This window comes from Heteronotia binoei, chromosome 10 (assembly GCF_032191835.1).
Source record: "Heteronotia binoei isolate CCM8104 ecotype False Entrance Well chromosome 10, APGP_CSIRO_Hbin_v1, whole genome shotgun sequence".
Taxonomy (NCBI): domain Eukaryota; kingdom Metazoa; phylum Chordata; class Lepidosauria; order Squamata; family Gekkonidae; genus Heteronotia; species Heteronotia binoei.
Window position 1 is genome coordinate 73,742,325 of NC_083232.1, and position 283,617 is coordinate 74,025,941.

At 41.7% G+C, this 283,617-nt stretch overlaps 2 protein-coding genes and 1 pseudogene across 14 annotated transcripts; 2 read left to right on the top strand and 1 right to left on the bottom strand.

The window, feature by feature from the left end:
- The first annotated feature begins 15,341 nt into the window (after positions 1-15,341).
- TRAK1 (trafficking kinesin protein 1) lies at positions 15,342-129,835 on the top strand. Of its 13 annotated transcripts, XM_060247523.1 has the most exons (17): positions 15,342-15,606; positions 39,903-40,097; positions 79,036-79,116; positions 80,763-80,875; positions 85,263-85,363; positions 89,011-89,119; positions 96,803-96,881; positions 98,365-98,495; positions 98,654-98,728; positions 105,225-105,362; positions 106,774-106,850; positions 108,726-108,959; positions 109,759-110,072; positions 115,035-115,250; positions 121,165-121,267; positions 122,568-122,655; positions 126,983-127,080. In XM_060247523.1, exons 3-16 carry the CDS (start codon positions 79,062-79,064, stop codon positions 122,638-122,640), a joined length of 1,818 nt encoding a protein of 605 aa, XP_060103506.1. In that variant the 5' UTR covers positions 15,342-15,606; positions 39,903-40,097; positions 79,036-79,061; the 3' UTR covers positions 122,641-122,655; positions 126,983-127,080. The 13 variants fall into 13 exon arrangements, 11 of the variants coding, with proteins under 11 accessions (XP_060103506.1, XP_060103498.1, XP_060103504.1 ...); XM_060247515.1 differs by lacking the exon at positions 122,568-122,655 and having other exon boundaries at positions 115,035-115,364; positions 126,983-129,835; XM_060247521.1 differs by lacking the exon at positions 122,568-122,655 and having other exon boundaries at positions 126,983-129,835.
- A 12,638-nt stretch (positions 129,836-142,473) lies between these two features.
- On the bottom strand, positions 142,474-151,684 carry CCK (cholecystokinin). Its single transcript, XM_060248112.1, has 3 exons — positions 151,522-151,684; positions 149,452-149,709; positions 142,474-142,763 (listed from the first exon to the last, which is right to left on the bottom strand). Exons 2-3 carry the CDS (start codon positions 149,705-149,707, stop codon positions 142,633-142,635), a joined length of 387 nt encoding a protein of 128 aa, XP_060104095.1. The 5' UTR covers positions 149,708-149,709; positions 151,522-151,684; the 3' UTR covers positions 142,474-142,632.
- Positions 151,685-218,968: 67,284 nt separating this feature from the next.
- On the top strand, positions 218,969-219,085 carry LOC132578744 (5S ribosomal RNA; annotated as a pseudogene).
- The last annotated feature ends 64,532 nt before the right edge of the window (positions 219,086-283,617 follow it).

Below are 283,617 nucleotides of genomic sequence, written 5' to 3' on the forward strand. Positions count from 1 at the left end.
GTAACTTCTTGAAAACTGACCACCAAAGTGCACTGAATGTATTACAGAAATATGACATCCAGGCATACAATGTGTCAACCTTATGTAGCATTTTCCCTATTCTGTGGATGACTATAGATAGTTTATTCCGGTTTACATGTAGCCACTTCTTAGTAAGAAATGTTAGCAGGTGCTTAGAAAACTAGATCTGGAAAGCAGGAAGGAAGGATGCACAAGGTTGGTGAAGTAAAGGGTTAAGAGAGCCTAGTTGCACAACTTCCAGGCTGGAAGAATTCATACTAGCAGCAGTCCCAATAAAACATACTGAGTATTTACTATGAATTCAGATTACAGAAGAACTCAACCCTTTAGCCACCCAAGCATTTAGAGAGAGTGTGTTTCATTTTGTTTCCTTATGTTTCTTTAGTTTTATTTTAAACTGCTAAATAATGGAAAAGTTACAGAATCTCTGGATCAGCACTGACTGGTTCTTACCAGTGTTTTCATTTGTCTATCTCAAGATATAGAATGGTGGGAAACTAATAACATGGAAGAGTTCTGAGACTTCTTCCCTGTAGGCTGTTTTTCATGGTATTTAAAGGGAAATAGTAGGCAGAATGAATGAGAGCAACATAAACAATGCATGTGTTCTATGTGGCTTCTTGTGTATCTTTTATTTATATACTAATAGCCAAGTCAGCCAAATCTTTGGATACTTAAATTTGGTGATTGGAGTTCTGAGTGGGCAAGACAAAACGTTCTATAAACCTGAAAAGGGCCCAAAGTTTACAGAAATACTCTACTATAATGCTGCAAAGCTCTAGCACTGAGAATAAGTTTGGAGATTGGGTTCTCCTAGGTTGTGGGTCTGTTTAATAAAGCAAGATGTCCCTGGAAGGAGATTCAAAAATGTTGGCTCTGAAGGAAAGAGTACAGGCAAAACATGAGTTTGGTAGCACACTATTTTAGAAGCGTTGGTGCTTCCAAAGATCAAGGAAAACAAAGCAAGAAAATATTCCCTGTGTGCTTCCTCTGAAACCTTTGATAGTTTTACATTGACCTTAAGGCATAGGTTAAATGGGACTTCACAATGAAACCTGTTATCCCTTTTGTTTCTTGGTAATACCACTTACTGTAATGCTTCCTAGAAGTTACCTGGAGAAGTGTATTAAAAGGTATTGAAATAGCTTTGAAAAAGAAAGCTCTGAAACTCAGTGTTATAAGCATTAGTTTTCCCCATATTTGAAGTGGTAAAGGGTAAATTGCTCTCTTGAAGGCCTGATATGAGTTAGTACTTTTGTATTATCTGGGTTGGGTGGAGGTGTGAGGAAGGAGCCAGAGAATCTTTTGGACCTGTGCTTGCACTTGGTGACCCTGGTTCTTTGTGTTATACTCTGGCAGTCTGGTAGTTCAGTTTACTGATGTTTGTACATCTGTATAAGCTATAATCTCACATTTTCACTGGCCATAAACTTTAAAATGTTGAGGAGTAATCCTCCAGGTCAGTTCCTTAAGTATATTTCTCCTAATATAGATGATGCATGATCATTAAAACAGGATGGTGAAGGAGAATGGATTATACTCACTTTATAGTAGCTTTTAGGGATCTCTGAGTTGTACACTACGTAAAGTAGTGATAAAAGCATTTTGTTATTGTCATTTCAGGTGGCTTCTTAACCAGAGAATGAAGGCCATGTGTTTCTCTGAACCTGGTATTAAAAATGGTTCAGTCGCAATGCCAAACACCCCATTCATATCCCACACATCCAAAGGAGACTAAAGCTCCTTTTTCTCTTTTATCTCTTACTGAGTTAAGATACTTAACTACATTTGCCCAATTATCTGAGTGCCCAATCTCTTCCACTGGATTTTTAAAGATTACTGGATTTCTTGAATAGAAGTAACCCTGCCCTTACTGTACAAACGCCTGCATGGAGAACGTGAGCCCTTGCATATGGCACACAGTTCAGACTGAGCTGAAATAGATATATAGAAAGGCAAAATTTGACAGCTGGTGCCGTATACATAGGTACAGCAAGCCAGGCACTTAGTTGCAAAGCACCACTTCTAAATTTGCTCACTTGACCTTTGCATGTTCATTAATATCAGGCTGCCTTTCCATTATGTTTTAAAGTATAGTGAAAGTATTGATCATCATAGCTCCAGTGTTTAGTGACATGTACTCAATAGGGCATGATTTCTTCATTACTTAAAAGCCTAAAGCACATCTGTGGATAGGGCACTTTGGGGATTTCAGGACTGCATAGTGTAGTAGAATAGTTTGGGATAAACTGTTGATTAATACTTCTGCTATTACAGGATAATATTATAACATACTTCTAAGATTTGAGCTATGTGTGGTCATAGTGTTTGAACTTCAACTTGATAGTTGTAACTGAAACCAAATATCTTGGTTCCTTAAAAATGGTTCAGTGCAGTAGAGTAGAATGTAAATGTCACTTTCAGGCAATGTTTAATTCTGGTAATTTCAGGGAGCAATCTACAGATTTTGTGGCAGGCATATTTGGAACTTTAGGATTTTTGACGGATCCCCTTTTCCCCACTTCCAGTTATTTCATCCTCAGGTTAAAATCCTAGATTTCACCCTCAGATCCTTTAAAAGTGTATTGCACAGCAATCAAACTTAACATAAAAGAGTTGGCTGATGGTTATTAGGCACATAAGTGGTGTGACTTAATGCCTAAAAACGAAGTGGTGTGACTGGAAGTGTTCCTTGGACCTCTATTATATGCATATACCATAAATATACCTATATGCAGGGCTTTTTTGTAGCAGGAACTTCTTTGCACATTAGGCCACACATTCCTGATGTATCCAATCCTCCAAAAGCTTACAGGGCTCTTAGTACAGGACTTACTGTAAGCACCAAGAGAATTGGCTACATCAGGGGTGTGTGGCCTGATATGCAAAGGAGTCCCTGCTTCAAAAAAAGCCCTGCCTATATGACCGCAATTGCCTTGTCTGGAGTGCTCTTTTTAGTTCCTAGTTTTTTGTTTCATTTTTTACTTGCGACTTGGTAGCATTTAATGATATTGCATGCTTGAAGGGTGGTAATAGACTAAAGGTTAAAACATCGGTCATTTCTGGTGTCTAGCTGTTGTCTATCTAAGGTACTTGTCTTCAGTATAAAATTTTTATATAGCTTTCTCTTCTCTTCCCCAAGCTCTTAAATAAGCTCCTATGCATTCTGACAGTATGAACAGTCAACTTGCTTTACATTGTTGTAAATATATTATATTGGTGTGACTCATTAATACATGCCAGAGGACATTGATGCATGGTCCGATTGTGACTTTTCAGAACGGAAGTTTTTCTACAATCCTCCCTTTCTGGTTGCTAACTAAGTTTTACCCAGTTGCTTTTCTTCTCACTTTGGGCAAGCACAGTTGCTATTCACATTATCCCCCCCCCTCCCCTTTTCCCACTCATCTTGTTTTGTTTCTCAGTGACAGTTTTTTTGGGAGGAAATCCCTAAACAACAATCTGGTTTATTCTCACATAAGAGTAAACCTTAAGCAACACAATGTTTTTGATAGCTAAAAGCTATATGAAGAGTGGTGTGAATTGAACACCAGTGAACACACATGAACCTGCCTCCTGGTTCCTCAAAGTCAATATCTATTCAAACTGGCAGCAGCCCTTCAGAATACCAGACAGGTTTTTCACAATACCTGCTGCCAGATCTCTTTACTGGAGATGCTTGAGATTGAAACTGGTACTCTCTACATATCAGGCAGGTACTTTATCACAGAGCCATGACCTCTCCCTGATATTGTTGTATCTCTTATTCCTTTAAGATTATATGAACTGAGTGATGGCACAGTTATCCTATTTGTGTCTCATTTTGTTCTACTTATTACAGCAGTAGCTCTCTTCCTGAATATTTATGCCTGTACTTCACTGGTATGTGAATAAAGCTCTGTTATGGGCAAATCATGAATCTGGTTGGAAACCACTGTTCAGTGGTTCAGGTTTTTCAGGTCCTGAATTCTGAAACTGGGAGTAATTCTTACACAAAGCAAAGAAAGGAGCTGACAGTGACTGCTTTAATATAATATGAGCCCTGCACGAGGAAGAGCTATTTATAGGATTGCTTAGCATTTGCTGCATAGAGCTACAGTGATCAGAACAGTACTGTATTACATCAGACCTGTTGAGAATATACCTTACCAGTTTTATGTGTGATGTGAAAGTCACATGAAGGCTTTGTCTTTGAAGGAAAAAAAGAAATACATGACCATGCTTACACATGATAGTGGATTCTGGTCTTTCCTTGACCCTCTTCCAACTCCACAGAATCCCCAGCATTTGTGAAATTGCTGGTAGTCTGTAGACACTGCCAGCATTCTGCAAAGGAATGATTCAAGGACTCAGATGAGCCAGCACGTTAAAGCAATGTTGAACAAGGTCACAAATACAGTTGCCTTGCATGAGGATTAGCAGTTGATGCTTCAGGCTGCTGTTATTTGAGATGGATATATACATCTAGCAGGCGGCTCTTCCCTTAAATGCATTGTTTGAAAGCAACAAGGGAAACCTTTCAAATTCCACTTACAAATGTCAATTACCTGTCTTTTGAACTGAAGATGCCTCCAAGGATCGTTTAGACCAGGGTTGTCAAACTCATTTGTTATGAGGGCCGGATCGAGCATAAATGAGACCTTGTTGGGCCAGGCCATATGTTTCATAAAATATAATGCCAGGTAGCAGAGATATAAACTTTATAAAGGACACAGACAAACACAAAGATTTTTTTAAAAAAACTTAAAACATGCTTAAAAGATTAGCACTCTTGCAATATTTTGTTTATTTAATGGTTTCTGGTAACTAATACCTCTTGCTCTGAATTATTGCAGCAAAATCTATAGGCAATTTCTGTGCTATAGCAGTCTTTAGTATGCTGTTCAGGTGTATGTCTTTAAGTTGCAAGCCTACTTTTGATTTATTGACATTCATTACAGAAATGTCGTGGTCAATGCTTTGAGCCTAAGACCGGGGGAAAATATGAAATGGCTGGGCATTGTGAGCTTTTGTACACAGATTGCTTCGTGTGCTGGTAGAGAAAACAGAGGCTTTGCTCTGTAGCTCCTGTGTGATTGAGTTAGCCTGGCAAAGCAAGTGGTGATGTAGAAAGAAGCAAGAGAGAGAGAAGGAAGCAGATGACAGTGAGTTGCTCATGGGTCTGATAGGAGCCCTCCGGAAGCCTGATCCGGCCCTTGGGCTGCACGTTTGACACCCCTGATTTAGACAGAGCATCTTCTGCAACAGAAGTATGTCACCATACAAAAAAACATAAGACATACTATCAAAAGGACAAAATAGTACCATGGAAACATTACAGCTAGTTGGTTCAATATATTATATATGAAAGCTTTATGGAAAATAAATGAGAAGGAGAAAAGTTTTGACAAATTTATTCTTGCAACAGCTGTTAATTTCAGCCTGTATGCCCTGGTTTAAATGCCAGTCTGTCCTTTGTTTAGCTATTCTTGGCCTTTATTTATTTTGGGCTTCTTATTGGCCTTTCAACTATAGAATGCCTCCAAGCCTTACAGATCCAGAGCAACTTCACTTCATACAAGATCAGTTCTTGCAGGAAGGCACCATCTCTTAATTGTTAAACTTAGTAAGGCTGATAGTGGACAGAAGTGATCCATTAGGTATCCTAGAACTGAGCCATTTAGGGCTTTGCAGGACAATGTCATCATCTTGAACGGAGCCTGGAAATCAGCCAACAGTGAAGCAGTTACAGCTGCACCACTCTGATGTGCTGCTTATGGTGTGTATCGGTTGGTATTCTTCACTGCTGTGTCTTGTTGAAGTTTTCAGACTTTTCAGGGGCAACCCCACATAGAATGCATTACTGTAATCTTAATTATATGCACAGCGCTTTGAGTAGTTACCTTTTAAAATCTCAACAGAAGAAAATCTCGAGAAGAAGAAAACTAAGTAATGCAATCTCCATATTGCAGAGATGGGCTTAGGTAGAGAAATTGTGTCTTGCCTGAAGCCAACCACCCAAAGAGTTAATGACAGATACAAAACTCTTTGTTCTCAGCACAGTTTGTTAACCACTGCTCTGCTTCAGAACAACTTTGTACACACTGTTTGCAATTATGTGTCCTTTTTGCAGGCTAGCTAACAATGAGGAGAAAAAATTGCCAAACCAAGCCAGCGTGGTATAGTGGTTAAGATTTAGTGGACTCTTGTCTGGAGAACTGGGTTTGATTCCCCACTCCACTGCATGAAGCTTTCTGAGTGGCCAGTCACAGTTCCCTCAGAACTCTCTCAGGCCCGCCTACCTCTCAAGATTTCTGTTGTGGGGAAAGGAAGGGACAGGCAATTGTAAGCTGCTTTGAGATTCCTTTAAGGTATATAAAAGCATGATATAAAAAACTATTCTTTTATGTAAAATGAATGTGAAATTTAGGTGCCTTCTGAACACAGTATTTTAGTGAAGGAAGGTAAAGGATATATTGTAAGTAACACCATTTTGGCTTCAGATGTTTCAATAGGGGAGGGTGAATAGGGCTTTCTGTTTCTGAAAAATATCTTGCAATACTGTGATTTGGCCTGGTGGAGAGTTTTCTTAGGAAAGGGCCTGCCCACATATCTGCCAGAGAAACATGGACAAACTTGACTCTAATGCTAGTGTGCCAGAAAATGAGTTGTAATCAGAGACATTTGTACTTCTAAGGAGGGTGGAATCACATAATCAATTGAAAGCTTATACTAGAGAGACAGTGTTAGCTATCATTGATTTCTGCTAGGGAGGAAAGAAAGGTCATGATGGATTTTGGTCCATCAGAGTAATGTTCTTCACATAGTGTGCTGAAGCTCTCTATTTAATTGGGAGCATTTAAAAAGTACTGAAAGTAATTATTGTTAGTCACATCCTATTGATATTAACCTATGAACATAACAGTTATGGAGAAAGGCTCTTAATGTACTTCAGAACCCTGTTACTAAGGTCTGTATCTGAAGAAATATATATGTACACAAAAGCTTATTGAAGTTCATTGGTCTTGAAGATGCCACTAGACTCAGACTTTGTATTGTTAATGTCTATTTGATCTGTAATTTGGATGAACTCTGTAGTCCATGAAACATGGTTTTAATTGACAATTGTTGTCCAAATGAATCCATTCTCCATCCCCACAGTTTTCACAAGAACAAGATTGCTCAATCATTGTACATTTCTAGTAATTGCTATTTAAAATGCTATGGTGATCTGTATACCAATGTTGTGTTTTTCAACAACTAAACAATATATTCTGAACAGTTTTCTTTAGTCCTTTGACCCACTTCTTTTACCCAGATACAGTTTGTTGAATAACACTGGAATGTCATCAGTGTGAATCAGGGCTTTTTTGCATATTAGGCCACACCCCCTGACATCACCATTGTTTCAGGCATGGCTTTTTGCAGAAAAATACCAGCAGGAATTCATTTGCATATTAGGCTACACCCTTGATACCGAGCCTGCTGGTACTGCGTTCCTGCTCAAAAAAAGCCCTGGTGTGAGTAATGTCGTGCCATTCCTTTTCTTCCCAGTAACAATGCTGTTTTATGAACTTTTGTACATTGTACAGGTAGTTTTTATTGCCATCCTTTGTACAATAGGCCCAGTTTCCTTAGAATTATTTTGTATGTGTGACTTCATTTCCTTATTCTACTGGGCTGTACTTGAAACCAATATTAACTTAACCATCTCTCCTGCAAAATATAGGGGGTTCTGAAGGTGTCACCCCAGAGTTGGAAAAGACTGGTGCTCGCACAGGGGACTAGCTTTACCTTTTTAAAGGTGTCTTTCCACAGCACACAGTGGTTCACCCAGCTTCTTTTTTCCTTCTACAAAGACTTTTTGTGTGTATGCTTGCATGTGTACAATTAAGTGTACACATTTCTCTTCATTCTGTTGCAGCTGAATCCAGTTTTATTGTTTGTTCTTTTCTTATTTGTGTCCCACTATGAACTTTTTTAACTAGGAGCACCACCATAAAGACAACTCTGTTCGTCTGGTCAGTAAAGGAAACTCAGCTATTTCATATCCAAATGTAATCTATATAAAATTCCTGTCACTCTTCCAGGACTTAAATCTTTCATGCAGCTGTGAACATTTTCTCTTGAGGCTAGTGTAGCCATGACACTGATCAGTCATAACTCAGGGGACAAATTTTGGGATCACTTAACTCCTCCTTATTTATGTGTAAATACCAGCAAATACCACTCCCTTAACTTTTCTAGTGTTACATGTGTTAGCATGACCCATGGTTAACATATAGTCTAGGATTTGTAACTAACTTATTAAAACTTCAATGAAGATAGATCAAGATGAGTAGCCGCGTTAGTCTGTCTGTAGCAGTAGAAAAGAGCAAGAGTCCAGTTGCACCTTAAAGACTGACAAAATGTGTGCAGGGTTTAAGCTTTGAATCACTGCTCACTTATTCAGATACCTGAAGAAGTGAGCAGTGTCAGTGGGTGCTTTAACACACTTTGCAACTGGATACTTACTGTGTAAAAATAGTAAAATCCACATGCAAACAGACCCTGTGTGAAAGCATCCAGTGACTCACAAAAGTTCATACCCTGTCGCAAATTTTGTTAGTTTTTAATGTGCTACTGGACTCTTGCCCTTTTCTGTTGTTTAACCTTGTTTAACAGGATTGGCTACATGTAACCCTGGTTATATAGACAAGAAGAGTTTCTATTTGAAAGAGGAAAAGATAGGGAAGAGAGTATTCTTTCTGTAATTCAGCCCTTAACTTTTAGAATGTAGAAATTTAGGGTCAAATTCCCAGGAAGTTTAGGTAATCTCTTTCATCCTAATTTACTTCACATGACTTTGTATCAGTAGGGGGTTGATACAATGTCATGTGTGCTCCCACATCTTACATGGAGAGTGAGTGGGGATAACTTCATCTGATTTCTTTTTTTAAAGGCGCTTAAGAAGTTGGCTGCATTTCATTTGTAACACCTATCAAAGAAGGATAAGAGGGCCTGCTGCTGTAGCTCAACATTGTCTTTTAAACCATTGGCTTCATTTTTCAAACTGATTGTCTGGTTTGGTTTGGTCCTCCCCCATCCCGATGAAGTAGGTTTAAGAATAGGTGGAGTCCTTGATGGTTATATGCATGAGAAAGCAAGTGGAAGAAAGCGATTTAACTTTGGTTGCAATTTTTGATGACAAAGATAGCAATGTGTTATCTATTTCCGTGCTTTAACAAGACTCCTTACTCCCGTATGAACTCACCAGTTAGCTTGAGATCTGTGTCAGTAGGTCTCTATGCCCAAGTAAAGGGGGTAATCAGTTTAAGTCATTGGGCCTTTTTTGTTGGGCTGCCTAAATTACAGAACACACTCTCCTCAAAATTTGCCTAATCCCTAGTACTGAGCTTTGGGGCACCAGGCAGCCTGCTGGTATTTTTTCAGACTTTTGGTTTAAGATTTTAATTTTTGAAATTGCCCCTAAATGGAAATGTCAAAATATACATGGAACTTTTGTATCATATGTGCTGGACTTGTAAAAAAACAACAAAAAAAGATACTGGAAAGAAATACATGGCAAAATGCAGAACATTACAATTTCAATTCCCTATGGAAGCTAAGCAACATGCTATTGGGAATATTGCCCAATAAATTACTAAAAGTTTTGGAATAGGTATTTAAATATATGGTGACAGCAGCTAGAATAATCTTTGTAGTAGAATGGAAATCAGACACCTGTCCAAGCATAGAAGAATGAGAAATAAACTTGCTGATTATGCAGCAATGGCAAAGTTAACAACTTATTTGAAAAACAGATTAATTTCAAAATGTGAGGAGAGATGGAGTGTGTGTTATGCAAGCAGAAGACAAATTTAGAATGAGAAATAGCTTAAAATGTTATATAAATGTATTTTTATGCATATAAATGTATTACTATGCAGAAACAGAATGAGAACATATAGACGTATAAAGAAACGGATTTTGAACAAAAGTGTTTATTTTTTACCATATAAGCTTTGGTATATTAAAAGTTATGGCTAGTATGTAGAAATGATGACATATATAACCAAATATGCAATAATAAGGAAATTAATAATATGTTTGCAAAATAGATTAGTCATGAAATTTGAAACTCAATGTTTGAAGTAAGGATCATTCTATAGAAAACTATTCTGTACACCTGCAATGTATAGTAATTTGATTTGTTAGTAATATAATTTGTTGTATAAACCCTTTTTTCCCCTTGTATCCCCTTTGCTGATGAATGCAAGACATGTAATATTTTACATAAGGTACTTTTGGAGTTAAATGAATGGATAGCTCCAGGGCTTTTTAAAAAAATCTAAGAAAACCCCCAGCAGGGACTCATTTGCATATTAGGCCACACTTCCAAAACCAAGCCAGCAGAACAGCATTCCTGTGTGTTCCTGCTCACAAAAAGCCCTGGACAGCACATATGAAAATAGTATACTACCTTTTAATGTATGTGACTACATTAAGTATGTGCTGTTTCCTGTAAACCAAAAGCTGGAAATTATTTCACATGAGGAAATGTTGCTGGATGGGATATACAACCACACCCACAGGAGTTAGCATGCACCTGTGTGAACAATTGTCTGAAATGTCACACACTAGAATCCTGGGAACAGGGTGTAAAAAGTAAAGGTAATCCCCTGTGCAAGCACCAGTCGTTTCTGACTCCGTGGCAATGTGTGTTAGACCAAGGCCTGTTAGCAACTGGGCCGCAGAGCAAGGCAGAGTTGCTGCACCACCCCTTTCGCCCCTGCCTGGGTCCCAGGCAGACAGAAGAGGCCGCACAGTGAGACAGAGCAGCCCCACTGCCCCTTCTGCCCACCTGGGAAAACGTGGCAAAACGTCCAGCACACACACACACTGGTCTGTGGAAAAAATGTCTTCCACGAAACTGGTCAATGGTGCCAAAAAGGTTGGGAACCACTGTGTTAGACTGTTCTTTATTGAAGTTTAGCTTGTGCCACCAGGTTTTATTGGAAGGGGACAAGATCAATGGAGAAGTAACCATCATTGTTATTAATTTTACTCATTTTGACTGTGATGTATATTTGTGGCAGATGGATGAATGACTTCACCTGGCTAAGTTCTAGCTTTAAAGTAAAGGCAAAGTTACACAAGCAGCATTTATATTACAGTATTTGAAAGTAATCAGCAAGGCAATGGTTGATATGTCCATTTGCATATACCTGCGATTGGAGGCAGTTTCAGCATGTTCATGGAAGACTTGGTTTCCTGGATAAATGATGCTTTGATGTGTAGTACTATTTGTGACTAAGTGGAGAATATAATAAGCCCTTCAGTCATTAAGATAGGCTTAACTTCTTTGATTCTACATTTTAACTGTAAGGACAGAGGAGGGAAGTCTATGGTTAAAATTTAGGGTTCTAGCTGGAGAAATAATTTCTAATAGACTCTCTTTTCCAGCACAGATTAATAAATGAGGTGGCTAAAGTTTTTGCATATCAATCAGTTACAGTAAGTTGAAGTTCATAATATTAAAGCCAGAGTGGTGTAGTGGATACAGTTTTTGACTAGGATCTGGGAGTGCTTGTTTGAATCCCCACTCTACCAGTGCATGATCATGAGCCAGTCACACTCTTTCACTCTGACCTACCAAACAGGGTGGAGGTTGTGAGAAAATGAAGGAGTGGAGAATGATGTGTAAACTGATTTGGGTCTCCACTGAAGGATGAAGCAAGGTAGAAATAAACATAAGTAATAATGCAGCCTTCTGAGTTTCCCATTTTAGACTTTCAGTCCTGGACAATCTTCGTGAAAGCTGAATAGCGTGTATGCACTAAAACGGGCAGGGAACCCTTTTTCTGCCAAGGGCCATATGGATATTTAAAACATCATTCGCGGGCCATAAAAAATTATCAATTTATGAAACAGTGCTCTGCCAAAGGAGAATGATTCAGGCCAGCAAAATTAATGCACATAATTGTTTTTCTATTTGAAGTCATGTGGGGAGAGCCTAATCTGGCACAAACACACACCTGGCCTGCCGCTCTAGGCAAATGCATAGGTCCAGGGCTTTTTTGTAGAAAAAAACCAGAAGGATCTCAGTAGCATATTAGACCACATCCCCTAATATTAGCATATTAGGTCACACACTCATTAACATATTAGGCCACACCATCTGGGATAATCAAGTGCAAACTGAACTATGACAATAACTTTTGCAGGCCCTGCAGCAATTTTGGCCGGCCAGCCAGGCCCCAGGGAGGCTGCCGCACAGTACATCTGGGCCCTGCGATCCCTGCCTGGTCCTGGGGAGGCTGCTGCACAGCGTGGCTGGGCCCTCACGATCCTCATTGGCAGCCCAGGGAGGCTGCCACATGGCTCGGTTCGGCCCAGCAATCCCTGAGGGCCATACCAAGTGACCTCAAGGGCCGCATACGGCCCTTGGGACAGAGGTTCCCCACCCCTGCACTAAGACATATTTCTGTGTTGGTCTTCCACGTTTAGTGAGAGAGGTTCCTGAAGACGCAAAGGAATCCAGTCTTGTACACAGCTGCGATTAGACTAGCTATATACATTTATTTACAACTGTAACACAGACTAGCAAAATGCTCCGCACACAATTCATCATCCAACCTCCAACAAGTAGCAGAGTACTACTGTACATTTATACATGTCCTCTAGGTAAGTGACCAATCAGGTTTAGTGCTGAGTCATGGTCACATCACTCTGGCTGATGCAATCTGGCTGTCTTCCAGATGCCCCTGTCAGCCAGATCATCTAATGTCAATTAGATCCTTTGCTGTCAGCAGTGGTCTGTCGCCTGCACATACACTGACATTCTGGCATCAAGTTTTTGTTCATTTTTGAAAGGAGCAGCTTGAAAGTTTTGCAGTTTGAACCAGGTGGCTAGCTATAGTAAAATTCTTCAGAATATCACCATCTTATGACTTCAGCTTTAACTTAACCAGGAGGGAAGGAAAGGGAACAAAGGGATGGGGCTTTAGAGATAAATACAAGCAAACCTAGTTCAACTTGCTCTGGCTCCATGTTAGCTGGGGAGATAACTAAGTCTGGGTACTAGCATTATGCTGGTAGCATGTTATTGCTCTTTCCTGTGTTGCCAGGGTGGTGGGAGGAGCCAAAGCACAGACTCCTCTCCACCTACAGACACTGTTTGAAAAGCTGAATTAATGCTGCCATGGAAAGGAGCTTCAATATTGGCTTATCCAGCTTAGTCTGGGGGAGCCTGATAACCTTGGTGCTTCACCAAGGAGCAGTGCTGCTGTTTGCACACCACTGGAGCCTTATACACTTTCAGCAGAAAAGTTTCAGCCAAAGGCTTTGTCAAAGGAGGGGTGTAGGTTAAAGAAGATCCTAAATGTGCTGTAGCATAGCCCTGTAAAGGGGCTAAAGGTTTCTTATATTGTGGTTTCTGTAGAGCTGCACTTCCTTGGAGGGGGATATTGGATTTTATGGTTAGATCTTCAAGTTTCCTTCACTGAGAACCTCAGCCTCTATAGAACTTGTAGTGAAGGTGATTTTTGCTCAGCAAAACAAAGTTCGATGACCACATCTAAAGTCTCCATATGATAGATTCAGGTGGCAGTTTTCTTTACCCCCAGCTCTGTGTTGTAGGACGCAAAGACCAGTTCTGCATTTAGCACTTGCCTCCCCTCTGTGTGGGGCTCCTAATGGTGGCTCTTTTTCCCAGATTCTGCATTGGCATCTCTGGAGCAGGGCTATGTGTTCCCTGTTTGCTCCCTGACCTGCCCAACCTTGAGAACCAAGAATGACACCAGGACAAAAGCTAATGTGGAATCATTCAAACTGAGGCACTACTGTGGGAAAGGAGGGACTTCAAAATACTTGTTTACAGAGGGCAGCATGCACACAGATCCATGTAGACATGCACTATTAAGGGCCACTGGTTGTCAGAGGCATTTCTAGACTGTAGTTATGGAAATGATTGAAATAATATTCCTAATACCCATCGTGCCCTTGGAGCAGCTAAGCCTAAGACATGGCGCAGCATGGTTTTTAGGCAGATAAAATGTTGCCCAGCAATTTGTTCTTAAGTGCTTTGGGAATAGTTTGCAGATTTTACCTTGTTTTTTTAATCATGCTAACAAAGCATCTTCTCAGTCCAACCACCTGAAAAATTGCATGCCTGACTAATTAGCAGTAGTAAATGAAAGTAAATGTGACTGGGGATGGGCACAAACCTAAAAAATCTGGTTAGTTTGGTGTGGCCCCCAAACTGAGCCAAAAGACTCCAAATCAAACCAGCTGGGAGAAAGGGTTAAATGGCTGGTAGCTTCAGATCTGGGGCAATGTGAAACTGAGAAGTTTAATGACTGGCAGCCATTTCAACCTAACAGCAGGCAAGGGGAAAGTAAAATTGACTGGTGAAATGGCTCACAACTATTTCAGTTTAGCAGCAGGGTGTGTCCGCCCATCAACTGTTAGGCTGAAACATCTGGCAGCCATTTCAGCCTAACCGTGGGGCAGGTGTGCCTGTCAGCCATTAGGCTGCCAGTCATTTCATTGGTCCATTTCACTTCCACTTCCAAGTGGGGGAAAGCAAAACTGACTGGTGAAATATCTTGTAGCCATTTAAACTTAACAGATCAGCTGAGGACCCATGCTGCTCAGCTGTTAAGTTTAAATGGCCTGGACAACTGAATCAAAAAAAGTCCAGTAAATATTAGGAGAAGGCACCTTCCCCAAAATGTTGGTAAAGTGGTCAAAGTTTGTGCTGATATTTTGGCTTGTGAGTCAATTTGTGCCCATCCCTAAATGTGACATTTAATTCATCTTCATTGATCCTCTGTAATAGCTTAGGTTACAGAAAACTAGAATGCATTTATTATGGACAACCAGTGTAATTATTGTATAATAAGACTGGTTTGATTCTAACAGAGATTTCTATAGCTTAAAATCATCTTCCTTGTGAAGAATGGCAGGTGACTAGGTGGCAGTTGTTCCCAACTTGCCTTCAGCTGAAATGAGCATTAATGAGAGAAACTATAAGCTGCTTTTAAAAAAGGTGCTGTCTAGGTCTTCTTTTTTTGTTTTTATCATGACTAGAATTGGTGACCCCTCTCTACCATATATCCCTCCAATTTTGTGTGGAAATGTAGATGTTAAAAACATTAACATTGACAATAAAATATTTTTTTACAATTATATGCTATATTTGGCACCTGCTCTGCCTGAGTTATTTATCTTTCGTTGTTCATCATATAGATCTTGATATTGCTTGAAACCTCTTCATTTTAAGGAATCTGAATTGAATTAATTTGTTGTGGTATATGTTTTGCAGATCTCTCAAGGAAGCCTACAGGAGCCAAGAGTAAAAGCTGCCTTTCATACCTCTGCCAGACCCAGTCTCCAGCGCTGGCCCCCCTGATGGCAGTTGGCACTTCACTGTGAAACCTGCCAAGCTGGACGCCACAGCTTTGAACGACTGCACTTTGGCCACCACTGTGCCCTCTCCTGACTCAACCAACCATGCAGTCCTAGCCTGTAATGCAGGCATTCACGAAGAGCACTATGTAAGTGAAGCCGTGGAACATGATGCCTCAGACTACAGGGAGTACAGAGATGCCGGCACCATTACTGGTAGGCAAGCAACCTGACTGTTCAATCTCTTCACTCACTGGCAGTAACATCCCCCTAGATGAAGTTAAAAAGTGGCTAAACTACATTTTGTAGAGGGAAAATGGTATTTAATTACATTTCATGTGTAGTTGAGTATGGAGCAAACAGTACTTTAAGCCTTTGCAGGTGCGAGAACCTTTCAAAATGTTTCCAAGGTCGCATGTATAATTAACACTGCTCGGATTTGCTCCATACAGTTAAATTTGTGTGAATGAATTGCATTGCATTTCTTCTAATTTGTCAAGGTAGCTAGCAAAAACTGCTGCTTTCCATTTGTTTGTTTGAAGTGTTTTTCAGAGCCCTGGCTTGAGGATTGGGTAATTTTCCTCTTAATGCTGATTTGGCATATAGCAAAGGTGAAATATGTTGCCTTGAGCTAAGTACAGACTTTGCTCTTGATCGTGTAACAATATTGTTGTATGTGCTGAGCTTGCCTATACTGACTGCAAGGGTTGGACCCAGACTCCCCTACCTTCTGACATGCAATCTAGGTATTGTTCATGCATTTTTTTCACCTCTCCACTGGTTTTGAGTGCTGTTCAAATGTATTCCTCCTGTAAGAAACAGAATTAGTAAGAGTACAGATGTAGACTACCAGTAATGTTTTTCTTCTGAGCTTCACATTTGAGGAATGGAGGGGCAGCTGGTTATATTTCAGCTACCCAAGGTATTTTCTCCCAAAACAGGAAGGCTCAAGGAGAGTGGCATCCAAGTATTCACAAAAATCTATGTTAATGGTAGATGTTAGGCATCTTGTGGCTTTAAAAAGGAATGGTGCAGGTGCCCTCTGCTTTTCTCCTTGTTTTTAAAGGCAAGATCAGTATTCTTGGAGGGTCCGTTGGCCACCATTCTAGAAGGGGCAAAGGGGTTCGGGCCTGGGGCTATGTGCTGTTGCTTGTTGCTCAGTATCCATGTAATGATACTGGCATATCTGTTTAGCTTTAAAAGTCCCAGGTAAGCAGATGGCCTTGCACCACTATTTACTGTTGTAACAAGAAATTACATTCGCTCTAGGCATGTTGCAGCAAAAAAGACTTTTTCATTTTTAACTACTCCCTCGAGGTCCGGAAGAATCTATCTTAATATCCTCTTTCTGTTTGTGTGCCAAAGCACCCCAGCTCATCACAGATGATCACTTGATAATGTTCCATAGAAGGAAATGCCCGACTCTTGTTTCTCTCATCCTTTGACAGCTTGAAGACGTTTGGCTCTTTCTTTAGCATACATTCTTTTAGATACTTTGTTCTTTCATGACATCGTTTGGCAAATCTTTGAATGGCTGTTTAAATATGCAGCACTCATTATTTGATGATAAAGAATGAGACAGAAAGTCTATATTGGACTGACTGGTGGTACAATATAGTGTAAGCTTTTGAGAGCTTTGCGGTTCTTAGACCTTTTTTAAATGTAGAGTTTAATGCTGAAGGCATGCGTTGGTGTGATTACTAATCTCATAAATTGTCTACCCAGCTTTCAGCTCTGTCCTGTTTTGTCTTGTTTGGGTGATCATGACTGGCAGTTTTATTCATTGCAGAGATTCCATTGGGGTTCCCATTTTCCCAGCCTGAAGTGGCACTGTTTGACCCATTGGGAAACCCTGCATGTATCCCAGGGAACACCTTAAATTTCCCCAGTAGGGACCATTTCCGGCTGGGAAAACAAGACAAGAGGGGAGGCTGAATTTGCTTTTCCACATGTGCCATGATCCAGATTCAAACTAGGCATGGCATGATAGTCAAGGAGAACCCTCAGCTTACATCTGACTTGTGTGTAAATTAGTCCTCAGTTTTCCAGTCTTTTTGACTTCACATTCTCTTGCTAAATTTTTCTGCCTTGCCATGTTGCTTGTTCATTTTTAATGCCTTCAAGAGTCATCATCTATATGTACTACAGGTATTCTTGGTCTAATATACTGGCCTTCTCTGTTTTTTTTTGTTTTAGTCTATTTTAAATTTGAGTATTTGTTAGCTTCCCTTCCTTTGTTTCATACTTACTTTGGTTACTTCAGAATGTTTCTAGTAAATAACACATTTCTCTCCCATTCCTGATTCTGATTCTCTGGTGCCTGTCAAATAAGTGTCAGTTCTCTACCCCATAAAGGTAGACTGCTGCAGATAATCAGCGGCACCCTCCCCCCTCAAATCTACTGTCACTGGGCAGTCCCCTCTAAAACCACATTATGGACCAAATATTTCTATGGAGGGGTTGTGATAGGGAGAACGGAACTCCTTGTACACAATAAATAGTATTTATTTGTTGCATTTTTATCCTGCCTGTTCTTCCAGGAGCTTACCATATAGTACATTTTTATCAAGCCTACTCACCAAGGCGTTTAGTGGATCATGCATGGTTCCTCTCCCACATTTTATCTATCCAGCAGCCCAGTGAAGTAGGCTAGGCTAGGCTGAGAGATGTTGACTAGAGAAGTCTTCTGGTGACCTTCATAGTAGAGAGAGGGTTTGAATTTGGGTGTCCTTGGTTACAGTCCAACAACCATTACAAAGCACTAGCCTCTCTGTCACTCTTTAAACCAAATATTGTTTCATTTTCTCTGCTCCGTACAAACTTTTATCAGCAGCTGACATTTTTCCTTGTGTTTGCTTATCCTTAGGGTTGCCATGTACCTCTTGGCAACTGGTAGGGGATGACGGGGGACTTACTGGCAGTAAACGAAGACCTAGGCCTTTGTCATGTATTGATGTTATTTCCAGTGTCATTTTCAGTGCACAACGGAAACGATAGAATCATAGAGTCGGAAGGGCCAGAGGCTCAGAAATTACATCCACAAGTTCTTTTAGAACCCTTAGATGCAGTTCACCTGGCCCTGAGGGCTTAGTTTCATTTAAAGAAACCTGGTGTTTATGTACTACCCCTATGTTGATCCTAGGTTGGAACTTCATACCCTCCTTATATGTTCTGTTTTTGCCGTGTTGAGCACTGTTTGCCTCAGAAGAGAAGACTGAGGAAAAGTAGGAATTGAGCAGTTCTGCCCTCTCTTCATTACCTTTACAGTTTCACTTTCCTGCCCTTGCAGTGGGCCTACTGTGTCCTTGCTCTTTTTCTTACTCTGAACATAAAAGAACCCTCTTTTGTTGTTTTTAGCATCTTTGGCCAGCCTAAGCTTATACTGAGCTTTAACTTTCTTAACTTTTTCTCTACAAGCACTGGTGATTTGTTTATATTCATCCTTGGTTATAAGGCCCTCCTTCCAATTCCTAAAGGAGTCTTTTTTATTTCTCAAGTCTTTGGAGACCTGTTTATGGAGCCAACTCAGTTTATTTAGGCTTTTTCCATTTTTTTCTTCTCATAGGAATCGTTTGTGATTGCGCTTTCAGAATTTTGCTTTTAAGAAACTCCTACCCTCTCCTGAATCCCCTTCTTCCTAAGTATAGTAATCTGTGGGCTTGATGAGTCTTCCAATCCTTTCTGTCACATCCTGGATGCGTGCACCTGGCAGACAGCAGACCTCTCAGGATGATAAGTCCTGTCGGCACACTTTGGCCTCCACCCCTCTAAGCAAGGAGTCTCCAGTCACCACCACCTTCCTCTCCCTATAAAGGGGAGCGAAGCTCCAGGCTTCTTATCCACAGGATCCTGAGAAACTTTGTTCAAGCTTCGTGGAGACTGGGGAAGTAGCCCTTGTTCCAGTGGTTCAGAATCAGTTACTGTGGGGAGATCCTGGAACCTATTGCTGAGCAGCAGAGGCTCAGAACATCTCCTGATTTTCTTGCTCCTTCGGGTTACATTTTTCCAGGAACCCTCTTTCTGGGCTCTCTTTCAATTGCTGAGATACCAGTTCCTCTCCCTCCTCTTGTCCCTGAGAAAATCCTCACCTTCCTTTATACACTGCAGTGTGGACAATCATGCCTCCAGTCCCTGTATCTTCTCCCCCAGCAGGGCTACTAACTTACACTTGCTGCAAGTGTAATTGCTACTACTCTCAGGTAGAAATACAAACATCCCACAGTCTTTACATGTCACTGCTTCTGCTCCCTCACCAGCCATGCTGCTTACCAGCAATTCTGTCCCAGCTCCAAGCACCTTCCTCTAATGCAGCTGAGCCACTTCTGATGTCATCATGTTCTCATCAACTTGGGAACACTCTGGTATTTGGACAAAAACTCTGACAGAATTACCATAGTATTTTTGCCTAAACATCAGAGTATCCCCATGTCACCAGCAACATGGTGACATCACTTCCTGAGTGTGCCAGAAGTCACTGTCACTGCATTGCTACCAACAGAAGCCTAGGCCTCAGTTTTCTGCTAGTAAGTTACCCTGTCAGCCAGCTGAACCATGCTGGGGCAGGAGCCCCAAAGCAAGGAATCCCTTTCCCCTGGCAGGGATCAGGGAACCCTACTTAGCCTACTATGCTCAATACTCTTTATTTCATTGGTCACTTTTCAGTTTTAAAAAGCAGTTAGAAAATAGAAAAATGAAAAAATGCATTTTCTAACAATCACTGGTGGAAAGGATCTTTGTTAGTGATTAGGGAAGCCCTAAAATGGTAGAAATCAAAAAACCACTTGTGGTCTTTTCAGCAATGTTGAGTGTCGAGAACAAGTTTCTCGGGATGGGAGGGGGGAACATTATTTGCTCCTGTGCCTGGCTGGTATAGTGATTAGAGTGCCGATTAGGACCTGTAAGGCCCTGGTTCAAACCCCACTCTGCCATGGAAATTTGCTGTGTGACTTAGGACCAACCACACACACTCAGCCTTTCCTACATTGTAGTTGTTCTGACAATAAAAATGAGAAGGGGAGAATATTGTAAGCAACTTTGGGTCCCCATTGTTGAGAAAAGTAAGATATAAATAAAGAAAATTAAATTCTTAGGAAACCTCTCTTCCCAGAATCAGGGCATTTGTTTTCATTTATTTTTGGCCCGGGCTGCAACAAACACTGGGAATGTGGCTGCTTACCAGTTACATTCCTCCTCTCTAGCTGGTGATGCTGACCTCATGTTGTTCATAAACCATGAGTAACTACTTGCAGTGGACAGAGTTCAGCAACAGGTATAACATATATCTTGGACAGAAATAGTTGATTACAGTGAAGTTTTTCATAAGAAGGAACGTTATATTAGTTTCAGTGACGCAAATCTACATATGAAATTTAGTTGCTAAATGAGAATCTACATATTACATAAAGATCCATTTATAATCAGCAGGTAGAGAATGTAAATGGAAAGAAAACAGAAATGTAGAATGTACCTCAGTAAAGTGAAAGAATGCAGTATTGTTCTAAAATACTTAGCTTGGCACAAATCTGAATGAAGTACTTTGGGTTGGAAACTCTCATATTATGATTTCCATTGTTTGCTATGCAAAATGGAAAAATCTTCCCTTCTGTCTCAAACATAGGGAAAGTGCCCAATCATAACTGGTTGGGCTGACTGTAGAATCCCAGCTCTGGTTTATTTTATTATTTTATATTATTAAATTTAATTTATTAGGCTACTCATTCCCTGCAAGCAGGGCTCAGGGTGGCTTGTAACAGCAGTACAACAATAATTTGCAATAAAATTGACATTAAAGTACTAACATATCAGCTAATAAAAGCAATACCCTGTTAAGATGGTGGGAAAAAACTTTTTCTTCCCCAACCCCCATATAGAGGGTGGAGGGTGTAAGAGTGCCATATATTGTACTGTCCCATTGCTGTCCTCAACCAGATATCTGACAGAACATCTCTGCCTTGCATACTCTGCAGAAAGGTAATAATGGGTACCCTGTAGTTCAAGTAACACATTAGTTGTACCATTACAGTAATGCCCAATAGTGGAGAAGCTGTGTTTCACTTTCTGTTCCTACCCTTACCCCCCTTTGGATGGACAAAAAGTGCATGAGTGAACTTCCATGCAAAAATATGCCATCATGGAGTTTCCTGAGTCCTTTCACGCATTATTATACCATGCTTCCTTAAAGGAACTCAAGGTAGCATACAGTTGTTTTCCGTCAAGTTTGTAAATGTATCTTCATACAACTCTGTGAGGAAGGTTAGGCTGAGAGTATATGACTGGCTCAAGACTGCCCAGTGAGCCTTGTGGGTTGAATGGGGTCTTAAATCCAGATTTCCACTGTTACTGGCACTCATTTGTTCATTAAAATGTCTCTGTATAAGGAAAGCCTCTGCTCTGCCCTTGAGACTGGATGGTCAAGAATCAGGGTGCAGCTTATAGGAACACTTCCAGACTGTTAATAATGCTGGCTTATTAGCATCAGGCAGCTTCTAAAAGCACTCCCTTCCCAGCAACCTGGAATAAATGAGGCTGTGAAAATCACTTGGCTAGGCAGACTTGGCCCTTACTAAGAGCTGTTTTTATAGGTTACATCACAATTTCCTGCACAGAACTTAATCTCTTTACAGAAAATAGCATGAATAAATAAAATAGCATTCCACCCAGCAGGCAACAGGCAAGTGCTTTTGTATCTGTCAAGCCCTGCTAGCACAGCAGAACACATCTGCTGCAAGGGAAGAGTCTCGGGTTGTTGGGGTTTTCTTTGGGGGGGGGGGGGGTTCTTTACACTGGCATTTTGCGTTTAACTAGATGGTTCTACATACCCTTAAGTAAGAGGATGCAAGGTTGTCTCTGTAAGATTTGTTTTTAATGAAAGAAAAATGATCAGGTTCAGCTTTTGTCCAGGTTCATTTTGTGTTAAAGTGAGAACCTCTTGCCTCAAAAGAGAATAAGTCTGCTATCTTCTGACTAGTGACTAGTCTGATTGTGAACATTTTCACTATTGTGAAAATAGTGATTAACATTTCTAGCTAGCTGATTTTCTGGCTAGCTTAATGCAAAATTGATTTGCTTGATAATTTTGATAAGTGCTGGAGGTTAAAAGGTTGTCTTTGGGTCTGAAAAAACAAGGTGACCTGTTAACAGTAACCTTGTGTGCATCTATGTTCATATAAGCTTGCTACTTATTTTAGATGTATGTAGAAGCTCAGCTCTTCAGTTTTCATTCTTGCATTCTCACTTCATGTTCGAAATGAAGCTGTAGCCCCACCTAATGGTTGTATGTTCTCAGTGGTGTTTACTTCCAGTAAACAATAGCTATCTATGCAGATCCCACTAGAAAGAACTTCCTAAACAGCGGCAGTGTGATGCCATTTATTATGTCTGTCCAATCCAAATGTCATAAGGTATGAGGCAGGCTTTTAAGTTCCTCAGAATCCATACAGGAGAGTTCTAGTTTTGGTAGCTTGCTCACTTGGTAGCTTTTTTTGGTGTGGGAGATTTATTATTATTATTATCATTATTCCTTCTTTGGTGAACTCTGTTTTGATACTGTTTTAAAATCATTTTATATTGCTTCAGGTTTTTCTTCTTGTAATGCATTTTAAATGTTTAAATAAAACAGTGAGGGTATTGTTAAATTCCTGACCTTTTTATGAATAGCCTATTTGCTTTTACATGTCTCCCACCATCAGTCTCAGCTATGTAGGTTGTAAAAATGCAGCTGGATAATAAAAGCTTTTATTCTTGCTGGTGTAAATGTTTGGTTTTCTAGCAGATAGCTTAATCAGTAATGTTTCAGCAGCACAGAAATGGTGCTTCAGACCACAATTTTCTCCCTTGTGGGAGAATTTTAATTTTATTATTTTTAATTTTATTGTTTTTAATTAAACTGTGAATTAAGCTGGTTTAATTTAGCTGTATTTTCTTTGACAAAATAAAGAGAACATACATTGGTGGAAAACAAATCCTACCTTTGAGTGGTGACATTTATAAATTAAGATCACTTCTTGCCGTGACCTAGATGGCCCAGGTAAACTCAGTCTCATAAGTAGGGTTGACTCTGGCAAGTACTTGGATAGGAAACCTCCTTGAAATACCAGAAATTGGGAGGCAAGAGCAGACTTTATTCAGCCACCTCCCTGAATGTCCTCTAGACTCCCCATAGGGGTCAATCACCAGCGGTTACCATGACTTCCAGGTATGCATGCACACACACACACACACACACACCAACCCCTGCACGCACACACACACAAATACAGAAACAAAATAAAGTCACTTATGAAATTTTCGAAATTTATAATACTGAGTGTTTGCTTCTATGTCACTTTACTTTAAAGGAAACCCATCTTGGAAAAGTCAAACGCCATATTAAAAATTGTAGTGCCTGACAGTCTCCTCCTACATGACAGTCTCCTAAAGACAGTCTCCTCCTACATGAACCTGTCCTCCTTTAAAGATCCTCTTCAGGAAGTTAGGTGGGTGGCACACCAGTGATGTAACTCCATTCTCAGAAATATCTGTCTGATGTTGACTTTAGCTTTTAGGAGACTAGTCAGAAATTGTGTCATTTTCTTGAACTCTTTATAGACTTTTTCTTCTTTGTCTTTTGTTACTTTTAAATATTTTAGATAGCTAGATATTTTTAGATAGTTCAAGTAGACTTTATTCTTGTTGGCTAGGTTAATCTAAATCACTTTGAAGCCTTGAAGGCCAAAAGGTGAGGATTTTTATATAAGAATAGGGCACTGTAAATTTTTTCTTTACCGTTTTGCTCCTTTTTTCAGTTTTTTAACACTACTTTATAACTGGTTAATCAGTTATAATAGAAAGTACAGTTCTTTTAATCATACATCAGCTTGCTGAGGGCTTACTTCTGTTATTTACTGTTTAAAGTTTGTTTCTGTGGGGGGTTAGAGGAAACTGTCCAGAGGACCAAAGAAATGCTCTTTTTACAGCTTCCCACAATCATAGAATAATAGAGTTGGAAGGGACCTCCAGTGTCACCTAATCCAGCCCCCTGCGCAATGCAGGAAATTCACAAATATCTCCCCCTAAATTAATAGGATCTGCATTGCTGTCAGATGGCCATCTAGCCTCTGTTTAAAAACTTCCAAGGAAGGAGAACCCACCACCTCCCAAAGAAGCCTGTTCCACTGAGGAATCACTCTAATTGTCAGGAAGTTCTTCCTAATGTTGAGCTGGAAACTCTTCTGATTTTATTTCAACCTGTTGGTTCCGGACCTACCTTCTGAGGCCACAGAAAACAATTCTGCACCATCCTCTATATAACAGCCCTTCAAGTACTTGAAGATGGTGATCATATCACCTCGCAGCTGCCTCCTCTCCCGGCTAAACATGTCCAGCTCCTTCAACCTTTCTTTATAGGACTTGGTCTCCAGACCGTTCACCATTTTTGTCACCCTCCCACTGCTGGCGCATGCATTAGGCAACCTGAGGCAGCTGCTTGGAGCATGGCCCAGCTGGGAGGGCACCGCTTTCGGCAGTTCCTCCCACCCACGCCCCTGGAGAGAGAAATTTAGGAGCTTGGCCCTACCCGGCGCACTCTTTCACCCCCCACCCTCGCCTCCAGTGAGGCAAGGAGGGCAGCAGCAGCAGTTTCAGCCATCCTTCACTCCTGGAGAGGGAAGTTTAGGAGCTTGCCCCTGCCCAGCACACCCTTCCACCTCCATCCTCACTCCTAGTGAGGGTGAGCTTTGCAGCAGTGGCAGCATTTGCACAATGCACCCTGCTGCTGTCCACTGTAGCTCCACCTCCACCGCTGCATCTGTGTTTCCAGAAGCACAGATGCAGCGTGGGATATGAAGCTACGGTCGGCAGCGGGGCACACTGGGAATGCTGCTGCTACCAAATTCACCCTCACTGGGGGCAAGGGTGGGGGGGGGGTGAAAGGATGCACTGGGAAAGGGGCTCTGTGCCTGGGTTGCTGGCCTTGTGCTGGCACCCTAGTACCAGCGCTGCACCCTCCTCTGGACCCATTCCAGCTTGTCTATATCCTTCGTAAAGTGTGATGCCCCAAATCCCTATCTGACACTATACATAGTTCTAGAATGGATCATAGTGCTATAATGGAACTCTCATGGCCTCTAAAAATCTTAGAACACCATGATAGGGTATAGCTGGCATATCCATGGCTTTAACTACCTATTTGTGAATCAGTTAGCTATGTGTTGTGTCAAATAGGGATTTTGCATTAGTCAAGTCAAGTAAAGACTGTTGGCAACATTTTGTAATCTCAGAGAAGATTTTACCTTTTGTGTTGTACAGTACTGAGCTGTATACTAGGATCTCTACACACCAGTATAAATGATCTGGAGTTGTTTTTTAATGATGTTGTTTTCTAAGGACATTATCTGGTGGTTCAAGTGTCTGAATTATTGTTCTGCATAATTTAATGTTCTGCAGAAGACGAAATTGTCTAATTTATGAGTGCCCTAACTTTCAAGAGTGCAGTTTTATTATACAGCAAGCCATTTTTATGCTCCAGGTTTGCAGTAATAAAATTTCTGAACATCAGGTGGCACTAGTGCACCCTTCTAATATGTCTTTGTTAATACAGTAGGAGATGCCATGGAAAGAATGGTGTTTATTTAAGGGTATGTCCCCTGACAACTGCTGCGATCCCTTCTTCATAACGCCAGCAGTTCTCAGAGTCATTGAGTGTGGAGATGGGCTTACCTCCTAATTGCAATACAATGAAGTTGCATTTTTCTAAAACTGGCTTAAATGCTCTCCAAATAGTCACAGGTGAGGTATGTGTTGATGCTTTTGATAGAGACAAAAGTTGCACTTGAAACTAAGGGCAAGAGAAACAGGCAGCTCAGTTTATAGCATGAAGTGATGCATTAGAGAGGACCAAACTACGAGAATCTCTAAAGCAGTTCTGCAACCACAAGTATTCTAAATCAGTAAGCATTAGTACTCTATATCAAGCAACACCTTTGCTCCTGTTCTTGTTTGTCTTTCTGTCAAAATGTATATGCTACCTCTTCAGAGACCTGCTCAGGGTGGCTTTTAAATAACACCTAAATAAAATCATTAGGAAAAATTTAACAAATCATTAAAAACATAGAGCATAAGCCACCCCCACCCCCGAACTTCGCTATCACCCATTTTAACATTGAGTTTAAGTTTCAAAAGCTTTAAACAGGTCCAAAATGCTGAAATATCTTTGTGGGTTGCCAACACCTGGTGACAGTAGCAGCTTTCTCCTTTATCGTTGGCAGCTGTCTGTTTTTTTTTTCTGACTTTACTACCAACTGCACAGAGTGGTTTGAGGCTGTATTATTTATTTGCAAAAGAAATATGCCTAGATTGCCAAGACTTTGAGCTTGTACACATGCAGATGTTATACATGCCTTGCATCTGGTACGTGATGCTCTTTAACATGGAGAAGGGCTTCTGTGAGGTTTATAGGAAAGGAGAATGCATGCAGTAGCAAATACCAGTAGAGGGTATTGCAGAGTTCAGCAGATTTTGATGATTCTCTGTTTTCTTTTTATTCAGAACGTAAGCTTTTGTGTGCTCTCTAAGCACACTTCATCAGACGAGGGGAACAGGTATCTCACAATACCTGATCCCCTCGTCTGATGAAGTGTGCTTAGAGAGCACACGAAAGCTTATGTTCTGAATAAAAATTGGTCTTAAAGGTGCAGCTTGATTCTTGCTTCGTTCTACTGCTTCCGACCAACACAGCTGCCCACTTGGATCTCTGTTTTCTTATTAGGATAATTGGCCATATCCACTAAGCTAAAAATAAATTCTGGAGACCTGATAAGTATAATGAGCTCATAGTCCGGCAAGCAATGATACTTTGATCAACCAGTCATAGCTGGGAGAGGAGGCCAAAGTACAGTAATTAATTGCAACCTTTTTGAGAATCCAGAAGTTTTAGGACTTGCTCTGAGATCAGCTTACTATATATCCTACCTTTTCTTTAGAAAAAGAAATTCAGCAATCAAAATCTATCAAAAGCAGAATGAATGTAATAGTAAGATATCATTGATGTCAATAGGCTGGATTTCCATCCATAGAACACAATTTGCCTGTCTACCACCACCTAGACCAGCCTGAAATGCCAACTGAAATCCTGTTCATGGTGGAGAGAGGACCCCTCCCCCAGGCAACACGATGGGGGAGCATTTCAGGATGAAGGAAGAAGAATCATGCTCCACTGCACCCATGGAAACAACTAGTCTGGGATCCAAGCTAACACTGCTACATAAATAATACACTGTCAGAACATGAAACGTGGTCAAAAAACTGGGAAAGAAAAAGGGAAATTGTTATTAAAAAGGATTGATGTGTAATTATGCGTTTATTATATGTTATTAATTTTCTGTTTAGGTGCTTAATGTTAGTATGTTAATACATTCAAACATAAAATTAGTATTACTATGAAAATAAAATACCTTAATTTCTTCACAGCTACAGTGAAAAACAGCTTGTAAACTGTCCCACAAAAGGTGAATGTTAAAAGTTGTTGAAAACTGGGCACATTTCCTATGGAATTTGTCATTGCAGAACACCACAGACAAAAAAATTCATCCATGGCATGGACAAAATGATACTTTTTGATGTCATTGCTCTGTCCCTTCTTGTGGGGGGAGGGAACAGAAAGGAGCTATTTAGTTGTGGTAAAGCTGCTGTACTGCAGTCTGAGCTCTCTGCTCACGACCTGAGTTCGATCCCGACGGAAGCTGGGTTCAGGTAGCTGGCTCAAGGTTGACTCAGCCTTCCATCCTTCTGAGGTCAGTAAAATGAGTACCCAGCTTGCTAGGGGGAAAGCGTAGATGACTGGGGAAGGCAATGGCAAACCACCCCGTAAAAAGTCTGTCGTGAAAACATTGTGAAAGCAACATCACCCCAGAGTCGGAAACGACTGGTGTTTGCACAGGGGACTACCTTTACCTTTTTAAAGACAAATTAGTCTTTACTGACCTGGATAGCCCAGGCTAGCTTTATCACTTTGGATCTTGGAAGCTAAGAAGGGTCAGCCCTGGCTAGTATTTGGATGGGAGACCTCCAAGGAATACCAGGGTTGTGAGATGGAGGCAGGCAATGGCAAACCACCTCTGAATGTCTCTGGTCTTGAAAACTCTATGGGGTCTCCATAAGTCAGCTGCGACTTGAAGGCACCTTTTGCCAGAAAAGGCTTATCACTTTTACTGTATCTACATCCTCTACCAGACCTTCTAAATATGATAATACTCTTTACTGATTAACTCCTGTCATTTCCTTTGTACCCTGTCAACTGTTCCAGTATTTTTTTTCTTCTCTTTATGATGTCCCCAGAAAATATGCAGGAAGTCTGCTTTTAGGTTCTCACATCACCAACAGCAGTCATTGGAAGAGCAAAGACATGGTAGGTCCATTGCAAGGGCAGGAAAGTGAAATTGTAACGGGTAATGAAGAGAGAGCGGAACTGCACAATTCCTACTTTTCCTCCTCTTCTGAAGGAAACGGTGCTCAACATGGTAAAAACAGAACATATAAGGAGGGAGGGCATGAAGTTCCAACCTAGGATCAGCATAGGGGTAGTACATAAACACCTAGTTTTTTTAAATGAAACTAAGTCCTCAGGGCCAGGTGTACTGCATCCAAGGGTGCTAAAAGAGCTTGCGGATATAATTTCTGAGCCTCTGGCTATTTTTGAGAATTCTTGGAGAACAGGAGAGGTGCCGGAAGATTGGAGGTGGGCAGATGTTGTCCCCATCTTCAAGAAGAGGAAAAAAAGAGGATCTGGGTAGCTACTAACCCATCAGCTTGACGTCTATACTTGGAAAGGTTTTAGAACAAATCATCAGTCGGTCCTGGAACATTTAGAAAGAATGGATCTGATTTCTAAGAGCCAGCATGGGTTTCTCAAGAACAAGTCATGTCAAACTAACCTGATCTCTTTTTTTGAGAAAGTGACTATCTTGCTGGATAAGGGGAATGCTGTAGATGTCATTTATCTTGATTTCAGTAAGGCTTTTGATAAGGTTCCACATACTATCCTTGTTGACAAGTTGGTAAAATGTGGTTTGGGTCTTGTTACCGTTAGGTGGATCTGTAACCGGTTGACAGATCGGACCCAAAGAGTGCTTGTGAATGGTTCTTCATTCTCTTGGAGAGGAGTGACAAGTGGAGTGCCTCAAGGATCTGTCCTTGGACCTGTTTTGTTCAACATCTTTATAAATTATTTGGATGAAGAAATAGAGCAGGGGTGGCCAACAGTAGCTTTTTGCCTACAACTCCCATCAGCCCCAGCCAGCATGGCCAATGGCTGGGGCTGATGGGAGTTGTAGACAAAAAAAATCTGGAGAGCTACCGTTGGCCAGCCCTGGAATAGAGGGAATGCTTATTAAATTTGCCAATGATACTAAATTGGGAAAGGTTGCAAATACAGTAGAAGACAGAAACAGGATACAGGATGGCCTTGACAGGCTGGAAAACTGGGCTAAAATCAATACAATGAATTTTAACAGGAATAAATGTAAAGTTCTGCATTTAGGTAGGAAAAATCCCATGCATAGTTATAGGATGGGGGAGACTTGTTTTAGCAGTAGTATGTGCAAAAAGGATCTAGGGGTCTTAGTGGATTATATGCTGAACATGAGTCAACAGTGTGATGCGGTGGCTAAAAAGACAATTGCAATTTTGGGCTGTACCAACAGAAGTATAGTGTCCAGATCACGTGATGTGATGGTATCGCTTTACTCTGCTCTGGAAAGACCTCACCTGGAGTATTGTGTTCAGTTTTGGGCAACACATTTTAAGAAGGATATAGACAAGCTGGAACGGGTCCAGAGGAGGGTGACAAAGATGGTGAGGGGTCTGGAGACCAAGTCCTATGAGGAAAGCTGGGGATGTTTAGCCTGGAGAGGAGGCGGCTGAGAGGTGATATGATTGCCATCTTCAAGTACTTGAAGGGCTGTCATATAGCGGATGGTGTGGAATTGTTTTCTGCGGCCCCGGGAGGTAGGACCAGAACCAATGGGTGGAAATTAAATCAAAAGAGTTTCCGACTCAACATTAGGAAGAGCTTCCTGACCGTTAGAGCGATTCCTCAGTGGAACAGGCTTCCTTGGGAGGTGGTGGACTCTCCTTCCTTGGAGGTTTTTCGACAGAGGGTAGATGGCCATCTGACAGCGATGAATATCCTTTGAATTTGGGGTAGGTATTTGTGGGTTTCCTGCATTGTGCAGAGGTTTGGACTAGATGACCCTGGAGGTCCCTTCCAACTCTATGATTCTATGATTTCTCAGAGAGGCCTGAGAAGAGCAGAACAGAGCAGAGCAGCTCTGATAAGCTGAGACAGCTGGAGAAGTTGCTGAGAATTTCTGAGTTTTGAAAGACTTCATTCTGAGGCTTGTGTGACTGCTGAAAAGGCTGAGTTGTGATAGCTGGGGAACTGCTGTATGTTTGGGTGAGTGGACTAAAGGTGAAAGTGATTGAGAGTGATTGTTGATGATTGCTTAGGAGTGGTCTGCTCCACCCTCTTTGCATTTCAAGCTGCGCCTTGCCAAAGGCGCGAGCCGAAGGACAAGAGCAAGAGCTAAAGGGCTCTTGGCCTGTGGCTCTTTGCCTAGGGGCTTCCTAAGGACCAGGAACCCAGATCCTGATTTCCTTGTTCTCCCAATAAGGTAAGTTGACCTTTCAGAAGGGGAGCCACGTAAACAACAGCATTTAAAGAGGACTGTATATATTTTATATATATATATATTTTATATATATATATATATATATATATATATATATATATATATATATATATATTATATATATATATAATATATATAGTATATATATATATATATATATATATATATATATATATATATATATATAATGAAGGTAGAATGCCAGCAGGGGGGTGGGGGGCATTCAGTGTTTTGCACTGAGTGTCACACGTATGACTATCTGCCCACATGACAGAAGTCTTGGGTGTGTGCTCGATGTAAGGAGCTCCTGGTCCTCAGGGAACGAGTTCGTACCCTTGAGGCCGAGGTGACTGCCCTGGAGAAGCAGAGACGGTCAGTTAGGCAATTGGGGAAGACTCTCGGGGGCGTATTAGATGAGCCCCGCTCTGAACGTGGCAGCCCCGTTGCTGCCAGAGGAGTGTGAGGGTCGAGAGGGAACAGGGCACCTTGCTGAGGATAAGGGGAATGCGCCCTCAGAAGGGACCTCTTCTTCGGTTGGTGAGCAGGTATCCTTCGCGCCAAGGAACCATCCCTGGGCAGGGGGAGAGGGGGGGTCGTGGTAGTTGGTGATTTGATCCTTAGGCAAGTAGACAGCTGGGTGGCAAAACCGCGTATTGACCGTATGGTGACTTGCCTGCCTGGTGCGAAGGTAGCGGACATTATGCGTGTAGTAGATAGGCTGATAGACAGTGCTGGGGAGGAGCCTGTGTCGTGGTGCATGTTGGCACCAACGATGTGGGGAAATGCAGTCATGAGGTCCTGAGGAGAAATTTAAGCTGCTAGGTGGGAGACTTAAGGCCAGGACCCTCCAAGGTAGCCTTCTCGGAAGTGCTACCTGTTCCACGTGCAGGGCAGGAGAGACAGGCGCAAATTAGAAGTCCTCCAAGCTTCCCCAAGGGTTTTGACCGTATTTACCTTTCTTTCAGTTTCCTCCTCACATGCCTCTTCATCTCAGAGATTTGACCCCCTTTTAAAGTTAAATGTGGTTGTGCGGTCTTTTTGGGCAACTCCCTATTTATACAAATGGTGAAATCAATAACATTATGGTCACTGTTCCCAAGCGGCGCAATCACTTTTTAGCATCTCTCTCCAAGTCTTGGGCATTACTTAGGACCAGATCCAGGATCGCCCCACCCCTGGTAGGCTCTGAGGACCATCTGCTCCATAGCACAGTCATTGAGAGGCATCAAAAACTCAATCTCTTTCTCTCGACCAGAACACATATTGTCCCAATCAATCTGCGGGTAGTTAAAATCACCTATTATACACAGTTTTTACGTTTAGCCGCTATCTTTAATCTCTTCCATCATATTATAATCGTCCTCTCTCTTTTGATTTGGTGGGCGATAACGAACTCCCATAGTTAAATTTCCTTTTGGGCCTCTATTTCAACCCAAAGCATTTCTAAAAGGGAATCTAATTCTCTGACCTCAGTCTTAACTGGACCGTATAACCCTATGTCAGAGAGGGTATACGGTCCAGTAAGACTGAGGTCAGAGAATTAGATTCCCTTTTAGAAATGCTTTGGGTTGAAATAGAGGGCCCAAAAGGAAATTTAACTATGGGAGTTCGTTATCGCCCACCAAATCAAAAGAGAGAGGACGATTATAATATGATGGAAGGATTAAAGATAGCGGCTAAACGTAAAAACTGTGTCATAATAGGTGATTTTAACTACCCGCAGATTGATTGGGTCAATATGTGTTCTGGTCGAGAGAAAGAGATTGAGTTTCTTGATGCTCTCAATGACTGTGCTATGGAGCAGATGGTCTCAGAGCCTACCAGGGGTGGGGCGATCCTGGATCTGGTCCTAAGTAATGCCCAAGACTTGGAGAGAGATGTAAAAGTGATTGCGCCGCTTGGGAACAGTGACCATAATGTTATTGATTTCACCATTTGTATAAATAGGGAGTTGCCCAAAAAGACCGCCACAACCACATTTAACTTTAAAAGGGGTAAATTCTCTGAGATGAAGAGGCATGTGAGGAGGAAACTGAAAGGAAAGGTAAATACGGTCAAAACCCTTGGGGAAGCTTGGAGACTATTTAAAACTATAATCCTAGAAGCTCAGATAAAATACATACCACAAGTTAGGAAAGGCACAAACAGGTATAAGAAGAGGCCAGCATGGTTAACAAACAAAGTAATGGAAGCTGTAAAAGGTAAGAAGGACTCCTTTAAGCGGTGGAAGACCAGTCCAAGTGAGATTAGTAAAAGGGAACACAGGCAGTGGCAAATCAAATGCAAGACTGTGATCAGGCAGGCAAAGAGGGACTATGAGGAGCATATTGCAAAAAACATAAAGACCAACAATAAAAATTTCTTCAAATATATTAGAAGTAGGAAACCAGCCAGGGAAGCAGTGGGGCCCTTGGATGACCATGGGGTAAAAGGATTACTGAAGGAGGATGGGGAAATGGCTGAGAAGCTGAATGCATTTTTTGCCTCTGTCTTCACCGTGGAAGATGAGAAGTGTTTGCCCGCCCCAGAACCACTAATATTGGAAGGGGTGTTGAAAGACCTGAGTCAGATTGAGGTGACAAAAGAGGAGGTCCTACAACTAATAACAAATTAAAGACTAATAAGTCACCGGGTCCAGATGGCATACATCCGAGAGTTCTGAAAGAACTCAAAGTTGAACTTGTGGATCTTCTAACAAAAATCTGTAATCTTTCATTGAAATCTGCCTCCGTTCCTGAGGACTGGAAGGTAGCAAATGTCACCCCCATCTTTAAAAAGGGTTCCAGAGGAGATCCGGGAAATTACAGGCCAGTCAGTCTGACTTCAATACCGGAAAAGTTGGTAGAAACCATTATCAAGAACAGAATGAGTAGGCACATTGATGAACACGGGTTATTGAGGAAGACTCAGCATGGGTTCTGTAGGGGAAGATCTTGCCTCACTAACCTGTTACATTTCTTTGAGGGGGTGAACAAACATGTGGACATAGGAGACCCGATAGATTTTGTTTACCTTGACTTCCAGAAAGCTTTTGATAAAGTTCCTCATCAAAGGCTCCTTAGAAAGCTTGAGAGTCATGGAGTAAAAGGACAGGTCCTCTTGTGGATCAAAAACTGGCTGAGTAATAGGAAGCAGAGAGTGAGTATAAATGGGCAGTCTTTGCAGTGGAGGACGGTAAGCAGTGGGGTGCCACAGGGCTCGGTACTGGGTCCTATGCTCTTTAACTTGTTCATAAATGATTTAGAGTTGGGAGTGAGCAGTGAAGTGGCCAAATTTGCGGATGACACTAAATTGTTCAGGGTGGTGAAAAGCAGAGAAGATTGTGAGGAACTCCAAAGGGATCGGTTGAGGCTGGGTGAGTGGGCTTCAACGTGGCAGATGTGGTTCAATGTGGCCAATTGCAAAGTAGTGCACATTGGGGCCAAGAATCCCAGCTACAAATACAAGTTGATGGGGTGTGAACTGGCAGAGACTGACCATGAGGGAGATCTTGGGGTCGTGGTAGATAATTCACTGAAAATGTCAAGACAGTGTGCGTTTGCAATAAAAAAGGCCAACGCCATGCTGGGAATTATTAGGAAGGGAATTGAAAACAAATCAGCCAGTATCATAATGCCCCTGTATAAATCGATGGTGCGGTCTCATTTGGAGTACTGTGTGCAGTTCTGGTCGCCGCACCTCAAAAAGGATATTATAGCATTGGAGAAAGTTCAGAAAAGGGCAACTAGAATGATGAAAGGGCTGGAACACCTTCCCTATGAAGAAAGGTTGAAACGCTTAGGGCTCTTTAGCTTGGAGAAACCTCGACTGAGGGGTGACATGATAGAGGTTTACAAGATAATGCATGGGATGGAGAAAGTAGAGAAAGAAGTACTTTTCTCCCTTTCTCACAATACAAGAATTTGTGGGCATTCGATGAAATTGCTGAGCAGACAGGTTAAAACGGATAAAAGGAAGTACTTCTTCACCCAAAGGGTGATTAACATGTGGAATTCACTGCCACAGGAGGTGGTGGCGGCCACAAGCATGGCCACCTTCAAGAGGGGGTTAGATAAAAATATGGAGCAGAGGTCCATCAGTGGCTATTAGCGACAGTGTGTGTGTGTGTGTGTGTATATTTGGCCGCTGTGTGACACAGAATGTTGGACTGGATGGGCCATTGGCCTGATCTAACATGGCTTCTCTTATGTTCTTATGATTCTACTGTTACTCCCTTACAGTTACAATTACAGCCTATCCAAACTGTCCTGATATTTCTTTCGCTGGCTCTGCCTCAGGGTTCAGCTGCTCAGGTGGACATTCCAGCAGTGCAAGGCTTGAGTTTGCTATTTCCCCATCCTCAGAGGAGGAAGCAGCTGACTGGCTCAAAACACATACTATGGCTTCCAAAGCCTTCTTTAAGAAATAACCAAAATGACTCAAAGCAAAAAGCATGACATGTTCTTGGGAGAGTTGCACAATATGGTCACATACAGAATTTGTCAGGTACATTCTAAAGGCATACTCCACTGTAGTGTTCCTTCTAAAGGCCACCATTTGGAATAAGGCCTTCACTTCATCCGAGCCATCCAAATTGATTCCAAGTGCAAAACCTTCTAGCGTGCCCTTCTCGGGTATAATCAGCCCCCTTGGTTCCAGAGCTTGGAACCCCATTCCAGCTCACCATCAGTGTGCTTGGTTTTAATGGTTCTGACAATGGGCAAACCTTACCCTCATCCAAAGAGAGTAACAGCTACTCCTCCAACCTTGGAATCAAGACACCATCTTTCACCATTGCCTGCTGCTTCAGATCCAGCCCACAGTTCCTTGGAACCACCCTTCAAGATGTTGAATAATACTAAACATAAGAAAAACTGTCACCACATCCAAACACCAAACTGTCTCTTCCTCCTGTGCCATCCTCTGAGGAGTCATTTTGGTACCCCTTCGCCCCATCTTGACTCACCTGACAGGTCAGTTTCTGAGATGAAAGAGGAACAAACTTGTCTTTCAGGTGGAGAACAGTTAGCGCGCCCCCCCGCCCCCCGGTCAAAACTGACTATGCCTGTCTTGTGGCTGCAGACTTATCTGCCTCCTTTCTACATATATCCCACCTACCTCCAGCAGTGACTAGATTTTTACAATCAACTGCACCATCCTGCACCCTTCATTCTGGCATACAGACAATCCTCAGGAGATCTGAGGCATCGAGAGGACCATTTACCTCTTATGCCTCCAGCATCATCTGACACTGGCCCTAAAGATTAAGTGACAGTAGTGTCATATTGCAGCTCCAAGAGTCATTCTGAACCTCCCCAGATGATAGAGTTGGGGACTCTACCACCATCTCTCCAAATGAGGATCTCCATCTGTATGGCTAGCACATATTAAGAATAGCCAAGGCACACCTATCTGCCAGATAGGTGTTGGAAATGTAAAAAGCACGAAGGTTCTTTCTACCATATGTGGTGGACTTGTGAAAGGGCTAAAAAGTTTTGGCAAATGATTCAGCAAGAGATTTCTAAGATTTTGGGATATGAATTCAATAAAGTGGCAGAGACTTTTCTGCTGGGATTACAAATGGAAAAATTTCCAAAAGAAGACAGAACTTTAATATGGTACTTGCTCTCAGCTGCTAGGACATTGTATGCGCAGCTGTGGAAGCAAAAAAAAATACCAGAGAAATGGGATTGGATTACAAAAGTTATGTCATGGAGTGAAATGGACAAATTAACAAGAAAATTAAGAGACTATGATTTGGAACTTTTTAAGTTGGAATGGAAGAAATTCAGAAGATACGTAGAAAAAGAGTGGAAAATAAAAGGACATTGGACAATCTTTGATAATGATTAAGGTTTTTAAAATAAGAATATAACTTTTGGGGTTTTTTTTCTTTAATAGTTAAGCGTACCTTTAATATTTGTTTCCTTTAAGTAAATAACACTGGCGGGGGTCAAGTAACGGGGGGAGGGGTAGGGGAAAAGTAAGATATGGGGTAGAAAGTTTTTTCTTTTACTTTAAGTTTTTATAAGTTGTAGATATAGTTTTGCTACCATATGTTACTAATAAAATTGTTTTTCACACAAGAATAGCCAAGGCACTGTATATAGATGTCATTACAACTAATAATAAACCAAAAGACAAGATAGTGAGTCGCCTTTATCTGGACTCTCAGGGCTCTAAAACTGGTACCTCCAGTTTTAGAGGGCCTTACTGGCTTCACAGCACTAGTTCGGCAAGAACCATCATCAACACCAGTCAATTCCCACTGTATATGAAAACTCATATAAAGTCAGGCAGAATTCCTGTAACTTTTTATTCACCCACCTGTCACTCTCTTTGGTGTAGTGGTTAAGTGTGTGGACTCTTATCTGGGAGAACTGGGTTTGATTCCCCACTCCTCCACTTGCACCTGCTGGAATGGCCTTGGGTCAGCCATAGCTCTGGCAGAGGTTGTCCTTGAAAGGGCAGCTGCCGTGAGAGTCCTCTCAGCCCCACCTACCTCACAGGGTGTCTGTTGTGAGGGAGGAAGATAAAGGAGATTGTGAGCCGTTCTAAGACTCTGAGATCCGGAGTGGAGGGTGGGATATAAATCCAATATCATCAAATATCTTTCAACTCCATCAGATAAAGAATAAACATCTAGACTTTCTGTAAAATGTATTCTTCAGCAGTTGTAGAAGTTCTAACTATCACTAGTTTTCACGCTGAAGGCCTCATTTCAAGGACAGACTAGCACACTTCTATGGGGAATGGCAGATCAACTACAATAGTTGGGTTCTGACTATAGTTCATAATGGTTGTTTTTTAGAATTTACCTCATTACTCTCGTGTCTCGTTGCTTCAGCAGCCATTGACAACCTTTTTCCTGAGCTTCAGCAGCACTTGGGAAAAGAGAGCAGGTGACAGAGTTCCCATGGATCTCCAGTCATGGAGTTTTCATTTGAGATTTTTCCTCATTGGCAAGAAGGTTGGCGGTCATTGACCTATCCTTGATTTAAGGAAATTAAACAAGTTTTTTAGAATGGTCTGTCTTTCATCTCTTACTGAATTTCTTATGCCATACTCTTGTTTGGAGTGCTAGATCTTTAATATGTCTATTTTCACATTGCCCTTTAGCCCTCACATAGAAAATGCCTTTGATTCAAGTACATTCAAGTACATACAGTATTCTGCCCTCCCATTTGGCCTAGTCACGGAAACTAGAGTGCATGGTGGTGGTCACTGTCAAGAACTCAAGGCAGCACTATTTTTCACTATTTGGAGGACTGGTTTATTGTCACATCCTCTAGGGAGCTCCTAAGGGCTCGTGTGGACTTGATTCTTGTCACAGGTTAAGGCTGCTAGTTAACAGGGAAAAATCGTGCTTGGAACCCTCATGCCTAATTCAGTTTATTGAGGCTTCCCTTAGTTCCATGCATGCTAAGGCTTTTTTGCCTCAAGATAGGAGTAAAACTGTTAAAGCTATGGCCATTACCTTTATATGGGGGAAATGGCAGTCTGTTCAGTCCATCCAGCACCTGCTTCCACCAGAGTGGTTATACCTCTAGCTAGACTACACTTGCGTAACTTACAAAACTGGTTCATTAACAAATTTGATCCTGCAAAACATGTTCCAAGGTTTCATTTCTCCACTCCCAGATCAGTTTCTAGATCTCTGCTCTTGTGGACGGAAGATGTCTTCTTCACGGGGATTGGATTAGGTTTTTGGGTTCCACAGACCACCCTTACAACAGACAAATTCCTGATGTGAGAGACACAGCCTCCTGTGCTATGAAACAGACTTCCAGAGATTGTTAAGAGGGTGCCTGCTCTCCAGATAGTCAGGAACTGCTGTAAAGCCAAATTGTATTGGAATGCATTAGAGGACATGTGAATGGAAATCTGTACTTGAGTTGTTTGGCCAGATAGTTTTTATCCCTTTGTCTTTCAGCGGTGTTATTAGAAAGGGTGGGCCTGTTGAGTGGGATGAGTTGTATCTTGTCTTTGGCAGTAGTATTGGACAGGCTTTTTTAGCCAAGGGCAGAATTCCCTTGAATTATTTAAATTATTGTAAGGTGCCTTGAGAGCAGTTTCAGGAAGAAGCTGGGATAAAGTTCTTTTTCATCGAGTTGGGAAAGGTGTTCTGATTTGCATATTTACTTGGAAGTGAATATTGTGGGGTGTAATGATATTTTTTCTAGGTTACAGGCTGTTGTTCAAAATCTACCTTTAGTGTTCCGGTTTCTAATTTTTTTGTATCTCCAAATAATCTAAATATGTACACAAGATCAATAATGCCAGTCATAATTTGTTTTATGGGGTGGAGTTTGTTTGGGTTTTGTGATTATGAAATAAGACCATTGTGTAAGCCTTAGGCAAAATCAAAAGATGGACATTAGAAAAGTACATTTATTTTTGTATAAAGTGTTTAAGTGCTCTGTTTTATAGCTTAACAGTAGACTGCAGGGATAATACTTGCAAGTGCTTCATTAACCAGTTTGATTATCCATCTTTTTACAAAAATAGATAATTTAAATAGATACAAACAGCAGTTCTTCCAGGGAGTCTCAGCTCTGGACTGCAAAACCACCACCCATGGGCAAGTTTATTGAGTATAGAAGTGAGGATTAAAATGATGAACGCAATGATTTTATGACTGGGTGCCAGAGATTTAATGCCCCAAACTTTCATGCTAAATGCTTTATTTCTTTTTCTTTCTAAATGTTCACAATCATAGTATTGCTGCTTGTATTGGATGAAATGTTGATAGTATTGAAGCACAGCGGTTAGGTGACATGGCTTATATTAAACCAAAAGTGTTCTGAGTTTGTTTGTTTTTTAGTTTTAACTTTAAATGCAAATCCTATTTTGTCTCTTTGCTCTTCTTAGATGTGTGCAATAGTACTGATCTTCCCGAAGTTGAAATCATCAGCCTGCTGGAAGAGCAGCTGCCCCACTACAAGCTAAGAGCAGATACAATCTATGGTTATGACCACGACGACTGGCTTCATACACCTCTCATTTCTCCTGATGCCAATATTGACTTAACAACTGAGCAGATAGAAGAGACATTGAAATACTTTCGTAAGTCCAAATATGCATGTCAAATATCTGTGAGATAGATCTTGTGTCCTCTGCCCTACCTCCTGCCAAGGTATCTCAGTATAGCATTTATTCTTGAGGAAAAGAAGACAGCATAAGAGATAGGTCAGTCTGAAATCTGATAGCTTTACGATACCAATCATGAACCTACACTTGGTCCTTCTGTGAATGCAATTTGTGTGTGACTATATATAACAGACAATCAGTTTTTAAAAAATTACTTGGCAGGCTTTTCTGCTGGGCCGTGCATATGAGATTTTCCACCCAATTAAAAGTGTCTTGAGCATACCTTGCGTATGTTGGCCTCTACCCAAGTTTGTAGTTTACCTTTGGCTTGGGTGAGCAACTAAGGCTGCATTCCTGAATTCCTTCAGTGGGATTTCTGCAGCATGTGTTAAGAATTGCAACTGAAGTTGCATCATAAAGGATGACCAAAAAGCATCAACAGCCTTGGGAGTCAAACACCAATTAAAAACAAATTAGAATACCCTCAAAATCCTGTGGAATTTGTATAAAGGCGGAATAAATGGCTGAATAATGTTATAAGAACCAGTAAATGGTTTCCCTAATGGTTAAATATAATGAAATAGTCAGGGCTTCTTTTGAGCAGGAACACAGTTCCGACTGGCTGTGTGCCAGGGGGTGTGTCCTAATATACAAATGAGTTCCTGCTGGGCTTTTGTTTTTAAAAAAGCCCTGGAAATAGTATGTCAAATTGTGCTTTAGGTGTAAAATTATAACATTCTGCTATTTAAATTTAATTATATGGCTTTGGCAGAAGTCTTACGTTTACTTTCTCCAACTGGTTGGGGAAGGTTTTTAATTACCTTTTCTTTGCAAACTGTATCTTATCTACTTATCCATCTGGAAGTTCTGGTTTAGTGTCTCTTATCTGGGATGTACTCTTCTAGATTAGAAATTCTCCTTTTGCCACTCATTAGCTTTTTATAGTAAATAGAATGATTGTAATCAACTATGAAAAACTCTCTATGGTAAATCATTCTGTGAAACTGGAAATATCAGTGCATATAGTTTGTTGTTTCAAATAGCTATGCTTCATTCAGATACCAGAAACAAGGCTGGAAATCACAGGAAAATGGAGTTTAAGACTTATGAATTATCTGTGTTCAGTCATGTCCCCTGCACGATGGAAGGAATCATGCATGGCCAATCTTTAGCTGGATTTGTACCCATTATAAACAGATATTTGTTTTCTGATGTTTGAATAGAGTCAGAGATCTTTTAGCACCTTACAGGCCAACAAATATATTGTAGTGTTAGCTTTCCACTTCATCAAATGCATAAAATGTTACCTTTCATCCAAAGGACTGGTTGTGTGCTTATATGGATACAAACTGAATATTGCTGGTATGAGGGAACAATTCCAGATTCTATGGACATAGCATCAAATCTATATATGGTTCTGAACATCCCCTTTTAGCATGTCCACTCTGGATAGGGTTGTTAGGCACAGCCTGACGACCAGTGGAAGATGAGAGGGAGGTACACTGTGGGTGGACAGCAGTCTTTGTCACTGTACAGTGACAACAATTTGAGCACAACCTGGAACTGCCAGCATCACACTAGGGTGACACTCAGGCACTTGCCCCAAAACAAAGATTGCCACCTCTTCATTTTGCTTGCCTGCTTCCACCCACCAATCAAATGAGTGTTCGTTTGGAGAGCCAGTTTGGTGTAGTGGTTAAGTGTGTGGACTCTTATCTGGGAGAACCGGGTTTGATTCCCCACTCCTCCACTTGCACCTGCTGGCATGACCTTGGGTCAGCCATAGCTCTGGCAGAGGTTGTCCTTGAAAGGGCAGCTGCTGTGAGAACCCTCTCCAGCCCCACCCACCTCACAGGGTGTCTCTTGTGGGGGAGGAAGGTAAAGGAGATTGTGAGCCGCTCTGAGACTCTTTGGAGTGGAGCGGGGGATATAAATCCAATATCTTCTTCTTCAATATCTTTGTGAGCATCACAAACAATTATCAGGAGTTTGCCAGTTATTAGTAAGCCTAACTCTGGTAAACCTAACTCTGGGGACTCCCTTCTGAACTTTATTCCTGAAGAATAGTAATTTTCAACCTGTAATTGAATGTCAAGAAAATTGAAATACCTTTCCCCTGGGGGTTTCTGTTTCCCCTTTGCATGTCTGAATAGCATCCATTTATTCTCTTGCATAGAAACAGTCCAGTTTGGCCAGATGGTTATTTGTGGCGAATGATAACGTATATCATATTTTAGATTTCATGCAGGTGAGTGAGCCTTTGGTGGTATGGTATGATGTTGGATATTGTGACAATGCTGCTTGAGTAAATAGATATGATTGACAAGTAACGTGTTGCAGTGGCTATTCTATCATATCTCTAATGAGTGGTTGCTTGTTTCTTGTGAGTAGTTCATATTGGGGTGCTTTCTGTAAGATCAGGCCTTCTCCACCCCTTCCTAGCTTATGAAAATGAAGAATCTTCTTCCAGGAGAGCCTTTAAGTCATGGATGATGCATTGGGGAGGGTTTATTTGGGACCTGTAGATGACACCAGGGCTGTTGCCATCCTAATGTGTCTTCCCAGTAGAAAATGAGTCATGGTCATGGGGCTCAGCTTTGCCTTATGGATTTGGATGATCCCTTTCCCTGCATGATGTTGGTTTTAAGAATGCTTGATGTAAATCTTATAGGAGTTTCTGTTTGAAGAAGCAGTTAGAGCTTGACTGTAAGCAAGGATATGACATACTTTGTTCTTCACAATAGCTGGAATTAATTTAGGCAGTTGTCACTTGATTTGTGGTTTAAAAAGATGTTTCTGTTGCTCTGGTTCACAGTGCTGGAAAGAGTTAATGCAGAACTAAAGCTTGCAAGTAGGTCTGCACCAAGACCAGCAGCCCTGTGTTGAGTTTCCTCCTTCAGAACATCTAGTACAATTTCAGCTTTATTTATTTATTTATTTATTTATTTATTTATTTATTTATTTATTTATTTATTTATTTATTTATTTATTTATTTATTTTTATATTTATATCCCGCCCTTCCCACCGAGGTTGCTCAGTGGTGGTGATGTGGTATGTGATGCTCCATTATGCATTTTCTCCATCCCCATCTGACAGAGCCAATGGCAGGGGGGCAGGTGTGGGGAATTGGCATAGGTAATGACCTCAGAATATGGATACATTATTGATGCAGGTAGGGTGCAGTTCTTGGTAGAAGCCCTATGTTCCTTGTAACATTGAAATCTGCCACCTGGTGGCCTCATCTACAGTATTATTGGGAAGATTTGGATAGAATTATATGTTGGAGAAATAATCCAGCCGTTTTGCAGCCACAGAATTTTTGGGGCTTACCCTACATCAAATGTACATTCAGGAGTTCTGTTATTAAAAACTTCCAGAAAAAGATCCTGCACAACAAAACAGCTTGTTTGTTTCCAAAATGTTGATAAGGAAACATTCCTTACATGGTGGTGAGATTCCACATTAGGATCCTGATTTCTTAATACAGTTTATCGTGTTCATATGTCAGCCATGTATGCTGTGCTTGAGATATCTTAGTTAACTACTGTCATGTGGGTTTGGTTAGCCATGTCTTCAGTGATGGCTAAAACACACAAATTAATTTGATAGCACAATATTTTCATTTCTGTTGTTTAATTGCATAGTGCTCCAATCAAAACTCTACTGAATTTCTGATATCTGTGATTTCATTTTTATGTTCATATTTATAAAAATGTATTTATGCAGATCAGTTTATGAATCTTGGCTGAAACTGTATCGGCAATAAGATTGCTCTATCTACCCTTATGGACACATTAATATGACAGCATGAAGGAAGTGGTCTCTCTATGGAAACAGTATTAATGTTGTCATTAAACCTTCCCTTGAAAGAGCTATATCATAGAAGATTGCCCACATTCTCATGCTTAGCAGTTTTTCTCAGACCAGCTAAACTGTTGAGCTTATGCGCACATCCCTTTTGTGCTGTATCCCCATGTCATTCTGTGAGAACCAATAAGGGCATGCAAAATAGATGTTATCAAACCATGCAGTATGTTTCAATGAAATGAATGAATCACTTGAGTAATATGTTCAACACCTACAGTGTTGTACAAAAGATCGCATCCCCTGGATTGTCTTCACTGACAGAATGATTGCAGTTGTAGGGCTTAGTAAGAAGAGGTCTTGCAGAAGTACCCAAACACACCACACAATGTTTTTTGGAATAAAAACCTGTCGGAGCGGGAGTAGCAGAGTGAGGGAGATGACTTGCCCGACACAGGGCTTCAGGAAAGAAAATCAGGCAGACGCGTGCAACTAGTGCCAAAAGGTGTATTAACATATATACACGACAAGTGCTCTCTTGTGCAGTCTATACAATATCACCTCCACGGACAAAGTGCTTCGCCTAACCACCATCTCACAGGGAGAGACCTGTGTGATGCACACACAGATCATATATAGTCCAAGCAGCCAATCCTGGCCATGCTGACTCAGCAGATTGCATCACTTGGCTTCTGCCGGCTCAAGCCGGTCTGCTGATCAGGTCACTGTGACCTAGCCTGGCAGCTAGATCACCAGCTGTCATACTGTAGCTGTCAGACTGGGTTTATGTAGATTCTTGCTCCAACACACCTCCTAATCTATTTAAACCCAGTATACCCAAACACTTTACACAGTTTTCATGTTCACTTGCAGTTAAACATTTCGTGAATATATCAGCGGCATTCTCATCCGATGTACACTTTATTATTTTTATGAGGTTTTTAGCCGCTGCTTCCTTCACATTTTGGTACCTGATAAGTATATGCTTGCTTTTCCCTCGAGCAGCTTGGTTCTCCGTCAGTTCTTTGGCTGCTGAGTTGTCAGTATATACTGAAACTGGCAAATTTACAGGTATGCTAAAGTCCCTCATCAGTTGTACTGCCCACTCTAGGTTAAGTACACATTCGTTTATGGCACCGTACTCTGCCTCACACGTGCTACATGCCACCAGGGTCTGCTTGGTGGCTTTCCATACTACTAGGGCATCTCCCAGAAATATTCCAATTCCTGTGGTTGATTTTGCCTTGGGCCGGTCCCCCCAGCTTGCGTCAGCATAGGCGCGTAGTTCAGGTTTTTCTCCTACTCTGAGGGATAGCTTACGTTCTATTGTGCCGCTGAGGTAACGTAGTACTCTTTTAGCCGCCACCCAATCTTTGTGGTGGGGTTCAGCATTTTTCTGGCATAATATATGTACCGCATAGCTGATATCTGGCCTGGTCCAGCACGCTAGGTGCAATAAGGACCCGATCAGGGACTGGTATAATGGTACATTCTTGAATATCTCACCTTCAGGTTCCTTGCTATAACCTGTGGTCATGGGTGTTTGCACACTGCTAGCTTCGTTCATACCATACTGAGCTAGCAGCGCTCTCACTTTGTTACTCTGGGACAGTTCAAAACAACCATCGGCCCTCCTCGCTATTTCCACCCCTAAGTAGTAGCTCACTGGCCCCAGGTGCTTGATAGTGAACAGCTTACTGGCTGTTTCTTGAAACCATGCTAATTGTTGGTTGGAGTCCACTAAGACAATCAGATCGTCCACAAAGATGAGGACTATCATTCTGGACTCTCCCACCACCCTGCTAAACATGCAAGGGTCTGCCAGATGCTGGTTGAATCCTACTTTCATTAATGCTGACTTCAAACACTTGTACCATGCGTGTCCGGCTTGTTTCAAACCATACAAGGCTTTGTTCAGTTTTAACACACCACTCCCACCATCAAAACCGGGGATTTGTTCCATAAACAGCTCCTGGTCTAAGGGGGAGTTCAAATAGGCTGTCTCGAAGTCAAAGTGATGGGCTTGTTGCCCCGTACTTCCAGCCTTACACAATGCTGCCCTGAGGGTTTCAGCTTTTAAAGTGGGGGCAAACACTTGCTGATAATCCACTCCCTTCCTTTGGCTGAACCCTCTGGCCACTAACCTGGCCTTTCGTTGCACGGCTCCGTTTGCGTCTTTCTTTAACCGGTAGGTCCACCTACAGGAGATAATGTTCCGGTTGCCCGGCCTTAGCACCTCAGTAAACACTCTGTTTTTCAGCAAGGAATCATATTCCTTCTGCATTGCGGCAAACCATGCTAGCCTTTCTTTACTATCTAGCTTCAGCACCTCCTCGTATGTTTCCGGTTCAGGGGTGCTGACTTGGTTTGCACTTGGGAACCCGTATCTATCAGGAGGGATGCCTTTTGTGGCTCTAGCCGACACCCGTGGCCCTGTGCCAGGATTCGGCTCACCTTCTCCAGCCCCACTGGGTGCCACCTCCTGGGCTGGGCTTCTGGGCTGCGCTCCAACATTCTTATCAGTACTTGGCAGCATTCCCAGGTCTCTTTCCGTAGAGTGCAATCTTGCCCAGCTGGACTCACTAAATCCAGCGGACCTACTAAAGGTTAGCTTCGCCCGCTTATCACAAAAGCGATATGATTTGGTTTCTGGCTGGTAGCCCAGAAAGGTTAGGCTCACTGCCCGGTCACCTCCTTTCCTTCTATGTTTCAGAGGAATATTCACCCAGGCTTGGGTTCCAAATACCCTCAGAAAGCTCAAATCTGGGCAGTGGTTATATAGCCGCTTATAAGGCAAATCATTTACAGGCTTACACCAAACCCTATTATGTACGTATGCCGAGCAATGCATCGCTTCCGCCCAATAACGAATTGGCAGCTTTGCATCCTCGAGCATGCTGTGCATTAATGTTTGTAACACGGCGCCTGTTCGCTCGGATAGCCCATGTTCTTGGGGCGTTGCCGGGTTCGTCAGACGGTGGGCAATGCCCTTGTTCTCCAGCCAACGTTTCATCTGGTTAGATAAGAATTCCCCCCCTCTGTCGGTTTGTACAGCTAGGAGATTAACCCCTAATTGTCTCTCCACTGCTTTGACCCACTTGGTGAATGTCTTATACACCTCAGACTTATGCACCATGGTGAAAACCCACGCGTACCTCGTGTGGTCGTCGGTGGCCACCAAGCAGTATCTCCTCCCCGACAGACTCTTTGGCAATGGGCCAATAACGTCTAAATGGACTAGTTCCAGGGCTCGTGTGCTTTCCCTTGAGCTTTCTTTAGCAACAGCACACGCCTTGCTTTTGGTCTTCTTGCAGACCTGGCAATCCAAGTAACATTTGCAAGGATTTACTTTCAAACTAGGCACAAGCTCCAGGGTTTTCTTTAACGCCCTAAATCCGCAGTGCCCAAGTCTCCTATGGAGCAAATGTATACAATTATTGTGCACAGGCTCATTCGACACCTGAGCCACCTGGGCACAATCACTCTGGACCACATACAGTTTACCTTCCCTCTTTCCTGTCACAAGCAACTTTCCCCCACCTCCCAGGATTTTGCAGCAGGTTTTCTCAAATCTCACCTGGTATCCCTGGTCAAACAGTGTGCTAACACTCAACAGGTTAGACTGCAGTGAGGGTACATACAACACATTTTGCAACATACATTTCAGTGCAGGAAATTCCACATTGCCTGAGCAAACAGAATTGGCAGTGGTCCCATCAGCCAATCTCACATACTTATGCTCAGGACTGTCAATGTTTTTCAACAACTCCTTCTCGCAGCAGAGATGGCTCGTTGCCCCGGAGTCTAAAATCCAAGCAGACCCTGTGCTCTCTACTGCAGACGTGACCAGCCGGGTTGCTTCCTCACACGGGCTGGCGGTCCTCCGCTCTCGCCGCACACGCCCCCGCCTCTTCTCCCTCTCAGGGCAAGCTCGGAGCAGGTGCTGCGACGACCCGCATCCATAGCAGCGACGGACTGCAAACGCAGTCGGCTCCACTTCCTCCACCTTCGGACGCCTGCCAGCAGCAGAAGCTGGCTCATTCTTGGCTGTCTTCCCGGACACACCGATAACAGCACGCTGCCCGGCCGACACCCCCGGACAGCTCACGGCCGCAATTCTCTCTTGGAAGTCAAGCAGGTGGGCACAGACGTATTCCATGGTCAGGGTCGCTACGTCCACCGTCTCCAGAGAAGTTATCAGGGGAGTGTACTCAGGTGGCAACGACGACAGCAAAATGTACACTCTGTCGTCTGGAGCTACAGTCTTGCCTCTTGCCTCCAGCTCAACGAAACAGTCCGTTAGCCGTTTGATGTGATCTTTCACACACCCTCCAGCCGGCATAACGGTGCGGAACATCCTCCTTGTCAAGGCCATGAGGGAACCAGCAGTGGTGCTAACATGCACCGCACTCAACGCGTCCCAGGCAGCCTTGGGAGTGTCCTTCCCTCGCACATAAACCAGCTGGTCATCTCCTATAGATAGCACTATGTTGGCCAGTGCCTTATCCGATAACACAGTCTCGGCAGGAGATAAGTCAGCAGGGGGGTTACTCACGAACAGCCATTGCCCTTCACGCTTGAGGTAGTGTTGCATTCTCAGGCTCCACACCGCGTAGTTGGCTGAGGTGAGCTTCTCAACGGCTACTCCAAGCTGTTGCTGAGCCATCGTGCCGACTCCTCCTCACAGCTGGCTGCCGACGTCCCTCTGGCTCTCAAACAGAGAACGGTGGTGCTTCTGTGTCCTTCACCGGCGTTCCTCGCCTCCGGCTCTTTCCAAACTCACAGTCAGCTCAACTCTCAACTCTCTCCTCCCCGCAGCGGAAGCGTGCTGGGCCCATAACCCTGTCGGAGCGGGAGTAGCAGAGTGAGGGAGATGACTTGCCCGACACAGGGCTTCAGGAAAGAAAATCAGGCAGACGCGTGCAACTAGTGCCAAAAGGTGTATTAACATATATACACGACAAGTGCTCTCTTGTGCAGTCTATACAATATCACCTCCACGGACAAAGTGCTTCGCCTAACCACCATCTCACAGGGAGAGACCTGTGTGATGCACACACAGATCATATATAGTCCAAGCAGCCAATCCTGGCCATGCTGACTCAGCAGATTGCATCACTTGGCTTCTGCCGGCTCAAGCCGGTCTGCTGATCAGGTCACTGTGACCTAGCCTGGCAGCTAGATCACCAGCTGTCATACTGTAGCTGTCAGACTGGGTTTATGTAGATTCTTGCTCCAACAAAACCAGGCCACAGCTTTTATTGAATACAGACCCAGAAGCATTGGTGAAGCAAGGGGGCAGATCCTGGAAAATGGAGTGACCTGCTTGCCACTTGATCACAATGTCCTGCAGGCCGTCTGCTGGGGAAAAACCTGGGAATTACAAATATTGGTATCACAAGAGCAGCTGCCACCCAGTGGTTCCAATTTGCCACCTAGGGTGAGTCTGAGGATGGTCCCTAAGCTGGGAATCCCATGTGTTGGCTCAAACCTTCAGACCTATTAAGAGAGTCCCCACCAGAGAGGAGGTGGACATGCAGGCCCATTTCCCCAAAAGGATCTGCCCAGATGCACAAAACTGCCGTCTGTGATAGCAAAATTATAGACCCACAAGAAACCTCTAAAAAAAAGAAGGGTGAGTGGGGAGCCAATGAAAATCACATTGCTGGACCCCAGGCGGGCTCTACGTCACTGTTGTGTAGAGCCTACCAAAATTCAAACTGGCCAACCAGGCTGATCCTGCTTGGATGACACAGGCCTGGCCAACATGGTTGCCCAGGGCTCCTGCCTTTGGCCATCCGTTAGGCTGCCCACGCTGCAATCCAGCCCTTTCAGGTAATTCTCAGCCACATTTTCTTCTATGGGCACAACTTTCTCACATGCTCCTCTCACTATAGCCCAGTATTCTGCATCCCCAATGCTATTTGTGAAGTAACTTTTGGTTGAGTAAAAGTAGTGAACTGTCTGTTTAGTTAAATGCCTTGTCACTGACATGTATGTTTACATTGTCCTTTGGGAAGATATTTCCATGCTCATCCAGCTGACCATAAATTTACCTGGTCTGTTGAGTTTATGATGTCTCTGGTTGATCAGGACATTGTGCACATTGCATTGGCTGATAATGGTGCTTCCATAACTTAGCCGTTACTATCTGACCCAAGGAAAGTTTCAGGACCCAGGAAGACTAGTAGTCATATGGGGTCAGGAGGCTGCAGTATATACGGGAAAGAAGGCAAAATCACCTCCTCGCAGTGGAGCGGTACTAATGGGCAAGTCAGATTTATTTTGTTCATCCTTTTACCCTTGGTCCCACAACCCTGGGGAAAAGGTTTCCTTGCTATTGTCAGTGCCTTCTGCTGATGGATCATGTAGTCTAATCATTAGTTCTTTGTTGTCCTCACAAACAAAATCCTCTATGCAGGTATGGAACAGATCCAATACTATATTTGTACCTTTCTCTTTCATTGGAGATGGTTGCAGAGATCTGTGTTCCTCATATTTCCTCCAGCTACCTTCCTCCCAAGCAGATTTGTTCACAAATACAGCCTATCAAACCAGTCTCAACCAGTTTGTGCTTTACGAGATTTGTTCCTAGAGTGTTGCCAGAAGGGACATGAAATGGCAACCTTGCTTCAACAAGGTCAGGTCAGTACCTGCATGGGAGCCCTAAGTACATCATACATCCATGTTAGAAGAATGATGAAATATAAATGTAAAATCAATCCATAAATCAAGCCAGTTACAACTGTATCTGGTGAATTTGAAACTTGTTGCAGAGGTATAAAGTGTGGTGTGGCCTATCAGAAGCTAGGCCTCCTCTTTGTGTGGGGGTGTTTGTGTTTTTAATTCACTATTTTCATCAGAGTAACTTTCCTTGGTAGCATACATTTTGTGCTGCTGCTTTATGTGGTTCTTGTTTACTGCTGTCTGAAGTCTGTGTGTTTTTCTTGTTACAATATAGACAAGATTTGTTTATACATTGATTCAAAAGTTAACATTTCTGAGCTGATCCTTCAAAATAAATGCTTGTTTTGCTCTGCTTCCATCCTTCAGCCTTTTAAAGCTCCATGATTGTTTTCCAGGTAGTTTCTGAGAGTGTTCTGGTAGCCAGTGCTTAAGCTAGAACATAATTGCCAAGTCATTTAATTCCTTTAATGTAGTAATCTCTTCTGTGTATTTATATTGTAATTCATGCAACATGAAAGCTTCAGTTTAATTCCAAAGCTCCATAATATATGAGCAGATATTTTAGTAAGCTGCCCATATGGTTGGAAAGGACTGTGTGTAGAATTTACTTTAAAAGGAAGTCAATGTCCAGTTTTCACACAGGATGAATAAAAATGCCCTTTGATATTGTTACTTGACATTTACTGTTTTAATTCTTCAGTTCTCCAACAAAAGCAAAAATTCTTTAGGTTAATAGCTTCTCTACAGTCTCTCTTCAAAAGCTTCTCTACAGTCTCTCTCCCTCTTTAGAGCACAGCCAACTTCTTCCGTTGTTTTGTTGTTAACAAAAACAAAAACTTGCCTTCACTTAGCAACTCGTTCTGGTCCATGAAGCATGTAACCTTTGCACCCAGCAGTCTAAATTTCCCAGCTCCCACACCCAACACACACACATACTGGGAGAAAATCTAAACTGGGGAAGTTTAGGCCTATGGATACTATGGATGGCTAAACTCTTCTAATAGTATACTGCAAAAAAAAAAAAAAAACACTGCTCTGCAGACCTCTGTAGAGTATTTAATTCTGTTTTCAGAATCAAGGTGAAGTTTAATTTTGAGCTGGTATTCAGCTGGAGCATGCAAAGATGGGTCTTCAGCACAGCATGTTACATACATATGTATGGTACTACTGGCATGGCAAACCAAGCTCTCTCTCTTTCCCTCTGGCTGGAAACCCAAACATAAGTGGTAGAAATAGTAAATCTGGTTTCTAAGGAACAGATTGCTTTTTTTAAGGATAAGCTTTACACACATTTTTAAAAGTCTATTTTTGAATGTTTTGAACACTTGGCTACTGATGCATCTGCTTAGCCATGGTGATTCTGCCCTGCCATCAGTGTCTATGATGTCCGTTTTGCATTTGTATGCAGCAGAGGGGTTAGTTGAAAATGAGTAACCTGGACAAAAAGTTGATTGGGGAGTGGGAAGCATAGTTTCCAGATTTGTTTATTTGCTATTATGTGGCTTGGCAGCTGCTTTTTTAAAAGGTAGAATTTACCTGGGGAAGGCAGCTCCTAGCACCTGTGCCCAACAGGGTACACCAGACATTTTATTCTGCATATAGGTTCAGCTTTTTGCCCGGTCAACTGAAACAGACCCCTAAAGTTCTCTTGGTGTTTCTGGGGCCAGCAGTGTGGGAAAAGTATTTGGAATGGTTTATGCCCACCATTACTTCGCAAACACAGGCAGCTACCAGTCAGGTCCAAAGGTGCCAGCACTTCCCTGACTTGTGCTTATTGTGTCTGACCAAGTACAACCCTTGTCCGAGATTCAAAACCTTAAATGGCATAATAACCCTTGTCTCTTTCCCTTCTCAGGTGTGTTATAACTTTGCTAGCCTTACGTGCTGCAATCTCTGTACTATTGGAATATAGATAAGCATGGATGTAGGGTGGGATTTACGTGTCTTGTAGACTTATATTTACCAAATGAGTGTGGCATGAGAGTTGAGAACCTTTCCAAAAAACAACATAATAGAAGAGCCAGTTTTTGTGTCTGGCCATGTCAGGTTCCCAGGGTCTTGTCAGTCTCTGGCATTCTCTGGAACCAGTTCTCCTTCTTAACTTGTTAGTTATCCCACAAGAAAGCTGCCAAAAATGTTTACATGTAGCAGTTCCTCATACAGATGTTCCTCCAGTTGTATGGAAGTCTTTTCACCAGGCATCAAATGGTGCTGGCATAGTGAAAGTCCTCCTGACTGACTTGTACAGGCTCTTTACAAACATTATATTTTAACAACACAGAGTGCAGTCATATGAAAGAGGAGATTTGGTAGTGTCTGTGTGAACTGGCTATCTTTTGAAGTTGTCTTACCATGAAGTATTTCTGGTCTTCAAGTGATCATTGCTAGCCTAAATACACCTACAATTACAAGGGCATCTGTATCAAGTTATAGAGTGAGTCATGGGTCAGGGTTAATATATCGTAGCTTGCATTGGCACATGCTGTGAGAAGATAAGATCAGATCTCAGAAGGTAAGCAGGGTTGGCCCAGTTTAGTATTTGGATGGGAGACCAAGGAAAATAAGATTGCTACACAGAGGCAGACAGTGGCAAGCCACCTGCTTGTCTCTTGCCCTGAAAACCCTATGAGGTTGCCATAAGTTGGCAGCAGCTTGGTGGCACTTTATAAGATGAAAAGATGAGACCTCAAATTTATTGAATTTTATGCTAATGGTTGTTTTTTTGTTGTCTTCCTGACAACATAGCATGATGATTACAAATGACTCCAAATGCAAGTTTGTTGCTGGCTTTGTTCTTTAGAAATTAATGGGTACATTTTACACAGTTTGAGTATCCTGAATTTGACAGGAAGGTTTGCAAAGACTAAGCATACAACATTTATTAAGTTGATATTAAACAACCCCCTTAAGAGCAAAAGTTCAAAACTCTGAAATCCAATAAACGGTAAATTGTTACTGATGTTCTACTCCTTTCTGTATTTGCATAATTCTCTCTGTGCTGCTCTCCTCCAGCCATTTCTCTCCAGAGTTGTGTAGTTAAGGTCAGGAGTTAATTTCAATGCTGTCATTTTAGACCTTTGTAGTTGGGCAAAGGGCTCCTTTTAATTCGCCATCTAATTCTCATTTACAAACTGCTTGTGTTTTCTAAGCCCCTCTCCACCACAGCGATAACAGTTCTGCAGGCTTCTATATTTGTGTGGCTTTTAGGGAAAAAGTCAAATGTAGTGTTCATGTAGGACTTATAAATAAGCTGTTGGTGAAAAATTTAATGTTTGGACCAGCAAAATATGCTTACTGATCTGCTACCAGAATTTAAAATTATTCTGAAATAGATCAATTTTGTCTAAATCACTCTTAAAATGCAGCTTCACCTTTATGTGTTAGTAATTTTAACTTCAAGCCACAGAAAGGTTGCATTGTCAGGAATGTGAGATAAGATGAGAGAATCTGAAGATGGAGGATACTTAACAAATGTACAGAAACAGCCAAGTGTCTTTAGTTATTCAAAATGGCTGTAGTTTGCTTATAATCCTTTCTGTGTTCTGTTATAGACTCTGATTCCCCCCCCCCCAAAAGGTCACTAGTTCACAGAAAAAGGAAAATGGGTAAGAGTTCAGACAAAGGGCATGGCAATATGAGCTGCTGTTTAAGAAATATATAGTGTTATTGGATTATAAATGTAATAATTTTGATTATAGCAGCACATGGGAAAGACGAGGCAGTAGCTTGGCTCAACATTTTTGGGTCTGGTCATTTTTTTTCCAAACCTCTGTGTAACAGTATTATATTTCAGTATATATTCTGGATACGTGCAAATATGAGATATCAAAAATGGATGCTATTGTGCATCCAATGCTTAGGGGCAATATTTGTGTGGTAACAACAGGAAGCATTTTTCTCTGTTAGACTCTTTTCTGTGAGATATGCACTAGTGAGTGTAGCAACAAACGGCAAGATGCATTTCCTCCATCACTGCATCTCCTTCGGAGCCAGCGAGTCTCCATGGTAACATATTAGACTGAAAGAGATGCAAGGGACCAGAATGGGAGAGGAATGAGTTAGGAACCACCAAGTGGTGGTGTGTGTCCCTAACGTCAGAGCCTGAGCCTTTTGATAGGGTGGTTTTGTTAACTCCCTTCCTCAGCTCCCGTGCAGACCTTCTTTATTAGGACAGCCACTGGTACCGTTGCTTCAGCAGCCTCTCTCCTTTTGAAGTTGGGAGGGGGGTATTTCTTAATATTTTCTATCAATTTCTGTTGTTGGGATTCCTATTTCTAAATAAGGATGTTTGTCGTTTTCTCAGCAGTCTCTGCTTTCCTTTGCAGCGTGGTTTTCTGTAAAGGCAGGGAGGCATGGCTGCGTTTTACTTGACCTCTGTAGAATTTTCTGTGCAATCTCTCCTGTATTTCCTAAGGAGATAACTGACTATGCAGAAATTCATTGAAGCGGATTACTATGAACTGGACTGGTATTATGAAGAATGTACAGATGGTAATTATACCCTTTTATTTTATTGTATCTGTTACTGGCTGCAGCTTCTAATAGGAGTGCTTCTGTCCTCTAAAGCACGATTGGAGGATATGGTTGTTCAGCTAAGGCGGACAGTTTTTAGCATTTCTTTGCATACATTAAAAGCATGCATCAGGAGACTGCTGTAGGGCTTGTGGCCTGTGGGAGTGGCATCAGGATGTATGTACTTTTCGGCAGAGGGAAATTACTGACCAATACTTATTGTATAAATAGCTCTAGTATGTGCTTAAATACATGCGTTTGCTTTAAGAAAAGATGGTTTTGGCTTGCAATGTGAAGCCTCCATAGGACTGGCTGTGTATGAATAATATAAAATGTAACACACTGGCACAGCATAAAATAGGGTTTCATGTCTTTGTTGCAGGAAATGATTAAAGCATTTATTCCATCTGAAATCATCAGGTTTATATTTTGGGAGCCTGGTACCTTGGCCATCACCTCCTCTCGAACTTTCTGTCATCTACCAGGCTGGCAGTGTCTTTTTCATAACCCTGGATGTGATCATTGGTCTTGTGATAGAGGGTGTGAGGAGGAGTGATGGAAACTGCACCACCGCTGTGTTGTGGGAAATTCAAAATCAGTAATGTGGCCGCAAAATTTTCTGGGAACACTAAAATGGAAACAGGTCAGGAAGGCGTTGCAATGTCATCCATGTTCAGTTTGGGAAGTTCCATGATAATAGGGAAGTTGGATGATGACAATAAAGGGCATGGCCATCTGGGGACAGTCCAGAAGTCACATTTCATAGTCAAGAGATAAGGGGAGATAAAGTGCACTGCTGAAATAGTAGATTACTTGCTGAATTTCAGAAACTCTGCTTTTAACCAATGGAAGGCTCTGTGATTATATGTTTAATACTAAAAAATACATACAGAAAATGCCTATTTGAGAATAACAATATATTTCAATGATACAATTTATATCTACTTTTTCTCTTTGAACTGCTATATTAGTTGATTAATCAGAATGATTGTAATAGTCCTGGTTGGATTGAAGTTTAGAAGCTTTTAACAGACACAAGGACTGCATTCTCTGCTCAGCTTTTAAATAAACAATTTATGTAGAGTAATTTCTGAAAGGTTTTTATTTGTAACAAAAAATAATGATAAAATATCTGATGGAATTGGAATATGACAGCAAGATTTGTTCCACTTACCATTTAAATCTTATTCAAACAATTATGTTTGTAAGGCTATGCTCCCCCCCCTTCCAACTTTCTGGTTGTTTATGACTTAAAACCATAAGTGAAAGGTTGAAGTGTGGTGCAACATATATGTCAGTAGCCGAGTGGAGAACTGGTAAGATCGCCATCTAGCTCAGACGTGTTGGACTCATTTGTTATGAGGGCTAGATCTGACATAAATGTCACTTGAGGCACCAGAGATATAAATTTTATAAAGGTGATTTTAAATGGCAATAGCAGGTGAATGACAATAGTAGGCTTGATTGGATTAGGTGTGATATGCAGAGGGGTAGTAGGCATGGAGGCAGGAAACATAGGTCTTAGTTGTATCCAGGAGGATTCAGTCCAGGAGGATGCAAAGAATAAATGGACATATTTGACAATAGAAATCAGAACATTCAGTTGCTGGCCTAAGAGCAGCAATGTTCTTACAAAGGAATTTCAAAGGGAGATTAGGAAGAGAGACTGCTGAATTGCAATTGGTAATGAAGCTCAAGACAATGCATCCTCATGGACTGAATTGAGAGCTAATTTTCCTGTCTCATTACCAATGTGTGCTATTACCATTTGGCATCTGAAATCACTCCACTCTCCAAGATATATGGACCAATCCAAGTGTTTCAATACCTAATCAGAATCTCTTTTTGGGGGGGGAGGGGGGATCCAGATAGGAACAGAGAACACCTGCCCACTCACCCTGCCTCCCTCCCTCCAAAGAAGAAGTGTGCTTGCACACAGAAATTTATACCTGGAATAAAATGTTGTTGGTCTTAAATCTGCCATGGGAGTCCAACAATGTTCTCTCCCCCCCCCTCCACCTTTGTCCCCAAAAGAAGAGAAGCAGCCCCAGAGAAGCATGCAGAAGTGGGGTTGGGTGTGTGAGTGAGAGAGGGAGGCTTGTTTTTGTATCTCTTCTGCACAAAGCAGCCATGAAGCTCTCCCTGTGCTTGTGTGTGTGAGAGAGGGAGGGAGGGAAGAAGAGAGGCAGGAAGTAAAGAGCCGTTGGGGGAAAAGCAAGGTACAGTATGGCTGCAGCAGCAGTTCTGGAAAGAAAATAGGAGAAGGAGGTTGCTTGGGGGGCAGATTTGAGCCCTGAGCAGGCCAGATGTGGCCCACGGGCCACATGTTTAACACCACTGACCTAACTTGTTTTAGACAGACTTGGCCAGTAGGACATTATACCGCTTGACCACTTTTTTGCTTAATATTAGTAAGTATGCAAAAAATGCAATAATATTGCAACAGCTCTTGCTTTTTTCTTGGTTGGTGCTTTTTAAAAAGAGACTGTGTCATGTTATAAAATTTGAGCCTGAGCCGGTTTCAGTGGGGAGTGCAGGATATAAATCTAATAAATAAGTAAATAAAACAATGAATCAAAGAAAATCCATAAGTAGATTCCTCCTTTTGGCCTATGAGAGGTTTCACAGACCCCTTCAGAAAGTGATACATTAGTTTGTATCCTGCCTCTGGTTGTCAGGTCCTACCTGGCTCTTGACAGGGGCACACATGCAGATGTCACTTCCAGGTGACATTGCCTTGTCAAGCACATCATACAGGGGGGCGCTCTAGCATTTGAATTAAAAACTTTTCAGGAGCATAGAGTTTCTTCCCCAAATGCTAGAGCATCCCCTGTGCACTTCTGATGACATCATGGCAATGAGCAACGACAGAGCGCTTTGGGGGCAGGGATCCCCCCCACCAGCCAGATCTGTACTGTTGGGTTAGGGGCCTCCAAACCAGGGAAACCCCCACCTCCAGCAGGAGGCTGGGAACCCTAATCCTGCCACTCTGCTCATCCAGGGTTGAAGCACTTCCTCTGGCTCAAGAAGCCCTCCTTTGACAGAAGAGATTCTGCAGCTGAAGGAAGAGCCCTCTTGCATTTAGAAAAAGACTTTAAGCTTGGCTGAGTAGAATGGGTAGGATAAAACTGCTAGGGCAAGGGTGTCAAACTCCTTAGGAGGGCTGGATCCGACACAAATGGGACTTTGTGGGGCCAGGCCATGTGTTGTAAAATGTAATGTGAGGTAGCGAAGAGATAAAACTTTATAAAGGACACGGACAAACGCAGTTAAAAATACTATGTTTTAACATGCTTAAAACTCTTGCAGTACTTTGTTTAAAATTGAAAGGTGGGGGAATAGTGGGATTTGGCAATGCAAATAACTCCTCCCATCATTGTTTTGTTAAAAGAAATGGTGAAGAAGAGGCAGAAGGAACCCTTCCTCTCTTACACAGTGACATTTCAAGCCCAAATGGTTTCCACTTTATTCTTAAATAGGCATTCTCTGCACTTGCTGTGAAGTTGCAAGGAACCTTGCTTTTCAAAAAAAAAAACACCAAAGTTCTAGTTTGGCCTTCAGAAAAAGAATTGGATCCTTTGATCTGTACTTAGAAGGACTGATGATAACAGATTGTCCTTGGATTCCCTGCACCCAGTAGTCCCATCCAACACCTGGAAACTTAATTTAATTTCCAGGGTCTGGGAGCCACATGTCCTCCAGTGTCAGAGAGCTGTACTGAAGACAGACAGAGAAAGGGGCAAAATTCTCCTCCTGCCTCATCCATCAATGGAGCTGATGCTTGTGGAAGGAAGAGGAGAAGGGGATTTTGCCTTGATTTTATCATGTGCAGTCCCACATGGGAGGCTGGCAAGATAACCTACCAAGTACTGGGGTGAGTGATTAATTATAAGATTGAATGCAGGACTGCTGTTCCCACTGATGTCTCCCTCCTATTAATGTCCACAGAGTAGTGCTTACTGATGGTGGTAGATGACCAGGTAGCTGCCTTGAACACCTCAGACAACGGAATGCCCTGTCAAATAGCAGACACTGATTGAGTCCTCATTGAGTCTGCTTGTACATATAAAGGACTTTGAGTTTTAATCTGCTGCTTTGATTTCTTTTGAACTCATTTTCATGATACTTTAATAATAATATAGCCTTTCCTTTCCTTCAAAGAGCTTAAGGAAGCATATATGCCCCTCCACACTGTGGTATCTTTATTGTGTATTCTTACAATTCTGCATGGCTTTTTTGGTAGAAAAAGCCCAGCAGGAACTCATTTGCATATTAGGCCACACCCTCTGACATCACCAGTGTTTCACATAGGGCTTTTTTGTAGAAAAAGTCCAGCGTGAACTTATTTGCATATTAGGCCATACACCCTGACACCAAGCCAGCCAGAACTGTGTTCCTGTGCGTTCCTGCTAAAAAAAAAAAGCCCTGCAACTTTGTAAAGTAGGTGAGGGTGAGATTGAGAGGCCCAAGATCACCCAGGCGCATAGTCCAGTATTCTGACTCTACTTTGTGGCTGTAGAAATGGAATCTCCAAAACCAAACCACAGAAGGGTAGGGGTCTCTAATGACTTGGGAAATTCAGCAGAAAGCAATTGTTTTGTAAATTAACCCTCTGCCCCCAATCAAATATCCTGATAAGGACAAAAATTGCTTAAGAAGGGGACTGAATTCTGAAGGAAACTGAGCTTCAGTTTAAGGAGCTTATAGTTCCCTTGAAGTGAGGATGTCTTTAGGGACAGGGTGTGCATGTGTGGTTTTTAGGTTCCTTGAGTACATTTTTGTTGAAAAGTGGGTATAAATGTCCCAAATAATGAATAAATGTGCTTATTAGTCATGGACTTCTGAGTGGATGTCCCTCTATTCAAATTCTTTGTAAGCCTTGAAACCTACTAGGTGGTTCTCATTCTAACCTATTCTACTGGGCTGTTGTGAAGAAAAAGGATTTGTATGATGAAAAGGTATTGTATGATGAACTTCTTTTGCGGGGGAGGGGGAGGAAGATGCAAAAGCTGTTAAGCTTTTGGAATGATACCCGTTTTAAATGCTGGGACAATTTGAAATAGATACAAGAACCCCCCCCCCCCCCCGATAATATATTAATGTAACACATGCTGTGAGGGATGGTCAGTAGAAGAAGCTGTAAGCAAATATCCTCTGCACAGGAAAAAAAATGGGTGTGTCTATATGGGTATGGCATTATTTTATTAAGGAATAAATATGCGGATGTGGATGGTTATACTAAATACGTAAGGAGCTTGGCTACACAATAAAGCCTTGTTTGAGAAGGTTTATATTTGTCTTACTTCCTCTTTGGTTTCTACAGAACACTTACAGCTTTTTAAGAGCTTAGCTCAGGGTAAAGTACCTATATAGCAGTCAGGTGCCCAATGTCATTGACATGCAAAACCAAATACAATAGCATAGTCTCCTAGAATCAGATCAAAACGTATCTATTGCACACATTGCAAATGTTAGTCATGTTATTATACTTGCATCTGTTGCAAAATCTATTGGGTCTGCACAAGTAACTTGTTCTGTTTTGGAATTACTCTAATCCAGTGCATATTTACTCTGTTCTCAATGCATGTTTCTACTACGACCTGTGGGCTTTAGGATTGGTGCCTAAGGGACCGTTCATATGATGCAAAGTCCTTGTGGCTGTAATAACAACTTTATGTCTCATGTGTGCCAGGGGTGCCTAGGTACATGAGGCTGTATTCTGATGGTGACTATAGGACGCATGGAAAAGGGACTTCAGTCTCCCTCTACCCTCATGTCCATTTTAACAAACTGAAACAACTCAGGAGTGCTCCATTTGGAAACTTACATGCAGCTGTCATTGGGGGTGATGATACTGAACCCTTTTTTTCTAGATGCACTGCACTTGTGATCAGAACATGGCCCCTGTGCACCTGGGAGGTGTAGAAACCCCTGTCCTCTACATTCACATGATGCAAAGTCCTTATGGCAGCTGCAAGGACTTTATATGTGTGACTCAACCTTTCATCATCAGTCTTCTGTGCACCCCCACATGGGGATTGCACACGAGTAGGCCTGCCATCAAATAAGTCTTTACAGCTAAAAGCCTCCAGGGAGCACTGCACTTGAAGCCAGGAGCTTGTTCCCACCCAGAGACCACATGCTCCTTCACAGCAGTATCCCCACCCTCGGTTCCTCTTTTGTTGCCGAAAGAGAAGGGTGTGTTTTTTAGCATCTCCAGCTACAGTCAAGAGCAGGGGTCCTCAAACTACGGCCCGCGGGCCAGATGCGGCCCGCTGAAGACGTTTATGCGGCCCGCCGGGTTATGGCAAAATCACACCGGAAGTGACGTTCGACCTAAACTCGCGTTAGCAACGCACACTTCCGGCACTGGGCTGAGGCGGCAGAGAGAGAGTGTGAGGTGATACCGAAGTGAGGTGAGTTCCCAGGCCAGGGTGTGTGGTGTGGGGAAAGGAGAGAGATGCAGAAGACGGAGAACTGACGGCCCGCGGCCTTGTACAGTAACGGCAGTCCAGCCCTCCAACAGTCTGAGGGACAGTGAACTGGCCCCCTATTTAAAAAGTTTGAGGACCCCTGGTCAAGAGGTTTTGTTCCAGATTTGTTGAAGCTATGTCAGCTTCTGAGTTCGTTCCATGGCTCAGAAGGCCCTTTTCAAGAAATGCTCCTGCTGTGGGGCAAAGATGACCCAAAAAGACAAACATGACCTCTGTCTGTTCTGTTTGGTTGAGTGGCATAGTGTCCCCGCATGCCAAGACTTCACCCCTAACGCTTGGGGGGATAGGGCATAAAAACTTAAGGCAGTGTTGTGGGAGAAAGCCCTTAAAGTCCCAGAGCCCTTATCCAAGTCAGCCCTGGAGAAAGCTCCAAATTCTGCATCTTCAGAATTAACACATTGGACTCCCATCTCCTAGATCTGTGTTTCAGCAGATCCAATCTTGGTCATGCTCCCCTGATTATGCCTCTTTTGATCAGCAAGCCAAGAAGGCAGAGGGCAAGGACAAGGAGAAACATAAATCTGCTACCAGCAGAGCACTCTCGTCTGCATTCCTGAGTCAATGCCAGCCTTGCAGAAGAAACCCAGGACTCCCATCTCCAAGTCCACCTGTTTCTGTCTTGGATGGGAATGTTGTTGTGGGTCAACCATGTGGTCAAGTTCTGTGTAAATCCAATCTGGAACAAATGGCTGTGCTGTTGTGGTCTCAATCCCAACTGCCTATGCAGTGACCTTCACATCTGTACATGTCTCCAGGATATATGGAAGAGCAGGGTGACAATTTTGCAAGTTTGTATCATTCCTATCAATGGGTGTCATTGTACTCGCCTTCAGTACCTGTCTTGCACAGGCCATGTTCTCCTATACCTGCATTGAGAGGCAGCAATTGAATCTGATGGATCTGACACAACATAGACCCAAGCCCAGACAAGAGGGTAGGAAAGCAATCTTCAGCATCTCCCATGGAGGATCGCAAAAGTTTTGGAGAACAGATTATTCATATGGCCCAGTCTCTCAAGACAAATGTCATTACCTTGGAGCACAAACCAGAAAATAAGATGCTGAGTTGCCTCTACTCAGAGTATCCTGGGATTATTGCTTTCCCAGTGTCGGCGTTGCCATATATTCCCTTACCTAGATTATTGGTTACTGGTGGCAGATTTCAAGGATCGATTATTGAGTGAGTGTATGTACCCTTGTCCTGGAGACCTATCAAAAATTAGGGCTCCTTGCAAACTGGGGTGATTCACGATTAGTCTCATCCCAAAGAGTACAGTTTATCTGAGTCATGCTAGATTCCCTCGTGGGGAAAGGTTTTCTATCTTCAGAGAGGGTACAGGCCATCTTAGTCCAGGTAAGACGGTTCAAATCTCACCAGTTCCAATCAATTTGGAAAATCCTTCTACTGCAGCAGCCCTGCCTTTGGCTATGTTACAGATACGACTCCTGCAGTTCTGGTTTTTGTCTTGCTGTACAGCTGGGGTTCATGCCTTATGGCATAGATTTTCTGCTCCCAGACCTGTCATACATTTATTATTGTGGTAGTGTTCTATAGATAATTTATCCTGGGGAGTTTATTTCCTTCGGAGTTTCTAAACGTGAGGTTGTCCTTACTACGGATGCTTTGCTTTTGGGTTGGGCTAACTGCTGTACTAACCAGGGTACTTGGTTAGAAGATCAAAAGCTGCTGCACATTAATATTTTAGAATTGCGAGCTGTTTGTTATGTCCGTAGCTGTTCTTCAGATATCTTTCAGAACTGTTCCATTCTTATCCAAACGGACAGTACAGTTATGATGTTTTATGTAAACAAGCAAGGTCCAGAATTCTATGTTAGGAAGCTGCCCTGGCATGGAACATGGCATTGAAGCTCAACGTTTCTATTTAAGCCATCCACATCCCTGAGAGTTTAAACATGGAAGCTGGCAGATTTGAGCAGGGTTCATACACTCTCCCATGAATGGTCCATAAAGACCACTTACCTGGAACTGATTTTTACCCTCTGGGGGGATTCTGGATATAAGTCTTTTTGTGACAAGAGGAAACAAGAAGGCTGTAAAGTTTTGTTCCCAAGCAGGAGTAGGCATTGGTTCCCTAGGGGATATGTTTCAGCTGTATTTGCAGAGAGCCCCCCCCCCCCCACTTTTTAATGTATTACCTCCATTCCCACTCCTTATCAGTCTAAGAGAGAAAGCCTGGAGGGAGAGATTGAACAAATATGGTTTCTGGATGTTAATGGAGATCTCCTGGGGCCAGTTCCTTCCCTTGCCAAATCAACCAGATTTAATGGGGAAGTACCTTCTCTGAGGCAGGCATCACAGCTTGACTTGCTCCTGAATTTTTGATTTGTTTTCATTCATGGGTTTTATCTACTCTTTGGCAACATACAGAAGGACATGTCACCATGTAGTGCCCCATTGCAGGCTATATTTGATGATTTATTACACTTGAAAACGAAGGGCCTGATGTTTTCCTCTTTGAAGGTTCACCTGACTGCTTTCTCTTGCTATCACAAGAGAACTGAGGGAGGATCAGTTTCCTTTCATCATTTGTTCAAGAGGTTTCTTAAGGGGCTACACTCTCCCATGAATGGTCCATAAAGACCACTTACCTGGAACTGATTTTTACCCTCTGGGGGGATTCTGGATATACGTCTTTTTGTGACAAGAGGAAACAAGAAGATCCTTGCCTGCTCCAAGATCCTGTAGTGTCCCAATGGTCTCTTTCTATTATGTTAGCACAGTTAGTGCTCAAACCTTTTGAATCCCTTGCTATGTGCTCATTGGCAGAGCTTTCTAAGAAGGTGTGTTTCACTCAGCCAGGAGGGTGAGTTAGCAGCTCTCACTCCATTTTTTTAGTGGAGTTCTGCCCTAGCATGGGACATGGCATTGAAGATAAGTGTTTCCATCCACATCCCTGGGAGTTTAAACATGGAAGTTGGGAGACTGAGCAGGGTTTGTACACTCTCCTATAAATGCTCCATAAAGGATTTTTTTTGGAAGTTTTTTCCTGAGATGGCAATCCTTCACTTAGATTTCTTCCTAAGGTAGTTTCCAAGTTTCATTTATCCCAAGATATTGTTTTACCCATGTTTTTTTCCTCCATTTTTGAAGTTTTTTCCTGAGATGGCAATCCTTCACTTAGGTTTCTTCCTAAGGTAGTTTCCAAGTCAAGTTTCATTTATCCCAAGATATTATTTTACTCATGTTTTTTTCCTCCATTTTTGAAGTTTTTTCCTGAGATCAGGCAATCTTTCACCTCTAGTCTTAGGTTTCTTCTTAAGGTAGTTTCCAAGTTGCATTTATCCCAAAATATTGTTTTACCCATTTTTTTCCCCTTTACCGAGCTCTGAGAATGAGCATTATTATTTTACCTCCAGAGTTCCGCAGGGATAGAGCCCTGTTTGTTTGCTTTTGTGGCCCTAAGGCAGGTAGGAGAGCATCATCTCAGACTCTTTCCCAGTGAATTGTTGGAGCCATTAGGGAGTGTTAAGATTGGGCCAGATTACCATGCCCATTGAACATTCATGTATATTCCACTAGGGCAATAGCTTCTTCACCAGCTTTCCTAGATGGAGTGCCTTTGATGGAGATTTGCAGAGCTGCCACCCGATCATCGGCAGACATATTTGTACATCCCTACATTTTGGATCTGCAGAGATGTGAGGCTCAAGTGAGCAAGGCAGGTCTTCATTCACTGTCCAGATGAAGAGAGCATGCCCTATTGCTTGGTGAGTAGCTTGCTAGAATCCCTATGAGACTGCACAGAAGATCAGTGATGAAAACAAAGTTGCACTTACCTGTAACTATTGTTCATTGAATATCTTCTGTGCAGGCACACATACCCTCCCTTCTCACTAGAGGTACTAAGGGTGGTGGGGCACTGCTGCACAGGAGCATATGGTCCCTGACAGGAACAAGCTTCTGGCTCCGGTGCTCAGCATCTCTTGGAGACTTTTAGCTATAAAGACCTACGCAGTGGCAAGCTTGCTCATGCGCAGTCTCCATGTGTCCTGCACAGAAGATACTTGATGAACAATAGTTACAGATAAGTGCAACCTGGCTAGTTCCACATACCTAAGGGAACTTTGAGCTGGCACTTTTAAAATAGCAGTGCAGCCTGTGTACTGTGACATGTCAAACCACTTTTGAACCTCGGGTAATTCCAGAAGCAGATTGCAATAATTTCTTGGAGTCTATATTTAAAACTGGGAAGGTGTGTGTGTGTCAAAAATTCCTTTGGGCATACACAAACCCTTGGGCATGCTTAAAGTAGGTTGTTTTTTTTTAATACCAGGCTTAGTAATTATTTCTACCTGTAGTTAAGCCAAATATAGTCTTGATTCTGCAGATTTGATTATTTTGTTCACTTTGAGCAATTGTAAATTATCTTCTAGCTAATTTGGGTAAGCATTGCTTATTTGACAATTAGAAGCGGCCCATGGAATAGGACATGATATGGAGTTAACGCAAGTATAACAATCACAATTTAGGTTTCAGTAAATTAACATCTCCGAGTCATGCTGCATGTACTTTTTGACCACTAGCCGAGGAGGATGCAAAGAATAAATAGACATAAGTCTCACATTAGAAACAAGAATATTCAGTTGCTGACCTGAGAGAAGCAGAACTCCTACAAAGGAATTTCAAAGGGAGATTAGGAAGAGAGACTACTGAATTGCAATTGATAATGGAAGCTCAAGATAATGCTTTCTCATGGACTGAACTGAGAGCTAACTTTTCTGTCTCATTACCAATATGTTCTGTTATCATTTGATATCTGAAATCACTCTCCAAGATATAAGGACCAATCCAAGTGTTTGAATTCCTAATCAGGGTCTTTTTGAAAAAAATAAATCCAGATACAAACACAGAAATAATTTTTTTTAAAAAATGACTTTTCAGAATAAGCGAAAATAATTGTCTCATTGTACATTGTTCTTGTCAGAAGAATCCATTCTTCTACCCACTTACCCAGCCTCTTTCCCTCCCTTCAAAGAAGTGTGCTTGCACACAAAAGTTTATACCTGAAATAAAACATTGGTTTTAAATCTGCCATGGGAGTCCAACATTGTTCTCTCTCCCTCCTTCCTCCCCCTTCATCCCCAAAAGAGAAGAGGCAGCCCTGGAAAATCAAGCAGAAGGGAGTGTTGGGTGTGCATGAGAGAGAGAGCGAAGGAGGGAGAGAGACTCAGGAAGCTGGAAATGAAGAGCCACTGAGGGAGCTAGGAAAAAAGCAAGGTACAGTGTGACTTCAGCAGAAGGAGGTTGCTTGGGGAACGGATTTGAGCCCTGCGTGGGGTGGATGTGGCCTGTGGGCCACACATTTGACACCCCTGAGTATCCTTGCTTCTTTGTCTCCACTACAGAGGAGTTTCTGTCCTTGTTCCTTCTTCAGTCTCTTATTCTTTCAGTTTGCTTAGCAAGTTTCAGAGACAAAGCAGAAGTATATTTTAATATCTTGTGCATAACTAAATTTTGCTTCAAGTCATCCCTTGATGTTGCATACATTTGCACTTCAGACACCACAGATAACATTTTCTTATCATGTGATATCACCATAATTGCCGTATTTATCAGTGGAGAGATTTGCTCACTACATCTTGAGATGTGAAGAGATGAAATGTGCAAATCTGAATCAGCCTTCACTGTTCTGCATGAGATCACCATGGTACCTCACAAGGGGCCAGCACAGACATAATATAGCCTTGCCATTAACCGTGTGTAAGAGATTGGGAGTGAGTTTTCAGTTGTGGGACTGTATAGTACCTCTTCCCCCTCTCCACCAAATGTAAACCCGTAGTTAAGGTAGGTGTCACTTCTTTGTATCATATTGAGGACTTACTTCATCCATTGCTGTTTCCAAACGAAAGATGCATCCCTGTACTGGGGAAGAAATGCATATTTCATCATATGTAAAGACCCCAGAAGCACCCCATAACTAGGGCCCATGGGGGGAGAGGGCCCATTTAAATCATGCAGGAGGCTGGTGACTGCTCCTGCCGCCACTGCCGCATGATTTGAACCCTACCAATTAGCTGATTTGTGGACCCTTTAAATGGCATGGGGGGGGCAGCAGCTGCTGCTGGGTACCCCTCCCATACAATTTAAATCATGCAGGAGGGAAAGGGGCAGTCTGGAGGTGAGGCCCGCCCAAAACTGGGGGGGGGCATGGGCCTTTGGTTAGCTACGGGCCTGCCCAGAAGTATGTTTCTGTTTAGGGTTCAGTATTTGGAGCTGGCCCTGAAAGTGACCTTCTTTCATTTATACTGAGAATTTGTCACTTACTGTACAAAGAGAAGTGTGGATCTTACTCCCTAGTTTAAGATTGAAGCCTGTGTCTTTTGCAGCTTGTGTCTTTCATCCTTCAAACTATGCTGTCCCACACCCAAGTTTCAAAAGTCTAATTTTCCCTGTTGCACTATGGAACACTCCTTTGGGGAAAATGATACAGAAGGGTGTGTTAATTTACATCTAAAATGCGGTACAAAACACTGTATTAAAACTTCTTCCATAGGAAGGTTGCTAACAATAAAGGGATGATTTATTTTTTAAAAAAGCAGTGTTTTTTGTTTGTCGATAAGCATACCAAATACTTGGTTCCTGTAGTCTGTTTTCAGAAATCTGCAGCTCTGACACTTAGGCAATCAATTTAGAAAGAAACTTCTCCACCTTCTAACTTAACAAGGTGTATACACTCTTTGTATCAATGTGTACTTCCTGCTGCAGTTGCTATGAAACTTGTAGGAAACTACCATTCATTTGTAGCATGGGGAGGTTTAAACAGATGTTCTTTTCTCTGCAAGGACAAAACTGATTTTGCTATGTGAAACATTACTTTAAATAAATGTAACAGGAAGTATAATCTAGTACGATATGCAGCAAATAGATTACTTCTAGTAATGATTAGACAGATGGTACTTCTCCCTCCCCCATCTTTCCCTGTTTTTTCCCTAGCTGTGTTGTGGTGATCACAGCATGCAAATAGACACCCAGTCATTCTAGCTGAAGTATGTTAGATGACAAGGTTGCTTTCTGCTCTATGGAAACATTACTGGGATTGATCTACAGATGTAACCTCCCTGATGTAGCCTTCTCTCTTTTCAATACATTAGTCTACAGGACAACTGTCTGTAGCTATGTATTTTAGCTATGTCACTGAAAGAATCAGTAAATGAAGAAAGTTTTGAATATGATTACCATAATGATGAATATAGGCACAGACATAATGAGAACCTTGATATCTTGGAAGAAGGTACTTTGCATTGTTTATTATTTATATAGTAATGTATGGAAGGATACATTTAATTAGTTTCATAGTGTTGGCTTACCAGTTTTTAGTAGATCACACAATTTTGATTTTGAATTTAATTAAGATTGTGAAGGAACATGTTTGCTCAGTAAATTTAAATAACATTTTAAGTTTTCTTAGAAATATGCGTTCAGTAAGTTGTGTTGGTAAAGCAGTATGGTTTTAAAAATCTAAATGTTGTCAGATTTGAGAGATGCTATTAAGCTGCAGCTTACTTGCCAAAATTCAGTTTTTCAGGACAAATTCTGCAGAATATTTTCTTAACCCTTAATTTGAAGTCATCACAACTGTATTGTAAAATGAGGGGATAAAGTGAAAATATAAGACTGACTTTTTAGTCTTCTGTTTCTTGATGCTATGAAGGTCAAATACCTCTTGTCTTTTAACCAAAGTAGGAGGGGCAGCTTCTATGTGGGAGCCGTATTCTCTGGCAAGAGTCAGATTCCAAGACAATGTGAGACAATATCCTTGGTATTCTGGGCTACCATGGCTCTTGAAGCAAGGGGAAAGAGAATCTCCCATGCACACTGGGTGAATCCTGGTGTGCCCTGAAGAAATAATCTAATATACCTCCTGCATCTCTTCTAGTATAATGGTTTGAGTTGGCTCTGAGTGTCTAGTTAATACATTAGACTGGGCTGGCAGGGCATGCTTTATCTAATATTCCCTTAACCATGTCTGATGTTCAGAACCATAACCATGCTGTGGTTTGTATGCTTGTGTACCTTAATGTCTTGATTGCTGCTACTTTACTACCCTTAAGTGCTGGCCAGCTGCTTATACAAAACTCCAGTGGAAATGAAACCCTTCTTTCCTAGGTCTATTCTATCTTAAAAATCTCTTAAAAAAAACATCTTAAAAATCTAAGTTGGAGAAGCTGTATTTTGTTTGTTTGTTTTAAAAGAGAGCTTCTGCACCTTTACTATTTAGAAGTGCAAACTCTTGGCATCACCAGCTTTAAGTGCTCTGCACTCTGTGACACGACAAGCTACAACTGCTGAAACCTGCTGTTTTGTACCGCTATTAAAAATGAGAGGGCAACAGTTAGGAATTGATTCATCCCTTCCTGAGAGCTATTTGTTTACCTAGAGCATAACCCATTGGTTCTCAAATTTTTCTATCTTCAGGGGAGCCTTTCTACACTGACTTGTCTGCTCTGGAAACTCGAGTATCTCCACAAAACCTGTGCCAAGGATTCTGGGGGGGTATTCTTAGGTCACATGTTTGTCTCTGTTGATACATCTCACAAATTACAGACATGGTTCTTGAGCTACACAGTTGATTAGACTTGTGGTCTTTTATTTAGATTCCTCAAGCACTGAAGTGTCTTTGACCTTTCTGTCTTTCTTTAACCTTGCTTTTAGTGTCTTATGAAACTCCCTGATTTAGCACTGCCCTACATCCAGCTTCCTTTTAAAGTTTTTTGCTGATTCTTGGACTGTAGACAAAGATGACAATTGTCTATCATTATGACTCTTTTTCTTTCTTATGATTAGTTTACATAGTCACTTTAACATGGACAGTATGGTGAAGATGTTTTCCAAAGATGTAGTAAAATCCAATATGTAATAAGTGCTGAGAAAAGTCAACTGCTGACCAGAAATAATCACATCACTAAAGGTTGAAGTACAATGGAGATCATGAACATTTTATTTCTGTGTTTATTTATACTTTCTGGCAGAGTTTGAAAGCCCTTAATATAGACAGGATATTTGGCATGTTGGCTCTGGACTTTTTTTGCACAAAGAGTAAATCCTCTGGCTGATTTTGTCAGTATGACTGTCATAATTGTTATCACTTGATTAAGCCTTGTCTCCTGATGTGCAGCACGCCAAAGTGCCTACCTAGGGACTGGCATAATATTCAACGTTTGACTCAACTAGTATTAGAATTGCAGGGCAAAGGGCGTGTGGGTTGGCATCCCACATTTTGCTACGTGAGTCTTTTAATTCTGCTTGCTGGCTTTCTTTTTGAAACAACCTCCTTGAAGCAAACATCTTAAAAATCTCAGTTGGCTCAAGCCATTCCTTGACTATTCCCAGATCCTTTCCCCTTTTTAACAGACTTAGGTTCACAAAGTATTGAGCATAATATCTAATCTTGGAACCTCCCTTAACATAGATTATTAAAGCACACTGTGGGTGACTTGTGTTGGCAACATCCCTTTTGAGATAAGGTAGTAAAATTAAAACACCCACAGTAGCACAGCTATACAAGCTGTACCATTCACTTGAGCATAAAATGATTTAAAATATTTCTGATAGTGCTTTTTCATATAGCTGTGCCCACTTAACTCTGTGTACAGAATTTGTTGTATGAATATTTTTCAGTTTTTTCCTCCAGGGAGCATGCATGTGCAAGCCTGAAAATGACAAGGTCATTGAGGAATCTGAATAACTGCTGGTAATAGCAATGATTATTGGGTCCCCTTGTATTCTCTGTTCCCCATTAGTGTATCTGTATACATAACATCTTGTGTTCTTTGCATAATAGTTTGTCCTTAATTGAGACACGTAATGACAGTCCATTGACTGAAGCAGTTAATGCTGCCTTCTGTTAGTAATAGTTCTGTTATCTACTCAGTGTTGTTTGTGATGATCTCAAGGTATATACATGTCCACAGCTTTCAAAAAACTCAAAGAAAGTTGTTTCCCTGAGCCACTGTTCACTGCCTTGTGTGTCATTTCTGCACTACAGGAGAGGCAGGCAGAACTAGTTGCAACATGAGGCTTGTGCAACTTCATGCATTGTGGGGTTAGGAGTCATAAACTATCAAACGACAGAATGTTATGGAACTGCAGCAAAAAAAATGGTTCAGACAATGGCAAGAAAAGAGGGCGTGTCCATGAATATGGAACTTTGTAACATAGTATTTGTGTAATTTGAAACAGGGGAGGTAATCATCTCTAATAGTGCACAGGGATAGAAAAGTCCCCACTGCAAAGACTGATGCACCATGACATACTCAAAAGATTCTCTGACAGAGCATGACAGTAACCTGCCATGTAAAGACTTCTTATTTCATACATTCTGTCCTATTCATGTCTCCAGTTTCCTAATGCTTTAGCACATTTTTTAATTCAGACTTCTACATGATTCAGAAAATATAGCAGGCCATCATTTTTAATTGTTATGTATCGTTCATTAAAGAAAGCTGTTGTTTTGTATCCTGTTGTATATCATCCTTGCAAATGAGTGTGTGAGTTCTTGTATCCTGTTGATGCTTTCTAGCAGCTCTGTAGGAAGCACTGAGATAGTTTTCAGTGCAGTATTTAGGTTTATGTTGCACTATTCTAAATATGTATCTCGCCCTCTTCTTACTTTGCTAATCAAGATACGCTGTTACTGTACAAGTATCGAAAAGAGGCCAGTGTTCCTAGACTTGAAATACTGTCATTCATTTGCTCTACCACTCTATAATAGGCTGCCATTCCATTGGGAATTAACACAGGCAAGATAGAACACTTTTTAGTCCAAAGGAAGATATTTATATTGAAGGTGAATATGGATTCTGTTCATGTGCTTTTTAAAAGTTACGTGATATGTATGGGGAGGAGGATTATTCTGTACTACAGGGAAATGGCCATTGTTCCCTTTAAAATTGGAGTTCTCCTCTATTGATAAATAAAGCAAGATTATAAAAATGAGCACTTGATTAGAAATCTGTTGATGTATGATTATACACTTTATTGAGTACTATCTGGGTTATTTACATTTCATAATGCTCTTGTGTCTATTTGACATAGTATTGTTTCTCCCCTTGAACTTAACTAAAAGCTGTGAAAGAGTGACATAATTTTTATTGTGCCCTCCTTAGTTAGTTTCTTTCTTTCTTTCTTTCTTTCTTTCTTTCTTTCTTTCTTTCTTTCTTTCTTTCTTTCTTTCTTTCTTTCTTTCTTTCTTTCTTTCTTTCTTTCTTTCTTTCTTTCTTTCTCAGTTTATTCATTTAGAAAACTCAGCTTTCTCTTTCAAGTGATTCTCAAGGCAGGGATCAAGAGTAAACCAAAATAAATTATAGCATCAGTAAAAAGATCTGAAAGAGATAAATGAAGGTAACAAAACAGTGTTCAGTAAAATCCATCAAGTAATCATAAAATGTTGCTTAAACACTAAGCTATCTTTAAAGCACCAGATCCCATATCTGGCAGATCAGTTGCCCCCCTGGGCAATTGATTCCATAATTTGGGGCCACTGCTAGAAGAGCCCTCTAAATCAGGGGTGAGGAACGTCAGGCCCAAGGGCCATTTACAGTCCTCAAGATCACTTGGTCTGGCTCTTGGGGCTTGCTGGGCTTTGTGAAGGACTGCTCATGGGCGTTGTGAAGGACTGCTGCTGGGATATGTGAGTGCCTTTAAAGGTCTGCTGGGAGCAGCTGAAGCTGAAGAGGAGGGAGGAGTGGCAGAGGTGGAGGGTGGGAGCCAGCTACCACCAGATCCATTTACACATGATTATCTCAAATGGTCTGGCCTAATATGCTAATAGGCGTGTGACCTAATTTGCTAATATTAAGGGATGTGGTCTAATATGCTTGGACCTAGGCATTTTGGTGTAGTGTTTAAGTGTGTGGACTCTTATCTGAGAGAACCGGGTTTGATTCCCCACTCCTCCACTTGCACCTGCTGGAATGGCCTTGGGTTAGCCATAGCTATCACAGGACTTGTCCTTGAAAGGGCAGCTGCTGTAAGAGCCCTCTCAGCCCCACCCACCTCGCAGGGTGTCTGTTGTGGGGGGAGAAGACATAGGAGATTGTAAGCTGCTCTGAGTCTCTGATTCAGGGAGAAGGGCGGGGTATAAATCTGCAATTATTCTTCTTCATTTGCCTAGAGTGGCAGGTTGGAGTGTGTGCGCGCACACTGAATTAGGCTCTCCACATGTGACTTCAAATAGAAAAACAATTATTTGCATTAATTTTGCTGGCCTGAATTGTTCTTCCTTGGCAGAGCACTGTTTTTTAAGTTGATAATTTTGTATGGCCCGTGAATGATGTTATAAATATACAAATGGCCCATGGTAGAAAAAAGGTTCCCCACCCCTGCTTTAAATAGTGGTCAGTGATCTGATGAATGGTCATCAGATTAGAGTTTACTGACCATGCATCAACATTTTGTCTTCCAGATGTTTGTTTCTGATTTTTTTTTTGGGGGGGGGGGTCTTTCCAGAAGAGCTTTTAATGCATACTGTTCTTGCAGCCACATCATATTATGAGCTTCACAGACTCAGAGATGTATAGCAGAACAACCTTTAACAATAAGAGTATTCATTCACAGTATTAAAATTACACTTCTGTATACAGATGCAAAAATGATTATTTCAGTTTGGTAAAAAAGATGCTTTAAGGGATTGGCTTTACTGATTATATTTCAGCAAAACAGCAGTCAATAACTTGGTGCAATGACCAGTGAGTGAGCACATTATCTTATAGCTACAGAAGCATCTCAGTGTATTACAGCTGCATTGGCACCCCATAAAGTGGTGCAGCCCATTTGCTTGGTTTATATGTGGGCATAAAACCACAGCATGGTGGTGTCAAGGCATTTTGTCCACCACAGGGTGAACGACTTGAACACAGTTGAGTGCACCCAGTTATACAGTAGGTTATCTGTTAGGGAAAGGGTGTGATTAAAGACAGCATAGTGAGACACTAGTTCTCCTAGCAGGTTGCCAGTGCAACCATGTTGGTCCAACCACACTCCAAATCATGGCAGCCACATGTGTCTGTAACCAGGTGGTAGACCAAAACTGAAGGATGGAGAAAAATGCCTTGTAAAGAACGCTGGAGCACAGGAGGCTGCAACAAGTTATGGGAAGTGTGGAGAAAGAGACCAAGAGGGCGACTGCAACATGAGCAGCAAAAGAGGGAATAGAGCAAGTACAATTCTTACTCCATTTCAGTAGGCATAAAAATACCTTTATTTAATTAGCAGATCCAATTGCTTTGTTGCTTCATAAGTTTCAGACTACAAAACAGATTCTGTGTTTATGGGAACAGTGTAAACAGATGTGCAGTGTGTCTTTGGATTATGCAGCCTAGTGATGGGAGTGCAGTAGTGGACAGACAGTACGCTTTACCAGGAAAACCATGATGAGCCATTTGCCCTAACCTCCATCCATTGCAACTGTTGGAAGCCAGTGAGGAGGCATATGCATGCTGCTGGTATAGGATGAAGCAGGAAGCCACTGTACTTATGCTCCTCATGAAGAGCATGTTCACAATAGTGCCCAGCTTCACCCTATGCCATATTTTCCTTGCCAGCCTCCACATTTCCAGGCCAGTGAAAAGGAACAAAGGCCCCAACAGCATTTAGTTGTACCGTGTAAGCATAGTTTGTCTAGAGAGCAGAAGCATGGCAGTGCCTGCCTTTGCCCTACTAGCTTGGATGGGGTGAAGCTGGTAAAGAGGAATGCAAGGGTGTCTCCTTGTTTTGCTGCTAACTTCAGTTCTCCATGAAGTGAGGGAAGGACGTGGTGAGTGAAGAGGGGGTGGCCCTTTTTCAGGGCCATTTTGGCCTCCCGCCTGCCCCAGTGGGGTGGAAGAACAAGCTATGCTAGCTGAATTGGGGAAAGATAAGCAGACAAAGTGCCAGATGCTTTTGTATAGTTTGCCTCTTATCTGCTGTTATCTAGATGGATGTAGGCACCATTCTTCCCTTTTATATGAGCTCATTTCATAGGAATGATATTCAGGAAGGTATAGTGGATCCAGTCAGCTTAGGAAATTGTTCCAGGACTCTTCAAATCCCTTCCAAACCAAAATTATTTGAATTCTCCTCCCAGCTGTGACGAGAACCATGGGGATTCTCAAGGTCATCTTCTGTGTTTCATCACTCCCTTTTCCCACCAGAAGCAAGCATATGACCACATTTAAGAAACAGAAGTATGCCTGGTGACTTGTTCTGGATGTCCTATATTTATTTCCTTTGTATCCTACTCTATCTATCCAGTACTGCTCATACAGCTGTCACCCTAAGCAGATGTTAGAATAAAAAATTATTTGAAAATATCTTTCTCAGTATTATTTCTGCATCCTACTCTTCTTCCACAAAACCCAGGGCAGCTTACTTGGTTCTATCCTCCATTTCATCCTCAGAGCAACCCTATGAGATAGGTTAGGCTAGGAGAAACTGATTGACCCAAGATGAACTAGTGAATTTCATGGAGAATGGGAGTTTGAACCTGGGTTTTCCCAGGGCTAGTGCAACAATGTATCACTATACCATCCTAGTTCTCACATTCTTATATATGTTCCTACAGTACCTGGATATGTCTTTGCAGAGGAAGCAAGCCAATGAGAATGACATGAGGCCTGTTTTCTTTTTAAGGCATTGATTGTGTAATTTGTTATAAAAGATGTAAGCTTTAGTCACATCCAATTACACCAAATATTTAGAAAAATCATTTTCTCTTAATTACATTACTTCTTCCTGTTAACATTTTATAGTTGCAACAGCTTTCAGGGATATGTGAGATTTGTAGAAACATTATTTGGAGCTATTCATTTTCTGAGTAGGAAAGTTAAAGGCAGACAGTTCTCCACACTGAGTTTATCTTTTCAGAGTTTCAATTAATGTTGAGATGAACAGTACATATGTTGTTGTTCTGCCATGGCTTAAGTCCAAATTCCTTTAAAGTAATTGTGCCTCAGAAAAAGGAAAACTGACACTGTGCATGAGCTATATCAGTAATGTCTTTCCAATCACATATTGGTAATGTGTGTACTAAAGCATAACTACAGAGCACTTGAAGCATTTTTCTTGTTAGTCATTTATACTTGAAAGGTGAGTTATTTTCTCTTTCCATCAATGATAATCAATTATGTTTAATTATGTATAATTGTGAGTGACCTGTGGTTTGTGTGACACAGGAGAGCACCTTTAGGATCAGCACCATCACCACCAAGGACAGTTGTGCTTGTCTGTTTGAAATGATTCACTGACCAAGCAAAAGGCATTTGTTAATGGCCTGGTTGAACTATAGATTCTGTCAAATGAGAAAAATTAAGGCTTTTTGCTGCTTTTCTATGCAAGAATGGTAAAGGCATATACATACAGCATTTTCTCCTGAGCATTTTGTATGTAATAATATCTCCTTAAATCTTCACAGCCTTTCATTTTCAGACTTAAAAGCTGTCTGTGGTCCCCCACCCAGGTCCCACTGTCTGCTATGAAGACATAATAACTTTAGTGTCAGCCATTCCATAGCAGACAATGTGAAATTCCAGCTTGGCTCAGTGAAGACACAGCACCCATTCACTGGATGTAATCCAGAAGCTACACCAACCTTTATTCTATTTTTAGAACTCCTTATTCTAAGGTTTGTAGTATAGTCTGCAACAGGATTTTGGATTAGAAAATGAAGTGCGTCCAGTGAATCAGGGACTGTTTCAAGTAACAGTAACATTACACATGCAGCTTGGGGTGGGAGGGTGTGAAAAACGTAAGGCACATTTGCATTCGTCACCTGAGATGATATACATGTGGGTTGCATGGTATTTGAACATGTCGAAATTTCAGCTGTTTATATAGCCCAGTGAAATGTATAAGAAAGTTTTATAGATTAACATAGGTCTCTGTTAGAATTGCAGAATGTCTCTCCATCCTTCCCCGTAGGTAAGATCCAGGTGGGCAGCCATGTTGGTCTGAAGCAATAGAACAAAGTTGGAGGGCAGTAGCACCTTTAAGACCAACAAAGTTTTATTCAGAATGTAAGCTTTCGTGTGCATGTCGGTCTTAAAGGTGCTACTGCACTCCAACTTCATCCTCCCCCGTATAAGAGTTTGAAGTTTCCTGGGGGAAAAACTATAAAAACTATTGAAAATGCAGAAACATTAAAAGGAACATGTTTCCACATTGCTCTCTAGACTACAGTATACTTTCCACTTTTGTTGACCTGCACTTGCAAACTCATATTTGGAAGACGGTCAACTACAGTCTTTTCCTGAACAAGGGCATAACTTTTCTTTAGACACAGTAAAACTATAGTCACTAAGGGGCTGCAACCCAAACAGGTAGCCAGCACAGTGGCACTCCCATGGGCAGAGCAAGGTCACTAGCTGGGAGAAAAATGATAAGGATTGGTATGTGCTGTTTTGATATTTGCATAACGAGTTCTAAAGAAATGGTGTTTGGACATTGCTGTTTTTTTTTTTTTTTTAAGTGCCAATGCACAATCAAGGTCATGCATCATGCAAGCTGTCAGGGAAGGGTAATGCTGTGTAGTTGTTTTGCATGTTAACGGACTTCTTCTCAAAAAGTTTTTATGACAGGCTGCTGTGCTCTCCCAGCAATGTACTGTATTGGTAGAAACAAATAGACAAATAAGATCATTACTCTGAAAGCATTTCCTTTTGGCTCCTTCTTAAGTGCCATGCTAAGGACAGGACTTTGCAGTCTTTCCATGGGTTGTGGAATGAGAACTTAAACACAGCACAATCATAGATCTGAGTATCAACTACATATCCATGGGCGAAAGATCCATGCGATCTGAAGAGAAACCAGAGTATTATTTAATTTGGCTAAACTCGACTCATATATATTTTACTTATTTTATGTATTTTAGCTCCCTATGTACTCTGTAATCTAGGATTTTATATTATTTATATTGCTATTTTACTGCTGAATCTGTTTTATGCCAATAAAGGCTTGCTATTTGCTATTTATTTGCTGATTTGCATATCCATGGCCTTCAAAAAACATTTGGAGTCCATAGGGAACTGATTCAGTGGCCAGGTCAGAGCAGTGATGTCATCGTGTTCTCAATTATATTGTATTTCTTTACACTCCAGTGATCACTATTTAGAAGTGATAGCTATGTAGAAGTGAGTTTATGCTCTATTTAAAAAATAATAAATTTTGCTGAGCTTTTAAATATTTTTAAGAGTAAAGTGGTAATCCTGTGCCTGTTTTCTTGAGAGTCAGTCCAATTGAATATGAGGGAGCTTAGTTTCTGAGTAACTGTGTTGGATTCTGCCTTAAGTAATTTTGAGAAGTAGTATAACTTAGTGCTCTGATGACAAACAAACATACACTAAAATGCATGTTTATATAAAATGTTCTCAATTTCTGCCATTCAGTGGTGAAGAACATTAATAATTTCCCGTTTTCTTTATAGTTTTATGTGCTGAAAGAGTGGGCCAGATGACTAAAACATACAATGACATTGATGCTGTTACACGTCTTCTTGAAGAGGCAAGTATTCCATGTTCATACACAATATATTTAGTTTTAACATGGTGAGATTCCTTTGGAAAACTTACCAGAAACCATTATTTTCCAGCCTTGGTAAATGTATATGTTCTGTGTGCATGTAAGAATAAAAATAGTTATTAATACAAGGTTTTTGTATTGTTCCTTGTGCTGATCATGGGCACAATCCAGCAAAAGTTAGTTGCATCTAAATCCTGTTGAAATAACTAGATATATTTAGTAAAGGTGAATTAAGTCCCATTTATCTGTGGCCAAGTCATAAAAATCTTGCTGCATTGTGATGATTGGACTACAAAAACATACATCAGTACCATAATGCACCTTACAAGTGTTTACATTTTTAGTACAGTTGCACCAAATGACCACACAGAAAATGTTTTTGTCAGGCATCAAATTATACAACAACCAATACAGAATGCAATTTAGCTGATATTAGTTGTGACTAAGCCTCTTTAAAAAAAGGGGGTATTAGAATGTCCACAACTAATTTGTTCTATTAATTTCAAAGTGAATTGCAGCTAACTGGATTGGGGTTGTTCTTTGCTTAAGCCATCCAGCTTTAGAGCAGCATGCTAACTATGAATTAATGAAATCATGGAGACTTAGGAGTAAAGAAGTCTAGAACTGAGATTTAGAGGTAATTGGAAAATTAGTTCAGCCACATCCATCAAATTTCCATCACTAAGGTTAATCTCCTACAAGTTCATTATTAAGGAGTAAGAAACTCAAAACTTTTAGCACTTGAGGAGATCACTTCATGTTTGAAAGTGTAGTGCTCAGCAGATCCAAAAATCAAACCCAGCTTCTTTCTTAGTAAATACATGTCTGAAACCTGCTCTCTGTATATTGAAATCTCTAACATTTGACCATTAATCTGCTGTTGCCTCCTCTCCTTGCATTTCTTGATTGTGGAAAAATGGGACAGAGGGTATGCAGTGGTATACTGGCATTCTCTCCATTGTAGCATATTAATCAAATACATAAGCTCTGCAGAAGTTGCTTCATGTCTCATATCAGTTCATCTAAGTGCTCAGTGAATGGATTTAAGCATACTGCTGGCAGTGTAATCCTAAAAGGACACTCTTCTTAGCCTATTTATATCAACGGATTTAGGTGGGAATTATTCCATTTAGAAGTGCACTGTAGTCTCAGTTCTACACTTTCTGTGCTGGAGTGATAGTCTTACTTTACAAGATGGCTGCAAGAATTACTAATGGAGATTATGTGCTTTGAACACTTAAGAAAAATGCTGTCCATATTCTAAACATTTTTTAAAAAACAACATGGATTTCCTGCTCTCACCCTGTATGCTTTACATTAGCAGTTTTCAAACAAAGTAATAAAAACTGAACTTCATTAACTTTCTTATACCAGCATGAGAACTGTGGTTTAAAAAAAAAAATCTGTAGTCAATTTATCATATAAATCTCCTTTACTTAATTATGGGCGTCTCTTGCACAACAAGAAGAAAAGAGAATAAGCACAAATTATTGGTTTCTGTTTTGAAAAGTGGTCCTGCTTGTTTTTCCTAGAACACCAATTGAACCTTTTTGGGCTTTCAAAAGGTAAGTTATTTTCTAAGTAAGCTAATAATTGAGACCAGTTTTCCCCTCTTTCCTTTTTTATAGAAAGAGCGAGATTTAGAATTAGCAGCTCGGATTGGCCAGTCATTACTAAAGAAGAATAAAACTCTAACTGAGAGAAATGAACTCCTTGAAGAACAAGTAGAACATATCCGGGAAGAGGTAAAGGCAGTCACATATGCTGAATGTTTCCAGTCAAGAAAACCTCCTTTTTCTCCTAAGCCAAGCCTGTTTATTCTGTTGCCCTCACATCATGCAATTTTGTCCTTATGTGTTCCATAATACTCTATAAAGATAAACAAAATGGATCCCCAAGTCACTTGACCTTCCACAGCTGTTTCACCAAGTAGCTTGACTGTATGGCTTGTGAAGCCCCACCCAAAAGGACAGCTTCTCTCTGCTCCAAATGACTCCTTATTTCCATATCTATTCCAGTTTGCTCAAACATCTTCCCCATCTTCTCTTCCCTAGTGTCTCTTGTAAAGCACTAGTAATTTATAGATGGTGGTTACTGTTTGCACATCCACTTGTACTTCATGCCCATCTCCTGGGCTCTTTGGACTTCTTCCATGTACTGTTACTATCACTGCAATCCTCATATTGCTTCCCTGTGTTGAAATTTTTTGTCCTTCATTACCTTCACATTCTCCTGAACAGCAGAAGTGTACCAAGGCAGCACTAGGATTGAAATCTCTCTTAGTCTGCAGTTGATGTTGCTTTAGGTTGAGAGTCACTGTGGTAATTCCAACTTTGGCCCATTTCAACTCATCTTTCACATCCTAGCCTACAGTTTCATCATGATTAATATGTCATAACAGCTTAGTGTTGGCTATGCATTTTGTTGGACTGCAAGTCACTTTATCAGTTGCGTTCCTCTCCCCCTCCCCTGTCTCTTTTAAGCATTTTTCAAACTGTTTGAACTTTTCAGTTATGTTTGTTTGTTTTGGCTAACCATTGGCAAATTTTTAAAAGAACTCTTAATAATTAATATAGTGTTTCCTTATTTCACCATACAGTGCCATTTAAAACAATCATGTTTCCATTTATTCCTGATAAGTGAAATCCATTGTTCTTACTTTCTGCATCATAGTATTGTCATGTGTCCCTTATGTTAAAAGCTAGATTATGTGTATTAACATGTTGCAATAATTTAAAGCATTGCTTATGCTCTTTTTGCCTCTTAGATGATATTGCCCAATGACCCATGAAAGATGCATGAACAATATCCATAAGTACCACAGAGGCCTTTTCTTTTAAGGGATTTTTTTTTTTTTTTGAGAATGAATTACCTGGAATTACTAGACTTCATTAGGAATCTTATGAATCCACTGTTTGCTATTTGCTATTTTATTTATATATATTATAGTATATTTTATATGTTTGCACTAGAATCTCTGAGATCCTTCGCATCCTGTATTTCAGTTGTATACATGTGTGTGAATGAGAGGGAGAAAATAAAGGAACAGTTCTTGACACATAAGTCCACAGCAGAGACAGAGAATTCAAATGATCATTCCCCTTCTAAACAAAATGTATTCACCATTTTAAAGCTTCAGCAAGAGGAGGTTGTTTTGGACACTTGTTTTTTACCTGGGCAATGAGGACACTTTTAAAATATCTGATGATAATATTATGATCTCCAAGTGTTCAAATATGAGTCTGTGCCTGAATATCACAATTCTGATTGTCCTGGATTTAGACTGTTAGGCAGTTCCTTTGTCCACAACTTCCAACAGCTATAAAGACTGGAAATATAATTTTTGATCAAATTCTGGAAATTATACCATGCCCTCCCCCCCCGCCCAAAAAAGCCCCCCTTCTGTCCTCATCTCCTTTAAAAAAAATTATCCAGGGCTCAGTAATGAAAGTATTTTGCTGCTTCAGGTTAATAATGTACATAATGCTGTATCATCATATGAACATTTCATTAAGAAATCATGAGGCAAATGATTGCACATTGCCAGAACTGCAAATAACCAGGCATGTAATATCAAGAAATATACATACTTCCAAAGTTGACTGCCCCATGCAATCCTAATGAAAGTCAAATTATGGTACATAATTAGTGATTTATACTGTGCATAATTTAACTAACTTTTGAGGTTGCAAATACACTTGACCAGGTTCTGACATGTTATTACATGGGATCCGGGCATAGTTATCTGGCCTTTTCATCTATTTCCCTTAATTCAGTGTTTGAAATCTGCCCTTCCTACTCCTTTGCCACCACGTTTTTGTGTACTACCTTCAAATCCACTGAAATTTATTTTTTCCCTTCTGTCTCAAGGACAGAGCCTTTTCCCTTTCTCAGCTTCAAATAAGTACTACTAACTTCTATCCTGTACAACTCTTTCCAGTAGTAGTAAATTATGAAAACTGAGACTCAGACGCATTGTAAGGCTCTAAAGAAAATGAGGTGAGTGCACTGGAGTAAACACCATACTATATATTCACAACCAGTCTAGTCTCTGGTTTGTCAATTTGTCAATTGTTTCTTCTGATTGTAGATTGTCTGTGAGAGAAGAAAATAGCCACATAGTATTATAATAGCATGAAGGAAATGTGTCATCTTCGCAAAGACTACTGTTTTTCACTGTGTTTTGCTCTCCCTTGTTTAAGGCTACTATAATTAACTGTTTTTTTAGAAGCCCTTCCTTGAGACACTGTACAATTTCTTCACTGTTGACATTTCCAGCACTAGGAATTCTTTGGGCAATCCAGTTGGGCTCCAGTCCTTTTGTATCATAGAGCCAAATACGAAACAAATCCATCTCTCAGTATTGGACGTAATGGCTTTGGAGCTATCTATTCCACTGTGTTTAATTGTGATTATTAAGATCATTAGAAGCATCTTCTTAAGTGTGCCACATTTTCAACTGACAAGAATATGTAAAAATATATATTTCAATAGCTATACCATGTCAAATAAAGTATTTTGCCTCAGATTTGCCTTCACAACATATTTTTCTGAATTTGTTGGTAATAATAATAATAATAAATTTTAATTTATATCCTGCCCTCCCCACCAAGGCAGGTAAAAGTGCTCATCCACTAGTGGTTGTATTTTAAGTGACTAGTTTTGGTTTTAAAATATTTTGAAAATCTGACATGGTAACTCTGATCAGCATTTGAATAAAGTACAGGATTTGGTTTAAGTAAATTTGAGCATCATAAGGGCCATCTAAAGAAGAATAGTGGTTGTTTCTCTGAAACAGAGGAGGAAAAATAAGGGAAATGCTGGAGAATAATGGGTTTCTTCTTCAAACCTTCCATTGTTCTCTGTTGACCCAGCATAATATCATACTGTAATGTAGCACAGCCTGCATAGCCAAAAACATGGAGTATTGCACATGCATGGAGTATTGATGCTTTCTTACAGTCTAGTTGAATTAAAATTCTTCAACATGTACATTTTTTTAAAAAATCTCTTAAATCAAAGTCTGTCATTAAAATAATTCATTGAGGTGTTCATCTCAATTTAAATAACAAAAATATTTTTGACACTAACCTCAATAGTTTAGAAGAATAACGATGGATACTATTGACCTCTGTTCTCCTTTCTGAGTTCCTGCACATATGCCTTTATAAAATGACACAAAGATATGAAGTTGTAAGTGTCATGGGTGTTTTAGACTTTAATGTAGATGTTTTTAAGCACTGTGCAGGGGGGAAAAACTTGTGTAATTTTTCAGTGTGAGGGAAGGCAGCAAGGTATAGCCTGATCTTGTCAGATCTTGGAAGCTAAGCTGGGTTGGTACTTGGATGGGAGACTGTCAAGGAGGACTCTGCAGGGAAGGGCAATGGCAAACCTCCTCTGCCTCTCACGTGCCTCGAAAGCCCTTGCTGGGGTTGCTGTAAGGCAGTTGCACCTTGGCAGCACTCACAATAGACAGCATTCTGTTAGGAGTTTTATTTGTTTTGGGTGTTTTTTAAAATACTGCTTCTAACTGGTAAGATGAACATCCAGTTAAGCAGTTGCTGAGACACACTTTCGGAATCTGTGACATTTCTTCATAACAGCTTCTGTAAGCTCACTAAGTGTGTTGGACTATAGCCAGAAGCACTGGCAGTATTGATATAAAGTATCCCATTCAGGTAATCATACATAGATGGCAGTAATGCTCTGTTACACCTGAAAAGTAAACTTAGCTTGAGATAATGATTTTATCTCATGGTTCTTTGTTGGCTTGGGGAATGCCACCTAGATACGGAGAGCCATAATGCAGAACCTAGCCTGAAGAGGTTGCAGTTATTATATGTGATTCACCAGCAAGCTGCGATTGTTGTCAATCAGTGTTGGACCATTTGATGTACTACAGAGTGAACTGACAACTTGGAATGAAAAGAGGAAGACAAATAATCCTCCTTTTACCATCATAGAATTTGTATATGTTCCAAAGCAAACACAGAACAGCTTCCTCTCTCTTTGCAAAAAACCACATGGACTGAACCATATACTCTAAACCATACAGAGGTTGACTGTAATTGTTTTACTTTTAGGAATGCATTTGGAAGATGATTGACAGACTTCCTCCTTTCACTTGTTCAGGTTTCTCAATTGCGTCATGAGCTTTCCATGAAAGATGAGCTGCTTCAGTTTTATACCAGTGCTGCTGAAGAGAGTGAACCAGAGTCCATCTGTTCAACTCCGTATGTATGGGATGGGGAAAATAGATCATACTACCTTGTGGGAGTTCTGTTTGCACCCATCCACTACATCTGACATCACTGGATCGAGGCAACTGGATCCACTGGCAACTGGATCGAGGCGGTGTGGCAGTGCTGATGTTATTAGATCTGTCGGCTGCATTCGACACAGTCGACCATCAGCTGCTGATCCACCGCCTCGCCGACATAGGGGTTAGGGGGTTGGCCTTACAATGGCTTTCCTCCTTCCTCATGGGTCGGGGACAAAGGGTGGCAATTGGGGGTGAACGATCCCAGAGGCGCACACTAGATTGTGGGGTGCCTCAGGGAGCAGTTCTCTCCCCGATGTTATTTAACATCTATATGCGCCCCCTTGCCCAGATTGTCCGGAGGTTTGGGTTGGGTTGCCATCAATATGCAGATGACACCCAGCTCTATCTGCTAATGGACGGCTGGCCCGCCTCTGCCCCGGGGAGCCTAGATCAGGCCCTACAGGCTGTTGCAACATGGCTTAGGCTGAGTGGGCTGAAGCTGAACCCAGCGAAGACAGAGGTTCTCTGTGTGGGTCGTGGCGCTCTGGGGAAGGAAATATCTCTCCCGACCTTTGACGGTGCGCCGCTGAAGGCGGCGCAGCGGGTAAAGAGTTTGGGTGTTTTACTGGAGCCTTCATTATCAATGGAGGCCCAGATAACAGCCACTGCCAAGTCAGCATTTTTTCATCTGAAGCGGGCGAGGCAGTTGGCCCCTTTCCTAGAGCGCCGGGACCTAGCAACGGTGATCCATGCGACGGTCACCTCAAGATTGGACTACTGTAACGCCCTCTACATGGGGCTGCCTCTGTGCCGGACCCGGAGATTGCAGCTAGTGCAGAACGCGGCGGCCAGGCTGCTGCTTGGCCTCCCAAGATGGGAGCATATATGGCCGGGGCTACGCGAACTGCACTGGCTGCCGATTGTATACCGGGTCCAGTACAAAGTGCTGGTGATTACCTTTAAGCCCTATATGGCCGAGGACCGACCTACCTGAGGGACCGTCTCTCCCCGTATGAGCCCCAGAGAGCACTGAGGTCAGTAGGTAAAAACAGATTGACCACCCCTGGGCCAAAAGAAGTTAAACTTCGGACTACCTATGCACGGGCCTTCTCTACCGTGGCCCCATGTTTGTGGAATCAACTCCCAGAGGAGGTGCGGGCCCTGCGGAACCTTGATCAGTTCCACAGGGCCTGCAAGACCACCCTTTTCAAACAGGCATTCATGAACGGCTGACCAAGTCCACAAAGAAACATCAAAATGGTCCAGTCTGGAGATCCGCCATCATTACACAAATTGACAGGCATAGCGTCGATTAATAACGGTACTGTCAGATTTAACTTAATGTTTTTAGACTTAGTAACTGTTTTAACTAATGTATTAATCGGTTTGGGGTTAATTTAATGTTTTGTTAAATGTATTGTTATTTTGCTGTTGTTAGCCGCCCTGAGCCTGCTTGGCGGGGGAGGGCGGGATATAAATAAAATTTTACTTACTTACTTACTGCATGGTGCTTGCAGCAAGCACCATCTGCAAAGACATGTGAGCATGGAGATGAACTCTGTACTGTAGATGAAAAGACATACAATTTAAGAAATCAGCCTGAACAATGCAGAACCTTGCTGTTCTTAGCCTTTGTCATAACAGTAGATGAGTGTTGTAGTATTGAGCTCCATTTTCCATGGGCCATTTTGTAGCATCTTGCAGTTTGCCATACAATCCTGTATTAATCCAAGAGTGGGCCATAGTCAGCTATATTAATGTAGTTATTGACAGAATGGCTCTAAATACAGTGCTGTATGCTTTTAAGGTCAGCATTCCTGTTGGATATTTCTGGCTTCTAATGGTGATTGGAAGCTCTGACTGGGATAACTAAAAGCTCCATAAAAATATAAAATGGTGCCTCCATACAAGGTCAGGGCTGGACACTTGTAGCACGCTTATCCCACTTCAGACAGTGTGGTGGTGGTGGTGGTGATTTAGTTTCAAATTCTATCCCGCCCTTCCTGAAAGCAGGCTTATGGTGGGTTGCAAAATTAGTCAGCATGTGAACATATGAAGCTGCCTTATACTGAATCAGACCCTCGGTCCATCAAAGTCAGTATTGTCTACTCAGACTGGCAGCAGCTCTCCAGGGCCTCAAGCTAAGGTTTTTCACACCTATTTGCTTGGACCCTTTTAGTTGGAGATGCCGAGGATTGAACCTGGGACCTTCTGCTTACCAAGCAGATGCTCTACCACTGAGCCACCGTCCCTCCCGTCTGTGTGCAAGAGAGCTGGTCAAGAGAGAACTAGAGAACCATGGTTGCTGTGTTCCATCTATGCAGAATACAATTGTACCATTGCCTGGAATACAGTTGTACCATTGCCTCTTGCCACTTCTTTGTACCTGTGCAGAGGCAGGCTACAGCTACTTAGTATTGAGGGGAAAGCTATTTGTGAATGATTAGAGGCATTTTCCTTTACTCTTGTGGATGCTGTGGAAGTTTGGTGATGCCAAGAGACTCAGCACACGTGTTTGTTTAGTCTCACTGCCAGGTCGCTCCTTTGTTTCTCTTTAAGGGAAAAGTAGCATCACACTCACCATATTTACATGAACAAAACATGAATGTTTTAAACTTTCCAGAAACTTTTTAAAAATAGGAGGGTTATGTTAAATTCAGGTACAAATTTATACAAATACTCTGAGCTTGCAGAGAGAGACAAGAGAGCATGAAGCTCAGTTGTACATCCCAGAAATGCTCCTGTTGCACCGTTTTTCTTAATGCTTCTGGTTCAGCCAGAACGCACAGAGGGAGAGAAAGGCCAGCATCTCCATCAGCTAGGGAGCTGGCTTGGAAGCAAGCTGTGTGATTGAGTTTCAGAGGGGGGCATTCTCTTCCTTCACACTTTCTGGCTGTGGATCAACTGGACCACTAGAGAGGCACAGAGGCAATCCAGCCATGGTTGCTGTGACAAGTAAGCCCTCCGAAGTTTGTGGTGAGAGATAGGAAAGATAGATGTTGGTTGCAGAGAGGACAAGACATACGTGGGTGATTGACTTCACTTGCATCATACAAGATTTCCTTTCATTCTGCAAGATGTGAGCCTTCTTCACTTGTGTCCAGCAGCAGCTCAGCTTTAAGCCATATGCACAATCAATTTAAGAAATGTGGCGCGACAGCCCAACAGCATTAATGAGACTCATGTTAACCTGGTTGATCAGTGCTTCAACAAATTCTTAAACAACAACAGCAAGAAAGAAAGCACAGTATATTGTGGGTTTTGACGATTCTTTATTGTTAGTGTGCCTATTATTTGTGCCTAGCAACCCTTGTGTGCCTATTATTTTGTTGTTAGATTCTTTCATAGGTTTCACCTGTCATGGAATTATGACTGCATTTCTTTAAGCAATTTCCCATAGAGAGCAGAGAGCAATTTTCTGTTGTATTTCGTAGAATGCTTAGCATTAGAAGTGGGTGAAATTTTAAAAAGGCAATGTTGGTTTTCTTTTAACTTGCAGTTTTGAAAACTGAAAAAATACTGACTTTTTTACAGGTCCGCTTGTTAGAAAGCTGCTGTGCATTCTTTGTGCTCGCAAGAAGTGGATAAAAATAAATCTATTAATGTATCTCTTGCTAGGTTGAAGAGAAATGAATCATCTTCATCCGTCCAGAATTATTTTCATTTGGATTCTCTTCAGAAGAAACTGAAGGATCTTGAAGAAGAGAATGTTGTGCTTAGATCAGAGGTAAAGCACTTCTCTAGTAATGGCATCATATCAAAGTCCTCTTTTACTTGTGTGATTTAGTATACAGTACTGATGAGATAAGCAAAGCAAACAAACTTCAAGAAGCTGTCAATGACTCTGGAAGTTCAGAGGGCAGATGCACCGCATCATCCAGTTATATGGCAGTCTTGCATTTCATACACCTAATATTTTTATCAATCTCTCATAGAGACCAGAGAGCTATTTTCGTTTGTATTTTATAGAATGCTTAGCATTAGAAGTTGGTGGAATTTAAAAAATATCATTTACAAGACATCCTTTTAGCTGTATTATTCTCCTACCACTGTCATTTTGTTTACATGTGTTGATTTTTAAATTTTGTCAGTATTAGGAATGACTTTCCCCATTCGATTTTGTTAATTTTATTCATGGAATTCCACAGAGCAGATCCAAAGAAGGAGAAAAAAGAAACAACAGTTTAAAATTTCTAAGTGGCAATTCAGAGATTTTTGGAAAAACCCACAATATGGTTTACTATGGTGCACCTTTCTCAAATTCAGGGATTGCAGGGAAAGTCACCTAAATTATCACTAATGAACTGATAGGGGAATCCTTGCAGCCCTTGTTTGCAGGTACCAAGGAATTTTAGTAAATATCTGGGTGCACTTGTCTGCAGATTCCTGAGTCACAGGATCCTAAAAGTAGGTAACCATGGAACTTCAAACTCCCACACCTGATGTCCATGGCCTCTGTGGATAATGGGGTGAGGAATTATCATCTTGATCATACTGCTCAATAGAAGTCCTATAGGTCTGGTTTCAGTCTAGTGAGTGGTCTTGGTGTGAGAGTTAAGTTGGTGGCTTTTGTTTGCAAAATCTGATTTAATAGTCCATTTTCCGTAGTCTGTTTTAGGAGTGTGCACAACAACAACAAAAGATTAATTTCTGATCCAGGTTTGGGGAGGGCATGTTCTTCATTATCCCAATTTTTTGAGACTCTGCTTACCATTCCAGTATTTGTGTGTGTGTTTCCCAAAAGTTCAAGACCATTTTAGCAATTTCCCCATTGATCTCCACTCCTCTGGAGCAGGGAGAGATGAACACAGAGAGAGAAAGCTGATCTCACCAAGCAGCTGTTTAACAGTGTCTGCAGTTGCTTTAACTTTTAATGGGAGGTCAGGTCTATCTCCATAGAAAGTAATGACTCTTTGGAAGCAAAAGTGGCTGGAGATGCCAGTTGACAGCTGATTAGGTAGACCTGGCTGGCAAGACTAGGCCTTCTGTCCTTAGGAGCACTGGCTACCTCTTGGATACTGGATCCGTTTCAAGGTTTTGGCCCTTACCTTTAAGGCCCTTTATGGCCAGGGGCTGGCATATATTTGGGACCGCCTCTCCCAATATGAGCTCCCCCCTCTCCACCCAGTTCTCTGAGGTCTGCTGCACAACATCATCTTGTGGTCCCTGGTTCTAGGGACGCCCAACTGGCTTCAATGAGGGCCAGGGCCTTTTCAGTCTGGGCCCCTACCTGGTGGAATGAGCTCCTGTTAGAGATCTGGGCCCTGGGGGACTTATCGAGGTTTTGCAGGGCCTGCAAGGCGGAGTTCTTCTGCCAGGCTTTGAAGTGATCTGGCGGGTGCCCTTTTGAAAGTCATCACTTCTCCCAGCATCTCACCATCATGATGTTTGTGTTGTGTCAACAGTCATCAGCCTACATGCTGTTGTGTGGTGTTGCTGCCTGTATCTAAAATATTGTCTATTTTATGATGTGTTGCCTTTGATTCTATAGTATCTGGTTTATGATGTTATTTTTAATCTTGATATCTCTGATTTTATTGTTGTAAGCTGCCTTGAGCCCGCTTGTGGGATAGGGTGGGATATACATCCAAAAATTAAATTAAATTTAAATTAAATAATAATGGAATCATTATTTCCTACAGTCAGTAGAGAGGCCAGATCTACCCATAGGAAATAATGTCACCACTTTGCAAGACCAGCTTATCTTTCTCCTTAGTTCTTCGTGCCCCAAACCCAAAACACTCTTGAAATTCTGGGAGATAAATTTTCATAACTCTCAAAATGTGGAAGTGTTTTAGGTCATTTCAGATATTTTTTAGTTGTCCCAAAACAGGTAAATCTTCTCCGTGGTCTCTATGCATCACATAGCGCGCCTGCACCGATCCCGATGGATGCTTAACAAGCCAAAGAATTTTCCCGCCCATACTCCATTGAGCATGCGCAGGAGCCCCACCACGCATGCTCACCAGAGTGAGTGCAGACATCCCTCCAGTTCTGTTCTGACTGCCGCGCTGATCAGTCAATCTCCTTGCTCCGGCCGGTACTTTTCGCTACACCTTCTCCCCCTCTTCAAATCGTCCCTTCTTTACATCTCAAAACAAAGGAAACTTTAAACAAATGTAGAGCAGGAGGGGAAAGTGCAAGACTTTACTTTCCTCAGTCTTGGACACCCCCCCCCTTTTTTTTCCGCTGCCCTTCCGTGAATGGAACGGCACTGGATGGTGTTTTTTAAAATGGCTCCGAATGTGGGAGAGCAAATTCCTCTTCCGTTGGTCCCCTCTTCTGCTTGCCCTTTCTCAGGACGACTCTCCTGCATTGTGCTGAGTCGTTCCCGCAGATGAAAGAAAACTTGAGCTACACCTCTGCCTGCAAAGCAATCTCTCACACTGACTGGAAAGAGTAGAATGTCCTCAACCTAGATGATGCATGGCCCAACTTGTTATGTTGGTGCCCAAGCCCTCTGAGAGCGAGGGAAACTCTCATGGCTCTTATCCCATTCCAACGCCGACCACTCTCTCGAAGGAGCAAACTTGACATCGAAATCGGAGCCCTCGCTACCTGTCAAAATTTGCACTGCAGGGAGGATAAGGGATTACGGAGGAGGGCAAACGTAGCAACAATGACTGCAGTCGTCATACGCCACTTGCCTCTATGAGAGGATCCATGTCGAAGTCGGAGTTCAGCTCTTGCAGCTTGGAGTGCAAATGCACTCGTAGCCTCCAAGTGCCAGCGGTTCCCGCTCGACTGCAATCCTGTGGGCACCGGTGCCAGAACGCCCCTCCATACCAATGTTCAACCTCGATAGTGGAAGCATGTCAGTGGCGAGGGTGATGGCTCTTCATCCACCGCCGCCCCCAGCCCCACACCATGCAACCTCAACAGCAGATGCTAATTGGCGGCGAGGACAGTAACACTTCCTACATCTGCCGCCACCCAGTGCCCTCACCCTTTATGTGGGTTAAGCGATAGGGGCAATATCTGCATGGGGTGCAGCTTCGAGAGTCTTTTGCTTGAGTCCAGCAATTTGAAGCCTTCCAGAAGCAGTGGGTGCTTTACTACCCATTATCCTGGCTGTTGTAAACAGTAACCAGACTGACCCAATACCGGATCAGCGCTGGAAAGAGTGCTCTCAAAAATAATTTGAGCAAACTGACAAGGCTGTCATCAACACCAAATGCCAGTGTTGTTCCCCTTACGTTGGCCTCTCTGATGCAGATCAAGCTTCAGCCACTTTGCACTGGTTTGATTTGTCCCAACATCACTGACTGTCCCTGCTTTCAGCATTGAAAGGCATGGCAAAGAGTGGTAAGCTGCAGTACTGCAGTCATCTCTGCTCACTACCTGAGTTCGATCCCTGCGAAAGCTCGGTTCAGGTGAAAACGTTGTGGTGTGACGTCACCCCAGAGTCGGAGGCGACTGCTGCTTGCACAGGGGACTGTACCTTTAAACCTGGAGCTGAGTTTATGCTCACTCACCAAAATCTAATCCAGGAGTCATTCTTTTAGGGTCTGCAGTCTGCTGACCCCCCCTTCCCCAACGAGGGAGGGAGAAACCAACACTCTGGGCAGGCATACTATGTGGCTGGTGCCCAGACATTAAGACCTTCAACTACTCTACTGATATGAGCTAGTACCAGTATGTGTCGGGAACAGCTTTCAGACACGTAGTTTCACCCCTTTCTCCTCAACATTAACCATTAGACTGCCAAATACATCCAAAGGAAGCACATCTTTGCTCCGACTACAGCTCCGTCTATCCAAACAATGGGTCAACCTTGCAATCAAGACTCTTACCTCAGGTCACCTTCAGATGCCATATATGGTTCTACTGCATTGCCCTTCAGCCGGGCACTAGGGTATATGCTGAGGTCCTCTTACTTATAGCATTAGCCCTGTACACGCAAGTACAGCTGTCATTTTATAAGAGATGCTCAAGAGCATCATGATGCTGCAAGCTTTGGCCTCACCTCCAGATTTGACATCTAAGACATTGTCTAGAACAAATGCAGCCTCAGTGTTACCCCTCTGAACTCTCATGCGGACATGGTTCTACCTCAGCATCCACCATACCCTTTTACAACTAATCAAAGTTCCACTAATCTATTTGCCTGTACCCATTCTGACCAACTCAGAGGCTCATTGTCTCTGTCAAGTGGGTCCTTCTTATCACAGCTGAGACACCTGTGGTACAATCCTTACCAGCTACCTACTGAGCGTAAGTGTATACCATCACCATTCTCAATCGTTCCCCTGGAGGACGCACAGCTACTCCTCACTTACTGAGTCAGGGAGCAAGTTCTTCCACCCTTCTGCGGTTCTATTCTTCTTTTCCGAAGGAAGGACCACTGCCCCTCATATACCTCATAACCCCGGCATGTCTGTCCTTAACAATATCCTCCTGCTGATTCAACAAGAGGATAGGACATTTCCAAATCTACATATGCCCTGTTGCTAGGAGTATCTAGATCTGCACTTTGGACACCATTTGGCATCCTGAAGGCTATATAGTCTCCACCAGAACCATGACGCTCTTTACGATCTACCTCTACTTCTGGGGTATAACTATATGCCTGCAACTAGCTATCCGGCTATATGAAAAATCCAAACAGACCCTCACTTACTGAATTTAGTCCAGTTTTGACCTACTCCAGTTTGGGATGCACCCCCCCCCACACCCTGAAAAAAAAATTAAAGGAGGGAAAATCCCACCTAGATCTAGTCTATAAGAGACCATGAAACCCAGCTTTCAAGATTTCTCCCCTTCTTATGCGGGGCGCTGGATGCTGCCCTCTTGTACATGTGTTCCAAGCACGAAGACAAGGCACAGCTTCCTTCACTCAACACCTTTTCTGCCTCACGGCCTGACCACCTCGGTCTAGATGTCTACCGACCTCCCCATGCACTTCTTGCATATCTGATGCTTCAGAATTCTTGGATCTTTCAAAGACCTCTCGTGGTTCCGCCTCTCCCTATCAACCAGTGGCTCAGCCATGGCACTGATGGACAATGGGACTCTCTAGGCTTTTGGGAACACCTTTCCAACTCCCTACTCTTACAATTGTAATCATTGCCAGTACTTTCCCTAGGGCCTGGAATGTGCACCCGAATGGTCTTGTGTCAAGAATCCAAGACCTCGCAACTAGGCCCAACCACCTTATTACTTTCTTAGAACTGCTGGTTGGGGAACATGCTCTAGGCTTCTTTGAACCACTACTTGTAGAAAGGCTGTTTCCATTCTTACACAACTGCCATAGCCCTCATATACATCATGGTCAAGGTGGACTGTTGCCCGGATTCTCTATACCCTTGCACTGGGAGTATGGGCAGACGGCATGGACCTCCATTTCTTTCCTGTAGGTTTCCCTTTAATTTGGAGACCTGAATGGGCAGACGGATCCTTTGGGCCACAGGGCAGCAGCCCCTCATGAGTGAGGGATCAACTGAACATCTCTCCGACTGGAATTATGCCTTTGAGGTCCCCTCCAACTATTCCATCACCACTGTTCAAGATTGGAGATGTCAGTATTCTGCCCCCAAACAGGAGTGGACTCACGCCCTTGGGGGATGGCCTCCTGTTCCCAGGATTAGACTAGTCTCTCTACGTGTTTCCATGTCTTCCTCAAATCACCAAGGTAGTCCATAAATTATTGAGAGAAAGCCCTCAATGCTCTCTGCAGCATCATTATGGTCTTGAAATTGTTGCTTCCTCTTCTCCTTCATCACTCTCCTGGGACATTTTTCCACCCTTCTCCTGTCTTGGATCTTCACCTGATGCACAGAGACCAGACATTGTGCCAGTGTACTCCTCACAGGTGGGTTGGAAGGTCATACTGTGCTCTCCTCTTCAAGGAGGCACCCTGCGGTTGAGTAGAAGTTCTCTCTATAATGGCACAATTAAAAATAGTCCCGATTGCCCTCCCCCAACAGCCTCCTTCATGGGGGATGGGGGGACCACCTGCCATCTATAACCTTACACTATAGTTAGTAGACTTTAGTCCTCTGCTGCTCTGCTGCTGCAGTATATTGTACCCCCTTTTGATGGGTACCTGCTATGCATTCTCATGCTATGTGGTTCCTAAAGGCCTCCTCTGCATTTATCCCCTGGTTGAACCACCCACTTCACCATGGGATCTGCCTTTCTCCTGTCTAACCTGACAGGGAAAACGGCCAAGCCCCTGGTCACCTGGACCCTTTGTTCCTTGTCTAGTTAAGCAGTGTTATTGAGGGCCATCAACTCCGTCAGACTGATAGCTGGACTCAACCCTCTATGTCATGATGCCCTTCCACTTCATGACGCTGGTAAATTCCCTTTCTACAAAGGTGTCCTTCCTTTGAAATTAGGCTCTGAGTTCCTGCTTAACTCTGACACTTCTTTCCAACCTCCTTCTCCTTTGTTAGCACTTGGAGAGAGGCGCCATTCCTCAAAGGTCTCAGGGTTTTTCCCCCTTTTCTTTTCCCTTCCGAAGGTTAAAACCTATAGAAGTGATGCTAACTCATTCCTTCTCCCTACTTTTCCGAAGCTAGATCACGACATCTCTTCACAGAGATTCCCTTTAGTCCCTACAGAAGCTATTTAGTTCCAACCTAGCCGAAGCTGCAACCTAGCCGAAGCTGCTCCCTAACGCACTTCGAGGCCACCCTGCTAAGGCCTTAGCTGCATCTATTTTCTCCCTCTACAATGTACCAATTCAAGAGATTTGCAGAACTACGATCTAGGCATTTTAGCATTCTGCTGTGCCTTCAATGTGTATCTGCACCAGTATTCGGAGTGTGCAATGTTATCCTGCTGTCTGCTGTGTCTGAATGACCTCCAGCACCCTCCTCCAGACATAGACCACGAAGAAGATAAACAGGTTGCTTACCTGTAACTCAAGGGGTCTTCTGTGCATTCACACCGCCCACCCTCCTTCTCCACTGTTGTCACTCCTCTGACTTTATTTAGGATCATACAGCAATCAGAAGGAACTGGAGGGATGTCTGTGCCCACTCTGGTGAGCATGCGTGGTGGGGCTCCTGCGCACGCTCACTGGAGTCTAGATGCGAAAATCCTTTGGCTTGTTAAGTACCGATCGGGGTCAGCGCTGGCGCACTATCCGTGGGTGTGAATGCACAGAAGACCACCTGAAGATCATCAGTTACAGGTAAGCAACCTGTTTTTTCCTGTTTGGCTCAGGCATATCTAAGTTCATACCCCTAGCTATGTGTTAGTGATGACACCTAGTGGTGGTAATTTGTAATTTTTTCTTATATTCATTGAAGAGAAAATCAACTATCGTTTCCCTTCCCCCCACGAGAACTGTGTACAAGCTGTATAAAGAAAGACTTCCTCTTTAAAATCAAATTGTAATGCAAGAAACAGGAAGAGCTTAAAGCAGTGTTGATTCTGAATTTTTAAAATATATTTTGAACAGGCCTGCCAGCTGAAGACAGAAACCATTAGTTATGAAGAGAAAGAGCAGCAGCTTGTGAACGACTGCGTGAAAGAGCTCAGTATGTTACTCTAATTCCTTTGCTATGTGGTCAGCAAATGCCATTTAGGTGCAAGATGTTTGTGTTGGGTTTCTTGATATTTTAACCCCGTATCCAAATGGCATTACCAGGTTAAGAATATAAGAGAAGCCATGTTGGATCAGGCCAATGGCCCATCCAGTCCAACACTCTGTGTCACACAGTGGCCATAATTTTTTTATATATGTATACACACACACACACACACATATATATATATATACACACACATACACACACACACACACAAATATATACACACACACACTGTGGCTAATAGCCACTGATGGACCTCTGCTCCATATTTTTGTCTAACCCCCTCTTGAAGCTGGCTATGCTTGTAGCTTGTATGCTTGGAGTACAACTTATTTTGAAGTTATGAATCCCAACCCTTGCAGTGCTTTTCAGCCTAGAACTCATTGGCCCTCACTTTGCAGTCATTATTATTTCTCTGGTTTTCTGAGCTGCTATGAATCATGTAATCTGAACCCTTCTAAAAAACACCCTTGGGTTCTTCTCACTTTGTATTCCAATGCAATGTGCTGAGCTTAGTGTGATACTGTGACCTATCAAATTAGTTTTGAAATATTCAAGATTCCATTTATTTTAGCTTGTTCCTACTCCCAGAACAAGCTCATGATCATGTGCATGATTCTCCCCTCCCCATTTTAATTTCACAAGAATCCTGAGGGGTAGGTTAGGCAGATTGGTCCACCCAGTGAGCTTTGTGATAGAGTGGGGATTCAAAGCCTAGTCTCCCCAGTCCTAGTCTGACATGCTACCCACCATACCATTCATTTATATTTCTTTATAACTCAGGAAGGACACTTTGCTGTTGCATCTCTGGATTGTGAGCAGGCACTGTTTGGCCAGTATGTTGTGGGCAGGCATTATTTGGCCCATATGTAGAAATAATCTGCAATCCATAAAAACTCATCATATAAACTACTGACAATCTGACATGATCCTGTTTTTGTCTATCTGTCCATCTATCATCCTATCCATCTATAGGTAGCCAACTCTCACCATACTAGTTTCAAAGGTCAGCTTTGGGAAATGAAGCTACCTCAGTGCGGCCTTTCTCATCTCACACTTTGTGTTTAGTTTCTACATTGTTCCATCAAAAGAACAACCAAGGACTAAAATACCCTCCTGTATGGTAGAGATCCTGCCTACTGTTGCAATGATAGTATGCATTTCAATTGCATTCAGTTGAATTGGCTTATTCTTTGTAGCTTGGCAACAGCTGGAAAACCTCTTTGATGCCAGGTTACAACGTTGGATCTCTTTTTCAATGTTTATTAAGCCACTTTGTGTGTTGATTTAACAAGTCATTAGTGGGCCAGATGGTGCTGTGCACAGGTTCACTCTTTTCTGTTGTTATTGACTTGGATTCAATGAGTTGAGTGAGTCACTGGACTCAACCCATTATTATTATTATTATTATTTTTCTTTATTGTTAAAGGAGATGCAAATATCCAGATTGCCAGCATCTCTGAAGAGTTAGCCAAGAAAACTGAAGATGCAGCTCGACAACAAGAAGAAATCACCCATCTTCTCTCTCAGATAGTGGATTTGCAGAAGAAGGCAAAAGCTGTAAGATTCAAATAATAGCTGGGAAGTAGTAGCTGTAATACAATGCATGCTGCTGTGTTTCTGCTTTGATGATTCCTTTTAATTCCCAAATGCTGAATATTTGCAAAAGGGAAATTATGCATTTATTTTAGCTTTGTTGATGTTTTGGCTTTCCTCAGTGTACAGTTGAAAATGAAGAACTTGTCCAACATTTGGGAGCAGCTAAAGATGCACAGAGGCAGCTTACAGCTGAAGTGAGTATATAAATTTAATGGTTGTATACATATGGAGCTGGGCAATTGCTTTTATCCCAGCTATAAAATTAATGTTTAAAAGGCTCTTGTGTGGTTTTGTCCAGTCTTATTTCACATGTTTATTGATTAAAATAATTGATTCATAAAATGTATGCCAAAAAATAACGCTTTGTCTGGCGCATGCAAGAAGGCACTAGAGAATCTTAGTAACTTCTTTGGAAATAATCTTTATTGAGCATATGAAATACAGAGAGAGGAAGGGAGGAAAATAGAAAACAAAAAGCAGGGCAATGTACTTGATTGGGGAATAGGCTCTGGACATAACTTGATAAATGCAAAATCAGGAAACACGAGGAATGAGCAATCGACTGGTAATACCTAGCAGAACTGATTCCTTTTAAAGCTGGAAGTGTCCTCCCATGGCCAGTCGTGTCAGCATATGCTTGCTAGTAAGATTTCAGGCTGGAGTCTAATGCAACTGACAGTTCCTGATCTATGACAGTTCCTGACAGTTTCACTTAGCAGGTGAAAATTGGTTCTGTCCAGAGGACTTGTGCTTATGCAGAATGACTCAGCACTGTATGGTGATTGGTGCTTGGATGTAGCTATGTGTATATAACTGAGGAGAGCTTGTACAGTGTATCCTCTACTATCGTGTATGTTGTCTGGCGAAGCACTTTGACTAGTGTACACCAGGACAGCTATAACGTGTAAATCTGTAAATAAATGTATATAATTAGCACAAGTCAGTGTGCTGTGTATTCTTAAGCCTCTCGAACCCAGAGCATACCAGCGAATACACCAACAGGATTATGGGCCCAGCACACTTCCGCTACGCCATGCTCTGGAGGTTCTGAAGGAGGCTGCACTGCTGAGGTGACTTGTGACTGCGTGGAAGTCTGCAGCTGCCGCTGCTGGAGCTGAGGAGGAAGACATGCTCAGCCAGGCTCCTGATAACAGCACAGAGGACAGGAGTGATCCTGAGGACCAGCTGCCAGACGGAGACGACAGCATGGCTCAGGCTCCAACTGCTCCACTGGTGGAGAAGCTCACTTCTACCAATTATAATATCTGAAGCGTGAAAGTCTCCTTCAGCTGCTGGAGATGACGTCAAGGACGAGAAAGTTCTTGCAACTATCATTTTGAGTGCGGATGACCAGCTTGTTCACATATCTGGTAAGCTGAACAGGCGTGGGACAGTCTGAAGGCTGTGTACATGCAAAGCACAGATGGGTCTCATAGCAATTACTCGTCGCATGTACCAGAATGTAATGAGACAGGGGAGTCTGTGAGGGCTCATTTAAACAATTTGGCTGAATGCTTGGAAAAACTGTTCCAGAGGAGGATAAAGTATTATTCTCAGTTCCCTTTCTATGGATTACAATATGCTTATAACATCGCTGGAATCTACAGAAGCTAACAAACTAACATTTTCTTATGTTACTGGATGCCTGCTGGAAGAAGAAGACAGGCAGAGGGAGTTGTGTCCCTCAGAGACGTGGCAGTGTTCCAATGTGGAGGAGACGAAAGGAGCCAGCTGCGAGACTGGCCAAGCAGAGAGTAACAATCATGGAGAGGCATCTCAAATTGCTCTAAGAGTATGTAAATGCTTTTGTTGTGGGTCTACAAAGCATCTGAGACGAGCGTGCCCGGAATGGAAGAAGAAAGGCACAACTCACAACTCTTCACACAGCCAGAAGGTCACATTGGTGGTCACGGATGTGGCTGCTGCACATGGAACATGGATTTTGGACTCGAGCGTCTCAGAACTTTTGCAGAGATGAACTTTTGCTTCAGGACATTCGTTCCTCAACATTACAACATGTGAGTCTGGCTGATGGCAGGAACTCTGCTGTATGGTGCCAGGGAAGTGTCACATTCCCAGCACTTCAACATACTTTTAAAGAAGTACTGTGTGTTCCTGCTCTTGAAAACAATTTACTGAGTGTGCTGGCTTTGTACAAAGCCAGCAACACGTGCAAAATAATTAAAGGTGGTCAGGTGTTTGCTGTGGGAAGGTTGCAAAACAATGTTTATGTTGTAGAAAATTCATCTGTGGGAGCACAGGTGGTAAAAAATAACAAACCTCATGACAATTGTGTGCACTTGCTCCACCGAAGGCTGGGGCATGCCAGTTTTAACACTATAAGCAAAACACTTGCTATTGTGGGGCATGCGGGAGTGAAAGAATGTAAAGAATTCCTTGACTGTGAAGTGTGCAAACGCACAAAATCAAAAGCATTCCCGGTTGCCAAGAAAAGTGATAGACTGTCTGCTAAACCATTGGCCTTAGTACATGCAGATGTAATAGGACCTTTCCGCAAAAGTCACTCTGATAAGAGGTTTGCCCTAATTTTAGTGGATGATTTTTCCAGGTTCTCATGGGTGTATGTGCTCAAACAGAAGTCTGAGATGTTCACAACTATAAAATATTGGGCACGCAAGGTACAGAAACAATTGGGTGAATTATGTGCTTTGCAGACTGACACAGGAGGTGAATTCATGTCTTCTGAATTTCACAAATGGTTACAGGCACAAGGTATAACTCATAGAGTGGCAAATGTGTCAACACTGCAGGAGAATGGTGTGGCTGAAAGGAAGGGGGGAGTTTTGCAAAATATGATGCAGTCTATGCTTACCAATGCTGGTTTATCTATCACTTACTGGGCTGAAGCATTGAAAGCTGCATGCTATATATGCAACAGAATTTGGACCAGGTCCATAGATAACATTGCTTATAAGGTGTTATACAACAAAAACCCCATTTTGGGACATTTAAGAATTTTTGGCACAAAAGCCTGGGTAAATGTTCCTTTAAACCAGAGAAGGAAAGGGGGTGCTCTCTCTAAACAGCTTATATTTCTAGGCTATCAGACTGGAATGAAGGCTTACAGGTTTGCTAATGAGCATTAAACACTGAGCTTTAGCAGGTCTGCCAATTTTTGTGAAGACCAGAACTGGCACAGAGTGCATGCTAATGAATTCCCTTCACAGGTCGCACTCCCCTTATCAGAGGAAACTTTTCCAAGTGTAAAACAAGAGATAGTGTCTCCTAGGCAACAGGCCTCTTGAGAGTGAACAGAGTGAGCAAAAGGTACCTAGAGTGTCTACCAGAAGTACCAAAGGTATACCTCCATATTTGGGTATGATACCTCTACTGTAAATCATGTATATGTCAGAGAACCAAAGAGTTACCAGGAAGTGTTAACTTTACCAGAGTCAGAAAGACAAGCTTGGCAGACTACCATGCAAGCAGAACATGATTCTCTTACTGAAAATGAAGTGTTTATGTTAACTGATTTGCCTGCTAACAAAAATGTAATCAGTTGCCGCTGGGTATACAAACTGAAAGCCTTACCGGATGGTGGGCTACAAAGGAAAGCCAGGCTAGTAGCAAGGGGGTTTTCCCAGATAGGAGGTCAAGATTATGATGAAGTGTTTGCCGCTACGGTCATCTCTGATATGCTAAAAACAGCATTGTGCAAGGCTGGGATTGATAAGATGCAGGTGCATCATTTTGATTTCACAACTGCTTTTCTAAATGCCCAAATAGATGAACAGCTCTACATGGAGCAAATCCCAGGGTTTGAAAGCACTAACAAGAACCTTGTATTGAAACTAAACAAAGCCTTGTATGGCTTAAAGCAGAGTGCCAGAGCATGGAATCAGTGGCTGCAATAAGGGTATTGAGGTATCTCAATGGTACTGTTCACTAAGTGTTTGAATGTGGACAGATTTGTATATCTCTGAAACAAAAGCTGGGACTTACCACCTGAGTCTTAGGGGGAGTGTCAGCATATGCTTGCTAGTAAGACTTCAGGCTGGAGTCTAATGCAACTGACAGTTCCTGATTTATGACAGTTCCTGACAGTTTCACTTAGCAGGTGCAAACCGGTTCTGTCCAGGGGACTTGTGCTTATGCAGAATGACTCAGCACTGTGTGCTGATTGGTGCTTGTATATAGCTATGTGTATATAACTGAGGAGAGCTTGTACAGTGTATCCTCTGCTATCGTATATGTTGTCTGGCGAAGCACTTTGACCAGTGTATACCAGGACAGCTATAACTTGTAAATCTGTAAATAAATGTATATAGTTAGCACAAGTCAGTGTGCTGTATATTCTTAAGCCTCTCGAACTCAGAGCATACCAGCAAATATGCCATCAAGTCTCAGAGGTAGAACCCTCCCCCCATGTTGTTATGAGCATATGGAGTTCCCAGAGGGAGAAAGAAGGGGGAAAGGAAGCAGAGGTAGGGGAGGAGAAATGGGGTAATGGGTTTGCAGGAAAGGAGAGGAGCAGAGGGCAGGCACGTTGGAGAGAAGAAAAAGCAGATTAAAGAAGTAAAGAAGAAAGTTGCAAGCATTGCCTGATCCTTCAGTGTGAACCTCATTTCAGCGTTCCAGAGTAACAAGGAAAGGATCTAGGGAGAAGTCCTGCCCTAAAATGATGGTGGAACAATCCTTATGGTAGGACTGCAAGTAATCTTGCTAATTTATTTGCTGGCTCATTTACATCCTTTCCCCAGGGGGTTTGCTTTTGGAGCCAAATGCCACTGGCTACTGTTTAGATATATTTCACTACTGGGTCAAGTTGTTTGGCTTTTTCTTGCCATTGGAGAATTTTTGACCCTTTTTGCCATTTGAATCCATCCTGTAACTGGATGAATAATTAGGATCCTTTTTGCTGTTGAGAAATTAGAATGCTAATAGAAAAGGTCTAAATTGCTTGTGCAGCTGGCATAACTAATGCCAGATATCAGTAGGCCAGGAAATGAGTAAGATGTTCGTCACCTGCAGTAACTAGTTTTCTGGAGAATTCTGTCTTGTAAAGGAGATTCCTTAGTGGTCTTAGAGGTTTGATTCTCATCCTACAGACTGTGTTCATTAATCAAGGTTGAATCACAAAAAGGAGTCCTGATTAGGGTGAGTCAGAGTTCTTGTGGGAGCCAGGTTACTTCCTCATGCCTTACTCACACATAACCTGATCATAGTACTCTGTTTTAATATCAAACATGGATCTTGTCCTGCAACTCATGTATTGCAGGGTTTAAGAAGTGGGCTTCCCAACAAGGTTATTCTGGGGAATATCAGCTAAAACTTTTCTGTGTGTGAATGAAATAAGGTTGCCAATCCCCAGTTGGGGGCAGGGGATCCCCTGGTTTGGAGGCCCTCCCCCCCTGCTTCAGGGTTATCAGAAAGTGGAGGGAGAACATTATACCCTATTGAGACTGATTCCCATAGGATATAATGGAGGATTGATCTGTGGGTTTTTTGAGGTAGAGGCACCCAATTTTCAGCATAGCATCCATCGCCTCTTCTCAGAATAACCCCCCAAGTTTCAAAAAGGTGTCCCTGTCTTTCATTATTTCCAAATGGCGGTCCCTTAAAATGTGATTGCCAGAACTCCCTTTGTCACACCCTTGCTTCTGGCTCCACCCCAAAGTTCCCAGATATTTCTTGAATCAGACCTGGAAACCCTAGAATGAAATAAAAACTAGAATTCCCAAGATAAATGATACTTGCCACCCAAAAATAAACAGTTGCAAGTAAAAAAGTAACATACAGTTCAGCCTTGCAGAATTCTTTCATTTTCTGTTGTACTCACAAAAATGAATTCTAATTCTTATTGCTGACTAAGTATCTTGATTATGTGTGGATAAAAGCTCCTGAAACTTCAGAAGCAAATGCAAGCCTAGACAGGACTTTCATTGGTCAACAGCTAACCCATGACCATGTGCCCTACATCACTTTATTTCATTCTCCACAATCAGGAGAAGCAGAATAATTTGTGACTGATATGTACCTTTATTTAAGAACATAAGAGAAAGCTATGTTGGATCAGGCCAATGGCCCATCCAGTCTAACACTCTATGTCACACAGTGGCCAAAAACAAACAACCCCCCCCCCCCAAGTGCCATCAGGAGGTTCACAAGTGGGGCTAGAAGCTCTTCCACTTTGCCCCCCCCCCAGCACCAAAAAATACAGAGCATCACTGCCCCAGTCAGAGAGTTCCAACAATATGCTGTGGTTAATAGCCACTGATGGACCTCTGCTCCATATGTTTATCCAATCCCCTCTTGAAGCTGGCTTGTAGCCACCGCCACCTTCTGTGGCAGTGAATTCCATGTGTTAATTACCCTTTGGGTGAAGAGGTACTTCCTTTTATCCTTTCTAACCCGACTGCTCAGCGATTTCATTGAATGCCCACAAGTTCTTGTATTGTGAGAAAGGGAGAAAAGGACTTCTTTCTCTACTTTCTCCATTTGTGTCCCTTTATGCATTTGTATACCTTTATGCTGCTCCCTGGACCCCATGAGAACCTTGGCCTCATTCTTCATCATCTGTTACAACCATCTAGAAAGCAAATTCAGGCCAAACTTAATTGTACATGTGGATGGTGATGTTCATAAATGCACAGACTTCATTCAAACTGGAGAAGTGTTTTTTCTCCCATTAATGTTTTTGGCTCACAGAAGTCCTTCTCTGCCTTACAGTTACGAGAACTGGAAGACAAGTATGCTGAGTGCATGGAAATGCTTCATGAGGCACAAGAAGAGCTAAAGAACCTTCGGAACAAGACTATGCCAAATGCCATCTCCCGCCGCTACCACTCATTAGGCCTTTTCCCCATGGTAAGAAGCATTACAAAAAATCCTTTTTAGAAAACACAGCCCTTGCTAAATCCAGTGCAGCTTTTGTTAGCTTAAGGAAATAGATTATTTCTGTTAACACATGCAGAAGAATTGGAATCACCAGTTTGAATCTGTTAAATGGAGGGGAAGCCTGAGTTCATGCATGCTAATAAAACCCATTTTAAGTCTTATAGAGATAGGGTTATCTTTTGTTAAATATCATCACTTTTAGAGGGAAATCTTTCCAAGTGCCCTGGTAGATGGCAATAATTCACATTTCATTGGGGGGGGGGATCACTCCCTCAGCAAAGAAATCATGACCATTATATGTGCTGAATGCTTACAACTACAGTGGGTGTTACAGTGGTTTCAGTCTTGTCTGGATAGACTGAAAGTAGTCACGGATGACCCTGACTCAGCAGTGTTCTGTAGGATCTTTCCTTTTGCCAAAGCTTCTGATGCATTTCTATTGCACGTTTGATAAAATGGCCCCTCACTTCCAAAAGTGGATTTGATTTTCTGATTTTTTTTAAATTAAAATTTATTAAACTACATCAACACCAAAGAGACAGAAAAGAAACTTAAGCATATCAATACATACATTGCCCATTACATACTGGACTTGTGGATGTTTAATGGACATACAAATTGCTTTGTGAATGTCACAGTTGCATTCATTTTCTGAAAGTACTAGTTCAGGTGGAAAGTGGTGGTGCCCCAAAATATACCTATAAATCCTTCTCTAGGAAGTGTAAAGATGAATAAAGATCCTGGGTGCCATGTAGACAATAAGAGGATTTGGGGTAGTCTAAGAAAGACTGTAATCTTTAGCAGCCTACATGCTACAGCAAATTTTGGCACAGGTTATATAAATGACTTCTTAGACCATCACCTCTCTTTTCTCCCCCCCCCCCTCCAAATATTGGGTACTTAGGAGGTTTTATAAAGTTATCTGTCAGCTGCATGACCTGCTGCCAGCGGAAAGTTGCTAATCGAAGAGTATGGGGAGGTGTTGGCCTTGGTTGTGGGTGGGGACTTCTGGACATTGTTTGCTTCATAGCTTTTTTTTCCCTTTGATAACTTAATTTGGAAAGATATCCACAGAAATGTAAATTAACCTATTCCATCTTACAAACAGAATTGGCCATCAATGGGTTTATGGAGCTTTCTTTACATATCAGGGCAGGGAGGTTTACCTTCCATAAATCACTTCAGCAAACCCTTATAAAACAGAAATTTACCTATACTTTTATTTGCTTTTGCTGTGTGCAGGATGATGGATTAGTTTATGAAGTATCAAATCACATAGAAGTTCCTTTTTTAGATGAGCCATATCTGACTACTGTCATGATCCTCTCTACAGAAACAGATTTATATGTTAATGCGATGCTGTTTAAAATTGCCTTAACAGGATTCTTTGGCAGCAGAAATTGAAGGATCAATGCGAAAAGAACTGCATCTGGATGATCCCGACTCTCCCAACTTAACGTAGGACCAATACATCGCGAAATATTTACATGATATTTTAAGCAGAAAAAATAACATAATAAAACCAAAATGTTATATAATCTAGGGGGGTGCAGGTTTTTTTTTTTCAGTTTTCTTGAGAAAACCCAGATACATTTGGGATGACAAAATACACCTGAAAAATACACTATTGGGATTTTTGGGGTATATTGTCAGCTCAGGTAGATCCAAATTCACACCCCTAATATAACCCTATTTAATGTGAACTTGTGTTCTAGTTTGTTCAAGCAGGAAATATAGAGCTAAACTTGTTATTCAGGTTTAGGAATGGTTCCTTAGCTAGAGGTGAAAGGTACCAAGAACATAGCTTTAAAGATAGGTGGTGTTTTGCAAATGAAAAATAAAAGAATAACCTCTACTTGGGAAAAATGTTCTCTGGAGAATATGAACAATGTGGATTAAAATGGCATCTAATTTTCTCCAAGGGCCTTTTATGTAACTTCATATTACTTTAGTGAATCACTGGATAAATTGAGAGAAAGAATGCTGCTTAGGTTCTGCATAGTTAGAACTCTGCATGACTAGATACTTACAAATGACCACTTTTTACCAGTATAGTTTTGGAAGCTCATGATGCAGCAATCTTGATGATTGTGAGCCGCCCTGAGTCCGCTTGCGGAGAGGGCGGGATATAAGTGAAATGTAATAAATAATAATAAATAAATGAAGCTAAGCAGAACAAAGTGTGGTCTAGGTATGGAGACCACCTGGGAACCTTGTGTATGCTGGTCACAGCATACTGGAGAAATAAGTGAAGCTGAATATAAATGAAGTGAATAAATAAGGGTGTTAGATGAGGACAGTTGACCCATGCATTTGCCACCACACAGAAACTGCTTGAAATAGTTCTGTGGGTCAGCATATGCCTTGACTCATGACACAGGCTGGACAGCTATCTACATCTCTGCAAGTGGCTGCAACAAGGTTTGCAGGAAGGAAATGACCCGATTCACGTGGTGAGCCACTGTATGGAAATAGCTCACTGTGTGGTGGCTACTGGCATGTAGAACAACAGTTTAAAGTGGCCTTAATGTGCCAGCAGTAGTTTAGCCCTAAGTCACATGTAGATCTTTTGTTGATTCTGACAGCACAATCACGAGTAGGTCATACCTTCTGCCACTGTTGCATTTCTGGTGCAGGTGCAACGGAATTATCCCTCTTTCTCAGTTAAAACATTGGGATTTCATGCTCCACTTGCTTCAGGAAGATGACAGTGTACCAGGGAACTCTGTTTCATTTCAGTCAGTACTGAAATCTCCTTGACTGAACATGAGAAAAATCCAGAATTCTAGTGATCTCTTTTGCAATTCAGGATCTTTTGGTTTAGTTTTTGCCCCAGCAGTGGGAGGAGTGGCAGTAAGTATAGGATGAGTCTGTGAGCTTCCCCCATTCACAGCTTGGAATACAGTCTCTGACACCCAGAAACTGCTTGAAATAGTTTTTGTAGCAGGAACTCCTTTGCCTATTAGGCTACACCCCCCCTCATGTAGCCAATCCTCCAAAAGCTTACAGTAAGCCCTGTAAAAAGAGCTCTGTAAGCTCTTAGAGGATAGGTTACATCAGGGGCAGTGTAGCCTAATAGGCAAAGGAGTTCCTACTGCAAAAAAAGCCCTGCTGACATCCAATAACAAGTAACAGATTCAGAGAGTAGCTGATCCTGAAGAATGTGGAAAGTTACTGTCTTACAGCGCTTCTTTTTCTGTGTAGAACAGTAAATAATATAGTTTTACATTGCTGATCACAGGATTGAATATTTATAGGGCATGATATGATGCTGTTCCTGAAGATATAAGCACCTGGGTTGCTTTTGATGATTATTAACTTTTTCTTTATCAGCCAGCACAAAAGAGTCTTTGACACGGTACGAAATGTCAACCAGGTGGTGAAGCAGAGATCCCTAACCCCCTCTCCAATGAACATCCCAGGATCCAACCAGTCTTCAGCAATGAACTCTGTCATTTCTAGCTGTGTCAGCACCCCACGATCCAGCTTCTATGGAGGAGACATCTCCAATATTGTAATAGACAACAAGACTAATAGCATCATCCTAGAAACTGAATCCGACTCTGGGTCAGTACTGTGCATTTTAGGCTGCCTTGCGTTCTTTACAAGTACTCCCAGAGCAAGAACAATGTCATTAGAATCCTTCTCTTCTTTTCAGTTATTTGTATCACAAATTTTCATAAAGTTGAACCAGAACGGTGCTTCTAGAACTGTTTAATGCTTGTTTGCACATATTGTTTTATATTTCACTAATTTAAACATCAAAATAGTATTCAGGCAAAATGTTTTGGTATTGGCGATGACTGTTAGTTGGATCTGACCAGCTTTTCCACTGTTGAAAAGGAAAGAGGCATCCTGGTGGACTATCCAAGGAAGTTAAGCAACAATCATGGGGCCTACATTAAAAACCCATATGGAGTGGGAACTGTATTTTGGGGCAGGGGGGGGGCTGAGTGAGATTAAGTGAAAAAGCTGCTTGCCCAATGTAACTGAAACCAGACTGAAGATTTGATTTTGACCTTTGTAGGTCACGGGGTGGGGGGTCAGTTTTTCCTGCCAACTACTGGTATGTACCAGGCTATATCATCTATATTGGTAAAAGCAGCTGTACATCCTGCATACTTCTATACCAGGATATATATTGACGGCTCCTAGGTTGTAGGATTGTATTTAGTTAACATGGGCTGACCCTTTTCCAGTCCCCCAGTTTGTTTCATATATTTTAATAGTTATGGAATTAGAATCTGTTTTCCTAGGATTTTAAATACCAGCATTTTGGCTTTTTCCCCTTAAACCCCTCTTGATGCATGAGTGCAGAACCTTCATGTGAAACCTTACAAAGTGTGCATTTTCTGTCTTTTTTTAGAAATGAAGAAAAGAAAAAACCTGGAACTCCAGGAACACCTGGCTCTAGTGACCTGGAAACGGCTCTCCGAAGGTTGTCTCTTCGGAGAGAAAACTATCTGTCAGAGAGGAAGTTCTTCGAAGAAGAGCAGGAAAGAAAACTAAGGGAATTGGCAGAAAAGGGTCAACTCCATAGTGGCACCGTTACTCCCACAGAGAGTATCATGTCGTTGGGAACTCACTCCAGGTTTTCTGAATTCACTGGGTATTCAGGAATGTCCATCAGCAGTCGCTCATACCTCCCAGAGAAGCTTCAGATTGTGAAGCCCTTAGAAGGTGATAATAAAGCACCTCGTCCTTTATCTGTTCTTCTTAGTGATGGTTTGTGGTCTCTTCTCCACCAGCAGGAAGCTGGAAACCTCTGTAACACATATTCATTTTACTTCAGGGATAGTCATCCACGTTGCTTGTTCGAACTCTTCTAAAGCTAAGAGTTTGGAGGGTTTTTTGAAGCAAACAACATCCGGAGTAAAATTTTGTGTGCTGTGTCTAAAATATATTTCATTAGAATATTCATATAACTCTGAATTTCATTTGCTTTCCCTTGCCATTCACATATTCATGCATTTCTGTGCACAGGGAGCAAGACAGGGACTGGAGAGATCTTAGTCTGGAGCAATGAATTTAAATACTTTGTTCCACTGAAGTGTTATTTCTAGGTACTGAGGCAACATTCCCAAATCACATGTACCCTACTTATTCTGTGGATTTCCAAATGAATGCTACAAAATAGCACAAAGTGTTTTACAATCTTAAGACCTATGTTAAGGAATTTGTATGGCTCATATGCATTGCAATCCAATGCACAGTTGAATTTCATATAATAAATAGATGACATTTTAGAAAGTACATAAATGGGTGTTGCATCACGTTGTGGATCTTTCCACTGTTTGATTTTTAAGTCCATAGACTAGTTCAATATGGCAGTATCTATCAGTTTTGACCATTGTAGGAAGAAAAAAAGACCACTATTCTTTTAATGAGAGGAGAGTCTTTATTTTGTGTAAAAGTTTCATGCATGTGCAGCCAGCTCAGAAAAATCAACAAGATCATCTTCCCTTTTTTATTGAAATTTTTAAATCACTTTACAGAAAGAAAAGCCTACCTTCATTTACTGATCATTGGCCTTGTAATAGATTTCTGTTATTCAACTCTCTCTCCACTTTCTTCTTGAATAAACTTTCAATCTCCATAACCTTTTGTCTCTTTTGATTTTTCATTTTGTTCCATTTTTTCTTAATCTATTGAACCTTTTCTGCCATTTCTGTAGTTCATTTTCAAAGTTTAAAAGTGTTTATTGTGTGGTTTGTTGTTTTGGTGAGGAAATGAGTTTTTTTGTTACTCAGTCTCTGTCCTCTTGAAATTTGGAATTGAAGTTGGAGTAATATTTTAGAATAACTTATTTTTAATACTAACTGTAATCCATTGTTTTTTATATTTGAGTATTATGTTTATTACTGTGGAATGTGTCTACTTAAAGAGATGTTTACAATAGATTATTCAAGAAAATCTGATGTTTTCTTAAACTGCTTCTCATGAAGACTATTGCCAGATGCAGAATTTGTTATGAAAGAACTGGTAATGGATCCTTTAGTTCCATGTAGGTAAAAACGAAGGATTCATTACAAATTAGCCAACAACAGGGCTTTTTTTGTAGGAAAATTCCAGCAGGAACTCATTTGCATATTAAACCACACCCTCTGACATCACCATTGTTTCACATGGGGTTTTGGTAGAGAAAGCCCAGCAGTAACTCATTTACATGTTAGGCCACACCCTCTGATACCAAGCCAGCCAGAACTGTATTCCTGTGCTTTCCTGCTCAAAAAAAGCCCTGGCCAACAGTATGGATACTTTTTGCCCACTGGCTCTCAGGAATAAAGGTGGGAGGGCACTCAATGGTGTTCATTGGGTGGGGGGGATGTCAGAATGTCCTTAAGGCTTCAGAACTGTGTGGCTGTTGTCATTAGAAAAGTGCTCATCAATTCAAGCATTTGTATGCAAATATTAAGTATGACAGTTTTAGGTATTTTGGTACATTTTTGCTACTTGTGTTTAAACTTGTCACAGCCTTAGGTTGGGAAGCAATATAGACTATATCTGAGCTGAAAAAATATCTGAAAAATACCTTATTAGTATTTTCCTGCTGTTTTTTCAGCCAGCTATAAATTTGGGTATTATTTCAGCTATCCAAAATAACCAAGCCCCCTAAATCCTGAAACTATTCAGGATTTTTAAGGACTGTCAAATAGTCAAAGTTAAAGGGTGTTAAAGGAGGAGAGGAAGAAGAGGAGATTGGATTTACACCCTGCACTTCACTCAGTCTTAGAGCAGCTTACAATCTCCTTTCCTTCCTCTTCCACAGCAGGCACCCTGTGAAGTAGGTTGAGCTGAGAAAACTCTGACAGAAACTACTGTTGAGAGGAACAGCTCTTTGAGAACTTGTGACTGACTCAAGGTCACATCAGTAAGTGCATGTGAAGGAGTGGGGAATCAAACCCACTTCTCCCAAATAAGAGTCCACACACTTGACCACTACACAAAACTGTCTCTCCTTGTCCCTATAAACACCTTCTGGGTAAACTTGCTGCTTGGAGAAGATATTTAAAGGAACTGTGAGCCCTATAAACACCTTTGGAGTTCCCTCACAGCTTGGAGAAGGCATTTAAAGGGAACATGTTTTCTTCCTCCATTGAAACCTATTAAGGATGGGAGCACCTTATTTGGGGGCCCATAGAAATGGACCCCCTGATTCAATCTTTTTGAAACTTGGAGAGTTTATTGAGGAGAGGCACTAGCAACTATGCTGCAAATTTGGTAGCTCTAACTCAAAACATAGCCTCCCCAGAGCCCCAGAATTCCTGGATTGATTCCTCATTGTACCTTATGAGGAGCATTGGTATAATGGAGCTGGAAAAATTCAAGATTTCTGAAAAATATTGAATCTGAATACCATACTGGTATTGGGATTTGAGAATATTGGAAAATACCAATATTTTTCAGGTTCAATATACCCCAAACCCAAAAATATCGGGGGGGGAAATTGCACACCCCTTATATTGTTCTTATACATTGTTTCTGTCTGTGCGATTTCTGTTCAAGTTAATAGAGTCTATGGCATGTAATTATCCAGTAGTCCTGGTAGTGGTTGAGTCCTCACTACTGAGAACGTAGCTCCTCCTCTCCAGGACCACTGAGAAATAAGCTTCATGATAAGTGAAACAAAGCTTCTAGTTTCTACAGGTGCAGGGAGGGGTAATTTTTGTCAATCCCAATCATGTGGAAAATCTTCATTTGGGGCTGCTGTGAGAGGGGAGAATGGTGAAAGTTGACCACCTTGTACCCAAGGAAACCTATGTGTGATCCAACTCAATGTTTATTTCACTATTTCAAAATTAATTTAAGACAGATTCTGTAATGAGAATGATAGATAGCAGCACTCTGTTTTTATAGATTCCACTTAGAAAAATTTTCTTTGCCCATGACTGTAATCACTTAAACCCATCTATATGCTATCTAAAATGACAGAGGAAACTCATGAGTACACTCTGTGACAACCTAGTTTTGCTTTTGCAAGCAGTTCTCTTAATTTTTGCATACAGTTTTCAGATATCCATAGCTTTTAGCCCATTTTTGGTGATGCTTCTGTTGCTTTAACAGCAATGCTGAAGAAACCATGATTGCCATGAGAGCAAGAGAAACTTACTGTAGGGAGAGTCATAGTTGCTCTTGTATCTGTCAGAATTTAAACTGTACATTGAGGTTGAAATTCACAAATCCACTTTTAAATTGAGATAGTCACCTGACAACAGATGTGGTGCTATCATGTTATTGTCCATGTTACTCTGAAACAAGCTAACTCTCTCTGAGTGGCAGAAGTACAAAAGCATTCACTTGACTTCCAGGACAGATACCCAGTCAGTTCACAGATGTCAGGGAAGCACATAAATGTTGTTGGCTGTATTTTGTTTTTCTGTATTCCAATTATTGTGCTTTGAGTTTAATGTCACAATGGGTAAAAAGAAATGTTTTGACTCTTCTAAATTGGGACATGTCTTTCAATTTATATCCTAATGCTAGGTCTCAATGGAGACTATCCAGCCATGTGAGCACAAACAACCTGTATTTTTTTCTTAAATTAGGCTACATTACATCATTTACAGGATAGTTCCTTCCTTAGTTCGTGGTGATGATTTTAGCTTCATGAAGTCACTGTGTCATATTTTTAATCTATGTAACTGAATCTAAAACTGTTCATAATTTTCATTTTATAACATAGATGGGCAGCCGTGTTGGTCTGAAGCAGTAGAACAAAGCAGAAGTCAAGTAGCACCTTTAAGACCAACCAAGTTTTATTCAGAATGTAAGCTTTCATGTGTTTGTCTGATGAAGTGTGCTTAGAACACACGAAAGTTTACATTATGAATAAAACTTGGTTGGTCTTAAAGGTGCTACTTGACTCCTGTTTCATTTTATAAATTATGGATGGAAGTAAATTTCAATCTAATTTCATGACTTGGCCCTCCATCCAAAATTTCAACCTTATAAAATCAAACGTGCTTCAACTTTTTTAAACTCATTGTTTCCATGTTTTATGTATTTTTATAATTCATTCATTCCTCACTCAAAATGTTTTCCATCCAAGGATGAATCTACAGGTACAGTACCATACATATACGTGCTTTAGCAAGTTATTTTCATATATAAGTTTGCTTGGCTATTAAGGACTACTGGCTAGGCGAACATGCAGAAGTTCAAATCTTTATTTTGTTTTCCTTTATATAATTACAGAGCTGGTGTTGTTTTTGCTGTTCTTCTAGTTACTGGGTCTTCCCTTTCTGATTTCTTTCAACCATTTTAGTTTTCAAAAACAAATCCATAAATGTCTGATGTTCACATTTTTGATAACTTGCCAGTATGGGTATTAGTGCAATCATTTTTTAAAATAATATTTTATCCTGTTAAAGGTAGGAATGACTGCAGTAATTGACAGGGAATAGGTTAAAGAACATTAACATCTTGCTGATGGTCTTAAGCACAAGCAATATTAAATTTGCCCAGATGTTTTAGCACCTTAGTATCCACCACTGAAGCCTCTTGCAGAATGATATTTGAAATGAACGGCAACACTTTAATACCAGCTAGGAGTAGGCCAGTTGAGGAGTTAATCCTACCTAACCTGGGAGAGAGGTCCTTTGCCAAACAATTCTGACTGTCTTTGTTTTGTTACTTCCCAAGGTTCTGCCACTTTGCACCACTGGCAGCAGCTTGCTCAGCCTCATCTGGGGGGAATCCTAGACCCAAGGCCTGGGGTTGTCACTAAGGGCTTCCGGACTCTGGACCTCGACGTAGATGAAGAATACTGCCTTAATGATTTTGAAGAAGATGAGACAGGTGACATAACATTCAAAGGCCTAACTACCTCAACGCCAGTTCAGCACACAGAGACCTCAGGTGAGAGGTCCCAAGCACAAGTGACTGTTTCAGACAGCGAGAATTTTCCAAGTCGCTCTCAGGCTTTCCCAGAGGAGATGCAGGAACCTGCGACTGACGATGATGAGGGGTCTGGTGAGGGAACCTCATTAAGTCCAGTACAGCTGCAGTGTTTACAGGATGTTGATTACTGGGCCATTCTCACATCTCTCCTGAGCAGCATCCACAATGTTGCTTCGTGTGTAGCTGCTGCACACTAGTGCATACAAGAATTAAAATAATCACGTTTCACAAGGACTTCTAACAAGCCATGGCTGTTGCTTTGCTTATTTATTTTACAAATGCATGGTTATCTTCTGTTTTATAGTTTGATACGAGAAGGCTGCTAAAAGTATGTGATGTCGTTAGGTGCCGGGAGAAGGAAGGAAAAGTTAGTTGTGTTTCTGTGTACAAACTATGCATCTGGGTGTACCTATGGATAGTTGAAGCTATAATTTTCATTGTCATCAATCTTAACAAGATTCTTGCATTCTGTCAATAAGGTGCAGTTGCTTATCACAAGAGGCAGCAGATGACTTTGTCACAATACCTAGTGATTAAATACAAGCTGTGTTTGCATAAAGTGCCATCAAGTCACAGATGACTTATGGTGACCCCATAGGCAAATAATTAAGCAGTAATTAAAGTTGGTTTCCTCTGCATAGCCTTCCTGGGGGGGGGGTCTGCATCCAAGTACTGACCCTGCTTAACTTGTAATGAGATTGGTCTATATGATACCATTCCACATCCTGAACACAATCTAGAACATAGATAATAAGAGACATTCTTTGGTTGCTCTTTAAATAATCATCACTTTAAAACAAGCTATCAGGTTCTCCAAATTTACAAATTTCATTTTTTGTGTGTGAGAGCCTGTGGTCCCTTCCATTGTGGAGATCATGCCAAAACACAATTGGACTGCATGGTGGGGGATGAAGAAGGGAATAGCAGCAATTTATATGCTGGATCCATTGTTGTAATCGTAGTTGTAATTGTGAGAGGTTGTGCTGTATTTTCAAGTCTTAACAGATAGACTGTGTTTTAAAATTCTCTAGATAGAAACTTACACAACATTACTTAAAAAAAAAAAAGAAAGCTGGGAATTGAGAGAACCAGATAGTCAGTTCATTAAAATTCTGTAGCCTATTTTTAAAAACAAAAGTCCTCTGGTGGAAGGGAGGGAAATGGTCACCATCTGGGACTGGGATTGGGAAAACTGCACCGACATCCATGAGACCAGGAGGATCAGATTTTCCCTTCCACGTGCGTGTCACCCTGACTTTGCAATCTACAGTTTGGAGATAATTGCAGGAAAGATGGGTAAACTCTGGAAGATGCATGGAAACAGCATAATGCTGTAGGAAAGCAGGAAGGGGAGACTGCTTCCTGTGGCATCCAAGCTGGGCAAATAAGCAGCATTTACGTAACCTAATAATATGTCCTAATTGAAACTGGGTTTTGTCTGGTTTTTCTTAAAAAAAAAAAAAGAGCCCAGTTTAATACAATGCAGATGAATTGTCTTTAAGATGTCATTAGTATATAAGCTGAAACAAGGGAGCAATAAACTAGCATTCTAAGAGACAGGAATAGGTTAGAACCTTTTATCCTGCTTGAGCAATTAATGTTTCCCAATCTCAGTCTAAAATTAAGGATTATATCTACATCCTTTCCAAGAAAAAAGTATTCTATTTTAAATAAAATAGTAGAATGTATTGTTACGTTGCGCTGGGTTAACAGCAGCGGAAACATTCAGAGGCTCCTTACCACAAAATGGAAGCAGTGGATGGCAGCCGGCTTGCCGGTTGTCTAGTCAGCCCAGGCTGCTTAGGAGGAAAAGGAGAGAAGCAAGGCAGCTAAAACAGGCCATCGAAGCTACTCTTACCAGCTGCGCCTTCTGGCTCTGTCCAGAAACGCAAGACGTTTTTTGTCCCATCGGTTCAGTGTCCAGGACTGACTTGAAATATCACTTCCATCAGAGGAATTCTCCATGCAAGGTAGCACACGGGACATTTCCAGGAGGTGGTGACCTGCCCTGACCTTCCTGCCTCCACAGGTGCATTGTGGGTAAATCCTGCTAAGCCACAATCAGAACCCCTTTCTCCCCATCACTGTTTTATCTTGTTCGGTCATTGTTTGACCCCAGTCTGTGAGCCACCCTGAGCCTGCCTTCGGTGGGGAGGGCAGGATATAAATAAAATAAATAAAAATAAAGTAATATTAGTCATACTGAGGCCTAAAACCACAAACTTTACGAACGTTTTGAAGGACTTGAAGAGGCTAATAATGCTTTCTGATCTCTGAAATGTTTGCACAGAATATATATAAAGTGTTCAAGACTATAATGCCCATAGATATTGCCTTGTAACTTCATTTGAAATCTTACAAACACAGCAGAATCTGGTATTTGGAAGTCTCCACACTCCCTTCCAGCAGCACTGCAAGGGCTAATCCAAAGTCCTGTGGCAGAGAGACAGGCTGCCATAATGGTTGGGATCCAGATCTTTTTTGGAGAGGGTGAAGGACTGCAGTTGTTCAACAATGTCCCAATGTTGTGGTGGGCAGTGAATTTCATCATAGCTTGTAGTTCCCTCCTTGTAGGTCATGGGATGTACGAGAACACATCCCTGTATTTAGAAGTCCATCCTATGTGCCTTGGCTCTGAAGCGAAGCCTTTGTCTGTCTGTGTGTCTAGCTGAATAAGCTGCTGTTATTTTTATTGACTTGGCACAGGAATGAAATCCTCGGAAAGTCTTCCATGAATTTGTGCAAATCTGATCATTTACAGGAAGTTTACTTTTTCCTATTGTGTTCAAAGGGCAGAGAATGCTACAGCCATGTGAAAAGCAACGCTGTTGACTACTGGAGGATTCTGTTTATCCAGGTTTCCTTAGTAATACCTTTGCAGGATTGGGCATCTTAGTTCTCAAAGCTGATTTATCTTTGATTCTTAAGCTCTTCTTATTGTGCTCAATTACCACTTTTAGCAGCCTTTTCCTATCTTGCATATTCATTAACATCTATGAACGTGTTCGGTTGTGGGCTTATTTTCTTTTCACTTTTGCTTAGTGCAGCTGTATCTCTTCTAATATAACTGTATGAGAAAATAAAATTTAAATGGATGATGGAGATAAAGGGGAAATAGCAACAGTCCCTATGCTGAAGTCTAATGAGTGTGTAATCTAGAACACAAGAGTCTTTGGGCAATAACCAATTTATTGTGGCATAAGAATTGGTGTGACTTGATCCATGGGGTTGCAAAGAGTCAGACTTGGCTGTGGGACTGAACAACAAGAGTTCATAGATGGAGGCTTATGCACAATAAATCTTTTAGGTGCCACAAGGAGTCTCTTGTTTTTGATCTCAGACTAACAGCTACTCCCCTGGAATTAATCTAAAATTATCCTTACTTTGGCCTTTTTTGTCTCCCAGCACTGATTTGTGTCAAGTCCTCAGATATTTTTCTCCAAAATAACTTTTACCTTCATTGGTTGTTTGAGATTTTCTCTAGCATTTGCCTTTTTACTTTCTCCATATTAATTAAGAGAATCATGATTGCTAGGTCCTGCCCCTTCTATGTGAATTAATTTACATTGTGCATGTTAATCCCTGATGCATATGAAGCATCAACATTATCAGTTCTTGAGGTGATGTAAAGATTTTTTTAAAAACCCTTGTACTGACAACCATGTTAGAATACACAGCAATTTGTGGCAAAGAACTCCAGTTTTAAGTCACTGTCATTTATTTAGTCACATTCACCTGTCAGCTTTTTGCTGATTTATGCAAACAGTTGTATTGAGGGTCTGTGTGGCTGCACATGAGACTTTTTTCTCTAGTTTCTTTTTCTTGCCTCAAATCACAGAAGAAATGTAAGCCCGGCAAGGGAAGATCTTTGTGTATTTCTCAGCCTTTGAAAGTGTGGTTTGTGGGTATGATGTAACTAGTTCGTCAAACCATTGTCCTGTCTTACTAAAATATGACCTGCACTTTGGGAACATGTTGAATGTTGGGAGGAAGAAAGCTTAGTGGTGGGGAATCTCACCGCATGTATGTTTGAGCATGTTTTAACACCACTAACACAAAAGCTTGGTTTACTAAGCAAGAGAACCTATGCAATCATGATCTCTTTGCTATTGTACTTAACTTTGGATCATATCTCAGTGAACTTGTTGGGTGCATGGCCCTTCTTGTTTTGAAATTAGCCATAAAGTATGTCAGGTGGTAGAAGGTCAGCACAATTGCATCAATGGGTGACAAAGAGTGTGGGGAAGGTGATAGTGATTAAAATGTTATCATGAACTCACTTGTTTACTATGCTTATGGGCGTCTTGAGAAAAAGAAACAATTTCTTACTTATACTTATTTGCTGACCTCAACATATAACTTTCCATTTGATTGAACCCACTTTCTCTTTTCCCACAGTTACTTTATAAACATCTTTCATTTCCTAGATCTAGATTCGGTCTATAGCCTATTTTAAAAAAATTCACTCTACTTCTGTATACCTATAGGTATCCTCTTTACCTGTAGGTATCCATCTGCACACAGACTTGTCTTCCCAGACTGTACAATGGGAATACACCCCCTTGGAAAATCATACTGACTTTCATGCCACAGTGATTGGAAAGGCTTCTAAACTAAGATGGGATGAGCTAGTGTAGCTTTCAGTACTTATAGGATTCACAAGACTTACTGAATATCAACAATATTTTTAATGTCATATAGTATTTTCCTCTACATCTTTGTGGTTTTCATAAGCTTGGAATATTGCAAATGAATTTTTCACATCTAGTCAGTGGAAATAAACCTTTTATTGAGCCATAGGTTGGGATAGGAGGAGTTTATTTTGAGCTAAAGTAATATGAGAATGCTTAATGGAATGTTGAGTAATGTGACATACTTTATGGCCAGTTTCAATATATATTCTACAGATGCACTGCATAGCAATTTCTGGTGAAAAATAAGATAAAATTCTAATCTGATCCAGAGAGCCATTTGAATAAGAGCCTTGTTGCGGTACCCTATGACATTATTCTTCTGCCTTTTCCCTTGCATCTTTGGCATCACAGAAAATATTTATGAATGAAAGTTCATAATTGCTATCTGGTGCAGCTGCAAATGTTCTGTCCATGGTTGTGAGAGCAGGGCAGGAGCCAAGGAAAGATTGCAGATGGACAGTAATGGATCCAAAATTGTTATTCTTGTCTTTGCTTGGATTCAGAAGTGCATATGTTTTGTTATTATTTCATAAACATACTCTAGTGCTTACCTCTTAAGCTCCTTGAATATATAGTTGGATCCATTACTGAAACAAAATGTGATTGGAATACTGCCTAGATCAGTGTTGGGGAAGCTGAAATGTATGTTCCAAATGGTGCAGCAGTTTCCAGGTGCCATGAAGTCTTCTTTGCAAAGAGATCTTTTCAGATTTTCTACCAGTCTTGCCACCTGCACACAGTTAAAAAGAAATAGATATTTAGTTGGAAGTTATCCTGTCCAGGGTCCTTCCCACATGCTATTCTGTTATCAGAGTGGCATGGGAAATGATCATAGGGGAGCAGCAGCCACACTGCTCCTGAAATGTAAGAACTGACCTTTAAGAAGAAATGGTTTGTAGGCAGGATGAGGATTGGGACAACCTCATCCTTAAAACAGCCATATCAATGTAAAATCTTGTTGACAACTCCACTAGGATCAAATAGGTGCTACCATGTTGACAAAAGTTGCCCAAAATACATAGAAAGTTAAATGATTGGAAACTCGCTACATTTCACCTTCCTTACACAGATTTTGTGTGAAGTATTGCATCACTTTTGCATCTGTTTGAGCACAAAACTTATTTTTCTTTTCGTTTTTAAATATAAATGCAAAGAATGTGCTTTTTTTTCAAATGTAGTACATCATCCTGGGAAGTGCATGTCACAAACCAACTCCACCTTCACGTTTACCACCTGCCGCATTCTGCACCCTTCTGATGAGCTCACACGAGTCACTCCAAGGTAAGGGGTTCCAGTGAGCTCTCATGTCTCCCTGGAGTCTAGCCAAGTAGGGGAGGGCATTTCACAATCACATATCTCAGAATTCTGTATGCTATAAACTTCACTCTGGTTCAGCTCACCATCGTATCTTCTTGTAGTGTTTACATATCCAAAATCATCAAAGAAATCCAGAATATGTTTCTGTGTTACATAATCACTGTCAGGGACAGGTCTGATGATGCTTAATCCAAATGATTAACTACCAATAATTTTAGAAGGTGCTTCTGTGTAATTTTACCTCTCATTGAATCATGATATGGCATATGGAATGAGAATAGAGAAAAGGAAAATGCTCAAGGTAGAATGGAATGCCATCTTCCTTTTTTTCAGGTGTACCTAAAGCCTCCCACTTTTGTTTCAATGTATGACTATCCCAGGATGGAACAACGTGACACCAGTATTGTGAATAGTTACTTAAAAAAGACCTGCTCTTTCTTGTCTGGGCAAGTGTAGCTGGAAACAGTTGTTGGAGGGGAATGAAACTGTCTTTAGGAAGTACAACATGAGAATGACTTTGGTCATATTCCATTCATACTAGATAGAACAGGATATTCCTCTTCATGTTTTGAAAGGGAAATCTGTCCTAACAAGACAGGAGATTCAGTGTAATAGCCTTCATATATATTGCATCCAGTTTTCTTCATATTTTTCTGTCTTCATCTTTGTGACCCTTGGCTCCAGTTTGGTTTCTTAGCTGTATCATTTTCCACTCTCCCTTACACACAGTATTGGTTGCCGATCATTGGTTTCATCAAGTTTTTTTTTAGATAACCCTCATGGTTATCTGAAAAGCACTGGAAAAACTGTGAGGGGGGGGGAGGAGTGCAAACCTGCAAATAATAACTTTGTGTAAGGGAGGGGGAAAGCTGCTACTGTAAGAAACCAAGGTGGACCAAAAGTCTGTTGCAGAAAGCTCAGTGACTTAACATTGCTGCCTAAACAGTAGGGAAAACAACTTAGGGCAAACGGACGTGAGTTGCAAGCACAGGCAGAGCAAATCATGGTCATGATTCTTTTTCCAGTGTTACTGTTGAAGACTTAGTAAGAACTCCTTTTCACATGATGTTAATCTCTGTAAAATGCAGTAGTTACCAAGCAGAACAATTAATGTACTTGAACTAAGTAATTTGAACTTAGCTTGAGCAAGTTGTTGTGATGTTTGCTATGCCAACACTCATTGCTGACACTAAAACAGTGACCAGTAGTGCACAAGGGCTAGAGAAAAAGACCTCCCTAAACTATGAATGATGCTTCTTCACAGGTCATGTGAGGAAGACGAGGAAACTGCATTATGTCACCTTATGCTGAGAGGAGAAGTAGGGCACACAATATGACCAGCGTGACAGGGGGTGAGCAGCACTGCCAAGCAATCTCTGTGCTGGCAGAGTCATATAGAAGGAATGCTAGTGTTTTGTGGCACCAGCTAACTCGAAGACTTTTTTTGTATCAACCCTTCCCACTTTCCATTTTAACATGACATTCTAACATGAGGTGACCTTCTAATCCAAGCTCCAAATTGTATATAGTGAAGTGCTGACTTTGTATAGTCTAACTCTGATTGGTGGACACAAGGCTACTTGGGATCCTCCTTTCTTTTTTCATGTAAGGTTGGGTTTGGCTATTCCCTCCTTGGTCCAGCAAGGCTATGCTTTTTAGCAGAGGCTTATATTGTCAGCCAAGAAAGCTTCTTGCCAAAAAGTCTGCTGTGATCTATATACACAGCTTATATAATTTTATCTTTAGGATATTTGCTGCAAAGTTGCTTTATATCTGAAATTGGGTTTATAATATGAAATGAGTCTGTTTCTGTTTGCGTAGCACCATCAATAAGGTATGACATTTTAGAGAGTAACTCAAATAAGTACAGATAGTTGAAGAGATTGAAAATGCCTTTGATCATGCACCTTGTTATGGATGTGTACCAAAATTAAATGAATAAAGGTTGAGAGCAGTAGCACCTTTAAGACCAACGAAGTTTGATTCGGGTATAAGCTTTCATTTGCAGGCACATTTTCTCAGATGTGATAAAATGAAAATTACCAGTCCATACATACAAGTAGAGGGTGAGCTGTAAATTAGCATTCAGTATAATGAAAATGTTTAATGAATTCAAGGACCAAACAGGAAGAACAAGCTTAGTTTATGTGAAATAAATAAATTACGCTCCATGCTTTACAAGAGACAGATGGAGAGTAAGCCTCAGTTTGTTTGTTTTTGAGACTTATATCCCGCCTACCCCACAAGTGGTCTCAGGGTGGTTTACAACATATAATCCAATAAAATCATACAATCATTGCTAAAACATTTCATTAAAACATCAATACAATAATTTAATCATCTGCCCATCAATCTCCAAATTTGACATATTTATTTTCTTCACTATGTTTTCCCTCTGGAATTAAAACCAAATAAATAGTAACCATAATAAACTAATCTTGTTGTTCCTGTTTGGTTCTTGAATCTGTTAAACGTCTTCATTATGCTGAATGCTAATCTACTGCTCATCTTCTACCTGTATGTATCATAATTTCCATTTTGTATCTGAAGACACTTGCATGCACACAAAAACTTATACCTTGAATAAAACTTTGTTGGTCTTAAAGGTGCCCCTGGACTCAAAGTTTGTTCTGCTGCTTCAGACCAACACTCCTGAAACTAAAATTAAAAGTAATACTTCCTTCTGATCTTTCTTCCTTGTGCTAAACCATAGCTTGCCTGAAAACCAGAACTGCAAACTACAGTTTACCTGTTACAGCATATGATGGCTTGCCAGCAAATGAAAATTTTGAATTAATTTGAACACATGAAACAGGGAGGTTCATCCACACTGCATCAAATTTTGTTTTGTCATAATGTCTTACTGATCCATAGTCTAGTGGTTTTGACCTACAGTACATATCACAAGTTCTAATGTACATATCAGAAGTCCCAGATACTCAAAGGTACCTTTGGCAGCCGTCTGCAAAGATGATAACAGCTTTTGAGAAACCATCGGACACCTTGACCCTTTCTTCCTCCCTGTAACAAGAACTGCATTCTTTGAAATGTTGGAACTGTATAGGAGTTCCAACATAAAAATATTTATACCCTGACTCTCCCTTGTGGCTCAAAGCAGCATATGGCTCCAAAGTTAAAAACATACAAAATGCAATAAAATCCCCTTTTCCCCCTTCCCCAAGAAAATGCCTGCAAGCATAAAGCCCTCACAAATAAAATAGCCTCTCAGTGCCTCATAAAGACCCTCCTCTTTCTCCTCAGGGAGATCTTTCCACAAAGTATGCTCTCTAGTAAATGTCAGCTGGACTATTTTAAGCAGGGGAAGAACTCAAAAGGTGGCATTAAATCATAGTGCATTCAATAAGGGAAAGGATGGAGCTCTTATCTTCTCAGAGAACTTCTTAAAAGATTTTGTCCCATTGGCCAGTGCTGCCATAGTTCTAGATACGGAGCTGCACAAAAGAATAGTGAGAACAGCAAGTTCTTCTTTTGACTTGTAAAATCACAAAACCTAGACCAAGATGGTGTTTGAGGGACAGTTAGGGGGTGTGATTCTCCTCCTAATACAAACTTGCACACTCTTGTATCACTTCTGTTTCACATGTTAACAGTGAACACATGTACATGCGTCCATCTTTTGAAAGGAAGAGCAATGTGCATTCACTTTACAAATGAAACTGGTCATCCATTTAATTTGAGATAGCAGGGCACAAAGGCTGGGATTTCAGGTAACAATTACAGTAATCCAGCAGCTTCATATACTAAAAGATTAGTGCAAATACAGCTACATATGGGCCAGTCTTCCCAGTCGACTGGTGAGTCCTGTGAATGCAGTGGTTGAAAAGTATTGCTGAGATTATGAAAATGGCTGCCAGCTGGATCTGTGCTGAGCCTGTTCCATAATTCAAAAGAACATTTCCCCACATGTTCATGGCCCCATTTTTATTGCACAAAATTAACTCCTAACCAATGTTAATCTTCTGTTATCAGAAGAGTGTGTTACTTTTTAAAAAATGCAGTGACTCTCAAATCTGGAACTCTTTAAAGTTAGCAGGAGCATTGTTCTCAGCATTCATAATAAGAATATATAATGGTATATCTGATAGCCACAATACTAGAGAACTTCAAAATGTATGATTTGCCAGCCAGGAATTATAGATTGCTCTTAATACCATTGTCAACTGAATGTATTCATATTTGATACTCCTTTAAATATGAATTTACAAAAGAATAACCAGGAGATTGGGAAGAGGGAAGCAAGTGCCTTCTGTTACAGTAGCCAATAGAATTGACCAAGCAGTTAGATAGATCTGCATGTGTGTGTTTCTGGTTTTTTGTTTTTTTTAATGCCTGCTGTCTGTTCTGCATCACTAATGGAACTGATTTCTGATTGAAATTTTCTGAAATGTTGCTTGGAACCTGCTTGTAGGGGGTTGGAATTTTGTGTAAAGATAATAGCTTTCAGCCACAACCATAATACACAAGTCAATTTTTATTATAGAGTTGACATATTAGAATATGGTCATTTCTCTAGTTAATTGGAAATCAGTAAACCAATTTTGTGATGTATGTGACAATGTAAGAGTTCATAAATTCCACTAATACTAACTTAGGTCTCTCTTGAGTGGTCGGTGTCAGAAGCTCAAAGCATTCATTTCTGACTTTTCTTTTTAATATGAACTTTGCTTCTAAACTGTGTCATGCTGCTGCTACAGCGTGACTCCTTGAGCTCAGAAAGCATTTAAAGAGACCACAGTCTTTTAAAATGCCTTCTAGCTGCATCCGAATTAAAGCCAAATAATATCGGCTTTCATTTGGGTGGGGCTATTTTGGTAGATGACTGGGGAAGGCAATGGTAAACCACCCCATAAAAAAGTCTGTCATAAAAACATTGTGAAAGCAATGTCACCTCAGAGTCGGAAACGACTGGTGCTTGCACAGGGGACTACCTTAACTTTAATTTTGGTAGCCAAATCAGATTGAATAATCTGTATACAGCTGAATAAATGCTCAAAAAATACTGATAAGGTATTTTTGGGTACTTATTTGGCTTGGTATATACTGAGCACATACCCCTAGCTGCCATGTTCTACTATGTGTCCATCATTGATAGCTTTCAGAGATGCACAAAAGAGGCCTAAAGTCATTTCTAGAGTTATGTAGCTATAGCCTTGTAGAAAGGTTGTGGTTAGGAATTTGGAAAAAGTAAGTAGTTTCTGTCACCATCCTTTTTCCTTCTTCATTACGTAATGAGGAATTTGAAACAAGTGCTGCCTGTACTGCAGCCAATTATAAAACCTGGAAAATGTGTCTGCCATGTTATGCTACATTTATATCCTGTCAGTTGTCTTATAAACACCTTTTGTCAATTTATTTGTGGTAAATGCATATCTGGTATCAGTTTATTGGCCAAAATGAGTTTATGGCAACATGATCTAGTGTAAGAGTGTACTTCATTCAAAGTGTGCCTGAGAATGGCTTTTGGGGAATCATTAATCCAGCCATCCTAGACAGATAGGACTTGTAGCACTGACTTTTGTAGAACCCTTTGTATAATATATATGTGTGATTGTGTGTGTGTGTATTTTAGGGGACAGCAAGTCTCAAAGCATTTACACACATCCGTAAAAGAGATTTCAAATGGCAAACACTCACTTGACATTCTGTCTTTTGATACAGCCTTAACGCAGCACCTACTCCAGCTTGTAGCAGCGTTGGCAATTTGAAAGGCACTCCAGTGGCTACTCCATGCACTCCACGGCGTCTGAGTTTGGTAGAATCCTTCACTAACCTTCGGGAGTCCACAACTACAATGAGCACATCCTTGGGACTTGTTTGGCTTCTCAAGGAGCGTGGGATATCAGCAGCAGTGTACAATCCACAGAGCTGGGACAGAGCTGGCAGGAGCACCCTCCTGAGCACATACTCTCCCAAAATGGCTGCCATTCCTTCCACTCCTCCTAATTCACCTATGCAGACACCATCTTCTTCACCACCATCTTTTGAATTCAAATGCACAAGCCCCCCTTATGACAACTTCCTGGCTTCCAAACCAGCCAGTTCCATTCTGAAAGAAGTGAGGGACAAAAAGAATATCAGGAACATTGAGAGTCAGACTGATGTGTCTGTCTCCAACCTTAATCTAGTAGACAAAGTAAAAAAGTTTGGGATCACCAAAGTAGTTAGCTCGGGGCAAGCACAAGCTCCTACAGTAACTGATGATCGAGGACCTCTTCTCTGTGGGGCACAAAGACCAGTGAAGGCCTTTGTTCCTGGAGGCGTAGTGCCAGAAGGTTTGCCTTTGGGTCCTGCTGTAACGAGTGCTATTGGGGGCATTCAGTTGAACAGTGGCATTAGGAGGAATCGCAGCTTTCCAACCATGGTGGGTTCCAGTATGCAGATGAAAGGGCCATCGACTTTAACTCCAGGCATCCTAATGGGAGCTAAACTTCCCAAACAAACTAGCTTACGATGAATAGCTAATTGTTATGGCTCATATTCTAAAGAAGTACCAAGAATCTTCCTGCAGACTGGGGTTTGTTTGTTTTTTAAAGATTTTTCTTCCATTTGCTGTTGAGTTTGACAAATCAACTTTGTGCCTAATGGGAAAAAATGTGTAAACTTTGTACAGAGTGTAAATATTTACCAGATGTATTATAAATTAATCATGACACCGTTTTGACAATTTAACTTGCTAACCTTTTGAAAGGGTGTTTTGTTTTTTCTTTGCACTGAAAAAAGCAATTCTCAGATAGAAAAAATAATGGATTCCCTAATCACCTAGTATGACATCAGAACAAGCCACATCAGGAAAGAATTACCAATCATGCTTTCGCATTTGTCAAATGTCATCATGCACTCAGTAACTTCCATGATGGGTTCAACAAAGCAAGGAGCTTAATATTCCAACATTTTATTTTGCCTTTGTGGAGGAAAGAAAAGTGGCAGACTCATAGGTCTTATGCCTAGCCAGTGAAAGGGTTTTTTTTTTCCTTATACAATAGACTTGAAATAATATGAATTGAGAATGACTGCTAAGCCTGCTAGGGGCCTAGGAAGAGAACAGCTGCTGCTGTCTCTAGCACATTCATGTTCTGTGTTAATTTTATGTTCAGTTCTGCACTGGATTGTGGAAGTGAAAATGCTTTAACATACTGTTTTGTTCCAGACACTGAGAACGTACCCCTCACAACAAAACAGAAAGTCCTTAGAATTATTTCTTGCTTTCAGATGGTCAAAATAATAGCCTCAGCCTTGAAAGCCAAAGTTACTGCAAAAGTTTATTGTGACTATGATTGATTGTCAAAATGAAATAGAAATGAATGTATTACAGTATTGGCAATGTGTCCTTAGAGAATAATTAGAAAAAAATACTTAGTGAAAGTAGTGCAAGTGAAGGAAAATGACATTTTAATTGCCTTTCACTTTCTGTCCAGGTTTTGAAGGATAAAAATGATCCAGAGGATAGTTTTTTTAAAGGATTAGACTATTTCTACTTAAATTCTGTTATAGTTTTTCTTTCCTGCATAGGTTTTCATCAGAACCAAACAATAATAGCTGCTAGATATTATTAGTGAATGGCTTCACTTCACTTGCCTAATACTTTTGAAAATATTTTACCTTAGTTTTCTTCCCCCAACTACAATGTTTAAAAACTTGAAGTATCATCAGACATTGAGAACAAATAAGATTACTTCCATCTGCCAGGAAGTTCGTTTTAGACAAACCCATTCAATCAAACAAGAGCTGTGTTTGACAGTTGTCATGTGCAACACCCATTCCTTTCCTTAGGGTGCTTGCCTAAGAGAACTTCTAGGTGGCTTGCATCCCGAGTCAGAATTATCTTTCAACTTCCATATTGCAATGGGTTGCATGCATGGGTTGCGTGGATGGCTGTTGTTCTGCGATAATTTAAAATCAAACCCAATTTATTTATTGATGCCAGTACTGCACTACATGTAATTACTGTGCATTGCCATTTGTGCCAGACTGTTACTAAATCATTAGCACTGATAATTATTTGTATTAATGGACTGTATTTTTAATGGATGACAAATGAGATGGGTGTCTCTACATGAAGTAGACGGCCACAGTACTGCTTGGAAGATGGAGAATGTTGGGGGGGGGGAGGCAAGAGCAAGCCCATGCACTCGACTGCTGCATGTGCTTTCCAATTTCTATTTATTCAGTGGACTTTAATCTTTTTAGCACATTGCCATGAGCTCTACTTTGCTGTTTGTATGTGTGCACATTACAAGTATGTAATTTTGTCTTTTTATCTGAATGTATCTTAAGACAACCATTAGATTAACCATTTGAATAGATGATAAACCTGTGAGGTCCTTTTCATCTAACTGGAGACCACAATACCATTTGAGGAACAAAAAAAAAATTGTACTGGAATGTACTGTTTCAAAAGAAGATTAGCCAACATCAGAAAAGTAAGTAGTGAAAGCAAAAAATGACATTTATATTTTCTCTTCACAATTGAACATCAGTAAAACCAATAAAGGTTCTGTTGTGGATAACTCACATTTCCTGCCTTTCTTTCAAAGTATGTCGGCAAAGACCTGTTTCCTCAATTGTCAGTGGAATGTAAAAGTTTCCAGGTAATCTTTGATTTGGGAAGCAGAACAGAACGCATTGGTCAATCTTCTGTGGCCACAGTAGTCCCACTTTTTATCATCCTACTGTGGTTATCTGACAGTTCCAGATGCTGCTTTTGATCTATACCCTAGCAATGAGATATATTCAATGAGATAAAAGCCTGTTGAGATATCTTCCTTTAATATATATATTTATATTTATATTCTGTTCTTACATGAGGCTCTTAGTAGCCGTCCAAGAGGTGGATTAGATCCACACATGCTTAGTATTAGTGATGCTGCCAGACCATTTTTGATATTTTTTTTGCCCTTATGCTGCTGGAATGGATACAGCATGCGTTTGTCAAAGATGGCAAGTTTAAAAAACAAGAAAACTTTATTTAGACATCATGATAGACTTTTTGTTAAGCTCCATTTTATCATAGTGTTCAAATGCAGGATGTTCACAGCCCAATCCAGAAATAAGTGGCAGTTGGCCGTGGCATAGCTGCCGCACCACTGGTAGACTTCCTGAGGACTTCAGCACGCTGGAGCATGGGGAGAGGAGAGGCGTAGCTTGCTGTGAGGAAGATGGTCACCATGGCAATTCTGCTGGCGTAGGCACGCAAAGAAGGCGGGCAACCAGAGGGGAGGGCCAGCCCACCCATCCCCCATTGGCCAGTCCTGGTGCATGCGCCGTGGCTCATGATGGATGGGGAGAGGTGGTCCCAAAGAGGCTGATAGCCATCCCCAACCCACCCCCTAGCAGAGAACGGAGCCAATGATGGGCAGACTATCAAAGGCAGAGGAGAGACGTCCACCAACACTGGGAGGGAACAGGAGTGAGGCTGGGCATGCGCATATGAGAAGCCTGGCTTGGTGATGAGGCGGGGGTGGGGGCGAGACAAGCCCGCATGGGACCACAGAGAAGCTGTCAATCCCCTCACACCCTCCCGTTGTCAGAGACTCTGCCAATGGCAGGCAGATAAGCAGGAAGTACCAAATGCAGGAGTTCGCTGTCATAAACAGGGACTGGAATGTGTGTCTGGGAGTGAGCAGCCCAGCAGCAGACACCCCCCACCCAGAGACCCCTTGTGTTGCCCTGATGCCCCCTGCCATGTGCACAGAACACCTCCCCTGGGGCCGCAGAACTCTGAGTCCACTTCATCAGCCCCCCCTTAGTGCCCTGTGCACAACAGCCCTGTGAGGTCAGGTAGGCTGAGGGGTGGCACTCCCCTCCCCTGTCCAGCCACATAGGGGGCAGCGTGGCAGCTCATAGACAGTTCCCTCCCAAAACCAAGTCTGCCCACCCTCCCAGGCATTCCCACAGGGAGGCCACTGAGGAGGGAGGGTTGCCCAGGGAACGTGCAGCAGATGCCAAGCAGGAGAGACAACAGGGCACAGCTAAGACTTTAATTTTCCAGAACAGAGTGCAACAGTCTCCCTGGTGCGCGCTGGGCAGTCTCACCGTGGGTGGGGCTCCATTCAGAGCGGCGGGCAGAAACAGCTGAGGGACTGGGAGGGCGCTGGAGCGACACATGCAGAAGCCTCTGTGCTGGAGTCCCACCTGCAAAATGGAGACAGAGATCAAGAGCACCTGAAACAAAGCACAAGCATTAATATGGCACATTGAACTATGCAGCAATCACATAGTAGGATCATACCCCAATAGACAGTATGTTTTATATACTATCCCTTTACCAAAGAACTTTTTAAAGCTTTTTCTTACAGTATAGCCCTATTACCCATGTGAAAAAGCTGTCCTGAATAATTCAGTTTTGCAGTTTGCAGAAAGCCAAGAAGCTGGAAGCCTTGACCTCATCAGGTAGGATATTCCATAAGGTGGGTGCCACAACAGAGAATGCACAAGTATAGGTCATTGTTGATCTTGCCCATTTGCAGGGTGGCACCTGGCAAAAAGACGCTGCTCAGATGAACAAAGCTGTCATGGTGGGGCATAAGGAGAGAGGCAGTCCAGAGATATAAGGGAGCAAAGCCATGAAGGGTTTTTTATGTCTTGAACTGAACCCGGTAACTGATGGACAGCCAATGGTGAGACAGCCATATGGGAGAAATATACATGCGCTTACATCCCATCTCGTGTTCATAGTGGTTTACAACAAGTTATTATAAGATAACATCGTAAGACAAAAAATGACACAACTGAAGGTCCGAAGGAGGAAATGCTGAAATGAAGGATTAGGACACCTCTATACAGGGAAAGGTAGTCTATCAAAGAATATTGAGAGCCAAATTGTAGGTGTTTTGGTTCACCAAGGAAAATTTGATGTCTTAATTTTCAACTACAAAAGCTTTCTTTTAAGATGTTACTTAACTGAATTAAGAGTTAATATGTATTCTTGTGAATTGACATTTTATCTGTATAAGCCTTATCAGCAAGAGTGGCCTAACTAAAAATGCTGGGAAGATTCACCATAAAGATTGCCTGAAGGGTTTTTAAATGCTAATTAGCATTTTAATGTTTTGAATATTAAGAAAGAATCTGTAGATAATAGTTTATTTAACCCATTAATCTTATGCCCTTTCCAGAAATCCAGATACATTCCTTATGTGTGCAGGCACAAGCACTGTATGTCTGCTATTATAATTTCAAAAACACTTGTGTAAGCTTTCTCTGTAGTACAGTGAGCCCCAACCTTCTGAAATGCATACCTGATGTCATGAGGCTACAGTCTTTACACTAGCCATATCTGCGCTTTACATTTTGTGTAAATACTTTTTTTTACTTTGTCCATTGTCCTACCTTCAGTTTGCCAGCAGAGGGCACTCAGAGGCCTGTATAAATTAGACAGCCTTAGGACTTCACAGTCTTCTCTCAAACCAGAAGTATCCCTTATGTTCTTTACAATAAACCTCAAGTGGAACACAGCCCACCAGGCATATATTATACCCCTCCCTTTTTTACTGCCTGTCTGGGACTGAAAAAACAGGGCTGTCAAACATCTGGCAGGCTACCCTATGCGGTGTGTGTGTGAAAGAGAGGGGCATTTTTGGCTCAGAAGGTTCACAAGTTCTGCCATGGTATGGAACCTATGAATGTTTGGTTGCTGCATGTAGTTTCTTTCCAAAAACCTTCTCCTTTCCTGACATTGGTAGCAAGGTGACACTATGGTCTGCTGCTATTGTACTTTAGTCACATTATGAGAAGACGGGAGTCACTGGAAAAGACCATAATGCTAGGAAAAGAAGAAGACCCAAGATGAACTGACTCTACGAGGAAAGCCATGGCACTCAGTTTGCAAGACCTGAGGAAGGCCATTAATTCATAGAGTCACGATAAGACAGAAGTGACTTGAAGGCATTTCACACACATACACCAGACCCCAGAGTGCTTTGGGACATCAAAACATTACTGGATGTGGTCACCTTAAGCTGTTTTTCTTGCCGAGACTCAAAGGGTGCATTCACACTACACTAACTAATGTGTTTTAGATCCTGTGTAAGAATAGCAAAAATCCAGATGTAAAACACATTACAAATAAAACACAAAAAATAATCATTTTACTCACACAGTCCTACCTTCTGAAAGTGTGAATTGAAGACAAAAAACAAATGGGGGTGTGGTCACAGCAAAAAAATTTCTGCCCCCCCCCCCCCAACTACCATTACAGCAGTCCAAGCACTACTCACAGCCTGGCTTTAGTGGAAAGTGCTATCATGTTGGTGACCACATAGGATTTTCAAGGCAAGAAACATTCAAAAGTGGTTTGCCATTTCCTGCCACTGCATCACAAACCTGGACTTCCCTGATGGTATCCCATCCAAATGCTAACCAGGGTAGAACCTGCTTAGTTTCCAGGGCAAGGCAGTTCAGTTAGCTCAGTTACCATTGTTGATATCCAGGTCCTGCAATGAGACCTGTTGGAGATTATCTGGACAGGCCAGAAAAGGAGGACTGAAGGTAAGTCAATTTCCTTCCACGGTGGAGCAGTGAGGACTAAAGGGCAGCCTTCACAGGATGAAGAATCATTCCTTAGACCAGTCTTTCAGGGCTCCAGGTTCTACGTTTAGACACCAACTTAACACCTGTCTAGTCACCTACCCATAACTAACGGTTACATCTGCACTGAGACAGACGTCTTAGTGCAGTTGATCTGCAGATCCAGGAGCAGTTATAAAAACTTTCAGAACTTGCTCCAAGATTGTTTGCCCATAGATGAAGTGATGATGTTGAGCATGGGAGAAGTTGTTAATCAAATCAATAGCTTTTTTACATTAGAAGATGTAGAAATCAGTGAGAATGTACAAAGTATTTGCAATGACAGTTTGCCTGACATTGTGACATTGGAGGGTGCTGTTTACAGTGGATGATCAAATAGCAAGCCAGACTGGTTTGTTGAGCATATATAGCTGTAGGTTCTTAAGGTGGTACTAAGATGTCATTTGATAACATACAAAGGTTGTTTATTGCTTCCTTATTGACCAAGCAAGTGAAAAGATCTTCACTGGAAACATGGAGACAATTTTACAGTACACAAGACATGCCCTTGTGTCTACGGAATTTTGAAATTGTTCTTCCTCCCATGTAAAATATGGTTCCCAGTTAAACCAGATTTGTCCCACATCAGCTTAATATTTACTATTAAAAGCAAGACAGCAAAGTTTTACAAGATTCTGGAAAGTATTTAGGACTGGATTCCAATGAGTTCTCAAGTATATACGTGATACACCGCACAATATTCAAAGTAGCTTTGACATTTGAGACCTGCCCTTTCCATTCACACTTGGCTTGATTGGCACATCTACGGAGCTGTTGACATTGAGCTGAAATGGTGATGTGCTGAAGACCATCTCTGTGGCTTTAAGCACCATGACCTTCTGAACCTTACAAGGCGGGGTGCCATGCTAATGTGACCACAGCCAAAAGGGGGTCAAGTAATTTCAGCTTGCTTGCTCTTTCTGGGGTTGGCAGGTTGCTGGGGGGTTGTGAAGGCCACAGCTTGCAAATCAGATCACTCTTTGTCCTGGCACTGAAGTCCAGCCAATAAAAGCAGAGAGGACCCATGCCAGAATTATTAATTGCTCTTGGGAAGAAGGAAATCACACACACACACACCCAAAGTGCTGAATGCAGCAGCATTGCACCACTTTTGAAAAAACATTCCTTAATGACCATCTAGCCAATTTTAGAACTGTTTATAAACTTCTGTTTTCAGGCAAGATGATCAAGCAGAGCATTTTGTTCTCTGGTCTCTTTCATTCTGTCTTCAAACTGGTTATGGAGACAGTGGCAGCAATGACAAAACCTGATGCTGAAATGAATCTTGTTAAGTCTTTCAAGGCTTTTTAAAAAATACATTGTCTGGAGGACGCAGAGGGTTGTTATTGGAAATGCCATGTAAGCCTCCTGGACTTTTCTGGATTGACCACCAGTACTAAACTTCTATACAAAGTGAGATTATGTGGCATTGGAGTTCGGTGTTATCAACATTCTGATGACACCCAGTTCTAGCTTATTAATCAAGAATTCAGGAATAGCCATGACTTGAATTGGTTCTGGAAATGGTGGTCAACTGGATGAAGGTGAACAAACTATGGCAATCCAAGGAAGTCCTGACTGCATAGTCCTGTAATAAAAAGCCCCTACTTTTCATACACATGGACATTGTGATCACCAGTATGGTTGCCAGGGTGCCTGGAGTTTTGACTCGCACACATCTGCTCTAAGAAGTGGACTTTGCTCATGGTTTCTAAGGCTTATGTGGATACTATAAGCCTCAGCTTTGCAGCAGCATTCTACATCTCTGGATGGGTGTTAGCCAGAACTACAAACGAGCTTCCAGCTGCTCCTTGTGTGCCCAGTCTTGGCCGCTGCAGTGGAAGAAGCCACACCACCGTGAACTGTACAGGCAAAGAGTTTCCAGCCTGTTTCCATGAACCAAAGGCTTACATCACCAGAATCCATCTTGTTTTCCTGACTCCATATTCAACAGCTGCTTCAACTTTTGCATAAGGCAATCAAGCATATCTTAGGTGTGGATCCTGCCAGACCACCTAAGCCTTTGTCTAACAGAACTAAGGACAAAGACTGGTGCCAAGAAGAAGACTGAACAAGAGGAAGACCATCTTCAGCCAGAGCCAAGTTCCTTTGTGTAAACCGGGTGTTAGCTTAGGTAGCAATTTGGCCATCTATTGTCACCTTTTTAGATAAGTTTGGTAAACTCAAGTACGCCTCCACCCAGTAATTTCCCCCATTCCTTTCCCCATTTTGGAGCCTCACCCTGGTCCATTGCAACCTGAAAGTCCAACCAGGTACCCCTGGACCAAGCTTGTTCATTGGTCAGTCATGGGCACCCAATTAGGTGCCACCAATTAACTTGCTATTGACTACTGCAGAAGTCCAGCCCTTATGGTCAATGCAGAGCCTCCCCTTTTTTGAAGTCATGTACCAGCTGACCACCTGTCATCCAGCCCTGTGCCTCCCATCCCCTAAGGGCGCAAGGTAGTCTATATAACCTGTAACACAGCTCCCCACATGTGTGCATCTAGCAGTACCCCAGTTCCGCTGTCTAGATCCATCCCCGATTCCTGATCAGTTTTGGGCCCATTTCCCCCATCCTCTATCGTCACCATTGGAGCCTTCTTGAAGACTACGATCAGTAATTATCACCCTGTTTGTTTACCTATATGTTGTCTCTATATCTCTCTATATATTTCTTAGGACTGTATGAATGATCTTATGAGTATTTTATCTTGTACGCAAGCCTATATTTTTCTGGAATAAATTGTAATTGTTTTACTTAATTAGAGTCCCTAATATTTTTAAGCATTAATTTCTGGACGTGGAATCCTGTATACACAGGTAAAAGATCCTGATTAAGCCAGGTGCCCACCTGACAATTCCCCATCCTTGTTTTGAGGGCATTTTGGCTTACAGTCCTCCCTGCCTACCTCTATGGTTCCAGCCAAGACCCCAGGGCCAGCAAGGGCCCCATGATGCAAAGAGGGTTGAGGGAGTTAATTGCACCTTTCCCCATCTCCTCTTCTCTCAAGTCTCTCCACAGCCTGGAAAAAAACTAGAACCCTCCTCCCATGGTTTGCTGTTTGGGCCCTTATATGGGCCAGGCTTAATTGTGTGCAGAATCATGCTCCCTTACCCAGGAACTCATTAGCATATTAGACCACACCCCTGACATTCAGACAGCCAGAACTGCATACCCGTGCATTCCTGCTAAAAAAAAAAAAGCCTTGCCCTTACCTCCCATATCTGTTACCCTTTTGCCTGATAGCCTTGCTGATGTTGGCCATCTATAGCTACTTATGGCAACTTAACGGGGCTACTTGTGCTATATAGTATAGTGGTATTGTGCTATACCACCTTGCCTGGAATGGCAAGGCTAGCCCTCTTCCTGTCAAGTGGCCATAGGAGCTGTTTGCCGCCCAGAGGTTGGGGCCATGCTGTTGGCTACCTGCCACAGCTCTGGGAGAAGGTCTGGCCTTGGACACAAACTAAACCTGATTCTGGATCAAGCTGAGAAAATGCTTGCCGGAAATGCCAGCATGCTGGATAGGGTTCATTTGCTGTGATAGACAGGGCACTGTAACTGCCTCCCTTAAAGGTAAATCAGAAGGTGCTCCTGGATTTAGGCTTGCTCTTGTAGCTTTTGCTAGGATTGTATTTTCATTTTACAGAAAAATTAGTATGACCTTCTCTCCCTGTGAACTTATTCATGTTACTTTAATTTTTAGGCTTATTTACTTTAACCATGTAAGATGTTACCCTTGAAGATAACTTGGAGGCTTTAACTGATACAGAGAGCCATTGCTCATTTCATTCCTGGTAGGGGGCAGCATGTTCACAGTGAACCTATGTTAGAAGCTTCAGGTGGGCAGATTCCAGTAGATCTTAGAGACCAATTTTTCAAGGTATAGGCGTTTGTCAAAGCTCACTTCATCATACTAAGAAGAATGAGGATCCATCTGTCCTTATATCCAGAGTGCTCTAATCAAGCTGCTTATGTTTTGTGTTGTGCATCTACATCTGGACCCCAGCTGACTCTGCTTTGCAGTACCCCTTCCATTCTTATTTGTATCAGATGAAGTTGGCTTTGACTCATGAATGTGTAGGGCTGCCAGTTCTTGGGTGGAAAATTCCTGGAGATTGGGGTGGGGAAGGGAGGTCTGGGGAAGGTTGGGTTTGGGAAGGAGATGGACCTCAGCACTGTATAATACCACAAAGTCCACCATCAAAAGCAACCATTTTACCCCCTGGGGGAACTGATCCCTGTAGTCTGAAGACGAGTTGTAATTCTGGGAGATCTCCAGCCCCCACCTGGAGATTGACAACCCTAATGCTTATCCCCTGGGACAATTGTATTGGTCTCCAAGGGAGCTAATTATGTTTGGTTCTTAACAAGTTGCATTGGCTGCCACTTTAGTGTCAAGTTCAGTCTGAGGTGTTGATTGGAATACACATCCCTGAAGGACTATTTCCCCCTCTATGAGCCAAGGTTCTTTTGATGTTTGCAAAACAAGTGTGCAAATAACTCTGTTCACAATTCCTGTTTGCTGTTGAGTCAAACCAAACATCTCATAACATTACTTCAGTGATTTGTTTGCAATTTAAAATAAACAGCATTTTGAGTCATTTTGCATCTGCACAGTAGCAGCAGGCAGCATGGCAGTTGAGTGTACCTGCTGTTAATGTATACTCACAATTCACTGGCTTGCTTGGATTACATGTGCCCAGCATCGTAGGGAACATCGCTTAAAATCAATTGCATTACAGTTCATGTGCTACCCTTGCATCTACAAAGTTCTTATCACATGAGTACAACTAGACTATTTTATAAGGGTTTTTGTTTTAGCATAATCTGCCCAAACACATTTTGAGTTTGTTTTTCCCCCCAATACAAAGATGATGGATAGATGAAGCACTGTTTACATATAGCCTTTGTGTACTCACATACTGTTTTCCCAGTGCTTCATCTATCCATCATATATATATATAATCCAATTTCAACTATTTTAAACAGTCACCAAAACATTTCAATGTTGCAGGGTGCTGATCACAAATTGTGTTCATATTGCAATCTGAACAGAGTGGAGATTGATCAACTGTGGGAGCTTTCATGTCACTTAAAGATCTGGGCAACTCCCTTGTCAGTAAACTGTGATGGGCAGGTCCCGAACTGACCTCTCCAAAGTGGACAGAGAACATAATCTCTCTTTGCATTTTGCAAAGGCTGTAAATATTTCTTTCTGGATTAGCTTTTGCTTATCTTGCTGTGTTCATACTGTCTTTCCAGTGTGTGTTAAGTGTGTGGTTTATTGCTATTTTGTATTGCTGTACTGAGTACAGTATGGACCCTTGTAATAAAACAATTTAAATATAAAGTAAATTTAACTCAGCATGGGGAGAATGAGATGGATAGTCATTGTAAGGTAACCTGGATATCATTATTTCTGCCTCCTGTTTCCATGCTGTATAATTTTCCATGACCAAGAACTGTAATGGAGAGAACAGAAGCGGAGCCCTTAAGAGTGCAGACCTGTCTGCATGGTAATAAAGGTTTCCAGACCAAGGCCCAGGTTTGTTCAGGCTAAACATTGTCCAGCAGGTGGCGTACAGAACTCCTTGCTCCCATGGAGCAGATTTGGCTGATGTGTTCGGCATCCTGCTCTCAATTTGTCTGGTGAAGTTTGAAGTACTGACTTGTATTCTGCAGCACACTCAGAGGAAGTGAGGAGATGGAAATCTGGCCAAAGCTCCTCCATATGAAAGCAGTTGAGTTTTAGACACTGGAGCTTATCCTTCAGAATTGGGAGGGAAGACTGAACTATACCTTCTGAATTGCAGTTTTCTATACACTTAGAATGGCAAATCTTCAGCCTTCAATCTGCATAGAGACTTTCATGTCTATGTTATGAGTTGATTGTGCAGCACTTGCAAAGACAGTGTTCACTCTATATGGCTTTTTGGACTCTGTTATCAGCATTTGGCGCAGACCTGTCATTCTTTTGTATTAACTTCACAAAGTACAGCTTCAGTTGCTCTTGTTATTTTGCCTGTACTCACAGTTTGAATCAAAACTTATATATTTGGTAAATCGCTAACATAAACGTAGTAAAAGCGATGTAATAAGTGACCCATGGCAATAAGTGTTTAATTTATATTGTAATAGCTGTACTGATAAGACTGTTTACATGGCAGTTATCTCTTGGCTGTGTATTTCCCACTGTGTTGCCCCACCTGGAGACTGGCAATCTAAAATGCAGTGGAATGGAGTTGTGGAACCTCTTTGTGGAAACAAAATTCTCAAAAAAGCTTTAAAAGTCCATGAGAGGCATCCGTGTGTTTCTCCTTCATTTCCCTCTTGAGAATTCTGGCACCTCTTTTCCCAGAAAAAGGTACTGGTTATTATATATTTAATATTAATAGCTATATTATTTTGATTGTGTATGGGGTGGCATACAATAATCATGTGAGGTTTTTTGATTGATGGTAAATGTGAATTTGGTTCTTTGGGAACTATAAGGTGAGTATGATTGCTTTATCTTATTGTTTAGCCCATTCCTCTTTTCCATTGTCTTAACCTGAAATAGTGAACAAAACCCATGGGTTTTTTTTTATCACAATCCTCTTTCAGTTTGTCCTCTTTCAGTTTGATGGTGTTATGGTAGAACAGGTGACAGAATGGAAGTTTCTGGGAATTACCATGAAACAAGATCTAACATGGGGGGCAAATACTTTAGCTCTAGAGAAAAAGGCCCAGCAACGACTATACTACTTAAGACTCTTAAGATCACTACAACTGTCAGGGAGTCTGCTGGTTGCCTTTTATCGTAGTTCCATTGAGAGCATTTTATCTTATTGCCTCTGCGCGTGGTTTGGGAGCTGCACGGAAGCAGAGAGAAGGGTGCTCCAAAGAGTGACGAGAAGAGCACAAAAGATTTGCGGATGTTCTCTCCCCTCATTGGTGGATCTGTATAATATGAGATGTAAAAGGAAGATACAAATGATCCTAAGGGACCCTTCACATCTGGGCCATTTGCTATTTGAGATCTTACCGTCAGGTAGACGATATAGAGTGTTGAAGGCTAGGACCAACAGATTTAAGGACAGTTTCTATCCAAGTGCTGTGGTTAGGTTAAATGCAGGGTTATGACGGATTATCTGTTTTAGATGTATTTAAATGGTTTTAATGGTTTTATGAATGTTTATCTGTTTTAGATGTATTTAAATGGTTTAAATGGTTTTAGATGTATTTAAATGGTATGAATATGAATATGTGTGTTTGATGTGTTGGTATGTTTGTGGAAGAGCACCTCATTTCGTTGCTCTCTTTTTGTGGAGAACAATGACAATAAATTTATCTATCTATCTTTCTGAGCAATACTACTGCTCTCTCAAACAGAAACAATATGTAAACAGAGTAATGTAATTTATTATTACCAAAAGAGTTTTATTACTAAATGATACTAAAGACTATGTAGCAAACTTGCCTGTGATATGATACATGCTCAGGATTTGAACTTGTTTCCCATCTGAATTGCTTCCTATGATGTTATGTGTGTGAATCTATGTGTTGCCAAATGGTGTTCCTGCCTGGCTCATTGGAGCCTGAAGGACTGAGCTTGGAGACTTAGGAACTATGGGCAGTAGGATCCAAATCCCAACTGCCCTGCTCCAATCACAGGCCCCCTGCTGGTTTGAATGACCCAATAATATGCTAGTGCAGGAACCCAGTGTTGCATATAGTTGGCTCAGCGGGCCCCATTTGCCAGCTGAGTTAGTGCAGCCACTTACCATGCTGTACTCAATAAAGAGCTTGTTATCACTACCACCTCTCCTCTTCAATGCCTATGAACCGACTATATTATATATGTGCTGTAATATTCATACTTAAATAGCCATATTAGTTGCATCTCATCAGATCTCAGAAGCTAAGCAGAGCTGGGCCTGGTTAGTACTTGGAGAGGACAGCACCAAGGAAGCCCAGCGTTTCTACCCAGAGATAGGCAATGGCAATCCATCTCCTGCCTTGAACCCCCTACAGAGTTACCATTAATTAGCTGCAACTTGATGGCACTTTCCACCGCAGTAAGTTCCAGTCACAGCCAAGAAACCACATAATTATAAAGGATTTATCTTGCACTTCGGAACAAATGTATCACTCACCATGAAGCAAGGAATGTTGTTTATTCCAGGACTGATCATTTTAGCAGAATTTTCACATTTAATTAACAAAAGTAAACAACTAAAATGGAAGGTGACATTTTTAGCTGCCAGGGTAGCATTTATAATTATTCAGTAGAAACTTCATTGCCTTCCATTTCAAATGGATCCCCATGACCACAAAAATGCTCTTCCTAGGATAATTAACCTTCCCATAGTAATATCTGGACAGATTGCCTCCAAACGTTCTTACTGATTTTAAAAAAATATACACACTCTTTTGGAAGTTGTTCAAATTCACAAATAGTTGTTCAGACAACAAGTACGAAGGATATCCCAGCAACATTGTTTGTGATGATACCACAAGGGATGAGTGAAATAATTGTAATAGGTCAACAGTGAGTGGTAAGAAATGTTAAAATCATTTTTTCCTTGAAAATTCTGCATATGTTTATATAATATATATTGCATTGTATAGTTTTACAGACAAATTTACATCCAGTACATATGTTTTTAAAACACTGATTTGAAAAGGATGACAATTTTTTTTTTTGTACAGCAATGGGACTTAATTTTTATTTCTCTTAAGGATCGTTTGATGCTCTTTAAGAAGAGTACTCGTATTCTTCAGCACTGCGGCGTCCAAAATCCATCCAGCCCATGTAGTCTCTGTCTTTTATCCTGTGTGTAGGGTCAAAACTCTGTAATCCCATCGCAGAGATTTTCCCAGGGGAACCTAAAACATTAGAAGTAACATAAGCTCAACTGCAAAATAATGATGACGAGGACTTCAGTGACACGTTATTGGAAAACAAAACTTTGGAGGAAGTCTGCTTTATCAGATGCAGTGTTGATGTGCCTCTATGCTTGATAGCAGGGGTAGGAATGCACAGTGTCAGAGGAATAGACATGGGAAACAGAAACATCAGGCAATAATCAACTGTGGTTAAAAAGGTTCAGTTGCTAGGCTAGGCTTGTCATAGCCAGTGATCTGGGCAGACCCAAGTACCTGCCAGCATTCACAACCAGTATCCTATCTGTTTAACGCCACCTGTGACATGCTAATACACTAACAAAAATCTTTCTTCAAGACTGAAGTATTTGGGTGATGGTGGTTTCAGGGTTGGTTTTAAATAAATTACTGCATTACAACTGAGATGTTAGGAAATATAATACCAGTACTGAAGAGGCTGGTCTTAACATATAACGGTTTTGCGAATCAATAGAAGTCCCTCCTCAGCTATGAACTCTTTGAGGCACTTCGGGCACACCACTCTTTTTGCAGTCTAACCTACCTCATAAGGTTGTTGTGATGATAAGGAATGATGAGAGTGTAACATATGATGTCCTTGGAGAAAAAGTTGAAATTTAAAAAGCGCAAGAGTTTACTCGTGCAGCATGGTGTTATCAGTCTTGACACCAGTTTGTACCTAGAAAGAATACTGCGTGACCAACAACTTAACCTGTACGTGTCAGAAGTTATTCCATTTTATTTCACGGCTATTTCAAACATTCAAACCTGAAGACTACCCTTGTCCTTTGCAAAACTGAGTAATTTGATCTAAAATGCATCAGTCTGTGTATTCAGTTTCCAGTGATACTTATAGGCAATGTTTTGAGGAGTGTGTGTTTAACTGTGTTATACTGTTGCAGTAAAACCAAAAGTGACAAACTTTCATGTTCCCCTAAGTATTCCAAGCCAAGCTAGTGCCTTTTTTATCTGAAAAGTCCTTGCAAATATATAGGAACTGGAATATAACTGGTAGGATATAGCTATTCAGGGCAACTTTTAGAAAGTTACTAAAGCCAGAATGCAAGTTCTAAAATGAGCTGCATGCAAACAAGCTCATAATATTTATTGATTTCATTTATACTCCACCTTTCTCCCTACTGGAGACTCAAAGCAGTTTACAGTGTTCTCCTCTCCTCTCCTCTGTTGACATCCTCACAACAACCCTGTGAGCTGTGCTAGGGTGAGTGTGTGTAACCGGCCCAAGGTCACCCAGTAGGCTTCCACAGTAGACAGTGAATTTGAACCTGAGTTTCCAGTAGGGTTGCCAGGTCTGTGTTGTAAAGTATCTGGACACTTTAGGGGTGGAGCCGGGAGGGGCCTCAGAGTCCACCCTTCAAAGTAGCCATTTTCTCCAGGGGAGCTGATATAAGTTGTAAAAGCAGGAGCTCTCCAGGCCCCACCTGGAGGCTGGCAACCCTTGTTTCTAAGATCCTAGTCTCACACTCTAACCCAGGAATGTCGAACATGCAGCCTGTGGGGCCGAATCAGGCCCCTAGAGGGCTTCTATCAGGCCCCCGAGCAATTGGCTGTATCTTGCTTCCTTCTCCCTCTCTCTTGCTTCCTTCTGCATAACAGCATGCTTTGCCAGGTTTGTGCAATCACACAGGAGCTACAGAGCAAAGCCTCTGTTTTCTCCACTGGCTGAGGCTCCTCCCTTGGGGAGAGAGGCAGAGCTTGCTTTGCCAGGCTCTCAATTGCACAGCAGAGCTACTGAGCCAAGCTGAATTCCCTGGATCCTTTGGGAGAAATACAAAGAAAGCACCTTCAAGACCAATAAGTACTAATGTTTTAAGCATGTTTTAAGATTTCTTTTTTTAAAAAAAAATTGTGTTTGTCTGTGTCCTTTATAAAGTTTATATCCCTGCTACCTAATCTTAAATAGGTACACAGCCCGACAAAGTCTATGTCAGATCCAGCCTTCATATCAACTGAGTTCAACAGTTCTGCTCTAACCTGCTCATCGCACTGGCTTTCTAATGCACAAAACCAAAACAGTGTTTTTTTCAGTAGCATAGCCTAAGGTTGGAATAATCTAGAATATATTTCCCCCAGAAAGAAGAGCTGACCTTCGGTATCACTGCCATTTCCATACACTGCAAACTGAAGTTTGTTTACAATAAAGAAAGCCCCACTGACCTCCATTGCATTTGCTTCTGGATAAATACATTTAGTATCAAGCACCAGATCAGACAATGATGCTGAGGCTTCTGAATTTTAGCACTCATACAGTCATTTTCTGACTCTAAATTCTATTTGGAAACAGTATATAAATGCAGAATGCAGGCTTGCCAGTTGTGGATTGGGAAATACCTGGAGATTTGGGGGGGCGGAGCTTAAGGACAGCAGGGTTTGGGGAGGGGAGGGCCTTCAATGGAGTATAGTGCCATGGAATCCGCCTTCCAAAATGGCCATTTTCTCCCGGTGAACTGTTCTCTGTTGCCTGGAGATCAGTTATAATCCCAGGAGATCTCCAGCCACCACCTGGAGGTTGGCAAACCTAACAGAATGTCTTTCAATTATGATGAGCACTCATGGCGCAATTCCCATGCATCCATTCAAATCAAGACAACAGCTCATATCATACCATCCTCCATAATGCCTTTGGGAGCCTAGAAAGGAAACTGGCAAAGCTCAGCCACATTCTCAGTTTCAAGATGCAGCAGACACAAGCCACACTTTCTTCTCTGCCTATGATCCCTCTCTCTGTTTGGTGTTGTGGTTAACTGCATGGACTCTTATCTGGGAGAATCAGGTTTGATTTCCCACTCCTCCATGTATACTTACTGATGTGAGCTTGGGTCAGCCGCAAGTTCTCTCAAAGCTGTTCTGCTCAAGAGCAGTTCTGGAAGACACTGTGTTGTAAAATATCTGTGCTGTCCATTACAAAACTATGAAATCTTCCATGGAGCAAATGATATTTTGTTTGCCATGATAAATAAAATACCAAGATTCTAAATTCTTTTGTAAATGGGATCATGGTCCTTGCTGGTAGGTCTTGGTACACAGAATCAAGATATGTAAGGGGTATTTTTAAGCTCTCTGCAAAGAGCCTTATTAACAGTAGAAAATGCCTATTTTGTCTTGCACTTTCCTTTATAGTTTGCTGAGAATAATGTCTAATCTAACCCATCTGATGCCTGAATAAAAATGTTTGTTTAAACCCTCTTTTCTTTCAAGGACAGAAGGATGTAACATCCCTAATAAATAATCCTTCTCATATGGGATAGTCAACAAAGAGTCTCATGGTATGTTAAAGCTGACAGACTCATTGTGACATCAGCTTTCAAGGACCTGACCCCACAAGAGCACATGTCACAACAAACCTGCTAGTCTTCAGGATGCCACAAGGCTCTGTTGTTTTTGCTGCAACAGAGTAACAGGGCTGTGGAAGGGATCAATAAACTTGCCTTCAGATGCTATCTATATTAAAACAGAGCTTCCAAATAACTCTTCACTGAATGAGCGAAGATTATGCAGCAGTGTGGCTCAGTGGATTATGACTGAGGCATTGATGCGGAATCTTACTTGAAACCAATATAACTGCAAATGCCAGGCAGTACGAATGCACAGCTAAACCTTACTGATACAATATTAATGCATCAACTCCCAAATGGCTGGAATGCAAAGGAAAAACTGATGCAGATAGTATTCAGGACTCGAAGTCATAAAAACCACCCAATTCTTCCTCCATTTGGAAGATGGCAAAAAGCCTTTTGCTGTCATAAGAACTGAAGAATGGAGGCTTTGATGTGCCTGAGAATAGGACTCCATTGCAGTTTTGTGAGCAAATGTATATAAGCGAGGCCAACTTTCACCCTACAGGGACAAAGTGCTGGGCTAGGAAATAGCTGTTTGGATGACAATTGCCCTCCTTAAACCAATTAGAGCTTTTCTCTTTTGTCCTTCACCCACTTTGGTTCTTACAGTTTTCTAATTTCCTGCTGTGAGTTTAGGAGTATGGGGATAATTGGACCAGCCTTGGACACTCAGTATGATTTAGGCTGCAGATCTAAAGACACCTAACTGGAAGTAATTTCTACATAAATAACAGGGGTTTCTTTCCAGTTCTATGTGTCCCAGTTTGGGATTATAGCTGCTCCTTTTCCAGACCACTTCATTGTTCATGGCAAGATGCTCCACACATGACGAACTATACTGCTTCAGCCCTGACAGATGGAGGTTCTCCAAAGGCTCAAGGCCAAGCTACACCATGCATGCCAACAGATGTAACTGTGGCATGACAGCCATTCTTGATTTAAAAACTGCTCTGGCGGTATGCACAGAGGACCGGATAGAACCCTTTCCCACCCTGATCCAAATTGTCCCTCTAGTGGTTTCTCTTTGAAGGATATTAGTGTGTGTGTGTGGGGGGGGGATTTACAGCAGAAAATTAGGAGCAGAGGAGCAGCACCCCGCCCCCAACTTCTGCCTTAGTAATGGCACCCTCCAAGTAGTTTTACAAAAGGCTAGTTAAGCCACAGGCAAATGAAGCACCCCCCCCCCAGCCATTCGTAGGCCTCCTACAAGAATCCCTTTAACAGAAGGCTTATGCTACAATAAAATTTGTTAGTCTGATAGGTGCTATTGGAGTCTTTACTATTTTCCTTTAACAGGAGAAAGCTTTGAGTAGTGACTTTTTGCATTGCATTAAGTTCTGATTTGCATCAGAATGGAAGATACATAATGGAAAACTCAAGGTTAGACTAAAGTCATTTGAATTGCCTTCTGCCCTAGGGTGAATGTTCAGCAGCTATTGAGACTGCATTGCACCTCTGGGCTGTTTCCCCACTATGCAGGCAGCAGGGCTTCATTCAAAGGGCATCAGTCTCCTACAGCCCTCCGATGTGTGAAAGGCCTTGTGCATTTTATTAGTAAACAGAATTATTGCTTGGCTTAACTCTGCTTCAAGGAATGAACCAGCGAAAGGTATCTCAGAAAGCTGGCATCTGCTGCTGCTTTCAAAGCGATGGGGAAGAGTAGTTGATCCTGAGCAATGTCCACATCTGCAATTAATCTCCCTGGAGAAAACAGTTCTAGCAAATGCAGGAAAAGTCATATGCGTTTTTAGTTGAGTTTAGGCTGTCTGTCACCTCCATGACAAAGTTATGACAAAAAAAAAGACAGTCCATGCCCTAAAGAGAGAGCAGTTTGGTGTAGTGGTTAAGTGCACAGACTCTTATTTGGGAGAACCAGGTTTGATTCCCCACTCCTCCACTTGCAGCTGCTGGAATAGCCTTGAGTTAGCCATAGCTCTCGTAGGAGTTGTCCTTGAAAGGGCAGCTGCTGTAAGAGCTCTCTCAGCCCCACCTACCTCACAGGGTGTCAGGCGGGGAGAAGATAAAGAAGATTGTGCCCACTCTGAGATTCAGAGCATAGGGCGGGATATAAATCCATTAGAATATTAATCACCTTGCATCTTTTTCTTTTTAAAGTCAGGTATGAATCAATGATATATTGGTCTTCAAATTTATGAAGTGGAGACCTGATCCTTCACATTCTTATCCTTGGCCTTGGGCATAGCCTAGCTGCCATGAGAAGTATGAGAATTATAGTCTCCAGAATTATTATGAACCTTCTGTTAGAACTCTGTACAAATGTAGCTGTAACGCAGTGAATCTTGCTTAAGCAGCCTGAATCATACTGAAAGAAAGGGACAATTTCATGCTATGGGAACATAATGAGATCTAGATTAAATTATATGGTGAAATATCTATAAAATACGGATAACTTTGTAGATATGGAGATATGCATGGTTCTTATGACAGTTAAACTAATTAGGAGATAAGACTAATCTAAGAAATCAGATTTTAGTTAGAACATCAAACTTGATTAAATCTTTTTTTGGAAACTGAAAATCTTTTTTTGTGTGTGTGATAATAGAAGGTCTACAAACAAAATGCATCTCATTCTTAATCCTCATCTAAAAGTCTTGTTGGAATCTACAATGATACCTTCGTACTCTTCATGGAAGAGCTAGCCCTAGATAGCATGGTGTCAATTACTTTTAACTCCCAGTGTGTCATTTGGACACATGAGTTATGGCTAGCTATGTTGGAACAACGATTCACAAAACCTCTAGATCAAAGTTCACATTTCTATGCATTGTACTTCATTTCTAATCTTATGCATATTATTTGCTTCCATCAAATTCACTACTTTCAACTGTGACCAATCAAATGTCTATGGGAAGTTATAAGCCACAGTGAGGCCAAAGGTGGTGTTTGCATCTGATGTTCAGGAGTATACAGGAGGAAGTGTGACCTAATTATTATGGATGGTACATGGGAGGAGCTGGCAAGGACCATGTAATCATCAGACAAGCCTTTATTGGCATGTAGCATGGACCATGTAAGAGTTTTGAGCAAAGCTGACAAAAGACAGATGGTGGGGGTGAACAGGACTTGTATATCTCTCTGTATTTTGAAGTTACAAGCCCCCTGCATGTATTAAGCTTTTAGACTCCATATAGCCAAAGGGAGCCCTCTCCAGTGAACTTTACCAACTGAACTCTATGCAAAGATTAGACAGGGTCAGCTTCAAGTTACCATCTATTCTCATGTTGAGTCTCAGAGGGAACTTCTTTTGACACCAAAGAAATGACCACTTGGGTTTAAAATGCTTCCAAAAGTACCTCTTCGGGCTTGCTGGAGGTATTTGGCCAACAGAACTCCAAGGTTGGCTTTGGGGTCAGCATTGCCATCCATTCGTGGGACTGATTTCAATGGACCCCCCGAGGCTGGGGTGCGGGCATGACGATGGTTCTCCGCCAGGGTCTGCTCGAAGTCAGTGATCACTGGGTTGGCATTGTGGGACCCTGAAGGTTGCTGCCCTGAGGAGTTGGTGGCCAGGACAGCCAGGAAAAGGCAGATGCAGATCCCACTGTACATAACTGTGGGAGGAAAGGAAGTGAGAGCCATCAATGGTTGCTGTGCGCCTCCCCAACTTTTCTCAAAAATCACCTCCACTTCAAAACAAATAACTGTTTTGTGGGATTTTCTAAACAAAGGTTCGGTGTTATGCAAGGAGGAGATATGGTAGTTAATTGTGTGCCAAGGCTAAAGAAACAGCAGGACTGATGAGGGCACAACTAAAGATAATTGATCTATTGCAAGGGTGGCTGATGGAATCTGTGCCTTTTCTGTGTCAAACTGCAACCATTCACTGCTTTGTTTGGTGTGTGCTTGCATGTGTCTGAATTTTCAGGCACAGCAACACTGGGGGACACTCTGGTAATTAAAGAGCAATTTCTTACTCTTTTGGAAGCATGATAGGTTTTGCTTTGAAAAGGTGATGAATTTTTTAATTTTAGCACAGAGGTGGTCATTTATCATTTGATAATATTTTACATCCTATGTTAGCAGTGGTACTGCAAACAACCGTGTGGGTCAGCATGTTATGTAACCAAGCTTACATCTTTATACTGTCCGCATTAATGAACCTGAAAGAAACAGGACCCTTCCTGGTTCCAGATTCATATTTGTTATTGCAGATTAGAATCCCCACTTCAGATATAAGAGGAATGAAAAACAGCACTCTTTTCGCTGATTGTTAACTGGATAAATAGATTCACAGAGTTGCACCCTTTTCAGTACTTTGACATCAGTGGTCTTTGAAGGGGGGGATGCTGTTTGGGATGAAACCTGTAAAAGGCATAAATCTGCTAATCTGCTAATTAAAGGTATCCTGAAAATATGCCCTTACTCTACCATTCTTAGGTTGTTTTATATACATATGTATAAAATATAAAATTGTGTGTGTGTTGAAAGAGAAAGATGCATGGATCTATTTGATGTATCTTAAATACCTATACTGCATATACACTATATTTCACTAAAAATCTGAGAAATAAGGCCCAGCCAAAACTTTTAAGTTCCTTTGATTTAAATAGGAGAGACTGACAGAGAACAAACTTAAGGAGGTCTGCACTCCCAGGGCAGTGTTCTGAGGATTGCACTATTTGCAGCAAAATTAGTAGAACTTATGTCAAATAGTTTATGGCATGCCTAAATCTGGAAACTTTCTAAATGTTAAAAAGTATTACAGCATGTCATATGTTCAAAACAGAAAAGGAACAGAGTGTGACACTTTATCTCATATGAAATATTCCCTGTTAGCAGTCAGGAACCAAAAAGGTGTTGCTTAAAAAAATTCAGCTGCTAGCTAATATCATAATGTAGACATTATTCATTTAAATGCCATTATTTGAAAACAAACAGACTGGTCCTTAAATGATTTTTCTTGTGGCCATTTGCCTATTGTAAACCATTAATTAGGAACATCATTAAAATCAAGCTTCATTCCTCCTCTTAAAATGCCTTTAAACTCTCCCATACAGTGTAGCAAATGCCTTTAAACTCTCCCATACAGTGTAGCAGGGGCTGGCTAACAAAATAATCAGCTAGAATTCTAATTATAAAGCAATAGCAACACAAAATTCAGTCTTGTTCTCCATGAAATTTCTTCAGAATTCAGTAAACACCTTACATGTTAGCAAGAGATTAAGAAAAGCAATTTAAACTAAAGATGCTCATGGAACTGCCTTCAACAATATTGAACATCACAGCTATTTTTTCCCCCTTACAACCTTAGAGAGAATTTCAGTCGGTTAATACATAAAATAAGCCAAGAAGGCATCTGGCCACTAACAACTTCAACTTCCTCACTCCAAAGGTTAGAATTGATCTTTGCAATTGCATCCTACCTTTTAAAGGAGATGTGCGTTCCCGTTGTAGATGGGTGAGAACAGAGAGTTGCTTGGTTGTACTGGAGCCCTCAAACACTGCTCCTTAAATAGTCTATCCCACCTCTTCCAAGTGTCATTTGTTTGCACTGCTCTGACGCAATGTACCTCACACATGCTTCACTGCAAGCATGGGGCAGCTTACTTACAGTGGAGGGGGGTAAAAGGAAGAGGAGCAATGACTCCGAAAGCAGAAATAGTTAACCCTTTCTTCGCTGGGTCTTTGCCTCTCTAACACCCACTTCCATCCACCCACTTTCTAGCAATGATTTTGCTATGCACAGAAATACAGAAGAACGTCATAGTTCAAGAGCATCAGATGAGTGGCATGCAAGCCTCCATAACTGCTCTCTTGAATACATGTCCCCCTCTCTCTTCAGAGCCTACAGCTGGGTAGATAAGAAATTGGATTGTTCCTTTTCCCCTTTCTCTTTAAGAAAAACAATAAAAATGCTATAACCAGAAACTGGATGTTCTTTAGGACAACTGCTAAATGGGAATAAGTTCCATTCAACAAATGGGTCATATTTCTCAGTGGGTTTACAGAGTGTCAAGCTGCACAAGATGTTCCAAATGTTGCAGGGGTTATGGTTGTAATCCTAAACGCGTTTAATAGAAAATAAGTCCCATAACTCAAGTATATTTACTTTAAAAAGGTAAAAGTAGTCCTATGTGCAAGCACCAGTCATTTCTGATATATAATGCCAAGTGAATTCCTGTAAATGTTTTCTGTTTCATTCTTTCATACACGCATATATCCTGACCCTGAATGTATTCACCAGGCTTTGACTGTAGAAAAGAGTCCAGTCGCTCCTTAAAGACTAACAAATTTGTGATAGGGTATGAGCTTTCATGACTCACTGCTCACTTCTTCAGATACATTTTATTAATCCTTAAGGTGCATTCGGACTCTTAATCTTACTCTTTTCTTCTGCCACAGACAGACGAACATGGCTACCCATCTTGACCTATCTTCATGGAAAGCTTTGACTATATGCTGCTTTACATAGAAGTGTATTCTTTGTTGGGAAAATGTTAGGTATAGGAGTGTTGTTACTCAAGTCTTGCAGAGTTTCCCATCTGAGAAAACTACTTATGGCATATCTTGTTATCCTGAGGACACAAAAACTATGTGGAAGTAAATTCTACTGAACATAAAGCTTATAACTCACGTGAAGTTTAGTTCCTTGGAGGAATCATGACGTATGGTCTTGACCAAGCTTTCATGTGTTCCCTAAGCACACTTCATCAGATGAGGGGATCAGGTATGATCTTGACGTATGAGTAGCCATTTCTTGTGATGATCAGTCTTTGAGAGTCTAATCCTGGTCTGAACTATTTACTTGTATGGTCCACCTAGCTGAACCCAGCCCAGCCATTTTGGTTCTGGGCCTGCCACATGCTTGATGCCATCCCTCCCTACATGTGCAGTTCTAGGCAGTGCCCAACACTCTTCAGCTGTTCAACACACACTCACCAATGGGGCCACCACCTATGACTGATGGACTGAGACCAGCTTGGTGGGGAGTTCAGCTAGCCCAGGCTGATGAATAGGCATTTCAGGGCACCCCTTGGTTTCTACAGCTCTGATCCAATTTCATTTCCACTGTGATGACTGAGATGAGAGGGAAGAAGCAGGGTATTGTGACGGGAAATGAACTTCCAGAAGAGAAGTTTCATAATACTTCTGTATACTAACAAACTGATGACACTAATCAGGGTAATTTCTTTCTTTCCCTCCCTTGTGTTCTTCATCCCCAAACCACTAGCAAATAAAACACAGTTGTTTGGGAATCTTTAATTGAACAGAGGTAGGGGGTTTTTTTGCCTTATTTCATCACCTTTTAAAAAGTTGTGTATAGAACAGTGAATTATTAGCAGCTGAAGGTCTTCTAGTCTAACCCACGGCACCCGAATCCATCTAAATCCAAGGCCAGTGTGCTAAATAAATAGTACAAACCCCAGTCCCTCCACCTGTAAGGAGGAGAGACAACCAGAAGAGAGCCAAAAGGACTCAGCGAAGAACAGATACTGATGGAAGTGGCAGGAAATAGTAACAAGAAGAATCAGGCAAGGGCTCCTGCCACCTTTGCTTGTTTTATTTGCTATGTCTATAGGAGTATTACTCTTTGAGGTCTTGAAGTTTTGCCCCATTCCAGAAAGGGCCATGAGAGAGAAAGAATGATTCCTCCAAGGAACTAAACTAGCTGGGAAAGAAAGGAAAGAATAAATCAGGACTCCAGAAGTCAATAGGGATTCCAACTGACTTGGAGTGAAAGGGTCAGTCCCATTTCTCATGGTTTAACCTGGTGTTGTTTACCTCCCTGCTGTGAAAAGCTTCAGCTGTCATTTCCGCAGGGCGGGGGGGGGAAGGGGGGGCAGAACATTTCAATCCAGGCCTGTTGGCAATCCTCTAGAAGTTTGTGCATTCAGGCTGCAAATGGGAGTAAACCCGACGGAACAACCCAGAGGTTCTCAATTCTGAGTAACCATGTATGGGCTTTCCGCGAGTGCAGGAGTCCACAGACTAAGAAAGTTTGAGGCAGCAGGGGCTGAGATGTGGTGAGTCAGTGCTCTCTGCTTCAGTGGGAGAAGGGTGCGGGGGAGGCGGGGCAGGCAGCCCGCCCCTGTAGGACGGCCAGTCTCCTTTCTGGGGGAAATGATCCGGCGCGGGGCTTCAGATAAGAGGGCCATCGACTCAGCCCGTCGATCGCTCCGGCGCGAGGAGCGGCTCCCACTTAAGAGGCGAGCAAACAGCCGGGGCGGGACCCTGCGCCTCCCAGTCCCGCCGGGGGATTGCCTCTGGCGCCGTCCTCCTCCCGGGCGAGCCAGCCCAGGATCCACTCCATTGATCGGAGCGCCGAAGCCCCGCCAGCCTGGCTGGCCCCGTCGATACCTGGCAAGAGACCCCCCTCTGAGCCCCGAGCAGCTCCAGCCCAGCGCCAGGGGAAAGCGCTGCTTACCTCCGCTGCCTGCCGGCTCCGGGGGGGGGGGGCTTCGTGGCACAAGCCGCTCTTCTTCAGTTGGCCCGCCAGGCTCCGCGCCCGCGCCATCCCCCCCCCCCTTGTGCCCAGCCCGAGACTGAGAGCGAGCGCGCTGCCGCCCCTTCGAGGCGCCGGGGGCAGAGCTGGGGCTGGGGCTCCGCGCACGAGGGGGCAGATCACTGCCTTGTCCAGTGGGCTGGGGTGGGGGACCTCGCTGCTTCTGGGGCGCTACTTTATGCTGCGCTGCGGAGGAACGCTTGCTAATGCACTGGGCGCGCCTACGGCCAAGTCTGACGGTCCGCAGCAGGCTGCCGCGATAAGCATGGGGGGGGGGGGGAGAAAGCAGAGGTGAAAACAGGTAACGGATGTGAAGCCCCCGCCCTAAGCATAACGCGGGCTCATTATTTTGTAGGCAGGGTTCAGACGGGCCAGTAGGAAGCGAACCTCCACCCAGCCCACGTTCCTTTGAGGTTGTCCGCCGTGCCCCTGCTGTGCTTCATCTCCTCGTGGTATGATCCGCCAGCATCTTGTTGGGACTCAGGTCTGCTGTCGATGCTGGTGGATATTAGGGCTCTGAGCGGTCAGATCGAAACGTTCGAAATCCAGGGATGGTGCAAGAAGAAGGGGAGGAGACACTTGCCCGGGGGAGACTCCCCTCCATCCGCTGTCTGCAGCGAGGCTGAGATTTATTTTAAATATCAAAAACCCTATTGAGCCAGACATCATATTAGGAAGTGATATGGTCAAAGTGCTAGTAGATTGTGAGCACCGAAGCAATGGTCAGTTGTGTGAGTTGAAGGCCAGGTTCATACATTTTGCAGGACGCTGGTAACAGTTTGGCCACAGCCTATTGCGACCATAGGCAAAGGAATACTAGCTGTAGAATTCCAGTCAGCCACTTGGTCCCACTTTCTGGAGGAGCTTTTTGCCCTAAACAATGTGTTTGGTGCTTACATAGGAAACAGGTCCAATCCAAGGGCTTTTGGTGCCCAAGGAAAACAATGATTTGGGTTTCCCCCACCCTTTCATTAGATAGAGAACTGTGATGCTTAGCATGAACTTATTACTAACTAGCCATTCAACATGAATTATGTAAACAGATAAATAGATGAGCTCTTCCAAAGCCCTCCATGTTCTACCATGGCAAGCTACAGAAGACCTGAGTCCACAGAGAGGGAGGTTTTAGAAGCCAGTTAATGCTAAACTTCCCCTCAAGCCAACTTCCCCTCAAAATCTGGCACCCCAGTTGATTGCCTAGGTTTGTTTTGTCAGTGGCTTGGCCAGTTCTATAGGAAACTGAGCTCATGTACCATCAATACTATTTCAGTTTCAGTGACGATAGAAGTGGATGATCTTCTCCTTGAATGGCTGACTGGTTTTAGTTCATATCAATATATACCAGAAGCCTGCTATGTAATACTGTTCAATGACTGTGGTGCTTATCAATTTTAACTGCATCTCTGGTATTTGTTCAGCTAAACTGAAACAAATGCAAGCAAGACGGTGACTCATAGTGCAATCCTAAGCAAAGTTATATCCTTCTACATCAATTGAAGTCAATTGGATTAGAAGGGTGTAAATTGATCTGGGGATTGCATTGTTAAATGGGTAGTTAATGCATCTGAAGTAGTGAGCTCTGACTCTTGAAAGCTCATGCTGAAATAAATGATGTTAGTCTGTAAGATGCCACCCACCAGACTTCTGTTTTGTTTAGTTCATGACGACTAGTGTGATATAATATAAGAGAGTATAGGTCTCTAGGCAGAGGAGTTCTGGGTTCAAATCCACACTATCAATTTTGCTTGGCGATGCTGGGGCACGTCACCATTTTGCAGCTTACCCTACATTACAGTCATAACAATAAACGGGGGGCGGGGTTCATATATTCTGGGGAGGAAGGACTGTACACCATTGTAATACATGAATTACACCCTATTGGGTGGAATGGTGGCACATACATATTTTATATTAAATTATACAAATAAATGACATAAATTATCCTGCTCCCAGCTTGAGCCAGACCAGTGGATCCAGGACCAACCTTGGAAGTGTACTTTTGGGGGTTTTTCCTGATCTTTTATTGTATTTTTGTGTTTAGATAGCTGTTTTGGGTGCCCTCAAGGGAGAGAAGTAGGGTAAAAATGCTTAAATAATAATCTTCAAGATTTCCCTCATACTTGCCTTGCTCTCAGCTGTCTGGCCTGTTTGGAAGATCTCCATTCAGCACCATGGACAGAGAAATTAGAAACTTGATTTGACCTCCAGTCTCTCTTTAAACAGCTCCATGGCGTAGAGTGGTAAAGCAGCAGTACTGTGGTCTGAACCCTCTGCTCATGACCTGAGTTTGATTCTGGCAGAAGCTGGATTCAGTTAGCTGGCCCAGGGTTGTCTCAGCCTTCCATCCTTCCAAGGACGGTAAAATGAGTACCCAGCTTGCTGGGGGGAAACTGTAGATGACTGGGGAAGACAATTGCAAACCACCCCTTAAAAAGTCTGCTGTGAAAACGTTATGAAAGCAACATCACCCCAGTGTCGGAAACAACTGGTGCTTGCACAGGGGACCTTTCCTTTTCCCTCTCTTTAAAGGCTTATCTGAACACGGTGGCTTCCTATGTGGAAATGTGAGGTTTCATGTTTATTTTTTTTCTCAATAAGGTTAACATTTTAGCAACTTCGATGATGTATTGGAGATATCTGGATTTCTGCAGTGCTGAATGAAAACTATGTCTCATTCAGCTCAAAGAATATTCCCAAAATTAGGATGTGGATGTCTCCTGCACAAGAATGGTAAAGGTAATGAAACAAGAAAAGTACAAGCTCTCTGGGGTACAATTCAACCAAATGGTATTTTTAGTAGAAAGTGCATATCCTTGCGAATTCTTGCACTAGCAAACTGTGCACAGTTATTGGGAAAGCCCTCTAAAAATAAAAAAAAAGATCGTTTGGAAAAAGGAATAGATATGTATGTATCAAAAATAGTCAGAAAATAATTGTACTATATGTCATGTAATGTAAAAAATATTAATACAAATGAATAAACTCCATAATATATAGCTGTTCAATTTTCAGTATGACACAAAGCTAAATGCAGTTTGAATGAATGCATGTTTTCATTACTTTACACAGCAAGTGATTAAAATGTGGAATTTGCTGCCAGAGGATGTAGTGATGGCCACAAGCATAGGCAGCTTTAAAAGAGGATTACATGGATTCATGGAGGAGAGTTTATCAGTGGGTACTAGCCATGGTGACTGACAGGAACCTCCACATTTGGAGGCAACCTCTGGATTCCAGTGCCAGGAGGCAAGATCAGAAAATGCCTTTGTCTCTATGCCCTGTCGTTGGCCCTCCAAAGGAACTGGTTGGCCACTGTGTTGAGACTAGATGGACCACTGGTCTGATCCAACAGGGCTCTTCTTATGTCTGTTTTAATCAAGGAAATGTTTTCAAGTCACATATTGGTTACTTATGTCAATGTATTCGGACTCCTATTTAATTCCATTTGATTAAGCTTATTTTCAGGAAAGTGTTTTTAGGATGGAACTGTAGAATGTCTATTGTAGTGGTGGATATCATGGTGTGTGCTGTCAAAACGAGGGCTGACTAATGTTTATTGTTCCATTAAAGAGCATGTTCTAGTGTATAGGAAACAAGTGAATACATTACTTGTACTTCTACAGACCCCAAATCACCTAGGTCCTGAACAAGGGACTTTGCCAATAGACACACATCATCAGATAAAATCACTTTCTGGACTAGCAGATCTGCCAATGGCTTACGTACTCTAGGGTAGGGCAACAAGAGAGCTGTCAAACCAGTACAGTGCAAAAAGATAGTCATCAGATACTAAGATGATTACAGGAAAATTATTTTAAAACCAATGTATTTCAAGCTGCACCTTCATTGGGGATGATTTTTAAAACAAAAACAAAGGCATAAAGATTATAAAATGACACTATCGTTGGAGATGTTCTGTACTTATGTAATGTGTCTAATGAGAATTCTAACGGGATATGATCCACTGACTCCTGTTCATGATGGAGTCTTCCTTTGTTAGAGAAATACTCTAGCCCTTAAGAAAGACTACTCAGTGGAAAAGAGTCTATTCATGAGTCCATCCCATTGTATTGCCTGCCTTCCTTCCTTCCTTCCTTCCTTCCTTCCTTCCTTCCTTCCTTCCTTCCTTCCTTCCTTCCTTCCTTCCTTCCTTCCTTCCTTCCTTCCTTCCTTCCTTCTTCTTTCTTTCTTTCTTTCTTTCTTTCTTTCTTTCTTTCTTTCTTTCTTTCTTTCTTTCTTTCTTTCTTTCTTTCTTTCTTTCTTTCTTTCTTTCTTTCTTCTCCAGCTTTTCTCCCAAACAGTGAGTCCCAACATTACTTCAAAGAAGTGTGGCTTGAATGCCAATTAGCTGACAATGTTATTTTTCAAAGCTACTTTTCTAAAAATTACAATTATATAAAATCCTTGTTTGCTCCTGATTTGCTTCTGTACTGTAGAAGAAGAAGAAGACGACTGCAGATTTATACCCTGCCCTTCTCTCTGAATCAGAGACTCAGAGCGGCTTACAATCTCCTATATCTTCTCCCCTCACAACCCTGTGAGGTGGGTGGGACTGAGAGGGCTCTCACAGCAGCTGCCCTTTCAAGGACAACTCTGCAGTAGCTATGGTAGCATTATTGCTACCATTAATAGTGGTTGGCTATACTATGTTATATGTACCACCACCTCTTGTGAGCATCCAATTGTAAGTGGTTTGATAGCTGCTTAATAAAATCTAGACAAGCTGTTGACACAACTTCTGGTTTCAGGAAGGTAGATTTCAATTTCACAGTAGAGGTAATCACTTTTCCCCCCAATTTCAGTCACAAGAAATCAGCTCATGTTTCCTGACAGATAAAATTACTCTCCATGATTAAAAAAAGAGCTTCATTTTCATTAACCTGCTAAAAACTGGTTTTTAAGGTTTTAACTGTTTTACATATTTAATTGTTTATATACTTAAATTGTTTAATTTTTATGTTTGACCAATTTTTGGAAGCCGCCCTGAGCCACTCGTGGGAAGGGCGGGATATAAATCACGAATAAATAAATAAAAGTTCTTAAAGAAGCTGATTTCAACTAATATGTCTGTTGCTAGATTCAATCTATCATCCTTAATTGTGCAGGCTGCAGCAAAAAGAAGAGCTGTGTGTGTGTTATGAATAAATGTCTACTGCTAGATTCCTCCCTCCCTCCCTCCTCCTTCCTTCCTTCCTTCCTTCCTTCCTTCCTTCCTTCCTTCCTTCCTTCCTTCCTTCCTTCCTTCCTGTTTAAGAAATGTCTGCGTGGATACTACATGTTTCTACTCACACAAAAACGTATTGTAACAAAGATGAACAACGGCAATATGCTACACTCATATTGAAGGGAGGGCGGGTTAAAAATAGAAGATATAAGCAAACAAGAAGATATAAACAAATTTATAAGTTCTGCTATGGCAAATTATGCACACGAGAGAAAGGGAAGGAGAAGAAGTTAAGAGATTTCAGTGAAACTGTTTAAGTGCTGATTACATACTTGTTATATGATGCAAGGTGGGTAAATCAAATCAAAACACACTACAGCTCTTGGCCACTGTTAGGGATGACAGAAACTTCACAGTAAACAGGTTTGGCAGGCAAACATTCCATGTCTGCCAACAGTTATCACACATGAGCTGAGCCTGAAATCTGTTCAGCTGCCTCCCAACCAAGGAGAAAAACTACTGAACAGTTTACAGTTATGAAGTAGGGAGTGGTAGAATTTCAGTGCCTTTTGAATTCATGCAGTAGGTAAAATTGATTTCCCAACCCCACCCCCCAGCAAGGCTTGGATAGATGGGCCAGGTAATTAAATGATTTGGGAAAGGAACTATGTCTCCCCTAGGATTGTACAAAAATACACATGTGCAAAATAATTGTGATAAAATGGGCTAAAAGGGACACTAAATTGTAATACTTTTTTTTAAAAAAAGAAAGCAATTATGTATGGTCAATGGCTAACTGATTGATTTGCTTGCTGTTTGCTTATACAACTGGTTGCTGGCTGATGTAATGATGATAGGTCTATGGGGGAGAGGGGAGCTGGTACTCTCATTGGGCTGTGTGAAAACACCTGTGTGAGACAGTGTGTATTGTGCACTATACTCCTCTGTTTGTGTGCATGAAAAATAACCTGTTGAACAGTCTCAAACTCTTTACAAGCAACTAAATGACTGACAAAAAAAAATCAGCTGACTACTCATGACATCAAAAAGAGTTTGAGCATAACCAGTCAAGTGTTGAAGCATCCCTAGCCACTGCTTCCTGTCTCTTGTCTACTGTATTGTTAGCTGAAATGTCTTTTTCAAATTAATTTGGGAACTTTTTAGTTGATTAGGAAAGTGGCAAAAATTGTGTGGGGTTGATAACCTGTGTATACCAGGGTCTGTATTTTCCAGGAGCCCTTATAAGTAAATAAAGAAAGGTTTTGACTAAAGTAAATTATATTTATTGAAAAGAACTCAAGCATCCAAGGTAAAACACACACATTCAGAGCACAGTTCAGGACTAAGAGAAGTAGCTAGAAAAGGATAGGGACATTTGCATTAGCAGAAATATCGTTGGTGGGTAATACGTTACCTGTCCAGATGAGAAACAGAGATTTCAGCAACAAAGGGAGAGGATCATGAAACAACCACCATCACACACAATAAGGACCCAAACTGATCAGGAGTGGGGGTTGCTCTTCTGGTAAAATAGCAGTCAGGAAAGAGTCACACCTAAGTGGCGGAAGAGCCTGCCTTAAATAGCCAATTTCATAACCTGAGACAGGATTCCCATGATGGGATGTCCTGGTAGGTTGATGGTTCCCAGGAAATTTAACAATAAACTCAGAGATGAATTAATGTTTCTCTGCGTAGACGTATACAGTGAATAAAGAAAACCAGAATGGACAATTTAGGGTCTGATGTTCGGTGATAGTGGCACCTCATGGGGAATAATAGGAGACAAAAGGGTAGGAGGTGGATAGCAGGATGTGGCCAGTGGTGGCTGTGAAATGATGGGATTAGTCCAACAGCCATCTATTGACAGGTATAGTTTCACAATAGAAGCAGGAAGATTCCTTTGTTGGCAGACACCTGGGGTGATTGCCTCACATCAGTTCTATTGTCTGCATAACCAAAGCTTGATGCAAGGACTCTGGAATGTTGTACGTGGTGCAGGCACAGCCTCTCCATGGCTGCTACAGGAAAATCGGGAGTTGTTTTGGAATCCTCAAAGAGCATGACTTCTCCTTGGTCTGATTGCTGGTCTTGTCTCCATGAAGACAGGACTGCAGTTGCCTGCAGCAGGATAGCTGGGCAGCTCAGGGGCGAAGCACAGTCTGAAACCCATAAAGCTCTGTAGGCAGAGACTACCCAAAGTAAAAAAATATCAGTCTTGGAATAAGATTTTTTTCCAAACTGAACTGTATTACACATTGAGCTCCATTGCCCTGAACTTTTAACTTGTAACTGTGTTTGAAATATATTAGGAACATAGACATGTTTTACACCCTTAGCATTCATCAGACTAAGTGCCTAACAGTGTGATCCTAACCAGAGTTCCATCCATCTAAAGTCCACTGATGTCAATTAATTTAGAAGGGTGTTAACTGTGTTTAGGATTGCACTATTCCAGTCACCCTGGCTGAAGGATTGGAGGCAGTGGTTGGATGGCTGAAGCAGAGCCCACTGAAACGAAATCCATCAAAGATGGAGGTCCTGTGGCTGGGTTGAGGTAATGCTGGGGCAAGATGCCAACTACCTTCTCTTGACTGTGTGCCTTTAGCACTGGCACCAACCATTAAGAGTCTAGGGAAGATCCTGGATGCCTCCTTGTCAATGGAATCAAAACTAGAACTGTGCAGCACTGTAATATCATTTACAAATCAATTCATTAAGCAAGGTATCATTTATGAGAAAACAATTCCATTAAGTTCTCATACTAGAAATTCTCATACAAAATACTTAACAATGTCCATTTACATAATCAAACCACTTTTCTTATAAAACTAAAGTAGTCAATGGGTTAAATAAAACAGAGTCCCAATAATAGCCCAATAACATAAGTTCACTAGTCAGTGGAAGATTATTTCATGGAAACCCTTCAATGAGCGTACTGGGGTGTCAAAACTTATTTGTTATGAGGGCAGGATCTGACATAAATGGGACTTTGTGGGGCCAGTCCATGCATGCCATAAAATGTAATGCCAGGTAGCGGAGATTTAAACCTTATATAGACAACGTAGGATTTTTAAAACTTAAAAACAAACATGCTTAAAACACTTACAGTGTTTTATTTAAAATGAAAAGGTGGGGAATAGTGGGATTTGGCAATGCAATGTTAAAAATAAAACATCAAGAAAAAGACAAGGATCACAGCAGAAAATAAAAATATAAAATGCTCTGAGCCTAGGAAAACATGAAATGGCTGTGCATTGCAAGCTCCCCCCACTCCCGGATCTACTCAGATTGATAATGACTCTCCAGTATAATATCCCCCCTTGTCTGTGGGTTCCCGGGTTAGAGTACTTACTAGGCACCAGTTCTCAGGTCCATTCAACATAGACAAGCTGACTCAAAGCATCAACCCTTTATTTGCAAGCAGGACTGGCACCAGACTTCCCTGTGTCCTAGGCCCTGTCCCCATGCCAGACAGACCCAGAAAGGTGAGGGCAGGGTAGGGTGGTGACCTGTGCACTCTTCAGAGCCTGTTGAAGGCGGGCTCTGAGGAGTGCGTAGGCTGCTTTATTGCCCCGCTGCTATCAGTTTCAAAGCCAAAAGTGTGTGTATGTTCTCCTCTGAGCCCACTTTCCCTTGCAAAAAATTCACTTATTTTGGTGTAGTTCTTGCTGAGAATGGTATTGGTTACTGGCCATATTGGTTAACTTACTATTCAAGAGATTTTATTATAGCATGGCATTCATGCTGCTTGCCTTCTCTTAGGGGCAGCTGTGTCCCAACTGTAAGTTGTGAATCAGGGCTTCCTAATTTCCTCCTGGGAGAGGTCCATTCTGTGCATTTGAATGAGTGGAATGCTTGAATAAATACAACTGAATGTTTTTGCAAGACTGAATTCTGTGCTGATTCACACTACCAGGTGAATGCAAAACAGTCTCCTTATAGTGGCAAAAGTGGTTGTATGGATTCATTCTGCACCTTTGAGAAAGAGAACATCTGGGCCCATGTAGGGACTCATTTAATGCAATTATTCAGATGCTGATACAGTGATATATTGCCAACAGGAGCCATATGGGAGAGTTTAGCCTTGAGCATAAAACAGATGGCAGATATGCAGGACCAAGAGAGCACAGGCCAGAAGAAGACAGCCAAGTTTGTTATATATTCTTTGCGGTGTTATGATTTAATCATGTGCACAATTCGATTGTCTGGGGAGGGGGGGGGTTGTGTGTGTGTGTGTGCTGGTTACTCCTTTCAGAAAGTACACCGAGTCAGTTTGGAAATGCAGTTCCATTGGATTAGATCCAGTATTTAGTAAGACCCTATTCTTTATAATGAAGTGTCCGGAACAGGGACATGGAAGCAGATGACTGGAACCATACATTTTCCTTGCACTAGTCTCTGAGAGGCAGATGAGTAAACATAAACTTGCATATTGTGTAACAAAACTTCTAATAGAAGAGCTTTTGGAACATTCTAAATGACACTGTTAATTATTCTCCTGCTGTTTTCAAGGGTACATGTTGATGAGCTTCACTTCTCTTCAATTTTCTCAGATCTATTTACTTTTCACACACTAATTGCAATCAATCCATCCAAACCCACCCACCCCCAACAATGGGTCTTCTTTTATGTTAGCATGTGGTGTTTATACCACATTGAACATGAAACAAAACTGTACCGGGAGCCATCCCCAAAACCCAGAACCATTCAGATGGGATATTGCAACTCTTTTCAGCAACTGACACTTCAAACTTGCCAATTTGGTTTGCTCACTGAGTTCTTTTCCCTTCCTAACAATGCCATTTTTAGACAAAAGCAGAGAAAAACAATGCAGTGGAACACAGAAACCCAGTGTTCATTTCTGAGATGGCCATTGTCCAGTGCGTGGCCTGTTTCACAAGATGCAGATTTATCCCCTCTGCTTGTGTATGAATAGAAAATGAGAGGAAAAATTTCCAAAGGAACAAGTCCAAATTTTGGAGAACAGGGTAGAAAGGTTGGTATCGATACAGAATATTTTATCTCACTAACCCTTTAGTGGTTAATACTTCAGTGACACCACTTTAGATGATTTTTTTAAAAAATGTCTTCATGATTGGATTTGTATGTTAGAGTCTACATCACTTAAGCATGTTTAGCACTTGAAGAGAAATTTCAGGGTAAAACTGCAGTAATATAACCGGCACTATCAAATAGTTTTCTCTCAGCTCAAACAACTGCATTCTGTTCAAGATTTGCTGGCTAGAAGAATTGTGCTTTCCTGGTAAGAAAGTACTGTGGCTTGAGTGCTGGGGAAATGCACTGACCCTGCAACAAAACCAATCCTGAATTCTGCAAAAACTAGTCACAACTGTTAATTTATTGTGTATAACAAATAATACAGAAAGGCTTCATTCACAGTTCTCCAGTCGGTAGTGCAGACAGGTAGGAGATCAGTGTGGGATGAGCTCAGGAACTGTGGCTTGGCCTTAATGTACTTAATTGTCCAAGGTCACTTGGTCATCCAATTGTTAAATAAAAGTGAATATGTACTTAATAGGACCACTCCATTCTCCTCTCAAGAGTCCGGGGCAATATGTCCTTGATGACTAATGTGTAGGTGAAACTGAGGACCGGGAACTGAACCGATCCCCCTTCTGTAAGTCAGCACCCTATTCTCAAGGCAAGAGGATCTGTTTTGTACATAAATGGATGACATTAGAATGGGCTTACATCAAGTACCTTTTGTTGTATTCAAAATGGAAAATGTGCGGGTGCATGAGTGTCAGCTATCCTAAACACAGTTATACCTTTCTAAGCTCATTATCATCAATGGACTTGAAAAGGTGTATGCCTGCTTACGATGGCACTGTTAAAAACTAGAGGATAACTTGAAAAGAGGAACACGTGATTAATTCCTGCCAGCAACTTCATCAGAATAGATATACATACTGTGATGACAGCAAAGCAATGGCTACAGTCCAAGGATGGCTTGTGCATTCACACACCATGACCTAGGTATGCATAGCTTCTTGTGCTCTGTTATGGCAGCCATATAGTTCTGAGGGTGTCAAGCATGCATATTTCTGTGTGCCATGATGGTTCCTTAGACGAAGAACAGATCACCAACTGCTCCCGCTCCCCCCTCCTTTACAACCTAGGGGCAAGTAATAAACCCATCAGGCCCAAGCTGGTAACAGTGTGTGGTGCCTAACTCAGAGAAGTGTGAGAAAGGGAGATGTTTTTAATAGCCTACATTCCTTAGTAATAAAAGAGATACTATGTAGTAACCTTTGAACCCGTGACTCAAACTGCATCTGCATGATACTCTTTGAAACGATGCTATAAAGTAACGATGTAAGCCTGTGTACGTCATTACTTCCAAGGATTCTGTCCTTGGTAAGGCTTTTGAGTTTCTACAATAAAGCAACGTTTGATTCAACGACAAAAGACTAATTATTGAGAAATATCGATGCTTGACAGAGGGGCCCAAAGAGCCACAGCCATGCAATCATAACATGACAACTCTGTGTCTCCTTAATAATCATCCACTTAAACAGCCCTCTGCATGTGACACCACCCTTTGATAATGTCCATTTGGTCTGTCAGTCATGGTCCAACTGTGACTTTTTTCTCTGGTACTGCTCTACACATAGAAAAAAATATCGTATTTATATTATTCCTTCTACAAGCTTTTCAGAAACAAGGCTATATTCACATAAGAAGAATGCCTATTATAATTTATTTATTGGATGTATTTAGTTTACCTTTCTTTCTTCAACAGACCCAAATTGAAACCAATAAGAGCAATTAAAAATACATAAGCAATAAATGTCAGACAAAAATCTCTTAGAAAGTAATTGGCAATTTGTGGAAAAGCTTTCTTTAAAAGTTCAGCCCTGCATTATTTCCAGAAGTACCACAATGTGGAAGATGTTCAGTTAGATGTGTCCTGGAAGTTCCTTACTTCCCAGGCTTAAGCCCCCCTCTTTTCATGCTACAGCCCAGTTCAAATTGGGTCACGTGCACCTGGAGATTAAGTCAGAAGCATGGAACTCCCTGTTCTCATCTAAGTACTTGTGGCAGCTGTGAAGTAATGTGATTATTTTTGGAGGTTTGAAATGAGCAATGAGTTTTAGAAGTTCTTTTTTCCCCTCTCTGGGCAGAGAACAGGCAGGAAGGGGAGAAAGTCAGCTCAACTGCTTTCCGGACCTCAGCACACCTTCATACAAATGCTAATAGGTCTAGACCAGGGTTTCCCAAACTTTTCTTTCTCCTTTATGACCGACTAAAATTTGGGTGTGGAGCCAAGAGATTTTGGGAGTGGAGCCAGAAGACAAAAATTATGTCATTTCCTGTGGTGTCAAGGGCCAAGTGATGTCACTTCCAGGGCACACTGAACCAAAACTCCTCCTTTTCCTGTTATGTCACTTCCATGGCACTACCCCAAACCTGCCTCTTCTTCTGAAGTAACTTTATTTTCAGAAAAATCTCTCTGAAACTCACGCTGAGCCAAAATGGGGGTAGAAAGTGGGCAGTCCTCTCTTTCCACTCCCACACCTGCATGCACCTATCTGCTTGTGTGTTCTTCTCCAGCTTGCAAGCACTTCTAATGCCCATGTTCAATTGCCTGCACCACCTACACATCCCTTCCTCAACAGCACTGGCCAGTGTATGCTGTTGGGAGTGCTGTTGCCATTGCCATCAGAAATGACAGCACTGTGTACCACCCACACTGGGCCCTGGCAGCTGCTCTACCTCAAAATATGCTGAAGCATTTAGTAGGCCCTTCCTTCCGCTGCTACTACTGGAATCCTGACTCAAGCTATAACCAAACTTGCTTGGTTTCAAAAAAATCTTTCGACAGCTATTTTTCATACTTTTCTTTGGCTGAAACACTGGGAAATTGCTGTGAAAGATAGCAGAGAATTGTACTGCAATTAATGAATTAATTTCCAGTTATATGAAGTTCATACAAGCTTTTCTGTAGTTATCCCCAAAAGGATATTTATGAGGGGCCTTTTTACTGGCTGTGTTTCCCATGCCTTTAAAAGCAACCTGTTTTGCAGATATTTAGCCAGTGAACTTCTTTCATCCTTTTTAATATCTACAGGAGGAGTTTAATTTTGGTGTCAGACAACTGTTAAAAGCAGGACCAGTAAAATGGTGCCAAATTCATAGTATCATCACTTCCAGTACTGTTGAGATATACTGCAGTATTCTCCACTAATTTATTTCTGCCCCACACCTCTCACTCTCACTCATTCACACAGAAATCTCATAGAAAGGCCAGCTGGCTACAACTGGGGGTGCCAACTTTTCATTGGCAGAGCTCCTATGTCTGCAACAACAGTATGATGAACAGAAAAGTTTCATCCAGTAAAAATGGAAGGAAAGAAAGAAAGAGAAAGAATGAAATAGAAGGCGAGGAAAAGAAGACATGGAAAGAAAGAACATAAGAACATAAGAGGAGCTAAGCTGGATCAGGTCAGTGGACTATCCAGTCCAAAATTCTCTCATACAATGCCCAAAAAGCATCAGAATGTCCACCAGTGGGCCCAGGGCACTAGAAGCCCTCCCACTGTTGATTCCCCCCCCTCCCAGCACCAAGAATACAGATAGCATCACTTGCAGGAAAAGAAAGAAAGGGGGGGGGAGAAAAAAGTCTTTCTCACCATCAGATGACCCCAGCCAGCAACAATTCTGCCCAGGGGTCATTTGGTAAAAAAAAATAGCTACTGGAATGCCCACTCCCCACCCCTCCCAGCTGAAAAACACACACACACCCTTCTTTGCCGCCCAGGCCTCCCGGGGAAATCTCCCCCAAAGAGGAGAAAGCACGTGAAAGCTCATACCTTGAAGAACATTTCATGGGTCTAAAGTGCCAGTGGACTCCAGCTTTTCTCTTAAACACTGGGAGGGGTGGGGGAGAAGGAAGGAGAGGCAGCCCAGCTCCTCTCTGCACAACACAGAGATGGGGGAAGGAAGCCAAACAGAGCTCAGGCTTTGCAGCCTGTGTCAGTCTTCAAGGCTAGCTTTTCTCTGCACAACAGAGATGGGGGGAGGAAGGAAGCAGAGCAGAAGTCATGCTTTGCTGGGGGTGGGGCTAGCTTTGGCTTTTCTTGTGACCCAGTAGTGAGTCTTCCGTAGCCTGATACTGGGTAACGACCCTGCAAATGGGAAACACTGGTCTATACTCTAGATGATAGGTGGGTCAAGCTCCCCACCCCCGCAAGCAGGGAACAGAGATTTGGAGGAATAAAATACTAGAGAGACTTCAGGAAGGAATTCCAGGAAAAATGAGGAGATTGGATTTATACCCTGCCCTTCATTACCCAAAGGTATCTCAGAGCAGTTTACAATCACCTTTCCCTTCCTCATAACAGACACCCTATGAGGTAGGTAGGGCTGAGAGAGCTCTGATAGAAACTGCTTTTTCCAGAACAGCTGACAAAGTTATGGTTGACCCAAGGTCACACCAGCAGTTACATGTAGAGGAGTGAAGAATCAAACCCAGTTCTCCCAGATAAGAGTCAGTGCACTTAACCACTACACCAAACTGGCTCTTTCAGTTCAGTTACCTTTATTGGCATAAAATACATTCTAGGACTGGCTCTTTGATGTGGCCTGACCTGGTCAGTGGATGGGGAAAAGAGAGGTGATAAAACTCAGGGGAGCAAGGAGGAAGGTCTCTTTCTTTGAGTGCTGAGTCCATGAGAGCAGACAGAACTCTCAACTGAGGAGGCAGCCATCAACTATGTGCTGGAGAATGCTGCAAGGTAATGGCACATTTGTAAGAGCCTTCTGAGGACCTCCATGGTGGCATGGGCCCTTGATGCCTCACATCCCCTGCTGACCACTCAGGTGCAAGCCTGGTGTGGCCAGGGATGGGGCTCTGGCTGGTGGACCTTGGAGTGGGAACATTCCCTCTGGTCTCCCTGGTCTGGTTAAGGAGAGACTCAGTGGTGCTGCTTATTTGCTTAATCTGTACTAAATGCACTGCCTCTCTGTTCTGTATTGACACTGTTGCAACATTACCCCTCACCAGAGTTTCATGATCAAACTTGCCTCTCCTATCATGTGTTTGGAACCCTAGGAGAGGAAAGTGGCTGAGGGGGATGTGGAATGGATATAAGGGATTGGAATTTGGGCTAAGAACTTCCTCTACATCCTCTGCTCCAAATATCCATCCTGAAACTGCAAAAATAGCACTATGGCTTTGGTTACATGCTTATGTGTTTAATAAGTCATTTTACCTTCAGAGTATATCTGAACTATGTTTGAAACATGAGTGAATTGGACACCTGCCATGTTGTTGTGTCACCTTTATTTAATGACATTTCTATCGCAGAGCAAATTAATCTGGATGCTGACTGCAGATTGGAATCTAGCATATTTGAAGAGAGTCGAAAGAAGGTGATGATTTTTAAAATTTGGTTTTAGGAAGATATTCAAAGGGATCTGATCATTCTTATTATATCAGTACAATGTAAAGAAGAGAATACTGAGGAAAGCTGTAATCACAGAAAAATTGAATAAAAACTAAAATGCTTATGCAGCATTGCATAAATGATTATTACTGGAATTACACACATGCATGACTGTAGATTATTATGAGTTGCCTGACACCGTAGCCATACATGATTATGTCATTACAGAAGTAATTGATGTGCAGGCTGGCCCTGCCACTAGGCAAACTAGGTGATTGCCTAAAGCACTGGCCTTCTGGGGGCGCCAAATTGGGTACCCCCCATGTGAATGGTGATGTTATCAGTTCAGGGGGGCACCAGAAGCTAGTGTTGCCTAGGGTGCCAGAGAGTCTAGGGCCAGCCCCAATTGATGTCCTTTTAGAAATATGTATATATTTACTTACAATTACTGTTAACATACAGCAGCTACATCCTTGTTTATTTCAGAGTCAGCCTGTTGTGGGTATCAACCAATAATATAATACTAGGATTAATTATATTCATTTTTGGTGGCATACCTATAACTAAGCACTCTACCCACTTGTTTTTAAAAGATAAGCTTGCCCTAAAGCTTACAATGGATGTACGTGATATCAGACTGCAATGAACGTATGGTGATCCCAACAAGAGGTTTAAAAGGCAAGTGAGAAGCAGACATGATTAATCTCCACAGGGAAACATGGACTTCTCATTCTTTGGACAATCAGAAGACGAGATCTACACAGGCCTTCCATTCCCCAGAGGAACCTGTATACCAAAGGGAAGAAAACTAGGCTGCTCTATCCCTGCAGGGATATGCCAAGGAGGATGGTCTGGCTGAGGTGACTGAATTAAGATGCTGGGGAACAGGGGAAGTCTGACAATGTATTCACTAAAATAGAAGGTTTTAAAGGACCAAAAACAATCTGAAATGCAAACGTCAGCGCTTTTGTGACAGCAGCACCAAACGTGTCCCTCTTCTCATGTCTCTCAAATGATTCCAGACCTAAGTATTAATTGACATGTCGGCAATATGCATTCAAATCTGCTAGTTCAAAAGCTTGTATAACAGTTAACTTGTCCTCCCCGAAGTTGAAACTACTTCTGTCTTCTGAAGCCTTTGAGCAATTCTGTAGCATCTGAGAGCCATGTGACCTTCAACACTGACATGTGAGCCATATATAAAAACAGTATTTATATTAACTGAAAAATTGATTGCCAATAAATATTCCAAGAGATCAGGTAGAATGAATCATGGTATTGCACATCCATACTGAAGGGACCAAAATTGTCATGAGGACCAGATATGGAAATGTCTTGTCATAAATGAATAGCATAGTTACTTCTTAAATACACAATGGAGTAAGGATGCAGGAACATGTTCTGCAGACTGTTAGTAAAATAATAGAAACCCCTCTGAATTCTGCTAATTATGCAATAATTCACTTGTATTGGGGCTGTTGGATGAAGAGAGGAAGAGGAAGAGCAGCCATTTTGCATGCAGAAAGTCTCAAGTTTAACCCGTGGCTTCTCCAGTTAAAAGGACCAGGCAATAGGTAATGTGGAAAACCTCTGCCTGAGACCCTGAAGAGCCACTGCCAGCCTGAGTAGGTAATACTGACCTTGATGAACCAATGGTCTGATTCAGTATAAGGCAGCTTCATGTGTGTTTCATGTTTATATTTGTATAACTATTTCCAGGCATGAAGGACATCTTGTTTTACATGTGGTCTCTGAATTGCAGTCAGACTATAATTCATGATTATATAGTTCTTCTGTATGTTTAATATTTGTACTTATGAAAATAAGGGTACAAATATTATTGCTTAAGCTTTGGGGAAGGACTGATTCATTGCTGCTGTTCCTACAGAAATGAATACAACATCAAAAAACAGTACAGGAAAAGTAGGTACTACAGAAGCAGCTTATTAAAAATGACAAGAAGCGATAGGTCACACAGTCTTGACCTTCTTCCTGGTAGCATTGCTTTGCCGTGAGCTTCACGAATGTGCTAAGGAAGGAAAAATCTATCTTCATCTTACTGGTAGTAAAATATGAAAGTAAAAAGAAATAACAATGTTTTTGTAGCAGTTCTAAGATTCAGTCCCTGACTTACTAGTGAATTCTTTAGAAGTATAATGACATTTCCTTCATTGCAAGATTGATTAGATTGGTCCTCAGACTGGAAATCAAAATTAGGAATTTCCACAACTCTAGATACTGCAGTTTGAAGAACAGGATCTATTAATATAGGCAAGATGGCGTCCAAGGATAAAGAGAACGCTAACATCATGCTCTGAAGCAGAGTTATATCCTTCAAAATCCATTGACAGATAAAGGCTAAAAATTGAATAAAACAATAAATAAATAAACAAATAAATAAATAAGTGTAACTCTGTTGAGGATTGCACTGCAGGACACAAAACAAATGGGGATGACATCAATTGAAGATTCTCAAGCCTGCTCTGAAGGGCCATGGAACTAATTTGGGCCCATAGTGTAACAACATGTCTCTCTCTAGAACAGGGGTCCTCAAACTACGGCCTGCGGGCCAGATGCGGCCCGCTGAGGATGTTTATGCGGCCCACCGGGTTATGGCAAGATCAGACCGGAAGTGACGTTCGACCTAAACTCGCGTTAGCAACGCACACTTCCGGCACTGGGCTGAGGCGGCGGAGACAGAGTGTGAGGTGATACTGAGGTGAGGTGAATTCCCAGGCCGGGGGGTGTGGTGTGGGGAAGGGAGAGAGATGCAGAAGACGGAGAACTGATGGCCCGCGGCCTTGTACAGTAACGGCAGTCCGGCCCTCCAACAGTCTGAGGGACAGTGAATTGGCCCCCTATTTAAAAAGTTTGAGGACCCCTGCTCTAGAATAATAACTGCTACTTCCAACTCTTTCTCCATCAGGAAAAACTCTTCTCTCCATCACTGAAGGAGAGTCGTAGGATCCAACTCAGTGGAAGGGTTGGACCCAACCTATTGTAAATTATCATTCAAAGGAAAAAAACACTTTAGAGGATAGTTATTTTGAATATTTTTATGCTGCCTTTCCACTCAGTATACCCAGGGCTACCCATGGCAACAAACAATCAAAATAATTGAAGCAGCTTTTAAAAATACATATTTAAAAAAAAACTGATTAAAACCAACTATTAAATAAAACACATAGACAATGAAAACACATGAACAGGAAGAAGAGTCAGTGAGGGAATGGAAAACAGATAAGTCTTCATCCACTGGTGGAAGACAATGTCTGAGGGAAGAGATGAATTTCCCTGAGGAATTGCTGAGGAAGCAATTCCATTACTTTGGAACCTGCACATGTTTGGTATAAAATACTAATAATTATTCATTTATTGCTTGTGCACTTTTCCTTCAAATCACACATTGACTTGAGAAAGCTAACACTGCTGCTTCTGCCTCTAGCACAGTTGAGTGCCCTAGAGGAATCATCTTCTTTCTAGAGGAATGGTGTGGAACATTAATTGTACTTGTGAGTATGTAATCTTTTGCTTAGCACTTAGCACTCCATATGAACACATGATCCACCTTGGTCTATCCTTAGTCTATCAAGATCAGTATTCATCAACTGCTCTGACTTGCAGCAAGTCCCTCTAAGGTCTCAGGTCTTTCACATCTGGTCCTTTAAACTGCTGGGGATTGAACCTGGGACCTTCTCTGCATACATAGTAGATGTTCTTCCAGTAAGGCATGATCCCTTTCCAACACTTCCTTTTAAATGAGTACAGAAGACCATTTGTCCCAAGGTAATGTATTAATATGTATGCACAGCTGTGTGTGGGATCCAGTTATCTGTTGGTTCTGCCCACAAGATAGGGAGAATATAACCACTTCCTAACTTCCTGGGATGCTAGAAAATGTGTGATCTGTTTCTCTTTGAATTCGGTTGCTCATGGGAACTGTAGTATGATACAACTTGATATATACTCACCAACTGGTTTTCTGTTTTCATGGATCACATCTTCTCATTAGATTTTTAATCTAATTTTTGCAGTACCTATGGCAGTTATAACTAAACTTTCTTAAGTGTAAAAGGAGTAATGTGAAACTTGAGCCTTTATGCAGTTCTCCTTGCTGTCATAGATTGATCTCAGTAGTTTCTTTGTGAGTCATGCAACTAAAACTAATAGTCAAGGTTTTGGGGGGTTTTGTGCATTGTCTCATAATGTCATTAACAAGAAATTATGCAGTTAAATTGATGGCTTATGTTGATTTCTTCAATTTTTATATTTTCCAAAGTAGGGAAAATAACTCTTGATCATTTATTTACTTTAGGGCTATTTTTGTAAGGGTTTATTTTTGCTATAAAGTTCTTCAAATGAAGTAGACACACACCTGTAAAACAACAAAGAATCCATTATTATTAAGCACCTGCATTTACAGTTGAAGCTCTATCTGTTTTAGATACAAATTTAAACTATTCTTTAAAAATCAATCCTCCCTTTATAATGCGTAATCTTTTCCCCGCGGTATCACCTCTTACTGAAAGTTATATTATATGACCCATTTGTATAGTGCATTTGTTTTTGACTTGCTTTTGAAATCTGTAAAAAGTTATTGAAAGCACTCCTCATAACTCTAGTTGACTTGACTGGAGTATGTGAGAATGGATGAAGGCTCAGTTCTAGGCCTCTTGATGCTTAATTAGAAGTACATTCCACAGGAATACTGACAAACAGGAAGGCTGCCAATATCGCTTGACTGAATTTCCTGTCAAGCCTCCATGTAGAATCCTACTATCACCATCTCACATAAGGCACCCTGGCGTATTAGAACAACTGATCATTCGAGCAAGTACGATCTCCCACATTCCCAAGCTTTCCTAGATAACATCCATGATTCTATCTGCCTTTATCCATTCTGTTAACACCTAAAGGAGGCAGCAGGATCATGTCCTCACTCCTCAAACTCCATGCAACTGGAATATAGAGCCCACCCTCACATACAATTGTACATGCATAACATTTTCTCTCTGCAATTGGAACCCCCTTTTTTTTTTTCAGGGTTCACAATCACATAAGTTTTACTGTAGGGCTTTAGTCTGACTGTGCAATTCAGGAGTGGGGACAGTATATATGCTGAAAGCACTGGTAGAGCTACCAGTTGCTGCTGCAGGTTCCGCTAGTGACAGGGAATTAAAACATTCCTTTGGGCTTCCCATACTTGTCAATCACAGCTGCCATTTCTTTTATTGGCTAGAGTAGGTGGAATAGGCCTTTTCTTGCTGCATAAAGTTAGCAGAAAACTCTTCACATTTTTCACTTTGTATATCTGGATCTGAGAGGCCTAGAGTCCTCCTTTTTAAAAGAAAGCTGGGGATTCGTGCCAGCTAATGGACTTTACTAATACTGTTGGTGTGCCCAGTTCTAGGTCAAATTCAACTTGCTGGCCATTATTGCAACTTTACCTAAGATCTATTGAATGCAACGCAGGCATTCAACTGTGGAGCTAGTACTCCTCTCCTGGAAAATATTTTTAATGCAAATATTCAAAACCACCCATAAAGTACCACTAAAAAGGACAGCACAGTTATCCAATGGTGGCACAGCTGGCTCTAGACTGTCTGTCACCCTAGGCAAGGCTAACTTCTGGCGCAGCCCCCCCTGCACTGATAACATCACTGAGTCACTTGCGGGTGCCCAATTCAGCTGGCACCCTAGGCAATTGCCTAGTTTGCCAAGTGGCAGGGTTGGCCCTGAATGGTGGAGCTTTATTGAGGTTTATGACTGCTCTGGATCGATTCAAAAGTTGGAGGAAGTTTTTATGTTTGCGTAGTGCATGGAATGAAATTGGAGCCATGTGCAATAAAACTGATGCCTGTTTTTTACACATCAATGGCATACAATGGTTCTCAAATGCTATAAAATAAGTGAACCAACTGGGAAGACCAACAAGTACGAAAGTGAAAAGACGGGGGAAATGGCATTTTCATACTTCCATAAGGCAGAAGTGAGAATATAAAACCAGAGAGGAATGATTCCCCCCACTCTGTACTTTTGCCTTTAACAATAGTATCCTTTCAAATGATCTAATAGTCATGCAAATCATCTACATCTAATAACTTATTGTTTAGTAATTTTCATTGTTTAAAACTTTCTAGTTGCACAAGAAAATAATCCAAAGTACCATAGCTGTTAACAGCAGAGTTTTATCCTAGGAAGAGTTTTGAAGATTTTTAAACTTTTCTTTTGAGCAGCGTTTTTATTATTCTTCTATATATCCCAGGCTAAATTGCTGTTTTCATGGCGCTCTTTATAGGCTACTGAATGCAGTGTGCAGATGGAACCAGAATATAAACAGCCATTGGTTTATGACAAGGTTGCTAAATAGTTTTGGTGAAGCCGTTGGAAACCATAATTGCAACCATCAAATTTCTGGAGTCCCAAATGCAAGAATATGCAACGAATATCTGTTTTTATATCACAGCAATTATTGCATAATGTGTAAGTTAGGATATTGCATAAGTTACAATGCCTCACTTTTGCAATACAGTTGCACCTTTGCCCAGAATTGGGGCTGGTTGCAGGTTTCTTCAGGATATTAACAGGAAAATGTGCCCTGTTGGGAAAGCTTCTGTGTGACTTCTAAGCACATATGTAACATCCAGTGCAGCAAATAGCAAGCCCAGGGCAACTTCAGATCAGAGAAATACTGTGGGGGGGGGGGGGGGGGGAGAAGAGAGGCTGAAGCCCCCTTTCTTCCAGATACCAGAGCTGGCCCATCCATTAAGCATGCCTAGGCAATTGTCTAGGATGCCAGTCTGCCCCAGAGTTAGGGTTGCCAAATCCAATTCAAGAAATATCTGGGAACTTTGGGGGTGGAGCCAAGAGACTTTTGGGGGTGGAGCCAGGAGACATTAGGGGTGGAGCCAAGATCAAGGCTGTGACAAGCATAATTGAACTCCAAAGGGAGTTCTGGCCATCACATTTAAAGGGACGGCACACCTTTTCAATTCCTTCCTTCCATAGGAAATAATGAAGGATAGGGCACCTTATTTTGGGGCTCATAGAACTGGACCCCCTGGTCCAATCTTTTTGAAACTTGGGGGGTATTTTGGGTAGAGGCACTAGATGCAATACTGGAGATTTGCTGCCTCTACCCCAAAACACAGCCCCCCCAGAGCCCCAGATACCCGCAGATCAATTCTCCATGATTTTCTATGGGAATAAATCTCCATAGGGAATAATAGAGTTCCCAGCAGATATTTCCCTCCCCTCCCCCCGCTTTCTGATGACCCTGAAGCGGGGGGGGGGGGTCTCCAAACAGGGGGATCCCCTGCCCCCACCTGGGGATTGGCAACCCTACCCAGAGTTGATATAGTTCAAAAGGTACATAGATGACATTTATCAGAGACCTGGATGCTGTACAACCTTTTGTTGAGTGGCTAAATAAGATTCATCCATCTATTAAATTTTCTGCAGTTTTTGATTCAGATTCTGTTTTTTTTAGATACTGTGGTGTATAGATCCTGCAAAAATAGATTAGCTGTAAAACCTTATATCAAACCTTTGGATAAAAAAAAATGCCTTTAAATTTTGAGTCATGCCATCCTAATGCACTAAAGGAAAGTTTACCATTTAGCCAGTTTATTAGAGCTAAAAGAAATTCTACAGAAAATGCTTTTTATAATAAGGAAGTTGAGTCAATGAGCAATAAATTTTTGGCACAAGGTTATCCTGTACAGGTAGTTAAACAAGCGTTGAATAAATCTAATAGGATTGAGAGATCTAAATTATTTTTTAGAAATCAAATCAATAAGGATAAGAATGTTTTAAGTTGTGCTTTTCAGTTTAACTCTTTATCTTATCAAATCCAGAACATTATTAAAAAACATTGGTTTTTAGTTAAGAACTTACCTGGCTGTGAAGTACCACCTAGGATTGGTTACAAAAGGAGTAAGAACATTTATAATTTGCTGATTCATTCAGATTTTACTGACCATAATGAAGTAACACATGGTAATCATGCACCTTGTGGGACCTGTTTGGTATGCAATTTGTCTTTAAACATCACTGAATTTGTGCATCCACAAACAGGTTTTAGGATCAAGTTGAGGTCTATTACTACATGTTCCACTAGGGCTTGTATATATTTAATTTTATGCCCTTGTTCATTGGTGTATGTGAGAAGTACTACACGGGTAGTATGCACACGCTTATTGGAACACAAGAGCAGATTAAAACATCAAACTGATTCAGCTCCTTTGGTGGAACATTTCACAGCAAAAAAACATGCTCTTTAAGATTTTTTGTTATTGAAAAATTCAACTCCAATGTATATAACAGAAATGATGTTACTAAATGGTTATTACAATGTGAGGCATTCTGGATTTTTAAATGTAATTCTCTTCAACCAAATGGTTTAAACAATGAATGTGATTTGTCCTGCTTTATATGAGTGTTTGCAGCATCTGTAGACTTGATGTGGCTCCTTTAAACGAACATGTTAACTTTTAACACCTGTAAATGGGTTTATATTGCATGAATGTATAGTGGTTTTAATGGTCGCTGGAGCACCACATTATAAACATAACTTTCATTGTACTTGAAGGATTGATTTCCATTATCAACTTTGTAATCTTTTGCATTAAGGTAAAATGGTTCAAATTGGTTATTTGAAACTATTTTTGTATGGATTATCTGTATACTTAGTTTGTATTCTTCTTCACTCAGCCTGTGGAAGCTTCAGAGAAATGGAGGCAGAGAGGCGCCGTCTTCATAGCTGTCTGCTACTGTTGGCTTTTTTCTACAGCAGTTTGACTTGTGAAGAAGACTCTACTTTGCCAGTTCTTGGCTGAAACCATATGGAGGCCTATTGGTCCCAAGAAAGACTGTGCCTATTATAATACTTCACCTTATTTTGTCCTTATAAAGGACTGAGTATACTGTATAATTTCACCTTATGTACAATTCACTGCTTTAAGTGGTTGTTTATGTTTCCTTTATAAATTTCAATGAAAATTTGTTGATTATATTGGAGGCTGGTTTAATCACAGAACCCTTAGTGGCTCCCCTGCTACCCACCTGGGGATTGGCAACCCTACCCAGAGTTGATAGGGTGCCAAATAGTGTTGCCAACTCTGGGTTGAGAAATACCTGGAGATCTGGGGTGGGGAGTGAAACCTGAGGAAGGCAGGGTGTGCAGAGGGGAGGGGGCTCAGTAAGCTATAACACCATAAAGTCCATCCTCCAAAGCAGCCATTTTCTCCAAGGGACCGATCAAAGCCACCAAGAAATGCACCATCTTTCAGTTTGCAAAAATATATTATAAGGATTGTGTACAACACATAATAAACAATACAATAATGACAGAGGCCAGCGGTGCTAGGGCCTTTTAAAGTAACAGAAAACCAAGGGGCCAAAAAAAACCCCCATCCCCAAATGAATAGATATAAGTTCAAACATGGAAATAGTCCAACTGAAATTTGGCCCCTGAAAGACGGTGCATTATTTGGTGACTTTGATCAGTCTACTAATTACACCAAGTGCCCTTCAAGCAGGAGATTTACTCCAGGGGAACTGATCTCTGCCAGCTGGAGATCTCCAGGCTGCACCTGGAGCCTAGCAACCATAGCTGCCAAACCAGCTACCCTGTGGCATTGTGGGATGGGCTGTGATGGGCATTGCACTGAGGCACCTGAGCAGAGGGCAGGGCCTCCCCTATTTCTGGGTCCAGGATGGGATCAGGAGGCTTCATGCCACAGCAAATGGCAGCCCTGGGCATTGTAGCACCACTCCGATATACCTGGCTGGTAGGAGGGGCAGGATTGAACGTAAGAACATAAGAGAAGCCATGTTGGATCAGGCCAATGGCCCATCCAGCCCAACACCCTGTGTCACACAGTGGCCAAAAAAAACACAACCCAAGTGCCATCAGGAGGTTCACAAGTGGGTCTAGAAGCCCTTCCACTTTGCCCCATCAAGAATACAGAGCATCATTGCCCCAGACAGTTCCAGAAATATACTGTGGCTAATAGCCACTGATAGACCTCTGCTCCATATTTTTATCCAATCCCCTCTTGAAGCTGGCTATGCTTGTAGCTGCCACCACCTCCTGTGGCAGTGAATTCCACATGTTAATCACACTTTGGGTGAAGCAGTACTTCCTTTTATCTGTTTTAACCTGACTGCTCAGCAATTTCATTGAATGCCCACGAGTTCTTGTATTGTGAGAAAGGGAGAAAAGTATTTTTTTCTCTACTTTCTCCATCCCATGCATAATCTTGTAAACCTCTATCATGTCACCCCGCACTTGACGTTTCCCCAAGCTAAAGAGCCCCAAGCGTTTCAACCTTTCTTCATAGGGAAAGTGTTCCAAACTTTTAATCATTCTAGTTGTCCTTTTCTGGACTTTTTCCAATGCTATAATATCCTTTTTGAGGTGCGGTGACCAAATTGTACACAGTATTCCAAATGAGACCGCACCATCGATTTATTCAGGGGCATTATGATACTGGCTGATTTGTCTTCAATTCCCTTCCTAACAATTCCCAGCATGGCGTTGGCCTTTTTTGTTGCAACCGCACACTGTCTTGACATTTTCTGTGAGTTATCTACCATGACCCCAAGATCTCTCTCTTGGTCAGTCTCTGCCAGTACACACCCCATCAACTTGTATTTGTAGCTTGGATTCTTGGCCCCAATGTGCATTACTTTGCACTTGGCCACATTGAACCTCATCTGCCATGTTGATGCCCACTCACCCAGCCTCAACAGATCCCTTTGGAGTGCTTCACAATCCTCTCTGGTTCTCACCACCCTGAACAATTTAGTGTCATCCGCAAAACTGGCCACTTCACTGCTTACCCCCAAATCCAAATCATTAATGAACAAATTAAAGAGAATGGGACTCAGTACTGAGCCCTGCGGCACCCCACTGCTTACCATCCTCCACTGCGAAGACTGCCCATTTATACTCACTCTCTGCTTCCTATTAATTAGCCAGTTTTTGATCCACAAGAGGACCTATCCTTTTACTCCATGACTCTCGAGCTTACTAAGGAGCCTTTGATGAGGAACTTTATCAAAAGCTTTCTGGAAGTCAAGGTAAACAACATCTATTGGGTCCCCTTTGTCCACATGTTTGTTTACCCCTCAAAGAACTGTAACAGATTAGTGAGGCAAGATCTTCCCTTACAGAACCCATGCTGAGTCTTCCTTAATAATTTGTGTTCATCAATGTGCCTACTCATTCTGTCCTTGACAATGGTTTCTACCATCTTTCCCGGTATTGAAGTCAGACTGACTGGCCTGTAATTTCCCAGGTCTCCTCTGTAACCCTTTTTAAAGATGGGGGTGACATTTGTTACCTTCCAGTCCTCAGGAACAGAGGCAGATTTCAATGAAAGATTACATATTTTTGTTAGGAGATCTAGAAGTTCACCTTCGAGAGGCATGACATTGACATTGTGGCAAGCCACAGCCCTGACCCCATTGAATGTGGCTGGAGTGGGGATGGCATCCCTGGGGGGGGGGTGTCATTCACCTACAGTGCCAAAAAACCTTGGGCCCATCCAGGTCCTTACCCAAAGTGGGCCCCCAGATGCCTGGATATTGAGTTTCTAGCAGGATATTCTCAAGCACATGTCTGACTGAAAGTCGGAGTGGGGAAGCAAGAGGCAAACTGAGTAATTAATTAATTATCATACGGTACTGTGTGTCATATAGCCAAGACATCCAAGGATTGTCCGGCAGCCGAAGTTCTTCTAACTCATTAGCATTATGCATCGCTAGTGTGGCAAGCTAGACGTGTTAGTGAGCTGAGAGAGTTCTGAGAGCTGTGACTGTTGAAGGTCACCCAGCTGGCTTCATGTAGAGGAGTGGGGAACTGAGCCTGGTTCTTTGGATTAGAGTCCTAACCACTACATCAAGCTGGCTTCCTGCGAACTGGATAAAGACATAATATGGAGTTAAACTCCACTGACGACCTTTGAGACTGAGCCAGAAAGTGAGGTCAGATTTCACTGATCAAACTCCAAGACCTTATTAATAACTCTGCACAATGGACTTATTTATATAATATGCACCAACAAATCCAACAGTGGTAGAGCTGGGATTTTAAGCCACTTGGACAAAATACTTTATTGGGTCCTTCCCCAGCCACCCATGCATGTATACAAATAAAATCAATTATTCAAAAATCGTGTCCATACATAATTGCATCATCAAATATACTATATATATATAAACCAGAAGTTGCACAGTCTTCATCATGTAGTTTACTGTTCTATATAGTATGAAGAATAGATTATACTTTACAAACTAATATATAACTAAATACTCGCTCCATTCCCTCAGTGCCACACACAATTAAACAACAGATCTTATGTTTTCGTCAACAGCTGTGTCTCTCCTGCAGCCTTTGAACTGTACGATTCTGGATTGACTGGAGACCTTTGATTCTAAGAACGGCTTCCATCACTCTGCCTGACCTAGCTGCTGCTACTCCTACCTCTGCTCCTTGTGGCAGCTAGGGATGAATCACTAGGTGTCAGGGCTTTTTTGGTAGAAAAACCCCAGCAGGAACTTATTTGCATATTAGACCACACCCCCTGATATCACCATTGTTTCACACAGGGCTTTTTTGGTTGAAAAAGCCCAACAGGAACTCATTTTCATATTCAGCAACACCTCCTGATGCCCAACCAACTGTAACTGTGTTCCTGTGTGTTCCTGCTCAAAAGAAGCCCTGTTGGGTGTCACTGCATTGAAACTTCTCTAGCACAACATAGCAGACTGTGCCAGGATTTCCTGCCATATCCTGAAATGTCTTCCTTTCCCTATGTTTATTTATTCATTCCGAGGATCTTGCAAGCTCACACACTGCTATATGGTTCTCATAAAACATATTATGTGGATCGTGTTCTGTGTTTGGGGATTTTTCTTTTGGACCAGCATGACTAGTGACAACTTCCTTGACCTTGGACCTGTCACTCTCTTTCACTCTTACCCTACCTCACAGGGTTGTTGTGAGGATTAAATGGAGGAAGGGAGAAAAGCAGGGTATAAATATCTAAACAAATAAAGCTGGAGGCCCTATCCACTGGGTAATGGCACCAGAGTGAGCGTACACTCTGCAGAAAGCTTTAGCCAATGTAGTCTCCCTAATAAGCATGAGTAGACCAGTTTGGTGTAGTGGTTAAGTGCACATACTCTAATCTGGGAGAACTGGGTTAGATTCCCCACTCCACCACAAGCAGCTGCTGGTGTGACCTTGGGTCAGTCACAGTTCTCTCAGAGCTGTTCTCTCAAGAGGAGCTCTTTCAGACATGTCTCATCTCCATCTACCTCACAGGGTGTCTATTGTGGGGAGAGGAACGGGGATTATAAACTGCTCTGAGACTCCAAGTAAATAGTGGGGTAGACATCCAGTCTCTTCTTCTCTCTTTCCTCTTCTTAAAATAAAACTTTCATCTTCTAATATGATGTGTGAAGAGCTTCTGAAAAGACTGTAGTCCTAAATAAAATGTAGCATCCTATTGAATCATTACATGGTGCTGCTTTTTTGAAACCCGCTGGAATATTAGAATACAAATTAAATATTTATTTCCAAGACCCTGACCAAAAGCCCATCAAAAGCAATGGATGGACACAGTTGAATGAGGTGGTTTTTGGTTTTAATTTACTACACCCTCCTAAAGAATAATTGTGTAGCATAATATTGCTTTGGTCTCAATTTGTTGGGCACTGTTCAAGAGTAATTATTTCTATTATGCAGCAAGAATATCCAGGTTATCATATACTCAACTGAACTAAGGAAGATACAAAAGGCACTCAATCAAATACAATAGTAGACAAGTGAACCACACTATGCTTGGACATTGTTGATGGAGAAACAGTAATTATTTTACTCTTTGTGACAGCCAATGCACTTCTGCTATATTTTCAATCCCCTTCTTTCCCCATGAAAGACAGGCAGATAGGCAACAGACTTCTCTGTCTTGATGGACTGCTTCCAAACCTATTCGAATCAATGAAAAATGCCCTCTTGGGAGTTTCAATATCTATCAGACCGAATCTTGCAGTGGTTTGGGTTTTCTATTTCATAAGTGTGTTTGGTCTGCAAAAGATTATTTTTTTAAAAAAGAATTCTGGATCACTATATTACTGTACAGGCAATTTTATGACACAGGAGAAGGTTATGATTCCAGTATCAAGTGAGATTCAGCATATCTGGTTTTGATACACTCTGTTCAAAAAATATTCTCATTATTTTCAAGTGTCCTGGTTACAAAGTGGGAGCATCCATACTTTCCAGCTGCCTTGGGGGGTTTAATTGACCACATGGTTAATGTTAAAAAAAAAAAATAACAGAGCAATTGTAAGAACTGGGGTAGAAGCCAACTCTTGAGACTCGATCCAGAGGAGTTAGCTATGTTAGTCTGTGGCTACCAAATAGTAAAGAGTCCAGTAGCACCATTAAGACTAACAAATTTTATTGCAGCATAAGCTTTCGAGAAATACAGCTCTCTGCACTAAACTTTTAATCCTGGTTCAGCCCTGTCCCCAAACTGAAATTCTACACTTGAATCATGGAATCATAGAAACCAACTCTATGATTCTATTATTCTAGTGCAGAAAATCAGTCTGGGGACAGGGATGGACCAGGATTAAAGTCTAGTGCAGAAGACAGTGAATCTTGAAAGCTTATGCTACAATAAAATTTGTTAAAGGTGTTACTGGACTCTATACTACTTTTGAATAGTATTATGTGTGGAATTCTGAGTGGCCCTGCAAATTCTGGATGGCCTTTAGTTTACAAACTCTTTGATCTTGGTTGCATTCACACACACTAAATAACATGCTTCGCAACTGAAGAGCAAAATCCACTTGCCAACAGTTGGCGTGTGAAAGCACCCACTGCCCCACCAGGTCCAGGTTTTCTTGAATGTGATGACCCCAGTCTTCCACATCTAATTGGTTGCTATTTCTGTTCAAGAACTCATCATAAGGTGGCTCTATGAACATGTTTCCTAGAAAACACCATTTAAGAGGTCATCAGAGCCATTCTTAAAGGAAATATTGAAGATTAAGTAAGACTATGAAAGATGTCTAGGATCCATTCACACCAGCATTGTGAAGAAACTGGTGATGCTGTAGGAAAAAAAACTCCAGGTAGAGGTTTTTCACAGAAACGACTACTGATTCTTTCAATTGGGGATGCCAGGGACTAAATCTGGGACCTTCCACATGCAACTCAGATATTCTTCCACAGAGCCACAGCCTTTCCACCTTTTGGTCTTTTTAAAAAAGGGAACTAGAGCCTGCAATATGAATAGTGAAAGACGAAATGCTTCACAACAGCATTTGATATACCTGCAAGGAAAGAACTGAAACTTAAAGTCCATATGAGCTACCAAGTGGCAACTAAGCATGATGCACAGATTGCCACTCAGTAAGCCAGTCTTTGGAATTATCTTTCCCAAATAGTGAGAAGGATCGTACCATATTTCTGAAACTGATCAGAGATCAGGTCAACAGGTGGGGGGTTTGTGGCAAGGAGGGCAATAAAGAATGTTATTTACAACAACGAATGTTACACTAACACATGTTGTTCTTATGCCTCATAGAATGAAAGAGTGGAGGTGGTATTGATAACCCTTTAGACCTTCCTGGGGTCAAAGTATGCTTTCTGAAATGCAGTCATTTGTTACTAAGCCTTGTTACATTATGTGTGGTAGCTCAAAGCTAAGAATTTCTTGGGTCTACTTTTATTATAGAATTAATATTTTAGTACATGGGACTACTTTGCTCTCGGTCTTTGTTTTCAGCATGCTGAAACCTACAGCTCAGCTGAAGATGTTTCAGGAACATGATAGTTGGCTTCAGCTAGGAGGTCACATGATCTGAAAGTTTCTTTACTTTACTTTACTTTTCCTGGTCTTCCCCCCCTGAACTGACCTAGGCACCCTCGTAGCAATTTTGCAGATTGCTAGAGGAGTTTTTGCCTCTTAAAAGAAACCAGAGCTTCAAATGTGGATCAAAGAAGAGGCAGAAGAGATGATTCATTCCTAAGGGAAAATGTCGTTTTATATAGAATTTGCCCCAGAACTAAAAAAAGATCAGAGTTCTGATTTGAAATGTGCATTTTCTCAGAATTGTACCTCAGCAGAACGTTTTGAATTTTTTCCTATGAGGCCCATGTCGTTCTTCTCAAAAGATGTCACTACATTTTCTGCCAACTCCATTGAACAGATTTTCCCCAGATGTTTTCTCTTTCTTTAAAAAAGATATTTTCATAAGGTGCTCTTACTGATGGATTGTACCTTGTTAAAAATGACATTGCATGGAATTTGCTTCATATTAACTTGGTCAAAGTCCAAGGTATTTGTTGATATGGTATTTGAAGGACAGTTGAAAAATATTGCAGAAAGATAGAAATGGAAAACCTTTTCAGGTCACATATTAGTCAATGCTGAGTTAATGTATTATATTCCTAGAAATTTGCATGGTCTAAATCATGGGTGTCAAACATGTGGCCCAAGTGCCAGATCAGCCTCCTGGAGGACTCTTATCAGGCCTGTGAGCAACTCACTGTCATCTGCTTCCTTTGCCCTCTCTTGCTTCTTTCTGCATCACAGCTTGCTTTGCCAGGTTTGCTTAATTACACAGGAGCTAAAAAGCAAAGCCTCTATTTTCTCCATTGTACAAAAGCTCACAATCCCCAGCCATTTCATGTTTTCCCCTAGGTCTTAGGCTCAAAGCATTGACCATGAGAGTTCTGTATTGAATATCAATAAATCAAAAGTAGGTTTGCAATTTACACACACACAGCTGAACAACACCTAAACAGCATATTCAAGATTGCTACAGCAATGACGTTGTCTCCAAATTTTGATGCAATAATTCAGAACAAGAGGTGTCAGTTATCAGAAACTGTTAAATAAACAAAATATTTCAGAAGTGCTAATCTTTTAAGCATCTTTTAGGGTTTTTTTTAAAAAAAGAAATATTTGTGTTTGTCTGTGTCCTTTATAAAGTTTATATCTCTGCTATCTGGCATTACATTTTATGACACACATGGCCCAGCCCAACAAGGTCTCATTTTTGTCAGATCCGTCCCTCATAACAAATGAGTGTAACACCCCTGGTCTAAATGATGGGCTGGGGAAGAAATTTAGAATAAGTGAGGCAAGCAAAACAAGGAAATGTAACTATGATTGTACCTGAAATTGACAACTGGCATTATTTGAAGGAGAGCCTTATTAGATGCTGGGATCAGTAGCATTTGCTATAGTATTCCCTCTAGGGATAGCTTTTACTTACTTACTAGCTAATTAACTTACATTATATATGGTCCACCTTTGAGACTCAAGGCAAATCACACAATTAAAAAGCATGCAATAAGAACAGCATAACAGAACAACTTTTTTTGTTATACGTGTCTGTTCTCCATCTTATAAATGGGAATAGTTAAAATGTTTTGCTCTCAGGCAGTAGAGGACTTGTTCAGAGGAATCACCCACAGGAGTGATAGATACTGTCTATTTAATTAGAAGATTTATATACTGCCTCTTTAGAGACTGCTAGAGTCTCCATTGTATGGTACTCCAGGAGATCCCGGGATCATGCAAACTTCTGGACAGAACAGAATGTCCCAGAAAGTGTGTCTTGGTTGGGCTTGCTGCATGCAGGATGTGACCCTCAAAAGGTAAACCCTATACTATGATTATCATATTATACAGAGCATGGTCTGGTCTATAACTATGAACATACACATGTTGCTTTTGTTCGTTTTCTCCCACTTCATTTCTTTGCTGCTTCTTCAAGGATAATCGGGCACCTTTCCTATCCTGTCTTCTTGTTTTCTTCACCAACAGGTCACCCGCAATCAGCACCCATCTTGGCCACTGATAGAGTAGTGCAGGAAAAATGAAAACAAAGCACACAGTGTTTGTTTGTTTTTAGTGATAGGGAATGTGAGATACCTTGAATAAAATTTGCACACATGTTTTAGAGTCTCAGCAGTCTCAGCTAATATGGGAACTAGGCAATAAAAACACTCCTGTTATGCACAGGAAGAAAAGCACCCCCATTTATGGCAACAGATGGAGGTAACATTTGCTATACTGCAAAGAAAAAAACAAAATGGATTACTTTTAATATCCTGATTTTTTTGGGGGGGGGGGAGTGGGCAGGGGTTGAAAGCTAGGAGAGTGCCATGGACCTCCTTGGTTAGATGTCAGCTGGCATGGGGACTCAAGGCCCTAATTCAGGATGTCAAGCAGAACTAGGCTTCCCAATCCCCAGGTCCCAGCAGGGGATCCCCCGGTTTTACAGGCTTCCCCCCTCCCCCAGCCAACTGGCCGGCGGGGGAAGCCCCACCTCCACAGCCATTATGCACCTCCATGAACAATTCTATAGGGAATGATGGGGAATTGATCTGCGGGTATCAGGGGCTCTGGGGGGGGGGCTGTTTTTTGTGGTAGAGGTGCCAAATTTTCAGTATAGCATGTAGTGCCTCTCCCCAAAATACCCCCCAAGTTTCAAAAGGATTGGACCAGGGGGTCCAATTCTACGAGCTCCAAAAGAAGGTGCCCCTATCTTTCATTATTTTCTATGGAAGGAAGGCATTTTAAAAGGTGTGCTGTCCCTTTAAATGTGATGGCCAGAACTCCCTTGGAGTTCAATTCTGCTTGTCACACTCTTGTTCCTGGCTCTGCTCCAATGTCTCCTGGCTCCACCCCCAAAGTCCCCAGATATTTCTTGAATTGGATTTGGCAACCCTAAGCAGAACCCCTTCCATTTGAGCAGGAAAGAATGAAAAGGTTCAGCTCACATAGTGCAAACTGTGCAAGCCAAAGGAGCCAGGAACTGACAGGAAAACTGAGTGAAGACTGCAATGATCATCCTCTGTTTTCTCAGTTCTGGCTCTCTTGTGCCTGTTTGTCAGGAAGAAATGTCAAAATACAATCAGTGACCAGAGAAACCTGGTTACTACATCAGTGCTTTGTTGTGGGTTCTTTTCTTAGTTTCTGTAGAACCCGCAGCCTTGATCTTGTAGCAGGGAAATAACAAGGCGCACACTTACTGATTGAAAATGAGGTATTTTACTACTTGACACCAATAGCAAGGTTCATTTGAGCAGCAAGGCTCCCAAAAATAATGAACCCCGCACCCTTCTCAAACCATCCGTTTTAAGCAAAAAAGCATGCCTGCATGCTGGCCCTCACAGTTATCAGATTCAACTTCCCCCTCCCCTTTCTCCCTGGTAGTTTTCCAGTGTGTCTGCTTATCTTATTCAGCAAGGAGTTTCCTGCTATCAATACACATTTGTGACTCACACCCATTGATGCCCTGTCTTGTTTCTTTATCACATTGCAGCTTCTTCACATTACATCAGATGCCCTTTTTGCTTTTTAAAGACAAGAGCATATTTTCATTTATTATTATATAGAGTTATTCATTAATTATTCATGGGTCTCCCCTTCAATCTAATATCTGTTCTTAGATGACAGGGGTGCTTTCTAGTTAGCCTGACCCTCCAACCATACATTGATATGAAACACCTAGTCCAGTGAGAGGATTTAGTCAGGGACTAGGAGAGGAGAGAGCATTATTCCATATGCACATACACAATATCCATTTTCAGTGAGCAGGACCACTGCGGGAGACTTTTAGAGGGTCTAGTCCAGCAGGTGGCAGCAATTTACTGAAGTGAAAAGCGGTGATGAGGGGGCTAGGGTCCCCTGCAAGTGAATGCACCCCCTCCCACACATGCTGATTCCCCAGCCTCTTGGAGGCTCATAGCTAAGAAAGGCAAGAAGGAGAGGAGGAGATAATATGGGCTTTCTCTTTCCCTTTCTCATTAAACTTATGGAATTCAGTATACTGTGTTCTGCATGGCTCCTGAAGCATCGACTATCCATCATGGAAGGCCCTTAGGGAGCTTGGTTATGTGTTGCGGTAATTGTCAGTGGATTTAGCTGTGAGAATAAATTATGAACTTGTAATGCAACTCCATTTCCTTCCCAGCAGGTGAGAATCGGGATAACAGATCGGTACAGAAGTTTCCCAAGACGCTTTCAGAGCCATAGATATAATTGGGGAAGGTAGACAACTCTACAGACTAGGATATGTGCTCATCTAACCTTTATTTCCCACAGGCATAATTACTCAGGTGAGGAGACTGGTAAATGTTGGGGGGAAAGTCATCGTGCAAGGCTTGTGTCCTACTGTCTGGTCATGAAACAAGGGCCTGCACACTAATTAGAGGCAGACAGTAGGCTTCCCAATCCCCAGGTCCCAGCGGGGGATCCCCTGTTTTTACAAGCTTCTCCCCGCCCCCAGCCAGCTGGCCGGCAGGGGAAGCCCCGCCCCCCACAATCACCATGTAGTTTTAGAGCTCCTGCAGGTCCATTTTTAAAATATGTGCCTTCAAGGCTGAGCAGGAAGCAGGAAACAGGAAGGGCTTTGAAGAACGGCCCCTCCCTTTGTTTTGCTTTCGTTTTCAGATCAAGTAAAGTTCTGCAGGAACAAGACCCAGGAAGTATTTGCATGTGTGACAGAGGGAGGGGGGCAGGAGATTCCCTGGTTTGGAGGCCCTTCCCCTGCTTTAGAAAGCGTGGGGGGGAGGGAAATGTCTACTGGGCACCCTATTATTCCCCATGGAGAAAGATTCCCATAGGGAATAATGGGGAATTGATCTGTGGGTATTAGGGGCTCTGGGGGGGCTATGTTTTGAGGTAGAGGCACCAAATTTTTAGTATAGCATCTAGTGCCTCTCCCCAAAATACCCCCCAAGTTTCAAAATGATTGGACCAGGGGGTCCAATTCTATGAACCCCAAAAGATGGTGCCCCTATCCTTCATTATTTCCTATGGAAGAAAGGCATTTAAAAAGGTGTGCTGTCCCTTTAAATGTGATGGCCAGAACTCCCTTGGAGTTCAATTATGTTTGTCACACCCTTGTTCCTGGCTCCACCCCCAATGTCTCCTTGCTCCACCCCCAAAGTCTCCTGGCTCCGCTCCCAAAGTCCTCAGATATTTCTTGAATTGGACTTGGCAACCCTAGCAGACAGAGCGGCTAATATGGGCCAGGAACAAAATGAGCTGAATGACCTCTACAGTCCTATGAACAGCAAGAGCTATTCAACTCAACCCTGACAATGGGCATTGCCTCCCACCTCTGATTATGGTGGCCAGGTAGGGTTGCCAATGTCCAGGTGGTAGCTTGAGATCTCCTGGGATTCCAACTGATCTCCAGGCAACAGAGGAGAAAATGGCCACTTTTGGAAGGTGGACTCTATAGCATTTATACTCCATTGAAGTCCCTCTCCTCCCCAAACCGTGCCCTCCTCAGGCTTCACCCCCCCCCCAAATCTCCAGGTATTTTCCAACCTGGAGCTGGCAACCGTATCACCATGTCTGAGTGGAGTGGGCCCTGCAGAACTACCTCACAATGCTGCAGAGCCTGCTTAGCTCTGCTTGCTTGGCTCCCAACTGCTAGTGGCCCACCAGGAAGTTCCCTAGCAAATTAAATGGCCACTTCACCTCTGCCCCTGACAACTGCTAATCCCTAATGGCCACCTTTCCCTGATGACCATCAGCATGGGCAGTGCATGAGAGCTCTTTGAAGCCTTTAGCCACTTTCCCTTTTGATAGATGTTATTCATAGGCCTCCTTAAAATGTGATGGGGAGGGGGGAGAGAATGGATTTAGCAACTGCTTCCCACTCCACAACACTTCCATCTCTCCTAGTGAAGGCATCTGCCTACTCTTCCCAACTCCACTAGAACATGGCAGATATTGTTGCAGATGCTTCTTTATAGTGGGGGATCAAGCTGAGAGTGTGGAAGGGCAAGCAAGCATCAACAAAAGGAATAGGAGAAGGAGGTACCACCACTGCTGTCCCTCCAAGCCCATCATGGTGTAGAGTGATAAATAGGAAAAGTATACTTTTTTGGCATTTGACTATGCCCATTTGTGAATTCTGTGCCTTTACAGGGAAGATCAGCAACACCAGAATGTATGGAGTAAATATCAAGTTTTATAACGTGGACCAAATGCTACTTCAAGAACAACCAAAATCTGTCAAATGTAGTACTCATCCTCAGGGCAAATCAAATGTTTTGTTGCTTTAAGCAAGCTACATTTGTTGACTGTGCTTGCACCACTGCAGGCCAGATCTAAGGACCTCTGCAGGGGCTTGGCTCAGACTTAGATGATAGTGGTTGGGGAGGGGTCCAGAAGGTTATGCTTACTGCCTCCTGTCCCACTGATGGCCAAGAATGATGAAGGCCCTGTACACAACTCCTCACTGTGCTGTCCCAAGTGATTGCTTGAATGGCTTGGCTGAAGAACCAGGCTTGCTTCTTCTTTAGAGTAACCTATTCAAGTGATCCATCAAGTTACAGAGAATGCATGTGCAATCCTGTCCTGTTCATGTGCTATAATGAACATGCATACAGCCTGCATGTGCGTGTCTGTTTACAAATTGCCGTTTTCTTAGGTTCACTTTACAAATGAAACCAGGGCCAGGAAACAAGAGTACATAGTACATGGATTGTACATGTGTTCAACTCAAGGCTGGCTCTGCCACTAGGCAAACTAGGCAGTTGCCCGGGGTGCCAGCTTTCTGGAGGCACTAAATTGGATGCCCCCATGTGACTTGGTGACATTATCAGTGCGGGGGGTGTGCCAGAAAGCCTTGCCTAGGATGCTAGATAGTCTATGGCTGGCCTTGGTTCAATTGTAATTTGTTCTTAAATGTACAGAGTACACTTTATCTTTCTTTATACAAGCATTGAGTATTTCTTATGTTACATTCAACGCATGCACAGCTGAACATGTGACGTAAACCCCACGTATATCTAAGTACTGTTCCGTGGTATCATTTATAATATGTATGCTTGTTTCTTACAAACAGGTGTACACACGTTCATGCAGGTTGTACATGTGAATAGGACTATTGTGTGAAACAAGTGGTGAGTGCTTTAAAAATGCCAAATTAATCCCAAAGGTATTTTTCAAATTTCTCATTGCGGTGTGTCAGGAATCAAATTGCAAACATAGGGGAAAACAAAGCAGATTCAAGTCTCTAAATTCATTTTACAATTAGCTGCCTGATTCACAACCTGGTTTAACACACACACACACACACCCCACGCAGCAAGCCCCTCTGGATTCACTGGGCTTTATTTCTTTGTAAGCATGCATAGGATTGCAGCTGCCCTTAACACAGAGAATTCAGCAGCAAATAATTTTGTTTATGGGTTGCTCTTTGCATACAACAACCTGATGCTTCTCACTTGGTCTGAGGAAAGATTTCATGCTGTAGGCTGTCGTGTTTTTTAATAAGAGGATCTGATATGCAATGTCAGGGTGTTGTACTCACATGTTTCAATTTAACTGTGGTGTCAAGCCATGACAGCCCCTCCTAGGAATGATAAATTATCTCCCTTGCATGCTGTCAATTTGGATGCTGTTCTGTTATTTTGGACCTTGTTCTGCATTCCTACAGTAACAAGCAATGGCCACAATCCTGCCCACAGTTGTGGGTTTTAATCACGCGGATTTAAGCATCTTAACTGTGAGCAGAATCACATCAGTCATTTATTCATTTTTATTTCTTTATCATCTCCTCCCTCTGCAAAGGCAGTAGGGGAGGGGAGGAGCATTATTTAGAGGATTTTAAACTTATCATCAGTCCATGATTGGATGATGTTCAAAATACAATTAATAAAATCATTAAAATAGACTCAGGCTTACACTTTGAGGAAGATAGATTCAGAGAACAAAGTTTGAGTCCAGTGGTACCTTTAAGACTAACAAAGTTTAATTCTGGGTATAACCTTTCATGTGCATGTACATTTCTTCCTGAGATTAAGCGCCGTTGAATAAACTGGGACTTATTTATGAGTAGACCTGCACAGGAGTGCACTCTCCGTCGTCCTTCAGTTCAGTAAGTTCCCCCCTCCTCTCCTGAGCCATAAAGGCCAGGCCAAAGAGCTAAGCCTTCTAATGTGCCCAGGAGATGCTCAGTTTGAGTCTACGGTGAGAAACCAGGAGTTGGAGTTTTCATGCAGGCCTCAGTCCCACTCCCTTCTTAAACCTGCTTCAACTTTGGCAGCATCCAGAACAAATGGATTGTACTTTGTGCTTCTAGTGAAGGCAGAGGTTAACTTTAATACCATTACATAGGATGCCAACTGACCAGGGGAAAAGTCTGATCTGAATAAAGTTTTCTCTTCTCTGGATCAATTTACAGAATAGGGTTGTTGTTTTTTTGTAAACAGTTTTTGAGTAAAAAAAATTAATCATAGTGGGGTGGATCCTACCACAACACAGCTGGCCCATAGCTAGCCAGGGGCCCACAGTGCCCGGCCCCCAGACAGTTTTTTGGGGCCCTCACCATCCCAGGGCCACCCCTCGTGCGTGATTTAAATCATGTGGGAGGGACTTCCAGGAGCAGCCACTGCCCCTCTCATGCCATTTAAAGGGCCCACCAATCAGCTGATTGGCACGCTCTTTAAATCATGCAGGACAGAGAGGGATGACCCCCAACCTCTCCAGCTTCCTGCACTCACCCCCATGAGCCCCTCCCCAGTGGCCCCCTCCCACTATGGCCCCTGCTCCACAAAGCAAAGTCTGAAGTTTTCTCCAGCCTTCCTCCAACTTAAGTGACTCTTTTGTTAGAGGAAGAATCCCCTAAAATGGAAGATCACTCCTTGGTTGGAGGAAGGCGTCTTGCGGCAATGGCTGAATCCACCCCACCATTCTTGGATCCATAGGTATTTGCTAGGCTATTTCCCCCCTTGGCCTATTCTAGGGGTTCTCTTCCCGCCCTGCTTGGGTAATATATTATATCCAAACCTCAGCAACCCTAATGACACACATTCTGTACAAGCATCCTCTTGGCTCTCTGTACTTTGCTCACTCTCCTTTTTCTTTCTAAATACATCTCAAATATATTTCCCTTGGGGCTGTCTGTTGACAAGTTTGTCTGTGTGTGTGTGTGTGTGTAGGGAGAGGGTATGTGCGTACATGGGTGCGAACCATTGTTAAGGATTGGATTTATGATGCTCATAATATTTGCTGATGAAAATAATAGTTCAAGAGTGGAGGGGAAAGGCAGCTGCATCTACTAGATCTTTTTTCTTTTTAATTTGTTTTTGGTTTCTTCATGCCTGCAGCACTGGAGAGAGGCTGGTGTGAAAGTTGCCTTAAAAAGCTGGGGTGGGGGGGGAGGGAATAACAAAATGTGAAACTGGAATGGCTATGGTATATTTAAAAAATATACCACTGTGACAACTGAGAGTGGGAAAGCAGAACTGTGTAGCAAAATAACAAGAGGAACAGTGTGATTTCCAAACAAATCATGAAGAACCAAATTCTACAACATCGAAGCAGTACATAACACAGAGGAACTAAAATACTGTAGGGGGCTGAACCTCAAAACATTCCATGGGAAGTTCCTCTCAGAGGGAGGCTTACATTCCACAGTTCATGGTTCCATTTCAGTCAAAACATCAGCACCGTTAATTAATAACAGCAGACTTCTCTGATGACAGTTAATGCACTCCCTTACAGGCTCTCTGACTAGCAGGCAGCGAGACATCCTGTAGGGATTTGCAAGCACCACATTTCATGATGATGTGCTGCAGTGGTGGGACTCTCGGCAGAACAATTTTGTTTCACCTGAGGCAGTCTTCACATAAAGCTGTCTCTAAACATGGAACAATGCCAATATCCTCGGGTTACCACCCTATGCTGAGACAAAATCCAAGGAACCCAATAGGGATTACCTTACATTAGGTTACCAATGGAGTGGGAGAAATGGGTAAATGAGCTGTGTGTGTCTTGATGGCAGCCATTGTCCTCTATTTGTTAGGCAGAAGCATTTTCTTCTTACAGAGCTGACTGTTTACACCAGACATCTGTGCTGGACAATTTGGGGGGACATCTGAAGCTGCCTTTACACCAGATCAGATAATGGTTCTGCTAGCTGAAGACTGCATGCTCTGGCTAGTGGTAGCTTACCAGGATCACAGGCAGATCTTTCCTGAGCATCTGGTGACTGTTGAATTTTGAAGCTGGGACCTTCTACATGCATTGGGCTATCGGCTTCCTTGTTTGAATGAAGCACAGTCTATGGAATCTAATTTCCATGCTTCACCACTAGTTCTTCTCTAGGAAAGCAGTAAAACTGTCAACACACTGTGTTACTGAGTCATAGCAGATATCTGCACCCCTTGGGTGTTCAAATGAATACCTTTGATTTCTCATCTTGGGACTTGTGGGTTATCAGGCAAGGAATCAGCCTATACATGACTAACTGCTTATAAAGACCAGCCATGTGAGCACATTAAGAATTAATGCAAAGTCTAAGTGACCTTTGTAGGCTTCCAAGTCAGGCTTGATTGTGGGTCTGAGCATCCACAACTTTTTTTCAGTTATTCTGAGGCTGAGAGATAATGAATAGGGATGGTGGCTCAGTGGTAGAGCATCTGCTTGGTAAGCAGAAGGTCCCAGGTTCAATCTCTGGCATCTCCAACTAAAAAGGGTCCAGGCAAATAGGCATGAAAAACCTCAGCTTGAGACCCTGGAGTGCTGCTGCCAGTCTGAGTAGACAATACCGACGTTAATGGACCAAGGGTCTGGTTTAGTATAAGGCAGCTTCTTATGTTCATGAAGGGAGCAGGGTCATCATTGACAAACTCTACCCCTAACCTTCACATGTGATTCTGGTCAATTCTAGCCATTCAGTGTTGCTTCTTCTTCCCAGGCCATCTGAAAGAACATTCCATGCTCAGTGTTGCCGATTTCCATTGCTAGAGATCTGCAACCTGGTAGTTTCAGAGGTCTTGTACAGGTCAAAAGGTTATCGCCAGCACCATTCAAATGCAAGTCTTTGGTGCAGCTTCAGCATCCCATTGCTTTGAACTACCAACCTAATTTTTCTTTATGTGAGTCTTCATATTTACCTAGTCATAATAAGTCTCTTTACAGCTTCAAATTTTAGTTCCCTTCTGAATTTTATAGGGTATATTTAGACATTAATCATGTTCTTTAAACAAATCATAAATGAGCAGTGGGAAGATAGCACAAAACATGAGGGTAGAAGCATGTGGTTGGTCTGATTAGATTTCTTTTAGAAAATTAAAGCTGCTTGGGGAAAAAATACAGTGCTTTCAAAATTGCTTCATAAGAAGGCAACTTTATTTTTGCTTATTTGCCTTATTTTATAATATTCTTCCAGTCTGTCTGACCAGTACAATAACCTCTCCTCTTGATGAAGAATTTGCCTTCTTATTCTGATCGTGATGAGGATTGTGCTGATTGTTTTTCATAATGAAATGAACTCATATGTAAACGCTTTGGGGAAAAGAGATTTGATGCTTTGCTGACCTCATCCATAGATCAGTAACTGGGCTTCTCTGGGGAATGCATATGATGGAAGAGGAGGACTGCATTAACCTACCAAGTCCTCATGAAGCTATTATTCTTCCCAGCATTTCAGGCTGAAACTTGAGTTCTGTCTTTAACTATACTTATGAAATATGAGAAATGAGAATTACAAGGGCGCCTGCCCAGAAACGTATAAATGAAGCTATGCCAGGTTGCAACAACCTAAAGCTGCAACCAGTGTTCCCTCTAAGCTGAGTTAGTGTGTGAGCTAGCTCACAGATTTTTAGCCTCCAGCTCACATATTTTTGTCTTAGCTCAGGAAGGATGACCCCAGAGCACAATAATTTATGCAGTTGCTCGCAACTTTAATGCCAGTCGCTCACAAAATAGAATTTTTGCTCACAAGACTCTGCAGCTTAGAGGGAACGTTGGCTGCAACAACCTTCAATTAATATTATCTTTTGGCTGCTGTGAGTTGTGAATGTGAGTTGTGGGATGAAGCCTGGATGTGGCCTATGTGTAGTGTTAGCAAAAGAAGAAAGCAAGTTGCATATCAATTTCCAATTGTCCCATCTCTGAGTTTTAAAGAATAGAGCAACAGAGCAAAGATAGCTGTAGAAACAGGGCTTTTTGTTTTTTTGAGCAGAAATGCACAGGAACACAGTTCTGGCTGGCTTGGTGTCAGGGTGTGTGGCTTAATAGGCAAATGAGTTCCCTGTGTGAAACAATGGTGATATCAGGGGTGTGGCCTAACATGCAAATGAGTTCATGCTAGGTTTTTCTACAAAAAAGCTCTGTGTAGAAATAATAAAATATTACTCTTATGCTATCTTGCCTCTAGTTGATAGTCATCAAATTCAATAAAGAAAAAGTCTAATACATTATAGAAACACGAACAAGTGAGCTTTCAGGTAAGGACTATGCTGCTGATGAGAAAAAGGCACTAAGAAGATCAGAAAACATATCCTAACTTAGCACATAGATACAGTGAGGTAAGTGTTTTGAAAAAGCGGACTTTTCCTGGTACCACTTACATAAGGTGCAGAATTCTCTTCACTGATGTACCGCCTGCTCTACTAATTTTAGACATTTTAAAGATTATAAAAATATCCCTTCAGCCACGTTTTCTGACTTTTAGAAATTTTTTTTCTTCTTGAAAAAGGAGTAGATTTTTGCTATCAAGCTGCTGTGAGATTTAGTCACAAGAATAAATATGCTAATGATTTTTCTATTGATTGTTAAACTACATATAGTTACTAGGTTGAAAGAGCCCCGTGGCACAGAGTGGTAAAGCTGCAGTATTGCAGTCGGAGTCCTCTGTTCACAACCTGAGTTCGATCCCAGCGAAAGCTGGTTCAGGTAGCCAGCTCCAGGTTGACTCAGCCTTCCATTCTTCCGAGGTCGGTAAAATGAGTACCCAGCTTGCTGGGGGGAAAGTGTAGATGACTGGGGAAGGCCATAGCAAACCACCCCGTAAAAAGTCTGCCGTGAAAATGTTGTGAAAGCAACGTCACCCAAGAGTCGGAAATGACTGGTGCTTGCACAGAGGACTGCCTTTACCCTTTTAGTTACTAGATTCAATTATTCTAATTGTCACCTGCTTTTGAAGGACATGTAGCAGAAAAGCACCTCTCCAGCAGAAATATAAATAAATCATTAGATGATAAACTGAACATGGAACTTTTGTTCAATCACAGATGCCAAAAACTCTCAGATCATGTATGTTATTATAACTTGAAACGGGAAATATGAGTTTGTAAGTTGTACAGATGATGGAAGTCTGAGACATCAGAAAATGAGCAACACTGTGTTCTGTACTAACAAGGGTTGCCAAGCTCCAGGTGGGGCCTGAAGATCTCTCAGAACTACAGCAGATCCTTGATGACTGCAAAGATCAGTTCCCCTGGAGGAAATGGCAGCTTCATAGGATAGACTGTATGGCACTGTATCCCTGATGGGCTCCTTCCCACCTCCAAACTCCACTTTCCCCAGGCATAACCCCCTACATTTCCAGCAATTTGAGCTAACATCAATGTAGCCCTACAGTGACTGCATTATACTAACCTAGCCTCAAACCTATAAAGGTATGCATGTGTTATAACTAGGACTGATTCCCAAAAGACATCTGGGTGCAGTGATCATGAAGCCACTTGTACTCTGAGGCTAGGGATGCCACCCTCCAGGTGGGACCTGGGGATCCCCCAAAATTGCAGCTCATCTCCAGACTACAGAGATCAGTTCCCCTGGTGATCTTTATAAAATTATAACACAACATAGACTAACAATCTCACTCAGGTCACATTTAAGATTCTATCCAGGGTATGGTGGGAAGAAAAGAGGCATGGTATAGCCTGATCTCATGAGATCTCAGAAGCTAAGCAAGATTGGTATTTGGAGGGGAGACCACCAAGGAAGACTCTGCAGAGGAAAGCAATGGCAAACCATTTCTGCTTCTCACTTGCCTTGAAAGCCCCTTGCTGGGGTCACCGTATGTAGCTACAACCTGTCAGCACATTACACACACACACGCAGAGAGAGAGTAAGGGAGCTGTGCTAATCCAACAGTTGTTTCTGTACCCTGCCTCTGTGCAACCTAAACACTCTGTCAAGAATCCTATGTGAACTGGGCATGAAGAATACACTCGGAACATCAGGGGTTGGTGACTCCCAAATTAAGACAGTAGGCTGTTGACTAAAGGCAGCATTGTATTAGTTGGCTCCTTTACAAAATATTTGGGAATCACTACCGAGTTAAATTAGGACAATGAATTGGTAAGAACTCCTGCAGTTCTTCTTACATGAAGTCATCTGTCTGGTATCTCAGAATCTACATTACGTCTTATAAATTCTTGATGTTCCCCCAAAAGACCTGTGTATAATTTCTTATCCCAAATAACATCATTTTTTTTTGCCCTACAGGGAATATAGGTTCCACAAGGCTCTGCTGGCTTCATCTAATTAATCTGAAAGTTCATTTTTAATCTCAAATGTACATTTCATGAAAATTTAAAAACATTCAGCTTTGATCCTGTGCATCTAACAAGCACAATGAACATCATTAATAAAATAGTCAGTGCAATATAATTTGAATACAGTAGATCTTGCTAGGAAGTCATTCATTGAGAAGTGAGCTGTGGGTAACAAGATCTTAGTACCATTTCTGATATTTGGTTATAGTAAAAATAATGAGCACCACTTAGCCAAAGTTATGTACTTTATATATGTTAGAATAATATAAAATGTACATTACAACTGCTATGTGGCAGTCCCTTCATATAATTTTTGATGTGTGTGTCTCTCAGGCGTTTCTCTAGGGCTAATGTTAAACTCTCTCATGGAATCAAAGGGTCTTAATATGTCTAGAATATTTAATCTCTGCTTTTACTGTTCCATGGACAGCTTAAGCTGAGTGTTGTTGATTTTCTGTGTTTATCTTTTAATTTTTATTGTTTCTGTTGATTTTATTACTGCTGCCTTTTACTGTCTTTTATTTCTTTTTGTTTGTTTTTAATAGAGCATTGTAAACTACTTGACAATATTTTGAGAGAGTGGAGATAATTATTTTATAGCAATCAATAATGAATTAAAATTGCTTAATGTTGATTCAGCCATACCCATAGATTGTAAGGATAACATGCATTTATCAAATTACTGTTTTCAAACAGAAAATACGTTGCATGCCATATGTCCAAGTAAAACCTTCCTATTAAACGTTCACCGCTGGAACAAAACCTGAGCTTCTATTCTTGATTCACAATGTGTGTTGTTTGCCTAAAACAGATTTCACTCACCTTCTAGAACATTTTCCCATCCCACTGCGCTTTTGAACACCTTTATTAATATTATATCCATCTGGACTTGAGGTTCTCCCCAGTTATGAAGATTTTTTTAGGAGTGTAATGAAACATTCATTAAATAAGAGAAAAAGAGTACAATTGTTCCAGTCATGAGCAACTTCAGGGCTGAATTTGTTTTTACTCCCCTGAACAGTACCATCTTCATAGGCATCAGAAGGTACAAGGAAGTGAGCAAAGAAAGAAAACTGAGCAGTCACCTGACATGGCCCTTAATTTCCATCTCAGGCACCAAACTACACATAATAGCAGCATTCCTGTGACTTCAGATATGGGATTATAAAACAGGGATGGGTGGGCTATGTAATTAAAGCACCAAGGAGTGTGCAGGCAGGGGATGCTAAACCCACTTTTGGCATTGTATTTCCGTGTGTGGATCCACCCCTAAACACCTTTCTTCCAGTGGGGTTACAATTTCAGAACTGAGACATGCCGAGCAAATGGAAGATTTCAGGTGATGAACTGGGGGTTCCAAGTGTGGCTGGAGAAAGCAGGAAAAGGACAGCTTCACTCATTCCCCTTCAGCTGTTTTTGCAGCCCCAGATGAATGCAGGGATATCTTTTTTTTGCCGACGTGGGGATTCAGGGATCCGCCTTACAGTGGTTGACCTCCTTTCTCCAAGATCAGGGACAAAGGGTGGCGATAAGGGAGGAGTCATCCCAGAGGCACTCACTCACATGTGGTGTGCCTCAGGGTGCGGTTCTGTCCCCGATGTTATTTAACATCTATATGCGCCCCCTTGCCCAGATTGTCAGGAGGTATGGACTGGGTTGTCACCAATACGCAGGCGACACCCAGCTCTATCTATTGATGGGTGGCCAGTCCAACTGTACCCCAGAAAATCTGGACCTGGCTATTCAAGCCGTAGCATCCTGGCTCAGGTTGAGTCGGCTGAAATTGAATCCGACGAAGACGGAGGTTCTCTATCTAAGCTGGGGTGGTCCAAGGGGAGGGGTCCAGCTGCCGGCTCTAGACGGGGTGCTATTGATACCAGCCCCTAAGGTCAAGAGCTTGGGCGTGCTCCTTGAGTCCTCCCTTACAATGGAGGCCCAGGTAGCAGCCACTATTAGATCTGCCTTTTTTCATCTTTGGCGGGTGCGGCAGCTGGCTCTTTTGCTGGAGCACAATGACTTAGCAATGGTGATCCATGCTACAGTCACCTCAAGAATAGATCACTGTAATGCTCTCTACATAGGGTTACCCTTGACGCTGACTCGGAAACTACAGTTATTACAGAACGCTGCAGCACGGCTGTTAATGAGGCTCCCTTGATGGGAGCACATTCAACCAGTGCTGAAAGAGCTGCACTGGCTATCTGTTGTGTTCCGAATTCATTTCAAGGTGTTGGTATTGACCTTTAAAGCCCTTTATGGTCAGGGACCTGTTATCTGTGGGCCCGCCTTTCCCCATATATCCCCCAGAGAGCACTGCATTCAAGGACAAAAAATCTGCTGTCCGCCCCTGGGCCAAAGGAGGCCAGGTTGCGTTTGACACGAGCCAGGGCCTTCTCGGTGGCAGCACCAGAGTTATGGTGGCCATAAGGGCCCTGCGGGACCTTCCTACATTCCGCAGGGCCTGTAAGACCGAATTGTTTCGACAGGCCTTTGATGCTTAAACTGAGAGAGACCTGCCACCTGACATCAGCTAGAGTTCCCGGTAACCAACCGTCTGAAAAGCAGAACCGCCAACATAGTAATGGTACAGCACCGTGGAATAGTTTTTAAATTTTAGTTGTATTAATGTTTTATAGATTTTATTGACTTATTGTTTTAAATCGTGTAAACGACTGTTGTAAGCCATCCTGAGTCCACTTGCGGAGAGGGAGGGATAAAAGTCTAATGTAAATAAAATGAATAAAATGAATTTTTCCCCATGAAGAAAAGGCAATGTGGAGCGGGCTGCAAAAACAGCTGAAGGGGAAGAGGTTAAGTAGCCCTTCCCTCTACCCTCCCTCTTCTTAAAACAGCAGGCAGGGCCAGCGCCAGGGTTTTTGGTGCCCTAGGTGAGGCCCCGCCGCCCCCAACTTCCCCACCACCCATGCCGTTCCTCCCTCCCACAGTTTAAATATCTAGCAGGCAGCTTACATTCAATCTAATGCCACTTGTTGTTTTCTTCTAAGTAAACAGATAGGGTGTTGCCGCTGCACAGCAGATAAATCAGAAAGAAGTGGTCTCTTGCTTCACTGAAGGATTTCACTGCATCTGAATGAAAACGGGCACTGAAACATCGTAAGGAAAACAAACGGGCTAGGTTGGAGCAGAGAGCATCTCCATTGGCAGCTTAAAAAAATAAAAACCTGGCCGGAGAGTCATAGAGGGGAGGCACTGCCACCACCACTGGGCTTGTTGCCAGCACCCAGTCCTGCCCTGTCTGGGAAGTGGCAGCCTTTCCCAGAACTGAGACTCACTTCTGACGGGGCATGGGAGGAAGGGGGCATACCCACCCTCCCACAGGCCCCAGGCCACCTCCCTTGTGGCCTATGGGCTGGAACAAAGCAGCCCAGAGTAGGTTGAGCACTCCCATCCTCCACCCCTGGCAGCAGCAGAAGGGGTGTGCCCCAGCACATCGGGTGGAGAGGTGGCTGGTGGCCTCATCTCAATCGCCCTTGGCAGCCTGGTGGCCCTGGGACTCACCAGGAGTCACCCAATTTGTCATGCCCCCCCCCCCGGGTTGCATCCTAGGTGACTGCCAGCCCTGCCAGCAAGCCTTCTGAAGCTGTTTTTAAAAACTCAAGATATCTATAGAACAAATTTTGACTCCAGTGGCACCTTTAAGACCAATAAAAATTTATTCAGGGCATGAGCTTTCATGTGTAGGCATTCTTCCTCAGATACTGTATTTGAGTAGTGTAGATTCAAAAGTTGTTCTGTTGCTTCAGATCAACACAACTGCCCACCTGGATCTATCAACATGTCCATATATAGTTTAGCCTGTAGTAAGATGTCACCTGATCCAATGTGTGTTTCCTAAAGATCTTCAGAGGGAACATCACTCTAGCTCAGGGGTGGGGAACAGTGGCTCTCCAGATGTTTTTTGCCTACAACTCCCATCAGCCCCAGCCATTGGCCATGCTGGCTGGGGCTGATGGGAGTTGTAGGCAAAAAACATCTGGAGAGCCACTGTTCCCCACCCCTGCTCTAGCTACTTCAACCAGGGTAGGAGGGAGCTGCTTTCAAATGACTCCAAGAGAGGGGTAATAAATGGATGACATGACTCTTCATTTTAAAAACAAGCTCAACAAGTGAACAAAGAGAACAATGGATTTTATTCAAGGTATGAGCTTTTGCATGCAAGCACACTGAAGCTCATGCCTTGAATAAAACTTTGTTGGTCTTAAAATTTGTTCTACTGCTTCAGACTAAGACAGCTTCTCACCTGAATCGAAGGTCAACAAATGTTTCCGATGTCTCACTAAACAAGCAAGATTTTTCTGAACATAGAAATCACTTTTTTCATTAACTGAGAAGATAAAATTAAGATGTTGCACAAGGTGTAGAGTCAGTTGAAGTCAAATTAGGTAGTCTTGCCCTCATGTTTCATTTGTGTAGTTCCATGAGTTCCAGATGTGATGTACCTCTCTTTCTCACTTGAATTCAGGTAAAATCATAGAAAGAAGATCTTTATAGCTGCTATTCCAAAAATCCAAGAGTACAATCAGGGCCAATTTATCCATTGGACACAGAAGGCACAGTACCTAGGGCCCAGAATACTTTTAGGGGGCCACAAAAGGTTTTAATTTCTATTAAAATTAAAAAAGAACTTTTAGGCTTGAAGAAAATATTTTAATTTTTTTTCCACAGTTAAGAAAAAAGACATGTTTAGACCCCATGAAAATCTTAAATTTTGCCTAAAACAAAAAACCCAAGTATTTAATATTACATAAAAATAATTTTTAATATCGATATTCTAGTGGTTGGGGTCCTTGAAGGCAAAAGGGCCCAGGGCCCACAGAAGTCATAATACAACTCTGAGCATAATCCATGTAATAGTTGGACTTCTATTTATCTGGTCTTAAACACATGACCTGAAAAGTCTTTTTCTTTCATTCCCTCTATTGTATTTTTGTAACATCTGTCCTGATTAGCCTGAAAGTCTGCACAATGTTGTGTGTCACGGGGTTGGTTCTAATAAAAGGTATCACACGTTGTACCTGGGTGACTGTAAACTTCTTTCTATGCAGTCAATCTGTGAGCTTAGGCCATGGAGCATGGGCTGCCCTACTGCCACTCATTCCTCTTTCACTTCCCCCTAAATGGCAGGGATTACAGTCTTCTCTTGCTAATGGTAGAGAGCCAAGTTTAAGAGAAAGGTACAAGTTAGCTGCAAACCCACTACCACAGCTGCTTTAATAATGGCCAGATCATTCATTACACATTTATCAGCTTGTGCCTCACACAAATAGCCCTTTCCCAGTCCTAAACAGAAGAGACATTTTGCCTCCATAGAATGCAGATTCCCTTGCATCAGTCTAATACTGGATTATAAATTCTTACATCTCTCTAACAGCGCAATTCAAAGAGTCAGCTTTGATTGCTGTTGTACACATGGGGTGTTTTCGCACTGACCTTAATCAGCAGCGACGCCCCTCTTCACCGCGCAGGATCGGCGCGGATTTCGCACTAATTGCCGCGGAGCACCCGGAAGAGCCGGAAAATCCCGCGGCTTTTGCAGCGCAAATGGAAACTGGTTTTTGGCGGTTTCCGTTTGCGCCGCAAAAGCCGCGGGACTTTCCGGCTCTTCCGGGTGCTCCACGGCAATTAGTGCGAAATCCGTGCCGATCCTGTGCGGTGAAGAGGGGCGTTGCTTCTGATTAAGGTCAGTTCAGTGTGAAAACGCCCCATGGTGACTTGTGCCACTACAGCATAATGCCATTGGTTTATATACATTGCTATAACCCAATCACCCTTTAATTGGTTTGTTCCTTCCTTCCAATTTATGACTTGCCCTCCCCTGCTATTGCAAGGCTCAGGGCAAGTAATAATATCTTTTTAATAACAATCATAAGTTAATTAGTAAAAAATAGTTAAAGCCACTTTATAATGTTCAAATCATTATAAATGTTTAAATGTTAAAAACAAATTAAATAATGGATAAGGCTGGTTCATAGGTACAAGTCAGCCGCAAATCTATCTGCCGCAGCTGTTTTAATAATGTATGGATAAAAAGAGATACTATGCTGGTATTTTGGAGGTCAATGTCTCATGGTCATTGTACAAGAAGACAGAAGATTTGCGAGGCTCTTTTTTGTAATGATAAACCAATGTAATAATAACCTAATGAATTATACCATTGCTTTAATGATCACTCATTTTCTCCATGTAACCCATGACAACTGTGCTTCATTTGGGGGTACACCAGGGATTTACTTCTGAAAATGACAAACTCCCAGGAGTTCTTTGTGGAAAGTTTCTAATAAGGATATATGCACAGAGTGTTAAATAACTACAAAGATAATGTGTTAAATGAAAGCAGGGAGTTAGTGCTAAAGTGCTAAAAACATGAATTAATTAAGAAGAAAAAAGCTGGATATGTATAAATAACTGAATCAAACTGGAGCATCTGTCTTGGTTAGAATTCAAAGCATAACAAAGTCTTGGGTTTTTTGACTACTGTGTGACACAGAGTGTTGAGTGTCCAACATGGCTTCTCTTATGATCGTATGTTTCTTTGAGCTCCAGCTTCCATTGGCAGCCTCACCATACCCCAAATACCCTCCCCACCCAGAGTGGCAACCCTGTGAGGCTCAGGCTTCTCCTGTAGGAAAGAAATGATGCTTTCTTGTTATGCCTGGTGTGAGTAAGAAAGCTCTTTCTGCTCACACATTGCTGGTAATGGTAGTGGTGGTACGTGGTGAGTGTGTTAAACAGATTTGAGAGCTGGAAAAGCTGGCACAGTACAACCTGAAGCATCTGACCTGTTCACACAGAGTATAATTAAATGTCATCTATGAAGTGTGGTTTGTTTAAATTGGTTTGTTTCGCAAACCTTCCACCACATGTATAATTGTCCATATTCTGTTCACAAATCACAGCACGCTGCTTGACTCCTTTTCCACCTCCCAGCAGAATCCCATGTCCCAAGTTCCCATGTATGGTTAGGCTGCTGGAAAACCGTGCTATGGGTTGGTGGCATAAAAAGTATTGGAATGTGTTGTGTATAGAATGGGGAGAGAGGGAACACCCAAGATAGCCAAGCCTCCTTCTTTGTGCTCTTGGATAAGGATCATCAGTTATACTTCATTTTCTGCTCACTTGTGTCACTGAATTTCCAACCTTTTAACCACTGAAATGGGATAGATCTTCCATAGCCTTTTTCTTTCCTTTTTTTTTGGGGGGGGGGGCTTTTTCTCTCCTGTCAAACATCAGCCATTCTCCCACCATCTGCCTAGCCACTTCACTGCAACCCTAGACTTTTTTTTACACCGAAAGAAACAAGATCTTTTACAATAACCTCTTTGTTTCATTTCATTCTTCAATCCTGCTTTCTTTCACAAATGTATTTATTTATTTACATTATTTATAGTCCGCCTTTTTCATAGGGACTCAACGTGGATTACACATAATGAATAAAAAAAATAAACTTGTGAAAAATCGTATGATTCTTCCAGGTCGGTCACTTGGAATATGAAAGGAAAGGTTGAAAGAGGAGCTCTGTTTATGAAGAAGAAGATATTGGATTTATACCCTGCTCTTCACACTGAATCTCAGAGTCTCAGAGTGGCTTACAATCTCTTTTACCTTCCTCTCCCACAACAGACACCCTGTGAGGTAGGTGGGTTTGAGAGAGCTCTCACAGAAGCTGCCCTTTCAAGGACAGCTCTGCTAGAGCTATGGCTGCCCCAAGGCCATTCCAGCAGGAAATGGAAAGTATGGAAACAGGTGGCTTGTAAACTACCTTTGACTGTAAAAGTGTTATGTGGAATTGCTATTAAGTATGTAGATAAACTGAATAAAGGCTAGATAGAACATGTTTAAACTTTCCCTGAGGAGTGACTGAAGCCCCGGTGTACCGTAGTTTGTTGAGTCATTGCTAGCAAAAAGACAGAGAGAAGGAGTGTGTAAGTTCAAAAAGCATTGCCTGTAGGCTGTTTGCAGTTGATGCCACAGTGGAATACAGCTGATGCAACTATGTTTTTGTGCTGCTCTGTGCACCAGACTCTATATGCAGAAGACTCTGAGAGTGGTGCTACTGAATTAACTGAGATTACTGAATCTGGACATAATGAAAACCCAGTTAGTAATAACAATAGTTAGTAAGACAAGTACAAACAATTGTTTGGAATCTTGGTTTGCATCTGCCTATAAACGACACTTTGGACAACCTACATTGAGGCATCACAACAAATAAATTTAATTAAACCATGGTTTATCATGATGTTTGAATGCAGCCATAGTAGAAATGCAGATTCAATTACTTGTCCACATCAACACAAATAAACAAACTGTAAGTTTGTCTTTACTAAGCTACTTGTGATTATTTCAATTTTAAGTTTTAAGAATGACTGAGAGCAATCATATGGAATTCTCTAGCTAAATCTGCAGGCAATAGAACTCCATTTAACCTGTCTTTCCCCCTCTGCTAGTCAGAATATCCCTCTTAGAGCAAGATGTGACATCTCTGGCAAATACAGCTACAGGCTGTGTGCTGTGTATGCTTATCTTAACCACTACTTTAGGCTGAACAGAAATGTCTTTGATACATTGCCTTGTTTGTTTTAATGGCAGGGAAAGACCATTTGCTTATTTGCTGTAATTACTGATGCCAGTAGAGGCTTTTATTTTGTTCTTGTTATACTGTTAGCAGATTTGTTTTTTTTCCTTATATCACTCTAAAGTCTACTGGGATGCATGATTCAGACTTCTGCCCACAGGAGAAAAAGAGTTGGAACTGGAGATCCTGAAATCTTTTAGCACTTGTCCAACTTGTCCTTCCTGGGAATTACTCAGCCAGAACTGACACTTAGCACTTGAGGCTCAACAGACCAGCAGAAGAAGCAAAGCAGCCTGGGACCTCCCAGTAGTTGATATCTGTCAAGAACAGCTAGTCTCTATCTACATTGTCCCCTGAAAAAAACAAGGAATGAATTATGGCTTTAATCTTTTCCAAAGTCCATTATAAAGGGGACCACTATATAGAAAGTTGAGTTGCCATTTGGAAAAATTGTCCATCTGCACATTTCACTGAGAGACTCAAGGGAGACCACTGTCCGTTTAAATGGGATTTGTAGAAAGCCCCCCAAAACAGCTGAGTGGCAGAGAGAAGCTTGCTCCCCACCACACAGGTGTTTCAAGCTGACTTCTGCAGTCCCTTTAAAGTTTAAAAGGACTGTAAAAGACAGCCCAAAACAGCTGAGTGGTGGAGAGTGTGTGTGTGTGTGGGTGGGATTGGCAAAAATCGCCCACTCCTTCCATCAGCAGAAATACTCCACAGGTTCCATCCCATTGACTGGCTGCTGAACAGATACACTGACTTTGTTGAAAAGTGTCATAACTGAGGTGATGTGAGGTGCAATTAAAATAATTTGTAGTATGAAGCTTGCAAGGGTTTATTGGCATCACTTAGTTCTGCAGTAACCAAGTGATGAAAATGCATGTGTGAATCTAACCAGACCATGCTGCAATGCACAACCCAGGCTTGTATTTCAGCATCAAACAAGAAAAGCTAGAGGTCTAGATTATCCGTCTATGCACACCCTCAAAGGAGTTGGCCATGAGTTAAAAAGAAGACATAATTCTCCATCCTGTAACAAAATCTGACTCATCTAAAAATTGATAAGGATGCATGTTGACTTCAGATGCATGTGAATCCAGGCATTTCCTCTTCTCAGACATACTATGGCATAGATACTAGGAACATGAGTATATGCACAATCCACCTTCCACCACATCATGCATATAGCCACTCTTATATGCTAATGAAAGATAGCACAAAATGGTGAATTAGATTATCTATTTTTTAGATTATCTATTTTAGTGAATTCCACATGTTAATCACCCTTTGGGTGAAGAAGTACTTCCTAAAACGGATAAAAGGAAGTACTTCTTCACCCAAAGGGTGATTAACATGTGGAATTCACTGCCACAGGAGGTGGTGGCGGCCACAAGCATGGCCACCTTCAAGAGGGGGTTAGATAAAAATATGGAGCAGAGGTCCATCAGTGGCTACTAGCCACAGTGTGTGTGTGTGTGTGTGTGTATTTGGCCGCTGTGTGACACAGAATGTTGGACTGGATGGGCCTTTGGCCTGATGTAACATGGCTTCTCTTATGTTCTTATGTTCTTACTTGCATACTAATTAGGCACACTTGTACCTTCTCCTCTACATTGAATCTAGTTTCACTGAGGGGAAAGGTTTTGGCTTTTCATTTGAGAATATTAAAGAATTTTACTTATTGATTGCCTCCATTTATGCTGCTGAAGAAATCTGCTTTCTTGTATTCCACCTAGGGAAAGGTACACTTGGCCAGCTTTCCCTTCCCTAATGATCTCTTCTTGGTTTTCAAGCGATATTATTTACTGCTCCCTGAGCTGTTTATAAAAAACTCTCTAGTAATGAACACAGTGCTTTTGATGCAATTCTACAAGAAATGTATTTTAAAAGGCACCAAGGATCTGACAATGATTGATTACTGATGTACAGTCAGCATGTTGTTATAGTGATATCCAACACTCCTCTTTTAGCAGCACCCATTTTCAACAATCATTGGTTTCTAGGTATATTTCTCACTGAAGATTTGTACAGACCATTCCTAAGGATAAACTGGCTTAAAATATGTCAAACCCTCCCACATAGCCATACCTCCCCCCCCCATACTATTACGAGTATTAATATTTCCTGGTGGATTGAAAAATAATGGCTTACAGCAACCTACTACTGCCAGTGGAGCTTACATGTTTATTAAAATGCTGAATACAAAGTGGAGGCAATGAAAACAACCTTTTCCTACCATTTTGGACAATGAAGGCCTGATAGCATCTGTTGAACTGTAATTTTATATGACAGAACAAAGCAAAAAAGGTGTGTGTGCATGGGAGAAACATTAATTAAGATTCAAACTTTACAATGCTAGATGTATGTATTTAGGGAAATAATACTATTAAAAGGGGGAAATGAATATTTTGTTTAAGTCTGGATAGCAGTGGCAACCCCAATCTCATCAGATCTTGAAAGCTAAGCAGGGTTGGCCCTAGTTAGTATTTGGATGGGAGACCACCCAAAATGTCTGGGGTCGCTCTGCAGAGGCAGGCAAGGGCAAACCCTTAATATCTTTTGCCTTGAAAACTCCACAGGGTCACTATAAGTTGGCTGCAGGTTGATGGCACTTTCCATCACTTTTGCCATCAGGAGTTGCCAACTTGGGAAATTCCTGGAGGATTGAGGGTAGATTGGAGTGCTGTTCAGCAGGGATGTGATGCCATAGAATCCACTCCCTGACACTGCCATTTCTTCCAATGGAACTGAGCTCTGTAGTCAGAAGAAGAAGACTGCAGATTTATACCCCGCCTCAGAGCGGCTTACGATCTCCCATATCTTCTGCCCCCCCCCACAACAGACACCCTGTGAAGTGGGTGGGGCTGAGAGGGCTCTCACAGCAGCTGCCCTTTTAAGGACAACTCCTACAAGAGTACGGCTAACCCAAGGCCATTCCAGCAACTGCAAGTGGAGAAATGGGGAATCAAACCCAGTTCTCCCAGATAAGAGTTCACACACTTAACCACTACACCAAACTGGACATAAATTCTGGAAGAGCTCCAGGCCATAATGGAGGTTAATAACCATACTGGTTTGTATAGCAGAGATTTTGCATAGAAGATCCCAGGGCCAAGGAACACTTTGACCTTCCTAATTGCCATCCTAGTGGCAAAGAGGTTTATGCAACTATAATTCTATTTATTTCAAACATGTAGAGACTGCTTCTTTTGAGACTTGTTCAAGGTGGCTCACAAAATAAAACAAGATTAAAAAAACATAAAATCACTACAATTAGCCATTAAAAACTCAGAAACACAAAACATCAGTTCATGGCAGTGGTTGCTGCCCCAGTAAAGCAGGCACCTTGGACTCCCATATCTGCAAAGGGATTATGGGATGTCCTCTTGCAAAGAGATCCTGAGCTGAGAGACCCTGGCCTGGATCCCCACTGGGCCTCAGAAGCTCCCTGGATGACCTGAGCCAATCACACACACTCAGCCACACCTACTACACAGTGTTGTTGTCATGAGGAGAAAGTGTTGAAGGGAAGAATGATGCTGTAAATTATTTGGAGTCTCCCCTTGGGGCATAAATACAGATAACAGAAATGGGAGATATTGTTTAACATCAGCTGACTTATGATTTAAAACTTAATTACATCAAGAGTGAAAACTTGCATGGCTTATCATTTGCTTAATAGCCCAAAGGAACTCAGAGCAATTAAAGTTCAATATGCAATGGTAGTTGCAAGCAGGCATTACTCCAAGATAAAGCAAGCTTGCAAACTAAAAAGACAAGGTATGATAATACCAAACCAAAAGGGTGCATTATTAGTGGACTGGCTAGGCTGCTCATCCTTTGCTAGAGTGGAAATAGTGTGAGCAATTACAGGTTGTTCTTTGACCAGTGACTTTCCTGTAATTATTTCTGTATGTACATGTATGTTCATTAAACAACTTATTTACTTAAGGCATTATATAGAATAGATACAGTTTACAATAAATGAGCAGAGGGTAAAGTATTCCAGTGTGCTGAAAGTACAGGTATTGAGTGAATGAGGACTGCATGATTAACTGTTTTGTAACTTGGTTGCACTGTGCTCAGTTTCCATGTTACTCATTTTTGCAGTGTTGTTCTTAGATTCTAAATTATTAACTTTCAATATTGGTCTCCTCGATAACCCCCTAGCTGTTTACTTGAATTTTAAAATATCCAGAGCCAATCTTGCAAAAAAGCAAAGGGAAGCATGTTCTCGTTTTTGTTATTTTTTTATTGCACAACCAAATTCTCCTTCATTAAACTGCATTGTGTTCATTGGACATAATTAGGATTGTCAATACGATCTTTCTGCCCACACTTCTTAATTGTCCTACTGGGATTTCTTTTGCAAATAAGGAAAGAATGGAAATCCTTGGCATGCTGCTTGCAGCTGATTTGTTGGGCACATTAATGTTTCATCCCTTAACAAAAATGAACTGTATCCAATAAGAAGCTGCATCTTACATTATAAGAATAGTTTTCCCAAATGGATGTCCTCCTTCATCAAACATCTTCTGTAAAGATTTCAAAGCAAAGTTTTAAGGAAATAATTGATTTAGGCTACTAAGCACAAAAAATGAGCAAAATAATCTCTTGGATTCATTTACAACTTTTTCAGCTAGTATAACGATTAAATGTTGATACATCCAATAAGGGTATAGTTGCTCCTAGGGTCAATTAAGGAGCCCTGTGACTCAAAGTGGTAAGCAGCAGTACTGCAGTCCAGGCTCTGCTCATGACCTGAGTCCGATCCTGGAGGAAGCTGTGTTCAGGTAGCCACTAGCCAGCTCAAGGTTGACTCAGCCTTCCAAGGTCAGTAAAATGAGTACCCAGCTTGATGAGGGTAAAGTGTAGATGGCTGGGGAAGGCAATGGCAAACAACCCTGTAAAAAGTCTGCCAAGAAAACATCATGATGTGACATCACCCCATAGGTTGGTAATGACTCAGTGCTTGCACAGGGGACTACCTTTACCTTTTTACTTTAGAGTCAGTTAGTCTACTACTTAGTTTGTGGTATGGTTTCAGGTAGGGATGGGCACAACCCCAGAAATCCAGTTCAGTTCAGGAGTTGAGGCAGCCCTCAAACTGAACCCTGAATCAAGCCAAAAGGCCTTGAACTGGCAAGTTCGGTTTCCCCTTTCTCCAGGTTGGGAGAAAGAGCAGATGACCCAGAAGAGTTAAACGGCTGGAAGCCATTTAATCTGTCCATTTCACTTCCCTTTGCTTCCAAGTGGATGGATTTAATGGCTCACAGCCATTTAAACCTAACAGCTGCCGGATGGATCTTGCTGTCAAATAAGACATAGTCCCTGTGAAATCTGATGCAGTTCCACAGGGCTTGTGAGACTGAGATGTTCTGCCAGTTGGATGAATTGCCTGTCAGCTCTTAGGCTGAAATGACTGGCAGCCATTTCAGCAGCCCATTATGCTTTGTCCCTCACTTGGAAGCAGAAAGAAGAAAAACCCACTAGTGAAATGGCTAACAACCATTTAAACCTAACAGGTCACCTGCAGACAGTGCTGCTCAGCTGTTAGGTTTAAATGGCCCAGACAGCCAAACTAATCCAGAAAAAAAGTCCAGTGAATGTCCAAAGAAGGCACCTTCCCCAAACATCAGTTCAAGGGCTTTGAACCAGCCCAAGTTCTGAATTTTGGCTCATGAGCCAGTTCATGTCCATCTCTAGTTGCCAGTTCCTCAGCAGCAACAACAACAAAATTAAAAATAGTATTGGGATGATAGTATTACATAACTTCTGGGGAAAACCCAGAAGTTATGTCAGTTTTCTCTAGAAATTGCCAAAAATGCTACCATAAAACCATATTGTTTTCAGTGATTCCTAGAAAGGGATGATGTCAGTTCCAGGAAAAACTTGGTTTTAACATAGAGTTTCCAGCATTTCCTAGAGAAGATAGACAACACTTCTGGATCTTTCCTGGAAGGATCTCAAACCATCACTGATGTTTGCTCCTCCATATCCTCACCGCCCTCCATCTCCTTTTGGATGCCACAGTGCGCCTAGCAACTCTAGTTTCTGGGCATAATTCAGATTGCAAGACAATTGTATTGTAATGCAAGACATCTCAGCATTAGTAGAAAGTGGTTGTTTGGTGTAGTGGTTAAGTGTGCAGACTCTTAGCTGGGAGAACCGAATTTGATTCCCCACTCCTCCACATGTACCTGCTGATGTGACCTTGAGTCAGTCACAAGTTCTCACAGAGCTGTTCCTCTCAAGAGCAGTTTCTGTTAGAACTCTCCTAGCTCCATCTACCTCACAGGGCTTCTGTTGTGGGGAGGTGAGGGGAAAGGAGATTGTAAGCCACTCTGAGACTCCTTTAGGTAGTGAAGAGTGGACTATAAATCCAATATCTTCTTCTCCTTCTCCTTCATTTCAAATAGACAATGACAAATGTGTTTTTTTTCTACTGGATTCCATAAAACAACAGAAAGACCTGTGACCAACACAAGGAAATCCAACTGAAAACTCGCTTGAATGGTTTATCAGTATAAATAGCCATTGTCATCTCAGGAAAATAATTTCTGGGATGAAACTGTATGTATATAAAGTGCTGTCAAGTTGCAAACAATGTATGGTGACCCTGTTCAGTTTTCAAAGCAAGAGGCCTTCACAGGTGATTAGCCATTGCCTGCCTCTGTATAACAACCCTGGACTTCCTTGTGGTCTCCCATCCACATACTAACAGGGCTGACCTTGCTTAGCTTCTGAAATCTGATGATATTGGGCTAACCTGGGCTAGCCGGGTCAGGACGGGATGAAATTACTGATGATAACAGTGGACTTGATTACATAAACATGTTCACTGTTTGAACTGTGTTCACATATTGGGAGGGCTTCTTTTGTAGTAGGAACTCCTTTGCATATTAGGCCACACCCCCTGATGTAGCCAATCTTCCTGGAGCTTATAGTAGGCCCTGTACTAAGAGCCCTGTAAGCTCTTGAAAGGTTGGCTACATCAGGGGTGTGTGGCCTAATATGCAAAGGAGTTCCTGCTACAAAAAATATACATATTGGTAAGGAAAGGGTTAGTGTTAGGAGCAGAATGTCCCTTTTCAGTGCAGACACTGCCAAGGAATGCCGTCATGAGAAATACTGTGTTGAGCTCAGCTGGGGAGCATTATTCTGCCAGAAACTTGCACGAGGATACATTTGAAACCCACTCTGGAATTTAGATTAGTCTATGATCCAGGCTCAGCTTGAGGAGGAAAGAAAAATATTTCTGACTTGAATTCAAAAATTCTTTGTCTTGGCACTCATTTGCACAGAGTTTTTTATCAGCCTCATCCCACATTAAAATTGAAATATTAATTTAAAATGTAACCAAACATCTGCAATATATTTGGCACAAATAGTTTTCATGGACAGATAGAACACTTGATAATAGATAGCTTACAACTGGTGTGGCTCTCAAATATACAATGAATGTATCATTTAGTTGCTGGGATGGAAACTGAACCTCACTCAAGAAGTGCTCTTCTTATCCTTTTTTTAATCTAGGAAATTACTATTTGGGTCAAATGTGGCCTCTCTGCTACTAGACCAACTTTAGGATCCCTGGTTCCATCAGGGGATTTGGGATGCTCTGTGATCAAAGAAATATTAGGATCTGCCCTTCCATTGGGGGGAAAGTTAATTGGAGAGTTTGAATTTTTCTTTGTGGTGGATACGACTGAGGGTGTATTGAGGCAGTATAATGACTAAGACCTACCAACAGGCCTCATTTTGGGCAGGAGCTCACAGGAGTGAAGCTCTGGAACCTCTACATTTTGTTGTGCTTACTTTCTTACCCCCACCCCCCAAAATACTTGCTTCTAACCCCCTGTTCTAACCCCCTGTGACAATTTTAGCTGAACTCTAAGATTTGACAAACTTTCTCATATTTTCCCCCTCCAAAAATGGGAAAAATTACCAAAACATATACAGCAGACAGATGGAAATCTTTATCGTGCCACTGTAGCCACATAGGAGAAAGTAATTTTAAAAGTATGATGGGAGTAAGATTTTATTAGGACAATTATAACTGCTGTTTTATAATTGTTTAGTATTTTAAATTGCAATTGTTTAATTTTAACTGATATTATTGTAGCTGTTTTTTACTGCTTTATGGTTTTATTGTTTTATTGTTGATATTCAAAGTTGTTACCCGCCCTGAGCCTGCTTCGGCAGGGAGGGCGGGATATAAATACGAAAAATAAATAAATAATTCAAGAAGCACTTTAAGGTAGATGCTGAGTTGATATAATTTAGTTCACCTTCTGGTGATGTCAGGGGTGTGTGTCATATTCAAATGAGTTATGCAAATGAGTTGTGCTCAGGGCACACGTTGTAGCAGCAGCTACTTTGCACATTAGGCCACAACCCCCTGATGTAGCCAATCCTCCAAGAGCTTACAGGGCTCTTCTTACAGAGCCTACTGTAAGCTTTTGGAGGATTGGCTACATCAGCGGTGTGTGGCCTAATATGCAAAGGAGCTCCTGTTACAAAGTGATCCCTGATTGTGCTGATCAGCTCGAGCATCTCTTTTTCTACAAAATGACCCCTGCCTACCAACAATGACCTGACGGTTAGTACATGGTCTTGGTCATATATTTGGGTAGGTTTCCAGAGGTCGCTGAATTGTAAGGGAGATCCTTGAGTGATCTTGGAGAGTAGGTTACTGTTCTAGAAGCACTAGTTGTTAGCCTGGAAGTTAATCATAGCCTTTCAGGGAGCTACAGAATAGAGCCTTTGACAAGGGTATATCAGAGTTCTCATGGAGATCAGGCTGTTTTTGCTTGCAAGAATCTTAATCATACATAGCCTGAACTTAGTTCCCACCTTTAATATCTGTTATGTATGCAGATCTAAATGAAGACTCTGGTGTGGGCATTCCTGCCAGGCTCATAGGAGCCATAAGGACTGAGCTTGGGGACTCGAGAACAATGGACAGCAGGATACAAATACCGGTTGCCCTGATCCAACCACAAGACCCTGGCCTGTTTGAATGATCCAATAATGTGCTTGCATGGGAATCCAGAGTTGTATATAGTTGGCCCCTTTGGCCCAGTTCTCCTGTCTTGAAGTGCAGCCCTATACTATGCTGTACTAAATAAAGAGCTATGATCACTACCACCTCGCCTCCCCAAACCCTGCCTTCCATGCCCAAATATCCAGTAATCTCTCAAGTTGGCAACCCTAACCCTGGAGGTCTGAAGCCAACAATGGCCAATCAGAGCCTTCAAAATCTTCAGAGAGAGAAAGGCAGAGGAGGAAGAGGAAAAAAAGAACAATTTAATTAAAGTTTGAGTCAGAGTGGGTTTAACATTTCCTGGGGCTGGTTGGGAGTGGACTCTTGCTTAGTCTCCAGTTACCTCAGGCGTAAGCAGACTGTTTAGTATGGTGGCCTAGGTTAGCATGCACTGGCTGATGCACAGACTTTCAGGGTTATATGGGGCAGACTGAGGTCTGTGGGTCAAAAAATGTCTCGTAATCTTAAAAGGTTAGAAAACCTGTGGGAAAAGTGATAGCTTTAAAAAATCAAAATAGTCTGACAGTTATTACATTCTCTCAATTTTCTCTTTCTCATTCTTTCTCTCAATAGGTTACATCTGAATTCAGTTGGTCCTGAACATACCCAGTCAGTTTACTCTCACTGTAAAATAAACCTTTCTCCTGTAGCATTAAATCCATGCTCTCCACCTTCATATTAAGGATGGAAAAAGTTATAACCAGGGTCATTTTTGTAGAAAAAGCCCAGCAAGAGCACATTTGCATATTAGGCCATGCCCCCTGATGTCACCATTGTTCCACACCCCCTGACAACAAGCCTACAGCCATACCACCCTGAACATGGCCGATCTCATCTGATCTCGGAAGCTAAGCAGGGTCAGGCCTGGTTAGCACTTGGATGGGAGACTGTATAACTACTGGGTGCTGTAGGCTTTTTGGCCTGCTGGAGTTGCTGTGGCATCCCATCTTTGCCAGCTCGTTAGGCAGCCCCATGGTGCAGAGCGGTAAAGCTGTAGTACTGCAGTCCTAACCTCTGCTCATGACCTGAATTCGATCCTGGCAGAAGCTGGGTTCAGGTAGCCGGCTCAAGGTTGACGCAGCCTTCCATCCTTCTGAGGTCAGTAAAATGAGTTCCCAGCTTGCTGGGAGTAAAGTGTTGATGACTGGGGAAGGCAATGGCAAACCACCCCATTAAAAAGTCTGCTGTGAAAACGTCATGATGCGATGTCATCCCAGAGTTGGAAATGATTGGTGCTTGCACAAGGGACTACCTTTACCTTTTTTACCTGACAACAAGCCAGCTGGACCTGTGTTCCTGCTAAAAAAGCTCCAGTTATAACTGGGTTTTACCAAAGCAGGGGAAATGGTGCATCAGGAACACTATCCCATTTTACATCAGGATGGCTAGCTATGTATAAGGTCTAAATATGTTCATTAAATTCCACTCTGGTATTGAAGTCTTCAAGGCAGATCTCATTGTGCATTGTCTATAAAGTTTTCCACGAAACTTATGAAATAGGTGGGGAAATACAGATTGATGTCTTGAATGACTGTTATTGTGAACTTTCATTTAAAATTATTTGATGTTGAAGGTAGATAATATATTTTCATTCTATATTTAATTTCTTTCCTTTTGTGGAAATTAATTTATGCTCTGAGCTAGTCTTAGAACTTGAAGTATATGACAAATTTTGTTCTGCAATAGCATCATCACATTTCAAGCAAGACCAAACTTGAATGAAATGCCAAACAGGTAAGGTAAGCCAAGGGGTTCACTGTATTCAGTTGCATGTAAAAAGTGTATTGCATTGTTAATATACTATATAATGGAAGGAGAACAATCATTTACTTACTCATTACCATTTTATTAAAATATTCAAACCATATTCAATCTTTTATTGTGGCTCAAGGTGGCTTATAAACCATAATTACAATTTTAAGCACATCGTAAGCACAATTTTAAGCCAATAAAACAAAATCCTCAGATGATTCCCCCCTCAAAGATTCCTGAAATTCTTACCTAGTTATAAGCCTTGACAAATAAAATGGCCTTACAGTGCCTCCTAAAAATTTGTAAAAATGGCACCTTCTTAACCTCCTTGGGAGCCTGTTTCACAAAATGGATGCTGTGACGGAGAAGGGATGGGCTCTGATTGATGTCAGGTAGGATAACATAATTTATAACAAACAAATGTAAAAGCAATCAGCAATGAAGAATGGAAATTATAAATGCAATAGTGTAGATAAACATCTGTCTGTATAACCACCAGGTTCAGATTAAAATGTCTAAGAAAACTGAAATGTCTTCATGGAACATTCAACCTGTGAGGTAGCTGGCTGTGTCTCCTTGTTCTGGAAATATCATCCTGTCACTGAGAAAGATCAGCTCTGAGCACTACCAGATCTAATTCTGCTATAACAACATAGGGCCATGTATGGTGTTCTGTGTGTACTCTATGGCTTTGTGGGATTGTTGTCCTACTATATTTCCTTTCAATAATTTAGAATGACAACTGGTGTGGCAGGAAGAGCTTCAGCTGGAAGAGCATAGTGGCTGCCATTTGTACAATTCTCATTTAATTCTGGCCATAGTTCTTGGGCTGCATTTGCTGAGTCATATGTGGAATTACAAATGCTTAGGGACTGTCTTGAACTCTTCTGAAAGTGGCAATGGCTGGTCACTATCAGGGATGGATTAGCCCTGGGAAATGGACTGGCTTACTGTAGAGTCACTGGGGACCCAGATGTCATTGTTTTCACAGTCCATGTTGAAGCCAAGCAGACCCCGAAGGGCTGTCAGTATCATGGAACTCCTTTTGCTCCTGGGTTGTCCCAACCTAGTCATTCCATTCCGATCATTTTGCACACACTGGAGTGATTCCACTGGGATCAATCCACTTATAAGGTATGTAACTGCTATAAACTTTTTATTTCAACATGAGAGTCTTCAGTTTTGTTTTGTTTTTTAAATTATAGACCACTTTGCTAGGGCAGGAAATAATACTTGTAGATAGCAAGAATGGTGTATAGCTTGAGTTGCTCTTTACAGTCCAAGAAACTCAATTTGTCTTTGGTGAAAGGCTTTATGCCTTCGTCATAGAGTCTGTAGCTCCCAAAATGAATATACAGACGTTGCTTATATCAGGGGTGGCCAACGGTAGCTCTCCAGATGTTTTTTACCTACAACTCCCACCAGCCTCAGTAGGCAAAAAGCATCTGGAGAGCTACCGTTGGCCACCCCTGGCTTATATGATATAATGCAATGAGTTTATTTGTTTAATTCTATTTAATTAAATTGCAGTAGAGCCTTTATGTAGTTCTGCAATCCAGATAGACATAAGACGTTAACTGAAATAGTTATAATGATTTGTACCACATGTATGAGGAACTGATATTCCCAGAACATTAAAAAAAAAATCTGGATAAGAGCACAACTTCAGTTCACACCCACACAGCAATTATTTAACTTAAATCAGCCAGAAAGCAATTCAATTTATAAGACAGTGACATATTAACACTGGCAAAATTGGTGAAAATGATCTGTCATAGGTGAACACAGTGAAGAAATATGAGCCTGGATATTCTCTTGTTTCAGCAGGTTCAATTGGCTTCTCTCAGCTAGATGGAATTAAAGGTCATGTGTGCTAACAAGATCCTGATAAAGGAAAAAAAACACCGCAATTTTTTTTTCAGCAGCTGATCAATAGCATTGACTGGAATGTACTAAATGAATGGTGCCAACATGGCTGATGTCACTCATACTTTTTGACTTGCCTTATCAAGTATTTTAAAGTACATGTTAAGCCAGGGGTATCGAACTCATTTTTTATGAGAGTTGGATCTGACATAAATGAGATCTTTTTGGGCTGGGCCATATGTGTCAAACACAAAGCTTTTTTTAAAAAAAGCTTAAAATAAAATATGGAGAAAACATTAGTAATCATTGTTTTTAACAGTGCTTTCTTTGTGTGTCTCTCATACACTCCAAGGAACTGGGCAAAGGAAGCTCTGGTTCTTTCCTTTTCCCCCCAGGGGACCAGAAGGAGGAGGAGCCCCAGCCAATAGAAGGAAGAGAGGCTTGGCTCAGTAGCTCTGCTGTGCGATTGAGAGAACCTGGCAAAGCAAGTTATTCCTCCCCCTTCCTCCCCAAGGGAGGAGCCTCAGCCAAAGGAGAAAATAGAGGCTTTGCTCTGTAGCTCCTGTGCGATTGAGCAAGCCTTGCAAAGCAAGCTGTGATGCAGAAGGAAGCAAGAGAGAGAAAGAAGGAAGCAGATGACAGACAGTTGCTCAGGGGCCTGATAGGATTTGGCCCTTGGTTCACAGGTCTGACACTGCTGTGCTAAGCTATCATTGTTAGATTGCCATGAGTAGCTTGACATTTTATTATTATTATTTATTAAATTTAATTGATCACCCCATTCCAGCCAAGGCCAGAGTCTGGGAGATGTACAACAGTAACAAGATACATAAGTTTAAAGCAATATAACATTCTGGTTAAAACATATTATATCTTATGAACTCCCCAATTATGACTTATTAATTTCTTCTAATTCATCACAGTGAGGATGGGGGTAGCCCAGAGGGGCAGAAGAATGAGGTGCCAACTTGGCAGCCATTGCTGCCTTACTCAAAAGCCTGGAGTAACATCTCTGCCTTACAGGCTCTGAGGAATTGCAAAAGATTCTGCTGGGCCCTAATGTTAATTGGCAGAGAGTGTCACCAGGCTGGGGCCACAACCAAAAAAGCCCTGGCCCTCGTTGGGGACAGCTGGACCTCTTTAGGGCCAGGGATCACCAACAAGTTGTTACCAGCAGAGCTCAAGGTCTTGAAGGTCATAACCAAAACCTTGAAGCTGACTTAGTACTCAACCAGAAGCCAGTGTAGGTGGTACAGTATAGGTTGAATGAGGCGTTGTTGTTTGAGACGTTCCCATCAGGATTCGCGCCACTGCATTTTGGACTCATTGGAGTTTCCGGGTCAGACTCAGGGTTAGGCCAGCAAAGAGTGAGTCACGGTACTCTAGCCTGGAAGTGACCATCACATGGATTACTGTGGCCAGGTCTGAGTGAGGCAGTAGGGGAGCCAATTGCTGGGCTTGGTAAAAGTGGTAAAATGCCACCCTGGCAATATGTGTGATCTGGGCCTCGATAGAAACAAAGGTATCCAGTGTCATTCCCAGACTCTTCACAGACTGGGCTGGTGTAAGGGGTACCCATCAATGGTTGGTAATCTACTCTTCAGCCCCGATCCCTCTAGCCATAGAACCTCTGTCTTTGACTGGTTCAGCTTCAGTCTGCTACTTCTTAGCTTGGCCATCACAACCTCCAATCTCTCAGCCAGAGATTGGCCAAGAATTTGACACACAAGGTTATTACTATTAGGAGAAAAGACAGGAGTTTTTTGTCCTGTGTATTTTCCCATCACTATAGTTTCAAGCAGCCCAGTTGGGGAGGCATTTTTAGTTATGGAAAAGGCATATGAAGGGAGAAATTGAACTCAGTCTTTTTTAGCACTATTGCCTTTTAGGTAAAAACAAAATCCATGCAACTGCAATGGGCACGAAAAGAGGATTCTGCACAAGCATCTATAGATAACCCCCAGATATACAAAAAAGTCCAATTTTCCTTCTTAACCTCCTAATTGGGACAATACTCCAGAAAAGTGCTTCCTATTGCTTGTGCATATGATCTATGATGTGCCCTCCCCAACTGAATAGGTTCCAGAAGCAGCCAATATGTGGGATATACAGTGCTTTGCTGAGGGAATTTGAGGCTGCTCAACAGGAACTTGATATCTTTCAGGTGGCTACAGACACCCCAAATTCTGTTTTGTAAGGTCATCTTTAGAGATTTCAGGTGTCATTTTGGGTTACTGTAGCAATTCATCTTGACATTGCTTGAAACATTGGTTGGAGGAGGGAGGGAGCACGCACAAAGGGAAAGGATGATGGAAGCTGGAGGTGTAAGAAGGACCAAAGGGCTGAAAGTGGAAGACCCTCTGATTTTTAGTGTATCCAATGGTTCCATGGAATGAACCTCACAGAATGAAACTTTTCTGGAAGCCCACTGAATCCTGTTCCCAAATTTTGTTCCTGGGAGTCAATGGACCATCAGAAACAGCATTGGGACAAAGCAGAGGTCTGTCACAGGAGACTTTGTAGGATGTTCTAAGATCCCTCCAAGAGTCTCAAAATGTTTATTTGCAAACATCTGGCAGAAATCACAAGGCAAGTGGCACAACAATCAGACAGAAGAGCAATTAACCCTATCTGATTGTGCTGCATGAATATGAGCTATCTATGTAGAGGCTCCTCTTGGACATAGGAAAAATTATCTAAAACATTTATTCTCCACAGATATTCTGGTACTGAAAATCTAGGTTAGATGGCTTCTCCTTTATTTTATGCCTCTGTAGACTAACAGTGTAGTAAGTATAGAAGGATGTTTGCTTTCTGTTGCAGTTTGGCTCTATTACTGGTCAGTAAGGTAGGAAATATGTTGGGAGACAGGGGAAATGACATTGATGACCAAGGAGCGAATTTTTCTTGCCAGGCAGACAGTGCATGCTTTAATTTCTGGGATATTCTTCTGCAGAGTAGCCTGCTGCAAGCCAGCTGTTTCATGGTATTGGAAATTCTAGAATTTTAAAACACTCCTTCAGGGCATCATTTTCATTTACTTTCATTGCCACCATGATTCTGTCCCTTTACAAGGCTACCACAAAAACCTTTGCAAACAAAAAAACCCCAAGGGCAGTTTCTTTTAGTAGTAGGATTAAAAAGAAGTCTGTGAGGGAAACTGAAGTGGTAAAGATAGTGAAGACTTAACCCAACTTTGAATGTTTTCTAGTATGGAGGGTCTCAGCTTTTTGTCTTTTGGGTTTTTTTACTGCTAATTTTAAATGTTTTAATTGTGATTTGTAAGTTGCCTTGACCAGTGAGAAAAGGTGGGATATAAATATTTTCATTTTTTAAAAAACTGCACAAGGCTACTTTGGCACATCAGGGAAAAAACAGGGTGCGTGAGAGAGAGGGAACTACAGGCAGTAGCAATTAGGACATTTATAAACTACCCAGAATTCTCCTGACCTGGGGAATCGCGTGACACCAGAGAGGCAGTCCTCTGCTACTACCTGGTATAATATTAATCTTCAATATGAACATTTTTGATAAGTGTCAAAAAATTCTTCTTGTTGATTTTCCAAAGATTTCTCTGAAAGTGTTTTCCTGTTTAGAAAGCATATCCCTCATCCTACACTGTATCCATGAAAATGTAATATAGTAGTATCTAATTGACTGTGTAGCATTCTGACATAGTCCTGTTCATTATCTAGTCCTTTATTTGCTGGGATGTACTTTGGACCTTTGTCTACAGTGACAGATTTACGTAGCCATATTTGATTGGCCTTGTTGCATTGTGATGTCATCCAGTTCACTCCATGATCCCCAGTTAGCTGAATTGCCTTTATGACTAATGCAGAAACGATAGCAGCAACATTAATTACAAGGGGGAAAAGGGCACTGAAGCAACAGCAGACAGTGGGAAATGACAGTAAATAAGATTGAATGTGATCACAGTTAAAGTTTTTTTCAGGAAATACATCTGTTCTTCCTCCCAAGAGCCAAGGATAGGAATAGGATAATATTTTAATTATGCTAAAATAATATTTTTATAAAAGAAATAGAACACTTGACACAGCCCACCTCATAAAAAATTAAATATATAATTCCTATCTGTTCATGTGCATTGTTAATCAGATCATATCGCCATCTGTCATCCCATCTATTGCACTTCTGCCTGTGCTTTTAACATAGAATTCACTTGTCTAAAATAGCATATTTATGTATTTTATTGTACTCCTGTATTTTTAAGGCATTTTCTTTAACTTCTCATGTCTGCTTACAGGCTTCTTATAGTTACAATATAGACTTACAATTTGTTTATGCTTTTCACAGATCCAGGTTACATTCATTCCAGTTATTCTGTCAATTGTTCTATAGATATTTATTTATATCCGCAATACATTATTTAAAATTTATTGTTGTTGGGGGCTTGTTAAGCTTAGCACAATGGCCACCAAACTAGAGAAAATTGATCACACAAACAGTGCAGTTCTAAACCCTTCTAAATGCTTTCATTGTAATATGAGAACAGGCAGCTGTGTCAAGGAGCCCAGTTGTACCTTTTGCTAGTTCAGGTCAGTTCACCAGTTGTGGCCATTCCTGCAGGAGGAGATTTGTCCACAGCTGCACATTGAGATTTGCTTCCCCACTTGCCATTTTGTCTGAAATTAATGTACATGAATATTATGGAGAATCAAGACCATGTTGCAGCCAAACCCTTGCAATGCAATATTTCCTGTGTAGTTCTCCTGTCATTTAAATACCTTTTAAGATGTCCATTATATAAGAAGAAATGAGATACAGATAGATGATATATAGATAGCTAATAGCTGCTGATGATGAAGAAGATAGACAGACAGACAGATGATAGATAGATAGATAGAAAGATAGATAGATAGATAGATAGATAGATAGATAGATAGATAGATAGATAGATAGATAGATAGATAGATAGATAGATAGATAGATAGATGATAGATAAAACTAATCTCTCCCCCCCCCCGCCCTCTGTCCTGAAGAGGAGTGGTTTCATTTGTGATTTTTAAAAGAAAATACACTTGTATCAATATAAGATTGTAATGCTACATTTAGCAGGTACTCTGAATTTCCATCTCTCTCTCTCTCTTTTGAAAAGTTTCCATCCCTTTCCTTTGTGGAGAAATGCCTTTTCCATTATATCTTTGTGAGGAAATGATGTTTTATTGCATTTGTTTTTTAAAAAAATTAAAAGCAGCCATGATATTGTCAGATAAGGATGCAAAAACCAAAAGGGGAAGGGATGCTGGAGAAAGAATGTACCACTGTGTCATGAATGTTACAGAGGCTGTAAGGCTCCAGAGATAAGAAGTATTAAAAAACATATTTTGAACTTAATGCATAGTTTTGAGAACCTCAGTGTAAAGCCTTAAGTTGTTTATATGTGCATCTCTTGATAAAGATATTTATTGAAACGGGAAGCATAACGATTGAAATTCCATTGAGAACCTACTTTATGCACATTTGGAGAATTTATATTCATACTATTCTTGAGTGTTGAATATTCTTTACATATTCCTTGGAAGCCTGGAATTGTATTGGAACTTGGTGGTTTGGTTTATATATTTTTGACCATTGTATTTATTGGCAACAGTGTGTGTGTGTAACAACATTTTGACTTTTTTGCCATATGCATTACTAGTGTTTTGTGTATTTTTCATGTGTTTGTGTAATTAAATATATTGTTTTCATTGAACATGGGAGATAACTGGTGTTTTCTGGTTGCTTAGTCTTTCTCCCCATTCCTGTTTTTTCAGTGATGCCACTAATGACAACAATTCCTCCCTTGAAAATTTTGATTATTTAAGGCACATGAAGAAGAAAATAAACTGATTCCAAACTGTGAAAATGCAGAGGGAGGGCAGATTTGTGGAAGAACCTTGCTGAATTGATTCTAGTACTTGTGGATCAACTGCCAAGAAAATCAGGAGCAAGTCAAGCATGGAGAAAAGCCCAAAGAGACAGAAAGTGAAAATGTAAAAAAAAAAAAGCAAATGTTTAATTTTTGCAACTCTAACAGCACAATCCAGAGGGGGGCGGGGGGTGGAAAGTCTTTTGGGAACAGATAAGCCGCTACGTGGGCACAGAAAGGGTTTGCACCAACATATGACCAGCGCCGCCACAGCAGGAGGGAGTTACATGGGCGGAGGGCCACCCAAGCGTCGCTGCACCCGAGGGCAGCGGCGCCTGAGGGCTGTGCCCAAGTGTAGGCAGAAGTGAGGTGGAGCGCAGCATTCAGGCAGAGGAGGGGGTGGAGTTGGGGGCGCAGCCAGGCTTAGGCAGCTTCCTGAGCAGTTTGGCCCATGACACGCCTCCCAAGAGGTGCAACTTTACGCCTGCAAAAACAGTCCCATAGGCACTAGTTGAAACCAAAAACAAAGGTCGTCTCTGCCACTGCGGAAGCTTGCAAACCCTTTAGGGAGCGGCGTGATTGCCTCACCAATCCCCTTGTGCCTCGGGCTGACGAGCCCCTTCCCCAGCACCCAATTGCGGTCTCCCCCCTCCTAGAAATACTTCTGCTCTGGCCTCGCACAACTCAATTGTTAGGGAGGGGAGCACACGGTGGGAAGATCTGCAGGCGAGCTCCCGGCCATACAGACCCAGAGTGAGGGACAGGCAGGCATGTTGGTGACCGTTTTGCACCATGCAGTTGCTTTGACAGTATCTTTGACCTGCGAGGGGGAGAGGGGGATGCAGTGGGCTCCGGCAGGGGGCATTTGCTGACCTTGCTCCCCTGTGCTGCCGTCTGCTCCCTTCCCTTGGTCTGCCCTCTGCCGCTTTCCCAACCCCTGGAAGGGCACGGGGTGTGTGCGTGTGTGGCAGCTGCCCCGTTGCGGGGAGGTGGGTCAGAGACAGTCCCTTTAAAACAGTGCCCAGCTGAAATGCAGCCTGCTCTTTCAGCCGCCGCCCCTGCAGGTGCTCTTGATCTCTATCACTGTTTTGCAGGTGGGACTCCAACACAGAGGCTTCCGCATGTGTTGCTCCACCGCCCCCCCCCACTCCCTCAGCTGTTTCTGCCCACCACTCAGAATGGAGCCCTGCCCACGGCGAGACTGCCCAGAGTGCGCCAGGGAGACTGTTGCACTCTGTTCCAGAAAAATAAAGTCTGAGCTGTGCCCTCTGTTGTCTCTCCTGCTTGGCATCTGCTGCATGTTCCCTGGGCAACCCCGTCAGTGGCCTCTCCGAGGGAATGCCTGAGAGGGTGGACAGACCTGGTTTTGGGGGGTGGAATGGTATATGAGCTGCCACACTGCCCCCCGCATGGCTGGACAGGGGAGGGGAGTGCTGCCCCTCAGCCTGCCTGGGCTGACAGCCTACCTGACCCCACAGGGCTGTTGTGTGCAGGGCACTAAGGGGGGGGCTGATGAAGTGGACTCAGAGTTCTGCAGCTGATGCACTCACACTCTGAGGTCTGCAGCCCCCGGGAGAAGTGTTCCGTGCACATGGCAGGGGACGTCAGGGCAACACGGGGTCTCTGGTTGGGGGGGTGTCTGCTGCTGGGCTGCTCACGCCCAGACACACATTTCAGTCACTGTCTATGACAGTAAACTCCTGCACTTGGTACTTCCTGCTTGTCTGCCTGCCATTGGCAAAGTCTCTGACAGCAGGAGGGTGTGAGGGGATTGACGGCTTCTCCATGGTCCCATGCGGGCTTGTCTCACCCCCACCCCTGCCTTGCTACCAAGCCAGGCTTCTCTTGCGTGCATGCCCAGCCTCACTCCTGTTCTCTCCCCGTGTTGGTGGGACGTCTCTTCTTTGCTTGTGATGGTCTGTCCATCATTGGCTCTGTTCTCTGTTTGGGGGCGAGTTGGGGATGGTTATCAGTCTCTCTGGGGCCACCTCTCCCCATCCCTGACTGTCATGAGCCACAGCGCATGCGCCAGGACTGGCCAAGGGGGGGGGGGTGGGCAGGCTGGCCCTCCCCTCGTGCTGCCTTCACCTCCCTTGTGCCTATGCCAGTGGCATTGCCATGGTGACCGTCTCCCTCACGGCAAGCTACGCCTCTCCCCTCCCCACGCTCCAGTGTGCCAAAGTCCTCAGGAAGTCTACTAGTGGCGCAGCAGCTACGCTGCAGCCACCCGCCCCTTATGTCTGGATTGGACTACCCATGGCTGTTTCAGCATTAACAGGCACTTCAACATTGCCAAATTTTTAATTGGTTTCAAATCATATTCTCCATGACAAAAGTGTCTTGTGGCATCTCAAAGACAAACAAAGCTACAGCCCATGACATCACATGAATAAAACATTACACTCAGTTGGGCCATGAAAATGAATGCCATAATAAATTTATCTTCAAGGTACCACATGATTCTCTTGGTATTTTGGCTATATCAGACTTAACAGCACAATCCAAAGCAAGTCTACTAGAATCCTAGTCAAGTCTCCTCAGTGGTGCATATTCCCAAGGAAGTGTTCTTAGGATTTCATTGTAACATGGCTACTCTTCTGGAATTTTCCATTGACATAACACTTTGGAACGCCACTCACCCTAAGAATTCCGGGGTGCCTAAGACTCTTTAATTTTGGAGATTAATGACATTCTCTTTAAGCAAAAGCCCCTGCTGATACTGAAATGATTGAATATCATTGGATATACAGTTCAGGTTTTGATGCTGGTATTGAATAATTATTTTAAAATATTTATTTATGATCTGCCAGTGGTGTGCATTGTGCATTTTGAAGTTAATTTAACACAAGGCAACTGGAAAGAGATAGAGAAATATTATTCCTGTCCATTCATTTTATTTTTACTAATATAGATTGCTTTAATCTTTCTGCAAGTCTTGGCAAAATCCCTAGTAAATAGAACGCTGTACAATGATATGTTTTTATTTGTTGTAAAGTGGAAGTTGAGAAAATAATGGTGTAGCTCAAGCATCAGGGGAGCTAAGTATTTGAAAACAAATGAATTTTTTAAAACTTGCATTTTCACAATAGCTGTCCTGAGAACAGAACAGCCAGTTTGGGGCCTAATTAGGTTTACAGAGTAAAATGAGAGAGTGTAAGACGATGAGAGTTAAAAGATGAAAACAAACAAAACAATAATGTTCATTAAAACTAATAAGGCACTTAGGCATCACAAGTGACAGGGAGGCACTTATGCTATATAAATTGCTTTGTTTTCTGTTTGGGTTGTTTCCTTTGTGATTTTGGACAGGTGGCTTTACCCCTCCCATGTTGAAGTTTATCACATGGATGCTGGTGTTGCATTGGCTGCAAACTATGCTATTTCATTTCACAGAATCATCTCTTCCTCTTCCTTGGAGAAGGTGGGGCAGTGGGGTAAAAGATAGTTGTATCCTTTTGAAGCAAATTCTACCAAAAGCTCAGTAACTTCCCTAGTTTCATGTTTACCTTCTTTAAGCATTAGAGCAAAGTCTGAGTCCAGTGGCACTTTTAAGACCAACAAAGTTTAATTCTGGGTATAAATTTTCATGTGCCCACACCTGAATCTTATCTTCTGTAAGCAGGTTTCTTCTCAAGTGAATTTTTTCTCAATTTATTTGAACCTCTCTTCTTTTTCTTTCTCAATTTCCTGTGATGTTATGTGAAATGTCACTTTCCCATGTAATTCAATCAAACAACTAATCTCACCAAATTGTTAATTACACAGTGCTGAACTAAAATGATAGTTACTATATATAAACTAAAAGTAAATCATTTTTATATAAAGGATTATTAGGCAAGATTTCTTATTCCATCAGATATCTTACCACAGGAAACCAAGGTTTGATAATTCATTTCTCATATTGCAGTGGGAATATATTTGATGAAGAAAATGTTGTTTTACTTAAAATAAAATAATCCCCAATTTTTAAAATCCGGTTCTGAGAAGCAGGACTTTCTTTGTCTAACCATTTATAAGATATTGACATCTTGGTATTGAAAGTAGGGTCAAAACTTCATTTTGAGATCTTCAAAACTTCATTTTGTGATTTCTACCAAAAAAAATTCTAACAAAATTGCGTCAGGTAAAAAGAAATACTGACTTGTAACATTGTGTTGATGATGGATATTACTTGAAACCAAATTTTTTCCACTTGTGGACAAGACTACCAGCAATGTAAATATGTTGCTAATTACCCACATTGTTTTGGACAATATTGTGAATTTGAAATTTCAATTCTATGCAAAGTTGTTGGAGGTTGTTGTTCAGTTGCACAGTCAAGCCTGACTCTTTGTGACCCCATGGACAAAGTCATGCCAGACCCTCCTGTCTTCCACCATCCTCCAAAGTCTGCTCAAATTCATGTTAGTTATATCAGTAACACTGTCCAGCCATCTCATCTTTTGCTGTCACCTTCTTCTTTTGCCTTCTGTCTTTCCCAGCATCAGGGTCTTCTCCAGGGAGTGCTCCCTTCTCATTTGGTGACCAAAGTATTTGAACTTCAGCTTCAGCATCTGACCTTCCAGTGAACAGTCAGGGTTGATTTTCCTTAGGGCTGACTGATTTGATCTTCTTACAGTCCAAGGGATTCTCAAGATTCTTCTCCAACACCACAGCTCAAAAGCATCTATTCTTCTGTGCTCGGCCTTCCTTATGGTCCAGCTCTCACAGCCATACATTACTACTGGGAATACCATCGCTTTGACTAAATGGACTTTTGTTGGCAGGGTCTATACTTTTTATTATACTGCCCAGGTTCACCATAACTGTCCTCCCAAGGAGCAAACGTCTTTTAATCTTATGGCTACAGTTACCACCTGCAGTGATCTTGGATTCCAGAAATGTGAAGTCTGTCACAACTTCCATGTCTTCCCCTTTTTTTGCCAAGGAGTGATGGGGCCGGATGCCATGATCTTAGTTTTTTTGATGTTGATTTTCAAGCCTACTTTTGCACTCTCCTCTTTCACCCTCAAGAGGTTCTTTATGTCCTCTTCACTTTCTGCCATTAGGGTAGTGTCATCTGCATATCTGAGGTTGTTGATGTTGGAGTAGATACCATCTAATTAAAAGCTTCAAATTGTACAGCAAATATATTGGAGTGCAAACTAGGAGATGACCAAATTTCTTTCCAGTTCCAATCCTCCAAGAGTTTACAGGGCTCTTCTTACAGGGCCTACTGTAATCTCTCTCTCTCCCTCCCTCTCTCTCGCTTACTGTCTTGGAGCTGAATAGGTTTGTTTTGTTTTTTGGATCTCTGAACAGGTATCTGGAAAAAGAACTGTCAGGTTCATCTTATTGTGTCCTGGGGAACTGAATACCTCTACTCTTGCCATGTACAGTACAACTTTATTACTTTTTTGCTTAGCAAACATAAAAAGTTACCTTTCTAAAGCCATTTCATTCTCTGCTTCTGAATCACTCCCACTTTTCTTATAAGAAAAGGTCTTCTCATAAGGTTAGGAAACAAATGCAGGATGGGTCAGAGCTATGTAAAATTATGCATAATGTTGCAATAGATGTTTATAAAATTATGCATAGTGTCAAGAAAACGGATGGAGATAATATTTTTTTCTTCCTCTCTCACAACACTACATCTTGCAATTATGCTATGGCAGTAAATGTAGGACAGACAAAAGAAAGTAATTCTTCATGCAATGTGTAAACTTACTGGATTCTCTACCACAGCAAGCAGTGACAGACATGGAATGCTTTAAAAAAAAAGGGTTTAAAAGGTAGTCCCCTGTGCAAGCACCAGTCATTTCTGATTCTGGGGTGACATAGCATCATGACGTTTTCATGGCAGACTTTTTACGGGGTGGTTTGCCATTGCCTTCCCCAGTCATCTACACTTTCCCCCCAGCAAGCTGGGCACTCATTTTACCGACCTCAGAAGGATGGAAGGCTGAGTCAACCTTGACAGTGGCTACCTGAACCCAGCTTCTGCCGGGATTGAACTCAGGTCATGAGCAGAGAGCTCAGACTGCAGTATTGCAGCTTTACCCCTCTACACCACAGGGCTCTCTAAAAAAAAAGTTAGATACATTCATAAAGGATAGAGTTGTGGCAGAACATGATGCATGGCACCCACTTTGGGGTGTTGACAGAATTTACCCAGCAAGCCTGGGTTTCAAAATCAGTAGGCAATAATGTTTGCAAATAGCTTGATTTTGCTCAATAACTTTTCATGCATTAACGCTATTTGGTACAGTACAAAGCAATCAGCAGTAATTCACATAGCCTGATAGGAATCCTACCATTCCCCTCCTCCACAAAGCTGTCATCATTGCATGACAGCCAGCTCAAGAAAACTGAAATTACTGGAATGTATTATTATTATTAGCACCAAACTGTTCTTAAAATGTTTTAATTATTTTACTGTAAGATTTTCATTAGTTAATGTTTAACCTGTAAATGCTTTTACTGTTGTGAGCCGCCCTGAGCCTGCTTCGGCGGGGAAAGCGGGATATAAATCCAATAAAATAAAATAAATTAAATAAACAGCTACCAAATTAATCTATTACCCTGTGATTATAAACACTCTTTTTTTTTTAAGTCTTATCAGTTAGGGCTAAGTTATCACAGAGGTTATGACACCCATGTACTTTCCCATACAGCCTTACAAGAGACCTCCCCCACCCCCCATCATCACCTGATTCAACCATCCATCATGGCTCAAAGGCAAGGAAAACAAACTGAGATGGTGCGGCTCCTGCACAACCACAAAGCTGGGTAGCAGCAGCTCTTTGAGGCTGACTGCAGCAAGCCAAGGAGGTCATGAGTGCTGCAGCTGTTGAACATGGTCTGTTCACCTGCCAAACCTGTTTCCGACTATGTCTAATGTGTTTGTCAGGTCAGTAGCCAGAAATGTTTGTGTTGAGGAAACGTGAATGCATTGGAGGTTTGCCAAGTCACCATCATCCTCAATTCATAGATTCATAGAGACATAGAGTTGGTTTCTCTGATTCTAGTGTAGAGTATCAGTTTGGGGACAGGGCTAAGCCAGGATTAAAGGTCTAGTGGGAAATTGGTCTGAGTCTTAGCTAGGTGTGGAGTTTACATATAGTTTGTGGTGTATGTTTTGAGGATGAGAGAGGAGCGGGCACAATTTCATTTCAGTCCTAAATGTTTAAAATCAATAATGTGCTGAACTTTTGGACCTCTCTGGATTAGAGAAGTGTATTTATGTATGATACATAAACTATTTATTTGATTTAACTGTAGGCCATTACAAAATAACAAGCAATTTGACTGTTAAATTAAAACAAGAGCTATTTTACATCCATCCATTAATTCATGATTTAACACTTGCATGTTCATCTTCAACAACAACAAAAAAGAACAGATCATTAACTAGGGTTGCCAAGTCCAATTCAAGAAATCTCTGGGGACTTTGGGGGTGGAGCCAGGAGACACTGGGGCGGAGCCAGGAGCAAGGCTGTGAGCAGCATAATTGAACTCCAAAGGGAGTTCTGGCCATCACATTTAAAGGGACGGCACACCTTTTCAATGCCTTCCTTCCATAGGAAATCACGAAGGATAGGGGCACCTTCTTTTGGGGCTCATAGAATTGGACCCCCTGGTCCAATCTTTTTGCAACTTGGGGGGTATTTTGGGGAGAGGCACTAGATGCTATACTGAAAATTTGGTGACTCTAACCCAAAAAACAGCCCCCCCAGATACCCGCAGATCAATTCTCCATGATTTTCTATGGGAATAAATCTCCATAGGGAATAACAGAGTTCCCAGCAGACATTTCCCTCCTCTCCCCCCGCTTTCTGACGACCCTGAAGCGGGGGGAGGGCCTCCAAACCGGGGGTTCCCCTGCCCCCACCTGGGGATTGGCAACCCTATCATTAACGCTTGCTTGGGTGTTTCAAAAATCTGCTTCTTGCTTTGGAATAAAGAAAGTAATAGGGATGAACAATGACCCCAAATCTTCTCTCTTTCGTGACTGCAATACAGCATGAATCTGTGGCTTTTACTCCTGTCAATGAAATGGGGAAACTATGTATGCTAAAATGCCAATGGCATATTGCTCATGTTATCTCAGACTGCTGGCAGCTAGCTTTTGTGTCTTTCCCCAGGGCCTTTAACTCTTGGTGTCAGATGCAAGGGAAAAGAGCCATAGGTGGCATAAAGGAGTATTGGTTGATTATTTGGAATGAACATGCCCCACATGGGTGCCATGGAAACATTCTGTGGGCTGAATTGCACTACCCGTGCATACATTATGCTCAATTCCCAGTGAAGTCAATTAAAAAATAAGACTTTGATAATATGCCGTAATTATGTCAGCAGAGTTGCATGAATTCACAGGTCTTCACAAGGATTCTGGGAGACTTTCTCTGGGAAGCTAAAAGAATATCGAGGGTAGAAACTAGAGGAGGGCAGAAACTCCTGCCCTTTGGTGGAGTTCAGAGCAGCTGGAAGTTGCAGGAACTGGAATAGTGCTGCAGTCATTGGTGTATATTGTTAGCAGGCAAAATTGGGTGCTCAATTAAGTGACTTGGCAGACCAGTAACAAAAACCAAAGCCAACTTCTATTAAGTCAATTTATGAAACTAACTAGACACTTTAGGCTCCCTCTCTTCTATCCTCCAAAAGTCATCGTAGTCCAGAATCTTCTCTGAGCCCTGAACAGGGTTTCCAGCACTGCCTCATCAAATGCTGGAAGATTTTGAGAGCAGTGCCTGGGAGGATGGTAATGTCTTGTCTAAGATAAAGATTTATGGTGTGGGGAAATTCCTAAACTGTCAACATGGAGGCCATTTTCCAGTCATTATTTCTCCTATTCCTCAACTTCTCAAGGGTTAGGGCTGACACTGGGCAAATGTCAAGCCTACCTACCCCTGAACCAGAAACTTCTTTCACTCAGTGTGTATTTATTAGATTTTTCAGAGCTGGGAAACCTAATGCTACAGAAATTATTGCTTCATTTCTAGAGGCAGAGTGCCTAAGGCCAATGCCCCCTTGTTTATAGTAATAGTAATGGTACAACGTGTGGCATCCATGCAAGCAAGAGACAGTCTTGATTTGAAAAGACATAGGCCTAAAATAAGACCCTAGGCTAGGATTGCCAGGTCTGTATTGGAAAATACCTAGTGACTTTGGGGGTGGAGTAGGGTTGCCAGCCCCCAAGTGGGGCCTGGAGATCTCCTGCTTTTATACCTGATCCCCAGCTAGCAGACATCCACTCCCCTGGAGGAAATGGCTGCTTTGAAGGATGGACTCTATGGCATTGTACCATGCTGAGGCCCCTCCCCTCTCCAAACCCTGCCCTCTTCCAGATCCACCCCCAAAGTCTCCAGGTATTTTCCAACATAGACAAAGTCTCCAGGTATTTTCCAACCCAAGGGTGCAGCCAGGAGAGGGTGGTGTTTGGGGAGGAAAGGGCCTCAGCAGGGTACAATGCAATAATGTTCACCCTTTAAAACAGCCATTTTCTCTAGGGGAGCTGATCTCTGCCAGCTGGAGATCAGTTGTCAAAGAGGGAGATTTCCAGGTCCCACCTGGAGGCTGGCAACCCTAGGCAGCCAAATTGCTTGGCATTGTAACTAACATTTTAGGCCTATCTCTGCAACAGTGGCCAGGACACTGTATAGGTCTGAGAGAGCCTTTGTCAGCTAAAAGTTAGGGAATAGTTCAATTTCCATTGCCAAGGACTGAACACTGAGTACTAGTGGTGGATTGCATAGCTATAATTCTCTTATGTTGTAATACTAAGCCCTTGTGATATTACACATTAGATTTTTTATGTGCAGACTAGTTAAAAAGGTTCACATTATATTAAAATGTGCATTAAAAAAAGATTTTTAAAAATTTGTGGAATAAAATACATGACAAAACAACAATGAGGAAGTTTGCATATAAAATAAGGGATAAGCATAAGTTTAGATGACATAAAAGCCTGTCAAATAATACCAAAGATCTCAGCCTTGTGAAAAACAATAATGAAGTACTCTGCTGCCTATTGAGAATATTTGTACAGCTTTCAGAATAGAATAATACTAGCAACTTGAAAAAGAGGATAAATTGTCCAATATATGGTTGTCAGATTCTTACAAATGTTTAGTAGGTCTTTTAAATTAAGAGCTCATTAGAAAAAATGTAGTGTTTAAGACAGATTTGGTAGAGCCATCCTGTGGTCCTGCTATGCGGAGGTCCAATAATGTTGTCATAAGATTAGCATGGTCTATTTTACAAGAGTCAATAAAACATAAAAATATTTATTTAAAAAAAAAGATTAGCATGGTCTACATCAGGGCTTTTTTGGTAGAAAAAGCCCAGCAGGAACTCATTTGCATATTAGGCCACACCCCTGATACCAAGCCAGCTGGAACTGTGTTCCTGTGCATTCCTGCTAAAAAAAAGTCCTGGTCTACATTAAGGTCCTATAGTTTAAGGTCCTATGTTAAGGTCCCATAGCCCTGATGCAGCAGGGCTACAGTTTTGGTCTGTTAATCAACAGCATGTAAAAACCATGGAAGAAACTGACCTTTTAAGGGTTGTATGCAGGGGTCAAACCCTTTTACAGTTAAAGAACCAAATGTCAACAAAATTCAGAGCAAGTGATGAACAAATAGCCAGTATAAGAAAAACCAGGGTTTCCAGGTCTGACTCAGGAAGTATTTGGGGGTGGAGCCAGGAGGTTTTGTAGGTGGAGCCAGCAACAAGGTTGTGACAAGCATGACTGAACTTTGAGGGGAGTTCTGGCCATCACATTTAAAGAGACCACACTCTTTAAGTGCCTTCCCTTCCCTGGAAATAAGAGGATGGGGGCACTTTTTTTTTGAGCTCATAGAATTGTACTCCCTGGTCCAATCTTTTTGAAACTTGGGGGTTTTTTAGAGGAGAGACACCAGATGTTATGCTGAAAAGTTGGTGCCTCTACCTAAAAAAACAGCCTTCCATAGAGCCCAATAATAATAATAATAATAATAATAATAATAAATTTTATTTGTATCCCGCCCTCCCCGCCTAGGCGGCTCAGGGTGGCTGACAACATTTTATGCATATACAATAATAAATAAAGACTTTAAATTTAACAATAAAAACTTTAACATTATAAAAACCAGTTAATATATTTAAATTAATCTGGCAGCAATGGTGGCATTCTGACGCTGATTTCTGCCAGTTTAAATAATTCCATGGTAATGTAGGTCCTTAAAACAGGCCGTGCTGGCGGGTACTTAATTCCCGCCAGATACCCACAGATCAATTTTCCATTATTCCCTTTGGGAACCAGTTTCATTGGGTAGAATGGAATGCCCAGTGGACATTCAACCCCCCCCCCCCAGTTTCTGATAATCCTGAAGCAGGGAGATGGCCTCCAAACCAGGGGAACTCTTGCCCCCAACTGGGGATTGGCAACCCTAAGAAAAACCATTGGCATAACTGAAAATGTCACTTAACATTAATAATCCATGAACTTCCTAAAACCCAGACACTGGTTGTTGTGAGTCTTTGAAGGATGGACTCTATGGCATTGTACCATGTCCCCTTCCAGATCCACTCCCAACAATTAATAGGCAGGGGCACTGTCTCTAATTGTTTTAGCATGCTGGTTTAGAGTTGTGCATAGTTTGTGCTTGAATTACAGTTAGCTATTCATCTCTTTTTCTGTAGAGCATCCTAAGAAGACCTTTAGTCCCATAAAAACTCTTTCCCTGCCATTCCCTTCACATACTGGCTACTCTAGATTCTACCTACCCCTCTAGTATATCTTAACATAAAGATTTCATTTTCTTTTTTGAAGAGCCATATTTGGTTTCTTACTGGCCCACATTTGGCTCTGGACTCAGATACCCAAAACAATTCTAGAGCACAACAGAATGCATGATTTTGTTCCTGCGGTCCTCAGAACTGTTTCCTACAGTTATGTAGTTTATGAAAATTCTCAGTTCCACAGGCACCATGAATTGTGAGAAATGTTGCCTATTTCTGGTAAGTAGTTACACTAGGGTTGCCAAGTCCAATTCAAGAAATATCTGGGGACTTTGGGGGTGGAGCCAGGAGACTTTGGGGGTGAAGCCAGGAGACATTAGGGGTGGAGCCAAGATCAAGGCTGTGACAAGCATAGTTGAACTCCAAAGGGAGTTCTGGCCATCACATTTAAAGGGATGGCACACCTTTTCAATTCCTTCCTTACATAGGAAATAATGAAGGATAGGGGCACCTTCTTTTGGGGCTCATAGAATTGGACCCCCTGGTCCAATCTTTTTTAAATTTGGGGGGTATTTTGGGGAGAGGCAGGAGAGGCTATACTGAAAATTTGGTGCATCTAACCCAAAAAACAGCCCCCCCCAGAGCCCCAGATACCCATGGATCAATTCTCCATGATTTTCTATGGGAATAAATCTCCCTAGGGAATAATAGAGTTCCCAGCAGACATTTCCCTCCCTTCCCCCCGCTTTCTGACGACCCTGAAGCGGGGGGAGGGCCTCCAAACCGGGGGATCCCCTGCCCCCACCTGGAGATTGGTAACCCTAAGTTACACTGATCCTTTGTAAACTGGAATTTGCTTATAAAGATTCCATAATATGGGCTAATATATAACTGAAATGGTCCCTGTCCTATCTGGAAATCTAACAAAAGCAGTATGAAAGTTATAAAGACTCACTTGTTTGTCTCAGAAGCTTGTAAATTGTCTGTTGGATAGAGCCATAGTTAACATGAAGAAAGAGGAATTCTCAAATTTCAGTTTACTTGCAGGGGTGGGGGGATCTTACATACAAACAGACCTGGTAAAGGTCATGGGTTTCCATCAGTTTATATAAGGCAAATTGCATGCATCACAACCACAGTTTACAACAAAGCAAGAGTCACGTTTCACCTTTAAGACCAACAAAGTTTTATTTAGAATGCAAGCTTTCGTGTGCTAGAAGCACACTTCATCAGACAATAGTATGGAATGGCAAGCAGTCCTAAATATAGAGAAAGTGGGCAGTGAGTTAGTATGCAAAATCATGGGAATGTTTTTTAGCAGATTAAAAGAGTCACAAATTGGGGTCTGATGTTTGTTAGTTTATGTTAACTGGGTTGAAAAAACAATGAAGGGTGATTAAGTTGGAATAGCAGATTGATGTCCATTACTAAACCCATTAAGTATCCTGGGTGTGAAGTGTGATAAATGAGAGGCTGTTGTAGTGTTTAGAACAGAACTACACCACAGAGGGAGAGGGCATTTAACCCTGTATTGTGAATCAACTCCAAGCTCCACTTCAAAGGTTTTTAACAAACAAGTTCCCCTGTCTTGTAATCTTCATCAAGTCCAGGCCTTGAATTCAACAGGAGCTCACAGGAGCACAGCTCCTGAACCTTTCTGACGCCCACCCTCCTCCCTACCTACCTTGTCCACCTAGTAGGTGCATAACAATCCCTGGATTAGGAGAGCAGGCAGTCAGCCAGCCACTAAGAGCTTTGCCACATCCCCAACAGCCCTCATTAACCCCTGGAGAAGCCTGCACCACCCTTTCTCCACATCTGATGTGATTTTGGGCAGTGGGGGTGGCCAAGGAGAGCCCCAGGTGAGCGAGGCCTGCTTGGGTTGGCTCAATCTTTAGCCAACCAAAGCAGGCCTCACTCGCCTGGGGCTCTCCTTTCCTGTGTCGGGTTGCTTTTGGCCAGGGGGTTTATGCTAATGAGTTATGCTAATGAGCTCCACCACCTATTTTTCTACAAAGCATCCCCTGATCAGGTCTGTTTGCATCCTGCATGTTTTTAGACTTCCCTTCAAAGAATTGCGTTTTTGAGTATAAGTGCAGGTTTGTAAAAGGTGCCAGCAGAAGAAGGAGGAAGAGGCAAATGTCATCTGATTTCCCCTTACTGTGGTGTAGTTTGTTTGTGAGGCTTTCCAGAACCTCAAAGAGCATTTTTGGAGCAAACTGCAGGCTGCCAGGGGAGGGGGGAAGGTGAAGATGATGAAACATTCTTTCAAGATCAGGATCCAACTCCTGATCTAGAAGAACCTACTCCACATGGGTTTACTATAGGGTTGCCAGCTCTGGGTTGGGAAATACCTGGAGATTTTGGGGGTGGATCCTGGTGAGGGTGGGATCAGGGTGGATCCTGGTGAGGGTGGGATTTCAGCAGGATATAATGCCACAGAGTCCACCCTTCAAAGCATTTTCCTGAGGGGAACTGATCTTGCTCATTTGGAGGGTGACAACTCTAGTAATTCAGGGCATCTTATTTTTGTCTAACATTTGGCATGCTTTCCAGCTTTAATACAAGTAAAAATCAGGCCTGCACATTATGATGGATTGAAGACATCATGTCCCTAGAAATTTAATATTTGCTGCTTTCAAGGCATAGATGGAAGTTCCAAAGTTGTAACAGCAAACTGTAGATTTGTTATTGGTACAAGAGTCATTTCATTTCAATTGGATCTGATTAATCTGTTGGATTATAACATGTCATACAATTTGTGATGTTGAATGCTGGAAATGGCTGATGAAAACGCCCACCGTAAATCATATGAAAAATTGAACTGGTTAATCTTGAAGAGTCAACACTATATGATTTTGCACTTTATGGACTATGTATTTCATTATGAATTATTATTACAATTTATTAATTTGTATATGGTTGGCACAGTGGTTGGATTTTTTCCATCCTGATAGTTTATATTACAGCAACTATGCACCCCTAACAAGCACTGCATCCTATCACAATTTATAGTCCAGGCTTTATAAAGGAGTCAGAGGAACAGCTGTAGTGATAGTCATAGTCTGGTTTGTTGTGATGATAAAACAGGGTGGAGGAGAACCAAGCATGCTGCCCTAAACTCTTTAGAGAAAAGGTAGGATTCAAATGTATAGATAATCCATCCAGCATTGCAGTCATACAGAAATGCTATACGATTATGTATTATCAAATAAATATACGAGATCTCTACCCATGTATCAGTGCTGAACAAGGCTACTGGTCCTATTTATCTTGAAGATCCTAGTAGATCGTTATCGAAAAGGGGAAAATGGATTGGAGAGAAATCATTCAGAGAGAAAAATATCACTGAAGGGAAGAACAAATAGACAGCATGAGACTGAAGTCAATACCAGTGTTGGATTGACTTCTATTGCAGCAAATAATTTAAAAATTGTCCAGATTGCATTTCACTGTTTGGAAGCCTATTAGATAGCATCTATCGAGAAATAGATATTAAAATCTGAACCAGACAGATATTCTGTATCAGGTAGAACGCAGGGAAGATATGCTTTCCATATGACAACCATAATTATCCCCAAAGCCTGCTTCAGTGAGAAGGGTGGGATATAAATTGAATAAAATAAATAAATAGAACTGTTATGAAAAACTACAAAGTCGGTCAGATTTAAAAACTTTTTATTGGCAAAGTTGTAGGCAACAAGATGGTTATGTTACCCTGGTGTTTTTGTTTACATTATGAAGTCTTCAGTTGCCAATTCTCTCAGAAGCTCAAGCGCTCCTGTCTTCCACCATCCTCTGAAGTCTGCTCAAATTTGTGTTTGTTACATCAGTAGCACTGTCCAGCCATCTCATCTTTTGCTGTCCCCTTCTTCTTTTGCCTTCTGTCTTTCCTAGCATCAGGATCTTCTCCACGCAGTGCTCCCTTCTCATTTGGTGTCCAAAGTATTTGAGCTTCAGCTTCAGCATCTGACCTTCCAGTGAACATTCTGAGCTGATTTCCCTTAGGACTGACTGATTTGATCTTCTTGCAGTCCAAGGGACTCTCAAGAGTATTCTCCAGCACCACATCTCAAAAGCATTTATTCTTCTGCACTCAGCCTTCCTTATGGTCCAGCTCTCACAGCCATACATTACTACTGGGAATACCATTGCTTTAAGTATACGGACTTTTGTGGGCAGGGTGATGTCTCTACTTTTTATTATACTGCCCAGGTTCACCATAGCTGTCCTCCCAAGGAGCAAACGTCTTTTAATTTCATGGCTACAGTCACCATCTGTAGTGATCTTGGATCCCAGAAATGTGAAGTCTGTCACTACTTCCATGTCTTCCCCTTTTTTTGCCAAGGTGTGATGGGGCCAGATGCCATGATCTTAGTTTTTTTGATGTTGAATTTCAAACCTACTTTGTGCTCTCCTCTTTCACCCTCAATAAGAGGTTCTCTAGGTCCTCCTCACTTTCTGCCATTAGGGTAGTGTCATCTGCATATCTGAGGTTGTTGATGTTTTTCCCGGCAATCTTAATTCTGGCTTGTGCTTCATCCAGGCCAGCATTCCGCATGATGTACTCTGTATATAAATTAAATAAGCAGGGTGACAACATACATCCTTGTCGAACTCCTTTTCTTATTTTAAACCAATCAGTTGTTTCATATCCTGTTCTGACAGTTGCTTCTTGACCCTTATACAGATTTTTTCAGGAGACATATGAGGTGGTCTGGTACTCTCATCTCTTTAAGGACTTGCCACAGTTTGTTGTGATCCACAGAATGAAAGGCTTTAGCATAGTCAATAAAGCAGAAATAGACTTTTTTCTGATACTCCCATGCTTTCTCCATAATCCATCGAATGTTGGCAATTTGATCTCTAGCTCCTCTACCTCTCCGAAACCCAGCTTGAACTTCTGGTAGTTCCTGATCTACATACTGCTGAAGCTTAGCTTGTAGGATCTTTAACATGACCTTGCTGGGATGTGAAATGAGTGCAATGGTGTGATAGTTTGAACATTCCTTGGCATTACCCTTTTTTGGGATTGGAATATAAACCGATCTTTTCCATTCCTGTGGTGACTGTTGTGTTTTCCAAATTTGTTCATAAACTGAACTATTTAGAAGAATATTCACAGTGCAAATCTACTGAAAAGTTTCATTGACTTTAATATGGGGAAAAAAGTTTTGCAGAATGGGCCATACACTGAAAATCAGCTAGATAAATAGTTGTTAACACTTCATACGTAGGTATAGGGTTACCATTTCCACTAACAGATGGAATCACCTAAAGGAGATATCCAAGAGCCATCTGCTATGCCTCCCCACTGTTACTAACCCTAGCTCATCAGGTTTTATATAGTTGTGTCAGATGAGTGGTTGCTTGGCAACCAAAATGTGCTTTCATCCAGAACATGCGAATGGATGGCCAGCAGTGAAGGGTGACAGAACTGATAGCTACTCAGAAATGGACCCAGGGAGAGAGAGAATCTATGGCTGGAAATCTCAAAGGCTGGAAGACAAACTCTCTGAAAAAAGCAAAGGTAGGCTCAGTTCAATCTACCTTTATATTCCCACCATAAAACAGGCATGGGATGGAGGCTTTCCTCCTGAGTCTTCAGGCCTTCCCAGGAATCTCCTAGCAGCAAGGTCATCTGCATCTATTATTTATATATTTACTGGATTCTAAAACCACCTTCCCCTGCATTGTGAGCTCAGGGCAGTGAACAATGGTAAACCAAGGTATGATAAAAGAGTTAAACGATTCAAACTATTCAACACAAATCCATCACAATTTCTATTTCAGATGGAGTCCTGAACCAGTTTATATCCTGCTCCCCATAGGGGAAGCAAAGAGAGGAATGAAACCAGGCTGGGTGGAGCCCTTGCTGTCGTCAACCACAAGCCTGGCAGAACATCTCCACCTTGCAGGATCTGTGGAACGGCATTAAGTCCTTTGGGGCCTGGATGTTATCCAGCAGAGAGTTCCACCAGGTTGGAGGCTGAGGACAGCTGGACCTCTTTTGAGCCAGGTTACCCCTGTTGCATGTAACCTTTATTCAGTGCAGCAGCCAATGTTCCTACATTAAGAATGCAGAATGAAGTCATAGTGAGCCCACATAATGTTCACTGATGTAAGCATCATAATGAAAAACATTTCCTGATGCATGGGAAAGGCATGACCAAGTTTATGGAAAGCACAGCAGTGGATTTCAGCACAGCTGGTAGAATATTTGAAGCAGTTTTAGAAGACAGTACAGTATTCAGTTTGGATTTCATGTTATGTAACTGTAGGTACTTCCAGCCTATGGAAAAGTATGGGTAAAGTGCAGGACTTTTTTTGAGCAGGAAAGCACAAGAACACAGTTTTGGCTGGCTTGGCACCAGGGGATGTGGCCTAATATGCAAATGAATTCCTGCTGGGCTTTTTCTACAAAAAAAGCCCTGGTAGGGTAAATGCAAGACACATTGCAAATGGCACTGGTGGGGATGAGCCAAGGTTCCAGATGAAAAGAGTAGAAAAGCTGCCTCTGACCATTCTCACATCTTCCTGGCAAAAGTATGAATATCCATCAATACGTGTATCAGAGTTTGGAAACTAATTGGCTGGACCAAAAGACATAAGGAAGCTTTTTTAAAATTCAGTCATGGCTGAGGATATGGCCTGGTGATACTTTCTGTTAACAAAATGCCAAGGACCTGGCTAAACTCTTATTTGCCTTCAAAATCCAATTCAACAGAGTCAAGGGGGCATGTGCAGTGAAATATGCTAGGAATACAATTGACTGTAATGATAATGCTGACACCAATGATGATAAACTTTCCCCCAGTCTATATATGAAATAGCAGCAATAATGGAGCCTGCCACTTGGTAGTGGTCTGAAGATTTATCTAATTTACCACAATTGCATGAGAATGCAGATGTAATAGCTATATGAGTCCTGTAACAATAGCATGTGCTCATTCAGATATGACAGTATTATACTCATCTCAGTTTAGCTTGGCTTTTCCAAATGAAGGCAGGAAACTAAACCTAGATCTGTCAGAGCTAATGAACTTGCTTTTGGGCATATAGATTTCTGCACTTAATTTCTCATTGGATATATCACCTCCTAGTTCATTTTTTCTCCATATACTTTTGCAATGCCATTTTGAGCAAGGCTAGCAAAGGGTCTATCCATAAAATAGGATGTGACTATCACTGAACATCCTTGGTGCACTAGAGATCTCTACTTCTGATGTTTCTTTTAATCTCTGGCTAGAAGTCAAACTTCTTTGATACTATAGTGGTATTTTTGGCTGTACAGATTTGCCCCTCTGCCTGCCACTGGACTATCTGCTCTGACAACATAGAGGACTATTTTTCCAGAGGCCCCACCAACACTGCCTTTATGGAAGAGATATAGCTAAAGGTCAGATTCAGCAGGAGAGCACCGGAGCACAGTTCCTGAACCTCCAGCAGCCCTTCCTTCCTTCCTTCCTTCCTTCCTTCCTTCCTTCCTTCCTTCCTTCCTTCCTTCCTTCCTTCCTTCCTTCCTTCCTTCCTTCCTTCCTTCCTTCCTTCCTTCCTTCCTTCCTTCCTCCCTCCCTCCCTCCCTCCCTCCCTCTTTAATTCTCTCATTAGCATAACTCATTTGCGTATGCCACACCCCCTGATATCAGGGTATGTGGTGTATGCAAATGGGTTATGCTACTGAGCTTCTACACCTTTTTTTTCTACAAAACAACCCCTGGATATAGCACAGTAGTGAAGCCTGTAATTTGTTTCTCTAGTTTCTCAAGATTGTTCCTGGCATTTCTAGGGAAGGATCTGATATAATCCAGGATTAAGATCTTTCAAGGTTTTTAAAAAGTGAATTAGCAGCCTTAGGTGGATAATTTGAAGATCAGGGAATGGTGACCGAATGAGATGATGTCTAGTCCTTTTATTCCCATGATTTAAAACTGCAGGGTTTTTTTTTGGGGGGGGGGGGGGGATGACAAGTACAAGTGTTAGATCTGTTGCACCCCTCAGATTGCTGGGGTGGAAAAGACCTTGGAGAGATATCACCAATCAGAGTAGATAATACTGGGTTAGACAATCCAATGGCAGCCTGACTATACAGCTCCATAGGGTGCATTTATCCCATCATCCTGCACAGCTTATTTATCCAGTGTAATGTGTCAACTCTGTCTTCACCCCTTCCCTGCTTTTCATATCCATCATCACTCTCTTGCTTTCTAATTTTTTTAAAGTAATGCTAATGATGGTAACCAAGGAGCCCCATAGCGCAGAGTGGTAAGCTGCAGTTCTGCAGTCCAAGCTCTGTTCATGACCTGAGTTAATCCCAACTGAAGCTGGATTCAGGTAGCAGGCTCAAGGTTGACTCGGCCTTCCATCTTTCCTAGGTCTGTAAAAGGAGTACCCAGCTTGCTGGGGGAAAAGTGTAGATGACTGGGGAAGGCAATGGCAAACCTGTAAAAAGTCTGCTGTGAAAACATCATGATGCAATGTCACCCAGAGTTGAAAATGACTGACTACCTTTATCTTTTTAAAATGGTGTAACCATGAACAGATCTGTACAGCAGCAGCTCCTGTGCAGCCCTGTGCCATCACAGTGGGTTAATCATACAACATTTGCCATAGAAACAGGGAAAGTGCACGTGGCAAAGAGGAAACGCTGAAATCTGGCCTCTCACTGATTTTTATCAAGTGGATAACTCAGGAAGGGATATCCTACCATTGCCTTAAATCTGGAAATTTTCAAAACAGGCTTTTATAACTACAGGCAAACTGGTCTCAAACGCCTTTTCCATAATTAAAAAGCATTCCTATTTCAGTCAAGCAATTAATTATTTGGTATGGAGGAAACGCTAATATTGTTAAAATTAATAAAGCAGGCTACTTGCAGTTCATCAGTTCACAACAAACCGAGAGTGCAATAAAAGAAGATTAATTCTTTATATTAAAATAGCATCTAGATCGATAATGCAGCAAAAATGCCTTCATTTTAGTACCTTTTCATTTCTTCTTTGTGATAGCAATAACCTTGTCAAAGAAAATCTGTACTTATCCCTTTGTGTCCGGTGGGACAGGTCAAAAGACAGCATGTAACCCAAAAGATAGGTTTGATTTCAGTTTTATTGAAACTTGTGATACTTTAAAGCCAAACTGCTTAAGTTTTAGATGTTGATCTGTGGGGTCAAACAGGCTTCCCTCCAACTGGTTGTACACTGGTATATACTCAGTGTTTATATACTCAATAATTCCATTGTTCATCATAATAATGGACATTATTCTAATTCTACAATATGTCAATTCATGGAAGCTAGGACAACATGGCTAGGATGCCATGATGTGCTAGGAAGCTAGGATGCCAGATGTGCCAAATCATGAGGGAGGAGCCCTTGCTACAAACCCTTCTGCACTCAGATGTTGTCCCACTGGCCAGATTTGATGTCAGAAGTGTCCACTGTGTGAACGGGCCTCACTCATGACTCACATTACCTAAGCAACACAGGAAAAGGGTATGTAGTAGTGGCCCTCATGCCACCAACGTAATGCGAGGAAAATGTGAATTAGTAAGAAATTATCCTCATGTGATATTGGGATGCCTCCAGTCTCTTAATAATGCAGGCAGATTAAAAAAAAATAACATGTTAACTGCATTGACAATAAACTGTTTTCCTACCTATTTCCTAAGAATATTATTAAATTTCTTAGTGTATGATTTTCCACCCCAGAACAACAAAGAAATTAGGCCTTCTTACATTCTGTAAGATGTCTGTTCCACTTAGATTTACACAATGTAGTAAAGTGGTCTTCTTGACAGCAATTTTCACAAAGTTCTAACCACAAAAGAAGATAGATGCATTTTACAGCTCTGACATGTTGCAGAGATCTATAGTTGAAAAAGAATGATAAATATATAATTATTTTTTCCTAAATCATGATTCTAGCCACGAACTGTCCTCAATCTTGAATCCTTTGATCAGACTGTAAGAAATGAATTGAGATAATAAACCTGTGTGTATCGATCCTATTCAGAAGTTTGGTCTGCCAGGATTTTTCTTAGGCTTAATGATCTAATTTCTGAACGTGCTTGGCAAGAAATAGATCAGTTTAGGAATTCATTATGATTTCATATGTTTTTCTGACTTTGTTACAATCTGTTAGTTTAGCTAGAACCACGTAGGTGCCACTAGAGGGAACAAGAGTGGACAATACCTATCTAGAAAGTGCCTTACCCTTCTTTTTGCCTTCCTCAGATGCCAGGATCCAGAACGGAATGGAGCTGCTGGCTCAAACTCAGGACTCTGCCACATTGGTTTATCATCACACACTCACATCCCCTTTGCATATAAGCTATTTGGTACATTCTGGCTCAGATCTTGCCAGCCAAGATGGCTTTTTCCAAGTGCTGTTGGGGTTTCAGGCTAAAAACACGAAGGGTATGAAAACTCCTAAATTCAAGCAAAGTTTTACCTAACTTTGGATCTTCAACCGGTTCCTAAAAATATTTAATATAAACTCACAAAAATGTAGTTAGCCACCATGCCTGTTTGCCTTCTAGGCATTTGAGTGTTGCCTGAGTTAGTATATAAAACTTCCCCACACAAAAATCCGCTTGTCAGTAGAGTAATTATAAAAAGGCTTGAGGGGATTCTCCTAGAATTACAAATGATCACCACATTACAGAGATCCATTCCCCTGAGGGAAATGGCTGCTTTGGAAAATGGACTGCATGGCATTATACCCTACTGAGTTCCCTCACCCCCCTCCAACCCTGTCCTCCTCAGGTTCCATCCCCACACCTACAAGGATTTCATAACCTGGTGTTGGCATCCTTAACTGGAATGTACTGAAACCCCCTAACTCTCTAAAGAAATTCAGGACTGGATCCAGCCAGATAGATAGTGGGCAGCCGTGTTGGTCTGAAGTAGAAGAACAAAATAGGAGTCAAGTTGCACCTTTAAGACCAACTTCGTTTTATTCAGAATGTAAGCTTTCGTATGCTCTAAGCACACTTCCTCAGACGAGGAATCCGGTACAGTGAGCAGAGCCACACATAGCTGGTAGGCAGTGGCTCAAAATGCAAAAATCTTAGTCATCACTAAATCTTAGGACATCACTAGCCAATGTATTTCTCTTTTAGCTGTATTGACATACTCAAACAGGGATATTGGTTGTTTATCCCATTACATATACTGAACCCATCTCCTACTATATTTTAATGTATTTTTCTCCTAATGGCAAACTATATGCATGTCACATGTTAAAAGGTAAATTAGTTGGATGGGAAAACTTCTGAGATACAAATGCTTTCCTTTTGGTCCAGGAACAGACATTCTTACATTTTGACAAATTACTGTTTTATTGCTTTCGCATGTTCATTCTACTCAGTTCAAAGGTTTGCTCAATTTGTTAATTTTACTATTCTGCCATTGGATCTTATATTTGTACCATTTTGCATTCTGAACCACTGCCTACCAGCTATGTGTGGCTCTGCTCACTGTACCAGATTCCTGGTCTGATGAAGTGTGCTTAGAGCACACAAAAGCTTACGTTCTGAATAAAACTAAGTTGGTCTTAAAGGTGCACTTGACTCCTATTTTGGATCCAGCCAGTTTTTTAAAAATTGAATTTTGGCCAATTCCCTTCCTTGATATGCTGCACTCCAAATGGTTTTTTGTACATGCATGCCCCTATTATATAGTGAGTTCAGCCAACTTGAGGTAAGCAAGAACATTTATTGAACAAGAGCAGAACTGAACACAAACAGGCAGCACAAACTCCTTATATCCATTTGGCCTGAGTTAAACATGCCCCCTTATGTGGGCAGCAATCTACCCTATTGGTCTCCAGGATCTTTTATTTGCATTTCCTGAGATAAATGCCTCATGTCCGGATTGGCTTGTTCTCAAAGAACAACCAATCAGAATGTAGGCATCAGGGTCCTGGAGAGCAATGAAGTATGCAGACATAACAGACATAACAAACCAGCAGTCAAAACAACCAATACACAACAGTCCCATAATTCTCGGCATAGCTGGTGTGTGTGTGTGTGCGCCTGCATGCTAAGATAACTCAACTTTCGTCTTTTCCTGGTTAGATCCAACTCTCAGATTTGAAGGAAAATGCATAGTGAAGTAAATTATCTTTCCGATAGGGTTGCTATGTATTGAGAGTCAGTACAAGCATACCATTTTTTCTATAGGTATATTTTATACCCTTTAAATGCATGTTTTAGGCTGCTTTCCTTCTTCTCTTTCTCCCTTCTTTTCACCCCAGCACTGACTCCTTTTCTCCCCTCTCTTGGCTGGATGCCTTCTGTTTTGTTCCCTCATCTTCATTAGCCCCACTGCCCTGAGGTGGGTTCATTGGCTTCTTACCTGAACCCTCTGGATTTTATTAAATATTTCTAAAGTTACTTCTGATATAATTTTGGATCTTTAGCTGCCACCCTCTTTTTCTGCTAAAATGTCTGTGTTTTTAAAACATAAATAACAGATGGAAATCCACCAGGTATCACTGCCATTTTAACAACGACAAGATTGGCTGTTCAGTTTCTGTCATGATGCTATACAAAGTAAACAAGACCTACTTCTTAAGGATCAGGATCCTCTTATTGTTGTCTATTTGGGCAAAATGTACAAGCAAGAATAGACTTGCCTTTTTAGCAGCAGTTAGAGACAACAGCTAAATAAAAATAAATAGAATCTTAAAATTTTAATTAAAGTTGTAATTACCTGGAAATCAATGCTCTTTACTTCTAAATAAGTATATTTAGGATGGGAGCATTTATTTGAAATGTGAAGAGATTTCTGTCTAGGAAGGTTTAATATCCAAGGCTGAGACTCCTGGTCTCCCCTGGAATTTACTTTCACCCAATATTTTTTAATTCCCCCTCTTGATTTTTTTTCCTTGCCTCCAGTGGAACAGTTCCTGTTCTGCCTGTGGGTAAAAGCAACCTACAAATTGTAGCAAATGAAAATTTATTCAGTGGTTATTCAAACCCTCTTGTCAATATTTTCAGGTTTCTTTTTATGAAAAGGATGATTTATGATCTCTGTGGCATCTAGTGACAGATTCTCTTTGCAGAGTGTGTATATGGTCCTTGAGGTAGTGAGATGGGTACTTAATTGTTGGAAGTGAGGTCTGTTAATGACCCAGTTATCACTCCCTTTATCTCTACATCTTTATCCTAAGTATTCTTGAACACTGAATGCTAGATTCCCTAGAGCCCTCATTACAGCAAGGGAGTTTGGAACAATCTGGTCGTTATTTGGTCTGCTCTTTCACACAAGCTGTACTGTGGGAAAAACACTACAGCATCAGATTTTGAGAGGAAAGATGAATTCCTTTCAAGTTTATATATGCCTTTTTCTTGGCAACTGGATAGAAATGATTTGTTCCCTGTTATTTATATTAACACTACAAATGTGCTCATATGGCAAAGGCAAACTATCTCTGCTTCTTGCTTGCTTTGAAAACCCCTTTCTCCAGTCACTATAAGTTGGCTGGGACTTGACAGTGGTTTACACACACACAAATACGCACTATGTGCTCAGGGATGAAAACATTTTCACAAATTGTATTCTGTGGTCTATTCATATCACAACCCAAATTCCAGTGTATCTTGGGGTAAGAAAATATTGCACAAAGATTAAAAATCTATTTGTACTGGCAGAAGACATTGTGTTTCGCAATACCCAAGCACCCAGAACCTAAAAGGATACTTTCAGATGAGGTGGAAAACATATAACATTAAAAATGGCCAGTTTTGTTTGTATCTGGGAGTATTTTTGTTACACCAAGAACATATGTCTCTGTAGTGAGGCAAATGTTCTCCAGGTTGTCAAGACATTATTGGGGAGTGGAGGTTCTGTGTCTCTACAGAGCATTTAAAATGCTTCCCCTAGGTCAGTGTCTTCTGGGGAAATTAATATTTTTGTACCCCGATACACTTTGGGGCTGAGGTAAGAAAGTACCCCAATGGCAAAGTCAATGTATTTCTGAGGTTGCTTTACACCCTGAATAAGAGCTAAGCTTGGGAAGGGCTTCTATCAATTATAGCACGAAGAAGAATTGTCTTACTAGACTACATTGGTTTAGTTCCTGCTTACCCTAACCATAAAGGTTATCTAATCTCCAGGTAAATTGAAACATTGCAAAAAAATATTGCATTATATCAAAATTCAAATATTTAACATGTCACTGTTGAAATCAAGCTTTGGGTAATAGTTTTTAAAAGTGGAATATGAACCTTTGCCTTTTCATTGTAGGAAGCTGTGCCAATACTTCTACAGTTTATTTAATTCCATAAAATCCCTAGTTGCAATAGAATCTGTCACTGAAATCAGTGGAAACTGCCACATAAGAAAATACCAGATTAGCTCAGAAGCTGAACTAATATTTTGCATGAGAATTTTTCCTGGGACTGGTTTTATTTCTAACTTATTGCCATCTCCTAACCACTTCTCTGAATCCTCCTTTGAAAAATTGTAAAGCATAATGTGGCAAGCCCACACTTCAGTTCTGACTGGCAGGGATGATAGGGGAGATGGAGAAACGGGATGTTATTCTGCTTTGGAAAAACAATACTTTTTCTACTTTAAGCCACCCTGGTTCATTCTGCAGGATGTTCAATTGAATTAAGAAATATTACTCTAAGGTTTTGAGAACAACTGTTCCATTTCCTAGATTGCATTGCTTTGCTAGACAAATGTTACAAATTCAAAACACACTGCAGAGATTTCAAATGCAAAATACTTCAGATGGCATAAAATTGTTCCTTTGCATTCAGAAATCAGTGCATTAGCTTCTTAAGAGTATATTTAATGCATTCCTAAACAACACCTGTTTTTCCTAGTGCTGCTGCTGTCCTAAAGGTACATGTCAATCTACATCTTGATCCATTTATTTTGTATGAAAGTCTCAGTGTGCACATAGTGCAAACATACAATTTAAAATTCACAGTGCCTCTTGGATGTAAGCAGAGGAAGGTCTTGCAGCAGGTCCTCTATAGACCCCTATGAATATCTGAAACAGTTGTGGGGTATTTAGTAGTTCACTTTCTCAGAAATTTAACCTAAAGGGTATTTGGTAGAATGAATACAGTCAAAGAAAGAAGAAAGAGAAGGGGCAGAGAAAACAAGGAATTACAAGAGACAAGTTTCTTAATAAAGTTTTTTTCTTAATTGCTGATATTTTATACTTCCAAATAAAGGATGCAAGATTCAAAATCCTGTATACTTCCAGTTCCAATTCAAGGTGCTGTTTCTTTCCTATAAAGCCCTTCATAACCAGGGACCTGAGTACTTGAAAGACCATCACTCCTGGTATGAACCTGTGTGCCCTCTCAGATCAGCCCCACAGGCTCTCCTGACCAGGGCTTTCTCCAACCCCCTCGGGGAACACAGTAGAACAGAGTTCTGGAACCTCTTTGTGGAAACAAAATTCTAAAAAAAATGTTTGAAAGTTCACAAGGGGCATCTGTGTGCTTTTCCTTCATTTCCCTCTTAAGAGGGACTATTCCGCTCCTGCAGCTAATATGCCCTCTGTAAGAAATCAGCTTTCTTCTTCTTTACCTCAAAAATATCAAATTAATGATTTGTGAGCTGGGCTTCACCTATGCTGGACTTTATGGGGACCTTTAAGATAATTTTATTTACATCTGCGACGCAAAAGCCGTGGCTCTTCCTGGTTGTGCGCAACAGTTGGTGGGAAATCCGCGCAGACGCTGCGTGGTGAAGAGGGACGTCGCTCCGGAGTAAGGTCAGTGGGAAAACGGCAGCATCACTTTTCTTTTTGCAATGTTTATTGCTGAAGTTGTGATTGTTATTGTGCTAGTATTATGTTAGCAGTCATGGGAGAAGAGGACAGGTCCTTCTATGGATGAAAATTTGGTTAAATGGCAGAAAGCAAAAGGTAGGAATAAACTGACAATTCTCGCTATGGAGGGAAGTAAGCAGTGGGGTCCCAAAATGCTCAGTGTTAGGGCTGGTGCTATTTACTCTGTTCAACATGATCTGGGATGGAGTATGAGCAGTGTAGTGGCCAAGCCTGCAGATGACACAAAATTATTAAGGATGGTGAAAATTGAAGTCAACTGTGGAAAACTGAATTCAAAGGGGATCTCAATACATTAGGTGAATGGGCAACAACATGGCAAATGAAATTCAGGTAGGTAAGTGCAGGGTGGTGCACACTGGAAGAAAAAATCCCATCGTTATGGTGATGCAATCTAGACTTGCTGAAACTGACAGGGGAAAAGACCTTGAGGTTATAGTGGATAACTAAAAAAAAATGTGGACTCAGTATGCAGCAACAGGACATTTGTAAACACTTGATAATATGTGTATCTTTGCATAATCCTAATCAATAGGCTAACATTTGCTTTGTTCTCAGGCATGAGATAATAAGGTGATGTAAGACAGCAATAAAATATGGATGATGGACCATAGGATTAAAGAGCTGTGGTTCAGAGTCCAGGTCTTAAGTCTGTTCCTTAGCTTGATCAATTGTACTATCCTGTGAATAGGAAAGTTCAATAGGAAAGGACATTTCTATTCTGTGGTAGAATTGCTAGGATATTTTAGTAAAGCAAATAGGTGGGCCGGTTCTCCTTTACTCAATCTGGTTGTCCACTTTAATATCTACTACACTGAGGTCAAAATGACATCCATGTGGAAGGGATGACCAGCAGAGAGGAGGTCAAGAACTTTACTGAAGAAGCCAAGTAGCCACCTAAGCTGCCTCCAGCTCCTGATTCAACTCTTTGGCATGACCATTGGTCAGGAAATCTGCGTGAGAATACATATGTAGAGGAATCAGGAAAAGTGTCCATGATCAATCTGTTATTGCAAATTTTCCCAGATGATGGAACCTACAATTAAAAATGTAGAACAGGAAATATGTCTGTTCATCCCATCTACCCATACCCTGGTATTGCTGGAGCCAATGTAGTGTAGTGGATAGAGAATTAAACTTGAATTGGCAGAGACCTAATTTCAAATAAACAGATTAAACTAAAATATCTGATGGAAATATTCAAATAGTTTGGGTCACTTATAAGGGTATGCTGAGAAAAATTAAAACTATTAATTTATGTGGTCACTGAAACAGCACCATTCGAGAAACAGGTTTATTATAAACGATGGTCTATTATGCTCAAATCTTTGGCAGAAATAAAATCCTTTTTATCTGGAATGGTAAATCTGCTCATAACTACTTTAAATATTTCCTGCTTCGGCAAGAATGATATATAGGCTTCCTTTTTCTTCTCCATTTCTTTTTCTCACAATTGTATTTTACCAGTGATTTTGTTTTCATTTTTATTGAGTCCACAGTTTTATTGTCTTACTGTTGGAGGAGGTTTTTGTTTCGTTTCTTTAAAAAAAAACCCTTATTAAATTTTATAGTGTTTGCAGAAGGAGGTATTTTTCACCAGTACAGTTTACACTATTTAGTTTAATGAGACCTATCAAAGCAAACCTTTTTCTTAATTATAGATATGTTTACATCACAGAGAAGTACTTTTAGTTCTGTGTAATATCTTTTTCATTATAATTACATAAAATAACGTTTGAAATGGAGAGTGTGGAGACCGGGGGAGGGGGCAGGAAATACAATAAGAAGGCATGGGTTGGTCATTTAGTTTACAGAGAGAGTACCCAGTGGGCCAATGCCCTAGGGTGCTTCTAACAGCCAGCAGCAAGGAGAGCCAAGCACCAGCAACTCTGCTGGTGAGGAAAGGGCCATTCAGTTCAGACTGAGTGGCAGAAGTGCAGGAAGAGGCAAAGAGAGCCAACAGCTGTGACTGGCGCTGTGACTGGCTTGTGGTGTTCCTGGCCACATCTGAGGTGAGCACAATACCAGCTTAAAGCATGTCAGAGGCACCTCAGTTTGGCTTGCTCCTGGGCCATTTTAACTTCAAACTCCTGCCCTGATGATAAGCAAGACATTTTAACATTACTTACTACCAATGAAGCTTTTGAAGACACATGTGAAGCTGCCTCATCCTTGGTCCAACAAGGTCAGTCTTGTCTATATAGACTGGCAGCAGCTCTCCAGAGTTGAGATTTTTCTCAGGTTGTCTCTTGAGGTTTTTCACATCACCTGCTGTCTTGTCCTTTTAATTGGCGATACCAGCGATTGAACATTCACTGCATGCAAAGCAGAGGCTCTTCCAATGAGCTGCAGACATAAAACAGAGCAAGAAAAGCCTGAGAAACGCCCATCAGGAAGATCTTGAGCCATCTAATGGGCTTGTTTACATCTAATTCAAAACAAATGCTACTGGTTTTCATTAGAATGTGTTTGATCCATGTTTCTATCAGAGCAGTCATGATTAACTTATTGGTCAGCCATGGATTCACTGAGTACTAATATATTTCTGAAATTCAATATCTGACATCTAATATACCAATATTCCAATTTACAGCAGGTATGTAAGTCCTTATAAATCCCATGCCAATTACATACTATTGCCGCAGTTCAAAGATTCATCTATCCATTCAAGTGTCCATTCGTAGATAATAGAGTTGGAGTCCCACAAATTTCCAAGCCACTTGACTGTGGTTGCAGTACCAGCACTGGCAAATTCTAGATTGCAACTATATGCACCCTAGGTCTGTAAGCATGTTTCAACCTGGTCTTCTTCTTAGGTTGCAGTAATATGGAACAATTCAATTAGAACTACAAAATATATAAGAAACCAAGATCTACAAAGTGCAATACAACAATTAATACATATTGTACCAAAATGAGTTCCTACTCTCCCAGCTGCTCAGTAAATTATTCTCTCAGCAGAATGAGCCTTCTAAAATTAACAAAGGCAAGAGGTTCTCATTACATTGTTTCCCAACACTTATAATACACAAGTCACTTCATACTAAAAGAAAGCACCTGTGATCTCTACATTTCTCCATTTAAAGGTACCACACATATTGTACATACAGAATATGATCATAAAAATGCAGACAGATCCAAGGATGAATTTAAACCATTGGGCATTAGTGTATGAAATTTAAAAGTAAAAAAAGCTTCCATGCCTAATAAAGTGTTGGTTACATCAATCATATTGAATGAATGAGGCTTAAATCCACATATGTAATGTCTTCTGGTATGTGTTTTAAATTGAGATAGTGGGATACAATTGGAGGCTCAAGAATTTTATCTACTACCCTAGATTGGTGTTCCAAAATTCTAATTTTATTACTTCTTGTAGTAAAACTGATGTAATAAAGGTCACAAGGTTTTACATAAGTTTAAGCCTTATATGAATATATGCATCTTTGCACTGCAGCAATGGTTTGTAATTGTCAAGGAATTTATAAGGACTTACTTATTGTCAATTGAAATATTGGTATATACAATATCAGATATTGAATTTGAGAACTATATTAGTGTTCGGTACAGTGATTTGTTATTGTTAACCTGATGCCGTGGTTCCCCTTGTTTATTGTATATGGATTCAGTGAGTGGCAAAATCAACCCTCAAGTTACATGTAAAAATGTAGACGCAGATGCAGAAGGTCCAGATTCCACAAGACCCACTTGCTTTCCCTTCACCCACATGGGAGGTGGCTTTTTAGAAGACAGCAGGGGTTGTTTTGTAGAAAAATAGGTGGTGGAGCTCATCCAGGGGTTGTTATGCAGCTGCAATACTATTCAATTGGCAAGGAGGTGGAACTGTCAGAAAGGTTCAGGAGCTGTGCTCCTGTGAGCTCCCACTGAATCTGAGGCCTGGAAGACAGTGCATGTGTACCTTAAAAACTGGGCAAATCACTCCCTCCCAGGGTCATTTTGGCTTGGTAAACAGCCAAAGGAGGGAAGCCACCTCAGTCATTTAGGATTTTTTCCTCAAATTATGCAGCAATAAACCAGTAATATATATATTACAGCGGCCATCTATAAATCTCAGTTCTTAATGGGCATGTCCGTATGATATGATGCATGTTATCAAATACCTGTTTGTCAGAGCCAGACTAAATGTTATATTTGTAATGAATCAGAACATGGCCTTTCTGGACCCAACTTGCTTTCCTCTCAGCCATACAGCAGCTGTGGGGAAAAGACCTTGTAAAGGCCTGTGGGAACCCAATTCAGCTTGGGGCTGTGGCGGGGGTGGGAGGAGTGGCTTTTGGCTCCCCTCTTCACCAGTTTACCAAGCTAAGGAAGAGAAATTGAAAGGTAGAATCATATCATTACAATTAACATTAATGTATCGCCTCCAGTTACACTCTTCTGAATTAAACTTTTGAAAAACCTGGTATACCAGTCCTACGCATCCATCTGCAAAGCCATTGTAGCATCCCTGTTAAATTTAGAGAAGCTTCTCTTCTCAACATGATTTCATGTTGAGGGCCACAGTGGGTCTAAAACTGGAAGGCAATAATAGTGGTCTTTCAAATGACAAATTCTGTGTGACGCATTTTAGCAGTTGGAAAACTGAACATTCTTCTGTACTCTGCTGATAGTCTTGACAAACACAAATGTTTAATAATAGGTTTTACTGTCTCATACTTTTGCATTTAATTCTGCTCAACAGCTCCTGATTTTTTTAAAAAAAGTTCACTTGGCATCATCTCTCACCTGAAGTACTTGTAGAAGGAGAAACATCTTATTTGAAAGATCATACCAGAGGTAAGATGAACTACTTGGCTCTGATCTTTGAGAGATAAAAACTTTGTTTATGAGGGCAAAAATGTTGAGACCATTTTCAGCTCTCATGGTAACCTTAGATCCGTAAGAAAGTGACTGGGATACATTTGGTCCCTTACTTCATAATCTGCCAAGTATTGTCCAGTGCTGTGTTCATTCATTTCAGTGCAAATTGACTAGAAAAAGTATTTAGTTGGTTGTGAGGAGGAGGCTGAGGAGAATTTCTTTCAGAGACACTGTTATAGGGGGTTGAGGGTAAATATTTCCTCATGAAACTATGTGATTTGTTTAGGTAACAATCATGTGTTCCATTTGGGGCCTTCCTAATCTTCTCTTGTGCTCCACACAAAACTGATTTGCACACTTCTTATCACCCCACAAACTAGAGGAAAGTCGACATACTGCCCAGGTTTGCATGTAAAACATGTGGCAAAGTGTGGGAGACCTGAGCTCATGTATCCTCCACCACCATGCATATTATAGTATAATTTCCTGTGGAAGGATGATCTGTCTGCACGTGATGCTGCCTTCATACAAAAGGGGCATTTCAATGCATAGACCACAACTTTTTTCTGTTACAGAGCATTTGGGCAATTGGTATATATATTCTTTGAATGATACTAATCAAGATTTGTCATTGCGAGTGCTCCTTTTTTAATATATATGATATGAATGAGACAAATAGCATACAGTTCCAATATGAATATTTTACATACACCTATTATACTATCAGAAACTCAGTTATCATTAGATGTTATTTAAATCTACTCTTGCTTTGCTCTAATTTCCTGGACAGCTTGCAGTCTATGTAAAGTTGGATTGAACAAGACAGATCTTCACCTGAGATATTAATCAATGTTTTCCCTGGACTCCTGTCAACTTGGGACAGTTATACTCAGAAAAATGTTCAGTTCCCATGAGTAATTCTGAAGCCCACATTGCAGCCTTCAGTTGCTTCTAATAATGCCTTTGATTTGTTGGGTTTCTTGTCATGTACTCTTTCATATAAGCTGCTCTCATTAGAATTTTCTGTTGTCTTTGTTCACTCCTTGGCTAATTCAGAGGTGGCATTTTGACATTTTCTGTTATTTTCATTTTTTGCAGGAGAAGCTGCTGTTCAGAAGAAGTTTCTGTTCAAGCTGATATGATCTCTAGCTTTGATTAGGCTTAGATTTCTTTTATCAAAGAACAGTTGGAAAGTTTATTTGGTTTGAACCACTAATTTACAGCTAACCTATGCTTGAATTTTTCTGGGCTTTGTGGGGCTCAAATATACCTGCCATTTTGATACATGGTCTGTTACTCTGCTAATACTGCAGCGCTTTTTGATGAGGTCTTGTAGTTTGAAGTCTTGAAGCAATGTCCAGAACATTTTTTCCCATTAACTCTGGGGAATTCTGAATTGACTTTTCCCTTGGAACTGCATGATGTAGCAGAAAAGCATAAGATTAACACTTAGCTAGTAGTAAATATATAGTAAGTGCCATCAAGTCTCAGCTGATAGCAATCCCATATGGTTTTTCAAAGCAAGAGATGTTCAGAGGTGGTTTGCCATTGCCTACCTCCGTGTCATGACCCTGGTATTCCTTGGAGGTCTCCCATCCAAATACTCCCCACGATTGATCCTGCTTAGCTTCCAAGATCTGACAAGATCAGGCTAGTCTGGGTTATCCAGGTTAGGGATGAACTGAGTTGACCCCAGTTCAAATCCCAATTTAGACATACAACTCACTTACTGACCATGGACCAGTTGCTCTCTCTCTCAATCTCAACTGCTTCATGGGGCTGTTCCAAGGACAAAATGGAAGGGAGTATTATGTACATTGTCCTGAATATTTCAGAGGAAGGTGGGATCAAAATGTGATAGACAGATAAGTACATATGCAAACCCAGTTCCAGCTGCTGTGCTTATTATAAATGATCACACATAATACTTTATTTAAGGAACAGTTAAATACAGTTATTAAAACTATCCTGAGCTCCTTGAGAGAATTGCATGAATAAATAGGAACCTTTGTGTAGAAATCGGGAGGGGGAGGGGTTAAGGTAAGTGTGGCTCTAAAGAAAATGGACAAAGGAAGCCTGGGAAATTCTGTAGTTTCCTCTGGGTGGGAGGTAGGTATCATTAGTTTATTTGGCGTAGCCTTGCGTGCTCTGTACAATATCTTTCTTGCACAACACTGAGCAATTACATGCTGTTTTAGATCTATTGAATGATTTGTCCTGGCTTTCTAATGCTATTTGGAGTAATTGCTTGCCTGCACAAAGGTTTATTGAACATCTGCCTGTTAATATGTTATTAAATAATTGCTTGACTTGCATAGCGATTTTCTAAAGAGCTACTTCTTTCTGTGATGTTTCACTGAACTCTGTCTAGAACTGAATAAGACACACAGAGCATGGTAATAGAACAAGACCTCAAAGAGCTCATTCACAAACTGGAAGATTAGTATCATCTTTATCAGTTTTCTTGCTGACTGTATCTTTTTCTTAGAAAGTCCTTCAAGTGTCAGCATGAATGTGGCGCACTTTTTAATTTGCTCCAGATCCACACAAAAGCATAAGTGAAAGCCATTTCTGCCCCCACCTCTCCGATGCTAAAGGAACTGCTGACTTGGCTTATGTTTCTATGCTTGGCTTAAAGGAATGCCCTTATTCCTGAGCTCCAAGGCTCTCTGGGCACTTACCCTCTGCCAAAATATTTGTTTTTCCCACATTTGTTACAGGTAGGTTCTACCTCACGAAGGTAGGGTTTGCAGGAAATTCAAGTGTCCCGTTTAGATGAATTTGAGACAAGGAAATTCTCAACTGTCCAGATTAGATGAATTTGAAATGAGAACCTTTTTAGAGAGAAACGCTAAGGTGGGCTTAGTTCTTTCCAAGGCTTCAGTGTGGATCTCTTGTGGCTATATGCCCTGATTAATTGTAGAGAAATCTTCAAGAGCAGGCAGGGACATTAAAGCAGTCCTAAAGCAAACTGAGCAAAATGACCCCTGAGGTGTTGCCCCTCTCAGAGAAAACTGAGCTCAGCTTTCTCTTGACTACCAGTGGCTCTCTGGGGCAGCAGCCCATCAGGAACTTTCCCACCCCTGGAAGCCTTGCTGAAGTGGTCTGATGGCCAAGCAGGGTTTAGTTATCTCTATAGGGTTGCCAGGTCTGACTCAAGAAATATCTGGGGACTTTGGGGGTGGAGCAAGAAGCAAGGGTGTGACAAGCATGATTGAACTTTGGACGGCAGCATACCTTTTAACAGGTTTCCCTCCATTTGGAAATAATGGGCACCTTCTTTTGGGGCTCACAGAATTGGACCCCCTGGTCCAAGCTTTTTGAAACTTGGTGGGTGTTTTGAGAAGAGACACTGGATGGTATGCTGAAAATTTGGTGTCTCTACCTCAAAAAACAGCCCCCCAGAACCCTAGATATCCACAGATCGATTCTCTATTATACTCTTGGGAATCGGTCTCCATAGAGTACAATGGAGTGCCCAGCAGACATTTCCCTCTCCCCCCCTGCTTTCTGATGGCCCTGAAGTGGGGGGGGGGGCTCCAAATGGAGACTGGCAACCTTATCTCTGGAGCTGTTCTTGGCCCCAGTGAGCACATTGAGCTTAAAATTTACTCAGGCCTTCAGCTAGCTCTTCATCTTTTGGGATGCAAATATACAGAAACCCTTGCCCCCAACTGAGTAGAAAAAGTTCAGGGTGAATTTTCTGGTTGCCATGGTACATTACATATTATACTGGAGATCTAGGGCCAGGGTGGTCAAATTGTGGCTTGGGAGCCACATGTGGCTCTTCCACACATATTGTGTGGCTCTTGAAGCTTTCATCACCCCATCAACCACCTTGGAAAAGGCATTCCTCTCATTAAATCAAGTGAAGCAAGCCAGCAGTTGGGAGAATGCATTTAAAGTTAAAGTTGCTTTCTTTCCACCTCTCCTCCCTCCCCTGCTTGATCTTCCTTCCTGCCTGCCTGCCATCATCAAACATCTGACATTTATTCTATGTGGCTCTTACGTTAAACAAGTTTGACCACTCCTGATCAAGGATTTAGTTTAAGCTGCAATTTTGCCTTAGGAAGCAACTATGTAGAAGGGTGAGGTGAGATCAAGTCTGCACTGCAGTGCCAGGGAAGTGCTTTGTTTAAAGTAAGTTTAGTGTATTGGAGGAGCTGTGGCTCAGTGGTAGAGAAGAAGGTTCCAGATTCAATCCCTGGCCCTAGCACATGCCGTTAAAAGGACCGGGCAGTAGGTGATGTGAAAGACCTCAGCTTGAGTCCCTGAAGAGCCACTGCATGTCAGAGTTGACAATACTGGTCTTAGGGCTTTTGGGGTAGAAAAAGCCCACCAGACACTCATTTGCATATTAGGCCACACCCCCTGACACCAAACTAGCTGTGCATTCCTGCTAAAAAAACCTGCTGATGTACCAACAGTCTGATTCAATATAAGGCATCTTCATGTGTTCGTGATTCCCTTTCTGCATTTTTTTCTCCCTACTGTTACTAACAGCCTTATTGAGGATGATTCTTCATCCCTTCTCCACTATTGTTGTTTTTTAAGTCTGTTATATTATGGGGGATTAGGTTCCGCAAAGAAATATGTGTTTTCTGGATCCCCAAGAAAATATGTAGCTTGGCCCACAGGCAGTTTTGAAAAATAGTAATTTTATTTGTTGTCCTTCGTCACTGGAAGCTACAAGAAACTCAAGTAGGCATATGGAATATAAAATTACTAAGGGATGCTTTAGAAATTCATTTTGTTATATTCTTTACAAAGAAGCATCAATCACTTTTACTTTATTTATAATATGTGCCTTATTATTAAAAGATGTATTGCAAAATGGATCTTTTTAAAAAAAGTAAATTTCTACTACTTATTTTTGTGTAGATATAAGGAGGAAAGCATATCTCCACAAGAAAGGGAATTAGAGACATTCTTTTTATGAACTATGTGTGCACAAAAGTAAGTCCAGCTTATATCCTACAACCATAGGCACACATTCCTGATTGTGAATAGAAAATCCCCTCATGGCCAATTAAAACTTGTTCAGTTTATAAAAAAAAATGCAGATTAGCTTTTAATAATATGAATCAATCATTTGGTGCAGTTCGTCCGACCATCTGTTCATTCCCCACTGCATTCTGCTCAGGTGGGGACCAGCACAGAGTTAGGGATACTCAGCATATTGTTTTCAGTTGTCTTAAGTATGCCCAGTTTATGTTTTCATGCCCTGCATGGCTCACTCAGGACCCCAGTATTTCTCCTCAGTTGGCCAGATCAGGCAGATATATATTGTCACTGTAGCCTATAAGAGGGTCCTTCTTGCTGCTGTCTCATTTGTTGAGCAATGCAGCTAGTGATGAATGGGTTAAACTGACTAAGCCAGTTTATAAAAGAACAGTATGGGGGAAGCAAACTGCCTGAAAGCTCAAAAAACTATGAACTGCAATAAGGTATATATTTCTTCAAAGATAAAGCCAGCTGCTTCTGGCCCTCTTCTCCCTCCTTCCCAACAGCCTTTTATCAACAAAACTTTTAAATTCCCATTGAAAGATTGCTAAATATTTGATAATGTAAGATATATTTTGCTGGTAAATATTTTATTTGCTTGCCTAGATTCACAGAGAGAGAGAGAGATGTTTGTTTATTTTACAAGCACTATTACTTCCTTAGTAACGGTTCATCTATTCAGCCGCCCTGAGCCTGCCTTGGCGGGGAGGGCGGGGTATAAATAAAAAAATATTGTTATTATTATTATTATTATTATTATTGCTCTTTCTCATGACAGCACTAAGAAAAAGTGCAGTTTTTTTTTTTTTAAAGCAGGAAAAATCTATTAGATTCATCCACGTAATCATCTTAGTTTTGGTTTTTAGACTTTTGCCTACTTAGTAGACAAACATTTCAGTGAGTTGCCTGTTAGCTTGGGTTGCCAATCACCAGGTGGTAGCTAACTGGTCTCCAGGTGAGAGATCAGTTCCCCTGGAGAAAACAGCTGCTTTGGAAGGCATTACACCACACTGAGGAGATCCCTCCCTTCCCCAAATGCCCCCCCCCAGGCTCCATCCCCAAAATCTCTAGGTATTTCCCAACCTATAGCTGGCAGTCCTACTGTTAGCTCTGGTGCCATGATACTTTTGAAGTGTGTTTATCTGGTGAGCAAGTGGCTGTTTCCACACAGAAGCATGAAAATGACACAGAGGCAGCAGCAAACAGGGCAGGAAGAGAATCTGAACATCCTGCTTCGCAGGGCTTTTTTGTGTGGGGAAAAGCCCATCAGGAACTAATATGAATATTAGGCCACACCCCCTGACACCAAGCCAGCTGGAACTGCATTCCTGTGCGTTCCTGTTTAAAGGAAAAAGCCCTGCTATTTCCCATTCTGTTTGCTGCCACGCTAACCTTCCACTTCTCCCCTTTTTCTCTGTTAATAACTATTTTGGCACCCTTGTAGCTTGTGGTCTGCTTTGGAAGGCATTAGCTCGTGGTGGTCTGGGAAGGGAAATCTCTTTACCAGCTTTTGATGGGGCACCACTGATATCAGCGCCCAAAGTCAGAAGCTTGGGGGTGCTACTGGAGCCCACATTGACTATGGAGGCCCAGATAGCAGCCACTGCGAAATCCGCCTTTTTCCACCTTAGGCAGGCACGACAGTTGGTCCCCTTCCTGGAGCGCAGTGACTTAACAGCTATGATTCATGCAACGGTCACCTCGAGACTAGACTACTGCATGTCCTGGATCCAGAAACTGCAGCTGGTGCAGAATGCTGAAGCCAGGCTGTTACTGGGTATCTCTATGCAGGAACACATACAGCCAGGACTGCGGCAACTGCACTGGCTGTCAATAGTATTCCGGATTCACTACAAGGTGCTGGTTATTATCTTTAAAGCCCTATATAGCCGAGGACCTGTCTACCTTAGGGACTGTCTCTCCCCACATGTTCCCCAGAGGGTACTTAGATCTGGATCGCAGAATCTACTGTCAATCCCCAGCCTTGGAAGGGACGGTGGCTCAGTGGTAGAGCATCTGCTTGGTAAGCAGAAGGTCCCAGGTTCAATCCCCAGCATCTCCAAAAAGGGTCAAGGCAAGAAGGCATGAAAATCCTCATCTTGAGACCCTGGAGAGCCGCTGCCAGTCTGAGAAGACAATACTGACTTTGATGGACCAAGGGTCTGATTCAGTATAAGGCAGCTTCATATGTTCATATGTTCTGGGGGTGCCAAATTTGGTGCCCCCCATGTGACTCAGTGACATTATCAGTATCGGCGGGGGGGGGGGGGGTATGTGTGCCAGAGGTTAGCCTTGCTTAGAGTGCCAGACAGCCTAGGGCCAGCCCTGTGTGCAATAAATGTTCCTTTTGTGGCTGACCCTTCTGGTTGAGCCAGCAGTCGGATGCTTCTGTGGAAGGTAGGATTAATGGAGGCCTTATTCCAGGACAGATATCTGGTAGAAGTTAAGCTGCAGTTCAAATGAAGCAGATTTATACCCTTGACTTGCTGGTGTAGACTCCAAACATTACAGCCAGTCTCTTCGGTCCTCAGTTGTGCTGCTACCTTTTCAGGAACCACAGATAGGCTCGTAATAGATTGTATGTAAACAATGATGGCCTGCTTTATTCAGAAAACAAGTCAATAAACTGACTAGTTTTATCTGCAAAATACAGACCCTTCATATATCATGATGAACTGCATGAAGAAATGGGACACCTCACTGGGGAACAGGTGTTCAGTTTAGTGAGGGAGCTATTGCTTTGGCCTCACATGAAAAGACATATTGAAAATTATATCACTCGCATATGCAGCTGCGTAGGACAAAAGACAAAAGAAACCATGCCAGGTGGACAGAGTTCCACTTACCAACATAATCACAACAGAACCTGTTGAACTTGTTTCCCTTGATTTCTTACATTTAGATAGGAGCAAGTGTGGATATGAATATATTTTAGTCCTGGTTGATTATTTTTCAGATTGTCTAAGCTTGTCCTATAACCATCAAGTCTGGAAAGATAAAAGCATTCAAAATCTTTAATGATTTTATTCTGTAGTTTGGTGTTTTTTATAATTGTAACATCACAACCAAGGTGCAGAATTTGAAACCATCTTTTCACAAGAGTGCAGCAGTATTGCAATATTAGCCTTTCCCAAGCAACTCCATAGCATCCTCAGGGGAATGGCCAAGTTGAGAGAATGAATTGGACACTGCTGGCCCTGTTATGAACTTTGCCAGAGAAATAAAAACCCAGTTAGAACGGCTCCCTTAGTAAGGTGATCCACTCATACAACTGTATGCAGTATGAAGCCACAGGTTTTTTCTCCCTTTCACTTGTAGTGTGGAAGATTACCACGCTTACCCGTAGGCATTGTATCAAGCCCATCATCTTCATCAGGAGCCATAATCTTATTAAGCAGAAGGAAAGAACAGATGAGAAAAGCATACAAATTGACATTATAATGTTCTCAGACATCTGCTTTATGGGGAAAGTAGATTTACTGTCACTGTGTGCATGATGCCATCCTTGCCCTAGGAGACAGAGCACTAGTCAAATACCTGTTAGAGAGAGATGGCCCTGGGAAACTGCAAGCTCATTGGGAAGACAGAGTATATATGATACTCCAGAGCAGGGGTGGCCAAACTATGGCTTGGGAGCCACGTGTGGCTCTTTCACACATATTGTGTAGCTCTCAAAGCCCCTACCACCACATTGGCTGGCTTAGAGAAGGCATTTGCCACTTTAAATCACTTCTCCAAGCCAAGCCAGCCGGCAGCTAAGTTAAAGCTGCTTTATGTCCAGCCAGGGCTTTTTTTTGTCAGGAAATGACAGAAAAAAAATATATTTTGATATTGTTACAAACAATATCAAAATATAATTACAATACTTTCCATTTACAACATTGTGTTACAATATAAATTCCAGTGAGATCAAATGCTGAGAGATGGAGATGGAGATGGAGAACAATAGCTTTCTAGTAATGAAATAAATTAGAGAAAGCCTGGAAAACACTGTATAGTAAAGAAATAAGGCACCATCAGACTACTGCGTTCAAAATCAATAAGAAGGTCCCAGAGGAAGAATCATAAGGATCCAAAATGAGAACGGACAGGTTTTGCCTTGCCGGACTGTACTGTTTGAAAAGAACTTGATATCATCTTATGGACAGTAGTGAAGTTGTATGCTTCGGATGGTATTTGTCACTGGAATTTATATTGTAACACAATGTTGTGAATGGAAAATATTGTAATTATATTTTGATATTTTTTGTAACACGGAGAGTATTTTTTTTCTGTCATTTCCTGATTGTTGAACCTCCGTGGTCTCAGCATTGTTTGAGGGCTTTTTTTTGTAGCAGGAACTCCTTTGCATATTAGGCCACACACCCTGATGTAGCCAATCCTTCTGGAGCTTACAATAGACCCTGTAAGAAGAGCTCTGTAAACTCTTGGAGGATTGGCTACATCAGGGGTGAGTGGCCTAATATGCAAAGGAGTTCCTGCTACAAAAAAATCTCGGTGCCCACCTCTTCCTCTCTCCCCCATCTATTTTCCTTCCTTCTCTCAGACATCTGACATCATGTCTTGTGGCTCTCAAACATCTGACATTTATTCTATGTTACTACTACTACTATACTACTACTACATTTAATGAATCACTCTATCACAGCTAGCACCAGGCGCAGGGCAATGTACAACAGTAAAAAATACACACACACACACACACACACACACATATATATATATATATATATATATATATTAAAATCAATTATATTACAAAATTACAAACCCTAATGGTGTCTTTAAAATGTCCTTAGTCATTACATCACATCAGGGGTGGGGGGGATCCCCTCAAGAGGGGGTGGAGAAGAAAAGGTGCCAGCATGGCAAGGCTCTTACATTATGCAAGTTTGGCCAACCCTGCTCCAGTGGAAAGGGGATATTCCCTGTGCATGGAACACAAGCAGATGATGCCAGTGGAGATATTAGTAAACAATCCATCGTGTGTCTCTAAGACTCAGATCCCCAGCCTGCCTTAGAAGGTTGCTGACCTCACAGGGTTGTTGTGAGGGTAAAATGGAGGACGTGTGGAAAATGAAGACTGGGGAGAAAGATTGGGTTATGGTATTTGTTATAAATCTAATTTTTAATGCTATTAAAAAAGATTCAATGGCTAACAGCTGAGCTGGCCTGCAGCCCTGGTGTTAGGCTGGATGCCTTTCCAGCCATTGAAATTGTCAATTTCAGTTCCTTCTGCCTCCAAGCTTGAAGCAGAGGGGAAACTGACCCCTCTTCCTCCCCTTCACTTCCCCAGCCAGCCCATTTTGGCAGGCTTGCTGGGGAAGCAAAGACAGAACAGGGAGGCTTTTAAAGATGCCTCCCCTTCACCTCCTCAGCCAGCCCGCCAAAGCAGCCAGCTGGGGGAGCAAAAACAGAAGGGGTTTAAACTTCTCCGGAGCCATAGGGTACAATGGAGAGATCATGCTGTGGCTGTGGCACCATTCCAGAGAGAAGGAGTTTAAACTTTAAAGCCCTTCTCTCTCCATTGGTGCCACAGTGGCGGCATGATCTTTCTTTGGCATTTAAATACCTTCCCCTTCCTCCCCCTGCCATGCCCTTGCTGCCTTCCCTTCCAGAAGGCTTGTGGTGGCAGGCTGGCTAGGAAGGAAACAGGAGGTAGCTGAGCCATATAGAAGCCAAGTAGATTTGGCTTCTATATGGCAATATCTCTTCCGGAAGCCACATCAGATTAGAGAATCTGATTTAACATCTGTGTAGCCCAAATAATGCCATACAGGCATTATCTGGATATTTTTCCTGCTTGACCGAGCTGAATGTGCATCTCTAGTAGGGACCTGGCAACCCTGCTGACCTGGGTGCAAGGAAAGGAAGACAGAGAGGTTAGACTATTGGAGAAAACTATCTTGCTAGCAGGATGCAGGCAGGCAATGATCAAACTATAACCTATCAGCATACCGGCTTGTCTTGTTCCAGTGCTGGCTTGGTTCATGGGTTTAGTGTGATCTATTAGGCAAGTTTTCTTCAGTTTTGGAGAAAGGAGAATCTGGTTGATAGTGGAGTGTCCTTTACTGTGCTCAGACCTACATCCCTAGTGACTACATCCAGAACTGCATTAAAAATAAATGGAAAGACATTCCTCTGGGTGCAGTACGACACTGGCTTCAAGGGCCCTCCAGCTGAGATGGGCCCTCCAAATTTCACCTCCCCCCAGATCTCCTCTGTTGGTGGCCCTTTTGAGGAAAATGGGGAATCTAAGGGGAAAATAAAGGGTGAAGAGAAAAACGTACATTGCCTTATCCTGAGGAGAAGAGCCTGCTGGACAGCAATCCTGGGCAGAAGAGAAGGGAAACCAACTAAGGAGCTGGGAATTGAATGTTGAAGGATTCAGTGATTCAGCAAAAGGGTGAATGCCCAGGAAGCAACCCAGCTACAAAGCTGGAGAAGTTACAAGGACTTGTGGATTCATTGATGGAAGGTCTAGGGAGGGGGGATCCAATTATTTAAGTGGAAGAAGGACCAGGAGCGGAACCACTAAAGCTGAAGAGATGTGAGATGCTCCTTCTACAGCATCTGAAATGGCTAATCTTCAATGAGGAATTCTCTTGCTGGCTCAGTTCTATTAAGAGTTTAGGATCTGCATAGGAATTGGATGAAAGGGTCAGGTTCCTGTTTCCTATTGCTAAGTTTAATTTTGGGTGAGTGAAGACAGATAAGAAGTCGGGTTAAAAGTGAAACTCTAAATATTCTCATGCTAGGTTTTGTTTTGTTTTAAACTTTTTTATTTTATGAAGTTTTTCAATATAACAACTTTAAAAGTACACACACACACAGCAGGAAAGCTCAGGTAGGGTGACTGATTTACCCAGGGCTTTTTTTGTAGCAGGAACTCTTTTGCATATTAGGCAACTCACCTCTTATGTAACCAATCCTCCAAGAGCTACAGGATTCTTATTATGGGGCCTACTGTAAGCTCTTGGAGGACTGGGGTGTGTGGCCTAATATGCAAAGGAGTGTGTGGCCTAATATGCAAAGGAGTTCCTGCTACAAAAAAAGCCCCGAATTAACCTGAGCAGTGGGTTAGCTTGGGCTGGTTCGACAAAGGCTGAACAGCACTTGATGAAAGTTCCTGGGCTTGTGATTGAGTTTCTAGAGAAGGTTGTATAGTAGGGTTGCCAGGTAGGGTTGGCCCTAGACTTTTTGGCACCGTAGGCAAGGCTAACATCTGGCGCCCACCCCCAATGATAGAAGTGGGCCAGCATCAGTGCATCGCAAGATGTTGAATGATGTCACTGAATTATGTGGGGGCACCCAATTCAGTGCCTCAGAAGGCCAGAGCCCTAGGCAATCGCCTAGTTTGCCTAGTGACAAGGTTGGTCCTGTTGCCAGGTCTGTGTTGGAAAGTACCTGGAGATTTGGGGGGTGGATGCAGGAGAGTGTGGGTTTGGGGAGGGGAGGGGCATCACCTGGTGGCTGGCAACCCTACTGTATAGTGAGAGGAGGGCCTCAGATTACTGTTCGGCCAATTTGAATAACTGCTTAAAGCTGTACATGTGAGGGAACTTCTAGAAGCTTTAAAGAAAAGTCCTTTAATCAAGGTGCCCTATGAAGTATTCCAGCAGTTGGGTTACTTCCATGTGAGAGTTTCAAAAAAAACCCAGCTACTTCAGAGGCTCTTGTTTTGGTATCAAACTGGACATTTTATCCAGACTTGTTAAATCAGAGGGTCTTTTGGGAAGTGAGCAAATGCAGGGGTCCCAGTGGGTTGGTGGGGGAACAACCTTGTATGCAACAGTTGTTTAGAGGATATTTTTGTTTACAAAGTTTTATTGACGTTTGTTTTCTGGTTATAATTTCTGTTCAGAATTGTGGTTTTAAATTGCACAATCTACTTTAAATTCAGAGGAATGCAGAAATATTAGTGTTTAAGATAAGTCTATTCCTGTTTGTAAAAAGCAACCTTAAACTTAGCTGTAAAAATACTTGGATGGGAAGACCAACAAAACAAATAGTTCCTGCTTTTATTGTTTCAGCTCTTGGAATAACAGTGTCTTTAGAAGTGACATTAATGCAAAAAGAATGGGCAATCCTACTGTTTCATACTTCCCCCTCACCAGTGTATTGCATTGTCTGAAATACATATTTACATTTCTTCTCCCTTCTCCAGTCTAGCCATTTCCACATTAGAATTATTTTATACCCAAAGGCATAGAGAGAATAAAAAATGCAAAGCGCTTTTACTTTATGCCTCTCTATACTGATGTCTCTTTAAAGTTACTGTGGTTCTGAAATATTTCATTTAAGATAAATATATTCAGATACTCATTTTGCTTTCCAAGTACAAGGTATAAGGAGGCCTGGGCATCAAAGACTGTTTTTCAAGAATTAAGATGCTTTTATATCTGAGTATAAGACTATAAGACAAGCCCTTTTAAAATATAGTTAAGAATCCCTTCCCTTGTCACCTATTAGTAACTATCAGAAGGCGACTGCCTGGATCTAAGCTGAACCAAAAATTAGGGATATCTCTCTGTGGCTGCCATCAGGTCATAGATCCAGAGTAATTGGTTTCATCCGTCATGGAAATTGTTTCTGCCTGGTTTGTAAAATGATACCTCAGCTGGAGACTTAAGGAGACGGATTTTTCTCTTTGAGAACAAGCCCTTCAAAAGCAGTTTTATTAAAAAGACCATGTACAACTTCAGGATCCTATGAGCAGTGATAGCAGAAAGCATTTTCAAGTTAAATTACCTGGCAGACAAGAATTATTTATATTAGAGAGCATGCACCTGATGCATTCTAACATTATATAAATAAATCAGAAATGCAGTTTCAGGAGGTCATTCCTTTTAGTAAAATTGACTATAGCAAGTGACACTGCTTTTCAGAGATATCGCTGAAGTCTGGAGGATACAGGGGTGTGCAGTTTTTTCCTCAGAATTTTTCGGTTTAGGTCCATTGGCCCTGAAAATTTTTTGGGATTCCCCCCAAAAAACCCAGATCCCAATACCAATAAAGTGTTTGGATCTGGGATTTTTCCAGAAATCCTAAGTTTTTTCAGATCCAACGGACCCAAACTGAAAAACACTGCAAGAAAAAAAAAAGTAGTGACAAAGCTGCAAAAACCAGCAGAGAAAGGGCCTTTACACCAGACTGCCCAAAAGGGCTTGCAAAGGAGCTGATCTTGTGGGGAGAACTCAACCTGCAGGCTGGGCTGGGCGGGGCGGGGTCTTCTCTGCAGCCCAGACCAATTTCTCACTAGGCTTGTTCCGATCTCGAAACACTCCCCCCTCCCACATCGCTTCTGTCTGGTTTTGCACAAGCTGCTGCGGGGCTGCGATTTGCCTTGCCTCTTTCCCACAGCAAGCAAGATCCTTTGAAAACTGGTTTATGTTTGCCATGGGAAAGAATCAGGGCAAGTCACAGCTCAGTGGCAGCTTGTGCAAAATTGGACAGCAGAACCGGGGGCGGGGGGAAGGGCTCCGAGACCAGAACAAGTCTAGTGAGGAATTGGTCCCAGTTTAAAGCAGACTGCCCAACAAAGCTCACAATGCAGCCAATCCTGTGGGTTCTTTCTGCAGGCTCCACTGAGGCTCTCTTTGTCAGTTCAGTGGAACAGCCCAAAAGAACCCCAGCTGAGCCAGAGTGCTCCCCCTTGGCTGTTTTGCTGACTGTCTTCTGCAGTCCCTTTAACCCCCCCCCCCTTTAAAAGATCTGCAGAAGAAAGCCCCCAAACAGCTGGGTGGTGGGAGCAATCTGTTCTAGCCCCTCAGCTGTTTGGGTTTTCCAATAATTTCCAAATAGATCCATGATTTTTTTTTTCTGAGGGGGGGGGGGATTTTTTTTTCTGGTTCTCCCAAAAAATCTCAGGAAAATGTCCTTGTGATTGCAGCCCTAATGTTTGAAAACTGCTCTCTCTCGTATTAAAAGTAAAACACTGTCATTTTAAGCTTGTGTGTGTGTTCTGCTTAGATGTATCGCATCCTGTTTTATATGACAGGGCTTGTTTATTGATTTGTATGACCTTCTGGTTCTTCCTGTTCTTTGACTGGGAGAAAGATAGTTAAATGTCAAATATGATTTCCTTTTGATTTCTTTAGAGATGTGCTTGCGGTAAGATGATTAAGGTAGAATATTAGTTGTCATGTGGAAACTCAATGGAAGATATTAAAGAAGTCAAATTTACTCAGTTGTCAACTTAAAATCTGTTTGTAGATTTATTTTCCTTAGAATGTAATTAAGTGCACAGAGAGTGCTTTCAATTCTGTGTTTTAGATATAGCAAGTTTTTTTTTTTTTAATCACATACGTTTCTTCAGTGCCTTGGGATCTTAGGTTAAACGTTAGATACGTTAGATGTTCAGGCATTTAGAAAAGTTTTGCAGGTGACTCTTAAGCAGTTTTAAAAAAATCAAGTAAATTTTACTGAATTAAGCAGGATTCACTCCCAGGTAAATATGCATAGAATCACAACTTTAAGACAGAAGCCACCAGTATGGTGTCTCGGTTAGAGTACTGAACTAGAACTGCAGGTTCACATCCATGCTTTCTTTTTTTAAAAAAAAACACCTAATTTTTTGGTGATAGAAATGTGACAACAAGATCAGCAAGTCTATATACAAGCTTCTATAAAAGATTTCAAAATATCTAAAAATATTCCTTGTGCAAATGTTGTCTGTATGCCATACATTCAAACATTGCTAAGGCTGTAAGGTCCTCAGTTATTTAGGACTATTCAGTCATTAACTACCTTGCCACAGAGCAAACTAAACAGTAAGGAATCGAATATTGAGTGTGGGGCTTTTGTGAGACATTTTGCAGATACAATCATGTCTCTCCTCCAGGATTTCCTGACCACACTTGATGCAGTAAGAGAACTGGAAGCCCCTTGTCTGTCTTCTAGTCCTTGTTTGGACCATTTCAGCTGGCTGTCCTGGGAGGATGTCAACAGGGTCCAGATAGCTGTAAGGCCTACCACCTGCTTCTTAGACCTGTGCCTGGCTGGCCAAGGCCTATGGGGATGTCAACAGGGTCCTGATAGCTGTAAGGCCTACCACCTGCTTCTTAGACCTGTGCCTGGCTGGCCAAGGCCTATGGGGATGGGGCCTAGGTCCCCCTGGAAGAGATTGTCAACCTGTCCCTTTTTTCAAGGTTTTTTCTGATGGGATTGAAAGAGGTAGTGGTATGGTCACTCCTGAAGAAACCATCACTGGACCCATTAGTTCTATCCAACTATCACCCAGTGTCGAATTTTCTGATCCTAGTTAAGACAGTGGTTGCTGAACAACTCCAGGTCTTCCTGGATGAAGAATCTGTTCTGAACCCAGTCCAGTTTCTGGTCTGGCCATGAGTGTGGGGGGGAGACAGCATTGGTCACTCTCACAAATGACCTCCTGAGACATCTGGATCAAGACAGGTCAGTGTTGCTGTTGTTAGATCTGACAGCAGCATTCAACACAGTCGATTATGATCTTTTGACCTACTGCCTCATCGACATAGGAGTGAAGGGGACTCCCTTACAATGGTTTTCCTCCTTCCTCTGGGGTTGGGGACAGAGGGTGGCAATTGGTGACATGGTCTTCCAGAGGTAGCCACTAGAATGTGGAGTGCCACAGGGAGTGATCCTGTCACCAATGTTGTTTAACATCTATATGTGCCCCCTCACCCAGTTAGTACAGAGGCATGGGCTGGGTTGCCACCAATATACTGATGACACCCAGTTCTATCTGTTGATGGATGGCCACCCAGACTCTGCCCTGGAAAATCTTGGCGATACGCATGAGGCCATGACAGGGTGGTTACCATATAGCTGACTGAAACTAAATTCATTTAAGATGGAGGTCCTGCATCTGGCCTAGGGTGGGATAGGTATGGGATTACGGCCCCCCACAAGCCCTTGCAAGTTCTTATCCCCACCAGTGCCAATGGACCTAGCGTGGCTGGCACTATGGAAATGAGCCACTGTTTTCCTGGTGAGAGGCTCCTGGGGAAGGAAGGAAGAAAAGATGAAAACATTGATTTCCAACTAATAATTGCTGGAGCTAGGGGCATGTGTTCACCCCATTCCCAGGGGCTTTCCCTTCCTCCAAATTGCATAGAATCATAGAGTTGGAAGGGACCTCTAGGGTCATCTAGTCCAACCCCCTGCACAATGCAGACAACTCACAAGCACTTCCCCCTAAATTCACAGGATCTTCATTGCTGACAGATGGCCATCTAACCTCTGTTTAAAAACCTCCAAGGAAGGAGAGCTCAACACCTCCTGAGGAAGCCTGTTCCACTGAGAAATCGCTCTAACAGTCAGGAAGTTCTTCCTAATGTTGAGCTGGAAACTCTTTTGATTTAATTTCAACCCATTGGTTCTGGTATAGCTCAGTACTTCTCTAATCTAATAAACCCATGCCAATGACAAGTTTTTATGCTGGCCAGACTCAATATATTCCCCTCATCTGTGAGCTCTGGCAGGTATATGGGTATCCCTTACAAACAGAGATTGTGCAAGTGTGGTAGAGAACCTGATTCTTTAAGACACATTTTATTATATTGGGCATTGCTGATTTCCCACCACCAGCATTTGATCAAACCACATTTCTCAACCCCTAATTTTGCAAGTAATAAACGGACAGAATTCTTGCCAGCTGACAAATGTCCCCCAATCACTGAGCAGGTGGCGGAATTCTTGGCTCTAGCAATGAAAGAGATAGGAACCAAAAGCAATAGGGGTACCAGAAAGGGGACAACCATGCTTTATCCTTTTGATTAAGACTTGACTGTAACTATGCTTTTTAATTTGTTTGTACTAGAAAACTCCTGAGGACTGTTTACTTCTATCTTGGCCTCTATTTCTCTCCCCCCCCCCCGGTTATGCCAATAAAGATTGCCTTTAAAGTAAGTAAGTAAGAAAACAGGGTGGCAGATAAAGGTAGCTGGCTAATGCTGATCTACCAGAGGACAAAAAGTAAGTGGGAACAGGACTTTTAGCACAATAAACACAATGCAGATCTTCTGCTGCAGATTACAGCCAATTTATGCATTTTGTGTTCAAAATAAAATGTCTGGGAGGGAGGGGCTACATGTAATTGAAGGTCATCTGTCCCAAAGAGATCCTTGCATAATTGAAAGTAAGTTTAATACTTAATTAGTCCATATTGGGGGAAAATTAAAGTCACCTTCATAATTGTCTATCTAGTTAATCATCATTTACTGGTTTACTTCCCAGTCCAAGTTGCATGCCTCTGTCACCCTGTCCTAGTTACTGTCCCTTTGCATACCCTGTAAGGCCACCTTTCTTCCTTTGTTCCCTTTTAATTCTTCATGTTTTAATTTGAAAGAAAAAATCTATGACACTATAAGAATAATCCTTTGTGGAAAAGTTAAGGAGATGGGGAGGTGTTTTAGCCCCTTTAGAAAGCATCTTGTTTCTTCAACTTTATTTCATGTCTGAAACTCCATAGACCCATTTCCCACAGCTGTTTTAAGGAACTGGTGAAGCAGTAGAAAGTGATTCCATTGCAGCTTTGAGAAGCACTCTCAAGAAATGATTTGTTTCTGTTAATGAGGACCAGAATCCCTCAGAGAGCAAACCATGACAGAAAACTGATTTAAAGGATGCCCTTCAGTTAGAAACCATTTCCTTTAACAAATTGAAAGATCAGACTTTCATCTACCCCAAAATCTTGATTCCAACACGAAGGATTCTGATTTGTGCTTGGAATGAATTGTCATACACCTGGGACTTGTTCCATCTCAAGCGTTTGGAACTTATTGTAACAAAAGTTAGCATAACGTGACATGATGAAAAACTGAAATCCATCGTGGATTCATAGTGCTTGCAAAGTTAGGGCTTGTTTCTTTTCCACAATGGTTTATACTTCAGAACTAAGTCCTTCTTGGGTTCAGTGTGGCTCACTCCTGAATATTTAAGGATAACATTGCAACTCCAGTTTGCCAAGTCCTATTTAAACGGTTTTAACTTTTTTACACAATGATCTGAAGTTCCAATCTTGAAATAATACAGATGACTTCCTCCCATGGTAATATCAGTTACATACCTGTCTTCACAGGCATCTCCAAAGTATACATCTATTGGCTTTTATATTATGTTAGGAATAAGACCTGTTGTGGAGAAAAATATAACAGGCTCTAGAAAGAGGCTCTGGGTGAGTGCCCCACCACCCTTGCTGTCTTCCCACACACCCAAGTGAAGACATTCACCTTCCTCCACCTCAAGGGGAGCTGATCTCTGCCATCTAGAGAGCCGTTGTAATTCTGAATGATTTCCAGCCCTCACCTGGAGATTGGCAATAGTAGTTCCCTAGGAGGAACTGGCTGGTTTGTAGGGTGGAGTGTATGGCATTGTACCTCTCTGAGGTCTCATGCCTTCTCAAACTCCACTCTCTCCAGGCTCCACCCCTTAAATCTTCAGGAATTTGCTAACCTGGAGTTGGTAATCCTTCCCTTTATCTGCCTCTCTGACTTTGGTTTTCCATTGCCTCGCCCCTCTCTGCAGCTTCTACCAAGGAAAAGGATAGTCTTTCTCCACAGCTGGGGGTGGGGGCAAAGCATATTACATCATTCTCCTCTCCACTCCCTTAGATCTGCAGAACAACCCTGTGAGGTAGGTTAGGCTGAAAGTCTGTGACTGGTCTGAAATCACCCAGGCAGCTTCCACAGCAAGAACCTGTGTCTGGCAGACCCTGCTTTAAAGCCCAAACTCCTATGCCCTCCTCAAACTCCACCACAAAATCTCCAGGAAATTCCCATCAACCTGGAACTGGCAGCCCTAGTCAGGACTGGCCCCATTGAGTTGTCCTTCAGAGGCAGTTAGTGATACCTTTCAGACTAACACACTCTCTCTCTGACAACATTGGTCTTAAACATAGGACTTCAATCTCTCTCTGCCTCTCGCCTTCCCTCCCTATCTCTTTCTCTGCATCTGGTCTGCTGCTATGGGACACCATTCCTGCCCCCCACCCCCAACCCCCATCTCTAGCTGTTTCTCTTCTAGAGGAGGAGAGAGAGGAGCCCTCGGCTAATTGAGAGAAGGCTTTCTCTTGCTGTTTCCATCCTCCTCCCTCTTTCAGCCAATCAAGGGAAGGGTTTCTATCTTTTTTGCAAAGCAGTGGCTCAACCCTTATCTGTCCTGGGACTGGAGGGTGGGGGTTGCTCTTCATTGAGATTGAGCGACAGCTCAGCCAATGGGAGATAGGTGAACCCATGACCAGTCTGTCTGGAAAATTATATTATATGATAATACATTATGTACAGAATGGATAATGCATTTTGAAATGAAAAACTATGGCAAACAGTTTTGGTTGTGCAGATAAAAATGTCAGTTATACAACTGCATGCTCTCCTGTCTGAATTATAGTCCTTTCCAGAAAGCCAGCTAGTTTATTTCCATTGTACCAAGGCCAGGCATATATGTACTTTATCTTCTATTTCTTGGCATGCTGTACCACCTGTAAAAAAATATTCACCTGAAAGAAATCGAAGTGTAAGATGAACTCCCTTTTAAAAGTTATATACTAAAGGGGTTTTTTTTATCACTCTGCATGTGTGTGTAAAGTGTCATCAAGTCTCAGCGGACTTATGGCGACCCCAGCAAGGGACTTTCAAGGCAAGTGATTAAGCAGAGATGGTCTGCCATTGCCTTCCTCTGCAAAGTCTTCCTTGGTGGTTTTCCCTTCCAAGTACCAACTCTGCTTTGCTTCCAAGATTTGACAAGATCAGGTTGTACTATATGCCACTTCCCTCTTTTGTCAGTATACATAACTGTAAAGATAGCCCTCTCTTTTACATGATGACATATGTCAGGGGGAAACTTCCTTTCAGGTAATGGTGGTATTTCAGAGATTTATGTCCTACCTTTCTACAATGTAGGGCTTCATGGATCCTCCTCATAAATGTATTGGAACAGCTTCAGTGAATTAGCCTCAGTGAAGGCTGAGTCCATTTTGGAATGGGCGGGATATAAATCAAAGGTAAATTAAATAAATAAAGGTTGGCTTTTTCCATGTATGTCTTCGCCCCTAAAAGCTGGAAGAGAGAATTTTCCTTACCTCCTGGATGATGTCCTCCCCGTCCTTTTTAAAACTCATAAGGCATTTCTTCTTCTCACAAGAGTTTGGCCAGATCAATCAAAAGGTGGCTGAACTGTTGCCAGAGAGGAATTAATCTCACAAGAATTCAGGAAGGGCATAGCATGGTTTAGTACACTATTTTAACAGTGAGATGGGACAGTGAAGGAGTGAAGACATGGGGGTAGCAGCAGTAAGGTGGGCAGGGGGACATGTGTCACTACTACAGCAGCGAGGCAGATGGTGGTAAGGAGGGGGGGACACCATCTACTTGTCTCCACTGCCTCAGCTGACAAAAGAGCTTTAATTACCATTGAGGCCAGCCCTCTGCTCAGATGCATAGCAATTAAGAGAGCTGGCATGGTGTCATGGTTAGGATCTTGAACTAGGATCTGGAACACCCAAGGTCAACTTCTCCAATTTACCATGCGGTAGTCTCACAAACACGCAGCCTAACCTACCTCATTGTGTTGTGAGGATAAAATGGAAGAGAGGAGAATGATGTGAGCTGTTTGGAGCTGCCTTTTGGGTGAGAAAGGCAGAATATAAATGAAGTAAATAAGTAGTGTCCCAAGCAAGGATAATATCATTTTTTCCACAGACAACTGTCTTGATTAGACTCCTCACGGGAGAGTGTGTGATGAAATTTCCCTCCTTTTTCACTGATGTCAACAGTGACTCTGTCTCTCTGGGCTTCAGCAGTGGGGCAAACAGCAAATCAAAGCATTGAGCCCCAGGTTGTGATGCAGATAACAAAATCTTGTGCAAGAGTCATCATGGCTACTCCCATTGTCACCAAGAGACCTCCATTTATTTCTGTCACTATATTTAAAGTAGCAGCTTGCTATCAAAAAGTTGAATAAAGCAGAACATGAGTCGTGAAGTCTTAGATGATAACAGACTTTAAAAACTGAAAATAGTTATACATGTGAAATAAATTGCCATGCTTTTGGAAATTTCTATGCAATCACCCTTTCCTTAAACATATGCATTCTGATTTTTATTGCCATTGATACTGCACAGTTGCTGAGCTCTCTTGTCAAGTAGGCAATCTTCAATCAATCTGACGTGGATAAACAAGGCATGCAAATTCTCATCACTTCTGACAGTTTCAGAGCCTGGGATCTGTGCTATCAAGGCAAAGAGAAGAAATATGAAACTGCAATTATGGTGGAGCTGGTGAGGATTCTGAGACGTATTCTTTCTCACAATATTGCTCTGCCATCCAGTCTAAAATGATATTTGAAGCATTTGATTCTGCATACATGAAATGTCAGTAGCTGTTGCAGGGGAGGTGGCTAGTATGTGGAGTGTGCTGCTGGCTGCTGTGACTGAGAGGATAAAATGGACTGATGTGCTTAACAGTGAGCATCATTTGGAGGCTGTGCCCAATAGCACTGGGTGCTACTAACCACTCCTCTTGTGGCTTTGGCATCATGCAATCCCTGCCCCCACTTCCTCTGTCACCTGACACAGATGGCAAGTACATCCCCAGTGTAATATTTTCTGTTGTTGTTGTCAAGTCACAGCTGACTTATGGCTGGCAACCCCATGGGCTTTTCTAGGAAAGAGATGTTCAAAGGTGGTTTGCCATTGCCCACCTCTGTGTCATGACCTTGGTAATCCTTGGCTGTCTCCCATCCAAAGGCCAATCCTGCTTAGCTTCTGAGATCTGACAACATCGGGCTATTCAGCTCAGGGCCATTTGCAATATACAGTTGCAAAATATGTTAGAAGTGTAGTTTGTTAATAATTCTCTCTCTCTCTCTGTGTGTGTGTAAGAAATATAAAATGACTAAACAGGGAAGCTGTTAAGTTACTGAGACCTTGGGCTGCAGATTTGTTTTTGTGAGACCAGATACATCATACATATTTCATATTGGTTGCTGCTTGGTGGTGGTGGACAAGCTGAGGCCCTAAACTGTGTCATGTTTAAGAGGCCCCATAATGTGTAAAATTTGATATATAGTGATTTTGTGTGTGTTGCATGTCAAACATTGTATTATGAGCAAAATTTGGACAGATCTAGTTTGGGAAACTCCTAGAGATCTGGGGGTGGAGCCTGGGGACAACAGGAACCTCAGTGGGGTACTATGCCATACAGCCCACCCTCCAAAGCATCCATTTTCTCCAGGAGAACTAATCTCTGTAATCAGGAAATGAGCTGAAATTCCAGGGGACTCCCTGGGTCCCACCTGAAGACTGGCATTCCTACAGGAAAGGGTGAAGGTCCTGCCCATATCTGTACCATTTTTCTCGCTTCATCACCCCACAAGCACCATTCCCTATCACTACCACCTGCCACTGCAGGGCCCTTTTTAGACTTTTGGAAATAAAATCTGTAAATGCTATGGCACTAAGACAAGTGTACAAATTGCTACATGGATGCTTCATCTACTGAGAAAGGTACACAGAGAATTGTTGACATGTAGAAGCAACATTAAATGTTTTTGTGAGACCAGATACATAATTCCCATTATATACATTATACACATTAAATCAGCATGTGAATTCACATTTGGGCAAAGCCT

Coding starts and splice junctions, on each gene's coding strand:
- TRAK1 (XM_060247512.1), top strand. CDS start 68,769: ATGTCACTGAAAGAATCAGTAAATGAAGAAAGTTTTGAATATGATTAC. Junction 68,872..79,035: donor CCTTGATATCTTGGAAGAAG/GTACTTTGCATT, acceptor TTTTCTTTATAG/TTTTATGTGCTGAAAGAGTG. Junction 106,851..108,725: donor CCCGACTCTCCCAACTTAAC/GTAGGACCAATA, acceptor TTTCTTTATCAG/CCAGCACAAAAGAGTCTTTG.
- CCK (XM_060248112.1), bottom strand. CDS start 149,707: ATGTACAGTGGGATCTGCATCTGCCTTTTCCTGGCTGTCCTGGCCACC. Junction 142,764..149,451: donor CCTCCAGCAAGCCCGAAGAG/GTACTTTTGGAA, acceptor CTAATGTTTTAG/GTTCCCCTGGGAAAATCTCT.